Below are 288,358 nucleotides of genomic sequence, written 5' to 3'. Positions count from 1 at the left end.
AAAAGTATGCTTTGAGTGCTTTACTAATTTTGTAAAATAATGGCTAAAAGCAAACGAAAGAGAAGTTTAGCTTCCTGTACCTTGAATTGTTAAGGTGTCTTTGTAAGAGTATTGCTGTATACCCTGTTGCTGTGTGTATTATGATATCACTGTGTATTGTGCTCTTATGCTACTAAAAGCTGTGTATTTTAATCACACTGCACAAGTAAAAGCCATACCAGGGACAAGAGTTGAAAATGTGCAATAGCTACAAACTCTATTCAGCACACCATTTTCATGCTCTGCATTGGATCTTTGTTAAATAGCATCGACCCTTTTCAAATAAAACACATTTAAATTCCAACTATTGTGCTGTACACTTGTCCTGGTTCATTATTTAAGCTGAGGATCATCTAAATAAGCAGAGCAGAAAAGCGGATAAAAGAAAAGAGGATAGCCTAAATGCAGTGAAGCAGTGAATAGCTGTTTTAGTTGTAATTGATGAGGCGGCTCATGAGACTGAGTTTTTGAATGTTTGTGCCTCTCTACGCTTCATGTTGAAGAGGAATGAGTTTCAGTAATCTGTTGTGTTGTTACCATCTCCCCTCAGCCTTTGACATCAGTTTAGCCTCAACCACAAGTAATGACAAAACATTAAAGACGAGGCACTGACAAGGCAGGGCCATCCGGGGCCACTTAAAACCAATACCACAGGCCAGGATCAGCCTTCCATCAATTATAACCTTATTACCCTAATCGTTATGAAATAATCCAATCTACGAGACAGCTGAGTCGCAACACTGCAGAAAGCCAAGTAAACCAGGAGGGGAGTGGGATTTATGGTGTAACATATTGGTACTTAATATAACAAAGATACAAAATTGTATGCGTTGTTGAGCTGCAGACTGGATTGCTGCCAAATCATTTTAACTGTCCTTTTTTTTAATATTCAAATTCAAACTTTCTTTGACCCCTTTTGGTCTATTAACCATGATCAGTGAGCAATTTAGTAACATACTTTTGCTGTTACAATAAACACAACCTCAGTGTGTGATTGTATAAAATACACAGACACGATTCATCAAGACCCTCTCTTATGGACTGCATTTATACTGTGCTTTTCTAGTTTTTGCGACTTCTCAAGTGGTTTTACAACCCAGTTGTAGGCAGAGGCTTTCACCTTTTTTCAAGGAGTGATAAATCTTCACACACACAAACACAGACACACAGACACACACACACACACACCACACACACACACACAACACACACACACCACACACACACGCACACACACCACACACACACACACACACCACACACACACAACACACACACACACACACACACACACACACACACACACACACGCACACACACACACAGCTATGCCATAGGGAACAATTTGGAGTTCCAGTATCTTGCCCACTACTTCGACAAGTTGGCCGCAGGGGCCCGGGGATCGAAACTCCATCCTCCCTATTGGTGAACAACCACTCCGCCCCCCTTTATCAGCTGATATCTATCTTTATGCAGGTCTGTGGTCTTTGTATATTCATGTCGTCACACAATTCAGACAGCAACAAATATTCGTTGAAGTTTTGGTTGTAATTTTCGCCCTTTAGCAAATGTGTTTTCACCTAAAATGCCTAAAGCAAACATGCATCTGTTCCTATCCACTGTATTGTTTCCGTTGATTTTGATTGCGTTCATGCCACCTATAGATATATCTGTGTTTTTCAAAGAGATTGTAAGGCAAGGCAAGGCAAGGCAAGTTTATTTATATAGCACTTTTCTGTACGCAACAATTCAAAGTGCTTTACAAAACAAATTAAAAGACTATAACTGAACTAAAGCATTGGAAATTGGGTTTTGTGACCCAACTAAGGCACTTGAAACATTTAACCCTAAAGTCCAACTGTGCTTATACATTTGTTTATCTTCATTTCCCCCTATGCAAGTATTTACATTAAATCTATTCATTTCTATGCATTACATGTACAACCCACTTTGCTGTTATCTGACGCAATGTGCATACAAATGCAGAGAAAGGATGGACATATCAAGAAATAAAAGATAGACCAGAGATTATCATGTGACTATGCTGTCATGTAAGTCGCTTTGGATAAAAGCGTCTAACAAGTAACATGTAATGTAATGCAATGTCATACTGATGTGATGTCATACTTATGTTAATTATTGTGCACTATTTATTGATAAATACTCAATTAATAAATCAGTGTTGCGATCCACTGTATCACATTGATGTTTGCCAACAGTGATGAAAATATATTTATTTTTTTCACGTGTGCTTCCATTTGAGAATTTACGGTAAAAGCATCACTAGCAAATCAAACAATGAGGTGGGTTTTGGGACACTGTGCCGCAGTCACACCCTCCATGGGAACGATGACACAAAACAGGAGGGGGAGGAGTTCAGACAGCAACAGCAAGTGGGAGATGTTAAAGGTAGTGAAAGGTAACAGAAAAAAGGAGAATAAAGTTTTGAGAGCCAGCTGGCCGACCTCTAACTCGCTGAGGAGAAAGCAGTATTTTGCCGTCTCCCCAAGGCGGTCGAGAGTACACATCAGATTGTTATATTGTTATATAAAGGAGAGAAAGAGTCCATCCTACCACTATCTCTATAATGCCACTCCTCGTATCTCTCTCGCTCCATATCTCTTTCTCCTCCTCTGGGATTTGACAGCAGGATGATAGATAACTAGTCATGGGTCAACAGTACAGTCTTCAGTGTGCATGCAGCCGCAGCCAGTGGGCACTACTAACATGAAAATGAGTGCAAAGGGGCCAAAAAAAGACATGGTTTCTTCCCCACATCTGTTGCAGTTCAGACATGTTCTGCTGACTTGCCGGTTATGGAATGCTAGTTTGTTCAAGTTGCATGGTGAAAGTGTCACCTAGATCAAACCGACTGTAGTTCTTTGTCCTTGAAAATAAGCTTTACTAAACACTGACATGAATTCGGATGAAAGGGAATGGAAAAGCGGATGGAAAATGTTTGCCTCTCACACAAGACCTTTTCTGTTATGCTAAAGTCAGGCTAACCTCCTTGAGGAGAAGTTTAAAGTTAATCTCTTTTGTTTTATTATATTGTTCAGTTTTTGAATTTGTTATTCATGCCTGAGCTTAAGAGCAACCAAATAGACCTTGACTTCAACATTGTTTTCTGAGATTCTGCTGAGTAGGGAAAATGTCTGATAAATACTAAAACAGACTCTACTTGTCACTCATTGCCAGTGACATTGTTGGTGTAACGTTGCAGAATCTACCCCAGTTCGTCCTTATGTCCCCATGCTGACAGCTAAAGGATCCACAGCACTGGAAACACGAGGACTTGATGTGGAAAATATATTGCAAAAGACTGCTGTGTACTTTCACACGTACACGGACACTGATACTCAAACATACACAGACGCACAGTGTGTAAATCATTTAGAATATCCATCTACTGTTGAATGGACAAGATGTCAAATGATGTCATGTTACACATTTTCATTTGTGACATTTATACAGTGGTAGATTAGCGAGAGGGCAGTGTGTATTTATGTGTGGTGTGTGTGTGTGTGTGGTGTGTGTGTGTGTGTGTGTGTGTGTGTGGGGTGTGTGTGTGTGTGTGTGTGTGTGTGTGTGTGTGTGTGTGTGTGTGTGTGTGAGTGGTGTCCACAGAAACCCACCTTATCTTCGACTGCAAATCAAATTATTAGCGCAGAGCAATTTACTGTACAGACTCTGTGCATGTGTGCAGGAAGTCCGTATGTGCACATGTTCGGTCATGCATATAATACATGGCTCTCAGTCGGCAATAAGCATGACAGATGATTCATCCCGAACAGTCATGTTATTGTTGGAGCAATATTTAGATGATACAATGCATTATATCATTACAGATGCTACAAAAGGACATCTCAGTATGGCCATTATAAGCCCAAGGGATATTTGAGTGGCAGACAATAGGAACCTTTTTACAATAAAGACAATAGTCAAGCAATCTCTTTATTATGACAACATGTAAACTTACAGTACACCATTTCTAAGAATAGTTTCATAATGCATCCTCTTTTTTAAACTTGTTTTTTATCACATATTGTATAATTTGAAACCTTTTTGCCAGGATTAAACGAAGGCGGTTTATATCCCTCATCATCCACCATTGTTAACTCCTCCATTGTTCAGGAAAAATATTTTAATATGAAACCTACTAATTATGTTTGATGAAGTCCAAACATCATTATCATTATAACCTCTGTCATAAAACATAGCCTGCAATGTCTGTTATTCACTATAAAGGATGTACAATTCACTCTGTACCATCAATGTGTTCTTCCCCTGTCCTCTGCTTTACATCTTGGCTAGATTGCGTCAACATTTACAGATGTGTTTTTAGCTCAGTTCAAAGCAACCTTTTGTTGTGTACATTCATAAAGTATTTTTTTGTTCCCTGTATAGGGAATATATTTCGGACTTGTAATGAAAATCATTCGATTTGGTGTGCTTGTGTAATGCTCTTATTTCATGTAAGAGATTCTGATTCATCCATACGAAGCTCACATTAATTTGTACGAGCATTTATTGCATACAATACATGAACATGAATATGGATTATGTTAATTAAATATTACATATGAATTATTACGAACATCTGTTTATACATTTATGAACAGTTTGTATTCCTCACTTACAGTGCGTATGCAGGGAGTTATGTGACCTATGGTTTGATGCACTGTTTTAGGCGTGATGATTAGCTAATAGCAGGTGCTAGCTTGACTAGGAGTCCCTGGAGAGTTTCACAGGAAATGCCAGTTTATTGCTGCAGGTGATAATACTGCATGATGCAAATAGCTTATCACATTGAGAAAAAAAATAGGTGCGAAGTAAATAATTTGTCCCCACTTGTGCACTTATAGAGTTGAGAACATGGGTGAGAAAAAATTATGAAATGAACACAGACAAAATCAACATGACATAATACAGGCCCTGATACCATTCATTATTTAGATTGTTGAAATTGTATAAAATAGTTTTCAATTTGGTAGTGAAAGGTGAATTCAATTCAGACCCATTCAATTATAAGTTATAGTTGAATTTGATTTTACTATTGATTTGTGGGCATAGTGAAACACCTGAAGATAATAAATCCTATTCAGAATCCTGTGCAAGACAAAGTAAACATGAAATGTGCGAGTCGTTGTGAGAGGGTCTAACTGTATATATTGACTGTCAAAGTGATGATAGCCCAGCAACATCCACATTCATTAAACAGTGAAATTCAGGATCACCAGGATATCTGATCAGTCCTGTGAGAATCAATGGCTGTTGAGGTCATGGTTGATTTACATGTGAGTGTGTGCATGCGTATCATCATCCAATGCAACCCTCCCTAATTCTTCAATTTCCTATCTCTGCACCCCTTCCACCTGTCTTCCTCTCCCCCCTGCTCTCACCTCTATGTCTCCCAACTAGATGGTTTATAAGCCCTGGCTGTGTTCTCAGTACTTCCAGACCACCCAGATGCATTGCAGTAAGCCAATCCCCTGTGGTCAGTACTGCCTGGAGGTGCAGCAGCGGTGCCCCTTCGTCCTGCCTGACAATGATGATCTCATTCATGGAGGCAGCCCAAGTTTTATATGCACAGGTAAAAGAAAGTCTTACAGTTTATGGATTATTTCGACTGATTTAAGCTCATTGGTTTGTTTAACCATAGTTTTAAGATAAGTAGGCCTACTGTACATGCAGCTGCCTAGTAAAGTACTGAACAACTCTCTGGATAAAAACGGCATTACCTCCCTAAATAGTGGACTTTTAACTACTAGTAACATGCTTATTTAACCTCAATCTCTTGATATAACACACACACACACACCACACACACAAACACACGCACACACACACGCACACACACACCACACACACACACACACACACGCACCCACACACACACCACACACACACACACACACACACACACACACACACACACACACACACACAGTGAGCATACCCAACCTCTGATGGCCACACAGCAAACACTCGTGACTTTACAGTTACAGGATGTTCTGTTTAATAACCAGAAAGCACGGTGTTACACCACACCACAACATGGTGGCCAATTACTGACAGCACCAAGAGGCAGCTGCACAACTGAGCAGTTTGAGAGAATGCAATTCAATGCAATGAAATAATGTTTGCAGCAGTGGAAACACACACATGCATACACAAAGCTGAATGCTAAATATATGGTTAACCTAAACCAGATGTTGTTCTCCTCATACATGGAAGGTGAGTGGGGGCAGTGTTACTGACTGTGAGATTTCTTTTTCATCCAGAACATACTGAGACACTCAGTCACATCACAAAGGTAATGCTGCCCCATGGTGGTCATGTTGAGCATCAGGTTACCTAAATGTACAGTTTGGCATAAGCTAATACAAATAGTGTGATTTTTGTTTTTGTCCGTTTTTCTTGTTATCATTTGGGCTGATATATTAACAATGCTGCTTTGGTCCATTTTAGAATTTTGAAGGATGAGGCTTGTTTTTATTAAGAAATTATCTAAACCTTACCAGTGTGTAAGTTTGTTTTTTTCCCGACCCCAACTCCCAAAGACATAACTTTTTATCGGAAAAAACAAAAAAACAAAACAGCAAATGTTGATATTTTAGGAGCTTTAGTATTTTGCATTTTTGAGAGAAAGTATTATTTACTATCAATAGTATTCTCTGTAGTTTCTGTCATTTGACTAGTTTGAATTATTGCTTCAGCTCCAGCTTCAAAAAATTAAATACAAGCAAATTAAGAAAAGCATAAAACAGATTTTTAAGGAACACTTTTTTTGTGTTGGAAAGTTGGGTAACAATGTTTATTCTTGTGTTTTTTCTCCATTTGCTTACATTTTCTACATTCTGGTGCACTGAGCTCTCTTCTTGGCTAGTTTAAAAATGGTTGAATTTCAAAGGACTTAATCTCACTGTGATCTGTTTTCCCCTCAAACAACCCCCAGGGCTGCTGGAGGACTACCCATCAGGTGTTGACCCGAATGCAAAGTGCTGCGACGTGCGGTGGGACTTGAAAGTGGACAACCGTTCCCGGGGGACGCTGAAAAGAACTCACCCGCCATGCCAGCACCGAACCTCCCTCAGCTCATCGGCAGCCTGCAGACTGTGTAACAGCCGGCTCAAACTCTGCCTGCTGGTCCTTGTCCTCCTACACACTGTTGCCAGCCTCACTGCATCCCACAATGCAACAGGACTGGGCCTCCCCACCATCACGCCTCTGGAGGAGAGCCCTGCCAATGAGGAGTGATAGAGCTGCCAGGAGGAGGTGAGGTTGTCCGGGTGGGGGAATCCCTCACCATGGCAACCAATGTGGAAAAATACAGCCACAGTTGTGCGATGGGCTGGAGCTGTGTGCCTGTGGACACTCTGCAACGCTTTCTGGCAAATGGAAAATGTGGGACGCTTGGAGACGAAAGACACACAATTCAATCAACAAATAAATAAGAAAACAAACAGACACACTAAGGGACTCCAACAGTCCCTTAGGTAGAAAGGGGACAATGCCACAGCCTTTGTTGAGTGGGAAGGCCGGCTTCCCCATGGCTGAGTTTCTCTCACTACGCTTTTTTACACTGTGTTCCAATTATTGGTTTCTGTTGCACTGGCTGACTAAGGGATAACACAATCATATTCTCTTTCTAATGTTCATCCTTTTTGAGTTTTATTTCTGGTTCTCTCATACAGGAAGAACATGTGTTCTCTAAATAAGACAGATAATACGTTAAAATAATAATTAGCTGCGAGTTTCTTTGCGATTGATATGCGTTTCTGAACTGTGTGCGAGTGTGCATGGGTGTACTTGTATGTCTTTACACGTGTGAATGTGTGTGCAGGTGAGGATGAGTGTGTGTTGGTGACAAGTATCATAAAAGGCGAGTTAAAAGGCTGATGTGGCAAAGATGCCCCCCCCCCCCAACTCCCTTTCAGATGTCACTTAGCTCTGCTGTGCTGGTGTGTTGGCCACAATCACTGGGAAAATGGGATTAAAATGTGCTTCTGAATGAGTTCTGGGGTTTGTAAGGTTTACAGTTTTCCTACACTAGGATGAATCGTGAGATAATATGTACCTATTAACAACATTTTAAAAGATCCAAAGCAATGAAAAAGTTAACCCTGAAATATGCAAGACGTCACAACCGACCAGGATGCATTCCTTCAGCATCACAAACGATATCTCACTTTCTGTTTTTATGTCAAATACATTAATCTTGCTAAACTGATATCTTAATATATAATAAGCATAATATATGCTAAGTATGTGTCATCTGACCTCTTGTGGACTCATTATAAGGACGTGTTGACAGATCTCAGCAATAACTTGATGTGTAAAATGTGATCATTATCAATAAAACTGACAGCCAAAATTATAAAAGTAACATCCAAGACGTATTAAACCAGAGTGATCATTAAACCTTAAGGCCAACACTACAATAGGGCTGAGCCAAATAAACAAAGTTACATCATTACAATTTGTAAATAAAAAACGATATTAATATATATGTGTAATATAAGAAATATGAATATAAACATCTCAGGTTGCATTCTGCTGTGTTTTGAATGAAGATAGAAAAGCATGCAATGAGATGCCAAAAATGCTTTGAGTCAATATAATGTCAAAGTTAGGAGGGAATCTTTACATTGGTTATGGTAATTGTAGTTTAATTTCCTTTTAATAATAGTTGAGATGAAACAGTACTTAGCCACTTGTTAGCAACCCTGTTTAATCACTGGACAGGAAGTTAATCAAATACAAATAAAATAAAACACAGATGGGATTATTTTTATTTCATATAGAAAACATGAATCTCTTTTAAGCTTGTCTTATCCAAAGCTTTTATTTTAGGCCTTTTACTAAAACCCCATTCAGATTGTGGTCACATAACATTTCTCAGCAGAGTTTATTGACATCAAAAAGATATCACTGGATCAATATATACGATATCCTGTTGTTCTTGACAAAGAAGCTTGTGTTATTTTAGATTTGAAAAGGTATTATCCAGTCAAAATAATTATCCACAGCATAAATAATTACTAAATTGTCTTTCTGTCTCTAAAGACTTATTTGTTGCCCTTCGGCCTGCTGTAACCAGCAGTTAAAGCAGAAATACGTTTTTCCTGTTAACACTGCTTTAAAAAGACTAAATGTACTGTTTGCCCTCGAACCAATTCTGGTGGTTTCATTTTATCCTCAAGCTTTCTCATTCACAGGAATCATAATGACTGGATGTTGCCTTTAAGTACTATAATGGTTATATTCCAGTTATAATTATATATATATATATATATATATATATATATCTGGAACTCCCATGCAAATAGGATGAAAATAAAATGTGTCCCTGGGAAAGGTAGCATGCAGTTATGTGAAGGAAAATCCCCTGTCCATAATACAATAGGTAGGCCTACATATCACCAACACAGGGACAACTGCTTCAACTGTTGAATCTAAATGTGTAATGGATGTTAACAAACTGCATGTGGAGCAAGAGTACGACAGCCTCTTTTGTTTATTGTCCCCCCTCCGCACTCCACATCTTATCCCAAATCAGCTCCTGTAGCATGCCCACTGTCACATACTTTCTCCTAAAAACATCAAACTAATGTCTCATTAAGTAAAGGGCTTATTAAGATAAACAGTACAACACATTATAATCAACATTCACATTAAAATTTTAGCAGACAGAGGGTGAGAAATGGCTAATTTCCTGTTTCTTTTAAACGTGTGTACCTGAAGTACCGAGGCACTCCACAGGCCGCTGCTGCAGAACAGAAACAAACCAGAGAGGAGTGTGTTTGTTTAAGCACTATTGGAATAACTGGATAATAGTAAACTGATACTTGTGTTTATTTTCTAAATGTTGACCAGCGTGTGAACAGAAAGGAATGGTGTGACTTTAAGGGCTGACTTCTTTTTAGTTTCAAGATTGTTTTTCCTTTGATGAACAAGGCTATGAGATCAGGTAATCAAAGATAAACAGATGTTGTTTGATGCATTTTTCCACTCTTAAGTAAGTTGATTACTCAAATGAGATGTCCAATCTGATATCTGATGTCAAGAACTTTATTATACAGCTTATATGAGGATTTTCAAAAATGCATCTTTATTCACAACATGTCTAAATAACCAGTGTATTGGATTATGTTGACGCTGTACCTTTTTTTGTGTTTGGACCCTGCCCCACTCTGAACATTACCACTCCAGCTTGCATGAAAAACCTAACAAATCATTGTCATTCAGCACAGCACACCCATGCCCATCTCAGACGGCCGCAGTCGGTGATAGAAAAATGCTGCTACTCTATTGGTCACCAGTAGATAGACATATATTTTATTATATTATATTGCCGCTGCCGAAGACCTGTCACACAAGGACGTTCATACACACAGGAGTCAGGAAGCCTGAGCTCTGGTGGAAAAGGTGATGGGTCCATGTTTGTGGATGTGTGTCCGCGTGCATGTGTGTGGAGTGTGTGTATGAAAAAATGTGTGTTTGTGTCTGTTGCTAATTGCTGTGTGATCTTTGGAGAGCTTATTAGCTCTGCTATGACCTTGGGGCCTTAGGGACAGGTGTGGCAAACCACCACTGTCTTTACAGGCACCTGCTGCATTAGTCAACTCATTATTCACTGCAGCCTTTAAACCGTCTGGACTTTAGTATAAATTCATTGTAATATACAATGTCAAATAAATGTGTTAGCGCCTAAGACCCCAAACTGACCAAGGTACGGGTGTATCTATTTGTTTCCTTTCACATGCCCTTCAGAATATATCCCAACACCCTTTTCTGAAATGAGATACTGCAATGAACTGAAACTGGTGCCAAAGCCTATCAAGTCAAATAAACCAAATTTAGATCTGATATGACACTAGAATGTTCATGATCAAACACACTGGACAACAGGAGGACAAATAGGGTCAGTCAGTGTTAGACAAATGTGCCATGTTAGCAATAAACGGATTGCATTTCATAAGCCTCAACCACACTCACCATTAACATGTGTAAGGGATCTATTTATGACATAAATGTGATTTCATTCTGCCTCCCATGTCAGCAGTTCATGCTGTGATGCAACAGCCATCACAAACCAAATGCTGGACATATTCATAGTAATAACTCATTTCTGCTTTACATGCAGAAACCATCCTGGCTGTGGTTGCATGGGTGTGATTGCTGTGGTGTCCTTCATGCCACTTCAAAGTTTCTTCCAGACAATAAAATTAGATTTGACTGATGTAAATCTTTGATGACTTTGGTTGGTAATGCAGGCATGCACGCAACAGTTACTCTGCTGTGTTAATATCATTTCTAGTGTGTTTTACTTTTTACTGCACTATACTGAGAAGAAACTGTGTAGGGTCCTATCGATTCAATCTACATCCCTAACAGTGGTCTGTAGCAGTCGTGGGGTATGGTCTGTCATATTTCACAACACTACAAAAACTACATTTGTGTTTTTCCCCTGCACATATAGACTATGTATGCCTCTTGCCCCTTACCTCCTGTGCACCCACCACACAAATGGTATGTACACAAATATTGCCCTCTTCACTTCCTCTCAGCCTCTCTCTGTTTTCACAATAGTTCAGTTCTCTATCCTGTGGATCTATGCAGAAGCCCATTCCTTTTTGGTTGTAAATATGTTCCCTAGTATGCTGAACACTATGTCTTTGCGTCCAGGTTTCCTTGTGTATTTTTATTTTAGTTCATGTCATGCTGTTTCTTTCTTCTTTCTCTTCTTCTTCTATTTTAATTTTTTACTTTGGCGCGTCTGAAATCATTGATGTTAAAAGAGAATGTGGTGAGGTTTACCCAATAGACTCGTCCTCAGCTTCGCGACCTTATTGTGAAAGGTTGTGGTTCTGTGTGTGTGAAAGATTTATGATTATAGAAATGAAAAAGGTTTAAAGTCATATAGAAGTATCATTGCGATTATGATTATTATGATTACTACTATACTACCAGTATATTGTAATATTATAGATGCTTTAGTTCAAGTAACTTCTTTAATTTTTTTACAAACAACTTTGATGAAATGATTTATAAAAGTCTCACAAGTCATGATCTTTTCAAAAAGTATTGAAAACTACTGCTACAATGATTAAAATTGTGTTCTGATGAAAATAAATACAGACATATAATCTGTTCCTCTGTTGTGTTTTTGTAGGATGTGACATGTTTCAATTAAGATGCACAAACAGTGGTTGTGTTACACAGGCTTTCATAAACTAATAATGCATGGATGAATGTTTGTACCTCAAAGAAACGAGTGTGCAAAAGATGAGGTCTGGGAACAACAGCTGTTATTAGGGTCTGAGACCAGAGGTCGGCGAAGACCCTATTGTAATCGCCGTAATTGACAACCCTGCCAAAAACCCTCCTAAGGTGGAATGGGCAAACAGCCCCCAACAGTGACTGTATGTTAACGGAAACCTACAGGAAGCTTCCCTATCAAAATTATCCTGATAATCATAAAAATACGATTTTTTTTCCCCAATAAAACTTACATTGACATGTTTTTCCTCCTCTTCATCAGGATGTTACAGGATGAAACGTTTCCATTCCTCCAGCAGACAGTTCTGACAATGAGAGTAAGTATATTCTGTCTAATGTGTTAAACACATAACATAAACAAGTTATTTTTATTTCTGCTGCGCTTTTATTCACACACTCTTTCTTTAGGTACCTTTTTCTGCAAACCTGAAACCCCCTCCCCCAAGAAACCGGCTGAAGTACGTTTATTTTTAAAAGTATAGCTGTATGCTAAATGCTAACGGCAGTAACACTTAACTTTGTGATTGATCAAAAACACTTAAAACCAACAGAAGTTGTTAGAAAAATATCACTCATCACCGGCTTGAGCTTAAATAATCAGGAAACATGTATTTATTATCCTAACTATAATAGTTCAGAATCAGAAACAGGTTTATTGCCAGGTTCACACGTAGCCAACGAGGAATTTGACTAGGTGTCGTGGTGCCTACATAAAAAAATTAATGTAAAAAACAACACAGATTTATAAATCTCTATATTAAGAACACTGTAATAGAAAAATATAGTAAGATAATATAAATATAGTAAGATAAGAATGGAAGTAGTCATCACATAAGCGAATTTGGTACAACTATAGGTTCCCGAATAGTGTCCTTCGCATGCTTATAGAGAGCGTGTATTCAGTCACAAGATGCAGGAATACCGGTTCAAAGCAGTACAATGTTTAGTTTATATCATGGGCGTAGGAAGCATCCTCAATGTGGGTGGGACAATTTGACAGGGGGTGTGGGCAGGTGGTGGACCTCACCTCCTCTAGGGGGTCTGGGGGCATGCTCCCCCGGGAAGATGATTTTTTAAATGTTGAAGTTAAATGCATTAATCTGCTGCACTTTGAGAGCAAAATTAGGGACTAAATCTATGGATACAACTCTCAACACCCATCACTCCCCTTTTAAACTGTATTTTTGTGTTACTATGAGTTAATTATTTCATACCTGTTCTTCTCTTATTTTTTATAACTATAATGATCATATAAAGGTGTGCCTTGGAAATACTTACATAAATGATTACCAAACCGTTTGAGACCCACTACTTAGACTAAAGGGAACTATCTAAACCAGGGGTGCCCAATACGTAGATCGATCGCGAAGGTAGTGTGGGTAGATCGCATGGCATTGAAAAAAATAAATAAAAATTAGCCTATCATCCATCCTTATTATGGCATGTGCCACTTGATTGCCGTACAGGGAAGCCAGTCTGAAATCTCATATTTTCTAACACGCAGTTCACCATGTATGCGCGGTCAACCACGCCAGCTGCAAATCACCAGCGACCTGATTACCTAGTTAGCCTTCCAATTTCCAACCCCCCCCCCCCCCCGCACGCGACACACAGGGCACTTGGACACTTTAAAAGTAGCTCCCAAGCTTAAAAAGTGTGGGCACCCCTGATCTAAACCCTCAGAGAGTCCTTTACCTCACTGAGCTGTAGTTATCAGCCTCTCAGTCTGACAGGAGATGACTCTCCCTCCACCTCTTTAATAACAGTGCCTTATATCCGGGTGCTAGTGGAGCACGCACATGAACAGCGTCGGAACCTCGCGGCGGGGAAACTGTGGCGCGCATAATTTTACAACTCAAGACACAGCTACATAAAAAACGCAGCATGTGTACGGCTCATGTGTACGGCTCTGAGAATCTGCCTTGGTACAAAGTAGCAGTGAAAACATGGTACGGAATTTCATTTATTTAGGCATTCTCACAATAAGCAAAGGGGATGGATTTGATAATGCAGCACTGACACAGCGCTCTACAAATAGTGGCGAGTGGATAGACCGATGCACGGACTTTCCACATGGTAAAAGTGTGTGTGTGTGTGTGGGGGGGGGTCTAAACTAATCATTTTAAAAGGTGGGGGGGACTTGTCCCACCCTCATATAATGGCTGCGACGCCCATGGTTTATATTAGCTAAGACCCATGTCAGAAATGATCATGCTTGTCTATGTCTATCTCCAGAGGCTGAATCATCATGTTCATCATTGTCACATAGCTATCATATTCCTAAAACAGTGTGTCCTGACGCTCTTCTAGGTGATCATACATCCTGTCATGTACACAGCTACGTAGGGCCTTTGTTATCATGTGCTACTCTGATATTGGATATATTCAGTATTTTCCCAACAGAAGTCAATAAACACAGGACTGAATAAACATGTATTTCTAATGTCTGATTGTGGTCCTCTCCCCCCCTCAGGTGTTCAGAAAATACCTGATCAGCGCCATGAAGCTGCCCGACTCGCACCACGTCTGACGTCTCAGTGGTGCGAGTCGGGCAGTGGGAGAAGGGGGTGCGTGCTGGCCAGCCCCGACACCACCCCTCAGCCCTCCGTTAGGTAGCTCTGTCTGAACGCAACATTTACTGACATCAGTGGAAATGCTTAAGAGAGGCCGTTGTTTTGCTTTCTGGAGTTTTCCCTTTCTTGTTCTATAGTTTTTTGTGCATGTAAACGGTCTGCAAAGGCTAAAATCCCTGTGTTTTTTTTCCTGTGTTCAGAGTGGTTGTGGAGAATCCCAAAGAGCTGCTGTTCACGCTCCAGAGGAAGTTCACCCAGAGCTCGAGTCAGGAGCCCACGGAGCCTTATATTAAGGAACATCAAGGAACATGTGCCGCTATGACCTGGACGACATGGACCTGCACTGGCTGCACGCCTCAAGGACAGCTGCAGCGCACGGGTGAGGAGAGAGTCTGCAGCTGCCTCCCTAAAGCTGTAGCAATCATTACATTTAGCCATAGGCGTAATTTATACTGGGGACGCTGGGGACATGTCCCCACCACTTTTGGAAAGAGAAAGGTTTATTTGCACAAGATAACATGTACAATTTTGGGGACTGTTCACACCATCTCATTGTTTCTTTTGTTTTTGTTTTTTAATAGCTTTGCAGCAGCATAGTTACTTCACTAATTGTAAAATATAAGCGATTTATCGTGTTTTTTGTGCAAGGCAAGTTTATTTATATAGCACCTTTCAACACAAGGTAATGCAAGTGCTTTACAAAAACATAAACAAGCTAATATAAAACAACACAGATATAAAATACATAAACAAAATTTGCAGTGTAATATATGAATAGTTCAATTAAAAGCAGCAGCAAAAAGAAAAATCTTCAGCCTGAATTTAAAAGTAGTAAGATTGCAGCGGACCGGCATGTTCAGGCAGTTTGTTCCAGATGTGGAATATAAAACTGAACGCTGCTTCTCCATGTTTAGTTCTGACTCTGGTGACAGAATAGTGCACCATACTTTAACAACAATACACTTAAGTATAAAATAAAAGTACTTTTTTATTTCCATCCTATGCATCTTTATACTTTTCTAAATCATCTCACAGGTAAATATTTTAATTTTTACTCAGTTACATTTTTCTGACAGCTTTAGTGACTTATTTTTAGATATACTGTACAATTTGTAGTAACCCTAACCTCTATCCATACCATAATTAGGTGATTTTAAATCTGAGTTTTGATTAATTGTTTAGTGTCCGTTAATGGGTTGAGAAATGTTCCTACTTCTCAAGATAAATAAACAATTTGTTAGTGAAGACCTGACAGGGACGATCTTTTTGCAGGATTTTACCAACGTTTTGCAGATAATAATTATGCATTTTTACTGAAGTGAGGTTTTAAATGTTTGTGTCGTTGAATCAGCACATCAGCTAAGGCATGTATCAGTGTTCTCTTGTTATTATACTCTGAGGTGAGTGACACCATGTTTCTGTCAAGAAAATTACATTGTCTGCTCTTCATCTCAACATTTGGAGTAGTAAAGTCCCCTTTGAATAATCTAGATGCTTCAGTAATGAACAATTACAGGCCCATATCAAACCTGCCATTTCTAGGTAAAATCATTGAAAAAGTTGTTTTTCAACAGTTGAGTAATTTCTTGCATTTAAATAACTGTTTCGATGTGTTCCAGTCAGGCTTTCGTCCACACCACAGCACTGAGACTGCTCTTGTAAAGGTCTTTAATGACATCCACTTAAACACAGACAGTGGCAGAACTTCAGTGTTAGTATTATTAGATCTCAGTGCTGCGTTTGACACTGTTGACCACAGCATATTACTAGACCGACTGGAAAACTGGGTGGGACTTTCGGAAACAGTTCTGAATTGGTTTGAATCCTACTTAAAGGACAGAAACAACTTTGTTTCTATAGGTAAATACACATCTGAGTTGACAAATATGACATGTGGGGTTCCTCAAGGCTCCATCTTGGGGCCTCTTCTCTTTAACATCTACATGCTACCACTGGCTCAGATAATGAAAAACAACAAAATAAGTTACCATAGCTATGCAGATGACACACAAATGTACGTAACAATTTCACCAGGAGACTATGCTCCAATTCAAACACTGAGTAAGTGCATTGAACAAATCAATGACTGGATGTGTCAGAACTTTCTCCAATTAAACAAAGATAAAACTGAGGTAATGGTTTTTGGAGCCAAGTCAGAACGTATAAAAGTTAGCACTGAGCTTCAGTGTGCAATGTTCAAAACAACAGATAAAGCCAGAAATCTAGGTGTAGTCATGGACTCTGACCTGAGTTTCAACAGTCACATTAAAACTGTTACTAAATCAGCCTACTATCACCTAAAGAATATATCTAGGATTAAAAGACTAATGTCACAGCAGGATTTGGAACAACTTGTCCATGCTTTTATCTTCAGTAGACTCGACTACTGCAATGGTGTCTTCACAGGTCTCACTAAAAAAATCTATTAGAAAGCTGCAGCTAATTCAGAACGCTGCTGCTCGAGTCCTCACTAACACTAAGAAAGTGGATCACATCACTCCTGTTCTGAAGTCTTTACACTGGCTTCCTGTGTGTCAAAGAATACATTTCTAAATACTGCTGCTGGTTTATAAAGCACTGAATGGTTTAGGCCCAAAATACATTTCTGACCTCCTGCTAAATTATGAACCATCCAGATCTCTCAGGTCTTCAGGCACTGGTCAGCTTTCTGTCCCCAGAGTCAGAACTAAACATGGTAAAGCAGCGTTCAGTTATTATGCTCCAAATATCTGGAACAAACTCCCAGAAACCTGCAGGTCCGCTGCAACTCTGACTACTTTTAAATCCAGGCTGAAGACTTTTCTTTTTGTCGCTGCTTTTAATTGAACTATTCATATCTTAGACTGCACTGTAACTTTTATCCATGTACTTTTTTCTTTTAATGTTTAATTGACTGCACTGTAACTTTTATCCATGTATTTTTTCTTTTAATGTTTATTTTATTAGCTTTTCTTTTTAATGACTGATTTTAAATGCCATTTTCTTAATCTCTTTCAGTTTTTGTAAAGCACTTTGAATTGCCTTGTGTTGAAAAGTGCTATATAAATAAACTTGCCTTGCCTTGCCTTGCCTTTGACCAGCTTGTATGAAATGAACAGATTAGAAATATATATATAATGGAATTGAACGTGTACAGTGAGACAAATATAAAAACACAATTTTCCATTTCATACCATGCACAGCAAAATCAGCAGTGCTAATTTAACTCTTATAGAGTCAAATCCAACACTTTTAAAGTGTCTATATAGGTCCACACTGTTTTGAGTTAAAACTACACTTTTGAAAGTGTTAAAAGGTTTACACTAGGACAGAGTTCCAGCAACTCTCTCTATAGTTAAAATGTAACTCTGGTCAACACCGGTCAGTGTTAAATGTACGCAACACTAGCTTGCAGTGTCAAAAGTTAACACCACAAGTGTACATTTTTAACACTAAATAGAGTTAAAGTCATATTAACACTATTAAGGATATCAAATGTAACTCAATATTTAACTCTTTAGAGTTGATTCATAAGCACTGTAGGGTGTCAATTTATAATTTCACCTACACACAATGCAACATTATTAATAAAAACGATATAAAAGAAAGACACAAGCCAAGTTTCAAAGTTTGCAGTTAACATGTAACTGTATTTGTGTGAAAACAACACATACAACATAGTCTTACATTAACATTCCACAGTACGTCCATGCAGTCCTTAACAGCACAGGTTACACAATATGACAATGTGGCACTATGTATGTTTTTCCATCCATCTCATTAGAAAACTGTTTGTCATAGGGTCTATAATAACGTAAATCATCAATAGAAATAACAGAAAATGAATCAATCGTCTCCTCAATACAGTATGAACTATAGTGTTCATCAAAATACAGTGTGTCCACTTTGCAAATCAAAATGAAAGCTCGATCTTCATTTAGAATGATATTATTGATTTTTCCAAAAACAGGAGTTTCTTTATCAGTTCTTATGGAAACAAACATTCCAATTTGATAATCAGTTCCATAGTTCTTTACCCAGTTAGTAGTTGACACGTCGCAGTATGCATTCACCTTAAATGCAGCACTTAAAGCCTCACCACCCTCCAAACTGTCGATCATTTCCTTCCTGACTGGACCAAACTCGAACCTCTGAAAATTAAAATTCTCCCAGTGATAAGCCAAATGTCTTTGGTGTTGTTTTACTAAGCTTTTTGTAATGTTTTTGAAATTCTTCACTGATCTTTTAAAAAAAATATGTTTGGCCTCAAATCTCATGCACCATACATGGAGGAGTGGACCTATTTTTCGAATACACCTTGGATAATGTATCATAAAATGATGCTTTGGAATCAGTCTTCTGTCAGGAAACAAAGATTTGAACAGCTTGTGGTGATCAATGATTAAATGCTTCAAATAATATGTCATACCATTTGTAATAATTGGTGAAAAAACAATATTCACAATCTGAATCAAGAGGAGGAGCAGATTCCAACAATTGTTGTTTCTTTCAACAACATCACCAAGAATAAGGGGAGCATTTCGCAAGAGACACCATGACTGAATTGCATTCAATCCAAGATTTTTGCTCTCATCCATTTTTAAACCACTTGGCCTGTTCCGTCTCTCAGTATATCCGTAGTTGAAACTTTGGATCCTCATTGACAGTGTTTCCAGAGATAGACACTTCTTATTGACAAGGTACTGAAATACAAGTTTCAGTTCGTACTGCACTACACCTTCAAGCAAATCGTGCATGATGTCCACCGCGTAGTTATCAGAGGTGTGGAAAAATGTTAGTGTATTGAGCAAGCATGTCTTCTTGACACCAAATGTTGACCCTAAAACAGGATTTTCCTGTAGAGCTGCACAATGTTCTGCATGGATTTCTTTAGTACGAAAAACCATACCAGGGTCATCTTCAGTGAAGACGGACTGTAAATCTCCTTTGGTAGTTAAACAAAATCTACAACAATATGTTGCGCTGAAACACTCAACAAAACCAAACAGCCCGTGTAAACCCAGATTATCACCTGTTACTTGAATAACAGATCCTAGCAATGGTGAGTCAGAGAAAGGCACCTCTATCCCTTGCATTTCAAGTATTTTAAGATCATCAGTGAGAGGCTTTAGTATTGCATCAAATCCATATTTTTTCAGGTCTTGTGCATGAAAAAGTGCCACGACATGAATATTCATCAGCACAGAATTACATTTTGGGGGTAGGTTCCTCAATATGAAGTAAATACAACCAAGTTTGTGTATACCCTTCTTTGAACCTAAGGGATTTGCTGTCTCAAAATCGTCATAACAGAGTTGAACCTGTAGAGCGTGTTTTTGCTTGGAAAACAAATCATTGCTTTTGAAATATGAACCATCACTTATGTCTTTATAAGTACCTTCTTCTTGTTGTTTTGCCTGCAGGAATAATTCACATAGTTCACTGTTCTTAAATATGGATTTAAGGGTTCCCAACAAGGGTACATACACAAATGTATCTGTTACAGGTATCTGATTGTAAACTCCTGTTGTTCGATCTCTGCGTAAATCAAATCTGACCCCAAGAACATACTCAACAGGTTCAACAATCTCCCACTTTCCTTCAAAGAACCTTTGTCGTTTGGATCCTGTATTAAAGGATGTGAAAGGATTCTCTAGCTGATCAAAACTATTTTCCAACTTTTTACCCAAATCAGTGCCTTGGACCTCTGAACTGCAGTTGAGAACTGCATCTCTTGCTTGTCTATGAATATCATTTACAAGCTCTTCCATGGACCCCACCATTGCTTGGACAGTGCTCCCAGCAACACCAGATGCTTGTAACTGGGCTACAACAGAAACACACATGTTTAACACGTGCTGTTTATCAAAAGTAACCTGGGAGGTTACGGAAGTGTCAGTACAAACTGCCTGAGAACTTGAAGATTCATCAGTTTCTCGTTGAGTGTCCACATTGTCCATAGTACTAGTTGAACCAGTGTCCCTGTGCAGACTGAAGAGGTGCTTTTTGAACCCTGAATAAGTACAATAGGATAAAGAACATCCCGGCTGGCCACATTTCAAACGTAATGACTTTCCAGGATATAAACCATGGTGAAATTTCAAATGCTGACAAAGCAATGCAGAACTTTTGTGGTGTCCCTTACAGATAAAACAAATCAGCATATTTGCATCCAGTGATGTAAATAACTTCAGATATCAGTGTGCAGAAGCCATGCTCTGAGTTCTTTGACTCTGGGACTTTCCTTGGCACTTCCAATATCAATGTTAAATACCGTGGTTTGTATGAAAGTGTAGAAGCTGGTGAGGGATTCATGGTAGTTGACACTGAAGATGAAGTGAGCTTTGAAGAGTTCATCGAAGGCTGCCATGGATGTCTGCCCCTTGCAAGGGATGGCCTTGTGGTCAACGATGACGTAGAACCGTTGAATGTTGTTCTTCTGTTCACCAACACACAGCAGGAAGGGCTGCCCTGGTTCTAAACTCGAAAGGAAGGTCTCAACACTGGCTCCAATCTGCAAAAACGTAGAGAGACAGAGAAGTTTTAATGGCATACTAAGCTACTTAAAACAAAATTGTCCCAACTCAAGGAGTGCCAGTGATATAACAACTGCATACAAAAACTAAAATAATGCCTACCTTGAGATATCTCACAACATGGCTGACAGCTTGATACGAGCTAATTTTAGCACTCTTCTTATGGCCTTTTGAGGTTGGTGGGAGTAGATGAACCAAGAGTAGAATGCTTGACAGGTCACTGTCCCATCCTAGGGGCAAAAAATATGCAAATATAACAGTCAGTCGTTTAAAGCTGAAAATAGTCTTAAATCAAGGTTATGCAACCGATAACATTGACAGGTCTCAAGATTTTCAGTAAACAAAATCTGCAAGAGAAAATACTTGCCTGACTCATTTGAGTTTTGTTGTGCAGACAAGAGGTCATCAGCATTAACATTAAGGCCCGTCCACACAGCAGCTTTTGGCGATTTGTCCATCGCTTCCAGCGCGTCTCCGCCCATTGACTTTGAATGGGGATGACGTCACTTTCCCTCGCTTGTCGCCGAACTGCATTGTGGGGGGGCGAGGCGAAGATTTCCAGGATTTCCAGGATGTTCAGGATTCCAAAGTTGAACAATGTTCAACTTTTGAGGCTGAGCTGGAAGCGACAGCCAATCAGATCCGTTTATGAAAATCTGACAGTTCAAGCGCTAGCCAATCAAACCGCGTGCAAGCTGGGAGAACCAGACCCGCAGTTCATTTCTATATTCCACAAAAATGGAGGAGAACTTAGTTATTGCGGTAGCAAATCACCCGGTTCTTTATGACCAGTCCCTATTTACTTACCGGGATACAAACCGGAGGAACCAGGCATGGAGGGAGGTGGCAGAGGCAGTGGGTGAAACTGGTAGGTTTTCGCTTGTTTGGGGATTTTATATCCAGTTTACTTCGTTGCTAGTTTACTTCGTTGCTAGCAAGCATAGATAGTATCATTAGCCAGCATGGAATGTAGCATAAAATAGCACCATAAACATTAATCCCTTAAATGTTCAAAATGTTAAAAAAATAAATGTTCATCATAGCCCTTCCTATTTGACAATAGTGTAGAAGAACCGTTTTTTTTTGCTTTGTATGTCGGGGGCGGGATATTCATGTGATTGGTTGTTGGTCGCGAAATCCCCAAGCTGTCAGACACGCCCAGCTCCAGGATTTTCAAGATTTGGTCAAAGCTGCTGTGTGGACACACCGTTAGAGTGTAGGTTCTTGCAGTCTGCCAAGATCCTAGGTTTGAAGAAAGTGGGCCATCTCGCCAACATTTTTCCAGAAATCTCTTCTCCAAACATCATTGTGAAATCTTGGTCAACCTACAGGAGAAACACCATGAGTCATGGCAACCCCTCAGACCATCCAAATAATAAACTAAATATGACATGTTGTTCTTACCAAGCCAGGGATGTCGAGGAAACGAGGAAACACATCCAGGACTGTTGAAGAGGCTTGCTGGTCCCGAGTCATTGCTTGCCGACACTGAAATGTTGCCTTCATCTTCTCTTTGACAACTGATTCGTCAGCTGAATGCTTTATGAAGGATATTGCCTCTCTGCATTCCTCGCCAGTCAGTTGCTCACAAGTCAAGAGAAAATCCCTCTTGCTCTTTGGACCATCTTGATAGGTAGTGCTGGGGTAGCACCTCCGGGACTGAACCGCAGTGTTGCGCTGAACCGTCTTTATCCTCCATGCCAAGTAGCCAGATCCACCATCTGCATCATAGTAGTGTTCCTGTAACATCCAAAAATAAATCAAAACTGAGAACACAGAAGTGATAGCATTACAGGAAGGTTGTTCAAAAAGTTAAGAATGAACACACTTCCTTTTCACAAATTCGAATACAGGTCATTCATTCATAGACTTACGTATCCATTCTTTGAGTATGGATCTCTTAGACATGGAAATAGAGTGATGATGCCAAGAGCACACTTTTCTCGCACATGTGTTGGCGGGATCCTCCTTTAAAAAAATATATATATATTTTATCTTAAAAGTATAAATGCCTTACAGCTTTAGATTGTTTTAACATGTGAGCAGCTGTTTCCAAAATGTACATTACTTAGCACTATCTGTGAAAACATGATTAACACCAAAAGGGAATATTCAGTCCTTACCCATGAACTTCGATCATGTCAGCCACCAGTAGGTTTACCATCTGTCGTCGTGTACCATCCATCAATGTTTTAGTTGTCGCATACTCTTGCAAGATTTTTTCTCCCCCTAGCTTAGACTGGAGAACATCGCTGACCATCTAGAAGATAAAGAAGAATCATATGGGAAGTCATTATCTTGGGCATTCCATACAAATCATAGGTTATCTGCCCAATAAATCCATGTTTAATGATTAATAAAGAACTGAGTAAATTGCAAAAGTGTAGTCCCCTGTACCTCTTTGGCTGATTCCCGATCAGCGTGGACTCTTTTCACTCCACTGTCTCTCTCAAGAACTATTCTTGCATCTGATGAATCAGACACCGCAGAGGATGAAGCATTGGTCACGGAGAATGAGGTGTCTGAAAGGTCCGACTCCAGCAAAGTGTGCGATACATTTTGAAGCACAACTGCAAGATAGATAAAAGAATGACATACTCAATGAAAGAAGAACAAAAACATACTTTCAGCCCTCCAAACAATGTTACAGGGTAATCTCAGCAAAAACTCAGTAGGGATGGGTCCCTGATTTTCCATTGCCAGTCTGAATCTTACCTGAAGACTGTCCTGTGGACACTTTGACTGTAAGGTTCCCTGCTTGTAAAACCTCTTCAAAGACATCTGCATCCACCTCTGTCCCTGATTCATCAGTCAAGTGCAGCTCACTCTGTAGTGGTAAACCTAACTTTTCTATGACTGAGAGAGAATATTGAAATGTACCACCTGACAATATTGGTACGTTTAACTAAAACAAGATTCATTTGTTAGACTCAAACAATCAGTGATATGTATTCAAGTTATCCATACCTTTCTGAAGAAATGTACTGTAGCTTTCATAGCCTTCTTCAGTCTCAGACACTTTCACATATTTCTGGCTTTCGCCATATCTTACTTTCACCAACATGGTGTCCTATAAGAATACAAATGTATTAGCAAACATATTACAGAAATATCTAACAGACCTGTTGCTACAAAAATATAATTATGCATTTAAGTGTCGTTGAAATAATTTAGCAAAATGCTAACAGTGGAGCTCAACACCAGTGGCTAACGATAGCAGTATTACTGACATGTGGAGCTGAACATGCTAACACGTGGAGCTAAAAACCCGTGGCTAACGATAGCAGCTAATATGACTGACAAGTTGAGCTATTAGCTGCTATCGTTAGCCTTGGGTGTTTAGCTTCACATGTTAGTAATATATATTAAAGTAGCATATATTAGCCTCACATCTAATTCATATTGCAGGAGCTACTATTGTTGGTCACAGGTGTTTACCTCCACGTGTTAGTTAGTAATATTAGCTACTATGGCGTTTAATATGAGTTGCTATCGTTAGCCGCAGGTGTTTAGCTTTACTTATAGCAGCTAAACTTACTAACACTTTAAGCTTACAACCCGCGGCTAACAATAGCAGCTAATATACTAACACATGGAGCTAAACGCCCCAATAACAGACTTTGTAATGATATTAAAAAGATGTTAGGCTAAACACCCCTGGCTAATGATAGCAACACATATTACTAGCATGTGGAGCGAAGACAGCAGTCAATGTAAAATAATTAGTATTTATGTAGCTGAAGGTAAGCGCTGTTCAGCTAAATAAATGAATACCTGTACTAGGCTACTGGTTCGAAACATTTACTTACACTTTGGTCAGTTTATCCTCCAAATAGAATGTGGTGGTATGCTCCTCCGATTTGGTCTCCCGCCTCGACTGCGCGCACACACATTCACAGTCACGGCCACACCCAACAGAGCAACAGCCAGTGATCCACAGAAAGAGAGATTGTAACACTGGCTATGTAATTAAATCAACACTCTAGAGTTGTTTGGAGAATTCAACAATTGACTCCCTGTTTCAACACCAACTCGTTTTGAATAATAACTATCATGGAGTTGAATGACACTTAAAATGAGTTGAAACAACTCTATATTTAAATTTCCAACTCCAACACTGAAAATATAACACTTTTGATTTTGCTGTGTGGGTTGTTTTATTTATGAAAGTGTTGATTAAACATACAATACATAGAAGTACTTTAGAAACCAACATGTGATACAGTTAAGAATGTGTACTATATGTTTACACATGTGAGGCACACACGTAAACAAATTAGATTTGATTTTGTATTTGATTTTTAAATCAAGTCTTTCTAATCCTAATTTTAATCCTAATTGTATTATTGAGTTTGGGGTGGAGTGAGGGTTTGAGGAAGGAGGTGAGGTAAATAACAATCATAATACATTATAGGAGGAGTGAGGTGAGGGAGGGAGAGGGGGGAGGAAGGAGGTGAGGTAAATAACAATAATAATACATTATAGGGGGAGTGAGGTGAGGGAGGGAGAGGGGGAGGAAGGAGGTGAGGTCAATAACAATAATAATACATTATAGGAGGAGTGAGGTAAATAGAGGAGGGACTTAGTGTTGATGTTTTTTTTTAACCCTTATTCAACAATGAATATGGATTGCAGGAAAACCTGATACCAGGAGAAAACCCTATCTGAGGTGAGGGGAAATGGAGGAGGGAAGTAGGGGCTGGAGGGAGGGAGTTACTGTTGTCCAGCAGGAGCTGAATCACCAGCAGCCTTCTCCGTCTCGTCTGAGGAGGAGTTTCTCGCCTCAGGTTCCCCCCTCTTTGATTTGTTCCTCATCTCCTTCTCTTGCATCTTGCTTAGCATTTTCTGCAAGACGACGTCTCTATCCTCAGTCTCCCTCCCGCGAGAGAAGAAACCTCTCATCTTGTGCTTCATGTGAAGACAGAGGTCTTCCAGAGGTTTATTTTCCTCATCCATCTTTTTCTCAGTCGTTGCCCAAGTCAGACTTTTCTGAGCCAGCTTGTCCCTCTGCTCCTCTACCTGTTTCAGTTGTGTCTCCGTCAAATTAACCTTGGTCTCCCAGCTGTGGTGTTTCTGGGCCAGGTCTTTGGAGAACATGTCCTTATGCTCATTCATTTCCTCCTCCAACTGTCTGACTTTTGTCTCCAACAGTTTGACTTCCGTCTCCCTGCTCTGGTGTTTCTTGGCCAGGTCGTCCTTCTCCTGAGTCACCTCCTTTAATTTGGTCTCCACCAAATTAACCTTGGTTTCCCAGCTCTCTTGGTTCTGGGCCAGGTCTTTGGAGAACATCTCCTCATGCTCTCTCATCTCGTCTTTCAGCTGTTTGACATCAGTCTCCCGGCTCAGGTTTTTCTCGGCCAGGTGATCTTTCTCCTTCTCCATGTGCTTTAATTTAGCCTCCACCCGTTTGAACTCAGTCTCCCGGCTCTGGTTTTCCTTGGCCAGGTCGTTCTTTTCCTGAGTCACCTCTTTTATTGTTGTCTCCATCTGTTGCTTCTCACTCTCCCAGGTGTGATTTTTTTCGTTCAGGTTCTTGGTGAACTTTTCCTCACACTGAAGGAGTTCTTCCTCTCTTCTCTGCAGCAGGTTTAAGGTCACCAGGTTGGCCTTGTCGTTCTGGTCTGAGAGCTTCTGTTGCTGTGCCTCATACCATGCCACCTTCTCGTCCAGCTGCTGCTTGTGTAGACGCTCCGCAGCTTCCATCTTCTCCTCCAGAGCGATGTTTTTATCCTCCAAGACTGTCACACAGCCGAAGAGTTCATCCCCTTTTCTCATCAGCAGTTGTATGGTCTCTGCGTCCGACTGCAGAGGACCATCATTGTTCTGGCTGTCAGTTGTCACCTGGTCGCTCTGGTCGGAGAGCTCTCTTTTCTCTGCCTCATACCTTGCAACAATTTGGTCCAGCTGCTGCTTGTGTTGGCTTTCTGCAGCTTTCATATTCTCATTCAGACGAGAGATTTCTGCCTCACGCGCTTTGATGGTGTCAAATTGCCTTTTATGCTCTTGGTGAAACCCTGAGTCCCTGTAACTCAGGTGCTCCTCAAGACGTTTGACCCTGTCTTTTTCTATGCGCATGCTGTGGAAGAATCTCACCGTCTCCTCCTCAAAGGCACTGCGAGCCTCATTAAGGCTGTGTATCTGGCCATTTCTGCAGTGGACCTGCCTGTAAGCTCGATCAGCTTCAGCTGCATGGTTAAATGGTCTGGGGTTTCCCCTGTTGTTCTGGGCGCTTCTTCTATCCATGGCACAGTCTGTAGACTTGTGTTGTTGCGTAGGTAAAATAATCTCTAGTATGTGAGGATGTCATTCCAGATATGTCATACGTGATGTCACTGAAATAGTTTGGTTGTATGGTGTTGCCATGGAAACACAAACTCGCCATAAAATACAATGTTGTCACAAGTCAAAAGTACATGGGCACAAAAATGTCACATGATAGTTAACGCTCCGGCCCTGAACAGCTCTACGTCAAATCTGATCATCTCATATAGAAGACCCATTCATTGCTGCTTACAGCCTTAATTATTATTCTTATTTTAAATATAATACATACAAATACTTTAGGAAGATAGATCTTATAGAGACATATAAAACTCAATTGGTAGTTATTGTAAGCAAGCAATATGTAACCCATATTTTAAGTTATTATGTAAACGCAACGCAGGTTCTGGTCCAGGCTCTCGTCATCTCACGCCTAGACTACTGCAACTCCCTCCTGGCTGGTCTACCTGCATGTGCCATCCGACCTCTGCAGCTCATCCAGAATGCAGCGTCTTCAACCTTCCAACATTTTCCCACACCACTCCGCTCCTCCGCTCCCTTCACTGGCTTCCAGTAATGGCTAGAATCCACTTCAAAACAATGGTACTTGCATACCATGCTGCGAATGGATCTGGCCCTTCCTACATCCAGGACATGGTTAAACTGTACACCCCAGCGCGTGCACTTTGCTCTGCATCAGCCAAACGGCTCGCTGCACCCGCACTGCGAGGGGGACCCAAGTTCCCATCAGCAAAAACACGTGGGTTTGCTATCCTGGCTCCAAAATGGTGGAATGAGCTCCCCATTGAAATCAGGACAGCAGATAGCATACACATCTTCTGGCGCAGACTGAATACTCATCTCTTTCGCCTCCACTTCGAGCGATAGAGGGTGTCGTTTTTCTCATACTGATATTCTGAACAATCTGTGCTGTTGTATTTGTTGTAAAGTGTCTCTACTGTAGGCTATTTTTATTATATGTACAGCACTTTGGCTCTACCAAAAATCGTTTATAAATGTGCTATATAAATAAAACTTGATTTGATATAATTACTAACAAAGAATTGCTAACAAAGCACTTATATACTAATAAAGGACTGGCTTATCTAAAGCCAGTTGAGTAGCACTTGAAATGTTTGGCTCTATGAAACCTGATGTACTTATATGATTCTGTTTTCTTCAAGGTTGTATCTTCCTGGTCGAATGTACTTATTGTGAGTCGCTTTGGATAAAAGCGTCAGCTAAATGCAATGTAATGTAATGTATCATGATATGCATTAAAAATCTTGAACAGATTCTCCATAGTCCACATTTCTTGCATCTATCCATGTGTACAGTTTTTCTCGATTGCTAACACACGTTTTTTTTTAAATTGCTTAGTTTCTCAGTACACTAAACACAATTCACAAAACCACACACCCAAAGTGCAAAACACCTCATTTCTCCTGCTAAGTGAAGAACTGCACTCAAAACTACATAAACACTTTCCAAATGCAAACTTGTGCACCAAATGTAACACACTTCATTCATAATATTAGATTGTTTGACCACCCAACTACACACTGCTGAGCATACTCTAAAGCACTTTCATCTGTTATGGGCTATGCTCTGTACATAGAGGTTTCTGCAGAGAAAGATTGCTTGAGTATGCAGAAATACAGTACATGAAGAAGTACAAATAAGTTGTTGAAAAAAATCACATTTTATTCAAAGATAACATTGTGCAACATGCATCCCAGCACATAGTTACTATGCTTCGGATCTCTCTAAGTGTGATGCATTGTTTGCCAAAACCCAATTTGTAACTGCTGCTTTCTGGGTCTCATTGAAAATCCTTAGCCTTCCACCTGCACCTCTTTGTTTCTCAGTCCTTCGGATAAACAACAAAGACAGAGTGGTTGGTCAGTGTCTCTGTGTTGCATAAAAGTGAGTTTACCACAGTACATTGTGTAGGATTTTTGTACAGTTATAGTATGCAACATGCCAACAATTCAATTACAGTAATGAAGTAAATACGTTTCACACAACAGATATAAGCTCTGATATATCATGAATTATGCAGAGCTACAAACTGGTAACTAACCTGTTATCAAGTCTAAGTGTCCGGATTACAGAGGCGACAGTACATCGGCTTAGATTAGGCTGAACCCTCTGTCCAGCCTCTCATCGTCAAACCATGGTTGAGGCGTCCTCTCCCTCCAGCTCTACCTCTACCTCTCATTCTTCCCCCTCTCACCCTCCTCACCCTCCTCCTCCTAATTTTAGTGTGTTAGCAATCGAGAAAAACTGTAAGAGATAGGCTGACGCACATACACAGCATGCAGTTACATTTGAAACCATGAGATGGCAATATAAGCATGTAAGAAAGTGTTTGTGCTGGCATAAATGGAAGAGTGCAAAAATAGACCTTGAAAAAATGATTATAACCCCTGGGAAAATGAATGAATGAATATCGGGCATTTATATACTCAATTTTGTGCTCAAGTTGGTGGATCTTCATATCAGCAGAGGGATTACTTACACCGTATCCACTGGCTGTTATTCTATCAAGTGTTTACTTCATTGCATTTTTGCCACACACTTAAGGCATACACCTTCACTCTGGGCTGGATATACCTTACAATCATACATTATGAAACTGCTGACCAAGAGCTGCTGAGGCCAGGCGGGTCAATGCATACACTGAGCGTTTAAAATGTAATGGCACTGCACACAAATGTATTAAGCTGTTAACTGAGTATCACTGACTTTATGGAGTGCATTATCGTTGACTCAGCATGATGAGTTCACATGATAATGTTTGATGCCATGTCTGTGTCCATTCATACTTTTTGTGGCACATTAACTGAGTGTCCCTGCAAGGATTAAGTTAAGAGTGGGTCAAAGATGGGCTGCCAAAGCCTTAGTTTCCACTTGCTGTATTTCATACACAGGCTCAGGGTTCTGTGCTACTGTTATGATAGCTGAGGAACAATATCACATTGCATATATTTCTCTCTGTGCCAGTAACCCCTCTGCTCTTCGGATTAAGTCCCACATTTCTATTTCAGCTTGCTGCAGGGATGAGCTCATGTGACTAATCCTCAACTAGCCCACCAATAGACAACATCCAATATACTGCCTGTCATCCAGACCACAGACTTTGAGCATAACACTGTGTGTATGTGTGCTTTGAAATTCAATCTATTTGTTTTTATTGATTGTTGCACAAAGGCCATGGAACATTATTGCTACTGTAGTAGGATACTAGGACACGTGGAAAGTAATTGAATGCTAATTTGGAGATTGACATTGGTTTATCAGTATCGGTTGCATCTTAACTGTAGAGTCAACTCTGTGGTGCCATACAACCACCAACAGAGGTCAGTAGTATGCAGGAATATAACATCATTTAGGGATTACTTTTGGTTTAAATAATAAAGGGAAACATGTCTTTTTTTTAAACAGCATGGCCCCAGAATTGCTTCCTGTAGCCGATAGAAAACCCACTTTCACTTTAGATCCTAAACAAACCTTAAATCAAAATGCAGGACTAGGCTGGAGCACTGAATCAAGCTGAACTGAGACATGTTTTTAATCCCACTTTCCGCCAGCCTGCAGGCTGCCGATTGGTTGTTAGTTTATCCTGCAGAACAACCATTTGTCATTTCTGCTGGGAGCTTTGTAGGTGTGAGGAATAACAGGAATTCATTTAAAAAAATGTAATCACTCTTCCACCACCAGTTTTACTATGGCATACATTACTTTCTCTATCTCTCATGGAGTTATTGATATGTTTCTTGTGTAGGCTTGTGAAAAGAGCTGAGAGGGGCCTGGTTTTAATATTTCACCACGCCAAAGCTTCTGAAGTCCTTATGTAATGGTCCCTTCGTAACAGTTTTTAAGCCAAGTCTCTGGAGCATCCTCCTGTTTTTGAGTGTGTATACCCTGCGTCTGTTCAGATTGTATAACAAGAGGGAGGGGAGGAAAGCAACACTAGGGCTACAGGGAATTAAAAGGATGACCGACAACTGTGGACATTCAACACAAACACGGGAGTGTCATTCACATCATTGCTCACATGAGGGGGAAAAGTGAAGCATCTGATTGCCCTACATTATTTCTGATCTACGAGCATCAGCTTTGGTCAGTGCTAAGGGCTTAATGGAATTATAATTAAATAGATGCTTAGTTGATTAGATGAGCACTAGGTTAGAAATGGTACTTGCGGCAGCGTGAGTGGCATTGTTGCAAGTGTCAGTCAGAGCCAAAGAAGCCCAATTGATCGCTAATTGTTTCTTATTGTCCCTCTGTTACTGATGATGTGCATACAATATGTAGGTCTCCATGGATTTTACTTAAGCAGGAGTGAGAAACCACCAATGGAAACTCAATGTAATGACAGGCTACTCAAAGGAGCTAATATGAGACACCTTGCCTTCAATTTCACCAGTCCATTGTTCCTGTGATATCTGTTACATAATAGAGTGAAATGACATGTGGATTTAGATGCACAATGCAGTGTACAGTTTTCTCAGGTCTTCTCTTGTTTAGGGTTAGTGTTGTGTAATGCCAGCCTGACACCTTAAATCCTCAGTGGGTCTTGTGAATGAGAGAAAGGACACATATTAATGCAGTTGGGATAAAAATACTGCTAACATATAGTTCAATGCAATTACATTCAGAGCTGATTATACATGGTTGACAGGTAGAAGCAATGTCTCCGGCATGCCTCGTTTTGTATCAGTCAAACATAATCTACATAACCTCACCTGCTGCTGTATTCAGCACCGAGGAGATATTATCAGAAGAAATCATTTAGAGCTTTCTCAATATGTTTCTTTATGTCTTCCCCCCCGTCTCTTATTCCCACAGATCATTTATCGTCTCTATAATCTGTCCCCATCTAATCCCCATACATGCACATGTTTAAGTGCCAGCAGAGCCAGTCATTTACTATTCAAACACACAGGTTAGGGTGTCTTCCTACGAAAAAAAAAAGACAGTATTAATGGCAACGGACATTTTGGAGACAACAGTGGGGCATTGCATCCTACGAATGGAGTGTATACTATCCATGAATTACATACTGTAGTGATAACTTCTTGGTTGGAAGGAATAGATTTAATGATGATGATATGCAAATGATTAACATCAGCTTAATTAAAACGCACTGCTCATTACAACCATCTACCTTGAAGTAGGCATCCCACTTAATCATTCCCCGGGTACCATAGCTTTTAATCAGGATTTGTTACAATATTGGACATACAAAATATGCTTGCATGGATGGTGCTGATATCTGTGCACTTGTGTGTGTTGTGTTACTCACTGGATTGATGGCAGGACTGAACGACAGAATGTACCGACCAGAGGACCAGCACAAAGCCTCTAGGCCTTTCTTCCTGCCATTGAGATAGGTAACACTTTACGGTAACGGTACATGCATCGTCATGAATTCATGCATGCCTTACTGCATGCCTTAATGCATGAAAAAGCATGAATTCATTCATGTAGTACAGGGGTGGCCAACCCACGGCTCATGCGGCTCGAGAGCCAGTTTCATGCGGCTCTTCAATTCATATCGAATTTTATATGTGTGAGTGTGGGGGAGAGACACGGACTCCTGACAGTTAAACCTGATATTTAGTAGGTCTCTTAAGTATTGAATGCTGATAATTTGTTATGAACTTGGTTACACAAGGATAAGGACTCAAATGCACGACCCGGGAGCCAAAGGTAAAGTACAATTAAGATACTTTATTTGCACAAAAAAGGTAACAAAAGAAGATCACTCTTAAGAGATGACAAAAAGGTTTGAGCAAGGCAAAACAGAAAATCACTCACAACGTGAGGAACTAAACTTATAATAAGTTTCAGGAGCCAACATAGGCTTTGAATCAAAACGAGCTGAAGAGCATAGCTCTGTCATGAGGACAGGACAAGACGAACTGACACTGAACGCTGGGAGACTGGGGAATTTAAACACTCAACAACAAGACACAGGTGAACACAATCAGGGGCGGGGCTGATACTGATGAGGGCGGGAGAACACATGAGGAAAGGGAGTCAAGGGACCTGAAATGAGACGTGACAAAAACAAAACAGGAAGTGAAAAACAATACAAAATAAACATGAAACATGATTGACTAGCACTTTTGACGGTGCACAACAGTACCCCCCCCCTCTAGGGCCGACTCCTGACGGCCCAGGCCGATCATAAAAATCCTGAATCAGGGTTTTATCCACAATAAACCTCGCAGGGACCCAGCATCTTGCCTCGAGACCATAACCCACCCAATCCACCAGGAATTGTTTTCCTCGACCCCTATTGCGGACCTCCAGCAACTTGCGGACCTTGTACGTTAGGCCACCTTCGAAGAACTGGGGTGGTGGAGGGGGCTTGGAGGCGGGAATAAGCGTGCTCTCATGAACTGGCTTTATCTTGCTGACGTGGAATGTAGGATGTACCCCCATGGGTCTGGGAAGTCTTGCACAGACACCGGATTGATGACTCTTGACACCGGAAAAGGCCCCACAAACCTTGGAGTCAACTTCTTGGAAGCCACCTGAAGTGGTAGGTCCTTGGTGGAAAGCCACACCTTTTGACCCGGTTTGTAGATGGGAGCGGCCCTGCGGTGGACGTCTGCTACAGCCTTCATCCGAGTCGAACTTCGAAGCAGAGATTGGCGAGCTCCAGCCCAAACTCGGCGACAGCGTCTAATCAAGGCGTGAGCTGATGGTACCGTAACTTCCCCTTCGTCGGTTGAGAACAGCGGAGGTTGATAACCATTGGCACAATGGAAAGGCGAGAGACCTGTGGCCGCCGTGGGAAGAGTATTGTGGGCAAACTCCACCCAAGTGAGGTGGTCGCTCCAGTTGGTCTGGTTCTGGAAAACGAGACAGCGTAGTGTAGTCTCCAGTTCCTGATTCAGGTGCTCCGACTGTCCATTTGATTGAGGGTGGTAACCTGAAGACAAGCTGACAGTAGCGCCTATGAGTCTGCAAAACTCCTTCCAGAAGGCTGAAATGAATTGTGGACCCCTGTCGGAAACAATGTAATTTGGAAATCCGTGGATCCTGAATATCTGGTTCATCATGACCTCTGCGGTACTCTTGGCAGAGGGGATCTTGGTTAGCGGAATGAAATGAACCATCTTGGAGAACCGGTCCACCACTGTCAGAACCGTAGTTTTGCCTCTGGACAAGGGGAGACCTGTCACAAAGTCCATAGATATATGTGACCAGGGACGTTGAGGAATCGGCAGTGGTTGGAGCAAACCCATCTTGACCTGGGACGAGGTTTTATTGCAGGCACACACCGGACAAGCTGCTACGTACTCCTGCACATCCTTCTTCATGGCTGGCCACCAGAAACGCTGCTTAATCCTGTACATAGTCCTTTTAACTCCAGGTTGGCACGAGATCACCGACGTGTGGGCCCAGTGGATGACCTTGGAGTGGAGAGACACAGGAACAAAGAGCAGGTGGTTTGGACACTTGCTAGGTACTGGGTTTAATGTGTTAGCCTGTTTAACGTCCAACTCTAGTTGCCAGGAAAAACCTCCGACCATACGGTTTAATGGAAGGATGGTCTTGGGCTCTACAGAAAAGGGTTCTGGTTCGAAAAGGCGAGACAAGGCATCAGGCTTCTGATTCTGAGATCCGGGGCGGAAAGAGAGAGTGAAGTTGAACCTACTGAAAAATAGAGTCCACCTGGCCTGCCGAGAGTTGAGGCGTTTAGCCTTTCTGATATACTCCAGGTTCTTATGGTCTGTCCAGACTAAGAACGGCTGTTCTGCCCCCTCCAACCAGTGTCTCCATTCCTCAAGAGCAGCTTTTACAGCTAACAGTTCCTTATTCCCCACATCATAGTTCTTCTCTGCCAACGTCAGCTTCCGCGACAGGAAGGCACATGGGTGTATCCTGTTGTCCTCCAAGGATTTTTGGGCCAAAATGCCTCCAATTCCCTCATTGGAAGCATCGACCTCGACCACAAACTGGCGCTGGGGATCCGGAATGGTGAGAATCGGAGCTGTGGTGAACCTCTCCCTGAGGAGCTGGAAAGCGCAGTCAGCCTGGGGAGTCCACTTGAAGGGAACTTTAGGAGAAGTTAGAACATGCAGAGGAGCAGCTACAGAACTGAAGTTTCTTATAAACTTTCTGTAGAAGTTTGCAAACCCTAAGAACTGCTGAACCTTCTTCCTGGAGTCTGGTGTTGGCCACTTGGAAACTGCACTGACTTTAGCAGGTTCCATCTGCATCTGGTTTGGTGAGATTATATATCCTAGAAAGGCCACCTTATGGAGTCAGATTTGGGTCAATATTCTAGCGCGTAAAACAAGCTACTCACGAGCGGAAAATGGGCTTTTACACGCGCATAAAATGACCCTCGCGCGCAGACAGCCCTCTTGCTCGCTCGCGGGAGTATCAGCCTCGCGGAGTCTGTCTACGCGCGCGTGAAAAGTTTCTGGCACTTTGGGGCGGAGCCACTGGACTTTGATTGACAGCTGCCAGGAAACCCGGAGTTGCCAGGTTTGATAAATGCCTGAACTACCAAGAGCCGAGGAGTGACGGCAGCAAAATCAGTTGGACGAGATTGAATGGTAAAGTTGTCCGGCTTATGTTTTCTACCCTGAAACACATGAAATCCAAGCATCGATCTGTTCTGACTGACACACATGTGAGAGAATTGCTTCGAGTGGCCACAACGGAATACAAGCCAGATTTGAGGAGGATTGTTCAAAGCAAGGAATGTCAGAAGTCCCACTAATTTAAAATAAGATAAAAAACCTTTTCAATTTTGTTCACCGAGAGTTTGTGTGTGAGTGCACACAATGTTCATTGTAATGTTATGTTAACTGGCCTCTGAATACTGGTAGGAGAGGTTTAATTCAATTTCTGTCAATATTATGGTGTGTGCCATTTACAATAAATCTGTCTGAGCAGAGCTATGTGTGTCTCTCTGTGTGTGTGTGTGTGTGTGTGTGTGTGTGTGTGTGTGTGTGTGTGTGTGAAGTTTTAGATGTTCATGTTATCTGTGAGAGAGAGGGGAGGAAGAAAGTGAAGGAGCACAGAGAAAGGCTGAGAACAAAAGAGAGAATGAGGGAGGGGGGGGTGCACGTGCATCTGTGACTGTGTGTTTGATGTGGCTCTTTGCAGTAACATAGTCAAAATGTTGGCTCTTAACTGGTTGGCCACCCCTGATGTAGTACTTCATGAACGATCAGTAATGTATAAGGATTAATAGCATCTCATGCATGACTTAATGCAGGAACAATATCTTAATTAATGCATCAACTAAGGTATCTCAATCATCATGACTTCTGAATTAATAATGATGTTCATGTCTTCTTCATATAGTTCTGCAGTTAAAGTGACAGGCCAAAACATTGACCAGTCAGAGCAATTCCAAGTGTTGTAATCATGATTAACTAAGCATACTTCATCATGTTTGTGCCCCTTCAAATAAAGTGGTGACCTGTTCCGTCGTTTACACTGATAAATAACATGTGATTAATGGCCTATGTGAAATCACCTTATTAACCATTTGGTGCTCATGCATCAATCATCTTTGTGATCCCTCAAATAAAGTCAGCCCTTATGTCTATTTAGGCATCATGTATTTGGCAATATTACAAATGCAAATTAGATCATAATTTGGGACTTAATTTCAATTATCAATTATATAGTTAGGACTTTTTGTTATGTATCACACAGCATTATCTTAAAGCTCACAAACCATTTAAGATAACTCATTCATAATATAAACAAACTTTAATTTATAATTCAAAGCCAACAAGATCACATTTTCACATATGTCACATAAGAAAGCAGTAAAAAATGTCGGCAAAGACACAACATTAGGAGGCCTACTTTGGTAGTGTTTTAGAAATTCAACTTATGGCCTTTTGCTGCCTTTCATCCATTCCTTCTCTCTCCGTCTGTCCTTTACTCATACTGTACAGTATGTTGTATCATTTTAAATGATTAAAATGCCCCAAAATAAATCTTTAAAAAAAACCATCTGTACATCTTTAACTCTACAAGTCCAATCTGATGTTCTCAAAGGCTTAGCTGTTGGGTTTAGGGAGAAATAAAGATGTTGTAAACAGTTAATGATGGTGTATGTCCATGGTCAAATGTAAAGGCAAAACAAAGTTATATATATATACTTAGCAATTTGTGCGAAGCTACCAGAAATAAATCCCGTAGGTAACAGCAAAGATAGGAAAGTAGTGCTTAACCTGACTGAAATCAATCAACACAGATGTACCTAGTGCTCAATAGATATAAATGAACTAAGAAAGTCATCACACACATTCTCGCCTAGGCGTTAATTAGTTTATTAGAGCATGGCTTGTTTGGTATTCTAGGTATGCTGATACATTATATCCATTTCATGTTTGCCATAACTACTGTTGCTGTGACAAATGGCAAATATAATGAAAAACTGCATCATTCCTAATTTCTCAATTACCACGTTTGTGATGTGAGGTAACGCTACGACTGTCCATCAAAGTACATTGCTTCTGCTACTCTAGTTTTGTCAAAGGTACTTGTCTGTTGTATATATGCATATGTGCAAATTCTACAACATGTCGTAGGGTCATGAAGAGCTTACTGTGTTTTCCCCATGTATTATCCAGGATCAACTGGTCTGTGGGTTAAAAATGTGTTTCATAACAGGATAATTCAGTTTATTTGATGGTGTTGTCATAGATTGAGATATCAGTGGCATAATTTGTAAGATAACATGTCATTTGAAAAAAAACTACTAAAGCCAGAAAATACAAAGTTGGATCTTAAGGGCAAGGATGCACATTTTAACATTTTGGAATGTGTACATCATTTTATTGGGTGGTACTCACACAATTTTCTTAAAATATCAAAATGAGGATTTATATTGCTGTAGCCCAATTACATGCATACTTGTTCTGTAATGAGCTGCTTTCTCACACAGAGAAAAAAAGAAAAAGCATACTTACATACTCTTACACCTCTCTCACACAGCTCTGTCACCAACCACTCAGAAACACAAACATAATAAATATTGACACATGGTGGACATTTTGCTTCTTTTTCATTCAGATCAGAAATCTTTCATATTTTCGACCACAGATGGGATTGTGCACAATTAAACTGGCAATTTTTCCAGATCATATGCTTCATTCTCTGAAGTGTGAATAGGACTCAAAATGGGATGTGTGTATGTATGGATGGAGGATGAATGAAGAAATCAGCAGCTGAACACAGGTGCAATCAATAGTACAGAAACTGCACTCCGCTACATGTATGTATTACCAACAGCAACTATTTTTGTTATTTTAAAAATATTAGCAATGCAGACCTGATTATTTTATGCTACCCCTACAAAAGTTTGGATCAAACCAAATCAAGTTTTATTTATATAGCACATTTATAAACGATTTTTGGTAGAGCCAAAGTGCTGTACATATAATAAAAATAGCCTACAGTAGAGACACTTTACAGCAAATACAATAGCACAGATTGTTCAGAATATCAGTATGAGAAAAACGACACCCTCTATCCTTAGACCCTCACATCGTACAAGGAAAAACTTCCAGAGAAAACCCACAGTTTAAAGGGAAAAAATGGGAGAAACCTCAGGGAGAGCAACAGAGGAGGGATCCCTCTCCCAGGACGGACAGACGTGCAATAGATGCTGTGTGTAAATCGAAGAGATAATACATTTTACAGCATAGGTAGTCCAAATGTTAGGAAATGCATGTGTCTGTAATATGAAGATGAATCTACGAAGATGTCAACTACAATCCTGTGGGAGCCATCAGGGAAGCAGCATGACGAGACCAGGCCCGCTGCTGCGAATGCTCGGTACCCTCAGGTTTTGAGCCTGATCTTAGGCACTATCAGCGGCAGCTGATCAGCCGACCTTAAGGCTCTGCCTTGGGTGTAGCGATGGAGGAGTTCGGCTAGGCAGGAGCCAGCCCATTTAGGGCTTTAAAAACAAATAAAAGGATTTTAAAATCTATTCTGAACCGAACTGGAAGCCAGTGCAATGAGGCCAGAATTGGGGTGATGTGGTCACGCTTTGTATGGCCAGTTAGAAGATGTGCAGCTACGTTCTGCACTAGCTGCAGGCGTCTAATTGAGGCCTGGTCCATACCCACATACAGCGCATTGCAATAATCCAGTCTTGAGGTAACAAAGGCGTTAATAACCCTTTCTAGGTCTTCAAAAGATAAAAACGACTTGGTCTTAGCCAATAGTCGTATTTAAAAAAAGCAGGTCTTGACTACGGTGCTGACCTGCTTATCAAATTTAAAAGCGCTATTGAAGGTCACTCCAAGGTTCATGACAGAGGGGAGGATGTTTTTATTGAGGGAGTCCAGAATATCAACCGGAGAGGCTGGAGGTCGGGGTCCAAAAAAGATGACCTTGGTCTTGCTCTTGTTGAGGGTGAGGAAGATTTGGCTCAGCCAGGATTTATTCTCTGTTAAGCAGTCCATCAACTGCTGTAGTGAGTTGGCATTTTGATTGAGAGGCAGATAGATCTGTACATCGTCAGAGTAACAATGGAAGGGGATGTTGTGTTTTGTGATAATTGAGCCTAGGTGCAGTTTGTCGGCCGCAGGTGCTTGACTACATCCGAGAGAGAAGAGAGGGATACAGGCTCAAAGTGGTCGAGGACAGCAGGGCACAGAAAAGGAGCAGAATCTGGGGTAGCACTAGTGTGGGCTAGCCTTTAAGAAATGTATCGCAGAGGGTAGTCGATGGCACAATTGAGTTGAGGATATTAAAAAGAACCTGAGGTTTGTCGCTGTTTATAGAGATTAACAGAGAAATGTGCTCTGTTTTGGCTGCCGTCTGGTAGTCGGAAAGGCAAGCACGATGGATTTCTAAGGAGACATGGAGTTTATCCTTTTTCCATTTTCTCTCTGCACGCCTGCAAGCGCATCTAAGAGCGCGAGTACAGTCATTAAGCCACGGCTCTAAGAGAACTTTGGTGCATCTAAGCGTAAAAGGAGCAACGGAATCCAGTATTAGTGTGCATGTCGAGTCAAACATGGAGATACTGTAAGCTCATCAGCACTAAGAGCACAGTTCACCTCTAATTTACAGATCGGAGAAGCATTAAAAGCATCTGAAAACTGTGAGGCAGTCAAGGGGTTAATTGAACGCAGACAACGCGCAGGGGCACGTGATTCGACTCCCGCAGAAGGGATCGAGGTTGTAAACAGAACCGGTAAATGGTCTGAGATACGCGTTGCTGCACATATTTCATCCACAGAGATAGACAGTCCAAACGATAATACTAAATCTAAGGTGTGTCCTTTATCGTGTGTTGGGCCAGCCACGGACTGAATGAGACTGAAAGAGTCGAGGAGATTTAAAAAGTCCCTAACCAGAGGTTTGGACTCGCAGCATCATATTTCACCATGATCCCGGACAGAAATTCAGAAAAGTCAGTTATGAAATCCTTATTGGACTTTGGTGGACGATACACGACTGCGCAGAGTATAGGCGAGGCCGGGTTCAGTTCAAAAAGCTGCAACTCGAAGCTAGCATAGCTAGTTACATGGTGAAGCAATCGGCATTGGAGATTAGCTCTAAACACTGATGCTATGCACCCACCACGGCCGGTGGTACAGGGGGAGCTGAAGAAAGTACAGTCAGGAGGAAGAAGTTCAGAAAACGGTACATTCTTTCACACACACATACGGGTTTTGGGCCGAGGGCGACACCGTACTTCCGGTATCCGCCATTTCACACGAGGTGCAACCAGAATATCATAGTCTATTGCCTTAATCAATATAGTCAACTCTAAAATACCACATATATGCATTGGCATGATAATATTATTGTGACAAGTGGGGTATTCACCTGGTGTTTCCAGAAGATAGACGTAGATGCTGCCAAAATCGACCGAAGGCCACTTTCGAGAGTCGTTTTTACATACATCTGCAGGCAGTCTGTAATCGGACAACCCACACAGCTCTAGTTTACGCTGGTAACGACCTAGAGCACACCCCTCAAGTCCAGAGATGTAAACCGAAGACATGCAGCGATTTCTTCGGTCGTTAATTCAGAAAAAAAACCTAGTGCGCTCTGCCTGGCAACGTTAGCTAGCTGTTTATATTAGCACCTCCAGGAAAATGGCGTATTTATATATATATGGCGCTCGTTGCATTGTGGGTAGCACGTGACGTCACTGTGTGTGAAAGAATACTCGCCAGTGTGGACCCAGGTCTCCGTCAGGAACATCAAATCCAGATCACGAGAGGTGAAGAAGTCATTTAACAGGAACGTCTTGTTTGCTATTGACCTAGCGTTTAGCAAAGCCATGCTGAGTTTTCTCTCCGGAGGTGCCGAAAGTGTAGTGCGTCTGAGCGGACGAAGATGTGCGTGTTGAACGCCGCGCGGACCGGGAGCAGTCACGGAGCGTCCACACTACAGCTTCAAAAAAAGCTTGGAGCTGGGCGTGTCTGAAGTTTGGGGATTTTATTCAAACACCGCGACCAACAACCAATCACATGTATCTCCCGCCCCCGACATAGAAAGCAAAAACCCCCGGGGATTTTATGGGAGCAATATATATATAAACTCCCCAAACAGGCGAAAACCTACCAGTTTCACCCACTGTCTCTGCCACCTCCCTCCATGCCTGGTTCCTCCGGTTTGTATCCCGGTAGGTGAAGAGGGTCTGGTCATACAAAACCGGGTGATTTGCTACGGCGATAATTAGTTTCTCCTCCATCTTTTTTGGAAATATAGAAATGAACGGCGGGATATCTCTCCCAGCTTAGACGCGGTTTGATTGGCTACGGCTTGATCTGTCAGATTTTCCGAAACGGGATTTGATTGGCTGGCGCTGGCTACTCCGGCGTCTCCGGCGTCAGAAGTTGAACATTCAACTTCTGACGCCTGAGACGCCGGAGACGGACCGCTCTGCCACCCACAATTCAGTTCGGCGAAAAAAAGCGGCAACGTGACGTCACCCCATTCAAAGTGAATGGGCAGATTGAAGCTGTCGACGCTGCAGATGCTGCAGACGCTGTAGTGTGGACGGGCCGTCAGTCGGGCAGGAGGAGCTGCAAGCGGGCCCAGCAGAGGCCGCAGCTCCGGAAAGACAGGGCGAATCCATCGATCCCTCACATGGCGTGCAGCGGGAGGGCCATGACATCTGATGCGTGGATAAGTCCCAGAAGAAGCCGTCAGGTGTGCTTTTTGATGGACAAGCGCGCCACCACGCTTTCCCCGTCGTCTAAAGCGCTTTCGGTGAGGCAGGATGCAGGGCAACCGGCGCAGGTAGGTGGGAATATCTGACAGTAGAGGGGGGGGAGAGTCGATTTACGGTTGCCAGATGTAGGTTTGGGCAGCAGTATAAACTCCAGTGAGGGTCTTAGGTGGAGGAGAGCTTGGCGATCATAGACGAGCAGAGCAGAGACATTCTGACAAACATAAAACAAAAGCAGGATAGCTAAAGGCAGATAGCTGAGGGAGCGGCATGCCGACACAGGCGCCATCTTGGATGTCATTGGGGTAAAATAGAAGCATATACACAGGGCCGGCCCTCGGCATAGGCAGTATAGGCGAATGCTAAGGGAATAGGGGGCGCCGAAAATGTTAAAAAAAATAATAAGTTAGAATTTTTTTTTTTTCATAACAACACAATTTCCTGATTTTGGATCAACAAAGTACATCTTATTATCTTATACTAACAGAACTACGCCTATATTGCGTACAGCGCTCATAAACTATGGCACACCCCCCCCCCAAAAAAATCAAGTTGAACTACCCCAGTCCCAGTAAAAACCAGAGGTTTATGTGAAATTGTTCTTTTTTTAAATAATGGTTTTAGTGTGCAATTATAGGTTTTAATTTTGTATTTGTATTCATTTAAAATAAATCAAACTCCCAAGAAACGTGCACAGCTTCTGTGTGCTTTTATTAACATTGGAATTTACATTGTAAGCGGCCGCGGGGGTGAGAGCTTCAGAGAGCTCTCTCCTGAAAGACTGAGAGGCTCTGATAACCTCAGCTCAGTGAGGTAAAGGCACACCTTTATATGATCATTATAGTTATAAAAAAATAAGAGAATAGGTGAAAAACAGGTACAGTACAAAAAAGTTGTTATTAATAAACAAGAATACAGTTTGAAAGGGAGAGTGATTTGTAAAATATCCATAAAGAAAAAGAAAATCTGCTTACAGTTCTGTTTCATATGGGTGTTGAGAGATGTATCCATAGATCTCCTAATGTTGCTCTCAAAGTGCACCAGATTGATGCTTTCAACTTCAATATTAAAAAAAAAAGTCTTCCCGGGGGTGCATGCCCCCGGACCCCCTAGAATCATGTTCAAATGGATAGGAAATGGATAGGAAACTAAATACAGTTGCACACATCTTGTGTCAATATCTTTCTGTTTTGGTGGTCATGCCACAACCGCGCACGCGCGAATCATAGTGAGTGTCTGCATTTTGGGGGGGGGGGGCGCCAACTAAAATCTTGCCTAGGGCGGCAAATTGGTCAGGGCCGGCCCTGCATATACAACATTACATTTGTTCCCAATAAGACTGTGTGGCTCCTGGGATTTAAAATCTTCAAAGCTTGGGGAAAACGTCCAGTCCAATTATCTGCAGATCTCCTTGCAATCCCTCATTTTAAGAATGTCCATGGGTCACAAATGAAAAAATAATCAGAGCAAGACCACTGAATAAAATTGTGTTCTTTGAAGCGTCTCTTTACTTCTCCTTACTACAGTGCTCATCAATGAACACGATTTTTAACATCGATGTCTAGCTGCAGTTCATTTTGTGAAAGCTGCTACAGTGTGCAAGCTGAAGAGCTCAAAGGCCAAACAGATGGGATGAACAGCGGATTTAAAAGTTAGCGGGTAATGCATGTTTATAAGCAGACCAACAGACAAACATTGTTATGCCAATGTTATAAGCAGTTTGTTGTGGTCTTATCAGGAGTAGAGAGATTCAATTCACTGACACACGTACGTAAATCTCTCTACCCCTCTCTTCTCTATCATACACAGGTCACAAAGAGCATCAGTTATTAAACCCAAATGGAGCTAAACCCTGACCGATAGCATCTGTTTCTAAGAGCATCTGCCGCAGACATCAGCTGACTGGCTGATGGTGGGCTGTCTGTCTACAATAAATAGACCGGGAGCATTCACTCTGAGAGGGCAAAATCTTGTTTCCGCAGTGAAAAAGTAAACAATAAGCGCCTGCCACAGGGGGGCTCCTCAAAAAATGGCCTCTTGGCGAGATTGAGAGTAAGAATGAAAATATGAATGCATTCAATCTCAATCAGCTTTCACTCAATTTAAGAAAACTTACAGAAAACAAGCAACAACAACAACAACAACAACAACAACAACAACAACAACAACAACTGTAAGAACACTTTTAGGCACTCCCTTGAGTATTTGTTTTTTAATGCAGTGCTATTCATGGTTTAAAAAAAAGCCTTGACCATTTCCTTATCTAACTGTCACTGGGCTTGTTGGTCTAGTTGACTTCAGTCTTGATATAAATAAACTTGCCTTGCCTTGATATGGACATATTGGTAGTTTATTCTTTTTAACAAATTGCTCAGTAAATGTGCTCCAACACCACAGAGCTTGTTCATATGACTGTTGTTTATTAGACGAGTGCCTGTTCTCCACTGCCCAGAAACACCTCTTAGGGACGTCGGCCTCAGAAGTAATCACCCACTGTAGCCTCAAGGGAACTGGTTATAACAATAAATCACATACTGTAAATAACGTGCCAAGAGAATAGTGAAAAGTAACCATTGTACCTGGTAAAGTAACAATCAATCATAAATCTGTTGGTTGCTCTGTCATGAGCGTTTATAATGAATAAGGTCATCTTTGAAATAACTTCCTTTCAGCAGAACCATCACACGCACGCACAGTTTATAACAGGATATAAACTTAATCATAGTGGTGGCACGACAAATACTGATTAGCTCATTACCAAAGGTTGAACCTTCCCCCTTAAATATGCAGGAAATAGGGTGCGTGACATAGAATAAACCACATTGTGTAGAACAAAGCAGAAATTATTTCTTTACATCTCATTATGTCTTTAGTGTGTTATCCATAAAGACAAAGCATATCGGAGATTGGAATATATTGCATATGTTAAATATGATAACTAAGTACAGTTCAAGAGAGCATAGAGCTGTGCTGCTTTTAATAATGTCTACATTAACTAGCTTGTATTAGCTCATTACCACGCTAAAGAAGACAAAGCTAGAGCTAGGAAAGGAAGCCCATGAAGTCATCATTGTATTGAGCATGGCGCAACTTATATTGTTGAAACGTATCTTCAAAAACAGATTAAAGAAATTAAAACATGTACATGACCCTGCTTGGTTTAATTTTAAGCAACACAAACATACCTTCATTTAAATATATATTTAAAGTTGACCTGACTTGTTATGGAAATCTGAGACCAAACACACTGGAGAGTACAAGTCAGAGTGATCATAAAACAAATAAATGGTGAATCAGACAGAGTTGTCTTTCTGGTTATTTATTTGAAGCTTCAAATACATAGATACAATAAATAAAGACACAGGTTCCACAGAGTATATGATAGTCTGCAGGAGTGTGCGCAGATATAATAGGAAAGCAAAGCTTATATACAAGAAAGGGCGGGAAGCTCAGACTGTCTTTACACGGTCTCATTGTTATTAGACACCTGTCCTTGAGCTCAGAATAGGGAAGTTCTTGTGAGACTTTGTGTGGAGAGGAGTAGCCTCAACATAGTCTGCCAAATCAGCTGTGTGGCCTTGAAGCGCTTGGGAATAAACCCACAGTAGAGTAAAAGAAAAAAACAGCACATCTCAGGAAATGAGAAACATTTGGTTTAAACATATAAGGATATAATAAAAATTTCCACTACATTCTCCCCTTTTGATCATACTTGATCAATCAAAAACAAATGACAGGATAGACTGATATAACACATCAATGAATACACTCCATCGCTGGTTTAAATAAACACATCCCAAATATATCATAGAAAGCTGGCTGTTTTTGTGGAGGACAGGCTCCAATATAATGTAAGCATAAGAGGAGGGTACTCGATTCACATGATTATATTGATTATATTGTAGTGTCGGAATCAGACTCTTCTGATTCTAGCTGGTCTATCTCACTGTGGCGCAAATGATTGTCGTGTAATGGAATAGCAGTATACTGAACGAAAGCTGAGGATACTATGCTGGAAACGCACTTCTTCAGTATTGGGATAATCAAACAGGTACAACTGATTAATAGGCCGAAAATGATCGCCAGGGTTGTAACTATCCTAACACAACTATCATGGCAAGTATGCAGAGGAACCATTTTATGATTGTCCAGGCTCTCCAGTAGTATCCACATTGCTCACGGTTGCGTTGTCGCCTTTCCAGGCGAGCCCTCATCACGAGGTGGGAATGCTCCATGGGGTGTGTGTGTGTGTATTCCCTCGGTCAATTTTGTGACACGGACAGTCAGACTCTGCACACCGGTAACACAAACGAGGAACCAGAGAGCATATGGAACCGCTCAGCTGGCACTCGCTCGTGACACCTTGTGTGTAGTGTGTTTTGGTGTATGTAGTGCAAGTGTGGTGCTGGTGGTGACTAGGACACGTCACTTGTTGTCGTCTTCCGTTGGTGACTAGGACACGTCACTTGTTGTCGTCTTCCGTTGGTGACTAGGACACGTCACTTGTTGTCGTCTGCTTCTTCCGTTGGTGACTAGGACACGTCACTTGTTGTCGTCTACTTCTACCGTTTCTCCTTTCCTGTGACTACGACCTAGCAGTGGCTGGCGTGGACCCACGTAGCTCTCTCGGCGACCTTGACCGCTGTCTGGGTGACGAGAAGCACCTGGTAGGGACCTTGCCAACGATTGGATTTCCAGCTCTTTCTCCGGAAATCCTTAACCAGCACGAAGTTGCCGGGTTGGAGATGGTGAAGTGGACCAGTGGCAGTCGCTAAAGTGGATGGCAGGTTAACACAATATGACAACATAGCATCCTCACACAAAGTTGTGGAGGGAAGAGGACATCCTGGAGCCTTGAGTCCAATCTGTGGAGGAGCCCCAAAAAGGATTTCAAATGGGCTGAGTTGACTCCGTGTTCGTTTCCGCATCCGCATGTACATCAGCACAATGGGCAGAGCTTGTGTCCATGACAGACCTGTGTCTGCACAGCATTTTGCTAGTTTGTTTTTTATTGTGCCGTTCTCTCTTTCCACCCCACCCCCACTCTGTGGATGATAAGCACAATGCTTTCTGATGTCCATGCCCATGTATTCTCCTATCTGCGTAATGGCCTCATTAGCCAAATGTGAACTGTTGTCGCTAGAAATTTTGTCTGGTAGTCCCCATCTAGTAATGATTTCCCTCAGTAGTGCCTTTGCCACAGCATTTGCTGTCTGTGCTTTTACTGGGAAAGCTTCAACCCATTTGGACCACATGTCAACCACCACCAGACAGTGCTTCTTACCCTCTGATGGGCTAAGCTCAATGAAATCCAGCATTAGGTGCTCAAATGGCCTGGTGGGAGGTGGATGTGCTCCGGGTCCTGTAACCTTTACTGGTCTACCAGAATTTTGCATAATGCAAATTAGGCATGCTTCACAGTGTTTTTGAGCTGTTACCGTGAACCCCCTTGTGAACCACTCCTGATTGATAGACTCTAACATCCCCCCTTTTGACACATGATCCAACCCATGTGTCAACTTAGCAAAATGAGGGAAGAAATGTCTTGGGAGACATGGATTGGAATTTGGACCAACCCAGATGCTGGAGATTGGGTCAAAAGCAGCCCCAACAGCCTTCCACTGAGCCTTCTCAACTGGTGTAGCTAGCTGCTGCATGGAAGTCAGTGATGACATTTTGTCAGTGAAGGAGGAGACAGGGATTTTAACAAATGAGTGTAAGTGAGGTGCGAGAGGAATCAGAGCAGCTGCCTGAGTCAGCAGATAAATTAGCGGACCCAATTTCTTAGGGAAACTGGGTCTGTACTGCTTGCGTGTGCGGCACATTTACAGACTGCAACTTCAGATGGGAGCAGAGTGGCGTCTAGTAAGCCTGCAACCAGTACATGGTTAAGTACTGGTTTGCCATCAGATTTCAGAAATTGCCTACACTTCCAAATAGCCCCAAAATCGTGTACTACCCCAAAAGCATAGCGTTAGTCAGTGTAAATAGTCACGGTTTTGCCTTCTGCAAACGTGCAGTGCACGTTCAGGCTTCAGTTAGTGCGATGAGCTCTGCTGCTTGTGCTGAGACATGGGATTGGTCCGGAACGGAGTACAGCAGAATCTGAAACAACAGGAAAACCCACCCGATTAGTGCCCCCTTGGTCGCGAGAGGCAGACCCATCAACATACAAAATGAGGTCAGCGTTGGTCAGAGGAACGTCTTTTAAGTCCGGTCTAGGTGTGCACACAATGGAAAGTTCGGCAACACAGTCGTGTTCGTCACCTCACATTAAGTCACTCAGATGTTCTTTATGCTATAAACAACCAAATGTGTGTTTTCGTGATAGCATTCTACACGAGGATGAAAAATTAAAGAAAAGAAAACTAAGTTTAATATTTTAAAATTAGTGATCTGTACGTCTAAAAACGAATTCAGGCGACCTTTCACCTCCACTTAATTAAATGCACTGGTTGCAAGATAAAAATGTGAGTTAATTGATTTAGATAAACATTTTAAGTTGCAACATTAATTTATAAGTTGTTAATTGACTTCAAACTAAATTCAAGTTGAAGTAAGTAATGCAATTGGCTTGATAACTTAATTGTTCTACACCGTGAGTTAAGGATTTCAAGTCCACTCCCACTTAAGATGCCTGGACAAGTTCCCACAGTTAAGACAAATAGAAATATACAAAGGACATTTTAAGGTGAGTGTCATCTTTTGTCATTCAAATACAACTTGAAATTCAAACTCTCCTGATTGAAACATCATGTGTTGAAATAAACAACTGCAGTTCAAAAATAAAAAGTGAATTGCCTAATATTTTTGTTGTGGAATCAATTAATTTCTTTCTTTAAAGGCAACACATGGAAAAGCTAAGAAAAAAACCCCCTATTGAATACAATATTATTTGGAGCAACTTCATTTACAAATGGCTGTCAACTTAAAAACATCTGTCCATGTTCAACATGTGGTAATTAAGTATACACAACTTAAGATTACATTTAAATCATACGGTAAAACAAGTTGGAACTTTTGGAGTAATCAACTTAAAAACTTGTGTTTATGCTACCAATTATTAAGTAAGTGGTAATTGAAAACACCTCTGATTGTAGAGGAAAAGCCTTCTCCCCTAACTCAAATAACTTTGTTGCTTTAACAAAATGTCATTAGAAGTTGTCTTGACTCAATAACCATCGATGCAACCTATTGCCTTGATTTTCTTTGTTAAGTCAAGCATTTGTTTTTAGAGTGTACGTAGACTGGGCCTCCCATATAACCTGGCTGAGCCGATATAAAAACAATCAGCCAAATAACTTTTCAATACATTATTGATTACTATTTTTTGTAGGTACTTTTAGGTTGGCAGTGAACATAAGTCAGAGGTACATGGTGTACTTTTCCTTCACTACATGTATTTAATACCTTTAGTTACTTCATAGATGTGGATGAATGATGTGAAATCTAATCAAGTGTTAAATCAGATTTTAGTTCCACCTGGAGTAAATCCACAAGCTACCCTGCAGTATACAAAGTCATTCAAACTAGCTGCACCTTCACCAGCTCTGAGAACACTTTCATGATCAATCATTATAAAACATATCATATATATTATTCTGAGATGGACCAATCTGCACAACGACTACTTTTACTGTCTTTACTTTCACTATATTTTGATAATACTTTTCTACTTTTACTTGAGGAACATTTTGAATGCAGGACTTTTACTGTAACACTCTGGTACTTCTACTTTTACTCAAGTACAAGATCTGAGTACTTATTCCACCTCTGGTAGTGTATTAGTCTGAATTGTAGCTACAATGGTTTAGGCCCAAAATACATTTCTGACCTCCTGCTAAATTATGAACCATCCAGATCTCTCAGGTCTTCAGGGACTGGTCAGCTTTCTGTCCCCAGAGTCAGAACTAAACATGGAGAAGCAGCGTTCAGTTATTATGCTCCAAATATCTGGAACAAACTCCCAGAAACCTGCAGGTCCTCTGCAACTCTTACTACTTTTAAATCCAGGCTGAAGACTTTTCTTTTTGTCGCTGCTTTTAATTGAACTATTCATATCTTAAACTGCACTGTAACTTTTATCCATGTATTTTTCTTTTAATGTTTCTTTTATTAGCTTTTCTTTTTAATGACTGATTTGAAATGCCATTTTCTTAATGTCTTTAATTTTTTTTAAAGCACTTTGAATTGCCTTGTGTTGAAAAAGTGCTATATAAATAAACTTGCCTTGCCTTACAAAATCACGCAGCGCTGCATAAAAATAGACTCACAATGGTAACAAGTGGAAAATAATATTTACCAATGTGTACAATGATTTGTAGGTAATTTTGACTACTCAAGACACCTGACTTATACAAAGGAAGACTGTGTTCATTCTACAATTACATGGGATTAAAGCAACATGTAGTTTTACTTGTATAATACTTCCATTTTGTATAAAAGACAGTTTGTTTTCATCTGTTTTCGAATAAACAAAGTATTGGCTTTCAGAATATTAAACTTGTAACGGCATAATTACAAGCAGAGAACGGACTAATGTAACATCACAGCAAGCATAACAACAGCCGTGTGTTATGAACACATACGCCAAAATGACATCATCTGTCGCTTAGTGACATGTTTTGGCAGAGCAGCCAATGATGCAATACGCTTATCTGAAAGCGTTTTCCCCTCTCCTGAAATGACATGACTCAAAAATGTAACTGTTCTTTGTACATATTGGAGTTTTGACAAACTGGCCTTCTGGTGCGAGGTATTTTAACAAGGAAATTGTATCAGCTCCACGCTGTTCTGGAGAGAGGCCAACCTTTCACAATGCCTGGTTGTACACAGTAGGAGATTCACACGGAATAATGACCCCTTGTTTAAGCAGAGAGGTAAACACTGGCCGAATGCCATCAACAGCTTCACGTTTCAATGGGTACGGGGGTTGATTTGAACGGAACGTGGACATTAACCCTACGTCATATCTGTGAGCTACAAAGAGTGAGTATGGCACATCTGAAAGCGCGGCAGGAAGCTCAGAGATATGAGAATTACCTCATCATCCTCCACCAACAGCAATGTGCGCAGAACGGCTACGTTCGTGCACATTTTCATTTGATACACGTCACGTGACACATGTACATGTGTACATGACATATTCTGTGTGTGTAGGTGCCCAATCAGTGACTGACTCCCAATCTTTAACGATCGGACCCAAATCCCTCTATCTATCAGTGGGGCCCCTGGCTAGTGAAATGTGTGGACCGCCCCAGGGATTTGACACAGTTTGTGTTGTGTGGGTGTGAGTGCAACAGGAACCAGCGCTGCGCAGCAAACTCCAATAAATAGTTTTTAAGTATGAGCTCATCAATCACACATTCTAACAGAAAAACTCTCATCATAGCATTTACACGGATCATCAACAACGTTAGCAGTACAATGCAAATGAGAAGCCTCCATGAACACAGCAGGTGGAAAAACACGTTGATCAGTCAAACGCAAAAACGCCTGAGAATCAGGATATGTCAGCAGCCATTTGATACACATTCACCAGTTCTTTATCATCAAATGCCAGTTTTTTAACCATCGTAGGAGATGGCTGCCGGACTTTAAGACCCTCATTTGTGGAAAAATAAGGTCTAAGCCGAACCTGAGAATCAGATCTCTGCCCAGTATTTATAGGGCAGACAGATGATAAAAGAAAACTGTTTTTTACTGATGTGGGAAATGGATGACTCATCACCGTTATCTCTACTGTGAAGTGATACAAAAACTTCTCCTTTACAGTCACCCCAGCCGCTCCTATTGAGTGCATAAATCTACCACTAAATTTGCAATCAGGCAAATCTGCCCTTTTTACCACAGAATGTGTAACCCCAGAATCAACCAAAAAAATGGAACATCAACACCCATGACAGCCAAAGTCAGTGTGGGACATTTCTCAAATGCTGTTTCACTGTCATATTTCAAATATATATACCCTCTTTAACCACAGACATGTCTTCTACATTTTCCAATTACTCAATAGCATGATGTGTGTGTGTGTTAGTGCTGTAGCGACGCATCGACAACGTTGACGCGTCGACTTCAAAATATCGTCGACGACATATTTCCGCGTCGACGCGTCGCTACACACACGTGGGTCACCCAAAGCAACAAGCAGTTCGCAATCGCACTTCAAACACAATGGAGACTGAAACGGCTACCACCTCCTCCTCACAGGATTGCGCACGAAGCCCCCAAACGAAAACATCTCGCCCTAGGTCTTCAAAAGCATGGGAATATTTTAAAGTTAGTCCAAAACGCAAAGATATTTATATATGTATATCTCACTGAGACTGCTGCATAGCCTAGCAGAAGCAGCAGCTAGCTGTGGTGGCTACCATTAGCAGCTAGCATTTGCTCTCCGATTTTTTACATAAAATGGAATTATGGATTATAAATTCAATCATTTCTTTATACATAGACGTTAAAAACCTATGGATTAACCGATTCAGCCGCGTTTTTTCTCATTTTAATGCCATTGAACACGTCTTTTGATCAGATTGACAGCTACGGTGGTGAGACGATCTCCCTAGAAGCTCTGTGAAGGTACGTGTTGTGATGACTGTATTTGCTTCCCCTGTCGCGAGTCTGGATCACTCAGTGATGATACTATATACCTACATAATCTGTGGAGTCTCAGCTTTAATCGGATATATTGTATGTGCAGCTACGATAAGTAATAAGGGTACTTTTATCTTGAGTTCTGTGCCAATGTCCGTTAGCATTTTCGCTCAGGGGTCATTTAGATGCTTCTTATGAGACTTGTGTTTTGTTTTGGTAAACATGGTTTGTATCGTCAATTAGCTGAGATTATTTCCGTTAATCTGGTATAACACATTAATAGGTTCTTAAATATTAAGATCCCCTGAGACACAGTGTCGTGAAAAAAAAATGTTTACATTACGTTTTTTTTACATTACGTTTTTTATGAATTGAACAACAGAAAAATAATCGTTAGATTAGTCGACTAATCGATCAAATAATCGCCCGATTAATCGTTTTCAAAATAATCGTTTCCCCCCAGCACTAGTGTGTGTGTCACTTCCCTGGTTCGATGCTGCTGGCTGAATTTCGGTCTCGCTCGATCGGGCCCCTTCCTCCCCATCTGGTGTAGGTCAGTCTGATTGTGAATGGCCCCGTCCTTGCTGTCCCCCTCTGCCTCCACTGCCAGTGTTCTGTGAGCAGTCCCATAATCCAATGTTCAACACTGCCACACGTGAAACATCTTTCGTCAAATGAAGGTTTTGCTTCTCGTCTTCTGCCTCGGAAAACCTCTTCTGCCTCTCCCTCGGTATTGTGACCGGCCATCATTCTGCGTAGCTTGCGCTGTGTCTGTGAGTCCGTTGAGAAAGGCATTATCTGAGGTGTGTCCCCCATCGGGTTTGTTTATCCCACTGTTGTCCCCATCTACTTGGGGCTGATGGGGGTGGACGAGCTTACGGGGAGTCTGTTGACTGCATGGCTGGGGCTTGTAGTGGCGGTGGAGGTGGTTGAGGTGGGCCAGCCGGATTGCCAGGGTTGTACCCCGGGGGAGGGAAAGGATACCCAGTCGAGGAGAGGTCATTCAGGCCTGCAATAGAAGGACACAGAGATGTCTGGGGTTTACATGGTTTTGGAAATAATTTATTTTCCTTCTTTTCTTCACATTCATCTTCAACCTTAATATTTTCTTTAATGCCCCAAGGCCAACTGCCTTTTTTTTACTCCCCAGTATTATAAACACTTTCTGTGAGTGTCCAGTTTTCTATAAGTCTTTTATTTTAACTTTATTTTTACCCTTCATTCCATCTTCATGTTCTTGTAATTTATTCTTTAGGTTCTTGATTTTTAATTTACTCAAAAAACCTTCCTTTGGAAATCCGAACATTTCCGTCCAGATATTTAATTTAGACAGACTGTTTTCACCATTTCTGCTCGCATGACATCCACAATCGGACCCTCAGGAGGGTGTACAAGCCCCCTACTCTGCTTTGCGTTCCATAACAAAGTCTTTAAGTGTTTACTCTAAACACCCCGTGTTACCAAAACACTATTTTTCACCCGTCGGTGATGTGATATTTTGTTCCTCAGTACAAATCACACAAAGACTGATCGTAAACCCAGGCTACGATGGATATCCCAAATATCCTATTTCGAGCAGTCCCTCTCATAAATGTCATGGAGTTTAATTACGTTAAACTTTAAACAATTTAGACACTGTACATCTCACCGAGTATTGAAAGCCTTTTGAGTTCGTTGGATTTCGTGAAGTCAATTGGTTGCACCCCCGGCGCTGGTCCTCTCGTCCCGTACGGTTTCTGTCGAGGTAGAGGAGGATCCGAGGATCCTGAAGCTAGCGACCACCAGCGTCCGTAGGTGTCCCCAATCGAACTTGCAGAGATCCTGCCGACAACGCCAATTGTTATGGAAATCTGAGACCCAACACACTGGAGAGTACAAGTCAGAGTGATCAAAAACAAATAAATGGTGAATCAGACAGAGTTGTCTTTCTGGTTATTTATTTGAAGCTTCAAATACATAGATACAATAAATAAAGACACAGGTTCCACAGAGTATATGATAGTCTGCAGGAGTGTGCGCAGATATAATAGGAAAGCAAAGCTTATATACAAGAAAGGGCGGGAAGCTCAGACTGTCTTCACACGGTCTCATTGTTATTAGACACCTGTCCTTGAGCTCAGAATAGGGAAGTTCTTGTGAGACTTTGTGTGGAGAGGAGTAGCCTCAACATAGTCTGCCAAATCAGCTGTGTGGCCTTGAAGCGCTTGGGAATAAACCCACAGTAGAGTAAAAGAAAAAAACAGCACATCTCAGGAAATGAGAAACATTTGGTTTAAACATATAAGGATATAATAAAAATGTCCACTACAGACTTTTTTGAGGATTGAGGCGTGCCTCATTATGTCAGCGGTTGCCATTATAAGAAGAATTATACCTGACAAGTGTTATTTTGACCCTTCTATTACCCATTTGTTTTTCCATTTACCCACAGCAGTCGATCAATAGGACAAGGCCTCAGTGGACATTCGGCAGCATAATTGGTGATGCATCTCTACAATCTTTCCTGCTTGCAAGTGGAGTTAAGACGAAGAGTGAAGGATTTCTGATATTATGCCTGTCAACCACTATTGTATATCACCATTGTTTCTGTGCTAGATATATTATTTAAAATCTATTTCCAGTATGATTCATTACAGCATTGTTACAACATTTGGATTTATTTTACCTTTTCTCGGCATCCCACTAAGTGCATTTTTGCCCCTGCAGTTAGATTTGTTTTATCCATGTAGTCTTAGAGAATGGAAATGGTGTATGTGCTTATTTTTCAACAGTGCTTGTTAGTGTGCTTCTATCACAATCAGTCGATCGAGATTCATAATAAAGCCAGTTCAAACCGGAGAGACGTGATGTAAGGATTACATATGTATTGTTTACATGTCATATGAATTAAATGATTGCCATGATAATACAACAGGAGAATGTAATGGTGTTTGGCGATTAGGCCCCGGTTTGCAGGATAATCATTCAGGAGGGAAAGAACCGCTCCGATGAAATCCCCGGGGTCTAGACACTGGTGGTGGTGATGAGTAGGTGAGACTGGTCTGAAGAAGGAAGGTTTAGCTTTGTCCTGGAGGAGACGGGAGGCGAGAGGGGTGGAGGCGGGTTGCGTGTGATCATCTGCAATGACAACTGACAGGGAGGAAGAGCAGGCATTTAAGGAATTTAGCATGTGCCGCAATTGGCTGCTGAGGGGTGACGCCCTCGTATTTAATGAGGGGGGAAGGGAGCCATAGAGTGACGTGTAAGTGATCGAGTGTTAGGTCTTCCTTATTGAACTTGCGCTAAAGCTTTCATTTGTTAACTGACGTACTTCGAGCTGACTCCTCATTATGTGATGTGATCCCTCGAGACATATCTTAATTCAGGGTATAAACAGGGTGAAAAACTACTTATCTCAACAAATCAGACTTTTTGATGCTCACAAATGTACATTGTTCCACCAGTTTTATCACATGAAAAACTAACTTCGTAAACTTTGACAAGATAACGCCAAAATAAATAATTTGCACAGAAAGGCCCTTATTTGCTTAATATTTAAAAGCTTATAAAAGTTACAGAATATCTACAATATTTTAGGTACCTACAGATGAAAGTCAAACAAGGATTTTAAATGGGGGAATACAATAAGGTTCCTAATATTTGACAGATTTGACAAATGGAGGATGAAACAATGACTCTTCAACTGCTATGGCATTGGCAACAGTCGTGCCAGTATTGCTATGGCAACAGAATGTTTTAACTGAAACTAACTGCTGCTGGCAGAATAATACAAACACAAACAATTACATTACACCGAGAGATGGATACTGAAAACAAAGTTATTCGGATTAACTTTTTTCTCTGAAGTCAAGAGGAATGCTAGTGAAGAATTAGTGTTTCCTAATTCAAAGAAAATCTAATACAGAGAAAGCAGAGAATGCCTGAATTAAGAAGCCAAAACAAAGCTCTTACTGCTTTAATCAGCTTGATAGGGTTTTCTATTTGTCCTTCTATACATCACTTTGGCAAGCAGCGATGGAAAGTCTTTTTTCCCCCGTTATGTTGGCAATACCATATTACTGAATGCATTCAGAATCAGATATTATCAGATATGTTGTTTTTAAGGTTAGTCTGCCAACAGCCTATAGTTAATCATTTCTATCAGAGTCCACATTCAGGCTCTTTTTGAATGTGCTCAGGATAAGAGGTTTTAAATTATGTTTCACTTTGAGTCCATAGCTATGACAAACAAGTTATATAAATTACAAGTTAGCTACACTAGCTAGCTAACAGCAGATCTGCAATGGTATTGGAAGGAAATATGTAATCACATTGTTAAGCCCATACAAATGAATTGTATGTTTTCAGTGACAGTTGTCAAACTTTATAACCCCTGAAAGTCGACAATAACTCTGATCTCAGCTTTCATTTCAGACAGAGGGTGTAAATAGGTGCTGCAGCACAGGCATATATAAACATGTCACAAATATGAAGCTGTAAATCAGCATACAAGTCCTTTTTAAGTCAGTCTTAGTAAGAGTGTGTTCTGAAAGTAATGGTTATTAAACACAACAGAGGTTTAAACTCAGATTGGATTACTTCCCGGTACATTCGTTAGTGACGCCAATCTTCATGCAGCACTAATAAGACATTAACTGTTTTACTACAATTTTTTTGTATACATTTTTTATTTTGAGGAACATGTTAAACATGTTGTTTCACAAACATTAAGTCCTCTAAATCTATCAACTAAATACATTGTTTGACCATGCTGCTTTATGAGACAGGAAATACAGTTTTGGAGCCAAACAGACAAAGCAGGCAGAGAAGATAAGTTCAGTGATTGTACCGAGGTAAACGTAAAGGCTTACTGGCAGGGACAGGAATCACCAGGCAAAGGCCCAAACCAGGAGTCCAAACCACAAAACCAATCCGACGAGGATCAGACACAGACATCCAAAGTCCAAAGGTCAGGCAGAGGCGGCTTAAAAGACTTCAGAGGGCCAGGTTTAGTGATGGCAGTTTGCAGGGTTGCCAACTTTGGGTACCTGGCTGGAGTGAGATTTTGATATCATGGGTTTAATTACACATATGCGCACTAAATGACTGCTATCGTGTCAGCAGCGGGACCTTAGCATAGGATATATATACAATATATACAAATACACAATATTGGACACAGACTATAAAGGGCACAAAGTTTCATTCACTAATGAAAGTCAAACACATGTTTGTTTCCACTGTTTTATTGTGTGCCTGTCGCGATAAGCAATTAATTGACTTATCGTACGATAAATAAAAATGAACTCGATAAATTGCCATTTACATGAGGATGTGACTAGCAGTTTGAAAGGATGTACTTGAATTATTATTATATATTATCATTATGTCAGTGGTCTAAAATGGTCATACAACGGTGCCGACAATATTATCGTTTATCGCAATAATTTCCGGGAAAATGTATCCAACAAAATTAATTATCGTGAGAGGCCTATACATAAAACACACAGACACAAACAAATCTACAGACTTACTCCAAACTGCCAAATATATTAATTAACGCACTCTCACTCTCATATACTCTTTGACTCTATTTTGGCCTAGTACAGGGGTCGGCAACCCGCGGCCCACGGGCCGCATGCGGCCCTTTAAGCCCTCTGCTCTGGCTCCCTCGAGCTTAGACAAAAATAAGAAGGAAATAAAATAAAAGTATTTGTAGGACTATTTATATTTTGTTGCATGGTTGAAAATGTTTCGTATCTTGTATTTTGAGGTGATACTGTGACACATAAATAAAAAACAAAACGGTTTTAATTAGGTCAACTAAAATATGCGTCACATCCCGCTACGGTCCCGCGCGAGCGCCTTTTCTTGGAGGCGAATAACCTGACCCCCGGCTCGATGAGCGAACTATGGATAAATCAAAGAAAAGTACCGGAGGAACACAGGATTTAATTCTGTGTGGACAGAGTTATATGCTTTCACAGCAAACGATGCTGGTTTACCGGTATGTTTGATATGTAGAGAGAAGTTGTCAACGGTGGTGCAGCCTTTACGTATCGAGGACAACACGGGAGAAGAAGACAGCTGATGATCTTCAGTCATAATTCAATGGGGTATGTCATTTATTTCAGAAAACACTTTTTGTTATATTCCATGGAATGCTCTTAACGTCCCGATAGCAATGAATATATGAAATGCTTTGACAATAAATACATACAAAAATTAATCTCTGGAAGCCGTAGCGCTGTAAAAAGCATGACCAATCATCTGAGCCGGCCCGGCTAAAATAACTGGATGGCCTAACTGCCTGTCAGTCTTCCATCTGTGCATAAACTTATCTCGTGCCCTCATTGGTCATGTGCGCGTTCGTGTGTGTTGGAGGAGGGGCTCTGTAAGGAAGTCTGAAGGAAGAGGCATATTTTTTCCGGTTGTGTACTTTCAAATTCTAGTGCACTCGAGCTGGTTTCTCCATTCTTACCTACCCTAATTTTAACTCTTTTTAGGGTGCAGCTATGTTTTATTTATTTCAAAGTGGGCCCATTTTAATAATATTTTTTTTCCTTCAAATGTGCAGAGGACTCCCCAAGTGCTGTGTTTAATTTATTTTAAAGTAGGCCTGTGTGTTATTTTAAATTCTCCTTATAAGAGTTCTTTGTTTCTTATTAGAGGTTAACAGTTTTATATCATGTAATAAATAGTCTAATAAATGCAAAAAAACTGTAGTTTTTGTCTGATATAACAAACTATGAAATATGTTTTGCGGCTCCAGACAAAAAATGTTTTGGAAAAAGGAGCAAAATGGCTCTTTTGGTCAAAAAGGTTGCAGACCCCTGGCCTAGTAGAACAATAAGCAGCAGACTTTTACTTTTTATCATTTCTGCTGGATCTTAGATCTGCGCATGCGCAATACGGGTCGGGGATTGACCAACCGGCTCCCACCGCTCTGCTGTCTGTTAACGTTGTTAAGAGTGGTGGGGGCGGGGAGGGAGCGGATCGACAGCTTGAGCAGCTGTCAACTCAACATTGTAAATAACCAACCAAAAACGATCGCCGGTTCATCTTGTTTTTGGCGTGAGAATAGTTTGGGCAGCGTGAGAGCGTGAGATTGAGAGTGAAAGCGTGCGTCACACGCCAGATGCGTGAGAGTGATAGAAACTAAGTCAATCAAGATTAATAAGATAGAAAGCACAGGCAAGAAGCACAAGGCACCTTTGACAAACAGGAAATAAGGAAAAGAGGCAGGGTATAAGTACTGCAAGGCTGATGAGGAAATTAAGTGCAGGTGTGGCGATGGGCGGGGCAGCTGAGGTCATTTCAGGGCAGGATAGAAGGAGAAAGGTCTGAGGACACCTGGTGGCCAGGTTAAGAATTATGCGTAAAGGGCCTGGGAAGTGAAAATGTGGGAGAGAGAGAAAGGGGCAAAAATGACTTTACCACAAACAAATATAATCACCATGGTCTGTAGGAGGATATGTTACTTGAACATTGTGAAGTAAAAACGTCTTTGCAGCAATGTTGAGCCAATCATGAAATGAGGGAAACTGGATTCGCCTTAGTCAATACACTGATATTTATTGAGGATTCGTACGGCCGGAGAGATCACAGTATATCACAGTTCTCATGTAAGATACCAGCAAACTCTAAAGACAAAGGAGCCAGGAACACATCTATACATGAGAAGAGGAGGGCCCTAAAACACGCGGGTTTTCCTTTAATGCATGCCAGATGTCGAGACAAAGACTCGTTGCATTGCAAACCCACATGAGCCAAGCTTCTCCCCCACAGGATATCAGATGACCTCTTGACCTGTGTCTTCCTGAGAAGCTACACAGGATCACATTACAGGCAGGAATATATGCGGTTTACCAAAAAGCATAACTTTGTGATTAACATTTTACAGAAAGACTGAGGACCTCTAGATAGAGAGATCGTATTAAAATATTCTCTCACAAACATGACATTTTTTTTGTTTTGGGAATGTATGGACAGAGCTGATGCTGTCTCCTCAAAAAGCAAAATAAGCAACCGGTTGCAGCTCTTTCATAACTGTACTGTACATACATTTCATGTCCAGATAAAAAAGGGTACAAGGGATTAAACATGAAGTTATTCTGGAAATCCCACTTCATAACTAACCCGTGTACTGTTTAATGTGAAAAGCAACTAACAACACAGTGCACATTGCACACATTGCACACATTGCATCTTAATAATTTGTCAAGAGGATTTTCATCTTGCTTCCTCATGTAATTCGTCCCAAACAAAAACAGATCACATGATTTCCAAAGAGAGAAATTGAGACAGATTTGGCAGACTAAAGCATGACCCCTGAACCTAGAATGCAGTTCATCCTCGTTCAACAAATTGAATTTGAAAGGAGGATGACAGAATAAACACAGATGTTTGCTCAGTGGTTTCAAAATATGAGCTGATGTTATGAAATACTTCTAGGCTTGGGCTTGGTGGGTACAAAAATAGCGGCATGTGTGTTTGCTTTGACCCCCGCCGTGCCTAAAGTGCAAGGCTGCCCATCCCATACCTTCTAAATATCAGTCCTGGCCACACAGTGTGGCTCCCTCCTTCATGTTTGCTGCAATATTGCTCTTACGTATTGTACCCTAGATTTTTGGTTTCAGTTTAGCACATAAATTACCTGCTTTGGTGCAATACAAATGGTTTAAAATGCATTTTTAAAACAGTTAAATCTCTAATGTGTCTTAGCCGGAAGAATCTGATTGATTTATATTTATCTGTATTGTAATACCAAATGATTTAATTTGCATCTCAGTTGAATCTTATGAATGCAAATCATATGTCCAAATCCACATTGATGACTTATTTTCAGCTTTTCTTTTTTTAGCAGGATAAGATAATTAGCTGTCTCACAATCTCTATTTGTTTCTTATTGTTATGAAAATATACACTAGTTCCTTTTCTGTAAATTGTTGTCTTTATGCGAAAACTTCAACTTTATGTGATCATGGGCACAGACACAACAACTGTATACAGTCTGTTATATGTGTGATTGTAATGCAAAGGACACAGTGGGTTAAGCCTCCTGGACATGTTCCTTTTATTTCTGCTTGCTGTATTGAACCCAAAGTTAAGCTCTCTCAGATCAATGCGTCAACAGGTGATTCCAGTGAGTTAATCCGCTGTGGGTGGACGCGTACTGCCAAGGCTGAGACTTGCGTCTGTCAAGCACTTTTCCACCCAGAAGTGGAACGTTCTCTCTTATCCAGTCCTTATCATACAGAGTTAGCTGTGTTACTATCAGTGTTTTCCATCAGTGAGAGGTCTCAAGGCCAGGCTATTGTTATGTGTTGGGCGCTCAACAGAAGGCAGTGGCTGTGTTGAAGTAAGTCTCCAACAGGTCTGTATCACTGGGATACCCCCAATGTTTATGTCCTTGAAAAACTCCATCTACCATTGTTTCCATGTTATCACCTTGTGTGCAAAATATGCTCCTGGAGACTCTGTCCTGAACATCCACTTAATCTGTTATGAGTACATTGCCAGATGTTTATACTTCAGACAGATTTTATCACTGAGATAGAATCACAAGATGAAGGTAAACAACTGAACAAATGTTTATGGGTAAAATCCAATTCAAGGCTGAGTTTAAAGATGGGTGTGGTCGGGCAATTGGCATTGTGGCCCGAATTTCAAACAAATCAAAACATTTAAAATATCTGAAATAATCTAAAACTTGCTGGAGTGAAATCAAACAAAAGCAGAAGGTGAAATAAAATGGGTCAGCACTGGAAAAGGCTGACTTCAAAGTTACAAAGGAAGGCAGGAAGAAAAAAAACAACAACACCTTCTTCACCATGTTGGTATCATCCTTTCTGCTTTTTCCTGAGTGATCTATTTTATTCCAGCACTGAGTCTACCTCACTGAAAGGCACTGAGGGGAAACAGCAATTAGCGACTTCCTCTCAGTGTTGTCAACCTGGTGCGACTGTAAAAACATCCTCTGGTCGTCCGCCTCGCAGAATATGAGGGAAGAGGAGATGAGGAGCCGAAGGGTTAATTGAAGGTTGATGAGATCTGTCATGCCTCAGGCAAAAAGAACAGATTAATGTTTAATAAAACAAGGTCCTTTGATTCAGTCACATCGCCTCTGACAGTGACAGACTACGATAATTTATCGGGCCATTGCTAGTTCATAAAGCTTTATGAGCCACCTGTTTATGCATTGACACACACCATTTTTGGACTAATGTGAGTGTGGATTGTTATTCTGTCCCCAGGAACTTTATTAGACAAAAAAGTGTATTGGCAAATGTTCTCTGTATGTATGCGCTCCAGAGTGCCTGCTCATATTTTATCAGAGTTGTTGGTGTCTGTGCATGTTTTGCTCAAAGCTAGATTAAGCACTGATTTCCCTTTGGTAAAAACTGTCTGACTCTTTGATTACCATGTTAGAATTCAGCTCTGTTGTTGCCATTTACCAGCCTCCCACGGGCTAACAGAGAAGATCCTGAGCAGATGCGGCAGCCATATTGCTCATTGTTCCCTCTTCCTTTCCTTCCATCCTTCAGACCACATCAGTCATCCTCAGGGAATGAGGTGCAGGTGACAGCAGTAATTACCGTTGACTATTTTTGATTAGATGAATTCCCAACTAAAATTAGGATTCCATCCGGGTGTGTGTGTGTGTGTGTATCTGCACAGAAATCAATTTAGTTTTGCGTGCATGTCGGTGCCTTCTGGACACTTATTAACTCAATGCCAATTTAACTGGCTGGTATGCGCTATAAATGAATAAACTAGATGAAGAGTTAGAGTTACATTACTCCTCTTTACCCCTAAAGTTTGATTCATTCAATAAACACATAGCCTCGTCTTAAGTGGTCTAACACAGAAAAGGTACACTGAATTAACACATTTGAGTGTTTTCAGACAAATGCTGTTTGAGATGTCGAAGATGTAGAGCAAATCGGATGCAACAGATGTGTGTATTTTGTGCCTCAATCCACATTGGTGTCTGGAATACCCTCCCAACATCCCGTGGGAGTAAAAGCCTCAAGCCACCACCGCAGAACATGAACTGTGCAAAAATAAATTACAATTGGTCTATATCGTACTATGTTATTGCCACTTCTGTAAGCAAGGTTCCCATTGAATATCTTTGGCGTTAACATTTTGTTTAAAAGTGTATGTATGATGAATTAAGAGTATGTTGTGAAATACTTACTATTTTAGTTTTCTTGTATCTTGTCTGTATACATTGTCTGTATTCATATTTAATTAGTTTGGGCTAAGGGTGTAATGGCTGTCCTGAAAGCCAATACCAATAGGGGTTCATATAGTAAATCCCTGCCAGAATGTAGTGCTTTAGGCAGGATTGCTGATATTGAGCCTGTGGTATTATAGTGGAGATTAGCCCGGTTATATTGTATGTTGCATTATTGGAGAAGCCTAGGACCTAAGTTAGTAAATGTATACTGTATGTTGTCCAACCGTAGATATAGTGCCCTGTCCTGCCATCACCTGCCACTTTTTCTGACTTCTGTTTTCTGTATGATTTGTGACTTAAAGGTCACATATTATGCAAAATCCACATTTTCATTTATTTTATACATAAACATGTGTCCCCTCTGTGTAAAGAGATTCTGAAACTTTCAGGAAAAAAGATTCTCTTCTTTTTGTCCTGATCCATTTATATAAAAACCTGTCTGAAAATGAGCGGATTCGATTTTGGCCACTTTATGATGTCATAACGATTATTTGGCTTGTGTAACCTTTAGCCAATAATCAACCAAGGTAACACCCCCCCACCTGAGCACCATTGTTCTTTTTAACCAGAGGGTTGTTGGGAGTGGCACCTTATTATATCTAGTAAAAGACAGAGAATCAGCACTGTTGAAACAGGGCTGAAACAGAGGGGACTATGGGATGCTACAATGATCTGTTTGGTGTTTGGAGCCAACCACTTAAGAGACATGTTTTGTATATATTTGAGACCTATAATATATTGATGAAAAACTGTATAATACGGGACCTTTAAAAAACGATAAGCCGATAATATTTTACACTGCAATTAAAGTAGACTACAGCATTATTTGATTAGTTGGTCATTTATGATTTAACAATAATAACACTGTGTTGAGTTCTGTCGCTATTCATGTACCTGGTGACCACGGTGGGGCCTGAAAACATTGATTAGCCCAAAAAGCAGCCTTTCCATCACATCTCTGATGAAGGGCAACCATTACTCTAATGCACTCTACCCTTCTCCCTGTGGAGATATCCTATTAGCATGGTGACACAACCCAAAGGTCACCTGTCTACCTCGTTGGCAGGTCCTCCCATCCCTGAACCTCTATACAACCCACTTATCCAAAAAAACTGTTTTTCAGGCCTCAGGCTCGAAAATGACATTCCCAGAACAAATGACTATAACTTCACTTCTAAAAAGGGGTAAATTAATAATCTTTTTTCTCAAAGCAATGATAAACCTGTGAGTTGGATGTAGAAAAGTCAGAATCAATATAGAATGTTTTTATTCTAAAGTAAATTCAGATTGAACATAGTAAACACATTTAAATTATAGTGTCCGTCCAAACAAAAAACATTACTTACAGTGAAAATCACCCTTTAATTATGGGATAGTAGACTAAAAGCTTTAGGAATCCAAACTATAACATATAATAAGTACCCTGTATCAAGATTGATGCAAAACAAGTGACATTTTACCTTTTTAGAGAGGTTTAGCAAAAAATAAACACTTCTGGGGTCATTTGGGTGGATTTTCCATATCTCTGGCCCCCCTCAGTTGATTTTGATGATTGACACATATTTTTAACCGTTAGAGCCAATGGAATCGAGGGGGAGTTCCTAAAATCCATCTAAATATTACCCATTGGAGAATGAGTGATGCGTAGCCAGAATGCCCAAAACCGGAAGCTCTCATACACTCTGAAAATTGAAAACTGAAAACTAGGTTATAGCCATAAATATGAAGATGGATTATCAGTAATCATTTCAAAGGGACACAGAGACATTGGATTAACCTTCAGCAGCGTTTTTATCGTTTTAATGCCATTGAACACAACCTTTGATCAGAAACAGCAAAAGGCAAGACATATTTCCCGTTTTGGTCTCATAAAGCTACGTTGTGTGTTGTCTGGGTTTGCTTCCCTTGCCGCGAGTTTTGGTCGCTCAGTGATGAGTTATATTTCTAGAATCTGTGGAATCTCAGCTTGCTAGCTGATATCTTGTTTGTGCAGATCCGATAAGTAATAAGGTATTTACACTATACCGTGAGTTCTGTGCTAAGTGTGTGCATGTTTTCGCTCAGGGCTAATTCAGAGGCTGGGCGTTAGAGTTGTGTTTTGTTTCGGTAAAAATGGTTAATATTGTCTGATAGCTGAGTTTCTTCCCGTTAAGTGGGTATGACACAGTCATAGTTTGTTAAATGTTAAGAAGCCCTCAGACCAGGGACGCGGGAAGTCAGTCAGAGTTGGGGGTGCGGTGGGAGGGGGGGGTGAAGATTTTTTAAATATTGAAGTTAAAAGCATCAATCTGGTACACTTTGAGAGCAAAATTAAGAGATCTATGGATACATCTCTCAACACCAGGGGCGTCGCCTGGACCTGGAAACATTCGGGGCTTAGCCCACAGTGGCGGCGCTACAGTCAAAACACGCACATACACAATGGCGCCATCTGATGTCACAAACGTGTGCCTGCATTAGCTTTGTTACGGCAATGGATTGTGGGAGATTCTCATAGCACGTGAGGATCTCTTGAGGGTAAGGTGCCTGTATTATCTCGGTGGACAAAATGTATGTTTTTATTTTATAAGGACAATAACGTACTGTTGTGTTTGTTTAGTTTAATGTTAATTGTTTAATGCTCACAGTCACAGCAACATGTTTTTAGTGTGATTGGCTATTTGTTTTATATGATTTATCAACGTGATCATCAATAGCTAATCTGAGCACCAGAACCCAGCTCACGAGTCCTTTTATGCTGTCCATTGAAATGCAGGTATGTGAGTTTTGTACACCAGTTTATTTATGTTTAATGTTTCACATTGCTCCACATGATGCCTTGACTACAAAGTCTTCCATGTTTCTACGCTTCTTCCTCTGTGTCACAGTTTCGGGAATATCAAGATCATTGCACAGGGCCTTGGTCTTGTCATAGACCTCATGTGCTTTCTCGTTACTTCGGTAACTTTTCAGTGTGTTCTCAACTGCTGTCTTGTAATCTACAGCCTGCACCAAGTCAATTGTTTCTTTCTGCAGGTATTTGTGCAGGCCCTGAGTGGTGGAGAGCCGTGTCTGGAACATGACAAGCATGTAGATGGTACTGAATTTTCAAAGCTTGCTTTCCAGTCCCTTTACTAGAGGGGCTGAAAGGCTCCCTAAAGTCTTGATCAAAGCAGGGAGGTTTTTGACATGCCCAGCGAACAAGTTGTTTGTCTCCTACCTGTTTCTGAAATGTTTGCAATCTCTGATGGTGGACAAGAGATGTGGAGAAGAAAGAGTAGAGACACTCCAGGAGATCAACGCAGCTATGTGAGTTTTGTACACCAGTTTGTATAAGTTTATTGTTTCACATTGCTTGTGAAAAATATACTACCACTATACGATCACTGATGTTTTGTTGTTGACTGGACACTTATTTTGTAAAAGAGATAGCATGAGAGGATCTCTTAAGCAATGCAGCTCACGTGTCCTTTTTATATGCTGTCCATTGAAATGCAGGAAAGTAATCAGCTCTGAGTGATCTGTTGACGAGGGGACACTACACCGGAGTTACATAAGCAGAGATAAAGTGCTATTTTGGGGGGAACTCACCTCCTCTGGGGTGCCCCAGGAAGATTTTTTTTAAATACTGAAGTTAAAAGCATCAATCTTGTGCACTTTGAGAGCAACATTAAGAGATATGGATACATCTCTCAACACCCATATGTCAAAAAGAAATCAAAGAATCAGAATCAGAAACGGGTTTATTATTTAAAAACACTTCATTTTCCAATTAAATCATAAACTATGTCAAATTATTAGAAGTTGTTAGTAATCAGATTAAACAGAAAAAAGGGATGGAAGGAGGAAATAATAATCCCTCATCACTTGCTGTTTGCGGTTGAAATGATCTCTTTTGCTGGCCAAACATGCTGGATGGAAAGCAGTGATGTCTCACTTGCCTTGGCCCTGTATCTGCAGTCCCTAAATCAGTCATGTTACTCATTGACTCTTGTCTGTTCTGGTGTTCCTGTTCATTGTTGTCTCCATTGTCGTTCTTGTCTGTTGTATCTCCTTCTTGTGTGTCCTTTCTCCTGTTCTCCTTTCTTCATCCTCTACTCTGTTTGGCTCATCTGTGATGACTGTGTAGGTAAACACAAACAAGTATGTATCAGTTTCCAGCTCTGTCAAATAAATGAATTTCAAGATACACACATTTGTCTTCATTAAAATGAGTGTCACCACACTGTCACAAAATGTAATACTAACCAATTGAAAATAGTTAAATGTACATCTCTTGTAGATATCACTGTTAGAGTAGTTATCTGCCAATAGGACATAATCATTTCCTATACAAATGCAGTTTGAGTAATTCACTTAATATATTTACTTAAAACTTTAATATAGTCATTTTCACTTAATACTCTAATATAGTCATCTTTCTGCATTCAACACTAAGGAAAGCTGTACAATTTGACATGATAATGAGGAAAAAAGGCCTCCGACAATGCAGATCATTTGTTGATCATATCAATTTTAAGATGCGGGTCAAGGCTTAATATTTGGGAGCAGTGTCCCTTGCTCCCTTTCAGGAGCCCCACTGGATTAGCTTTGATCTGAAATATTTGTATAAAAAGCTTGTTAGCTGGCTGTCCATCTCATAATGTTCACATAGAAACTAGCTGTCAATAGGAAATATAAATTAGAAGAATTATATTTTCATGCAAAATCTGTCACAAAAAGAGGTTGCACATTTAAATGCAGGTGTTGTTATGGCAACGTCAGTGGCCAAACAGCCACATTTACTGCTGCAAATACGTTCAAACATGCTGTCGACACGTAAAGCAGTGGCAACTATGCCACCATTTCAGCTGACTTTTTCTCAGAAATACTGTCACATAACATCCATATATATATATTTCAGTGCTAGGTTGATGCTTAGCTAAGCTAACTATGAAACACTTTAACTGACAGGACTCAGGAATCAGGATCAACTGTGTACTAGTAAGGTAGCTTCTAGCTTCATGTAGAACAGACAGTAAGTCAACATTTCCCAGAGAGCTTTCTTTGAAATCACCAAGTAACGCTAAAAATCACAACATTTAGATTGTATGACAAAGTGTTTATTTAATATATCTGGCTAGCTATAGCTACTTGCTAACGGTTTAGCTTACCCGCGCGATTCAAAGTAACGTCAACGTAGCTATAATGTATGCTTTGCTTACATGTTCGCATAACTTGTAAGTTTACTGACAGGTACATACCTTGTTCATCTGGCTCAGGTGGTGGCTCTGGGGTTGTTGTGAGCCACCACTTGAAAATTGCCGTCTTTTTTATTTAAGAAATGTCTAATGTCCATCTTCAGAATCTCCGCGTCCGGGGCTGACAGTTTAAAGTTTAAACATTGTCACAGAGGAGAGGTACGTACCTGTCAGCCAATAAAACACGTTTATTTCCATGCAACTCTCTGATTGGTCTGGTGGCGTCGTCTTGCCTCTGTGTTGCATTCATTGAACATGGGAAATTATATTCCTGCCGTCCGTCCTATAGGTAAAGTAGGTTAATGTATAATTTATATTATTGAGGGAGAATTTGTCCGGGGCTAAAGAAAAAACATCCGGGGCTAAAGCCCCGGATGCCTACCCCAGGCGACGCCCCTGCTCAACACCCAAATGAAACAGAACTGTAAACAGATTTTATTTTCTTATATTTTACAAATCACTCCCCTCTTTTCATAACTGTTTTTCATTTATTCTCTCTGGCTGTCCATCTCACAATGTTCACATAGAAACTAGCTGTCAATAGGAATATCATTCAGAAGAATTATAATGTCATGCAAAAATCTGTCACAAAAAGAGGTTGCACATTTAAATTCAGGTGTTGTTATGGCAACGTCAGTGGTCAAACAGCCACATTTACTGCTGCAAATACGTTCAAACATGCTGTCGACACGTAAAGCAGTGGCAACTATGCCACCATTTCAGCTGACTTTTTCTCAGAAATATTGTCACATAACATCCATATATTTCAGTGCTAGGTTGATGCTTAGCTAAGCTAACTATGAAACACATAAATAACGTATCTATGCCACAATTTTAGATGTGGATTTTGTTAAACTAATACGTTTGCGCTGTGGACCAACACTATACATTGACGGGGAAGGGGGTAGCAATAAAGATAACACCATTAAACAGTTACACAACATAACAGAAATAATATTGATAGTAGCGTCCTTAGCAACCACCTTGGTAACAATGAAAACATTGTATGGACACAATTTCCTGAAGTAATCTTCATAATAACTAGCAAACTTGTTACGGTGAGTGAAGCAGGCAGGACCCAAATGCAGAAAAAACTGAAAATACCTTTATTTCAAGGATATGGCACACGGACAATCAGAACACTCCCCGGTGAACACAGTCACAGACAAACGACGAACCAACACTGAACACAGGAAGAGACCAGACTAAATACAGGGAGGGGTAATCACAAGACGAGAAACAGCCGGGCAGGGGAGGAGAAACACAAGGGCCACAGTTGAACACAATCAGACAACTAGACACACCAGGGAAACTAACGACAGGAGGAAAAACACAGGGAAAAGGACCAGACAATATACCAAGAGGAAAACATGACAGGGAGAACAGCAAAACACCCAAAACAAGACATACAAAACGTGACATAACACAATAATCGTAACAAAACTAAATATCATGTACATCCACTGCACACATAATCTGAAATAACAACTCATATTTCTCGCATCAAATGACATCAAAACGCATTTTAATGGCCAAACTAACTTTAAAATAGGCATTTTCCACCGAGAATAAAATGAAGTTCGGCCATGTTTTTTTTTTTCTGCAGGGAGAAATTTGAAGATCACGTGACATAGCCAGCCAGCCATTGGAATGAATGGTGAAAAAAAACGTAGGGATCCTACCATTTCAGAGGCGTTTTTGTAGAAATACTACGTCCTACATTGTGGACCAACACGTTTTTTTGTGAGACTGGGTTGACAGGACTCAGGATCAACTGTGTACTGTAACGTAGCTTCTAGTTTCATGTCGAACAGTAAGTCAACATTTCCCAGAGAGCTTTCTTTTAAATCACTAGGTAACGCTAAAAAATACAACATTTAGATTGTATGACAAAGTGTTTAGCCTATTTAATATCTCTGGCTAGCTATAGCTACTTGCTAACGGTTTAGCTTACCCCCGCGATTCAGTAACATCAACGTAACTGTAATTTATGCTTTGCTTACATGTTCGCATAACTTCAAAGTTTACTGACGTTTACATACCTTGTTTACCTGGCTCAAGTGGTGGCTTTTTTAAGAAATGTTTTTCTTATGACCATCTTCAAAGTCCGACTGACAGTTAACTCACAGCTCACAGGATAGGTACCTGTCAGCCAATAAGACAGATGTTTATTGCCATTCAACTCTCTGGTTGGTCTGGTGTCTTGCTGTTGCATTCACTGAACACGGGAAATTACAATTCTGCCATCCTCTCATGATGAGGTTCAGGAAAAGCACGGTTAATGTATTATATTAACCGTGCCACTGGGCGGCCCTGTATAATAACGTCATATTAAATGCAGTCATTTGGTCTTTAGCAACAGCTTGTGAGAGCAGTGCATTCATCGGTGTTCGTTTTAATACTGCCAGTTTCTTAACGGCCTGTGTGTTGATGGGACTTCTTATGCTCATGCTCCCTAAATGTTTCCCCTGCCTTTCGCCAGTTGTTAAACCCTGTTTTCACAAAACTCCCATCCCTGATCTTGTCTGCACTGACGAGCTTCTTTTCTATAACAGAGCAACACAAGAAGCACACCGCATTATCACTTTCTCTTATTTCGTGAAGCTTTTATAGACTGCTTACACTAAAATGCTAACTCAAAAATAGTAACTTAAAATAAAACTTTTGTATTGTAACTTTTTGGCGTTGCAGTAACAACTCTCCGCCAACAGATGGGGGTGCTGCAGCCCCCTCAGCACCCCCACTTCCCGCGTCCCTGCCTCAGACGCTGTGTCTTGCAAGATGTTGCGTTTTGCCCCCGGTATCGGGGGCATGGGGCTTATTAAGCAGCAGCTGCCATCACTAATACACCACAAAGATAACTATGTGACATGTTTCAGTGTGAGACGAGGGTTGTGTCCCTTATCTTATTGAGTATTGTTGATCCACTGTTTACCTCTGTGGCTCAGTATATCTTTTTAAAAACGTTATATAATTAAAAGCTTAATTTCAGATACTTAAACATAAAGCTTGAACTACAATGGCAGTGCATAACCGAGATGTTTTGCATTTGTTCCAAGCTGCCACATTTCTCAAACAGCCTAATTTTGTTAATTAAATATAATCTTTGGAGCATATCTCAGGAAATGCAAGGGCTTGGTTATGGATTTTAAAGTGGTAGGTACTGTATGGAAAATAAGAGAGACCGTACCTCTCTTAGACTTTTAGCCATGTGGAAATATATATACGCAGAGCTCCATCAGGTCTATGGAATTGCTGTACACTGCATTAAAACTCACTCTTGTCTGTATTTCCAGGGCTCACCGGAGCACTCTGTCCATGTTTCCATCCTGTCTCTTAATGTAGCAATTAGAGAAGTGGAGATGGAAGAGACACTTACCAATCCCCCCTATATGCCCCTTTCTTCCTTTTACTTTGCTGTCCCTTTATTGAAGGTTGTACGTGTTCAGCTTCCCCTCAGCTTCCGTCTTCTTTTCTGTTCTGAATTATATATAATGGTCAAGTTAGTCCCTTCATCACACATCTACTGGTAGGACTTAATATCTTGAAAATGCCATCCCCTATGTGATCTGGAGTATAGAAGAAACACATATTTCCTAAAAAATACCCTTATGATTAATACTCAAGGTCTAAATTCATATTGTTGTGCAATTTAAATGTATATAGAGTTTGTATTTTTTTACTTTAACTAAAGCATCTTATCATTACTTAACTTAATAAAAAATATGCCCCATGTCTGCTTGTCTGCCTTTTGTATTGCCCCTGTCAAATTAATGAAAGTGTGTATTCCTCCTGACTGCTTTTCTGTTTTGTTTTGTTTCTTTTTGGCATTGTCTTTGTTTTGTTTGTCTACCCTCCCTCCCAAATGTAAAGCGTCTTTGGGTTCAAGAAAAGCGCTATAGAAATAAAATATATTATTATTATTATTCAATACGAGCCAAGTTCATTAAATGATCTAGTGATAATTAGGCAGCAGCTTGACAGAGTAAACATTATAGCAGCGGAGCTAAAATATCAGTTAATCAAACCATGGAAGCCATGATGACCCTTTTGTAGTGGATAAGTGGAAAGAAGGTGCAGAAAACAAACATGTTAGACCACTAAGGTGAATAGTGGAAATCATGACTCATGCTGTGCAGGTACAAATGTGGAGTGCAAATGTAGCTAGTAACACTAAGTACTACACTCAGCCAATAACAATGTAATTATTTTTTACATATTATTATGTGGAAGAAGAAAACTAGGTGAAGAAAATAGGGGACGTACACTTTGTTGTTTAGGTGGGATACAAACAGTAGCGCTGTATGAACAATTGAAGTAAAATACAACAAACATAATAATAATCATTGATTTAAAGAAAGCTTTTGTAAATATGAAAGGACTCCCATAATTGGCTAATTGTACTAATACTGTCATTTTAAAGCAGAGACACAAAAGAGCACAAGTGGTATATCAAATTAAATTAAATCTATCTTTGAAGTGAATGGCAGACAATACACTTGCGCTATTATTTGTTAAAAGCATTTTTTGTACATTATGGTAAGGAGCTTGCATCCCACCACAGAGACACAAACACAAGTTAGTTGCTAAGTTACTGAAATTGACTGATGAATTGTTACATTCAAAAATAAATCGAAAGAAAGAAAGACTCCAATGCTTTGTTTCTCTCGTTTGTTGCTTTGTCGCAGTGATGTGAGTCATTATGTGGGTCTGTCTGTCTGTCTGTCTGTCTGTCTGTCTGTCTGTCTGTCTGTCTGTTAGCATAGACTGTTAGCACAAGCTACTTGGATGTGTTTATCTATGTCAGTTTGTCAGACACTGGCTGTTTGCCTGCTTGTTCCTTAAACCAAAATAAAAGCATTAACATAGATCCTTGTGAGAAGTGAAATAGAGGATGTTAACACTAACATAAAAACGATTAAAATGTTTATTGATGACTCCCTCAATATAACAAAAGCATATAGTAGTCAGTACACTGCAGTAAAAAAGCTGAGGCTAAAACTAGGATTTTAATTTCAACATAATTTTTGGTGTCAATGTATTTAAAACTGACTCTGCTGCTGCATATATTTGCCAAGTCTCTCTTGCAAAAGAGATAAGGTAATCTCAATGGGTTCCTCCTGGTTATAGAAAAGGTTGAATAAATAAAAAGTTACTGATACCCAGTGGCGTTTTTATATGTACAAAAGTGGTGGGGCACAAAAAACTTAGATGTCTATAAGCTTCTGCAGTGAGGTTCATGGCTGGTGAGGCACTGGCACTGACTCTTCAGGTTTACAAATATTATATTTTGACCTAAATCAAAATATAATATTATTTTCAAAAGCTTTTTTTGTCTGATGCTTCAATTAATTTTAAACAGACAGTTCAACAAAAGGATACCCAAAAAATGTAATTTTATCATTTAAATATTGAGTTTTTCTCTCTTAGTAAGATCCCATTTTCAATAAAATTGCAGTCTTGCCTTGACTTGAAGATTAAGTCCATTTGCCTATCGCTCTGGACAAAAATCTCTATTACTTTTTTGTAAAAGTCCTCCTTATGTTCTTGTAGTTTCAAAAGTCTATCATAAATCTAATCTAATCAATAGATTTATGATTCGAAAATTATAAAAGTAGGGTAGACATGTGGATATTAAAAGGTTTCTGCTCATGGTGAAGCAACGTGTCTGCGTGTTAAGGTGGAACCTGAGCATTCACGTTGATCACCTCTCATTATAACTCATTATAAATCTATAAAACTATAAATATTAAACTTTACTTCACTTGTTCATTTGAGAACAGCTGTTACATACCTGGGTGAAGGTTACAGTTCATTTAAATGAAAGATACACACACACTCACGGTTCAGTCCACCTTAAGAAATAAGACCGACCTCGGAAGCAGTTGTGTTTTTAAAAAAAACTTTATTGACACGAGTACACTTTTTTTATAAGAATATAGTCTAAACCACAGAAATGACTCCGGAAAAGCTGCAGATAGAGCCATAAGAAATTAATGCAACTGATTTAATCCGCATGTTTTGGCTTTATGAAGCAGGCACGCAAACGGTTACGTCATGACGCAAACGATGACGCAATGACGCAGCACCAGTCGGACTCTGGGCGGTGTGAAAAGAGCCAGAGCTAAACCGAAGAACAGGTTCTGAACCTGAAAATCTCTAGCATGGAGCTTGAACCGGAGTTGCGTTGGTGTGAATGAGGTATATGGCAGAAACACTGAAACTCTTGTTAAGTTTCTCCATCGTTGTGTACAAACTGGACAAAACGCAGGCTTTTTGTTGTTGTTCAGGAGTTGATCCTGTCTGCCCCCGCCTCGACGTAAGCGTGACGTAGGCGGTGCTTTTGCTCTGGCCGGACAATATTTTGGTGCTTGAAACGAACCGGATTCTAGAGCACTACTCCGCTGCGGTGTGAAGAGGAAAACCCGGTGCTTTTCAAGTTCCAGCTCCAAACCGGCCCTGAAACACCGTTGGTGTGAATGAGGTATGAGAGGTTCGGAACAAAGTCCTAACATTTGTCAAGGCATTCTCAAGCAGTTCCTGAGCTAGAATGTCACTTCACAGCAAGAACAAGTGGGGTTGTATACTTGTGTTATTGCATCTGGTTCTGTACACAAGAGTCCTGACATTTTATTACATTACATTACATTGCATTTAGCTGACGCTTTTATCCAAAGCGACTTACAATAAGTACATTCGACCAGGAAGACACAACCTTGAAGAAAACAGAATCATATAAGTACATCAGGTTTCATAGAGCCAAACATTTCAAGTGCTACTCAACTGGCTTTAGGTAAGCCAGTCCTTTATTAGTATAAAAGTGCTTCGTTAATAGTTCTAACGCTCGAAGTGGAGTCGAAAGAGATGAATTTTCAGTTTGCGCCGGAAGATGTGCAAGCTATCTGCCGTCCTGATGTCAATGGGGAGCTCATTTCACCATCTTGGAGCCAGGACAGCAAACCCACGTGTTTTCGCCAATGGGAACTTGGGTCCCCCTCGCAGCGAGGGCGCAACGAGTCGTTTGGCTGATGCAGAGTGTAGTGCACGCGCTGGGGTGTACGGTTTAACCATGTCCTGGATGTAGGAAGGGCCAGATCCATTCGCAGCATGGTAAGCAAGTACCAGTGTCTTGAAGTGGATTCTAGCCGTTACCGGAAGCCAGTGAAGGGAGCGGAGGAGCGGAGTGGTGTGGGAGAATTTAGGAAGGTTGAAAACCAGACGAGCCGCTGCATTCTGGATGAGCTGCAGAGGTCGGATGGCACATGCAGGTAGACCAGCCAGGAGGGAGTTGCAGTAGTCTAGGCGTGAGATGACGAGAGCCTGGACCAGAACCTGAGTCGCTTTCTGAGTCAGCTGGGGACGTATCTTCCTGATGTTGTAAAGCGTGTATTTGCAGCAACGGGTTGTAGCAGCGATGTTTGCAGTGAAGGACAGGTTGTTATCTAGGGTCACACCCAGATTCCTTGCAGTCTGAGTCGGGGAAACAACTGAGGTGCCGATGTTGATTGTCAGGTCAAGAGTTGGACAATCTTTTCCCGGGAGGAAGAGCAGCTCAGTCTTGTCAAGGTTGAGCTTGAGGTGGTGAGCAGACATCCACTGAGAGATGTCAGCTAGACAAGCAGAGATGCGTGCGACGACCTGGGTCTCTGAGCGGGGAAAGGACAGAATTAATTGGGTGTCGTCAGCGTAGCAGTGGTAAGAAAAACCATGCGGGCTAATGACTGATCCGAGCGAGTTTGTGTACAGGGAGAAGAGGAGGGGACCAAGAACAGAGCCCTGAGGATCCCCCGTAGTTCATTGACAAGGGTCGGACTCAGACCCTCTCCAAGTCACCCTGTAGGTACGGTCTTTCAGGTATGAGGTGAGGAGGGAAAGTGCAGAGCCTGAAACTCCAAGTTTTTGGAGAGTGCGAAGGAGGATCTGATGATTCACCGTGTCGAATGCAGCAGACAGGTCCAACAGGATGATGACAGAGGAGAGGGATACAGTTTTGGCAGTGTGCAGTTCCTCCGTGACAGCAATGAGAGCAGTTTCTGTGGAGTGACCTGCCTTGAAACCAGACTGGTGCGGATCCAGAAGGTTGTTCTGATTGAGATAACAGGAGAGTTGTTTAAAGACAGCGCGTTCAAGTGATTTAGACAGGAACGGGAGGAGAGAGACAGGCCTGTAGTTTATAACATCAGACGGGTTGAGAGTGGGTTTCTTTAGGAGAGGGTTTACTCTTGCCTCCTTGAGACTGTTTGGAAAGTGACCAGAAGTTAGAGAAGTGTTGATGAAATGGGTGAGAAACGGTAGAATATCAGGAGCGATAGTCTGAAGGAGGTTTGAAGGGATAGGGTCCAGAGGACAGGTGGTAGGGCGGGCAGAGGTAATGAGGGTAAGAACCTCACTTGGAGAGAGCGGGGGAAAGGAGGTAAGTGTGTTGGTGGAAGGAGGGTCTGGTGACCCAGCGGTGAGTAAAGGTGAGTCAGAAAAAGAAGATCGAATATCATTAACCTTTTTTTCAAAGTGGGTAACAAAGTCGCTTGACAGAAGTGAGGAGGGGGGAGGAGCTTTTGGAGGGTCCAAGAGGGTGGAGAAGATGGAAAATAGTTTTTTAGGATTGGAATAGGAAGATTGGATCTTATCTTGAAAGAAAGTGCTTTTTGCCTGAGAGATTGAAGCAGAGAAAGAGGAGAGGAGAGCTTGATAGGTTAGGAGGTCGTCACGGTGTTTGGATTTCCACCATTTCCGCTCTGCTGCCCTAAGGACGGTTCTATTAGCACGCAGTGCATCATTTAGCCAGGGAGCCGGAGGGGACTGACGAGCCTGCTGAGATGTCAGAGGACAGAGCGAGTCCAGAGTGGATGAGAGAGTAGAGAGGAGAGTTTCTGCAGCAGAGTTTGGAGGCAGTAGTTGGAACGAATCAGAGGAAGGGAGGGCTGAGAGCACCGACGAGGCAAAGGTAGAGGGAGAGAGGGAGCGAAGGTTACGGCGGACAAGTGTAGGATGGGAAGAGATTAGTTTGTTATGTTTGGAAAGGGATAGAGAGAATGAAATGAAGAAGTGATCGGATGTGTGGAGCGGGTTTACAGAGAGGTTAGAAGTAGCGCAGTTCCTTGAGAATATGAGATCAAGGACATTGCCAGCTTTATGAGTCGGTGGGGACGGAGACAGTGAGAAAGCAAAGGCGGTTAACAGAGATGTTAATTCGTCTATCTTCCCCATCTGGAGGTTGAAGTCTCCGAGAAGTACAGCGGGAGGGCCAGTTTCAGGGATGTGTGAGAGGAGATGATCGAAGTCCCCCAAGGCGCCTGGTGGACGGTAGAGAACAACAATGGTTAACTGTATAGGATGGGTTACTGTGACGGCATGGAACTCAAAGGTGGAAGGAGTGAAGTTAGGTAGCTTGAAGAGGGAAAAGCTCCATTTGGGAGAGAGCAGGAGACCAGTGCCACCTCCTCTGCCAGTGGGTCTGGGTGTATGGGAGAAGGAATATGCAGTGGAGAGAGCTGCTGGGGTGGATGTGTTGGATGGAGTAATCCAGGTCTCAGTGAGAGCAAGGAAATCCAGAGACTGCAGGGAGGCGTAGCCAGAGATGAAGTCAGCCTTAGGAACAGCTGACTGGCAGTTCCACAGGCCACCTGAAACTAGATGTTGGATCTCAGTGGAGCACGTGGGATAGACGAGAGCAGGCCGGTTATATCGATTACGAGATACACGGGGCCAGTGATAATTGCGAGAAGACACATGAACAGGAATGGAGAAAATACACATGATTATAGCATGAGGGGCTAAACGACAAAATAAAAAAATTAAAAACACCAACGATACTTAGCTCAATCAAAGTAGGATTTGCCTCCTCTTTGCCTCCCTCGTGACTCCTGTAGGACTCTAATGTCTTTGTCAGTCTTAGAGACTCCCGCAGGACTCCAATGTCTTTGTCAGTCTTAGCCTGTCTGACGCTGAAGCTGACGCTCCAGGAAAGTGATACCTAAAATGGACGCCTGATTGCTCAGTTCTCACAGCTGTAGTTAATTAGTTAACTATCTACAGCTGATGGGCGACAATAGACTGGCCCTGCCTATGTTAATAATGCAGGCTTGAGTGCTGAGACCTGTAAAGCAGGTTTCGCCTGAGCAGATCTGAGATTTAAAATCTCTCAAAAGCGATTTAGCCGTTTAAGCTACAGTAACAATTATACAGAGTCGAATAAATGAAACCGAGAAGTCTAATTAAACAAGAATATAACTTACAGTGGTTGCTGCGTCAATAGGTAATGTCGTCACCAGGTCCAGATGCACACTGAGTTCATCAGTTTCTAAATGCGGTATTTAAATGCTTTTTGAGCTAAAGGATGACTGAGTCACGCGGTTCTACTTCACACAATCAATAGACTGGCCCTGCCTATGTTAATAATGCAGGCTTGAGTGCTGAGACCTGTAAAGCAGGTTTCGCCTGAGCAGATCTGAGATTTAAAATCTCTCAAAAGCGATTTAGCCGTTTAAGCTACAGTAACAATTATACAGAGTCGAATAAATGAAACCGAGAAGTCTAATTAAACAAGAATATAACTTACAGTGGTTGCTGCGTCAATAGGTAATGTCGTCACCAGGTCCAGATGCACATTATAAGCGTATTTACTCTTAACCTTGTTTTGTAGTGTTCTTTCACAGCTTTCCAAATCAGGGAACAATACATTCAGTCAATTTAGTACGTTTTTACTGCCAAGGCATTTAGTTCATCCTGTCACCTTGCAGATGCTCTTCTTTCCAGGGAAGAACATTCTGAATCCCTATTCAATTTACAATTAGTAAATAAGGGATTTTAGGGGGAGTTATTATATCTCTGACATGTCCTATGGGATACAGATTCACAGAGGTCCACGATTGCTCATCAGCTCATTTCACACAGATAGAAGACAGAAGGGCTTTTTCTATATTTAAATTATTAAACCAAGACCTTGTTTAGCCCCAGAGTAGCCCATTGACAAATTCATGACTGCAAACATCTGTGGGTTCAGTGCCACAAGATGCAGAATAACAAAGACCAGGAAGTAAAAAGCTATCAATATACACTGTTCCTTCTCAATTGAGCCAGAACTGTACTTCAATCAGGAGAGACATTGATGTATGAAATACATATTTATTACTGGGACACGTCATATGAATGAAATGATGATTGCCAGAATTAATCAATCAATCAATGTTTATTTATATAGCCCAATATCACGAATGTTACATTTGTCTCAGTGGACTTCACAATGTGTACAAATATATCAGTATGACAATACGACACCCTCTGTCCTTAGACCCTCACATCGTACAAGGAAAAACTCCCGAAGAAAACCCACAGTTTAAAGGGGAAAATGGGAGAAACCTCAGGGAGAGCAACAGAGGAGGGATCCCTCTCCCGGGACGGACAGACGTGCAATAGATGCTGTGTGTAATTAAGACAGGAGAATGGAATGGTGTTTGGCGATTAGGCCCCGGTTTGCAGGATTATCATTCAGGAGGGGAAGAACCGCTCCGAAGAAACCCCCCGGGGTCTAGACACTGGTGGTGGTGATAAGTAGGTGGGACCGGTCTGAAGGGAGAAGGATTAGCTTGGTCCTGTAGGAGACGGGAGGCGAGAGGGGTGGAGGAGGGTTGCGTATTGACACCTGGAATGACAGCTGACAAGAGGGAAGAGCAGATATAAAGGGATTAGCGGGTGCAACGATAGGCTTGTGAGAATGGAGAGAGGAGTGATTGGTTAGCTGGGGAGTGACGCCCCGATCACTTAATGAGGGAGGATAGGGTAGAGAAGTGACGTGTAATATGAATGAAGAGCTTGGTCTTCCTGCTTGAACTTGCGCTAAGCTTCATTTCAATCAGGAGAGACATTGATGTATGAAATACATATTTATTACTGGGACACGTCATATGAATGAAATGATGATTGCCAGAATTAATCAATCAATGTTTATTTATATAGCCCAATATCACGAATGTTACATTTGTCTCAGTGGACTTCACAATGTGTACAAATATATCAGTATGACAATACGACACCCTCTGTCCTTAGACCCTCACATCGTACAAGGAAAAACTCCTGAAGAAAACCCACAGTTTAAAGGGGAAAATGGGAGAAACCTCAGGGAGAGCAACAGAGGAGGGATCCCTCTCCCGGGACGGACAGACGTGCAATTGATGCTGTGTGTAATTAAGACAGGAGAATGGAATGGTGTTTGGCGATTAGGCCCCGGTTTGCAGGATTATCATTCAGGAGGGGAAGAACCGCTCCGAAGAAACCCCCAAAGACGTGAAGTATGACATACTGAGCTGTAGTGAGTTTCTTACCTTGTGGGCTGACTGCGGTGATCTTGATTGCGGCAGGGTTGCTGCACCTGTCCTGGACGAAGCCCTGAAATGCTATTAAGACACCACCACCAGTTATATGCATGTTTACCATAGGTAAACTGAAGAGATCTTGGATTGCCGGCACGAGCCGATGTCCGGGCGAAGAGGGAGATGTAGACAATGTAAGCAGCTGTTAGCTTAAGTACGGTAATGCATGATATCATAACCTGGCTTATCGCGAGCCATGTGAGCATGAAGCCAAAATATAAATGAGGTGCACTATGCGCGGCATAAGATAATGAACGTTTAGGTAAATACTGAAACATGACCCGTGATATAGGACTAGCTTAATTAGCAGATTAATTACGCCACGGTGAGACATAGATGCTGATATGCTTATTGGGTGATTAAGACGGTCTTCTATTATCTTACGTGAACTTCTCTTTCTCCCTGAAAGAAACCCCCCAAAACCAACGGATGGGGCAGCGTCCATGACTGTGTTGAAGCTTGAAACTGCGGTACTTACTGAGCATTGTGACGGGTAGTAGTTACCCGAACTGCATAACTCCATGCTGTAACACGTTACACCCGACGCTGCCTGACTCACTTTAACCCTGAACTAAAGGCAGCGATGCATATACGAATATCTCGTGAATATGTTGCAACTGCCTCTTGCCAGCGCTACCCTGACGCCTATTTTAGAGGTGAGCGCGGGGAAAAGAGGCGAGAGCCTGGGCTGTGCAATGAACCTGCTCTGTGCAATGAACCTGCTATGACTATCGCCTATGACTGGCTATTGAGCCGGGAGGAGAAGTAGCTTCAATGGGATGTAGCTTAAGCCCTACCTGCCTGCAAGAGGGGTTATGGTTGAAGCCAGAAGTGGGTGAAGCTTTGCATGCATGAGGGCCCGTTCCGCGTGAAGGCCGGAAGCGCCGCATTTGAGCGGCCCTGATGCCGGTGATGCCCTCTCGAGAAACTGAAGCGTGCGTCAATTGTTTGCGTGAAGTAGCCCATTTCCATTAAGCCGGAGGAACTTCCGTGGAGCCCGATATCCTTGTCCTTTCCTCCCGCGTCCGGGTTTGCGGGGTGGCCGGCTGGAACCGCTAGCCAACTGGGGAACGCCGCCTGTAGCCTAATCCGCAATACTGCAGCTAATGAATATATACCTGGAGCTGGGACGAAGCCCTGCTGCTGTTGCGTATTGACACCTGGAATGACAGCTGACAAGAGGGAAGAGCAGATATAAAGGGATTAGCGGGTGCAACGATAGGCTTGTGAGAATGGAGAGAGGAGTGATTGGTTAGCTGGGGAGTGACGCCCCCGATCACTTAATGAGGGAGGATAGGGTAGAGAAGTGACGTGTAATATGAATGAAGAGCTTGGTCTTCCTGCTTGAACTTGCGCTAAGCTTCATTTGTCTGGAAAATGATGCATGTGAGGTCCACAGTAAAATAAAGCTACAAGCTGCATGTGACAAGGTATTCAACACCAATGTGCACTGTGCACAATATTTCAAGAATGGAATATTATTCCAATGTAAAACTGAACAATCAGTGTCCTCTTTGAAATTGCTTTTTGAATGTATTGACAGAGAGAAATGTCTCCAACCCCCAAGAGAAGACCTCGCTGACCTCCCCTTACGTTGGCTGCACTAAGGCGGTGATTGGAGGATGTGTAGCAGGAAGTAATAGCCATTGTTTGTAATTGCTCCCTGAAATTTGCTGGCTTTAGTAATTGATGATATCTAATGATCCCAGCAGAGATCAATAGATGATGAAAAGAGGAAAGTAGCCGCAGCCTAGGAACAAGCAAAACCTGCCATACAAAATAAACACTTTAACCTTTTTAAGTCTAATTGTGTGTCAATGACAGCAGCTGACAAGATAAATGTAATTATATTCACTTGGGGCAGAAAGGATTTGTGTCATTATTGATAGTTTGGAACGATGAAATCCCTTTCACTCCACATTGATTTCCGGGCAAAATGCTCGTCCATTCATCAATTAGCCAGGCAGTGTCCTTTTGCTGTATTGATAGTAAGTACGGCCTACATCAATAGTCATTAATTAATTAAACCTTGTCATCTTAATTATATTCAGTTTACATTTTCACACACAGTGTTGTGAAAATGAAAATGCTGTCAATAGATGTCGACTGGAAGGGAATTGTGTCTTGAAGGTCAAGCCAGACGACACAATCTAAATTTGCACATGTTTTTTAATGTGCTTTTTAGTAGTACACAATATCAAGTTTTCGAGCTGTTAATGATAGTTATACAAAATAACAAAAAACATTAAAATATGAAAATGTATTATAATTAATAAACAATAATTGTATTATTGTTCATAGGTTTAAGACATATATTAATGGATTGTTTTTTTAAGCATGCTCTATGGAAACGTGTAAGGATATACCAATGCCTGTGTGACTGTTCTGCCATGTTCCAGTCGCAGAGGGGATAGATTAATGGCAGGCTCTCGGGCAAATTTGTTGTTTACAATGTAGCTTTATCAGGGGAAAAATAATTGGTTGCTTCTTAACACAGTATGCGTTTATGTTTCAACCAAAAAAAAAAGTCAATTTTTTTTTACTTTGAATGAACACCCTAATGAATGAAGTGCTTTGAACAGCTTTATGGGGCTTTGTAAAGAGTAGCTTTATGCAAACATTACATTTATTTTTGATTATATTAAGAGCACTTTTAGCAGAACCACCAACTAAGCAAGGTAATGAGCCTGTGAACTTCACCTTCTAGTTTCTGCATGGCTCTGCTGCTCACAGGAGCTGAAACAAACAGATAAAGACTAATGAATGTGTTGTTCCCACTTAAATGGTAAGCAAAAAGTTGTTTCAAATGCATGAGAAGCATCCAATGCACAGGGAAAGACATTTCCACGAGAATGTCATAGAAAACATGAAGATATTTTACATAGAGACTTTATTAGAATTACACAACAGGACAGAGAAAAAAGCAAAGTCCTACCAGATGGATAGTCACCCAGTTGTAAATATGTATGTATAACTGTGTGTCTGTGCCTGAGAGAGACAAAGACACAGAGACAGACCAGAAAAAGATTAAATGTGCATCAGCCCGGCATGAGGATCACCGGTTTGATTTTTTTTGGGATATACAGCAGCCAGCATTAAATATCTAAGATCACTTGTAACAAATGGCAAAACATTTGCCTCCACTTTATAATGCTGGCTCCTACGTTGACGAACGCACACACACACACTTTTTCCGTACTTAGAATATACAAATGCTATCCAGATGATCCTCACACCGAGAGATAGCAAATCCCTTCTGTTTGTTATGTCAGAAAAAACTAATAATGTCATAATAGCAATGAATCTGCACTGTCATAAGGGAGGCAGACCTGTTGAACCTCCTCCATCCAGAGCATAAACCAGAATGGAAAACTACACATTCCAAAGAACAAGTCAACATTAAAGGCCTTTTTAGCGTCATAGCAGCACAAAAACACATGTCAAGATAACAGACAGTAGCCAAGAGAACCAAATCTACTTTTTTTCCACAGATTGTTTTCTCAAAGTTGTCACTGTTTCAGGAAGGACAATTGTCCCTCTGAGCTCATGTCTTTTCCATGGAAGGGGAAACAAGGCTGCCAAATGCATTCATCTCCAGCTCTCGTTTCCCCTCAAACAACAGTGACTCATGTATGCGCACAGTAAATGCATGAAGGACATACACACATACACACACAGACATACACATACAGTAGACTCAAAACACACTTAAGGCAATGGTGACCTGGCAACTGTGGCCGTTGAAGCAGATCTAAAATTCACCCTTGTATGCTTCTCTAACCCTTCATCCATGTTCATCCCAAGTTAGCCTGTGGCCTAATCAATCTGCTTTGGGAACATGACAGATCACTGAAACACAAGATTAGGTCTTCTCTTCGCAAAACACACAAATATACAAGAGAGTAATTAGTTTCATATTGTAACACCTTATTTATGTACTATTAAGATACTATACTGTACTGTGTATATCAATAAGGATACAGCTGAGCAGGTACAATATATATTTGCATGTTGCTGAACAAGACTTGTGTCTCCACATATTGTCGCTGACATTCACAGGATGAAGGCTGCACTAATCCTAAATCCGCCCCAGAGACGGTAAACATCCTCACTAATGAAACAATACCCAGACGACACTATCTAAAATCTTCAGCATTATGTTCCACGATATTATTCCTGCTCTCACTCTTATTGACATGATGGCTGAAATGAATGAGACATATTTCTTAAGATACAACCCTGAAGACTTTATTAAAAAACATAACTCACGGAGCAACTTGCTGCACATGTGAATGAGAGCTGTCAATTCTCCCCATCTCATGGACTCGATATCAACAAAGACCTTTTTGACAGGCTTATAAAAAGGCAGCATTGTGTTATGGTGCACACATTGGAAAATTAAACATTTGTTTTTCCAGAACTGAGCTTCTTATTTCACAAATAAATGTGTAAAATTAATTTCCATAGAGCACGGCTGGCTTACCTTCCGTGCAAAGCTGGAAACTATCCTGGGTCTCCAGACACTTTTTGGGCCCCAAATGTACTGTGTGGCTATGGTAATTCGAATAATTGGAAATGTGTTTGTAAATGATGCACCACAAAAGTACAATATTAACAAAGCTACGTCCTGCTCTATAAGCTAATATTGTGGCCATCTTGAAAAATGGCCTTCTACTTTTAGTGCTTTCTTTTTTAGTTGATAATAATTATTAATAGTATTACTGTATGATGTTATAAAACAAAATACCATAAGCACACTTTTTTTTAGGATCAATCCTACAGTACCTCTGGTCTACTGGTTGCACTGGACACAACTTTAAAGGTCCAATTTATAACATTCAGAAAATAAATAAAGCAGCAAAAAACTCTGCTATGTAAACATATAGAGGGGTAATGGAGCCCTGAGCAGAAAATTAAGTCACATTGCCTCTGTGTGTTGTAATCCCAGTTTCTCTGAGAAGAGATCTGCTTCTTCAAAAGTAACTTCATTAACAAAAACCTTCAGTTAAATGGAAACACGCTGTATCTAATACCAACGATCGCAATACCAACAAACAATTCAGTTCAGAGGGATATTTGCAATTCTGACCAAACTTCATCATTCCTCATTTTACCACTGCTGAGTGGATGTGTCCTGAATACACCTGCCTGTGCAGCCAATTTAAGCAATTGTGCTCCTCAAATATCAGCTTTGCTCACATTAATCAATTATGACCCTTCCAACACTTCTGTCCCATGAGGCTCTCTCTGCAACACCTGTGGACGCCCTTATCATCCATGAGCAGCTCTCCTCCAGAGTGCAGCCACTCCATTCGTCAGTGACACTTGTGTCAAAGAACAAAGGAATATTTATTGTAACAAATGGTTACACTTTTATTTGGAGGCGCAGCTTTGCTCATAAAGGTACTCTGAAATCCAAACAGTGGTGAGAGCTTCAGAGAATCCAATAAAGCGCCTGACAGCCTAACAGACACTGGGAAATGGGAACACATAAAGCTACATTTAAGAAATGCCAACCTCAAGCCCGTTGATAGGAAGCTAACAGAGAAGAGAGCAGGGTGGTAAAGGGACAAATATCAATCAACATAACCAATAACAGCTTTATGTAGTCTTTGTGAAGAGGAAAGGGTAGTTTAAACTGCAGCAGGTGCATAATAATCACAAACAAGAGCGAGTGCTTGTCAGTTTATAAAGGCTACCTTGTCTGAACATGATTGATTACTCGTGCGAACGTGAGAAGGATTCCTGATAATAGTCGGCCAACAAAACCACATTTTAATTTGTCCAGCTTTTGCGATAGCTCACATGTCTGTAGTATTTCAAACGTAACTTTAAATCTTCAGTAATCATTGTTTTGAGCAAAACATTGATATAGTATCATCTTAAAAAGTTGATATGGGTAACATGTCAGCAAGCAGCTGGCTTATAGACATCGAGCAGAAACAGAGCAACATTAGCATTCATTGGGAGTTCTTTTTGTAGTCACCTTTTGGTCCAATATTTGCTTTCCTCATAGCTTGGTTTTGGTCTCCATCAACTCCTGAGGGAAATATCTGCAAATATCTTAAGCGCCTATATTCTCCTCTATGTTCACCAAATAAACACTAACTTTGTCTGTTTGCTGTTTGGGGCTGAGCAGCTAAGGAATAGCCGTTTTAAAAAAAAAGTATTGTTATTTTAGGAAAACAGCTACCAGCTGTTCTTTGTTGATAAGTGCAGGATTATGGGCTGTAAAGGCAAACAAATATGATCCAAAATATGCAAAACCTCTTTGTGAGGGAAGCTCCAGTGATCGGCAGGTATTCTCTGTGTTTTGTCAAGAGAAAATGTTTTAGCTTTTGCAGTTTTTAAACCATGGCGCCCGTAGGAATAATAATTATTGGCACATGCTGTAATTGGTCGGGAGCTAGTGCATAATAACCAGTTCAAGCTGGAGTACTCTTTGTAGGTGTGTGTGTTTGTGGCAACTGGATGATGTGGTGAGGATTGCGGAGCAAGTCATAACGTCTAACAGCCTCTATGACACTGCAGGGAAATCAGCTTCTTCTGGCACTCTGCAAAAATAAAAAATACTTTCCAACTGTCACTGATAAACAACAACAAATGCCGGTGTTTCCTAGAAAAGCAACTACTGTAGCAGACACACAATAACTTCCTGTCTGCCTTTTTACTGCAAGGGAACTTCAATCACTGTGACAAATTAAAATGTTCTGATTTCACAGGAGGACTTTGTGAACAGAACATAGAAATTACAGAGCACAAAAGATCTCACTTGTTTTCACTGTCGGTTCATATTTACAGTTTGATTCATAAGCCCTTCATACAAAGGCTTTTCAACACAGGCCCATCAAGCCCAGAGACAATGAGATCAGCTAATGAATGAGTGCCTCTTGTGTTTAAAGATGATCGGGCCTGGGTCTGCACAGTGAGACAAAGGGAAGGTATATATTATGTTCTGGCTGTCACTCATCACTTGACATAAGCTTGACACTCTGGAGACATGTGATGGTAAAGTTGTCTCAGTATAAAGCAAGAGGAGAAGGAACTGCAGATATTAAATGATTAGCACAGAAGGCTAATATGTTATTGTCTCTATCTAAGTTTGTCAATTAGCTTTATTCTGCTGTGTTTTACATTATACAGATTGAGGTTTTGGCTGATTAGAGTATGTCTCTATGTAGTTGAGTCTACTAAAAATACTTCACTATGATGTATATGTTAAACACAAAGGGAAATGTGCACACAATAAACCACAAAAGCTGAAGGTCAATCTAGAATATACAAAAAAAAATGCTCAGTAAGGCAAGCCATTCATCTATTAGTAGTTGAGAGGCTGACAGCATTGTGCTTTGGTGCACTCAGCCTGGCAGGGTTCGGGTTGTAACACAATTACTGTGAGGTGAGCAGGGGAGACAGAGTCAGACACGCCACACAGGGCACGACGAACAGAGACCTCTGAAACCTGGCTGCCATTTTGTCGACTGCGCCTGCTGTTCACAGGGACTGCACGTTTCTGGATTCTCAATGAACTTATCTGGCTTTACCCTCAATTACTGTAAGGCTGCAGTGAACATTGTTAATATAAAAAACCCCTTTCATACTGTCATACAGCATGAATATAGTAACTTATACAATCCTATTAATACCATTTACTGTTTCTAAAACGCAGAGCCTGCTCCTGGTGACTTCATCAAAGTTTTCATTTGTTTTAAATATTTTTTTCAATACCATTATCCAGTATATTCTCTTGTACTCTGACCAATATTTCAACGTTCTCCACAAAGTGATACAGTAGGTATTATGTACTACCCTCAAACTAAATTCCCTCACATGAAAAATAAACACAGTTCAAGTCAACAAGAGTCAAGTCAACTTTCTCATATTTGCTACCATGTAAAACTGCAATGACATACATTACTAACTAACATTGGAGCACACAAAACCGGCACTACAAATAAGTTGGCTAGCATACAGATTACAACCACTACGCAAGGCATCACCACCGCCTATATTAGATCTTTATACCACCTATACAAGTATTTTCTTCACCTGTGGAACCATTAGCTGACAACACACTGATATATCAGGTCCCATTAGGAGAGAAGACTTCCTATGAGGATTTTCACTTTGAGTCTTTAAACTCAACTTCCACAACCATCGAAGTTTTAATCCGCCTGTTATGGTGCCAGTGATGAGTGAGACTCATCAACTGTAGACAGATTTAACATAGTATTTAGAACCAGGCACTTAGTCAACAAGGCAATTGCATTACTATCATAAACTCGCATAAACAACTAACAGCAAAGTATACATAAACACTATATCAAATTGACATAGCACCATGCCTTCCTATTTTTATAGCTTCACACATTACAAGTTGTCAAGCTGCCACCAGAGCATATCATACAGCCCACCACACACACATACACACCTACACTCTCACACGTCCCACCGTAAACATCTAAGCAAATCATTTGCCTTGGTCCAGTCCAACAAGACATAACTGTACTCCATTTTTTTGTGCTTTTTTAAACATAGCTATGTAGGTTGGACTGGGTTTAATTAAATCATCTTTGTGTAACTTATATACATATATAACTTTACTCTCATTCATGAGTGATGCTTCTATAATGATATCTATATGGCCTGTTTTTTCCATGTTATGTCTTCAGCGCAGAATTCTCCTAAACCCACAGGAAGCAGGGTGCTGTGTTGCCGTAGTAACTGTCTCCTCTGGATTGTGGCTTCATCGATCTGCCTCAGCAGGTTCCCATGTTGCTGACTGTAGTGTAACTAAACTTTGACATGGATGCCCCGGTTGCCATAACGTCCTCCTCATTGTCCCGTAGCTCATGGCGGCGGCGGCGATGGCAAGGTGCAGCGCAGCACGAGAACGTGGCTAGCAGAGCTTTTCGGAAACGTGTGTTCATGAAGCAGTAAATAATGGGGTTGACGCAGGCAGAAGTGTAACCCAACAAATGGATGAAAGCGATGGGAGCGCCTGTGAGGGCATGTGTGGCCGAGACTTCATCGAACGCTTTCCAGGTGTTGACACAGTACAGCGGCATCCAGCAGATAAAGAAAAGGACAACAATGACCACCAGCATGCGGATGACTCGCTTCTTGGCCTCCAGCTTGGCTTCAGAGGTGTTGCTGCGTGGTCTTTCGGCCTTGTTTGCCCTGACAGTTGTAGCCATGGTGGACATCTCCATAGAGGGTGGCCTCTGGACGACATTAACGTAGCAACCATCTCCATCATCACTACCGGTGGACACAGCAGAGGTCAGTCCATTCTTCACATCTGTATGGGAGAGCAGAGCAAAAAAGGTTGTTTAAACTGAATGTAGCAAGTACATACACTTCTGTATTGTATGTACAAACTATTTATTTTACTTTACTAGGTAGACTCCCAGATCCAGCCACTCCCTCACCTTCAATTACCCCTTTTTCGCCTTTCCCATCACCTGACCTTTCCCACCCACATACTCACCTGTTAGAAATTGACCAGAGGAACCGTGTGTCCTACAGTCTGGCTCTGTGATAACACATGCACCCATATGTATGGCTAGTCTAACGTCAATCACAGCTCTTCAAATAGCAGCTGCTCAGCTTAATAGATACACAAGGGAAGCAAGTACTCACAAGAACTATTAAGGTATAAACCACTCTCACATTTTCCAAAAGGTTATTTTTAGAAATTCTTAATCCTTCATCCCCCTTTTTTCCTCTGTGAGACCAAACAGATGGTGATGTCCAGGCCCGCAGCAGCCAGCCAATCCATCCTCTAATGAAGCACCGGCAAATTCACTCCCTGCTGCTTTCACCCGAGACACACTCTCATATGCTCACAAAAGGTTATGTTCCACTTAACCTGCACACATTACAATGATTGTAGCAGTAATGAAATTGTTGTGATTAAAATAAAATGCTCATCGTTCACAAGAATAGAAAAAAAACATTATCTTCTGGTTGCTATTATGTATAAATTACATTGCAATCAAAACGTCAGCTTTTTAAGAAAAACTGTATTTCCTCTATAAATCTTTAGAGGTCAGAAGAAAGCTGTGAGTGTTGTTGTCAGTGCCTTGTTTTCGTCAAGTGTGTTGAGATATTGCCAATGATAGGATAAGGATTAACAAGTTGGCTGGTTCTGTGATTTGTTTTGTTTTTTCATTACAAAATGTAGTAGAGAAAATAACCGGAGTGCTGTACCTGCATGGGTCACCTTCGCATTTTTATGAAGTCCAAGTCTTATTTTCCAACAGCTTGAAAAATCTTTCTGCTCCCGTCCTTCTACATCCTTTCTTTCCTCTGAGAAAGGGTGAACACATGGCATCATATCAGTTCACATGGATTGACTTCTTTGTTGAAAATGTTTCTCATCATTCTTTTTTTAAGTCATCTCTCTACATGTAGGACAATAACTGGTTGTAATTTCGGTTTGAGAAACAAAAACATTTTAGGTTGTGAATCCATGCATGCAAATTAACAGGTTTACATTTGTCTATAATTTCTGTCTGTCTATCTTTCTGTCCCAACTACCCGTTTGTCTTCGAGTCACCTAGCTGAAAGATAAGGTCATACTTCTGGAGTCTTAACATTCGCTGTTTTTACTCAATGCTGTATTTTTGGGGTCAATGTTATTCATTGCCTGTTGCCTGTCAGAATCAGAATCAGAATATCTTTATTAGTCCCAGGGGAAATGTGCATCTTTACAGCAGGAAAGAGCCACAGACAGCTTAATGTTACTTATGTTAAGAAAAAAGTACTAAGTTATGATATAATGTAAAAAATATAATATAAAAAAAGAAAAGTAAAAGAAAAAATACTTTCCAAAATACAAATCCTGTAACAGTTCTTAGAATTTAGCAGCCAGGTATATATTACACAGTTATTAATGGCTTATGTATATAATGTAATGTATATATTGCACATATGGCACATATTGCACATAGTATGATGGTATTTAACTGCAGCAAGTTACACAATTTACAAGATACAAAATGCAAAAAAAAACACACCTTGTAACGGTTCTAAGGATTAGCAGCCAGTTATAAATTACACAGTTATTAACGGTATATATATATTGCACATATAGCACACTGTGAAGCGCTGTGAACTTGATAGCCCTCATTTAAGCTGTACCCTACAATTGTGTGTGTTGTCTTTACGTTTAGTGTGCATGGACTCACCAGTAGATTCTTTTTTGTGGCCCATCTCAAACTGGATGCCTCTGTAAAGTTCCCTGGAGATCAGTCCATAGGCTACAATCATCACCAGCCCTGGGATTGCAAACAGCACAAGCAGCAGCAGAATGTACCTAAAAGACACAAGAGAGGGGTTAAGATGTGCATTATTCAGGCATTCATGTAGCCACAGTTTTCTACCCTTTAATCTCTAACTGTATAATCTCTATCTGTAAATTAAAATATTGGATATTCAGATAATATTTCCAAAATCCTCAGAGACTTTTCAAACTATTTTGATGAAAAACTATTGGCTGTTTTCCTGATGTCAGAAACGACATTACATGTAACTTTTCATTAATCTAATACTTAGCACAAGTATATGCTTTCAATAAGCTTACCTTGCTAAGCTTGTAAGACTTTAAATTACAATATATTTACAGTGTTATTATCTTTAGAATTTTCTCACAAAAAACACATTTATATTTTGTATTGCATTGCACAATATTTAATTTCCAGTGTGTCTAGATCGAAAATAGCCAGGTTGCATCTTGGGTAACAGCCAGGTACAAATATTTTTTTCATGGACCACACCCTAAACAGGGACTTTGGTTTTTCTCTCTCTCTCTCTCTCCTTCCTCTTTTGCTTTCAAACTCTCTCTCTCTCTCTCTCCTTCCTCTTTTGCTTTCAAATAAAGGCATATATTGCGCCCCAAAAATAATTATATAAATTACAATCAAACAAAGCATTCTCTATCCAGATGGTAAGTCTTCTGGAATTTGTGCGAGACCGTTAGAAAAGCTGTAAATGTATCAAAATGACTAATTGTGTCATCCTCTGTGGATCAAAATCGTATGGTGATACACTTACTGGGTCTGGCATTAATACACAAATGTATAAACCCAAGCTAAAATAAAGACATAATTGAAAATGTTTCAGCTGTGCACAAAAACACACAGTTCTCTGAAATAACCCTAAAGCCTGTTCCATCCTAATTTTTCATTAAAACATCCTTCTGCTCTCCTCATCTGCTCTAATGTTTCCACAAAGAACACCCAGTGGACGGATACTAAAAGCTGCTAAAAAAAGATGTCCAAACATGAAAGTAAATGAGGTGTTTCAGGGTAACCTGCTTCGTTGAAAGTACACACACACACAGACGCACAACAGCAAAACAAAATACATTTCAGACACAGATTATCAACAGTTTATATGAAACAAAACGGAACATTGTCCAGATGGCAAGCATTATGGATGATCTGAGCTTTGAAGTTTCATGTGAAGTTGCATATTATGTCCTGTTGTGTTTCCGATTACTATGGAAATGTAAGTGATGATGCTTAAAGAAAAATCAATATAGCTTGTGCATATCTCTAGTTAAACTAATAAACCCAACAAAGTGTTTCATTACCTGTTCTCCATGAAGAAAATAACCAACTTTTAAGCAGAGATAAAATAATAACAAGATCCAGTTGAGTGTGTGTGTGTGTGTGTGTGTGTGTGTGTGTGTGTGTGTGTGTGTGTGTGTGTGTGTGTGTGTGTGTGTGTGTGTGTGTGTGTGTGTGTGTGTGTGTGTGTGTGTGTGGCCTAGCATTACTATACTTGTGGGGACCTAAATCTGTTTACACAGTCACGTGTGGGGACTCGCCTCCCTTATGGGGACAAATTGGAGGTCCCCATGAGGGCAAGGGTGAAGACTTGGTTAGGATTAGGGTAATGGTAAGGGTTAGGGTTAGGCATGTGTTGGTTATGGTTAAGGTTAGGATAAGTCTCCAGGAAATGCATGTAAGTCAATGTAATGCCCCCTGAAGTGATGTATACATGGTATGTGTGTGTGTGTGTGTGTGTGTTTTGGGGGAGCTCACTAATCTGTATTTGTTCTTGTATTGACTTTTTAATATCTCAATGAGATGTGCTGAGCAGTGCATGGTTTTATAAGACAATGGTGGGTGGATGCACATTATAGTGGTCATTTTGCTGCTATGGATCATTTTAAGCTAGGATTCAAAAACAAATAACATGAGGAAAATTCCTTTTTCAGCCTTCTCTGTTCACGTAATGACGTTCTGCATTAAAATGACCTTGAATTTGGTTGATGAAAAAACATTTTCTGATGACAAAACACTGTCAGTAAAAAGAACCTTTAATATAAACCTTTAAAACAAATCTGTCACGCAGCCTTATTTGACCTTCCAGTGGATCAATGATGCTGCCTCTCTGATTCCTTATTGTGTAGAACCAAAACATTTAATATTTTACATATGCAGATGATATGTCATCCCTTATGCAACACCTCCCTGTATCTCCCTGGACAACTAGTAAAGTAAAACCAAATAAGTTGTTTAAATCTCTTTTATATAACAGTATATTTAATTTGTAAGTAGTAACTTTGGAGGCTAATGCTAGCTAATGTTAGCAAACCTTAGATAACTGCTGTGACTGACATTAATGATACCGTTCTCTCTGACTTTACAGCTCTTCTGTACTTCTGCTCACATATAAACACGACAATGTTACAGAAGTGGGATGTTTAAAGGACACATCATCTGCAGGCCGAACACTCACCAGGCCTGCTCCGCGGTAGCGAGGGGCCACTTGGGGCGGCACTGGTGAGCAGTGGTGTTGTCAGCACGCTGAAAAGAGTCCAAGTTGCTGATGACTGGATAGGGGATCATGATGACCAAGGCTAGCACCCAGGTCGCAGCGATCACCCGATAGGCATGGGAGCGGGTTTGCCACACCCTCGACTTCAGAGGGTTACAGATGGCACTGTAGCGCTCGATAGCTATGGCAACCAGGCTAAATGTGGAGATGCTCACAGATATTCCTGTAAGCAAAACAAAACAGATTGTTTAAAGGTCACCTATTGTGCAAAATCCACTTTTTCATGTCTTTTATACATAAATATGTTTCCCCTCTGTAAAGAGATTCTGAACGTTTCAGGAAAAAGGATACTCTCTCTTTTTGTCCTGATCCAGTTATATAAAAACCTGTCTGAAAATGAGCTGATCAGATTTTGGCTACTTTATGATGGCTACTTTATGATGTCAAGTTTTTTTTGGTTTGTGTAACAATTAGCCAATAACCAACCAAGGTAACCCCGCCACCTTATCACCTGAATCTCCTCCTAGAGCACCATTGTGTTATTTTTAACCAAATATCTCTCAGAGGGGCGTGGGGAGTGGCTCCTTATTTTCATCTAACGTAACAGACATAGAATCAGCACTTTTTAAACAGGGCTGAAACAGAGGGGTTTATTGCATGCTACAATGCATGATCTGTTTGGTATTTCGAGCCAAACACTTCAGAGATATGTTTTGTATATAACTGAGAACTATAACATATTGATGAAAAAGAGTATAATAGGGGACCTTTAAAAGTAAGTAAACAAATACAAGCTATCTTTACTTTTGATGAATGAAAAGTGATTACCGCTCTGTGCTCAGAACAGAGCTTGGGCCCGCAATATGAAAGTCAGAAAAACATGTTTGTTGATGTTTGAATGTAATATCTGCAATCACAACGGAGAACAAAATGTGGTGCTCTGTGGAGATGAGCCTGCAAATGAATATAACGTATGGCGGGGATGGTTATCTGAGTCTTGATAAGAGAAATCATGTTGGCCTGTGCCACAGATATTATTGGACATCCCTCCTGACAGGACAAGACGGGAAATGACTCTTTATCCATGTTCTCAACAAGAATACAGACTGTGTGTGTGTGTGTGTGTGTGTGTGTGTGTGTGTGGTGTGTGTGTGTGTGTGTGTGTGTGTGTGTGTGTGTGTGTGTGTGTGTGTGTGTGTGAGTGTGTGTGAGTGTGTGTGTGTGTGTGTGTGTGTGTGTGTGTGTGAGTGTGTGTGTGTGTGTGTTTATCTGTGTGTGTATGCGCGAGCCAGATCCCAATGAAGCAAAGATCAATCAGCCAACAGTCAGTCCTTTGGGTTTGTTCACTTTTTCTCAATGCACGATAGTTATCTTTCCAACATTAACATGCCATCTTCTTACTTTAGTTTAATCCAATATGTTCTATGTAATCTCAGATTTCTTGTCTTTCAGGGTTGGCAAAACGTTTATTTTAATTTTTTTATTATGTTATATAAATGTTATTTTTCTCTGACATTTCCAGAATGGATATTTTCCTTGATGCAGACTAGGAGAAATACCCTTTCCTTACTCAAACTCACCCATGAACCTCCCACAAACAGGGGAGATAATGAAAATGTTACTCTTCAATAGTAATCTATACATACCACTTTTGTAAAGTGGTGGACAGGTGGTCAGTGAACTTGTTAACTCCCTAAGTCAGTGGTTCTCAAACTTTTTCTGTCAGGCCCCCCCTTTGGAGAAAAAAATAAGTCGGGCCCCCCCAACACAAATAGTCAGGCTCAGTGTGTATTTTTAAATATTGAAGTTAAAATCATCAATCTGGTGCACTTTGAGAGCAAAATTAAGAGATCTATGGATACATCTCTCAACACCTATATGAAACAGAACTGTAAACAGATTTACTTTTTCTTTATGGATATTTTACAAATCACCCTTTTAAACTTTCATATAGTCATATAGTATTTCATACCTGTTTTTCATTTATTCCCTTTTTTTATAATGATCATATAAACTTGTGCCTCGGAAATAATTGTTTACATTAATGGTGACCAAAACGTTTGAGACCCACTGAGATAACTTAGACTAAAGTTAACTATCTAAACACTCAGAGTCCTTTAGTTCACTGAGCCTCTCAGTCTGACAGGAGAGGACTCTCCTCCACTTTGTTCCGTTAGCGTAGCTCGCTAGCACCAGAAGCTAACAACTACGATCTCCGGTACCGGTGCGCTCTCTCTCTCTCGCTCGCATGCACACAAAATGGCTCGTTCCACACACACACAGAGCCAAGCTTTAATGAAACACAGAGACTCTGGGTCTCTGTGTAATAGTACTGTATCATATTATTTTCGAATCAATAATTTTTCAAATTATGATTTTTCTTTTTTTTAAATGACCATTGTTCCTCCTGATCTCTCGCCCCCCCTGTCATGTATCTGCGCCCCCCACTTTGGGAACCACTGCAGCTTGTTTCCTGGTGGTTGCAAATAAGTTTACAAGTAAAATAAAGCAATACAGTAGCTTCATCTTAATGGAGTTTTATTTCAGGAGTACAATAGTTGGTGTCAATTTTGTAGTGTGTAGCCCCCCCTTACGCTTTTTTATAGGATGCCAGTTGACATATTTTCAATGCAATTTGAGGTCAAATGAAAGTAACATTAAAGCATATTATATATCAATTAGCCGTCTGGCATCTGTAAGGCTGTGTATACTAATAATTTGACATATGGTTGTTGTTATTCATGAAAATATTTCAAGAAGAAATGTTGGATTCCCATACTTAAAAGTGCATGGAGAGTCATAATTTTGAAAAAAAACATGGACGTCCTGATTATAAGAAAATGTCTGTTGGTTTTCTTTATTAAATGTAATGGGTCTCTGCCATCTGTCTGTTCTTTATTGCCTGTACACTGAATACAAATGTGTTCAAAACATTTGGTCATGGTAATTATTCTGAATAGTGAATGAATACATGTTGACTTCTCTAAACCTTCAAAGCACATTTTTTTAAATAAGGGGGATCATGATCCTTCACTTTTTGTTTGTACATAAAAAGCCTAATTATATCTGAAACAACCCTCTGTGGCAACAGTGCAATACAATTGATCTAGAGACCATTTCTACATAAATGTTAAAAAGTTACATTTTTTACAAGGGGGGATCCTTATCAAAAAAGTGTAATTTTATAAAAGGGGGGACCCTTATCAAAAAAGTGTAATTTTGATAAGGGGGGACCCTTATTATTTTTGCAGAGTGAAAAAATATTATTGGGCAACATACTGTATCAGGATAATTTAGGCTTCCTCTATAAATTACATCTTATGAAACATCTAATGGAAAAGCCACACTCAACTGCAATATGACAGTGCATAAATATTCCTTTATTGGCTAAACCCTAACTCCACAGGAGGAATCTTGACACAGAGATTCAGTCAAGATTTTATTTCCTTTACACACAAAACTATATCCCTCACCTGTTGCCAATTACTGCCCCTTAGCCTATTACGTATAATGTGTTGGAGTGCTAGCCAATAGAAGTGCAAGTTTCACATAGCGATTTCACTGTGTTGCTGAAGTAAACAAAGGAGTCCAATGGAGGCAGCAGGGGGAGGGAGCGAGAGGCACTCCTTCTGGAGGGAACTTTGGGATTTGAGCCTTTGAAGACCATTTACAGTACTTGCACAAAAACCTATAGAATAAGCTACAGTAAAGGGGACACTCCAATAAGCATAATAGGGCCTTTTTACAGTATATACAGTACAATCCTCCCTTCTCTCACCCATTAGGTAGGACACTATCTTGCACATGGCAGCTCCAAAGATGAAGTTCTTGAGGATGCTGGGGATGAGGGTGAAGGGCATGCAGAAGACGGCCATCATCAGGTCACTGACAGCGAGCGACAGCAGGAAGGTGTTGGTCACGGTGCGCATGCGCTTATTGACCGTCAGCACCAGAATAATCAGCAGGTTGCCAACCACGCTCAGGAAAAAGATGAGTGAGTAGAGCAGGATCCGCAGTGTGTGGTCATCACCTGGCACAGAGAGAGACAGGAGGAGAGAAGGTGTTAGTGTGTTTTCCCTACTGAACCACCAAATCTGATTTACATGAGGATCAATACAATCACGCTGTTGTTATTGATTACAACGGCCTGGAACCAATAGAAATACTTCTGTGTTATACTAAAAATACTAGAACCAACTATCTGCTTTAGTCTCTTTTTATAATCCTCTTTTATTAGTGTGAATGCTGTGCAACTTTCTGCTACAGACTTCATTCCAACTTTAAAATGATCACAAGACATTCAGCTATTAAACTTGTATTCAGATTTCTGATATTGTTTACACTTTTTGAGATATTTAACTTAGTTTGGAGCTTGGTAAAGAGGCCTTCTTCAGAATTTAACATGTGTGTATTGCACAGCTCGTTAAGGCTTAGAGTGCGTGATGTCACAGCTAGAGTGGAGGAGAGCTTGAAATTCGCCTTCAACCTTTTTCTTCAACATGCCATAACTCCCAAATTCAGATCAATGGAAAGGCTCTCCTTTCACTGATTACTTGATAATGTCGTCACCTCAAACACACAGACTGGAGTTTAACAGACTGTCTCAGCCTATTATTTTCTGTCTGATGGAGACTTCATATTGACTTCAACATGTTCCACATATTTTATACATTATTGGTGAAGTATGGTTTTAGTTCAAAAGTTTGCAGTTAAAATATTCTGCTACTTTTCAAAGAATTTTTACTTTATTTTCTCTTCTTAATACACATTCATTCACTACTTACATTTAATATCTAACTCCTTCAGCCTACTTTCAGCTACAGAAACCATTCAACTATTAAATGATTCAGCTATTTCAGGACATTGAGGCTCTACATGTTGTTGTTTATACCTTTTCTTTTAAATATTAAGCTTCTTCACTATTTTTCCTACTCTTCCAGTTTAACATTTTACTTTCAAGTTTTCAACAAAGTCCTTGCAATGCATTTGAGCTGTAACCATTTTGATTCAAATATTTTTAATTTTTCTGCATTTCTCCGCTAAGTTCAGCAACACACTTGAGTAGCATGAAGCTGCAGCGTCGGAGACGACACTTGGTTCTACAAGTGTCGTCTCCGACGCTGCAGCTTCATACTATTGACACACTTACTTGGTTTCTGTAGCTAAAAGCAGCGACCATTCAGCTAATAACATATTCAGCTTTTTCTGCATTTTCAGCTAAATTCAGCAAAAAATTTACAGTTTACAGCATTCGTATGCATTTTCAGCATGAAATGCATTTTCTAGTTATAATACTTATTACACAGCTTGGTTAAATACTCGATTCTTATTGGTCAATTTGGACATTCCAGAGTTCTGTAGTTTTTGCCAGCAGACCGCAGCTAAGGAGAACAGACCATTGCTAACGAAGATCAAAGGACCAAGTGCAGGCATCTCAATCCGCAGAAAGAAGTCCCGGCAAATTAACATTAGACAACAAACATTAGTTTTGTCCATCAGAAAACACCATGGAAAGCTTTTGGAATATTCATTTTTATGTTTGTGGAGAGCAATACACTTTGGATTCATGATGGCTAAACTATAAATAAATTGAGGAAGTGAGCTTGATGAGTCCAGCTGGGCTTTTTTTAAATCAAGAGTGACAGTATTGAAGTCAAGTTACATCTGTTGGAGTGGGGTGGAGAATAAAAGAGAATATAAGTTAGTTATAAACATATTTACACATATAATTGACCCACTAGACTAGTGTAACCAGGTATGACTGACAGATAGCAAAGCCTAGATCCTGTCAAATCATCATTAAAGTCCAATTCTGGATTTGTTTTGTGTGCACATGTTGTTCTTCACCACAGAATTTGTGTACCAACATGAATATAGTTCCCCTTCAAACATACTAAAATACAAAATGCTGCAGCCTGCAGTCTGTGCACTGAGCAATTGTCACCTTCACTGGAATGTTTTCTGCTTTCCCTGTTATCTTTACCTGAACACCTGCTGGGTCTCTATCGTGGGTATTGAACGCACCCATGTGCACATCTGCAGGACACAAATCACTTCACATGCAAATATCACTGACATAGTTGTAGAGACAACCTAACACACTCAAGCTTTAATCCTCTGAAAATATATCAGCACAGTCCCACGAAGGCACTGGCGCATTAAAATAACATTACATTACATTACATTGCATTTAGCTGACGCTTTTATCCAAAGCGACTTACAATAAGTACATTCGACCAGGAAGACACAACCTTGAAGAAAACAGAATCATATAAGTACATCAGGCTTCATAGAGCCAAACATTTTAAGTGCTACTCAACTGGCTGTAGATAAGCCAGTCCTTAATTAGTATATAAGTGCTTTGTTAATAATTATATCGCTCGAGGTGGAGTCGAAAGAGATGAGTTTTCAGTCTGCGCCGGAAGGTGTGTAAGCTTTCTGCTGTCCTGATGTCAATGGGGAGCTCATTCCACCATTTTGGAGCTAGGATAGCAAACCCACGTGTTTTTGCTGATGGGAACTTGGGTCCCCCTCGCAGCGAGCATATAAAAACATACAAAACGTATAGAGAGGGTATATTCCCTGCAACACTAACCAAATGTTTGGCTAGCTCCATTTTTCTGTTGACTCACTGCAAACCCGTTTCATGGGGATATTTTTAAAGTGAATTGTTATCTTTCATGCATCTCTCCTTGAGCTTGACCCTTTTTCCATCTCAAGAGTTTTTTTGTGGTTTGCATTATTACTTGAATTATTTCCTCTATTCTTGCTCTCAAGTAGAATTGTTTCGAAAACGCAGACGCATATGTTCTGTAGCAGCGAAGCCAGCCACATAGCTTTCGTATATGACACATCAGATGGCATTTTTGTCAAAATGTTTTGAACACAGGCCCTTTGAACGTTTTGCTTGTTTAAAACCATACGTTGACAACAACATCATTGATTCATGTTTTCTTGCTGATCAGTACCCTCAGGATTATTCTTTTAGTGTCATATCGATCACAGCTCACTGACTCTGAACATCACAAGTATATGATTAAAGGACAGCATTTAGCCATGACATAACATGGCAGCATATTCCTCATTAATAAAATAAAATAAAAACAACCCAAGGTGTCTTTCCAGCACTGCGAGAGCCACAGCTCCATTGAGCCTTTTTTCCCATATCAGTCAGTTATGATAATTTCTTGAGCTTCTTTAATGATAAAATGATCATTTAAAGAGACACACTTAATCCCCCTTTGAACCGTAATGATTTATATATCTCCGAATCATATCTCAATTTAGACTGCTTTTCTCACATTGACCTCCAGCAGCTAGAATTGAAATCCTTCCCCTCACCCTCAAAGCATTTAATAGTCATTATTATTCCACAGGAACGCTGCTCTCCCAGAATGCAGCATTCACTGTGGTTTGTAGAGTCTCCAAAAGTAGATGTTCATGAATCGCAGGTTGATGGCAAGTCACTTAATTGATTTAACTCTCTTGCCTCCACGCAGCCACTCTCAGCTCGATCATCAAAAGTCATCCGTCTTCCTATCTCTCTCTCTCTCTCTCTCACACACCACACACACACACACACACACACACACACACACACACACACACACACACACACACACACACACCACACACACACACACACACCACACACACACACACACACACACACACACACACACACACACACACACACACACACACACACACACACACACACTTCCCATCTAATGACATTAGGCCCCGCCATCTGTCACACACACTTCTATGCAGATAAAAGGCAGTAGCCTGTAATATTGCGGGTGCTGTTGTGCTGACTGAACATCAGGCTTTCTCAACCACAATGGGCTCGCTAATGGCAGGAGCTGAAGGTGATTAGTTTTGTGCACATTCATCTGCATGAGCATAATGAAAACGTGCAGAAGGACGATTGGCAGGGGCGAGTAACCAACACTTCTTAATTTCTCTCTCTCTCTCTAGTGTTTGCTGGCTGTGCAGGAAACACTGTTAACTCCCTCAGCACATTTACACATTCCTTCAGGCCAGCATTTAACAATACCTGCTCCTACGTATGTGTAGATCAGAAGCATTTCACTTGATCACCTTGCTCATTAGTGCACATATTATTATTTCTGCTATATAAAGTCCTAAAAAAGCACGTAGTGTCCAGTCTACAGCCTCATTGGACAGCACTAAATGGACATGTTCAAAAAGACTGTTCGCATCATGATATTATTAGCTTATTTCCTAAAGGCTGTAGAATTGTTATGATATACAAAGACAGGTCTGCAGTTTCTCAAAAAGATATATACTATTGTACTGAAATAAATAAAATGGTCACAGTTTTCATCTATGAGTGTAAATCAAAGCCAGGATCTGTCAGTGTTGGACACTTTTCTGCTACTTTATACTTCTACTGTACTAAGATTCAGAAGGATGTGTTTACTTGTTTACATTTACTTTCTAGTTTTGTTTGCAGATGCAGATTAGCAATACTAAATTTGATCAACAAAAACATAATTACATATTACATCAGGTTAAGATTATAATTGGTGTGGGAGTGTTTTAGAATTGTTTGGATTATTGTTTTGGTGTTACAGCCAACAACTTGGCCCCACCTCTCTCCTTTGCATCTTTTTAAAATGAGACAGTAGTTGACAGCTTAACAGTGACAATGAACACACTGCACACAACCAAAACAGCAGCCAATCAGATTTAGTGACTAGCTGTTGAACAGTGGATAGTTATTATATATTTCCCTCAGGTTCACTGGCTTCCCTCTGGCTCTGATGGTGTCTCCTATTTGTGCTGGTCTGCAGCTGTGCTGCGTGTGGCGCTCCTCAGGGGGGGGGGGGTATAATGAATACTCCACCTACAGTGATTAGCTTTAAATATTACACCACCTGTGAGAACTGGCAGAGTGTTAACGTTATACCATTATGAGGAAAATATTACACACTCACTGTTGGGTTGCTACATGTTACTTTATGATGTTAATTCATTTGTTTGAATTCACAACGTTTTAATACAAAACTGAAACCAAAAAAACATCAAAAGCTAATATATAAAAAAAATACGTTATTAAGTTAACTGTGAAGTCAGATATCCATAGTTTCTCTCTTCTTAACGTACAAGCAAAATGAAGCCAGCGAATACACTGCAGTTCTCTTCAATAATAATACAATTCCTCTCATGGCCCATGACAGAAATATATTGAACATAATCGATATCAAATGTCTTATTGAGGGCTCGTTGTTGCTTTCTATTCATATTCTATAATTTGAGAGCACACAAGGCACCTTATTCTTGAAACAATGGTGCAAATGATTGCCTATTTATTTCTGTTAAGGAGCTGGAAATCAGATGTATTGGTCTGAAGGCAGATTGTTGTGTTGAACAAGTTGATAAACTGTAATTACTTTAATATTAGTCGATGACCTGCCAGTTCAGAGCCAACCAACACAGCTCTTTCCCATTCCTGCCCCGTCATTTCAGTCTCATTACTTCATGACTTTGCCCACTGCTGTTTCTGCCAGCTCACCCCTCACCATCGGCTCTGGACCACAGTCTGAACTCTGTTTACAGACGAGAGGGGATGTGCAGGTAGCTTGAACAATTATTTTGTTGTAATTTCCAGAGGTTTCTCCCTTGCAGTTATCAAAGAAAAATCTGAGAAAACAGCTTTTTATGTGCCATTATTATTTTTGAAGAATACATTCCTTGCTCCTTATACCTCTGCAATGTTTCTCTATTTGGTTTACCCCCATACACATCGCATGTCTGGGATATTCAACACTCCTGTACATACAGTACACTGTATGACACATATTTTTGTTCAGTTGTGCAGATGCAAACTTTTCCACCTCCCGTGTAACCTCGATTTGAACACATAATAACTGTTATTTTACCAGCAATATAAGTGTCGAAAATGAACGGCTGGTGAACAGATTATGTGCCAACAATAACATTAAAATACTTTAAGTGGAACCATAACGGCACACTATTATTAGATGTGCGGCGAGCTGGTGGTTGAATTAATAATGGGGTTTGCATTCATTCCATGACTATTTAAGCTTTCATCTGCTTCTCTTATTCAGTATGTCAGACATTATATTGACTATGATTTACTCCCCTCCTAATACATATGCAGTGCGTGTCTCTTTCTATCCCAGTTGGCCCTCGTGTCGCTGTACCTATCAGGGAAAAGCCGACTTTGCTCTCGTAAGACTGAGGTATTGGTAAATGTCACAGCCAGTTGCTAATCCAGCATAGTAAATGTCATCTCTGCCTTGCCACTAAGCCAACCGTACCCTGGGAAAGTTGATCGAATGAAACCACTTTCTGTTGACTGACAGACATGAGCCGCAGAGCCCCTGGTCATGGCTGCCTGACTATTAAACAACATGTTGGTTGGTTGCTTTGCACACAGTGTAACCATGAATTAAACACATCCGCTCTGAGGAATGGAAATGATCAATGGAGATAATGAAATAAACACAAACAGGAGAGATGGAGGGCTAAGAGAAGTGGGCGGAGTGAAGAGGGAAACAAAAAGCGGTGGAGTGTTGAAAAATTCTATTTGTGTGAGAGATGAACTGTTTTGTGTGAAGGATTGAACAAAAATGTTATTGAATGTTGAACCCTCCTGTTGTCTTCATCATCATCATCCTCAGCAGCACCAAAATAATGACCTCCTATTGTTAAATAAATAGCATTACAATCAGCATCAGTATCCTTGACAGCATCTGTATTGACTCTATTAATATGTCATCACCGTGTGTCTAGTGCAGTAAACATGGCATGGCAGGCTTCACTTAAATCCACCATAACATCTATCAAGTCTACTGCAGGAGGTGTCAAACCTTTGCCATGAAGCACTTAGAGAGTCTGTAGGTTTCTGTTTCAAATCAAACATGACACCTGAGCTGCATGCAACGTGAAAACACTCTGAAAGGTGTTTATGGTTGAGTGGCATGTTCCTTCCAACAGTGAGAGTGTATTTCACTGCCTTGAGATGTATAGTGAAATTATCGGAAAGCAGTGATGTATTAAAACAATTTTTCATAGAACTATCATTTAACCATTCTGGGGTACACCCATGTTGCGCAATTAAAAGTGTACTGCGCATCCATGAAAGTGAGGAATATAATTCAGACAGATACTGTATGAACCCAAGTGTTTGACCGTCCTTGTAAGAGTCTCTCAAACTCTACATAAAATAAATGTTAGTCTTAAAGCCTGAGGAAATATTTAGGGTTATTTATTTCAACTTCACAAAGCACCTCCTACGAAACAGTGACTCAATTCATAATTGTGTATACAAATAGAAGTTTGCAAGGTCTGTTTTAAATATAATGAAGACAGAAAAACACATTACATGCATATGTTTTATTAGCACTCCCCTCAAGATAAAACGTGAGCACTGTCAGCAAGTGCCCTAAAACTGCTGTTTTCATTTATGTAGCAAAGCCCTCTGTGGTTTTTGTAATTATTACTCTTTTGGGAGCAAAGGAGTAAGTCAGTTGACGTTATTGAGGAGTGATCAAATCTGCCTGCATGGGGAGGAGGTCGGGATGAATGGAGGGAGAAGTCAATCAAATGTCAGATTTTAAGACCAGACGTTTCCTTTACTGACAGAATGACCAAACTCGTTCCGAACCCTTGAACAGGTGATTACTAATGTAACCATGAAGATGAAGTCATTTCAAACCAACAAGATGTTTTGCTAAACCTTACCAATGGTTTTTGTACCCAATGACTTGGTTACATCGAACACAAGCTACTGCTATTTGTCTCCCACCAATGGTTAATGTTGATTATTTTTAATCAGCCCCAGCTAATTTCCCTGATAAAAAAAAAAGTGTCTTTGAGAAATAATTTATTTGTGAGATCCCTTTGGTGAGAATGAAAACCTGCAGAATATACTGCTGGAGGATTATAAATGGTCCATGACACATCCCTGGTCCTTGGTGACCAAGTGGCAACACAACTAAATCTGCTCCATAAACACAGAGCCTCAGATTGATGGACAGAGCGAGATGGAAAGGAGTGAACGGGGTGGGAGGTAATCAAACTCTGGAGTGACAGCGTGAATAATGATGGTGAAAGCAGTTCAAGGGGGTAAGATAATAGTGCAACATAAAAAATAGATTAAGCTCCTAATTGAACTATATGCTCCTGCACTTCCCCTCAGTGAGTCAGTAATAATTAATGTACTGATTTAGCATAGTGTAATGTTATATTCATGGCTGGGTGCGCAAAATTACTCATCGCTAACAGGTGTAGAAGATGTGAAGCAACTCACACACACACCTCATCAACTATTGGAAACGCTGTCAAACAGCCATTAAGAAATTAACACAGCCAATGATGAGTTACAATATAGCAGGTGATGATGAGACTGAGAGGAAATAGCATGAGTGATGACACACTTTAATGTGCTTTCTTGTTCACAAGTCAAGTCTTCATATAGATAACAATAGCACAAACACATAATTATTCTGTCAATTTCAATTAAGTGCTTGGAAAAACTGACATCATATAGAAAGGAATCATGTATTAAATATACAGTAGAGTAGCTGCACTACCACGCAACCATCCAGATATGAAGCCATGAGACTATTTTTATGAATCAATCCCCTGTGATTCACAGAATGTAATTCCTGACCTCTCTCACACACACACATCACACACACACACACACACACACACACACACTCTCTCTCTCTCTCTCTCTCTGCTCTCCTATTTCATTATGAACCTAAATGTCCACTCTGGGAATAAATAAAGGATTATCTTATTTTAACTTATATCTTATTATAATTGATCTTATTTCCATATCATTATTTATTTTCTATTTGTGTTCCTTAACTTTAAGCAAAAACCCTAACACAGTTGTACTTTGAAAAAGAATAGATCCTATTAGCACATCAGTATTATATCCCAGTAAATAAAAATTGATCGATGATTAAAATGTTCTATAAACTAAGTTCAGAGATCTTGCCCGTTTAGCCATAAACCTTTATTATAAACCTAACTCTGAACTGATAGTATTTTTAATGAAAGCTACAATTGTTTTTTTGTCTCCCTTTGATCACCACATGAATGCAAGTAAGGCAATAGATCGTGTAGTAACACTTTATGATCAACCACCAGATGACAAAATGTTGAGTGTTTGTCCACTCACCTTTGTGCCTCGCACGCTGAGGTGTGGGGAGTGTGGACACGTTGCTGCAGATGATGTTTGATGTCTCCAAGCTCCCGTTACCGGCTCCGTTCTGCAGCGCATCAGCCTGCCGTCCGACGCACTCTGGGGTAGAGAAGGTCTCATTTTGCGCATAGAGATCCATGTTTTTTTAAAAAGTAGTATTGTCTCAGAAGTTAAGCTAAGTTCGACTCAAAGCGTTTGTCAATTATCGTCTAACCCTTTCAAGTGGTAAAATAAAACTACTCAGCATCCATAGTCCTTCTGAAGACAGGCAATGTTTTCGCCTTCCAACTCTAAAACAAACAACAACCTGCAAAATACTTATTTGTCGTTATTTTTTCAGTTTTGCTGTAGATGTTCCTCACTTGGCATCACGCGTGTAAATCAAGGATCGGTGCGCACCAGGAGAGAGGAGGAGCGCGGCGCACTGCTGCGCCTTTCCAAATGAGCCGCATGGAGAGAGTGATAGTCATATAGTGTGTGTGTGTGTGTGTCAGTGTCACGGCCATTGGTCAGTTTTTGGATCCCCTCCTCAGCTCTGTCATCACATTGTTAACTTGAAAAAACTGCAACACAGAGATTTAAAACAGCCTTGGCAATTACAGGTGTTTAAGGTGGGGTATGTAATTTTGGAGAAACCAGCTCGAGTGCACTGGAATTTGAAAATACACAGCCGGAAAAAAATCTGCCACTTCCTTACAGAGCCCCTCCTCCAACACACATGAACGCGCACATGACCAATGAGGGCACGAGATAAGTTTGTGCACAGATGGAAGGCTGACAGGCAGGTAGGCCATCCAGTTATTTTAGCCGGGCCGGCTCACATGATTGGTCGTGCTTTTTACAGTACTGCGGCTTCCACAGATGACATTTTTAAATGTATTTATTGTCAAAGCATTTAATGTATTCATTGCTATCGGGATGTTTAGAGCATTCCATGGAATATAACAAAAACTGTTTCTGAAATAAATTACATACCCCACCTTTAATAAGAACGTTTTGTTTTTCTCATTTTTAAAGGACATCTTGATTAAAAGTACGAAATAAAATAAATATCAATTGGGAAGTATTGGATAACACAATATCATGAAGTCTTTCTTAAGGGGATTAAATTAATTTATTGAGGTATAAAAGCACCAACAGCACTGGGGGTTGGGGTAAAACGTCATTAAGTAAGTCTCTAATCATAATCAATGTATATAACACTAAATTAACCTTCTTAATTGTTCATTCTAATTAACGAATAACCATTTCCTGCCTGGCGTTTTGAGTGACAACCCATCAGCCATATTATCCTGTCTTAGTCCCGATAAGATACCATATTGTTATAACTAGGACTTACATGCTCAGTATCTGTGCAATTTTCAATTATAAAACTATACATAATTTTAATAAACGAGGTTAGGGAGATTGAAAACATATTAGAGTAAATAAAGCTCGGACATGTTGCAGCAGGTAGGCTAATTGGCGAGTCTAATTGGCGATTGCCCGTAGATTTTACTGATGCGCCACTCACAAACCTACGGGTCTCCAGTCATCTATTCTGAATAGATGACTGGAGATCTGACCAAAGAGAAGCAAGCCTCTCTCCCAATGCCAGCTGCGGTTGGCTCCAGCCTCCACGCGACCATAAGCTGGTTTAGCTAATGGACGGATGGGTGACCTCATGCTCCTGATGTGTGGCTGAAAGTGCCTGTATAAGCTTTTATATGCACACCGTCGCCCCCCTGTGGTGTTTGAGTGCACCTCACTTCCTTTCTGTTGATCAACCTGTGTTAGAATCAGAATCAAGTTTATTGCCAGGTATGTTTACACATACAAGGAATTTGCTTTGGTATCTGGTGGTGAGAACATAAATATTCTAAAAAAATAAGTTGCAAAGTAGGTAAAAAAAGAAAAAACAAGAAATAAATTACAGAGCAGTGATGATGGAAATACTATAATCCTAGTATAATAGTCCTTTGCATGTGCAGAAACTTGGGACAGTCTGATCTTTGTTATATCAAAGTCTTAATCTTAAACCCAATGAAAGAGTATTGAATCCTATCATATTACAATGGTTTTCCTTGCTTTAACATGTCCATCATCATAATAATATCATTAAATGCAAGAAATGTACATGTAAATATTTGTCTGGCCTTTGTAAAACATATTTTAATGATTTATGAAAGGCTGTTGAGTGTAAACTGTTGCTTTAATTATAAATGCTTTTGTAAAAGGTTAAGATAATGGGTTTTAGACCAGCTGCTCCTTTGTGTTGTGTTGAGCTGGATATGAGTCATAGGTAACATGTGCCTTGGGCCCACCCTGGTGGGTTACATGCTTTTGTTCCTCAAGGGAATGCAGAGCCTGTCTCTTCCTCAGCACCTGATATTATGGAGGTTGAAATGTCCCGTGTCATTGGTGAGGAGAGCGGGGATCGGCTATTTGGCCTCTGAATGCCCAAATGACTATCAGACAGAAAAAGGGGGTCATTATTTGAGGCCCTCCTCTAATCTTTCTCTGGTCTAATTAGCTAATTCTGGCAGGTCATGTGCAAGGGCCACTTACCCCAGATAAACAAGCCATGTGAGGATGCCAATCAAGATGAAGAGAGAGAATAGGGCTCCCAGTTGAGTGCGGTAATCACAAACTGGCAAAGCGTGTTGATTACTGATGCGCCACTGCTGAAAAAGACAGGTTGGAGATAACAGCTTCTGGGGTGATATTTTCTAGCTAATGTCTGTATCTTCTGGTGCTACAGTATATGCCTACTTTTCTGCAGTTACTGTTCACACACCTAAGATTAGGTTTCAGATCAAATAAACACCTGGAGCACAGAGGATTCATCAACCCAGGTCACAGAAAAACATGTTCTCAGGCAAACACAAGGTGATGGGTAATGGATAGTGAATGCACCAGTGCTAAGCCGAGCTGAAGACATTTCTGTTTCCACTCACTCCTCTGCTTCTGGCTCCAAGACCCCCGGGATCGATTGTTCAAACATGGCTCCGGGCTGGAGAGTGCGTAGCTAAGGTGTGTGTGTGTGTGTTATCATCGGTAAGCTTAGAGCACCGAACCAGCAACAGACGTAAGTGCCTGTTCTGGCGGCACACACACCTGTGGGCGACTGTCTTTGTGTACCAGCAGTAAGACTGACGCCTGGATTCTGCACAGATTCTGTAATTTCCTGCAGTTGTTTTCAATTTGTGGTAAATAGTCCTGCACCCTCGTGTTTTCTACATGAGTGCTGTTTGTGAAAACATACACTGAACTAGACGTATGGGAGTAATGGTTTAACTCAATTTGCTCTTTTCCTAAAGCGGCTTTAATAGATATGTTAAGGATAATACTTCAAATCATAATGTGACAATGTGAAAAGGGGGTCACTGAACCTAAAGAGAATCATCACCTGAATCAAAGCTATCCGTTGCTTTACGTAGCGTACATTTATAGATAGTTGTACAGGCCACAGTAAAGACAAAAAACACAACACCAAATAAATGCAAACAAGTTTGCCATATAAACTCAAAAAGTGATAACATGTTAATGTTATGTCCACAGCTGGTTTCTGCTTCTCCCAAGAGGTCAAAGCAAATCACTTAAGTGCTCAAGAGTGATGGCTTCCTGTATTGTTTATTATACAACATCTCTATACACTTTACAGCATGAGCGTAATGCACATTTCTGCAGAGTGGGAGGATGGTAATGGATATCTGGCAATCTCTCCCAACAGTTACTATATGCATATCTGTCGATAAACATTACCTCTGGTGGCAGTAACTCACTGTGAAGGGTAACAGTGTGCCAAAAAGAGTATATAATAAAAGTGCTACGAATGCAGGTTTCTAGGCATCGATTAAAGGGCTTTGCAAGGGATTTATGGGAAATGAAATATTTGACAGACCTCACAGAGATTAATATGTTTGATAAGAAATGCAAAAAGTAAATGAAAACAGAAGAAACATGTTTTGATCCAAAACGTATTTGTCTCATGCCATGCTGTCAGAAAATAGGGACAATTTCAGAAAACATGAAAAAGTTATTTCTATAAAAATGTACCATCTTTGGCTTTAGTTTTATCTGTGTAGAATATATAATAATAACTATTATTAGTGTAACATAAGGAGTACTAAAATAACTAGTGTAACATTCATAATATTGTATTATTTGCATTTAGAGCCAAATAACTTAAAAAAGTTAAATTATTTTTCCAACATGTCCTCCCTGTCTCTCTTTGTTTCATTGCAAATATTTATAAAACAGTCATACTTCTCCAACAACAGAAATACTGCTAACCCCACATTTCAATTCTTCAATCGTTAGCACACTCTATTTAAATGTGACACTAAGGTAACATTACACTTCCTGTACTGTACCTGTGTACTTTAAATGTCCCTTCCTATCTAGAAGTTCCTCTATTGTGATGTACTGTAATTGCTTTCACTTCAGCGAAATAGTTAAGTCTCCAATATAATAATATATAAATCCATTTTTAGAACATTTCAAGAATGAATCTCATGACAACAGCAGATGGCAGCGACATGTTTTAGCAAAGCAGTGAAAGTGTCAACAGATTCTCGTCTTGGAGGACTGTAATCGGTGTTGTGTCTGTCTACTTAAAGTTACAACATGTTTGGTTTGAGAAAGAGAAGGGGACGCACTGCTGATGAGTGGACCATAAACTGTTGTTATCACTCAAATGTAATCGCTTCACCTTAATGAGAACTAATAGTCCCCCTGGAGGCGTTGGCAGATTAAGATCAGACTCCTGTTAATTGAAATTAGGGTACAATTATTAAACAGTCAGCAAATCTAGCACAGTAATAAATTAACCTTTATAGTTTGTAGATGTGTCACTTAAGTCACGTTTTTGTCACCTTTGTCCCATCTCAAGGACAGCAGTATCGTAATAAGCCTTTTATAGCCACAGAACTCTCCCATAGTTACCGACCACACCAACCATAAATCTGGAAAACAGAACTACACCCGTAACACTCGAAACTATGTGGAAGTTTTACTGAAAATAAAGGTCCATTATGTTTGTTATTACTGGTCAATTAAAAATCATTGAATTTCCTTGATGTTTGCCAAAGCTTTTATGCGTGTCGCTGATGGCTTGTCCGTACATACTGTAATGTCCCTGGAATTGTTTCTTATTTGATATAAAATATAATAATTGATTTATTCCATGTAAGAAAAGCATCATAATTTGAAAAACAACAGTTTTCTTTTTGTGGTTGTTGAGTTGCATTTAAGTTGTTTTAGTTTTTATCTTGCTGCAAAATACTGTACACTGCCCCCTGGATAGCATAGAGATCTAGTGAAGTAAATAAAAACAAACCTTGCATCAATTTGAGCAAGAGTACCAAAATAATGTGCAACTCAAAGGAAACAGGAACCAACCAAAATATTTCTTGGAGCTGTATAATTGTCATGGTGAAACAGGCTGTACTGTATAGTAAGTTTGATTTCATGTTAAGAAAGTATGCTTCTCAATACACCCTGAAAACCCCAAATTAGATTTAGTTTTCAAGTAGCTTCAAGTGGATATTGTTAAGATAAGCAATATTTTTGAATGAGCTTACAGCATTTTGTTACACAATCAACACACTCCCATATCAATACGATTTATGCAAATGAGTGCACATGATTCCTTTCCCCTGATGTATTGCTGACTGTAATATAAGTCCCATAATGATTTCTGGAAATTGCTTATTGCCACCTGCGTCATGTACCTTTGACCTCCAGATGACTGCTTCATCTTGTGGACAGATTGCAAAGGGCCATCGCCTCCGGAGACATTCCTAACACGAGACGCGGTTAAATAACTCAGCCTTTAGGCCCACCTTTGTCCCGTCAAAGTCTCTGCGTAGAGAGGAAGAGGGGGAAGGAGGAGGAGGAGTTGGAGGAAGACAGGTTAAAGAAACATTAGTTTACAGCCAAGCAGTGACAGGTGAGCTCCTCCTTTGCACTGGGACACTGATCAGAGACGAGCTGGTGAGTTTGATTTCAAAACACTACTAATCACTACTACTATTGTATATAGTTTTACCTTTACAATCACATATAATATAATTCCAATTATTTTCAGATTGCTAGAAATATTAAGGGTTATTACACTATAAGCAGTCTAGGAAGACAAATAACAACCATTTATTGTTTGTATATTTTTAAGTTGATCATTTTATCACTTAAGGTTTCTTGAAAACAGGAAAAGTTAACATTTTGGTAGAGCTAGCACAGACGTGATAAGGGGTTGCATGTACAGTACAGTAGACATTACTTGCCAACAAGTTTGGAAACTAGCAGTACAATATACTTTCTTCTGCTGTTAGCATAGTGGATCAGTGAGAAGACGTTCATGAGGACAATATAGTTGGGTGTATTTCTATGATGTATTTCTGATAGTGGATCTGTTAACTTTATAATCTCCAAAGTGCCCGCTTGTTGGTGCTCCTTTAAAAGCATCATTATGTCATTATGCACTCGTCACATGCAGGTTAAAGGTAGCTGGAGACGACAACCGACACAAAAGTTGGAAACCTTAACATTTGAAAACAATTCCAACTACAAATTATTTGGGTCTATATTTGTTGGGAGAATTTGACGTGTCAGTAATCAGGAAGAGCTGTATAACACTAATAGGACAAACAGTATCTCACATTAACTATGTCTAGAAGGCACATAAACACATTTTATGAGCTTCCTTTATATATTTCAATAAAATCACTGCACTCACAATCCTTACCATGTATTTAAAGTCCAGGCTGTCTTTTTAAAGAGAGTTGTCACAAAGCAGTCAGCTGTGCCTGCTTTTAACCATTAACTGCCAGTGGAGCGCAAGGACATGGAAGATTAACTTTTCATCTGAAGCCTTCAGCACTTCTCTGGCCTCTTAAGGTTAGGGTTGTTTGTCTATTCATGAGGAATTCTAAAGTGTGACAATAGTGACAGCAAAGGATTAGTGTGCTCAAGGTAGTTTAAGAAACCATTAACTGCAGCTACTCCTTTAATAAAAGGCTAAATTAATAACAGTTGAACTTTCTTGTTTACTTCTATCTAATTTTCTTTGTGTATCACTCCATACCAGCACATTGTGTGATAGAGGGCATGACACGATTTAATTTGTGAATGTGTGTGTATGTTTAAACCTTCTCCTCCATTAGGACATGGCCGGGTACAAGCCGAGTGTGATATCTCTGACCAAGAGGCAGGGTCATACATTTGGCTTCTACTTGAGGGTGGAGCATGGTGAGGAGGGGCACCTGATCCGCTGCCTGGAAATGGGAGGTCCAGCTGAACTGGCCGGCATGAAAGATGGAGGTCGCATCCTGCGGGTCAATGGAACATTTGTTGATGAACTGTCCCATTCAGAGGTAAGTCGGTTGAGGAACTACCACAGTGTATTACATTTTTAATAATAACTCCTGATATGGAGCCCAGAAAATGACAAAAAGCAGGAAAAGGTTATTAAATAGGGTATATAGTACCAAGGAAATATAGTAAAATAAGGATTTAAACATTTTCTTAACCATCAATCAGAGTAATACAATAAGAGTTAAATTAGAATAGGCCTAAAACATGTTTCTGTCTTGGCATTAAGCTATTGTATGTTTCCCTATATAACATGTCCTTACCCTGTTTCAAATGTCCTGCTTATGAGAACTAGATGGGTATATCCATTGTAGCAGGCAAGAAAGCCAGCTAACTAAAACTACATAAACCTTTTTGAATAAGAAGTCAGGTGCATTTGACATTATGAGAAGAGACACTAGATTACACACAGAATGTCAAGGATCCGTTGAATAATCAAAAACGTGTTTTTCCTCAATGAAGACAAGAGACATGCACATGCACTTCAAGATTATGATATGAAAATAGAGATAATAAATAATGGATACATTGGAAAATGTGTATCAAAACTAGATATAGGCCTACCTAGATTCAGAATATATTCATCTACTAATGTTGGTAAATAACAAACAACCTATTGGGACGTTAAAGAAGAGTTCTAAAGTTTACATTTTGTCTTGAAATTTTTTTTATTTGAATAATTAAACCCAGTGCTGGAATTGGGCCGGTACTCACCGGTACGCAGTACCGGCACTTCTGGTTCTGACCCATGGAGTACCGGCACTTCTTGCTCAGTACCGGCATGCTGGCGGTACTCCGGTACTCATGCACCGTGCCAGTACTCAACACTCTCCCGCCGTTCTTATTATACATCCATATATATATATACAGCCGCCCGGTACTCAGTAGATGCGTCATGAGGTGCCGAACGGACATTCTCATCGCTCTAACCGCTGGAGTTTCACAGCGGCTGTCAGCTGTTTACTCCTGTCATTCAAACAGAACGTGCTGGAGAGGGGGCGGGGCTTATCTTCTCCATGTAAATACTGTGGTGGAAACGACTATGTCAAAATTAACCTATTTGACCGTGATTTAATAGTAATACACGTTTCAAAATAATAATAATAATAATGCCGAAGTAACAACATACTGAAAACTGTTAGTAAAACCATGTTTTAATGCTTTACAATTTACATACCTAGATGCACGTGTGTTGTGTTTATGCAGTGCAACTCCCACCCAGTGGGTGGCTATGTAGAGTGATAGAACAGAGCAGGCACGCCCCCGAGAGAAGGAAAGCAAGTCACGTCACAAATTAGCATTTCTAAAATGTTAGCGTGGATTAATAAAAGTGCAAAAAGACAGCGGTTGTCGCCGGAAGAAACTTCAAATACAGAGAATGCTGTGCCTGTGTTGGAAATTGTGTCTGATGGGGAGCTTTCTTTGGTTGATCCTCCTGCTCCAAGTTCTAGTGCATTAGCATTAGCACTAGCTCCGCCGCCTCCTCCAGAGCCTCTAACTTTAGCTGCTGCTGGCGCAACTGCCACCACCAACACCGGGCAAAGCGATGCACCTGACTGCTGGACAACGGACCAGGTGCAATATTTTTGCAAGACCAATGCATGGCTCCTTCTTAAAGATAAGAAGCTAGGATGTCGGATATGCAGAGATGTCAAATCTTTGGGAATACACACTGGACAAGGACTGAAACTGTCAACTGAATGGGGTGAGTGTGCAGTGTCTCCTTTCGGTGTTGACAAGGGCAAACAACAAGCTAGCCTGAGAAAAAAAATCAAAGAACATAAAGAATCACAAGCCCATGTAAAAGCTGCTGACATCCTTACATCTGCTTCACGTGAAACTATTCAACATCAAGTGCAGTCTATGCATACATCTGAATTAGACACCACTATCAGAGTTTTTCGAACGGCATATAAAATTGGCAAACATAGCCGGCCATTCACAGACATGCCAATTGATTTGAATGTACAGAAACTGAATGGACTGAACGTGGGCAGGGTTTTGCACTCCAATAAAACCTGTGGCGAAATCATCGACCACATAGCTCATGAGCTGAAGAAAAAAATGGCAAAAGACATTACAGAAAACCAAAGAAAACTCTGTGTTTTGGTCGATGAATCTACCACTATTAGTGGTAAAACGATGCTTGTTGTGTGTCTACGCTCAGCATTAGCTGATGCTGAGCCCGAAACGTTTTTTTGGGAGCTGATCGAGTTGGATGGAACAACGGCTGATGACATCACAAAGGCGTTAATGGGGTGTCTTGGAAGAGATTTTAACGAGGACTTTTTAGGTCAGTGTTTCGTTTATTTTGCATGTGATGGGGCTTCAGTCATGCTAGGGAAGAGAACAGGCGTTGCTACCCAGTTGTGTAGTAAATTCCCAAGCCTGTTTGTGTGGCACTGCTCCAATCATCGTCTAGAGCTGGCAGTTGGGGATGTGGTCAAGGAGGTCTCAGGGCTCAATCATTTCCAGATCTTTTTTGACAAACTCTATTCCTTGTTCCATGCCTCCCCCAAAAATCAGAGGCAGTTAGCGCAGTGTGCGCAAGCAGTCGGACAGCGTCTCCTGGTGATAGGGCGTGTTTTGTCCATCCGCTGGGTGGCTTCAAGTGAAAGGAGCGTCAGAGCAGTCTGGGAAAACTACCGAGTGCTTCATGATCACTTCACAAATGCTGCAAACGACACGAGCAGGGATTCCAGAGACAGAGCAAAGTACAAGGGCCTGGATGATGTGCTCACATCTGCAACGTTTGTCAGCAATCTGGGACTGATGTACGATGCGCTCACAGAGCTCAGCGACCTCTCTCGGCAACTCCAAAAAAGAGAGATGACACTGCCTACAGCAGATAGGCTCTTAACTCGAGAAATACGAGTTTTTGAATCCATGGTCACCATGCCTGGCGCACACATGACTACAGTTCATACAGCTCTAGCTGAGAAGTCCTTCAAGGGTGTTGCCCTGCGTGAGAATGGCAGGCTTGTACAGATTTATGCAGGTCAGTTTTTCCGCAGTATGGTAGAGAATCTGAGACACAGAATGACTTCCACAACCTCCTCTCATGTCAGCACAAGAGAAATCCCATTACATGGCCGGGAGGCCCGGGACAATCAGCTAATCCAGGACATGAAAGTTATCCATCCTGGAAGTTGGCCTGAAGAGGAGTTAGACGTACAGTATGGGGACGTAGAGGTGCTACGTTTGTGCGAAGTGCTGAAAGTGGACAGAAGAGAGACTGTTCAGGGCTTTCGCGAATACAAGGAAACCAGGGCATCCCGTACACCTGCTGCCATGGAGCCTCTACTGAAAGCAGTCCGAACCATCGCTGTCTCCACTAGTGAGTGTGAGCGGGCATTCAGCTGCATGAACGATATCCTTACTGCAAAAAGGAATGCTCTCTCTGTCAGCCGACTGTCCAGCCTGGTTTTCATTAAATGTAATGGGCCATCACTAGGACAGTTCAATCCGGAACAGTATGTGAGGTCCTGGCTGGCAAAGGGAAGGAGAAGTGCTGATGAAAGAGCCTGTCCAGCTCCAGCCCCTGATACTGATGTCCCCAAGGCCTTCTGGAGCCTTTTCTAACAATGTGAAGTATATTGCAAAGCAGCTCACCCAGTGAGAAGACTTTTGGCATAATGTGCCGATTTGTACAGATCCTGGAGATAGAAGGACTTCAGACCAACCAGGGAGTTATCTGATCAGCTTGGTGTTCAATGTAACTCTTTACCATGGCTCAGACTTTGTTACTTGCAGTTACAGTTTCTCATTTTAGATTGTGCAAATTTTGCATTTGTTTTTACATGTTCTTTGTTCATGCTCTTTATCATTTTTCTGAGTTGGAAAGTTAGATTGCATCATAGTTTACTTTATACATATTTGTATTCTTCAGTGGTGAAGTATATTGCAAAGCAGCTCAGCCATGTGAGAAGACTTTTGGCACTTTTTCGTTTTTCGTTTTCTGAGTTGGAAAGTTAGATTGCATTCAAAATGTACAGAAATACTTAATTTTGTTAAAGCTTTTTATAAAAAATGCTTCTGACCAGAGCTTTGTTTCCTTGTCATTAATGTTGAACACCACCAGAGGGGCTCTCACCTGAAAGGTCTCTGCTTCATGTGTCTTCAGCAGAAGATCTAGACTTTGATTGCTATATTTTCAGTTAATATTGACCTTACTGAGCTTTAGCCATATCCGCTGCCTATCATAAAAAATGTTAAGTACAGTGAACCTTTCTAAAATATACAGTAGTAAAGAGACAAACCCACCAGCATTATAGTAGCCAAATTCTTGTTTGTGGGCTGTATATATAAAATTGACTTGAAAAAGTTGCTGATTTTAGAGTACTGGCACCTTTTTCATTCCAATTCAAGCACTGATTAAACCAACAGTATTATGTAAAAGTTAATCACGGTTGTTTACCTGTCCTTTTACAACATATTTTGGTTGGTGTCCATATGATGGCATCATGTTTGGACAGGTATCCTTCTTAAGACGTTCTTCTGCTGTTTGTGTTTCCCTGGGACAGGTGGTGGACATGGTGAGAAACAGCGGACCAACAGTCACATTCCACATCCTGGATGAAGCCTCCTATGTGCAAGCTAAAGCACAGGAAGTGAACCTGTCCAACCCTCAGAGCACACCAGTGGCCAATGGGGTTTCCAAACAGGATCTAAAACCCAAACTGTGCTACCTGGTGAAGTCCAGCTCAGGCTATGGGTTTTCCATTCGGTCAGAAAAAAGTGAGCTTAGCAGGCAGAGTTAGGGGATCACAATTTAGGACCAAAAGAGGACGGTTAAATGTATACCAATGTGGGGTGGAGTTGGTTGAATAGAAAATGTATGAAGCATATATAGCAGGGGTGTCCAAACCAGGGCCACAAACAGAAAAATATACGAAGGGCTGTGCCACTTATAGAGATGAGGTATATTGCCTCGTAAGTTAAGTTATAAGCTAGCAACATGTAGGTAAATTAGGCTTGATACATGAATATGCTTTAAGAAAAAACAGCCTACATCACAGCTCTCTATAGGGTTTCATTTATCTTGTTGGCAACTCATCCCTTAAAACAGAAGCCTCAGAGTGATTATATTAAGAGGAAATATGAAGGGTCTATTTCATGCTTGTTATGTAAATAAGTTATTGGGCTTATTTTTATCTAAGATGTGTTAGAAAAAAATGTCAACATGAATTGACTGAATTTATTTGAAAAGTGGGCTTATTAACACATGAATACTGTGTAATATATTTTTAACATATATATTTAAGAAGTACAATATAAGAAAAGCACAAGTTTCATTGGTGGGCCATATTTCATTATACTTTTTGAATTTGCTGAGGGCTGCTTCAAAATGGCCCGCGGGCCGCATTTGGCCCCCCGGGCTGTAGTTTGGACACCCCTGATGTATAGGTTGTAATTATTGGGTTTATTGATGGTCAATTAACCTTTTTCCAATTTCTAATACTGTATCAATCAGAAACATGTGTTTGATAAGAACCTTTTAGTTTTCCAGATTGTGAGATCTGAAATGTGTTATATTATATACTCCTCCATTATGACATGGTACTACACAAAGGTCTTAAACTCATCAGACAGAGTTTTGCTGACGTCGAATGGGTTTAACCTTGCGACAAAAGTCCATACTTCCAGACTGGCAATATCACTGTTAGGTGTGGTTTCAGGTGCAAAAGAACACATTTCTGATTACAACCAACCGCACCCAAGGAGATGCGGACTTCAATTTCAGGCTTATAGGACATTGTATTCTTGCAAAAACCATAGTCAACATTTTTGTAATGGGTTTAGGATCTACTTGCTGGTTGTCTTTTTCAATACACCCTGATTTGTTTTTGAAATGACCATAGAGCAGTGTATGCTTCAGGGAATGGCTACCTTGTGATTGAAAGATCAGTATCACAGGTTTTGACCAGTGGGTGTGTTTGGTTTTCATCTTACAAATGTAACCCTTTCAAAGTGTGTTTTCAGTTCCATAAGGTTCATTGCAAGCTCCACCCTTTAGTGTCACTTCTGATTCCAAATTAACAAGTTTGCGGCCTCCCAAAACATCTGAAAAGGTTTCAGATTGAAGGTCCAAAGTGAGAGGGAGGGTTGGAGCAATTAAAAGCAAAGCAAGTGCCATATTAGAGTTGGATGAAACCCAACTGCCAAGAGATTAGCAAAGCCTGGGGACCTTAGTGTCCTTATTAAGAGCTCATGACTTAAAAATATGAGTTTCTGCGTTATTAAGGGGTGTCTTATTAGATACTATAGTATCTAGTATATAGTAGGTACTATAGTTGTAACCAGCCTGGAGATGACTGTGTCTGTAACATCAGCTGAAATATCTGTATTTTTTTCATACCTTCCATAACATCCTCCAGGTGAGCCGGGTCTGTTCATGACAGAGGTGATGCAAGGAAGTGTGGCTGACAGGGCGGGGGTCAACGTCAAAGACCGCCTGCTGGAGGTCAACGGGGAGAGTGTGGAAGGCGCCACACACGAGCAAGTAGTGGAGAAGATCAAGCTGTCCGGCGGCAGCATCATGTTCCTGCTGGTGGACGAGGAAACAGACAGGCAATACCAGAACAAGAAGATAGGAGCGTGGTTAGCCACAGCCAAGCACCTCCCTCACCAGCCACGCATCGCCGACATCACCAAAGGACCAGATGGCTATGGCTTCCTGCTCAAGGAGGACGTTAACCAAAAATGCAAGGCCATTTATATTACACATAACTGGTATTTTAACGCAGAGAGAAGTCCGGCTTCTAACAGTGTGCTCCTTAACTCAATGCAGGCCACTTCCTGAGGGACATAGACAGAGGCAGCCCAGCAGAGAGGGCAGGTGTGAAGGAAATGGACCGACTAGTAGCTGTGGACGGAAGGGAGGTGGAAGAATGCAACCATGGGCAGGTGGTGGACATGATCAGGCAGAGTGGAAACAAATGCTGCTTTCTAGTGGTGGATAAAGCCACAGACCAAATGTATAAGCAGGTGAGTCGGTGGAAAACAATATGCTAGACATGATAAAAGTGTGATGTATCACAACATGTAGGCTACGTCAACAATTTGCACCTATAAAACAAGCATACAGTATTGTATCCAGTACTTCCACCCATGTTCACTTTGTATAACTCTAATTAGATTCTGACAGTTTGCAAAAAGTTATTGTTTCAAAGTAAAAGCACAACAAAAGTCAGCTTTACATTGCTAAGTTTATATTTCTGGCAGTATAAGGATTTGGGCAAGTCTTCTACCGCTCATTTGTGTACATTTTTAAGCTCCATAACTAGAAAAGTGTAATTTGAATAAATATACCCTATTTTTAAAGGTATTTAAGTGGTATTAACGTGATTTAAAATGGGAATTTAGGTTGAAAAGTTCAGCCTCTAAGGGTATAAAATGGTAGTTAGGATATGCTTTGTCAAAGTTAAGAATATAAGGGAACCCTTGGTAAATATAACATCATTGTTGTGTCCCTCACAGGGGAAAGTGTCTCCTATGCTCTTCTTGGAGGAAACGGGAGATTCAAGCTCACCTCCGAGTTACACAGAAGCCCTGAATTTACCTGATCCTGTGCGGCCCTCCACATATGTTCAGGCGAAGGAGGAGGAGCTCAAGCCTAAACTGTGTAGGATGGAGAAAACCCCGGCTGGCTACGGCTTCCACCTGAACGGCATCGTGGGGGTGTCTGGACAATTCATCAAGGATGTAAGAATTAAAGTAATGCCCGCGATTTAATCTTTTCAAATGCAGATCAAAGTGGTGACGCACTGTGTTTCAGGTGGTTAGCGGTGGAGCGGCTGACAGGGCGGGTCTGCAGGAGGACGACATGGTGGTGGAGGTGAACGGAGAGAATGTGGAGCAGAGCAGCCACGACGAGGTGGTGGCACTGATCCGCAGCAGTGGCAGCTCTCTGGAGATGCTGCTCGCTAACAAGAGCGTCTATGACCAACTCAAAGCTAAAGGAGTGTCCATCACACGCCTGCTCCTCGAGGAAACTTCTTATGCCCAGGTCCACACTGCAGACACTCCAGAGGAGGAAGAGAAACATGAAGAGAAGGCCAGACCTGAGAGCCCACCTGAACAAGTACGAGAGAGGGTGAGTGGGGATTCTCAGTACACCTCTTTGTTCCAGTCATATATCTTGACATGAATTTTCTAACAGATATTCCCCAAACAATAAATCCTAATAACTGAGTCGATCCTCTGACTGACTTAAAAAACACCATGGACTTAATACGTGTGTTTTTGAGTGAAATGTCTTCCCAAATATTGGATGTATATTTACATTTCGTAAAGATGCTTATGACCCCCTCAGGATGAATTGGAACAACTTCCCAGATGTTTCTTTTTCCCCATAATCGATTTCATCACAATTCTAATCTTATAAATACTTTGTTTTATGGCTTATTACCTCCTGCACAACTAATGAGCCTTAGCTATACTTTGTGTTTAGTGACAGTTAGCATGCAAACAAAATAGGCTATGAACATTGTAAATAGTTTATCTACAGATCTTCTTCCTTCCCATGTGTCCTGTGTTCAGTTTTGTAGGTGTACCAGGGACAGGTTAATTGCATGTATGTTGCTTCTATTTATTGGTAAATGTCTCAAATGTTGCTTCTCTTCTCTTCTAGGCTAAATCATCTTCATCTCAAGACAGTCTCGATGAGAGACTCTGAGAAGCCACCAAAAGGACACGCTCTCCGATTTGTCAATCTAATGTTGATCCAACGTTGTTTTAAACAATCAACTCTAGGGGCTTCACACATTGATATCACAGAAGGACAGTAAAGACTTTTGAAATTCATTGTCAATATCTCAACCATGTAAAAAGTGTTCTTGAATATCTTTTGTTCTTCCCATGATGCGAATAGTAGATCTAGCATTTTTGTTATTGAGCATGTGCAATGATCTTGCTAACGAGTAATGTCTGGCAAAACTTATGTTACCAAGATATCTAAGCTAACAATAATGTATTTTTTTCTCTGTGCAAAGATCTGCCTTTATTAATTTAATGTTGAAATAATTAAACATTATTGTTCTTAGTTCTACAATTAAATTAAATGAATCCGGGAGGTGTGTGGCGCAGTGGACAGATCCTTGGTCTGGGGATTAGATGGTCACAGGTTCAAACCCCAGTCCAGTCAGCATGTCGTTGTGTCCCTGGGCAAGACACTTCACCCCAAATTGCTCCTGTGGGGATTGTCCACAGTATTGAGTATGTAAGTCGCTTTGGATAAAAGCGTCTAACATGTCATGTAATGAATTACAATTTCCATGAACACAAATAAATGAACACAAACTATGTGAATTAAGTTTACTGGGTTTTTGTTTTTGTTTCCAATTATTGAATTACATATTTTCTGTCATGATGGAAGACCATGAGTTACATCATGATCTTTCCTTAGTCCATTTTCACCTCAGTAGGAGAGCAGCAGGGATGTGCCGTGAACAGAACAACTCCAGTGTGTTCAGACAAAAGCAAATATAATGAGAATTAAGGGGCACAGAGAGCAAAGTGTTTACATTCATATGTACGTTGAATTAACAATATTTGTTATGTTTTTTCCAAATTTGCTAGCAGCTAAATGCAATCACTAGTATCCAACAATTAGCCATTCCTGATTCAGGAACAGGCAGTCCAGATAATTATTTCCCATATATATATAAAAAACCCTGGTTTCTGGATATCCCCCAGGGTTCAGGGGTCACATCCAGAGATGCAGGCGATCAGAGGGACATTTGTTTCTCTGGGGCCTGCTTGTGAGCGAGATAAAGGAAGAGGATGCTGGACAAGGCGCTGACCAGGAAGATGACGTCAAACCAGCGGTGGTAGAAGTTGAACTGCAGCTCTCCCAGAACCTCCGTCACGATGGAGCGATACTCCAGCGGCATGCTCATACGCATCAGCAGGACAGATGATACAAAATACATCCCCTGGTGGAGTGAGACACACAGAGAGACCGTTTAGGTTGACCTGGTGTTTGTAGGATGTGCTCTGTTAAAAGATTACTATAAAGCAGCTCACTCACCATGATCTGAGCAAGGACAAGCACGATGACATTGGAGGACTTGCTGCTCGATATCGCATAGAAGAACTAAAATACCAAGAATAATTCAATGGTTGGTTAAAAAGTATCAATAAACACTCACACATGAGTTAGCCTCAAGATCTGTAGCCGTTCCAACATGTATGTATTTTACCTTAGTGAGGGTGATGAGTAAGCCACGGATAGACGTTACGATTATTATTCCCACCAAGATGAAGGAGATGTGTTGGGACCAAAACTTTACCTGAAAAGGGAGAAACAACCAAAGATTAGAAAAAAAACAAAGAAATGAAAAGAAAACAGTGTGTATAGACTATAGAGCATGTCATTCTGCATTCATCGTTAATTTGAATTTAAACGTACTCCCATACTATTTCAGTTGTAACTACAACACAATCAAATAACTGCCTACACAGAAAAAGATTCACAGCGATCAAGACCAGGATCACTGCAGCGGAAGGAGCAGAGATGATAATAAGCCAGCAATTATCTTTACAGGAGGTCATGCAGTGTGGCATGTGACTATTTCTGCAAATGTGTGTGTGTGCCTGTGTGTGTGTCTATGACTTACATCAAACTGGATGCCCAACCAGTTCACTGTAATTTCAATACCCCTCGTCACTGGATCCGTCTTTCCAACTCGATCAAACACAATGTTTATTGTGGCCTATGATGGACAGAAGATGAATTGTGAAAAGTGAATCAAGGTAAATTTGTAACTGCATTTTTAACGATAAAGATTATTTTGCGGATTGTGATTATGTATTAGTACTCACATTATTTACTTCCTGTGTGAGAGTGAGGGAAATACAACTTAGCTAGAATAGAATTGTTAATGTTCTCACCATGAAGATTTTCCAAACACAGTAGATGGAAAAGAAGTATCCGAGGAAATTGAAGTACTTCCCCTTGAAAGTCTTGGAGTACTCAATTCGCTCCTAAAGATAAGGAAAGGTGATGAATCATTCATTGCATGTAAGAGAGGTAATTAAAATGAGTCAGTATAGATAGAGGTGAGGTATGTGGCATAGCCCAGAGGTTAAAATCCTACATTTCAGTTTAGCAAAAGATATCAGGCTCTTATTTGTGTGGAAACCATTGAAATGACTGATATGGGCATTTTATCTGATCTGCATGAACCATGTGACAGACCAAGAGCAGAGCTGACAATACGCTGTCAAAGGTTTATCTTTAATGTATACATTTGATCTGGTCCTGTGATGTCATACTGAATGTGATGAAATATATATATATATATATATATATATATAGGAGCAATAAACCTGGCGGGGGAGGAGAAATTGTGCATTTATATTACAAAATGATTAAGTTATGCTTGCATAGTGTGTATAAAGTTTAGGTAGGTACTGTGTGGTTGAACTCGTAAGGCTTTGGAGTATTAAAGCCTCTTTTTGCTCATTATTGTGTAGGATTTTTACTGTATGGTTAGTAACTGCTGCAGGAAGCCCCTTTTAACAAACAGACCCAGATAATAAAAGAGACTAAACCAGACAGGAACAGCCATAAAAAAAGCTGGACTCGATGATTGATCATAGCCAATTGTGGGATATCAACTTAGCCCTAACAACTTTTTAGTAAATGGGATTTAAAGTAGCGGTTTTCAGTTGTTTTCTCTACCTTTAATGTATGCTTTTAACCCTGGCTCCCCTTACCAGTACCAACCACACTGCCTACTGTAATAATCTCCTGGGGGGGGGGAAGGCACAAACAACAAACATGTACAAGGTGCACAACAACTGGAGGGAAACTCCTGAAACTCCTGCTCCCTGGCTAAATGACGCACTGCGTGCTAATAGAACCGTCCTTCGGGCAGCAGAGCGGAAACGGTGGAAATCCAAACACCATGACGACCTCCTAACCTATCAGGCTCTCCTCTCCTCTTTCTCTGCTTCGATCTCTCAGGCAAAAAGCACTTTCTTTCAAGATAAGATCCAATCTTCCTATTCCAATCCCAAAAAACTATTTTCAATCTTTTCCACCCTCTTGGACCCTCCAAAAGCTCCTCCCCCCCTCCTCACTTCTGTCAAGTGACTTTGTTAACTCCTTTGAAAAAAAGGTTGATGATATTTGCTCTTCTTTTTCTGACTCACCTTTACTCACCGCTGGGTCACCAGACCCTCCTTCCACCAACACACTTACCTCCTTTTCCCCTCTCTCTCCAAGTGAGGTTCTTACCCTCATTACCTCTGCCCGTCCTACCACCTGTCCTCTGGACCCTATCCCTTCAAACCTCCTTCAGACTATCGCTCCTGAACTGCACACGGCTAAAGCAGCCTCCCTCTCCTCTGTCATCATCCTGTTGGACCTGTCTGCTGCATTCGACACGGTGAATCATCAGATCCTCCTTCGCACTCTCCAAAAACTTGGAGTTTCAGGCTCTGCACTTTCCCTCCTCACCTCATACCTCAAAGACCGTACCTACAGGGTAACTTGGAGAGGGTCCGAGTCCGACCCTTGCCAATTAACTACAGGGGTCCCTCAGGGCTCTGTTCTTGGTCCCCTCCTCTTTTCCCTGTACACAAACTCGCTTGGATCAGTCATTAGCCCGCATGGTTTTTCTTACCACTGCTACGCTGATGACACCCAATTAATTCTGTCCTTTCCCCGCTCAGAGACCCAGGTCGTCGCACGCATCTCTGCTTGTCTAGCTGACATCTCTCAGTGGATGTCTGCTCATCACCTCAAGCTCAACCTTGACAAGACTGAACTGCTTTTCCTTCCGGGAAAAGATTGTCCCACTCTTGACCTAACAATCAACATCGGCACCTCTGTTGTTTCCCCGACTCAGACTGCAAGGAATCTGGGTGTGACCCTAGATATCAACCTGTCCTTCACTGCAAACATCGCTGCTACAACCCGTTGCTGCAGATACACGCTTTACAACATCAGGAGGATATGTCCTCAGCTGACCCAGAAAGCAACGCAGGTTCTGGTCCAGGCTCTCGTCATCTCACGCCTAGACTACTGCAACTCCCTCCTGGCTGGTCTACCTGCATGTGCCATCGGACCTCTGCAGCTCATCCAGAATGCAGCGGCTCGTCTGGTCTTCAACCTTCCAACATTTTCCCACACCACTCCGCTCCTCCGCTCCCTTCACTGGCTTCCAGTAATTGCTAGAATCCACTTCAAGACACTGGTACTTGCTTACCATGCTGCGAATGGATCTGGCCCTTCCTACATCCAGGACATGGTTAAACCGTACACCCCAGCGCGTGCACTACGCTCTGCATCAGCCAAACGACTCGCTGCACCCTCGCTGCGAGGGGGACCCAAGTTCCCATCAGCAAAAACACGTGGGTTTGCTATCCTGGCTCCAAAATGGTGGAATGAGCTCCCCATTGAAATCAGGACAGCAGATAGCTTACACATCTTCTGGCGCAGACTGAATACTCATCTCTTTCGACTCCACTTAGAGCGATAGAATTACTAACAAAGAACTGCTAACAAAGCACTTATATACTAATAAAGGACTGGCTTATCTACAGCCAGTTGAGTAGCACTTGAAATGTTTGGCTCTATGAAACTTGATGTACTTATATGATTCTGTTTTCTTCAAGGTTGTGTCTTCCTGGTCGAATGTACTTATTGTGAGTCGCTTTGGATAAAAGCGTCAGCTAAATGCAATGTAATGTAATGTAATGGAAACACAAACACACAGCCACACCTGGACAAGGTCTACAGCTGGGAAACCTCTACACTGAAAACATGGAGAGAGATTGTTATGGAGATGAGTCTTGCTTGTCGATAAACGGCAACACGTATTATACTTTAATTGAGCCTTATGAAGGAGTTATAAAATAATAACAGCTACTTAATATGTATGTTATACAACAATTAAAGTAGGCTCAACTTGTAATACGTTTAGTTTATTGGCAATTATGGGTATCAAAAACAAGCTGCTTAACTCCTGAGCTTGCACTATTTTTATTGTTGTTTTTTATGTCCTGTAATTGCGTTGTTGAGGAACCTGCGACCAAAGTTTATAATTCATTACATAACTACACGATATTTGATATACTTTATTAATCCCCGTGGGGAAATTGTTTCTCTGCATTTGACCCATCCTAGTGTTAGGAGCAGTGTGCTGCCATTTTGAACGGCGACCGTAGTAGATATGACAATACACCATTTGAGTATTTGAATCTGTGGACAGAACACTGGCAAATCATCACCTGTTAGTTGATAATGGTAAACATGTAAGCAAACAGTAACTTCTCTTATCTTGCTTCTTTTTTTTTTAGCTTTTTCACTTTAAATAAATGCCTACTGCGGCCTTAGAACAAAACTTTCTTCAAGGTACATTTCTTACTTTGGTGGATTGAAGGTCCACAGTCTCCAGAAAGAGTTGCCGACTCAGCTCCTCTAGAGCATCAACCTCCTGCTGGATCAGAGAAAGATCTGGAGAGAGGAAGTCAAGGCTGACATCTACTAAACATTGCCGACAATAAGCACATACAAAAGCTTACAATGTATACTCTATGGTTATACTGAATATAAGTGTGAAGGATACTTTCGCTGCCTGGTGGTGTGGAGGTTACACTCTTGATCATGCCCCAGAATCCAGTCTGTTTGTTCTGGTCTTCCCCCCGCTGGTACATCTGCCTCCGTGTCATGGCAATTCTACACAGAACAAATACCAGTGGCAGAATCATTATTTTAATTTAAAAAATAATAATAATACATCCAAAAAAATGTACTTACCTTTTCTTCTTGCTTATAATCATGTCCATAGTCTGTAGCAGCCTTCTTTCCAGAGCAAGTATGTCACTGTCTGTTACATTTCTGTGAAAGTAACAAAGCAGGAAGCATCAAATAAAAGACAGCATGTGTCTTGATAACAGGAATATATTGTATACAAAATATTCTGATGCATTAGATGACTTCAATTAACAGGCTGTGAGTTACAGCTGCTAAAGATAAAGTCAGAGAAATCCCACAGTTGAGATTACCTGAGGAAATAGGACATGTATGTGTACGGACAGTTGACTGCACCAAAGCCAGACAACAGAGCCATGAGGGTGACTCCGATCACACCAACACGGCTGATCAGCTGCTCAATGGACAGGATGCCTGAACAGAATAAACACAACAGAGTGAAACCATGGGTCACTTGCTTTTCAACACATAGGCCTATCAAAATACGAAAAAGAGCATAAATGAGGCATAAAGGTACCCAGAGGAGAAGGATACACACTCACCATGTTTGGGACTAAGGATTGGGAATGGGTCTCCCAATTTCCAGAAGAAATACATGAAGGTGAACCAGACCATACAAGCGAACAGAAGCTTCTGTCTCTGCACTATAATAGAAATAAAGAAAATAGCTTTCTGTGACATAATGTGCGAGAAAACAAAATCTGGCAAATATAGTTGTTCATTTTATTGTTAGTTACAGTTTTTTTGTCTCAATACACAGCTAATCAGCTTTACTTACACAGACGTATGTTGCTAACAACAAAGTAACCAATGTAGAAAGGCACCACAAAGATAAGGACCAGCAGTATCACATACAGGTTGAGCTTCCAGTGAAAATATCTAGAGCTGTGGGAAACACATGAAGGTTATATTCTAAAAAAAAATATTTTTACATACAAAATAAACACATTTACAGTACACAGAAAATGTACTTACGTGCTACTCATGGCACCCAGGATCTCAAAGATGATAAGCTCAAACATGGTACATGAAAAGGCAAAAGTGATGGAGAAAACCACCTGGACAACATACTGTCGTATCTGCAAACAAACACAAAAACTGTCAGGACTTCTAGGCCTACAACTTTATCTGTGATGAGACAATGAAAATGCATTTGAGTGTTTCTCTCAATGGAATACTTATTATGCCAACACACATCCAGGATTACTACTTTACCTCATAATCTTTAAACAGCTGCCGCATAAAGAATAACCAGCCAAATCCAAAGAACAGCACCTGTGTGGGCATCAACGGGAATTAGTTGGAGGAAAGAGGGAGGTGGAAGATTATGTTATGTTATTAAGTTTATGAGTTACCATCAGACTTACAGAGTTTATGATACATTTTTTTTCCCACAAGGACAAGTTGAAATGTCACAGTAGGAAAAGCTCAGGGTTAAATAATAATATAGCTGAATTCAGTCATGTATTGCGCATACTGGCTCACTTTCATGACTTATTGGAACACTTGAATCAGAAGCAGATTTTTTTTATAAATGATTAATAGATTTTTGAAGAAAAATAATAATAAAAAAAATAAGAACTCAAATCCAATAAATATATTGTCTTATATGTCCAGTATAGTATAGTCCATGAAATGGAAGCTAACACAAATATATAACTATCCTTTTAAATGTATTTTTCTAATAAGAGCTAGATAGCACGGAGAAAGTGAAAGTAACAGTAATTTTGTGACGTGTATTGATGGTCATTATGTGAAACCCTTTAGGTAGATAAACCTAAAACTAACTTCACCGCGTTTTTTTATTTAGCTGAAAGATATTCAAACTTCGACAGGGCTCCACAAGAACAAGAAGCCTGCAGTTCAAGATAGTCACAAAGCTTAGAAAAACATCTAATATAACGTTAGCTAAAAATATGCGAAAGTATATTCTTGTTCAGCAAAATAAATACAATAAACAATGTGTTGACTTGACATACTCTTGATTACCTGTGAGGTGAACATGATGACTGAGTCCACCAGAAACGACATGATGATGTCGTCTGTAAAACAGCCTTTAATCCGCAATAAAAACGACCGTATACCTAAAGAAGGGTCGAGGACAGATTCAATTCATACTGAAGTGAGACACCAATCGGTCCTTAGATGTTTGAAATGTTGGTAATGTTGGCAATGAGCTCATTTTAGCAGCATTGTTGTTCAGCTGTCAAATTACAACGGTAGCCCATGTCAGTACGTCATCTAAATGAGTCCGACAAATCCACTTCCGTCGAAAAACTGTGACGCTTCATACTTTAAAAAAGAAAACTAAAATGCTCGGTTGTATTTTTGTTGTATACATTTTATGATGACATACTTAAACGATTTCTGAATTTATTTAGATTTGAGTTAATCATAAACTACGATTTTTTTGTTTGTAATTTCCATACATACCTGCAGAAGGCGACAAAACAGCAAACTGCTACATTTCACCACCACTTTGTCTACTACTACATAATAATAATATTAATAATTATCTGCAGGTTTGCATGTCTTCAAGTCTGTAGGACTGCATGTATTTTTGTCTACAGGTATATTTTCTATAGGTCTAAAGGTCTACAGATGTTCGGGTTAACAGGCTTTATATTCATTTGTGGCTTCACTCGGTCTCAGGTGGGGGATTTCAGGGCCAAATGTCTGAGCTGAGGCGTGATGAAACCTGCAGCACCTGGACGCAGCACAGGGAATCTAGCTCTGCAGACTTTCATGAGGTATGAGAAAGCAGCACCTGAACGCAGCACAGTTAATTTGGCTCTGGCAGACTCTCAGAAAGCAGCACCTGAACGCAGCACGGTGAATCTGGCTCTGCAGACTCTCAGCAGAACATGATCATCAGACTCAGTAGGCCTATGTGAGAAATCGCGTTCATGTTTTTATCTGAAGACATAATTGGGAAAGGCATTCATAACTTCTGTCTACTATAGGTAGGCCTACTGAAAAAAGCACTACTAAATCTGTATCTGCACAGAAACACAGAAATGTGCTCAAACTATTGTGTATATTAATACAATAATACATTGTATACTTGTGAATGAACAATACTTTTATTGTAAAAGGCACACTGTAAAGTAAACAATTGGTGGAATAGGCAAACATGTTCCAACAATGTTTGCAGCAAGCTCTATAATGCATGCTATAACCTTTTAACACTGTAATACAATTTGACAGTTTTTTCATTTAAAGACAACATTTTGAAATGTAAATTGGGTAAATGCATGACTCTGAAGTAGTGTGATGCTGCTTCTCTTCTGTAACTGACACACTGACTGACGTTTTATATCAGTCACTGTGTGTTTCTCCTCTGCTCTGAGACTCCCTCTCCCCCCTCGCTCCGTGCTAAACTAAAGTTTGGAGCTGCCGCCGGCTGGTCTTCATTGTGCTGCTGGTGCACAGAATAGGAAACACACGGAGGAGTAAAAATAGATTCTCTCTCGGTCTGGAGTGATGTTTGAAAAGACTGCTGGGTCATAAGGACGGGCGAGATGTTGCAGAGGGTTTCGACTGTTGGCTTTTACCTTCTGCATTAGGACAAGTAGCCTGAAGGTGAGTATATCTGTCTCCTGTAGAAATGATATGCAAAATATGCTGTTTACGTACTTTGCATGATTGTATGAAATACAAATGTAGAATTTCTAAATAAATGCTGTAGCCTATGGGCCACCTTTATGTGTAAATGTACTGGTTAATGAAATCGTTGCGTTTTTTACTTAGATGCCAGTTGGTAATGTGGCAGAAAAAAATACGTTCCCCTTTGAAAAGTTTGAAAACGTTCACACAGTATTGCTAACTTTTTTTTCTGTAAAGAAAAATCCTTCTATTACACTCGAGGATTTTTGTTTTATTGCAACAAATTGATTAGTTTTTTAGACGATTCAATGTATCTTGAACACATGAGCTGAATTGGCTCGTCAGAGTTGGAAAAAACGTAAAAGTCAGTCTGTATTACTGTTGGATCACCAGATGTGTAAATTAAAGGAGAAGTTGACTTCATATCGGGCTGGTTTTATTTCTCCATATCTCAGTTCCACTCTTCTTCCTCCCAATAAATGAACGATGAAGAAGATGATGATCCAGGCCTCCTGTAGGAAGGGTCTGCAGGTGTGTTTGTACTTACTGATGGTGGGAAGATTACAGGGTGAGTGCTAAATGTTAATGCTATAAAACATGGAAATCTCAAATCAACAAGTCACACAGAGTTATAATGTTTTAAATGTTACATAACATGATGTTCCAGGCCGGGTAACAGCACCTGAGCGTCTGGAAGCTCCAGTGGAGAAGCCCTTCACTCTCACTTGCAGCGTTGTGAGGGACCGAGGAGAGACTCTAAGGCAGGTGCGTTGGCTGGATGGCCAGAACCAGACCCTTCTGAGCTACCAGCCTGGTGACAAAGACAGTGTGAGTGGACAGCAGTATGTGGAGCTGGCCGTCTCTCCGAAAGACACCTCGGCTATCATCATCCGAAGGGTGGGCTTTCGTGACGAAGGCTGCTACACCTGCATCTTCGACATGCATCCTTCTGGTTCAAAACAGGGCCAGACGTGCCTCACTGTGACCGGTGAGTAATACGATTGCTTCATTTTATGAACTAGAATGTAGGTCCCTGCATATAAGAGCTGGAATATGTAATAGTTTAGCATATCTCTAACCCCAAAAGGTCACTCTGGTAGGTGTAGAGCTTCATGCATTGTGATAAAATGCTTGAAACATAGACATGCTGGCCTGTTAGAGAGCTAGATTTGCAGTGATAAAGCAACTCCAACAAGTTGTGGGTCTCTGACATATTCAACCCTGACAGGAGAGATTTAGTTGAAACATGAGGGAATTGTAGTCTACGATACAAGCCAGAAAGTGACTCTGCTCTTTCAAGGGTCATGAGCCAGATGAGAGTTCACGTTAAGGCCAGGTTGATTAATGCTCATGGCCATACCCAGAAATGAGACAGATTTAAGATAGATCTCACCCTTACAAGCAAACTGAGGAGCTCAGATATCCAGAATAACACCTGACTCAGATATTTGGTACTGCATCAGTATCTTTCATTCAGTATTGATCTATTTTTGTGTTTGAAATGAAGAGATTTGTTAGGGTGACTGTTTAAAATAAGTAGCAAATGTAAATGATAACTTATCTTTACCCCTTTACAGTTTAATCTATTGTTTTAATTTATGAAAAGGTGTTTTTATTTCTCGTGATTGCAAAATATTTTGACTTGGCATAACTGATTTTGGAAGCCTGCCCTTTGCACCCACCCTTTAAAATTAATCAAAAACAATCCTCGAGTAGACTCCAGAGACAGCTCCTCCCTACAAACTCAATATCAATCTTCTGTGGGGACTTCTGAGTGCCTTACCTCCCTGAACCCCTGAACACATGTTGATGAGCTCGTTGAGGCTCAGCCAGTCATGTTAATAAAGAGCTTTGGAGCTGTGGGAGGGGGGGGGTCATTTTTATAAGCAGAACCAGCTGCTCCAGATTCCAGTCGTTTTTGTTTGGGATCCTCATATTTTGGAATAATACTATTATCAAGTTTTTTCCCCCTCTGTTTTCCTGTTCCTTTCTTATCTTTTCTCCTCAATCTGTTTCTTCCCAGCGCATATTTCCACTGAAGGCAACAAAACAGCAGTGAGTGGCAAGAAGGCCTCTCTCTCGTGCTCCTATGGATTGCCTGAAAAGGTGGGGCAGATAATATGGAGACACACCTCTGCACAAGGAGAAGCCACAGAGGTCGCCTCCTTTGCAAAGCGCAGTGACCCCATGATAGAGCCTCCGTTCCAGGGGAGAGTGTGGCTGAGCGCCTCCCTGTCCGACAGTCAGCTCACCATCCAGCCGGTCACCATCCAGGATGAAGGCTGCTATACCTGCCTGTTCAACACACACCCCGATGGGCCGAAGACCTCCACAGTTTGTCTCGCCACCTATGGTAACCTTCTTTTTCACAGCCTGTCATAATGGCTGATTATTATTGTGTGGAAAACAGAAACAGAATGAGTGAGGAAAGCTTGAGTTTAACCTGGGAAGAACAGGTTACGTGCAACATACAGTAGTGTACTGTTTTAGCATGCAATATAGAAATAAGGATATTTAGTAATCACAACAATACTTACATTCCCAAGCAGGTAACAAAGGTGTATTTTCTTGACTTCATACTGGTGGTGGAGTAAACCCTTCCACAACTCCAATGTTAAACATTCACAGTCTTTGTTGTGTCCAAAAATGACTTATTAAAAAAATAGTTTGACATTTTTGGAAATATAATTTGTAGCTTTCTTAGAAAGTGTTAAATAACAGGATTGATAACACTACATATGTGCCTGATACCAGTAGATGGTTAGCTTAGTTTAGTATAATGGAGTTATAGCAAGTGTTACTGAATGGCTGTTCCAAATTACGAACCAAATGTCATGGTAATCCATCAAATTGACATATTTTGCTATTGTTGTTACCGGAGTCATCCACCTTTTACTCTCTCTTTGTCACAATAGTGTCATTTTTGGGTTAACGCCTCTGGCAGAATTTTTATTTGAAAAATAATTAATAGGTAAGCTTAGTTCAGATGCCAATTTGTTGCAGAGCTTTAGTTGTGATTGAATATGTCCTTCAGTAGGTATAGGAGGTGGGAAGACAATATCTTAGGGAAAGCGGAGGAGACGAACAAATGCGAGCAAGTGCAAGGTTGCGTGAAGACGGTTACCCCTGGGATTTTGACAGGAATGTTGTTTTTTCTCTATTGTAGCTGTTGAATGTTTTAGTGAAAAAGTAAAGCTAAGCTGTCGGCACATATTAAACACACAAACACAGAACAGTGTGTCGATGTGAAGAAAGGACTATTCGAAAGAATGATGGAGGCAGGGAGTGAGGTCCTGATGCATGACTGTGTCAGTGTTTGTGGCACACAGTGGTTCCCTGTGTGCTTTGTCTCTCGTTTCTCATTCTCTCCCCCTCGCGTTCTCTCAGTTATCTCAACAAACAGATGTGCTTTTGTTTGAAATTGAACTGTACCTTGAACTGTACAGTACAGTAGGTGTTTTTAGTAGAGAATTGAGAAGCGTGATTAGCATTTATGGTTTTTTTCTTGCTGTATACTGCTGCCAACAGTCTTCCACCCTTATACCAGCCCAGATGATGAGATGCCTCCTCCTGATTGAAACTCCCACCCTCCCACACACTGTCCACAAAGAGTGATAGCTAAAAGACACAAATGCACATTATCTTTCAGGGAATCATTCAAATCAAATATGTATCTTTAAAATGTTATTTTTGTTAGTAGCAAAACGTCACTTCATTAAAAAAAAAAAGTAGTACAAGTTTAACTTTTTCAAAAAACATAAATCACAGGAGCAATACACATTCTAGTAACTCTAAATTGCATAATGCTATTCCTCTGCAGACGTGAAAGTTGTCACGCCATAAATAAGTGGGTTACATTTTACATGGGATGAAATTATAACATTACATATCAGTGGTGGCTGAAGTGTAGAGAAACATTCAAGTGGCAACATCTATAATTATAAAAAATAATGATTCAAATGTCAATGTAAAAAACTATTATTATCTGAATCTGAAGCATTCCGATCGCAATATGGTGAGAAACACTGTAAGAAAAAACTGTTGAATTTAATTGTGGGGCTAAACTCAATCTCATGCCTGCGTTGTGCTACAATAGTTCACAGGTTATCATGGTTTGGATTGTTTTAAGGATTTTACTGGTGTGGTTTAACCCACCCTGAAATCTGATACAATCCAGACACATTGTGGTTGAAGTTCAGCACCTAGAACTCAGAGAAGGCGCTGAAACTATGAGGGCTAAATATCTGTGGCTGAACATGGTCATGCCAACAAAAATATTCTCTTCTCCAGTAAATCACATTCCTTGCTCAGCCCCGAGAGCAGGGAATTGAAAACAGCCAGCGATTGACTTATGGATAATAAGATTGCAGGAATTCAGACACTCACCTGATCCAAAGATTTTTATATGTAGATCTCAGCAAATTAAAGACATAATCTGAGTCCTGGCCTGTTTCTGGATGAAAATAACACGTTAAATATTCCAGTCCTCCAGTGTGCTGTATTTCACACACAGCACAAAAGATACAGTACATTTATGTTCAATTTAATATTTAATAATCCATTCCTTGCTAAATTAACGTATATATAATATCCTGCTTTATATTTTGTTACTGTAAATTTGTATTTCCCCATGTATATATTTTACTTTTTGAATGCTATTTTATTTCTATTTGAGAAATATTTTGGATTGTTTATTTCTAGTCTTTTAATTTCTCTTATGTACATTGTCTTTTTTATATGCTGCTGCAACACAAACATTTCCCAAATTGAGATCAATAAAGTACTTCTTATCTTATCTTAAGATGAAGGAAGGAGCAATACAACATTAACTCCCTGTGCATTTCAGTGAACTCATTATGTGTACATCTTGCACTGTATGAGCTTGTTTGTAAATGTGTGTTTTTCTATCTTTTTCTCTCAGTGCTGCCCAAACCTCAGGTGAGCTACAAGACCACGTCTCCAGGTGTGATCGCAGCCAACTGCACCTCAGTGTCGCGGCCCCCGGCAGAGATAGTGTGGAACGTGGAGAGGGATAACCGCACCATGGGCCCCCCGTTGACAACACAGATCCCACAGAGCGACGGGACCACTCTGGTCATAAGTACGCTGACCGTCCAATCAGGGCTGCTGAAAGACGTGTCCATCAAATGCTTGGTGCACCACAAAGGGCTTGAGTCCCCGATTGCTGTATCCATGAACACTAAAAGTGAGTTTGTGTGTTAGACTCCGCTTCAATGAGAACCTCTAATTGTTTGATAGCATTGTGTCTTTTTTTAAAAAAATATTCCAAAAGTACTAGATAGCATCACCTCAGATCTTTTTCCTAGCAAATTATAAAGCCGAGACTCTAAAGGGAAACTACAACAAACATCTTTATTAGTTTTAATGCAGCTAATGATTGGGCAAAAGTTAAATGTGCTCATAAGTGTCATGTGTAAGTCGCTTTGCTTTAGTTAGCTGATAACCCTAAATTGACCTTGGTCAGGAGTTCAACTGTTTGAATCTCAAATCTAATCAGTGATGGGCCATAAAAGGGAGGCATTGTCCAGTCTAGCCTTATAGTACACAAACACACACACATACTGTAAAACCTATCATGACTTTAAATCTGGTTTCTGCAAGAGCAGAAATTAGAGATTATAGATTATATAGATATGGAAGATAACAAAGCTGCTGATCAGTTCTTTCTTTTTCTCCCTCGTAGTTGGGACGGCTCTCACTATCCTGATCTCCGTCACTACGGTGGCTGCCCTGTTGGTCATGTCCCTCTGCTTCTGCCTTTGGAAGTGTTTCTTACGCAAAGAAGGTAAGATCATGTTTGGTAATATCAGGGTTTACATTATATCAAGAATGAATGGTAAACAAAATATATTGCCAAGAGTCATACTCCTATACATCTGATTCTTAAACACCAGTTCATTTATACAGTATATGTGCAGAAGACAGTGGGGAGAAACTCTCCTGGATTGTTTGGTATAATTCGTACAGATCTTTTCACACAACCACCATTCTTTCCTCAGGTCATTTAAAGTCCATAATATATATATGTTAAGCTTCCTCCCTATTGTGGGTTTTGGCAAACTGTCCAGGTGTCTACAGAAACAATGAAAAGGAACATCGGCCCTTTGGGATGTGCCGCTGCAACACCGACTGGCTCGCCTTTGTTTCACATCTATCTTTCTGAAAAAGTGAAGCATGTTTCCGAGATGTACTTTAGACAAAATCCCTATCTTGAAATTGAGACTTTCACCATTTCAACAAAGTCAAAGGACATTTACTTCCTCTCTCATGAACCAGTTCTGTTGAGCCGTGATCATCAAGGGCTTATGAGAGATAGCGTTTATTAAAACCTGCTAGAGAATATTCCTATTGTATAAACAATACCAGATTTTATTTTTTAAACTAGCATTCTCATCTAAATATACCAAGCAAGCTACGTTGAGAAAGTAGTTTTGGTAAAACTCAATTGGATATTGAATAATGTTTTCTTACTTCTGTAACAGATCCCTGGTTTCACTCCGGATCTCATATCTGCTCATTTCTTAAAGGAGACGTCTGGAAACAGGCATTTATATTAGCACAAAAATAAACGTTATTGCTGCACTAATCAGATACATTTGTAATGATATCTGGAACAGTTCTGCTCAGCTCTACCGCGCCTTTTAGATTCTTTGTTTTCTTTTCTCTGAGGTTGTTCATGCCAACAGGAGCTAACAGCTCTTTTCATTCACATGATTGCCTGCTTATGGCATCTTTTCTTTGCTACCTGCACTCCATCTGCACTTTATACGCCTGTCTAATCAATGTTTTCTATCTGTGCATGAAGGGAATAAACCACGTGTCTGCAATATGAATTATGTAGATAGAGGAAATACCTGCACACTGGCCAAAGCAGAGCTCGAAATTAATGCCTTGATAGACAAGATCTGAAAAAGTGAGAGTACTGTCACGAAAAAGTCAAATGATATGTTAAAAAAAGGTCATTTTATACTTTAGTGGCAAAAAACACAAATTATAATTATACTATGATCCAGACCTCATCACTCCAGATCAAGCTTTGTACAAGATCAGATGATGTAAAAATCAGTGTATACCATTTTTTGTAATGATCCTTTAAGTCACTATTTTGCCAAACCAGTATTAATATAGCTCAGTGCGGCTGTAATGTGTTTCTTTACAAGTAGTTGAATGATGTCAGGTTTGAAGGGGGATCTGCTTTTATGGTCTTCCTCACTAGCCTGCAATGTCATAGCTACACCAAGTCAGAGTTTAAAGGTCCCCTATTATGCAAAATCCACTTTTTCATGTATTTTGTACATAAACATGTGTTTCCTCTGTGTAAAGAGATTCTGAAAGTTTCAGGAAAAAAGATTCCCTCACTTTTTGTCCTGATCCATTTATATAAAAACCTGTCTTTGATCAGATTTTGGCCACTTTATGATGTCATAACGATTATTTGGCTTGTGTAACCATTAGCCAAAAACCAACCAAGCTAACACCCGCCCACCGTCCCACCTGAATCTCCTCCTAGAGCACTATTGTGTTCTTTTCAACCAAATATCTCTCAGAGGGGCGTGGGGAGTGGCTCCTTATTTTCATCTAAAGTAACAGACAGAGAATCAGCACTTTTGAAACAGGGCTGAAACAGAGGGGATTATGGGTAATGCTGCAATGATCTGTTTGGTATTTCGAGCCAAACACTTCAGAGACATGTTTTGTATATATCTGAGACCTATAATATATTTATGAAAAACAGTATAATAGGGGACCTTTAAATCGTATTCTCCTACCTAGAACATTTAATATTGGAAAAGATTGACATTCTTTACATCATTTTTATATTTTGTGTCTCTCTGTACTTCTGCTTTCAGCCGATTAATCTACAAGATGAGACCAGTGGCTGAAAAGAAAAGGCAGTGTTTTTCAGAGCCGACCTTGCAGAAACGTTTCCCTGCATCATCATCATCATCATCATCATCGTCGTCGCCGTCATCATCATTATCTAGGTACGAAGGAAAGATGTCCTGACACACCTTTATAGGATGTCATATACAATCCTACTCATGAACGCCAACTGTACAACGACATTCATCTCTGCTCTTCCGCATCTGACTCTTATATAATCTCCAGGCTGTCCTCACATGAAGTCAATGAGGAAATGCTAAGCAGATAACTTTTTCTCTCTGGCTCTGTAATTGATTGAGTCCATGACCACACTCTGCACATTGCACAGCATACAAAACATTGCATGTCCCTAAAATACTTTCCTCTATTTTTCTTTTTCTTTTACGTAGTCCTGAAAAGATATGGTTGGTATTGTTCTATTTTTTCTTATTCAACAATAAGACTAAAACCAACAATGAATTGATTCTACTACTAAAAGTCTGAAATATCATACCCCTGCATTGTTGCCTAAAAACTATTAAAACAAAAATACTGAGCAACAAGTTGTACCAGTGACCAGAACACTGTCATTTGTTGTGTTGTGTGTTTATTTCAGGCTGGATACTCACTATCTAAGTAAAATTTACTTAAAACTACAGTGACCAGCTATTCATTTTAAAATGCCTTATTCTTTAAGGATAACATCTTAGTTAGTTCCCAACCAAACCAGTATTGTAGAGGTTGGCTCCTGTTACATTGGATACTAGGAAAGATATAGAATATTACCAGCCTTATCCTTTACAGTTGATAACATAGCTAATTGAAATGATGAGCTAATCATTAAGGTTTTACTTCCTGTACCTCAGCCGAAGACCTCCTTCACTTCTGTGTATTGTTAAAGCTGGGTGGGATCTTCATTTGTGCAGCATTGGCTTCATACCTACTGTGTGTGTGTGTGTGTGTGTGTGTGTGTGTGTGTGTGTGTGTGTGTGTGTGTGTGTGTGTGTGTGTGTGTGTGTGTGTGTGTGTGGTGTGTGTGTGTGTGTGTGTGTGTGTGTGTGTGTGTGTGTGTGTGTGTGTGTGTGTGTGTGTGTGTGTGTGTGTGTGTGTGTGTGTGTGTGTGTGTGTGTGTGTGTGTGTGTGTGTGTGTGTGGGGCCTAGCATTACTATCCAATGCGTGTGCTTGTGTGTGTGTGCATATGTGTTTGAGGTTAAATTCCACGGTCAGATATCTTGAATCAATTCCCCTGGGGAGTAACACTGAAACCTTGTTGGTGCCCCTGACAGGAATGCATGTCTACTTCTTAGATTCAGGACAGTTTGTGTCTGTGAAGATGTGATGATGAGTTTACAGGTTGGGTAGCGGCTGAGCTTCGAGGTCTTAATGCCTCAAATATAATGTTATGACGCTTTTCGGATATATCATGTTTGCATGTGTACAGGATATGAAGAAATGTAAGCTTTGGACCCCTCTGTATAGTACTGTAGCTCATCTGGTTTTGCGTGTGACTCAAATACCAGGGTCTTACCTTTGCTACTATCCCCTTCCCCCCCATCCCTCTACCTTCCTCTCTATGGTTGCTCTGTCGATTAAAGGCAGACATCTCAAATACGTATAACCTATAGTTAAAAGATGAAAGTATCTTGTTTATCAGAGAAAATGAAGGTATGAACAGAATGACATGTTTGACATTTCTAACATATTGCTTTAATCGGGCATACCACATTCATTCCTTCTGAATTAAAGTTTAGACAGCCTTCTTTATATGCATAGTTCAGAGTTTACATTAACATAATTCTGAAATGTGGTTTAAGAAAATGTATTAAAAAGCAAATCAATGCAGCATGGTATCTATCTGCAGCTACAGTCACGAATAGAAGAAGAAATGAATATGAAGCGATGCGTTATGACCAGTTTATGTAATAAATGCAACAAATAGAATAATAAATATATATGAAAATGTTTATGTTTCTGAGTCTTTATCAATTTAAAATCTGGCCATGCTTTCAGCTTTTTCAGCTTAGTTTTGTACCTCTCAGAAAAACATGAAATTCCTTTCCATTGTGCCAAACCTCCTGCCAGATGCTCATTTTTGGAGGCTTTTTTCATCTCAAGCCAGACGGATTAGGGTGGACCTCACAGAGCCAAAGAAACACACACATGTTGTACACACAGTCACTCTCAGAGCTTGCGGCACATGCCTGTTATGTTTTGTTATATTCATAAGCTCTAGGATAACATACAGTATTTGTTAGTTCTGCTAGATATGTTGAGTGTATGTAACCTTAAACACTGCCTGCTCACTTCTGTTACTCTGTACCAAAGTTGAACCTGTATTCATAAACTATGACGTTAAAGCTGCCAGTGCTACATCAGAGCATTTAACCTTAAACAGCATCAATGAGTAAAGTGTGAAATACGTTTTACATAGTTATCCCATTAGTTATGATAGTTCAGATTTTAGATTTATGTCATGTCCCAGAAACACAAGCTATCATTTTAAGGGTTATTTTGGAGTAGGATCATAATCATTGAGCACCCCTCTTCACCTTGTCGGGTGTTTTTAGTCACAGTGCAGCACAGTCTACACACACACCACAGTGACCTCAGACTCCTTCTAATCAGGCCTATCTCAAACGCTGCGTTCGCACAAGCCTCCACACTCTCCATCTCTCTGTGGCCTGAACCAGGGCTTTGTCCACCAGAGAATAAACTACTGATGTGCATGCATGTGTGTGTGAGCAAGAGAGAGAGAGATAACTTGTGTATGGGCTGTAACCACACACAGTTGTTGAGATGATACATTTTTATTAAAACAGTAAAAAAGTGACAATAGTCTTTTTACATGATTGTCAGGATGACACTTCCCCTTCCTCTCCGATGTGTGCTGTGAATAACTGTAAGTGATTTGTACAATCCGGGTCACATCATTCAGAAGCATTTCATGACATTTTCCCCATGCTGTTCCTTGGTGAAAGGACCCTTGTGTGAGCATCTGTAAATGGATTACAGCACAAGGAACACTGTGCTCCACTTGACATCCTCTAAAGAAAACTGAGTTATCCGATTGTCAATATGACACGGTGTGTGTTATCAGCATGATGGGCAGTGATTTGTGGTCTTGAGCAGCGCCATGCCCGCTTTTCTGGCTCTGCTCTTAATTCTGTCATCTTTTAAAACTTTTATTTTTCCCCACCAGGGTTAGGGTTATCCTATAAGTCAACAAATATAAGGTTATTTTTAAATCTATTGATCAGTTTGTAATCAAATCAGGTATTCAAAATGTAAGTGTATGACTTTGCTTACTCACATCTCTAAATGTGAGCAAGATTTCACCACCAACAATGATACATCATGGAAGAAACAACTGAATATTTCACAATTAATTCATGACAAGCCAGGCTTGTGATAATCACATTTGAAACACTTAACAGAGAGTTAAGCCATTCTTTCAAACCTTCATGCGCTGTTTCTTTAGTTATGCTAGAAGCAGCCAAATACCTTCAGAATCCATTTTGAAATGGCATACAAGTTTATTTGGCCTATAGAATATACATATGTCTTTAATTTATCATTTAGAAATATGCTGATGGTTGTATTAAGAACAGGCTATTTGACCGAAAATATTGTTTTGAATTCAAATCCTTTCAATTAGGGAATCTGAGAGGAAAATCACTTTTCGTCAAACTTCTCACACTAAGGCCATGGCTCTCTGAAAGATATTGATTTGTTTCTCAGGTAAAAGCTAAAACACGTTGGGGACGAACAACTCATGGTCTATTTTGACATATCATTGTCAGATGGTAAATTGGTTTTACCATTTTACCTCCGTCATGCATGTTACTCAACTTCCTGGATGTGTGACCACCATTATGATAAGACCACTGCTAAAACTAAAACCTTCAGTATCTCAGTATCTAAACCATGTGTGGTTCGGCAGAGGCGAGACACCTGCCACAAAAAATGATGTGAAGATATCTTTCTTTCCCCTCTGTGACTTCGAGCTCATTTAACCCAAGCCACACTGCTGAGGTCAATGGGCGGGGTAGTGTTTCCGTCGGAGGCAGACAACAAGTCAGAAAGCTGTGGGAACGCAAAATGTGTGAGAATTTGCTCAAGATGTTACTTCTCAGTCTCCCAGGTAGACATTAAAACAATTATAATCATCTAGCCAAACATTTATACATAGTCACCTCAATAATTCAAAAGTAGATAAAAACGACTCCACATTCATGACTTTTCAAAAACAAAGGGTTTCACAGTCACAGATCACCTAATGATTGTTTTGTAATTTGTTTTTAAGATGTAGAAACATCCCAAACTTCGGTCTTCATTCCAAATCAGACAACAATAATGCACAGTAGTGCTCCTGCTCATAACACATATTTGCCACTATGGCTTTTTTTATACAAACTACCAAAGCGTTGGCCAACAAAGGGTCAATGAGTAGAAAAAGCCCTCTAAGTCACGGAAATACAATGACTTTAGGGGAAAACATCTGAAGAAAAATGACAAGAAAGCAGCCTTGCCTGGAACAAACCTGAGGGTGTAAAAAAAGAGCAATGCTGCCTGTGGTTTCACGCTGTTCATTTAACGTGAGTGTGCTCTGAGTGTGAGTGAGTGTGCTGTGCATCTGCGGGACCACACGCCTCCTCTGTTAACCTCTTCTGCAATGAGGTTGATTGCTGTTCCATGACACCAACGCATAACTGTAAAATGTTCCATCCATGTTTCCCTCTGCATGCCATGCTATGACAAATCCAAAATGTTCAGGAAACATTGATGGCAACATACTCTGCCTTCTTTTTCGTCACAGCATCCTGTTCTCCGGCAGGTATCTGAGACCTGTGTTTGACGACTGCATACATTGAGTGGTCTGACACTTGACCTTCAGCCGCTGTGTTTTCCGCAGCAGGCTGCTCCCAATTGGTCCTCAGGGGAGGGTGTGATGGTGGTCTTTCCGCAGGAGAGTAGTTGATGTCATGTAAATAAAAAATGGAAGGAGCACTCGCACTGGGGAGGTTGGGTATCATCTGACTGGACCTTTCCTATGACACCAAAACACCAGATTTAAGATTAGATAAACCCGGAATATGCTCATGCTTGACACCATTTTGACTCTTGACCATCTGGGTTGAAGGATTTGTTTGACATATTGGGAAATTTGGTTAAAGTAAGATGTCCAATAACAACGTCACAGACAAGAGTGCTATCAAACTTCTTATATAACTTTCAGCAAGAATGGATGTAAATGAATTTCCAGAAACGATTAAATACATTACAATTAGCTGACATTGTATGCAAAGCGACTAACAATAAGTGCCATGAGGATAAAAATGCAGAGCAACAGAAATCCTGCAAGAACAATAGTCTCAAATAAGCTGCACCTTTTAAAGTACAAGAGGTCATTTCGTTTACATCTCATGTATTACCTGCAATGCCTTTCCCTTTGTGTGGTGGAAGGTCATTATTCCTGTAGAGAAGACATAAAACAAATGCTCCATGGTTATTTAGAAAGATCTAGAAAATGTGTTTTACTGTCATTCAAACTGGGAATGTTATTACGTTTCCAGCCATAAGAATCCAGCATGGTTAACACTAACAGTGTGAAAACCAGAAGAGCTATGCCAACACAGATGTAGAAGTAGGGCAGCCATGACACATCCTCACCGGCATCGGCAACAGCAGCAGCAGCAGAGCTTGGAAGCTCATCTACAGAAGAATAAACAGATCAGTAGTTTTAGTCTTTTTCCATTCAAAAGTATTTGTAGAACTTGAGAAATAATACAAAGTTCTTACCTGCACTATAGTCAAAGTCATGTATGTCCGTGTTTGAATCTGTATATGAATATAAATTATATTACATTTATTATTGATTATTATACATCTATGTTGGCACTAATTGAGCAAAACTGCCTACCTGACACTGAGACGTTGATGCTGTGACTGATCTGCTCAGACTCGTATCCTTTTAAAGAACATCTGTACAGGCCGTCGTCCTGAGAGGTAATCCGTGTAAAGGTCAGATATGAGATGAGTCCATCCTTAGTGTCAGTCTGTGTTATTTCTATATTGTCTTTGTATTTAATCTGATCCCATTTGATTGCTGTGTCCAGTTTACACCAGGTGACACTGATTGGTTCTCCACAGTGTTTGACGGGACAGCTGACCGTCACATTGTGTTGTGGGACAGTTTTATATGTCGCGCCGCTTCGGACCATCACTGCACATGAAGAGATGTCTAAAAAAATATACAAAAAATATCAGATATCATCCAAAACTCATTTTTAGTCTTGTATTTGAGTTTTACATGAGATAAAACAATAACAATTATTTTACTTAAAATTCATCACTGCTTCCACATTTTCTTCTATTTTGGTCCTACCATATATTTGAAGTACTTTTAAAACAAAAAGTCTGTGCCCTCCTCCTTTCTAACCTTTGTTAATCCTCACTTACTAAAAACTAGCAGGTGCTTTAGGTTTAGGGGACAGCTTATGGGGATCCTATAATAAACTAAACACAATTTACACAATGCTGTAATCTAAAGAGTAACTTTTCTCTAGTTTAATTTAGATCTGTAAACCTAACTTGTAACTACATATGTAAAATAAGTAAAGTACATGAAATATAAAGTTGCATCAAATGTAAAGGACACGATTTTCAAAATTGTACTTAGTGAAGTACCTATGTAAGTTGATTTATATTATATATCTATACTCTTCCAACTATTGAATGTCAGATCACAAGATAAAGAGTGTTAAGGCTTACCTTCACCTTTTCCAGAGATGCAGACAAAGGTAAAACAGCAACATATCAGCAGATGGAAGTATGGTAGTCTATCCATTCTACCTGATGTGTTCATGACCATGACTTCTCACAGTTTATCTTACATTGCTGCTACCACAGCTTGGGCTTATTTCACTTGCAACAAGCTCACCACTTCCTTTCCACCCACACATGTAAAAGACCACCAAGCATGTGTGTGTCTCAATATGTCACGACACGAGACAACACAGGTCAGGATGTACACACATGAAAATAGCGTGCCTATCTTCACTATCTAATTCTGAAACACACAGATGTAAGGCCCTCCTTAATGCAAAAGCTGAAGTACAAGTTCTAAAGGTCATTGAGTTGGCTTGTTACTTTGTATCAAGGGACTGGGGATCACTATTGTAATGTGTACATATTCATCATCTCAACAACTCTGTTGCATAGTCCTAAAGTGTCTCAAGAGCCTAGCAGGAAGTTGTGAAATTCTGGCTTCAAAGTCACACTGTCTTATCAATTAAAATAAGAACAAAATGCGCATAGATATAATTTGTTATTCATCACAGGTGTAGATGATTGGTGGCTATGGATGGACTGCATCGTGTTTTTTACATACACAAAAGTGATGTTGTTTTTGTGTCTTTTGTTTTAATTGTGTATATTACACTTACTCTTCTGTAGACTGAGGCCATGTTATGCTCATGTGGTAGGACTGTGTTACCCAGACTGCTCCAACAGCACCATCTAGTGGATAATGTAGTACCATGAACTACATTTGACAGACCTGAATATACGTTTTCTGAATCCTGTATGTCTAAACAATCTCAAAAATCTGATATTTTGTCAGTCAGAAAACAGACTTTCCTGCATTTTGCATTTTAGAAACCCATTCATCCATACATACAAGTCTAGACTCTTAACAATGACACAGCCTATGAAGTCAACTGGAATTTTTACCTAATATGAAAGAAAGGTCAGTGACTTCCTCATATTACTCATCAACAACATTTGCAAAATCATGCACATGAGACTCTACCAAACGGTTTGCTCTTGTACAAAATAATATTACAGTTTCCATCCTAAATCTACTAACACCTGTAATGTGTAGCAATACAGATTGTTTATTCTTAGTATTAATTTAAATATAAATGGTGTTATGGAGAAGAAGAACATTCACATGTTTGTAGGATAAAGTTGTAAGTATTGCGACAAATTATATTGTAAGAATTTGCTCGACTATGTTCTGTGTGCTATGTGCTTGTGTTTATTATAATTTGTAGGCAAAATGCACGTGTTTGTTTCTAATGGTGAGGTGTTCAAAACAGTGCACAGGAAATACAAATGTCACACAAAAAAGGCTTTGTATTCTCTCTCTCTCTCCCCCCCCCCTCCTTCCCTCTCGCTCTCTGGCCTGTTTGCACTCAGATACATCGGGAGTGAGATCAGTGATATCAGTGTCTACTTCAGTGTCAAGCTCAGGGTTGCAACAGAGACCCGCCACCTGCTGACAAACACTGTGTGAACATCAGGACTCTGTGGGGTGAATCATGGGAAACTGCACTTCAGGGTAAGCAATGAAACTTTGGTTCACATATAATTAAGAGCACTACACTAAGCTATTTTCATCAGGGTTATAATGCTCAAACAGCTTTTTGAAAGTGCTGCATGTACAGAAAGCTTGATTGATTAAACTAGAGGAAAATAATGGCAAGACCTTCTTTTAATGAAATAATATGAAGTAGTTAGAGGCTTGTTTAATGAAAACGCTGTTGCATTTTGACCCTGTTTTAAGCAGCTTCTGCATTTGCGTCAGTGAGGAAATAGTGGTTTCAGAACAGACTTGGTGTCAGCCGGCTTCAAACATAAAGACTTGGCTTACAGTCCTTTACATTTTTATTTTAAACATGATGTCATATGTGGCCTTAGAAGTATGCAAAATGCCTTGTCCCATGTAGTTAATCAATGACGAATACAGGTTGTCATAGAAAGATGTGGGTTGCATATTCAAAGTGTTTCCTGTTGCAGCACACACTGTTATTTGCTGAGCTGTCAAGGAAACACTACTGTGGTCAAACCTACACCACTAAAAATATGTTTTTTGATGTTTGAGATTATGGTTTATGGTATCACATCATAACATATAAACATGTTCATACAATGAATTTATCTCACACTAATGAATGTATTGCTCTTGTTGCCAGGAAGAAGAAAAGGAAAGGTAAGGGAACATCTATAGTCATTAGAATATATGTATATTAGGCTGAACAGTTTTCCTTTCATATATGTACATGTTCTCTTCTCAGGGGATACTGCAGCTGATGGAAGAAACAGCACAGATAGTAAGGTAAATTTCCCCACATCAAGTCTATTTTTGTCATAGTTATCAGTATCAGCTTTATATGGAACATAGTTGTGTTCCTGTGCTTTTATCTGGCCTAATCAGAGGTGCTGCCCCGTTAGATTTGTATGGTGGAACATGAGTGTAAGGCCTGTGCTGTAAAAGACACTGTGAGGCTCTTTATTTCAGCAGGAAGTAATAACCACCACCAACATAAAAAAACAAACCTGCTGGTTGAAATAGCACTGCATCAATAAAGAACAATGATTGATGTGTGACGTATGTTCAGGAATTACATCTGACTCTGTGTATCATCTCACGACAGCCTAAGGAGGAGGTGTTGTACGCCTCTATTGACCACACCACCGCCAAAGGACCGAGTAGAACCATAGCTACCGCTGACGATGATTGTGACTATGCAACAGTTTTTGTCCCAGCACCACCTCAGCCCGATCGTGTGTCTCAGTGCTCCTCTAAAGACGAATGTGCAGACGATTATGTCCTCATGGGGTGAAAGGAGACGAGGACAGGTTCATTTGGGCAATTGCAACAAGACTTGTATTTAATATTGCAAACAGTTTTGATCTTCAATGAAGAAACGGTGGCAAAATGAAAAAGAAAATCATCCACATTCTACTTCAGCTGCTGCGGAAACAACAAGATGCAAAATGACTGAACAGGACTGGGATTTCACTTATCAAGAATACACACTTGCATCGCATTTGACCTTTAAAAACTCAACCTGGACAATTATCTGCAACTCTTCAGTTAGATACGAAAAGTCATGACCTCAATATATCTGGAATCAGTAAGTCAGATGAAACTAATGGTGTGTGGCTTGACTTTTGCCTGTCATATGAATGGCAAATTCTCAAAAAGGCAAATCCAATAGGTTTTCACGATGACCTTTATTAAAGTCTTCAGAACTATTCTAACTGCATACACGTTTGCAGAAAACTTTTAGTAGCTTCCCAAAGTCACAATTTAACTGATATCAGATTTCCCTGTTAGTATGAAATGCTTAAGTAATTTGATGATTAGTATGTTGTAGATACAGTATAGAATTAGTATGTTGTATACATTTTGCACATAATATTTGGGATTTGGACGTGAATGCCAGAGGCTATTTCTGTTTTACTCCAAAACAGTTGAACCAGTAGCTTCTGGCAAACCACTGTTGTTACGGCGTTACCTGAAGGATGAAGAACTAATTTAATCTTAATCTAAAAGCCAGGATTTCATATGTTTTTCATTTATAGACAATGGGGTCGTAATCATTTGTGTATTCATTGTGTTACCTTCAGCGCTGAGAGTAGAGGTGCTACACAAGTGGAGGGACTCTTTTTCCACAATGGAAGGGAAAGGAATGGCAGCTAAGAAAAACATTAAACATAAGGTGAACACTGAAGAAGCACAGTGACTTGTTATAAGAGTGCTGTGACTATGACTTTCCACTGAAGACAACATTTTGATCTTTATCTGTTGTTTTTATTGAAACAGAGCCAAAACATGGCTCCACCCATACCCAAAGCTTCTCCAGCAGAAAACCCACCTGGAGCTGACTCAACCAGCCATTTCTAACTATGATTGTAGCTTGACAGTGTGCACGATAAAATGGTATACTCGTGTGTGAAATGTGTGCCCTTGCCACATAATCAAATCCATAATGGAAGAATGTATTGTTTATGTGATAATGTCCATAAAACATTATCTTATACTGATTTCCAGATTACGTGCCCATTTTGTAAAATAGTGCATCCTAGAACTACTGCAAATAGATATTTAATGCTTGAGAACTTTTATTTTTTCCTTGTTTTGTATGTGTATGCAGAAAATGCATAAATGTTTCTCTATAGCCTATCGATAGAATTATTTATTTGATTGATTTGATGCATGGTGTGTTGGTGAAGGTTGCATTTGTTTCATTTTTATTTATCTTTTTTCATTGATTAAAAGTGTAGAACTTTTATTACAAACCTTTGTGTGTTATTCTGTTGCATCAACTGCATCGCTGAAAACAAGAGGTTGTAGCAATAATCTTTTTTATTTAAAATGAACACTTCAGTAAGGTTTGTAGTTACAATTGAGTGAGAAAAACATGTTAATTTGTTACGATATGTCATCAGATATGTCATGAAAAGAGTTTTATGTAGACAGAAATTAAGTCTTTAGTTTCCTCTTTTCTGTCCAACCAAATACAGTTTTTCTCGATTGCTAACACACATTTTCTTTTTTAAATTGCTCAGTTTCTCAGAACACTAAACACAATTCACAAAACCACACACCCAAAGTGCAAAACACCTAATTTCTCCTGCTAAATGAAGAACTGCACTCAAAACTAAACACTTACCAAATGCAAACTCTAGCACCAAATGTAACACACTTCATTCATAATACTAGATGGTTTGACCACCCAACTACACACTGCTGAGCATACTCTAAAGCACTTTCATCTGTTATGGGCTATGCTCTGTACATAGAGGTTTCTGCAGAGAAAGATTGCTTGAGTTTACAGAAATACAGTAAATGAAGAAGTACAAATGAGTTGCACGTATTCAAAAATAACATTGTGCAACATGCATCTCAGCACATAGTTACAGTAACGCAAACAAAAATGATGCTTCTGTCAAATACAGTAGATAGAAATAAAAACGTTATTAGGCTGAACCCTCTGTCCAGCCTCTCTCATCGTCAAACCATGGTTGATAACATGGTCAATCAAAGTGCACCAGATTTCATTAGAGAGTATTCTTCTTTGTCCACGTCCTCTCCCTCCAGCTCTACCTCTCATTCTTCTTCCTCTCACTCTCACCCCAGCTCTTCCTCCTCAGCCCAGCTCTTCCTCTTCCTCTTGCTCATGCTTCCACGTTGGCTTCCATTGTTGCTGTAAGCAAGTACTCACCTATGGTCTTTTTATAGTGCTAACATCCTGATTGATGAGCCAACAATCATGCTATCAGGTGTTTGGTCAGGTGGAACGTGTTTCTTGATCATTGGTCCATGTGTGAGGCATTTTGAATATCAGTGTTTTAAACCTGCTAACACGTGACTTTATGTCAGATTCCTGTCTTACGCTTTATATACAGTCTATGGTCTTACGTGGAGAAACGTGTGCAGTGGTTTGCACAAAGTGCCATGTTGATTTGCAAATTGTGTGAAAAGCTGAAAACGTGTTTAGAGTTTTGGAGATTTGAGCCGATGTTTTGCTCTTTGAGTGTCAGTAAAAATAATTGTGCTTTATGTATGTATCATTTTAGTGTGTTAGCAATCGAGAAAAACTGTAATAAATGAGACTTTTAGAAACATCAAAGCAGCTGCAGTTTTGGATTTAATCTCAGAATTTAAACAGCAAGACCATCGTTTTACATAAAAGGGAACTTTCGGCTCCAATCAATGAGATTGGAAGCACATTAGAAATAAACTAGAAATGACTTCAGGAGGCCCAACCTGTTGCCTAATACATGTGTTCATAAATGGTATCATTCTTCAATTCTTCAGAATTGGGGAACTTACACTCATCATGAACCTATTGCATCAAATTCCAATACTCAACATTTATCTGGACAGTTCAAGGCTGATAATCAAAAAAGTGATGACAAAAGGTAGATGATAAAACAGTTATCAGTTTGCTGCAGGTCTAAAAACGCATTAGGGATTTGATCTGTTCCAAAATTAAACACAGTGGGACATTTTTGCTTTTAACACTTTGTGTCACACTACTGAAACTAATGACACGTTAACATTATTGGAAATGACTTGGATTACGAAGAAAACAACATCCTGTTCTTGTTCCTGTGTAGTACTTATAGTGTTCTTTTACAATGTTGTAGAGCTCCCCAATGTGTTCAGATGTGTGTTTAATTAACCCATTACATGTTGTATTAACACATCACATGAATAATTCACATATCTTGAGGTAACATTACTGTGTTCTCTCTTTTACTGGATTGACTTCAACAAGCATAATTTAAAATATAAGCATAACTATATATCTATAAATATTTGGTATAATAATAAAGATAATACTGATCATATATTTGTAGTCCATGTATTTCATGAAAAAACTCTGTAGACTTGGCATAATGGTTCATTGAATTTGTAAGTAGTATGCTAATGATTTCAATGGCACGCACACACAGAGGGCATGAATGCTGTACATGAGAGCCAGTGTGTGACTAGTCCCCTGTTCCATCAGTCAAAACTTCAATCCGGGCAGAACAACACTTGGAGGCCTCTGATCGGAAATATTTTGTCTCACTTAGTCTCCGCTTTATCACTATTTCACAATTTCTCAGTTTCACATCCTTCAGGCTCTCACAGCGAGACAAGTGCGTGTGTGTGTGTGTGTGTGTGTGTGTGTGTGTGTGTGTGTGTGTGTGTGTGTGTGTGTGTGTGTGTGTGTGTGTGTGTGTGTGTGTGTGTGTGTGTGTGTGTGTGTGTGTGTGTGTGTGTGTGTGTGTGGTGTGTGTGTGTGTGTGTGATCCATGTGCAGGGTTTTATGTGACCAAATCTGCAGATTAGTTGTAGATAGAGTTGACACGTTGAACATAGCTGGCGTATGGCTCCACTTCCTCCACATCTTCTGTCTGTAAAAACTAGAGAGGTGTCATTATGAACAGAGTTAACAATGTGCAGTAAAACCCACAGAACAACAAACTGCTGACAAACAGGAGAGACACCCACCGGTGGAGATTTGGATGGTGATGATTCGGAAAGCTTGCAGCGCCTAAAAGTTTGACACACAACCGAGTTATTTAACAAAAAGGTTGCAATTAGACATTGTGATTAATTTGTTTCTCATTAAAAGACTTACCTCCAAAGTTTCTTTTGTGCAAAAAATAAAACTCCTGCCAAAAACACAATGATGACCACAACAGTAAGGATGTAGAGCCAGGGACCATATCCTGCAGGGAGAGATGAAAGATTATAGGTTTGTGAATATTTTCTGAACATCAATAATTAACAATACAGCATAACATTTCTAAGGTTGTAATTGCTACTGTAATATACCTCGTCAATGACATTCAATCATTTTAAAACATGTTATTGCTTTTGCCCCACACCCAATGTTTTCTCTCATGTGATCCACTCAGCAAAAAGACTGACCTTTTTTGGGCTTTAGTGCTAAAGTCTTTTGGCCTCCCAAGTAAGATGGGTGCCTGATAGAACAATTCAGGTTTTCTGTGTCCATTCCCTCAAGGAGCTCTAAACGACTTTCCACTGTAAATAAACCCTGAGGGTCTTTCACTTCCAGAATCGAAGCATTTCCGATTCCCAAATGACTCCAGCTGATGTTGGCAGCGGGATTTCCTCCTTCAGCTTTGCACACCGCCACCGTCTTGTTGTCCTTAGTCTCTAACCAAGATGATAACCTGGGAGGAACTGAGCACAAAACAGGAGAAATCAGACTCTCAGGATACTTTATGTAAATCAATCCATATATATATATATATATATATATGCACTAAACCGTGAAAGTAGTTTTTATTTGATAGCCTAGGTTTGAGTATAAAAGAGTTACAGTTACAAATCAACAGTAATGTTGTCCATAGTAACAGGGACTTTAACTGTGTGGAAAGGCATAATGTTTTGGGGGTTTACAAAATGCACTTGTTTAGATATTTGCAAAGTAACAGCAGAAAATCTATTTTATTTTATGATTATTATTAATATTAGGGTTAAGTAGATATTTCAAAATCCAGGCTAAACAGATATTATTACATAATGTCCTTGTGAGGGAAAAGGTCCTACCTGTGATGGTGACATTGATCTCACAATTTTCGCTTCCTCCATTGTAAACATGATTACATTTGTAGACCCCCACGTCATCCTTGGAGAACTTTGGGATGTGCAGGTATGACTGAGAGCTAGATGTGTTTTGAAGTGACTTGCCATCCTCGCACGAGTCTTCGTTTTGTCCATTATCATTAAAGGCTATTCTACAGCTTTTGCTATTCCGTTCTATATTCCAGGTGACAAACAGCATGTCTTTCCATGTCTTATTGCTGCATGTCAGGATAGCTTCACTCCCCAAGTTAAAGGCTGCATGAATTTTCTCTGAAAAGGGAAAGAGTAGTTGCTTTATTGATATATGGTATCTGGTATACAGATTATGCAGATTTTGATTTATTTTCGAAAATACTAATATATTAAAAACACATGAAATGAAACATTACATTCTGCATGGGGCATGGATGAACAACCACAAAAACATATCATTATGAACAATGAAACAAACTAGGAAGCATATAGCATGTACTGTAGCACAGCATAAGAACACAGCTATAAAATAAATCCCCTAGTTTTGTAGGTATTACAGAAAATAAAATAGCCACACATACAAATAATGACTTGTCCCACATAGAAATCCTCTTTAAGATCTCATGATCATGTCGCTAATGATTAATAGCAAAGATGCAGGACAAAATTCAAGCATGCGTTTAAAGAGATACTGGCAATAGTTGGGTATAGCCATAATTACATTAAAAAAAAAACTCTTTCGAATGTCTGTTTTATTCTGTCAATTAACTAAATAACTAAATAACTAACTTAATTGTTATAGTCCTATTTTACAATAAATTCATACTGCAAAATAGCTGGAGGGAATAGTTGGAAAATAGGTTTACCAAAATGCGCAGCAGAAGAAGAGTTGGAGTTCACAGAGGTGCTTTGGTTAGTTCCTGCGATGGAGGTGGATGTGAGGAAAGAGTTAGTACAAACGATATTTTTTAGTCAGAAAACAGCAGTTAGTTATGAATTTTAAGTCTTTAATCAGCAGAGTGACAATCAAGGTGATTTATTTGTTAATTGTTATTATTTTTGATTGTGAGATCAGCAGTGAAGCGATACAGCTATAACTGGTCCGGCATGACAAACTGCTGCAGGGGCAAATGTCAGACTGTTGTGACAGAAACTCCACCATTCACAGTCTTTAGCAATTGCAAAACCAACAATTTAATCAAATAAAAAAATCCAAACATAAAAAAGAGGAACATTTTATCTTCATAATCTCCATTTGCATAGCCGCACTGCAGAGGAATTAACACCTAATCTTAATTATCTTGAAATCTGAAGGAATTCAAATGAATGATTTTGAAATCACAGATTGAAAACCTTGTTCCCGAGCTAAAACTTGAATTAAGAAGCATTTGTATATACTTATATAGAAAAATACTCTTTTTCCCTGGTAAGAAAACATTTAAAATGTTTTATCTTGAATGGATTACAGTGACCTGGTATGTGTGACCATTGCCTAAATCATTTGGATGCTGTTTTTTTACTGGCTGTGGAAATTCTGTATTCCACATTTCTTTGTGTACAAACTCAATCCAGACTGAGCTCCCAAAATATTCCACTGATGCAAAATTATTTTTAAGTAAGCTTCCCCTTTCTTACTGATCAAACTTACACAACAGCCAATGGGGGACTTTATGTAAATTGTTAAGGAAGGACAAAAGTTCACTCTTGTATCTCTGATCAAAAGCGCTTTAAATTATGCCTGTTCTATTTTGAACATGTTCTATTCAACGTTCAATCTTCCCCTCTTAGCAAAGGTTTTGAAACTGAATTAGATTTTTACCTGGTTAAATAAATGATAAACAGTAAATATTAGCATTATTGGAACTAGCTATTTCAAACAAACTCAATCAATCATTGACTGACTTTTACTTTGGAGTGTTTTGGGGTTCTAAAAGTTGTTTACATCTGACAGATGTAACCAAACCCCATGCACAAGGTGGGATGTTAAAACCACAGATGTCTAACAGAAGCGTCACCTCCACCTTCAAGACACAACACATAGGAAAAAAGCTGCATCATAGTGTTACCCTGTTATAAAATCATGATTTCCACTGAAGACGAAAGAGGAAGCATGTTGATTGTTCATTTAGAGAATATGGGGCAACCTTTTCATTATGGAAGATTACCATGCCTTACCATAATCTGCAATACCCCACCTCCAAGCATTTCCACTGACTACTCTGTGAGTCAAACCACAGACAATCTAACAGAAATCTCAGAGGGGAAAACCGCATGAGTAACATTTATCTAAATGTTACCAACATGTCACAGATTTCTACAGTAAATAACTATATTATTAAGGCTGGATGTTATTTGAGTTATATTGCGTGTTAACGGCACAACACATTTCCATTGAAGTTCCCCAAATGGCACAATTGTACAGTAGAAAAGATACAAAGAGGAATTGTTAGTTAGAAGCACAATATACCTTGCTGCTTAGTATCTATAAGGACAACTCCTTAGCACCTTATAAAAAAAATGTCTTTATAAAGCTGTATAGCACTTAAACATCTGAAATGCAGAAAAAGAATGCCAGTAAAACGTGTTAATGTTCTAACCTGATTTGATGCTCTGTGCTTCAGACAGCAAGAAGACAAGCATGGCATAAATCCACTTAATGTCCTTCATCTCCAGTTGTCTTCAGTTTCTTCTGGCAACCACAGTGCCTCTGACACAAGTTAGAAACACATCAAGTCTTTAAATCCTCAGTCCTGAACTCTGTCTACAGTAACAACACGCTGTTGTGTCGTTTTGTCTGGGCTGTTATACTGTTTATTAAACCTTCCATTTCACTATGTATGCCCGATAAGCTCTGGGTTTGAGTTAAGCCAGTTCGTCACCCTATCGAGACTAACCGAACATCCTTGACACCCTACATAAAAAGACCTATAGAGGACATGTGACTAAAAGATCCCTCCCTCCCCTTCTTTCTCTTCCCCTCTCTCCAAAGCGCTTTCCACAAAAACATCTGTCTTATTCTCCCACACAGGATGACGTATGACAAGACACCAGTTTCCTTTTTTGCTTCTCGCAAGATCACGTTGTGAAAGCAGAATGTGTGTACGCTCCAAGCTAGACAACATTACTTTTTTTTTTGCCACAATTTGTATTTGCATTAAATGTTTCTTGACTTTGACTGCCTTAATCTTTGCCTTGCTAACTGGGGTAAGAAAACATTATAAAATGCTATACACCAGCCCTGCAATACATCAGACTTTCTTGAATGTTGAAATGAAACTAAGCAAGAGATGTTGACTTTAATAACATTTTGGGGGCTGTAGTTTGGGGTGCTGTTGAGTTGCATTGTACTGTGGGTGTTTATAACTTTTAGTCTATTTTATATTGTTATAATGGTGTTGACTAAGACTTACATCTCATTGACACACAACTCAATGGGCAACGACTATAACACCTCAATGTGAAGTTTAATTAAATCACAAACACTATAACCTTCATGAGGCATAATAGGAGGCAATGCCAGGTTAGACTGCATATTTTAGATTACAAACTGGTCACTCAAATGATTAAGGGAGAAGAAATATTCCGTGCTGAGTAAGTGTTATTTGTTTAAGGTCTTATGCTGGTGTAAGAACATCTTATGGTTATGCGAGTTGCTTACATGTGCTGTTTTTCGAGCAACAAACGCCTGTGGCTACAAGCCATCTCCAGTATGCAGATCAGAGATTAACTGACAACATAAACATGTGGTGGAGTGTGTGCGTGTAGTTATGATCTGCAAGCCTCAATGCAGAGTTTGTGGTTAATAGGTTTATCACACAATGAAACATCCTAATATTAGCTGCTTCATATAAGATCAGATAGGACATACAAATACATTTTCCTTCTCTTGAGTTCACTATGACTCTGCCCATGATTGCTACATAAAACTAACATTCAATAGAGATACACGTATTACACAAATAGAAAGGTACTTTACATGTTATGGCTAAACTCTCTGATGTAAAAAAATTAAAATAACACTTATGTGAGTAGGTAAACTTTTCAGTAATATGTTTTATACAGGCACAAGGCAGTTCTTCTTTTAAAAATCTATTATTAGACCCTGTTTATTCAACACAAATAACAGAAGTTCAGCTGATTGTGAGCTGGCAAACATAAACTGGCATTTTCCAGAGAATTGCAAAACTTCCTCACTGGCTAATGTAATGTTGCTTTGGTCAGCATTATTCCTAAAATATATATATGTGTGTGTGTGTGTGTGTGTGTGTGTGTGTGTGTGTGTGTGTGTGTGTGTGTGTGTGTGTGTGTGTGTTTTTTTGTGTGTGGACTGCTTCTCTCTGATAACACACAGTTTCCTGTTGATGTCTAAATCAACCTCTTTGGAAACCTAAAATGATGTGAAGGGTCAAGAAAAAACTTGATGTATAAAGTGGAACAAAGCAAATGTATTCTGGAAATTAATAATATCTAAATAGTAAGAAGGGACTTTAATTAATGTTTGAAATGTTAAACCCCTGATTATTAGACACACTTCAATAAAAGTATTGTTTGCTCTCATAAAAACAAAGTAACACTTTATTCTATACAACATTCTAACTGCAAAAACTATTTTTGAGGCACTAGCTAATAAAATGTTGTGACTCTCGGCTAGTAGGCTGTAGAAATATATAATGAAAGAAATAACATTTTATATTTATTGCACAAGGGTTAGAGTTCCACTTTAATCAAATATAATAATAAGTTTAATATGTAAACCCATCTTAATTTAAAATAAATAGTTAAGTGGCAAAGGGAGTGGAACATGGTCGAAGGGTTGGAACCTGTTGGAACCATCCATGGGGAGAACCACTGTTTCAGGAAGTACATTTTTTCACTCTGTAATTCTCATTTGAAAGGGTTTATTTCCTTATGATTCAAACACAACAACGTACATTGTACAACGATGTGCTGTGGTAATGTCATTAGTAAGCTACGAATATCCTTGCTGATAAATCATGTTTTTGTATTTCGCCTGTTTGGTACACGGTTTGGTACGGGAAATGTTAAAACTACATTAACCATTAACCTCAGTCGCCGTTGCAGTTGGAAATATAATATTTATCAGGAAGGTAGACAGATTACGTGTATGCTTGCCGTTTCGGTTGGGTTGTTACTGTAGAGATCCGTGAAAATCGTGTTTGGTACATAGGCCTATAGACTTGCACATTTCACGTTCAAATTACAACATACTAAAACACCTGCCAAAACACCAGCCTATTGTCAATGCTATGACTGGACCACGACGCTAAACAAAACATGACATCCCCCCTCGGCCCCTCCCACTCTCAAAAGCTATGTTTACGGTCTCCATGGCGACAATACGCAGAGTTCTTTGATGTCGCTTTCTGGGGGAAACTCAACCTCAAAACACGTTTATTTTGTTTAAATAAGAACATGAGCGTATCTGTCACACGCACAATTACGAAGACAAATGACGCTAATAAAGTTGCTCGGCGGCAGCGGGAGTATGACCACTTGTATGGTAAGTAAACTAAAGTGGACGCCATCTGACCTGAGCTAAACGCATTTGTAAACGTGCTAAGTAGGTTAGCATTAGCTCATTCGCTTGGAATTAACTAACGTTTACTCAACAGATCCAGTTTACACAGTGTCATCGGAGGTAGACCATGCCAGGTCTAACCTGAAGGCATATGCGTCTAACGATCGAGTCGTAAGTTAAGTCGATTCATTTGTCATGCATTGTTTGTGTTGCCAACAATTAATATAAGAAATGTCATCAAATAACGCTAACTGACTATTTGTCATAATTAGTACAAGTTCTGAGACAGTCAGTCAATCCTGCACACGTATATTGGGTTCAACTGTTATCATCATATTGTGTTTTGTGTGGTTAGATTTCAGTGGTGGAAAGTAACTAAGTACATTTACTCAAGTATTGTACTTTCTACATTCTTGAGTATTTCCATTTTCTGCTACTTTATACTTCTACACCAATACATTTTGAAAGCCAATATTTTACTTTCTACTAAACACATGATATGCTGATATGGTATAATGCAGTACTGTACAACTAATCTTCACAGTATTTAATGTATCTAAATTTGGTCCACACAGAGAAACTACAATAAATGTAATTAATTAATGTTATTCATTTAAATTAAATGCTCTTACATGTATAAAAACAGGATAATACAATAACCATAATAATATAATACTGTAAAAATATCTATTGTACTTTTTTGTACTTGCTTTATATTAAGCTGATAATACTTCTGTACTATGTTATACTGGAATGGGTCATTGTGCAGAATGAGTAGTTGTTGTACTTTAAGTAGCCTACATTTTGATGCTAATACTTTGGTACTTTTATTTAAGTAGAATTTAGAAATCACAACTTTTACTTGAAGTGGAGTATTTTAAGACCACAATATTTGTACTTTTACTTAAGTAGAGGATCTGAGTACTTTTTCCAACAGTGATAGTTTTGTGTTGCATATTAATCAAAAGAAGGAACCGTTTCAGACACACGTTTGATATAAAATGTGCTATCTTAGGTTGTAAACAAAGCCCATCTAGAAACTTTACCCAGGATTTGATTTCCAGATTAGTGTGTTGACCATTTTTTTGGGCTGAAAAAAATTAGATAAGACTATAGTTATAAGTGTGTTATATTGTAGTTTTAAATGAATTAGTTAATATTTGTTATCTCACACTATAAACACTGACGTTAACTCAGAAAAAAGGAATGATTGACCCACTTTGTGTTTAACTCTTTCTAAACCATAACTCATCACCAGTATTCTTTTGACTTGTTTCTGATGACACAAATGAAGAGAAAAACCTAATGAATGTGGAATTGACTCATTGACAGCATTTCTCTCCGTCTCCATTAGAGATTAGTGCCTGAGTATGCGTCCATGTTCAGTAACCTTTCCCACCACCCACGGTTCACTGTTCACCTGGACCCTACAGACCCGGTACCGACCTCTATTGATCGCCGCTGGAGGGGCCACACTGATCAGCGTAAAGGGGCTCTGCAGCAGCTGGCTGGGTACCACCAACAGACACCATTTTAATGAGCAGCAGCAGATACTAAATTGTATTTAAGGTTAATTTCTGTCACTTGTAACAAATAAAAACTGTGTCCTTTGGCATTATCTTCTTGACAGGATTATTCCCACTGCGGAGTGCCGTGTGACCGGAGCTGATAGCTGGAAATACTTTAAACGGTTTGATTAACCAGCATACACTCCGAAACTGTCAATAGGGTGCAATACAATCATATCAAAAGTGTACTAAAGATAACTGTCATGCAGCCACAGTTTCCGCATTAAATATTGACTCTGACGTGGTGTTCCATTCTGTTTCCTCTAGCCCTCTGATTCCCTTCGCACAGCACGTTCCCCCGGATGTTATTTTTGCGTTGCCGAAGTATGTTGGCCAGTTTACACGTCTTTATTTTCCAGACATTTCTGTATTGCTTTTTTGTTGGTAGAGGGTACATCCTCTGTTATGTCTCATCAGAGAACAGTTTGCATCCTCTGGTGGAAAGAATGCTGAGAAACAGCCCACCCATTTCACCGTGGGGGTCCAGACCGACTACAGAGAAAGTGAAACCCAGACGGACCCGTACAGCTCTGAGTATGTGGTACAACCCGGGACCTCTCCCTCAGAGCTCCTGCGGCTGGCAGCTTTGACTTGGGGTAAATGATCAACTGTTCAAATCTTTACCAGTTATAGAATATAATGTATATTACCTTTGTTTAAACCACATGTCAAGCCGCCCAACTGTTGCACTAGGCTAAATAGTCTAACTGTACATTTAGCGTCGAATAACTACCAATGCCAATCATAATCAGCATATTGCGTTTAAACAAGGGGTGTCCAAACTTTTTTCACCGAGGGCCACATACAGAAAAAGATACGAAGGGCTGGGCCACTCACTAGAGATAAATTGCCTCATAAGTTCAGTTATAAGTTAGCAAAATCAATCAAATGTAGGTAAATGATACTTGGGAGTGTTGGCAGCTCATTCCTTAAAACAGAAGCCTCAGATTGATTATAATAAGGAGAAATAGTAAGGGTGTATTTCAAGCTTGTTCTGTAAACAAGTCATTGGGCTTTTTTCTTATCAATATGTAGAAAATGTAGAAAATGTTTTCAACTTTAATTGTCTGAATTTATTTGAAAAGTGGTCGTATTAACACATGAATACTACTGTGTAATATATTTTTACATTTAAGAAGTACAAAATAAGACAAGCACAAGTTTCATTTGTGGGCCATATTCCATTATACTTTTTGAATTTGCTGAGGGCCGATTCAAAATGGTCCGAGGGCCGCATTTGGCCCCCGGGCCGTAGTTCAACTTTAAACACTCCTCCATGACATTTTCCCTCAGGTTGTGGTCTGCCTGTAGGCCTGGCAGAAGTGGAAATGATAGAGCGGGCACGGGCCAAAAGAGCTTGGGAGGCCACTCTTCCTCCATTGAATGACCTTAGTCAGCTGGACAAAAGGAGACGAATGATGGAGGAGATGGAGGTCAACGAGTGGGCTTTCAGAGAGGGAGAAATCCAGAAGTAAGTGACACTGCAACTCAACTGCTATTATTTAAAATGTTTTCATCCAACTGTGTGAATTGAGTGAACTGCTGTTTTCTTCTATACTACCATTGGAGACATTGGGCTTGAATAAGTTCTTATATTGTGAAGGCAGTTTTTTTTAACAGACATACACATCTGGGGTTAATATATGTCTAACAAAGAACTTGATTAAACAATCTTGATGCTTCTGCTGTGTATGCTTTGCAAAACCCGCCCTTCTGTAATGCTCTCTGTTTCTGTGGGGGGGACCAGGTTGCAGGAGACTCGTCTTTTTGTCCTGAAGGACCTCCTAAGACAAAGAGATGAGGCCCAGAAAGAAGTCACAAATGACAGACTGAACCAGATATATTCTAAGAACCAAAAAGACAAAGAGTCCAAGCTGGACAAGATTCAGAATGACTACATGAGGGGTAAGACAACAGCTGCCTCTCTGACACAATATCCAGTCCATAAGTGTAATATGTGAAGCTTCCTTCCATTCTTTCTCTTCTGTCTCTTTGTTTATTTGTCTGTAGAACTGAGAAAACTGGACGCTAAGGGGCGAAATATGGAGTGGAAGCTAGATCGCCTTGGTGTTATCAAAGAACTGAAAGATTCTCAGGCAGTTTCCCCACAGAGCCGAAGTGATAAGTTCTCCAACAGGATCACCCGAAACAAGGAATTTAAAAGCCACTACTTAGACACATATGAAGGTCTGAAACGAAATGTGTTTAAACTAATTGAGTAGATAATTTCCATACTAGCATTTCAGAGAGAATAGTATGTCTTTCAACTTGTTGTCAATCATAGGTTTGGTGGAGCTAGAGGCAGGAATATCGGCCTCTGTACTCAAGCCACTGGAAAAAAAAAAAAAATCCCAAAGCCAGCATCCTTAAGAGTATGATCAAGCCCCCAGTGTGCAGAGGGGTTGACGTGATGAGGAAATACAAGGTAAAGCAGACAGAACTTCATCCTATATCTTCTCAGTTCTACAAACACATTCATTATTCATTGTGGCTCCGTAGGCCCTCAAAGAGGGGCGTGAACAAGAGGAGTGTGAGCAGGAGAAGTCTTCAAGATTCCTTCTGAAGACGGAGAAGCCTGTTGTTCGTCCTGTCACTCCCAGAGTGGAGGAGCCACCAGAGGTCAGCTGACGTCCCAGATTCTAATTGACCTTGCTCACTAAACATGTTTTATGTTGTTATGTTAATGAATTGATATGGTTTTCATTAGGGTGATGAGGAGCGAGAGCTTGCGGTCGTCCACTTGCAAAAGCTTCTTAGAGGAAGAAGTATCCAATACGAGGTAATAACCTGACTTTTTTTTCTGAAGTGCATACTGTATAGGCATGTTTTGAAGACTCATATTCCTTCCTATCTGTGTGTTTTTACAGATGTTTGAGGGCAAGGAGAACCATCTGGACCTCATCCATGAACTGAGGACCGTCCATGCACTCCAGAGGGAGGAGCAAGAGCTACAGAAAGCTGACAAGGGGCTCGTAATGAGCCTTAAAAAACAGAGAGACAAACATAGACATGAGGTAAAACACAGAAAACATTGACATGTTTTACAAACTCCAAACAATCTCATATCCCCCCTCTCTCCCCCCCTCCTAGAGCTCTCAAGAGGAGGCGTCCCAGGCCAGAGTGGTAGGTGCAGAGCTTGAACATATATTCGACACCTTGTCCAAGGAGCTGATTCATCTCCAGGAAGAGCGCAGGATACATGCTTTTACACTCCTGGCTGAGAGAGACCGTCGCCTGCGAGAGGCTGAGGAGAGCGGGAGGAGACAGGTGGAGGAGCGCAGACGCAGAGAAGAAGATGAGATTTTCCGACAAGTGCGTACACGGGCCATTTTTACGTGTGCAAAATAAATTAGTTAGAATAGTACGGTATGTGTTTGTATGTGTGAGTGGCGCACATGTTTTAATGCTTAGCATGTCTTGCCCTTTACACTGTGACAGGTGGTTCAGGTACACCAGGAAACTGTGGATTTATATTTGGAGGACATCATCCTGGGGACCTTGGAGCAGACAGCTGATGAGCAGGCCAGGGAGGAGATCCGGAGGAGAGCAAAGGAGATCAACGACATCGCTTATGCCATGGATGAAAGGTAGGAAATACATCAGCATATCTGCTCCTGTTTTGTGTTGAAACATGTAAACGCAATGATAATTAACAAAATAAATGATGTGTGGGTAGCCGGAACAATCTTCAGTCGGAGGAGATTGTATCAGAGTTGGTGTACAGTTTCCTTATCCCAGAGGTGGAGAAGATCATCGTCAGACAGAGAGGTTTGGGATAATTTTCTGTTTTCACTGTATTAGCACATTGTTGTCAAAGAATATCTCTATGAAATAATTTACTTTTTAAAACATAAACAGTCAAAATGACAAATGAATGATACAGATGCTTTACTCGCTGATCTGACTTTGTGATTTCTCTCTCTCAGTGCACCAAAGGCAGCATAGACACTTGCAGGCCACTCGGAGCATCATTCAGGGGACTGCAGAGCATTCTGGGATCCTTCCCATTACTTTGGGGGCTTCTCAGTCCAGCTGTCCCTCTGAAAGAGCCTCCAACCGAGTCCTCGAGGAGGTGCTCGGCCCAGCAGAGCAGGAGAAGGGGAAGCAGACAGACTAGCACCACTTTCAAACTGAGTAAAGATGACTAAGCATATACAAAGTGTTCTGAGATGCAGTCTTGTGTCTAAATGTGTTGTTGATTCATATTATTAAAGATTACAAAAAATCATTGAGGATTTATGGGATGATTATAGTCCTTCAATTATTGATCCTTACATATTTTATCTAGAATGTACAGCTTTCCACCTTTTCTAACACTCACTCCAATTACATCTGGAGACAGCTGTGGCGGTATGGAGGATTAAGGGGTTGATATGGGCCAGAGACTAAGGCAGGTACTGTTAAAAGTTTTATAGCTGGTGACCAAAAATGTGTGACGTGACTTTTCTAGAATTGAAAAGTTTGACGGGGAAGTTATTGAATATTTTCCATAAACAATAAGCACCAAATTTGAGCAAGGGCATATTTTTACAAACCTATCCGTGTAATTAAACCAACAGGAGACCATTATTTTAGGAAGTGATTTTGTTAGCACTTACTGAAGTAACATTTGTTCTATTCACCAAATCAAATGTTTTGATTATAATTATTGATGCATTACTGTGTTATCAAAGCTGGTAAAGGTGCAGCTAGTTTTAATGACTTTGTATACTGCAGGGTAGCTTGTGAATTTACTCCAGGTGTAACTAAGTCTTATTTGAAGGTGGAGTAGGTCATTTTGGAGAAACCAGCTCGAGTACGCTAGAATTTGAAAATACACAGCCGGAAAAAATCTGCCACTTCCTTACAGAGCCCCTCCTCCAACACACACGAACACGCACATGACCAATGGCACGAGATAAGTTTGTGCACAGATGGAAGGCTGACAGGCAGGTAGGCCATCCAGTTATTTTAGCCGGGCCGGTGTCGGTACACGATGGCCCTTTCTCATTTCTCTAACTCCCCTCCTCGACTCCTATCCTTGAGACTTAGTGCCCTTCTCACTTCGGTTAAATGGATTCCTTGCGTCCCTCACTTGCGTCGTTTCCCTGCGACTAGTCCCTCCCACCAGGGAAGCATGGAGAGATGCAAGGAAACCACGAGAAGCAGGGAAATTAGTTTTAAGAGCAATGGGACGTCCTTTCCTCCGGAGTGTCACGTGAAGCGACGTCCGTTTGTGATGACGCTGCACAGCAGATCGTCTGACAGCAGCCAGCTCTGTCCCCGTTATTTCCACACACACCCCCGCCTCTGTTAGTACCAGTGGCGGTTCTAGACCAATTTGACTGGGGGGGCCACTGGGGGGCCAGTTATTTTCTGAGGGGGGCACAATAAATGCAGGAAGAAAAAGAGAACTAGACAGTATGAAGTAATTGTGCATAAGAAAACAATGCAATACAGTTATTGGTATTTGTTTCAGTACACTTATTTATTTCAGATAGATCTTGTAGTTATTACTGTTAGCTTCAGCTTAAGTTATAGTGCAATGTTTGCACTAACACCATATTTATATAAAAATAAAGGCAATGAACAGTTACATCTCTACTTTACATAAGGGTGTCTGCACAATCTCACATTACAGAAACAAAATCCTGCGGTTTTTGGCAAACCGAGTACCAGAAAATATACATTTAAAAAAATAAAAATAAATGTTCATTGTTAGGGGGGCACTGCCCCCCCTACCCCCCCCCCCCATAGAACAGCCCCTGGTTAGTACACATTTACTGACACAAACATTTGTATCATCTGTTGTAGACCCAAATAACTAAAATAAAATAAGAACTAATTCTCAAAAAGATAAACGCCATTCTTAAAATGTATAAACGAACATTAGTTGGATATTTGTAACTAAATGATTGATTAGAGTGCACAAAATAAATTAAATAATTCAAAGAAGAAAAAGAGATATGTTATCTATCAAAACCCAGTTAGATTAACATTCATTGGATTGCACACTTTGTTTGTTTGTGTGGATATGTAGCAAATTAACATTTTAAATAGCACTTAATGACTGACTGAATGGAAATGACAATAAATGAAAATGTAAAACGAAAAAAGCGATCATGAAAATGTTTCCAAAAAATGAATAAAAAGATTTTTGACCACTTTGTTGTTCAGATATATCACATATTTGTAACTAAATGATACATGAATTGAAACAAAACACGGTATAAACTGAGGAGTGACTCTCGTGAGGTTCATGTATTTTCTTCACTCCGCTGGGAAACTGCTCTCATGTCAAGAAGCATCAGATCAGTGCATGCACTGCATCGTCCAATCAGTGAGCGATACACAGTAAGGGGGCGGGGCGAGTGTCTGAGGATTTCATCGAAGGATGGTCTGGTGGTTCCTCGGTTATAGCTCCTCCATTATCGCTCCTCGCTCCTCGCTGCTCGGTCCTCCGGCAAAAATAAGGCCATTGGGACGCTACTCAATATGGCGCAGACAAATCAACTTCCGGTGAGACCGAGGAGCGAGGAAATAAAAAATAAGAGAAGTGAGAAGGGCCCTGTGTATTTTCAAATTCTAGCGCACTCGAGCTGGTTTCTCCAAAATTACCTACCCCACCTTTAAGTACATGTACCTCGTCCTCTCTGACCACGCCCAGCACCCGTACCGTAATTACACGAATAGACGCGGGTGTTTTTAATAGGTTTTTATGGTTTTTGCAAACGATAAACCGTTCTGCCTCATTACTGCAGGACAAAATACCAAAAACGGTGTAAACCTTCTGCTCACAACAGGTCAGTGAAACGTTACAGAATACTCTAAACGCAGTAATTACATCGACTGTAGTCACTGTATTTGCTTGAAAATGAATGTGGGAACTTCGAGGGACGTGAATGACCCCCCAGCTCACCTTTCCCCACATTGGCGCCGGGCCCGTCCTGTGTGCTGCAGCCAGTAGACTTGTCGAGACGAGCCCGACACCAAGCGTCAGACAACACGGCCAGCAGGAAGAGCTGTGTGATCCTCGCTCACCTGTTCAATTCACTGTAGGATAATGCTCTTGGATTAAACGCTGCAAGGCTGAACCCCCGGAGACCACATACAGCTGTTTGGCATCTGGAATCACAGAGCAAGTGAGTGGAACAGTCTGGATTACTATTTGATTAAAACTCGACCTTTAACCGGGCAGTAGAGGCTAGGTCTCTTTCAAAGTCTCTAAAGGCTGACGAAGAGTTTCTTTCATGACTCATTAAACATAGGAATTTTAAGTATCACTCCAGTTGTTGTTAAACATTAAGTCAAATAAATGGCGATAGAGTTGTTTCGCCCTAACAAAACACGTTTTTATATGCTATTCATTTGTAATCGATACATGTTTCCTCCAGGACATCGTTGTCACACAGCCATGTAAGCGAAAGTAATGGTTCAGGTTGTGCAGTTTATAGACACAACACACTGGATTTAGACATAGGCATACAGTACAAACATACACATTAGGCCACTGGTTTTAATATATTGTCATAAACGATGTTCAGTAAAGAGGATACTATATCCTGGAAAACAATGTATTTGAGATTAACACTTTCTTCAGGTCTGTTTCACTTCAGTTGCATTCATTGGCTTGAAGATTTGAAACAATATTACATGTATTAAAGGTTATTAATCAAAACCTTATTAAACCCATTGACCATGGTGCTCTTTAATACTATTGATTGTGCTCAAACAATAGGAATACATGGCTTTGATTAGACTTAAATACGTGTACTTTGTACTTCTACTCTACTACAATTCAGAGGTAAATCGTGTAAGTTTACACATTTATTTAACACCTTTACAGATTTGTATTAATAAGGTGAAATATAAACAACACTTAAAGAATGATTTAGTTACACCTGGATTACATTCACAATCTACCCTGCAGTATACCAAGTCATTCAAACTAGCTGCACCTCTACCAGCTTTGTAACACATTAATGCATCAATAATCAAAATAAAAACACATCATATATTATTCTGAAATGGATCAATCTGCATAATGAGTACTTTTACTTGTAAATGTTGCTTTGGTACTTCCACTTTTACACAAATAAAGTTCTGAGTACTTCTCCCTCCTCTGGCCTTATCCTTGGATATATATACAAACTAAGACCATTATTTTATGTGGACAGACTATGAGCTCGATCTCACAGTACTGTTTGTGCTTTTGTTTAAAATTGTTGCTATTGAAATGAATCAATATGAGTTAAAGATGCCAGAATGATGTATGTATCCTTCATAGGTGAGAATGAATGAGGCCACAGGAGTACAGAGCATCCGAGAAGCGCTCACAAGGTACAATGAAGAGGAAGGGAGCCAGGAAGGGAGCCAGGAAGGGGAGACAACAGAAGATGAGGAGCCCAGAGCCTGCGGGGTGTGTGGAGATCTGGCCAAGGGTTACCACTTTAATGCTTTGACATGTGAAGGCTGCAAGGGCTTCTTCAGGTGACGTTGTTTCAATCATGTCACTCACACATGCAGCTGTAGCACTTCCCTTATTTATGCAACTGAATTAAATTTCTAACAACTTATTCAAGAAGGAGCTTTTCACCCAGATAACAGTTACACACCCACAGTAGTTGAGAACTAATAACAATCAAAGGTTGTAAAGTTCCTGGTTGGTACCTTGTCGTCACATACAATGTCATACGTTAATACATTATGTGTGTTTTAATGCATGTGATTTTGAACTTCAGATTGGTTTTTGAGGTTATTACTGAGTGGATTTTAAAATCAATTCAGACGTGCCATAAAGAGGTCAACGCAGCTCCGCTGTAGGTTCCAGAACAAATGCAGCATAACCAAAAACAACCGACGGTCGTGTCAAGCCTGCCGCTTCCGTAAATGCCAGGCCATAGGCATGCGCCAAGAGAGTAAGTAACATCCAGACACAAAGAATGATTTTGTGTTTTTGTATTGGTAGCATGTGATTAGAGGAGCTTAAATGTAAATGCTGGAGGGATTATCATATTTGATTGAATGGGCATATTAATATGGTACTAGTATTTATATTGTATCTTTATTTGCTTTTAAACTTTTTTATTTCAACAAAATACAGTCCTACAGGAGTTATTTAAACGTATCAGATGTAAAACATGATTTTTTTAACTGTCAGAAGTGTTTTAATCAGATTTCTATACATATTTTTGTGTTCTTTTAGTGGTCATGTCTGAGAAGGAAGTACAGGAGAGGAGGACCCGCATCCAGACGAGGAAGAGGCTGGATGCACCAGTGGAGCTTTCCTCCCAACAAGAGGAAACCATTAAGGAGCTTCTCTGCAGCCACCGCCAATCATTCGACTCAGCATTTTATCGCTTCAGTGGCTTTAGGGTGCGTGAATGGCTGTCAACATGTTTGAGGTGTTGTCTCTGTTTTATCATTTCTCACTGACACTTTTTTTTTTTTCAGCCTATGGACAGAAACGCCCTTCCTGTAGGTGAGGACGAGTCTGAAAGCGAGCTGTGCTCCCTCTCCTCCACCAGTCTCTCTGGTTCCTTTGAAACACCAGAAAACCAAGAGCATGAAGAGGCCGGGAAAAAAGGCAGTGTTTTCACTGCTCTTCCACACGTGGCTGACCTGACCACTTACATGATTCAGGACATCATTACTTTCTCTAAAAGTCTTCGGGACTTCCAGTAAGCGTTTACCTCAATGCATTTTCATTTGGAAAAAAGTATTCCCTTTTAATTTTGTGTCTCTTACAGATCTCTGAACATGGAGGATCAAATTTCTCTGTTAAAGGGAGCCACATTTGAAATAATGCAGATACGCTTCAACATGGTGTTTAACACAAAAACAGGAATCTGGGAATGTGGCCATATAACTTACTGCATAAATGATGCTGTACGAGGTGAGAACACTTTATATTGGTTATTTGAAATAATATATATATATATTGTATATATATAAATAGGAATAAACTTAGCTGTTTCAACTATACAGCTTGAACATGGTAAGGGACTGTACTTACTGTATATAGCGCTTTATAAGGTATTTTCAACACCTTAAAGCGGTTTACACACTACTAGTCATTCACCCATTCACACCTCATTCAATCATGCAGTGTCACTTGCTCTAGGAACAAAAATGTATACACATTCATACACCATTGGCCATGCTATCGGGAGCAACACAGGGTTAAGTATCTTGCCCAAGAATATATTGACACGGGCATGGGATCAAATCCACAACCTTCTAGTTGAAAGACGACCGCACACCCTCACGGCCACAGTCACTGCCACATGTACAGATGAGTACCCAAAATATATATTTTTAAGTGGAGGCAACACAACAAGCTTTAAACACAACACAACATACTGTATCATCCCCTTATACAGTGCATGTCAAACGCACTGGTGCAGTTGCCTATAAACACATAAAAGTTCAGTATTAATGCTCTGGAAGTATGTTACTCTTTAGCTGGTAAATGTTTGGTTATATTTACCAGGTAGTTGCTGTATGTTTCTGCTGTGTAGTGTTGTACTGTGGGTTTATCAGAGCTTTTCTTGGGAAGAAAGCCAAGGGCCCAGTGGCACACCACTGGGCCCTTGGCGGGTTCAGAGCCCTATAGTTTGAAGTCACTATTAGCATTTCCGGTTCAGCAGACAATCAAAAATAAAAAACAAATCAAATACCAAAGAGACACAGAATAACCAAGAAGAGATGCCAACAAGAGATACTCAAAACTACCAAAAAGAGTTGAATAGTTCAAAAGAACAACAGGGTTAGCATTAAGCATTACATTTGGCTCTTTTCTGCTGTAAGAAATGTAAATGTCCCCTCTGTGGGACGAATAAAGGTATTCTGATTCTGATTAGCATTAATGTTCGCAGTTTAAGCAGCAGGGATTACAACATATTTTCAAGTATGATCTGATTATAGAGTCTGCATCACAGAGGTATGTACTGTATGTGAGGAATCTAGGTTTTAAGTAACATTGTTTAAAGGTTAACAGAACAGAAACAGCCTTATGTCAAGTATTACTGATTTACAGATGCAGTAAATTAGATAAAAAAGCAACACCTGCAGACTCAAATTTCAGTTCCGGCATGAGCTCTGCCAAAAAGTTATCTGACCTCAGTGTTTCCCACAGAATTTGATTCTATTTGTGGGGGCACCGCACCGCACCCCCGGCAAGAAAAGCCAAAGGCCCCTTAACCTATTCGGGTGGTCCACGCATCCACCCCCCCCTCAAATAAGATAAAACATGCGAGTTCATGGCTACTGTAGACCAGTGGTTCTCAAAGTGGGGTCCGCGACCCCCCGGGGGTCCGTGGCACTCTGCCAGGGGGTCCGTGAAAAGTTTTCAGATTCATTAATTTAAATTATCATGATATCATTTTTTTTTCATTTTTTTTTTTTTTCAACAAATAATCTTTTTTTTTTTTTAATCTAAAATATTTCATAGATTACGTTCAAATCTAACAAATAGATACATTTAAAAATCAAGCGCGTTACCGTGGAAACAACAATAACTGTTACGTCAGTCAAAGAGCGCCGCTGCAAGCATCATAGATATATAACACGGCTAGCATACTACGAAGATGGACAGATTTTTAAAACGACCGGTTACGGCTACAAATGAAGTAAATGAAAAACAGACAGGTCCACAGAAAACTACCGGTATGCTTAGTCCTAACTTACTTTAGTTACTGTACTGCAAAAAGCAGACGGCGCTGCGCTCAACACACAGACAGACTCAAAACCATGGACACACTGGCACATAAGTTACATAAACAATTTCTAGGCCTAAATTGCATAAGCTACAGTATTGCAACTAAGCAGACAGTTTTCTCTCTCTCTCTCTCTCTCTCTCTCTCTCTCTCTCTCTCTCTCTCTCTCTCTCTCTCTCTCTCTCCTCTCTCTCTCTCACTCTCTATCTCTCTATCTCTCTCTCTCTCTCTCTCTCTCTCTCTCTCTCTCTCTGTGTGTGTGTGTGAACAAATTGTAATTTAAAACACATTTCCTACATGTCTACACCACCTTGCCCTCTTTGGATTTAATCAAGAAACATTAACCCTGTATAATGTTAACCAAAACTGTAAAATTATGTTATATTACTAAAAACGTATTATTGGGAATCGCGAGAAGTTTCAGAGCGACAGAGACACAGAGCGTCCCCGTAACCATGGTAACTCACTCTCACTCCTGCCTGGTGCGCATGGCGCGAGAGGAGAGGGAGAGACGCAGAAGTGAGACTGATTACTTTGAGCAACATGCATGGGAATAAGTTACAATATAATACATTTGTGTATATTTCTCGCTATTCAGATGGTCATGGTGCTGCTGTTGCGCAATGTGCAGAAGTGTCTTCTTTTCGCACCATGACATTATCAGTTATGAATTTGTTTTTCACTGCTTGAGAAAACGGACTTGTGGCTGAGAGCGTGTGAAAAATGTCAATTGTGTGAGAGTCGGTAGCCCTGTGAACTCGCTTGACATTATTATGTATGAAACTGCCAATCAGATTTATTTACTTATTAATCGAAGGTGCCGGAACGCTGTTCTGGATCGTTCCGGCCCACTTTAACCCCTGTTTGTGTGTGTGTGTGTGTGTGTGTGTGTGTGTGTGTGTGTGTGTGTGTGTGTGTGTGTGTGTGTGTGTGTGTGTGTGTGTGTGTGTATGTGTGTGTGTGTGTGTGTGTGTGTGTGTGTGTGTGTGTATGTTCTGAAATGCAATTCAAATGATCACTTTTCTCTTGATTTCCCTTTGATATTTTCTTTAGGTACAGTGTTACTTGCAGCTAATTGATTGATTGTTTTATGGGTATTCTGTGTTGAGATGGTGCAAATATTTTGAATACATATCCAATATCTTTCTAATACATTTCTCTTGTGTTGTTCTTTCACATAACTAAGACTATAGAAGTGTAAAAAATAGGCTACGTCAGATTATTCCAAGGGACATACAAGTCAAATCAAGTACATTTTTATTTATATAGCCCAAAATCACAAATCAGAATGAGGGGGTCCTTGGTGTATTCTCTATCTTGTAAGGGGTCCTTGGCTGAAAAACAATTGAGAACCTCTGCTGTAGACAACGTTCTTGTTGCTCTGTGGTGCGTTGTTAATGAGTGAGACACACCGTAGTTGAGGATCTGTGGAGTTTATTCTCCCAAAAATATAATTTACAATTTAGGCATTTAGCAGACGCCTTATTCCAAAGCGATTTACAATGACCAATTACAGGGACATTCTCCCTGGAATAACCGAGGGCTACTGTAAACTGCCTTACTCAAGGGCACACTAGTAGTGGTGTTCCAGGCAGGATTTGAACTCGCAACCTTCCGATCATCAGCCCACCTCACTATCCATTAGACCAGTGCTTCTCAAAGTGTGGTCCGCGGACCACTGGTGGTCCGTGAGCGCCCCCTAGTGGTCCGTGAGTATATTGGTAAAATTTCACATTTGAAATAAATAAATAAATTAAAGTTTTCCGCACTCTCGCGGGAATATCTCCGCAATGGAGCAAGCTTAAGTTTAACTTTCGATTGCATGATATAGCCCAGATAAACACCTTCATCACACATGTTGCCACTTGTTTGTACCATTTTCTGGCGATTTGCAAAAAACGATGTGTTTTTGGATATTTGTGGAGTTAGGTGGTCCACGAGTGTTTTTGTATTGGTTAAGTGGTCCTTGGTATGAAAAAGTTTGAGAAACACTGCATTAGACCACCAAAAAAAAAAAAGAATAAAAAATAAAAAGATTATATATATATTTTTTTTTTTATGAGATCCATTTGTGGCGGACGATATTTAATTGTGACGGCCCGCCACAAATAAATCAATGTATGGGAAACACTGGACCTGATGAAGGGGTCAATGTGTACGCATTAGTTGTTACTTGTTTTGGTTTCCATTAGTAAGGCACCACGTTATACAGTATGCTGTTGAACTTCCCTCACCGCCCTTATCTGATGCTCACAGAGGTGTAACGTGACTAGCGGGGAGAGTTTTCCAGAATGTTGTCAAACCGGTGTTGTCTGCTAATTTTCTAGAGAGCAAATGAAATTCAATGACTGTTCAGTGTTTCCCACAGATATGAAATATACTTGGGCGGGTGGTGGCAAGGAGGGGGGGGGGTGCGCGAAAAAAATAAAAAGTTTTAACAACATTATTTATTGACTTTTCATTCCGGTATAATCATTTTGCGCAAAGATGGCACTGTTTGTCAGAGCACTTCATCCTTCTGGGATTTCATGAAGAACAGCTCCAACGCCTGTGTGTATGGGAATGCCTCTGGTGCTGGTCCATTAACTGGCAGTGTTTCCCACAGATCTGAAATATACTTTGGGGGGTGGTGGTAGCGGGGGGGGGTTGAGGTGACATGCAACAACATTAACCTTTCTGTTGGTCGCTTGTTAGCAGACCCTTCACGCGATGGCAGAGCGAACAGGTACAGGCAGGGCCCATAATGATAGCCCTATAGTTTAAATCTACTACCCACACATGAACATATGGAAATGGGTTACTATTTTAAAAAATAAATGTATTTATTAATGTATTTAGGAACCTATCCATGTGATTTTTAGTGGGGGTCGACCTCAAATCCTCTAGGGGGGTCCAGGGGCATGCCCCCCCGGTAAGATTTTATTTTTTATTTTGGAGTTAAATGCATCAATCTGGTGCATTTTGAGGGGAAAATAAAGAGACTAGATCTATGGAAACAGCTATATTAAACAGAACTGTATACATTTCAATAATCATAAAATCAAGGCCATAACCAACAACATCCCATTTCCAATATGAACAAAACACTGAAACTTGTTTATTAATTTTTGGTTCATTTATAGTTGTGAGTGTGTCTGTGCTCCTGAATCAGCCTCTCCTGTCTCCCTCCTCTCCCCCCTGCTCCTCTTTGAGGCAGCAGCAAAGACTAGTTTTCTCTCAACAAGTTTTATAAGTGTATCTTACCTTTTTTCACCTAGTTAACTTTGTATTTATTTATTCATGCATATTTTACTAATCACATTACATTTCATTTAGCTGACGCTTTTATCCAAAGCGACTTATAATGACCGATTACAGGGACATTCTCCCTGGAGTAACTAAGGGCTAAGTGCCTTACTCAAGGGCACACTAGTGGTGGTGTTCCTGGCGGGATTTGAACTCACAGCCTTCCGATCTTCAGCCCACCTCACTCTCCATTAGACCAATCACTACCCTCTCAAATGGAAATATGTGTTTACATAAATGGTGACCACACCGTTTGAGACCCACTGAGAACTTAGACTAAGTTAACTATCTAAACACTCAGAGAGTCCTTTACCTCACCTGAGCTGAGGTTATCCCGAGCTTGAATGACACACAGAGACCAATCAAGGGCTTTGATTTATGATCTGTATGACAGTGGCCATGTCGGCAGGCCACATCATGTGGACAGCCAGTCACCCTGTGTGAGGCAGGCCACTTAACAGGCCAGAAGGAGGCGAGATCAGAGCAAGGGAGCGAGGGATCATTGTCTACAAGTTAATCGATCGCAGATGGCGTCGTGGTCACGGACGAATAAAAAAAATAAAACATAAAAAAAAATAAAAACCTAAATGGGTCGCGAAATATACTTGGGCGGCCGTTAATATACCTGGGCGGCCCGCCCAGGTATAGTCTATGTGTGGGAAACCCTGCTGTTCATTCATGTCTCTTCTAGCTTGGCAATCCCTTGGCTGGCAGACAGTCTTTAGACAAGAGAATCAGCTGTAGACCAGGTGTTCACGGACAAGTACATATTCATATAAATATACACTTTTAACTCTAGGTCTCAGTCTTTTTCCAGGTAAGTACAAAAAACATAAAATATTTCCTTGTTTGTGTACACCCGGACAATAAAGCTTAAAATGAAGAATAATAAAATAATATAACAATTAACAACCAACTGATTTAATGTGGATTCAATACATTGTGCCTCACACTGTGGAAACTAACGCAGGCAAGGAACTTGAGCACACTTAGTTCATTTTCATGTTTTTCCCTTGTGTCACTATCTATTATTCTTTTACCATCTCTGTCCCATAGCGGGTTTCCAGCCACTTCTGCTGGAGCCTCTGCTTAAATTTCACCACATGCTGCGCGACCTGTGCCTGCAGGAGGAAGAGTACGCCCTCATGCAGGCCATGTCCCTGTTTTCTCCAGGTAGCATCTTCAGGATCTTCATCAGTTCCTCCCCGTTCTTGCTAATCAATCATTTATAAACCCTGTGAATATCTAAAACCTAGAAACAGTGTGTATTTGAACCCAGTCAAACGTATTTTCAACATTCTCATATTTGCTGTTGAATAGTAAGCGTGATTTTATTTGATCAGACCGTCCAGGTGTGCAGCAGCACCGTGTGATTGACGAGCTTCATGAGAAATTGGCGCTGACTCTAAAGTCCTGGATTGACTGCAAGAGGACAGGACCAGAGAAACAGTGAGTGTAATACATAGCGCCACCCTGGGACCACTCCCTTTTAAATCTTTCTCAGATTCCCCCTCCTTTGTTTCCTCTGTGCCTGCAGCCTGCTGTACCCCAAAGTGATGTCCTGCCTCACTGAGATGAGAACAATGAATGAGGAGTACAGCAAACAGGTTCTGCAGATCCAGGACATCCAGCCGGACATTATCTCGCCTCTCATAATGGAGATGGTCAGTAAAAACCCCTGTAGTGACTTCTGATAGCGACATCTACTGTTCATAGCCGGGACCAGCTCAATGTGCTCATTGGTTTGAAGAAGCCTTCTGTTTTTTATGTTGTTAAATGTGTCCAAATTACACTTACATCATGTGATGTCCAAAGCACGAAATCCAGATGAAGATAATCAAGTCCTGCTGAAATATAACACTATCAACTTTCAAGTAAGCTATGAATTAGGACACAATTAAGTTTCAGGGGTTACAGTACAGTGGCAGTGGATTATGGTAGATTTAACATTTGTGCCATTTGTTTTACAAATGAAGTTGTAAATTGTAAGTTCACTTTGTGTGTCTATGAATGAATGCTGACATAACGTTTTTTTAAGAGAATTGTGAGAGAAGATGAACTTTGTATTTTCTAAGAGAACGGTCATATATATATATGTTTGATGCATTCATGTGAAACAAGAAGGCTCTACACATATTGTAAATACAAATGCTCTAGGGCCATAAACATCATAAGACAAACACTGCCCCACTGTGGTCATTCTGTCTAAAAATAAAACGGATCAGTTGGTCGGGAAATCTGGGCTAGTCAAAGAAGTAGGACCTAAACCAGAGGGCACGACCTTGCAATTAAAATATTCTATGTTAAGATGTACTGTTAATGTATGAATTTATAATCATTAAATGGGCTGCTGCTGTTTCTCATTGTCAATTAGAACTCAACAGTGTTTTTATTTCAACTTATATAATCACTGTTGCACTTTTTAGCCATGCTAGCGGCATAGTTCGAAAAAGAGAAACGCAAATGTGAACATGCTGAAGCCATCATCTCGTAAACTAGTGTTGAGAGTAGAGGGAGAGAATTGTTATCTTTTATCAAGTTAAGTTCTTCGTTACAATAAAATGTTTAGCGATTCGATGCAAGTCTCAGGAACATTTACCACCAAAACACTGACCAGGCTATACACATTTACCACACTCTTACTCAAAGAAGATGGAGCAGACAAAGATGTTGATCATTTCCAGGCTATCCTACTCTTTATTTAATGCAAATTACAGTACCAGGGAACTATTCCTCAGAGCACGCAGAGGGAATATTTACAGAGGTGCACATTTAGCATACCTTCACAGAACAAAACAAAAAAATGAAATCAAAGTTTCAGTCACAAACGGAGGCATTCAAGTAGTAGTACTGTTATACAGGATGTTGTGGTACTCTTTTTCTTTAAACCCAGTTAACATGTTAAACGTGTGTATATGCCAGCATAATATTTTATACTAGTATATACACTTATTATTTGGTAACCTTTGTGGTGTTTTTATTGAACTGGAGTTACGGGGTAGGGTGAGGTGTTCAATCTTTCTTGTGGAGGGTAGCAACACGTTCATGAATGCAAAATTACAGCAAGCAGGAGACAGGAGAGAGGCTACATGACTCGATGCCTTAGGTGCTACTGAAGTGTGCAGACAGGAAGGAGAACAAGCAAAAAGGACAACAAAAGATCCAGGAGACAGAATACATACATAACTGCCTCATCACAACTACATCTTAGTTTGGCTTTTGGTAACAGAACCAACACTGTGAGTTACACAGAAAATATACTGTATTGACTACAGTATACGAGGCCTTTTTTAACCCCCGCTGCCATCCCCCAAACCCACTTCATGCCCCGGAGCCTGTGCCAGGACTGTGATATACAAGTTTGTGCTGTGTGTGCATGTGTGTCCAAGATAAAACATCTATTAAAATAAACACTACTCGTATCTTCAGTTAAGGAAAAAAAGAAACCTTACAATAATTAACAATGTCTGTATATTACATTAAGTGTGCAATGAAAAATGGGAAGAGGTGCGAGTGGAGGGGGACTGAAAATCAAGTGGGAGAGAGTGTGTGTGTGTTGCAGGACATTCAACAGCACCAAAGGGAGAGTCCAAGTCAGGGGGGGGGGGGAGTGGGTGATGGAAGGGGGAGGCGGGGTGAGCGGGGAAACAAGGCGAAGGTGTATGAAAGCAAAGGCACTCCAAACTATAGTTACACTATACATGACTAGTTCGTGTTACAATAATACAGCTGTCATCTACTGTACTGTACAGGTAAGATTGAACATATGGCTGGATAAAGCTGATCATCATCATCTACAATATCCATAAACATCAGTTTTGCTCCGATTGTTTTTTTTAATCTTTTTTTCTTTCCCTACCTTTTATCATCTTTGTTTTTGCTCATAAACAGTACATGGGTCTGCATACATACATACCTTGAACACAACATGAACAAAAAATAAACGTAAAAAAACAACATACAAGTCAGAATTTTGGTGAGGAGCATTTATACTGTATATACACATTCTGCTTTTCTTTCTTTTTTTTTTTTTTTTAAATGTAGTGAGTATTGTCTGTAAATAAGACGCTTGGACAGACTGTACCGAGGGGCTCTATGTGCGGCGGGGGGAGCGAGAAGGCTAGGCTAACACTTCAGTCAGTGGTCACAGAACAGGAGACAGTCAGAGGTGAGGGGACCGACGCCAGAAAGAAGAGTGATGAGAAACACTGTGGATTTTTCACAGAGACTGAGAGAAAAAGGACGGGGGGGAAGATGTTCGTCTAGAAACTGCACTGTCACAGAAACAGTTACAGACAGAGTCGGTACAAAGACAAGGGATAGAGCAATGCCCTAAATCCATCTACAGCCTTAATACAGACAACACAGGGCAGACAGCTGGAATCTAACAACACTCCAGCAAAGAAAACAAAAACACCACCTCATCTAGATCTATTGTCTTTAGGCAGCAGCAAATATTGCCACTGCTCTGCCAGATATGAGCTCACCATAAATGATTTCTGAACCATTGTAGTTAATATACATATATCTATATATACTTTTTATACATAAGGAAAAGTAATATATAAACTGTGTATGTATGCAAGTTTGTTTTGTATGTATATATTATACAAGCACACAGGACCAGATACATGTCACATCCATCGCACATGGCAATCCAAAAACATCTGCCCAGGAGTACAAAACAATTTAAAACAAGGTCGCGTAAAACAGCTTTTCAGACCATTTAAAAACAACCCTAGGCAACGGAAAAAAAAGAAACCTGTCCAAACGTTACCCCCGCAAGTGGACTGCGTCTTTCCACATACATCAGGATTATCATGCACCCATGTGTGTGAGGATGTACGTGTGTGTTTGTGAGTGTGTATGTGTGTATACCCGTGCGTGAGCCTCATGCCTTGTCTGCAGAAGTGGAGTTGAGAAGTGAGAGGGTGTGGAGACCCCCGGGAGATCCTAACCATACTCAGGCCATGCACTACAGGAGGAACCAAGGGGGGGTCGGCCAGGGGACACATCGGGGTCAAAGGCTGCAGAAAAATGGGACGAGGAGGACGAAGGGGGAAGGCCGGAGAGGGGGAACAGCTTAGGACTTTTTCTACAGATTGTCCTCTTACAAACATTAGCAGGCTAGCATTGTGTATACATGTACAGTGTACTTTAACAAGAGTACAGTCGACAACACCTCTGGCCCTGCGCTTTGCTTCCCCGTCGAGAGGGCACGGAGAGACGTCTTTGAGGGAGGATGGAGTAGAGTTCAAACAGCTGGATGAAGGGCCAGTCAGGGACAAAAGATCAGGGATAAGGGGGGCTTGGTTTGTGGTTTTGGCATGGGGCTGTGGGCTAGCTGTTGAACCCGGACTGCGTCAGCATCGCTCCGCTGCTGTCGGGGGGGAGAGCAGGGTGGAGCTGGGCGGAGATCACGCCCTGGCCGGGGCGATGGAAAGGCCGAGGGCTGAGGCCGGGCGTCTGAGGGCTCAGGAGGTGGAGGCCGAGGCGGAGGCGGTGGTGGTGCTGGGGCCTCGCTCTGTGCTGCTGCCATCTGAGGAGAGGAGCAGATCTACAGTCAAATGAATACTTGTATTGTAAAGAAGCAATTGAAATAAGAATGCTTTATAATATTTACATTATTTATTTTATTGCACGTAATTTATTGTATATTTTAAATGTTCTGAGCAAGATCCTTAGCACCAAACTGAAGCTGCTAATTGACATTATTTTGATACCCAAGTGTAAATGTGTGAGTATGTATTTTGTTGTGGAAGCAGTCCGCCTGCACAGCAGAGTTTAGTGCCCACAGTGCTTTTTAAAACACAATTTATAGCAAGTCGACAGAACATTAAGTAGGAGTAACATTAGCGCCAGTACTTCTAATAGATACAAAGTATAGTGCCAGTGGAAGCGTCTAACCTGTGGTGGCAGAGGTGTTGGTGGGGGTGGAGGCGGCTGCCTGGCTGCGGGCGTGGGCTGGGATGAGTATGGAGGCCAGAGAGGGATTACTGGATAACTCTGAAAAAAAAGTTGCCAGGTCATGTTTTAAAAATAGCATAAAGCATGGAAGCCATCGATGGAAACGTGTTTTAATAGGTACTAATAGTTGTGCTTATCTATGAATGAAAACTGATGGCACAGTACGAGAACACCTTTTCATGGAAAAAGAGACAAATAAAATACATTTAATCGTAGTGTTTACCAATACAAATTCAAACTTCTGAAAAAACTTTAATCCTTAAAAGAAGGTAAATCAATGAATCAATACATTGCAAGTCATTTATTGAAGCAAATATTCTGGTTTAGTTTTGATTCCAAATGTTATATCTGCTGGTTTATTTAGTCTTTTGTGCTGATCAACAGAACGTCCGTGCGTGTGCATGTACCCTGGGTGGTGAAATTGAAGAGGGAGGGCTTCTCTCTCCCGTTGGGTAGTTTGACGTTGGGGTCGCGCAGCTCGTCAAAGAAAGAGTGGGCGCAGGCCTCTAGAGGGGTGAGGCGGGCGGTGGGGGTGTACTCCAGCAGGCGAGAGCACAGGGCGATGGCCTCGGGAGGCGTGCGCGGCCGGAACACCTGAACAACAGTTAGACACCAACACGGCTGTCAGCAGGGACACGGGAAGTCTGCTCTCAAGGAGAATACTGAAGACATTCAAATGTTTTTAACACATACACACGAAGACACAAAATGGACTAATGCAAACAAATGAAAGCACTTTCTATGACTCAGATCTAAAATGCAGTTTGAACATACTTAAAATGCTTTGAAGTAACAGCACTGTATTATTATAGTTATAAGCACTTATAATGCTCTTTTACAATAATCATAACACATTTTATATAAAGCATTTTACAATTACTTTGAAATGTCATGTAATCTGCACTGTGATAGCCTCTGCGGAAATACGGTCCTATTGCTGGAAGACTGGATGGTTGCCGATGTATTAAAGTGCCCTTGTTCTATGTATGTACCAATTTAATTGAGTGTTGTTATTTTTCTTTAATGTAAAGTAATGTAGTTGTCCTGTGTATATGTATATATTGCTTTGGGCTCTATGTTTTTGTTCTATGTATCTGCTTTTTTTTGTATGCTGAAAATCAATAAACATATTGATAACAAATATGTCATGTAATTGTGATACCTCAAATTGTTTGTCACTAACTGACATTTTAGATAGACATCTATTATATATATTATATTTTTATTTACTTAAAACAAACCATGAGCACTTACACCTATAACAAGCCAGCTGATTATGTATCATATCTGCCTATAACTCAGGAATGTCTTTACTAACATTAATGGCATTATAATGAGATTCTAATGTTTTACATCCATTACAACTTGAAATTATAATACACTATGATCCTTGCAAAAAATGAGTTACAAGTTTAAAACACTATGAGAATTGACTCAAAGTCATTGTCATTGAGTATTTTTAGAAATCATGTGTCAATATAAATATAAATGTTATTTATATAGCGCTATAAGCAGATTACAACGCATTTTGAATACGTTCATAATGCATTATAGACATGGGCGTCATATTTAGTGTAAATGATGAAGCCTGCTCTACTTTAATGTAGAGGTTAGTGTGTAGGGGTACGACTGTCACTAAAGGACTGAGCGCTGCAGCAGTGAACAGTCTCAGTGACAGAGTGCAGTTGCAGAGAGCGACCACAGCGGGGCGCCTCAGAGTCTCACAGGAGGACCTGCTGACGCTGCCGCTGATTGGATGGCTTTTTTATTCAATGCAGGAGCTGAAGGTGGGACTGCTGAGGGGGAGCCAGGAAGAGAACATGTCCCTCTGGTTTATCACACCTGTTCTATCTTCACCAGATGAGGGCAGGAAGTGGAGAACTAAGGGGATATTCTGGTGGTGCCGGGTCAATCTGTCTTTAATAAACTAACAGATACAGCAGAGCAAAGTCAGGACTGTTGAGCCAATTTGAAAGCATGTTTAACTGACAGTCAAAAGCATCGGCTAAATACTTTACATAATGTTTATTTAGCAATTACTGTACCTGCATTTAACTTGAAATATTGACCAAAAACGTATCATTTAAACCAGGATTTTAACGCATTTTAAAGCATGTTGTGGCATTTTGTTAATCCACGACCGCTTAAAAATACCCTGTACCAATAATTAATACCTTACTCAAAAAGGAGCAAAAATAAGATTACAAACAAGCCATATTTTATGGGCAAGCACGCCTCAGATATTAAGCTATGCATGCAAAATAAAAATATTTCAATAGAGCTTTATGACAACTGTGTAAAGTTGAGTATTTAGCCTGTATTTTATCCGTCACTCTTCACAGAGTCTGTAAGCTCAGAGCAGCTTTTGAGGCTTCATGCGGCTCTGTTGGGAGGATGTGATAAAGATGGAGGAAGGATGGCATGCAGGTATGATGGGAGACACAAGCATGGAGACAAGCTGTGGATCTTAGAGAAGTAAAAGGGCTCCTGTACCTGTTGACTCACCTTAGTCCAAGGATGTGCCTTAATCTGGGGGAACTTGAACTCAGTGTAGTTGGGGTTCATCTCCCGGATCTGCTCTCGGGTCGGGGTGCCGAGAACCTGGAGAGGACAGGACAGACAAGAACAGGAACAATACGTCATCAACTGGAATTCAAAATATCACACATTTTCATCACTCATGAACAAGACATCTTAGTGTCATATATCATCTGAGTATCGTTTATGAGGACTTATACATCCTGTGTGTCAACCCGAGTCATCACCTTTATAATTTCAACCAACTGATCCACTCCACTGTCACCGGGGAAGATTGGTTGTCCTAGCAACAGCTCTGCTAGCACGCACCCAGCTGACCACACATCTAGAGAGGAGGCAGGTCACACAAAGGAGAAATGTCAGATACAAGCGAAGGAGGTAAAATAATAACATTTGAGCTCATATACAATCTGATAGTATTTCATTATCTTTGTCCACACCAATGTATCATTCACAATCATAGAAGAATCGTAGTAGTATTAATAAAATCATCAACATCACCTGAGGCTACAGGGAAAATTCACCCCACAACAACTAGGGGTGTAACGGTTCACAAACATTTCGGTTCGGTACGTACCTCAGTTTTTAGGTCACGGTTCGGTACAGCAGAACAAATTATCACAAGATAAAATATATATATATATTTGTTTTAATTATTATTAAACTGTGAATAATGTATTCACTCAAATAAATACAAAATATAGTAAAATAAACATTAAGGTGCAGCATTTCGATGAACTGAAATAATCTGTATTTGAACTGTACTGTACCTAAGCAGCCAGCTTGACATTAGGACTTGCTTGTCATTGTATTTTCATGTTGTTTAAAGAAAGATGAACTTGTCCACATTGCTTGCTGAAAGGGCAGATCTGCTGGCACTAACAATGTCTCCTGCTGTGGAGAACACCCTCTCTCTAGGGACAGAGGTAGCAGATACAGCCAGGTAGCGCTTTGCTACCATGGCAACATAAGGATATTTGGCGTTTGTAATAGCTTTGGCTCGGTCTGAACTCTTTGCGAGTGGTGGAGGCTTAAATGCTAGTGGGAGTTGGGTTTGACCTTCAGTCTTTTTTCTTTTGGTACCGGTGATATTCACATTCGGGTGATGCCTTTTCAAATGAGTGTGCAAGTTTGATGCGTAACCAATTTGAGTTGAACAATGCCGACAAACAGCTTTGGTTCGGTCCACCTGTCTTTGTCCGTCATCCTTATACGTAACCAAAATGTTCCCAAACCGGAGACTTCAATGATGCTGGAGGATTTTTGAGCTCAACTTTATCTGCGTTCGCCATTTCCTCAAATGACTGACTACATCTGAACACATCCCTGTGACCAGCTCTCATAGTATGCCTCTCGTCCAATGAAATGACTTGGTCGCTCTATGACGCGTTGAAGATTACTTCCAAAAAGTTGTTCACGTTCTCAATTTTTTACGTTTAACATTATATATTTGTATATTATATACACGTGTACCGAACCGAAGGGCCCGTACCGAATCATTTCGGTATGGGTACGTATACCGTTACACCCCTAACAACAACATAAAAAAATAATATTTGTATTTTAAGATTGTTTTGGTGTGAGTTGCTAGGGTTTGGATATTTAGGATATTTAGAGGGTCTGCCTTTACTTAAATATGATTGAATTATATGGCATTACGCTAGTGATCTAAATACATTTCAAAAACTCAACAGCAATTTCTTTCTCAAGAAATCAGGACCAGGAAGGCTTTGCTAAGTTGGCCAAAAATGTCTGGTGGTTGTAGTTTGGTGGAAAAATAGTCCCTACATGAATATTCAAGGAAAAGCAGACATCTCTTCGGCCGATATCATCAACTCACACCAAAACAAACTTTGTGAAAAGCAGGTAAAAGTCAAATATGTCTTTTTCTAAAGGTGAAGTGTCTCTAAGTGTGAAGCTTATTAAGTGGCTTAATGGTTAACGTGTTTCCTTTGGCAGCTGGAGTCAGCTTACCTATGCTGGAGGTGTAGTCAGTGGCACCGAAGATGAGCTCAGGTGCTCGATAGTAGCGAGAGCAGATGTAGGACACATTAGGCTCCCCGCGGACCAGCTGCTTAGCACTGCACACAAAGTCAAAGCACATTATCACCTTCAGCATTTTGTGCTGCATTTCGGAAGAAAAAAGGGGTATATGACCCAAGAGAAAAGCCTTGGGTAACATTTTCAGTGAATTGCTCAAATTGAGAACAAAGATTTTTCCCCATTTATAAGCTTCAGGGTAGACACCAAACTCAAGATGAGAAGAACGATACTACTTCCATTTCTGTGTGATAAATCTCTACAGCTTAGCAAAGACTGTAAACTCAGGTAAAAGCAGTTTTCTTTTCTATCCAAAAATGTAAATAAATGAACCTTTCAGCACCTCAGAAGCTGGATAACACTAAATATGTCTTGGTCGTTTCATCTGTACAAAAAAATGAAGCAAAAAATCAACATGTATCAGTGTTACGGGGAATTATGTACCAGGTTGTTGCTGAAATGTGCCAGGCCTAAAGCAATGACTCCAGGTAGAAACTATATACTGTATCATGTGATAAGTATTGCTCATTAGAGGTGCTACGGTTAGTGTGTAATCCTTTAGACACAGCCACGTTAGCTTTCTACTGTTTCAAGTCTTTATGCTAAGCTAACCCGCTGGGGCTATAGAATCATACTCTCTGCAATAAGCTCATTTCTAAAAACCTCTGACTATTCCTTTTAAACTCTAACACCGGTTTCTGAGTCTCACCTGCCAAAGTCGCAGAGCTTGAGCACAGCGGTCTCTGGATCCAGCAGCAGATTTTGGGGCTTGATGTCCCGATGACAGATCCCAAACGAATGGATGTAGGCCAGGCTCCTGAACAGCTGGTACATGTACAACTGCACACAGAAACACACACACACACACACACAGGTTACAGCAACACACACAGCAAGCTTAGTTTTTATAACAGGGTTAAAGTCTGGAAACAAGCACTCATTTCAGCCTGGTCAAGTACAACATTTATCAGCAAATGTCTCGACTACAGCGCCTCTTCAACTGCTGAACTTTGATAACGTGGCTCTTTAGAGATTACAAGGAACATTTCTGCCACTGCAAGGGAGTCTTTCTTTCCTTCGAGTCAATCAGAAACTGCTGATATGGGTGATGTATGTATACTAAACTGATTCTAAGGTCGTTAATGCCAAATATGTTTAGCCATTAACTCTTTTAAACTACCACAACGTTTCAAATCAAAGCAGGCGACATGTTTATTATTTCTTGCTACTTTTTGTGAATACTCATCCCACATTTCCTGTACTGATGAATATGTATGCATCTGCGTGGAGCATACCACTCCCTGTCGTGATAGAAACACACACACATATTTATATACCTTGACATAAACCATGGGCAGGGTCTGTTTGGCTCGGCTGTAGTGTCGGGCCACTCTGTAGACGGTCTCAGGAACGTAATCCAGAACCAAATTCAGATACACCTCATCTTTCTGTTGGAGAAGCAACAACATGCAGACAGAGGAGATTAGTATAAAACATATTTCATAGTTTGAAATGTTCAGCAATAAAAGGCTTTCATTTATATTGTGAGGCTTTATTTATGATGAGAAATTCTAATCATCATTCAGTATACCCCTTCTTACAAGACATTTTGAATAGAAACAATACAAAATAAAATCCCATTCATGACCTAGAAATGCGCAAATGTGTTTCTCTTTGTGTCTGCAGTGTTTCTGAAACTAGCCGTTTGTGGGATGATGTTTTTTTCACAGACTAACATTGTATAGGACTCGTCCCCGAGGGCAGGACACACACACAGCCATGCGTCATAACGGCCCGCACTCCAACTGTGGCCGCAGACAATGAGATCATTTCCTCATTTCCTGGTTGGGGGAGGTCAGTGTTGGAGGGCGGGGTTCTGCATGATCTTGGAGCACCGACTCAAGGATGCAGTACCTGAGGCTTCTCCACCCAATCATTCTTTCCTTTTTCCTTTGAATCTGCACTGAGTCATCAGGTGTTTCTTGTGAATCCATTGTTTGAGATAAGTCCAATCACACTTCATTCCTTCAAAGCTCATTCATGCAATGGTTTATTTGTAGGGACAGCCGAGCCTTCAGATAAAACACTGTGTTCAGATGAAGGGATGTGTGATGGGATTAAAACAGAACTGGGCAGCAACAGGCAGCAACCTGGTGCGTTTAAGTCCCGTCGCTTAAACTAGACGCGCCTGAGAGGAGGCGGGGCTTATTTCCATGAGGATACAAACAACGGGTCATCTGTTCGGGTCAATCGCTTCTTTGGTGCCGCGGCATTTGTGCCATTGGGGTCTTGTGCTTTAACTTGATATGTTATCGCGATATGTGATGTCACTTCTCATCCTGATTGAACGCACTATAAGAACAGTAGAGTTTTTGGACGATTTAATCACCAGAATAAGTGCCTTTAGACACTCCCTCAATACAGTGTCTTACATCATAATAGACATTATCTTCTGTCGACAAAACCAATTTCAATACCAAATCCTGACCTCCCATTGGTCCTTCCCGCACATTTTCTCATACAAGAGACAGTAGGAACATTTTCTACATTTCTTTAAAGGCTTACAACTGGATGTTCATTTTTTTAATTAATGTTATAAAACAGCTGGGCACTGCGGTTATTAATTCAACAGTAGTAAATAGTACATTTGTCGACTACTTTCGGTAGAGAATATTTCACAATTGCCCACAACCTTTTGTATCACTGCTCTATAGCCAGGAGTGGTCATTAGCTTTGAGTCATACTGGCACATAGAAACATATCTGTAACTAATGTGTTACTGTGTTTGAGGGAATAGCACTAGAGAGCTCCTGCCTCATGTGACCGCTGTTTAACCCAACACACTCCTGTGAGACAAACTGCCTTGGGGTAATATGACAGCGCTTCCAACTCTAATTAATTAAATTATTCTTCAATTTGTTCGGGCACTAAAAGTCTGTATCACTTGACTATGCTCTCGGCAAGTCTGCAAAGCACGAAGAGCGAGCTAGGCCAGTGAAGAGCTCCCAGACAGACTGTGTGGTTCACTTCTGTCAGCTCAATGCCCCGCTTTGTGCTGACTGCTCTCTCCCGCTCACACTCAGACAATTAGACTGAATGAAATGCAGGATGGGAGGACTCGGAGACAGGGTCACACAAACAGATGCAGATATCAGTGACGATGTGCAGCATCCAGAACAGTTCTCAGACACAGATAGCTTCATGCACACTCTCATCCGTCACTGGTATTACACTCCCCTCTATTACTCATCTCTATGCGTCTCTCTCCTGTAGACGAGTGTGAGAGTGCACCCACCCACCACTAGCTCCCATTGATAATATTTGTGACGACTAGAGGGCCTGCTCCGCCTCCCGCTAGCGGCTAGTGCCATCAAAGCCATATTTAGCCTAGCAACAGCGATGACTCACTTCCTGCCTCACTACAAAGCCACTTCCTTGGCTTGTTCCCAGATGGTTAGCCAGGTGATGCTCTCATTGGCTCCTTGTTCATTCCCTGGCTAAATAATTCAGCCTTTAATTTGCTGGGGAAAACTGCTTGCACCTGAACAACTGTGTCAGCTATCTATCACAACAATCACCATGCTACATTGTGTAAGACCAGATTGAAATGTGTGCAGTGATACATCAATCTTGAATATGCTAGTTTCAACTCTTGTAGCTTATATTAGCATGTGAGTCTGTGCTTGTTACAAATGCATATTACTCTGTAAGTCACTAATGCATTCATATATGATAAATGGTAAAGAACTGAATAAATGATCCATACTTTGTGAAAACAGTTCACGGATCTGATAAATGAATGTGTGCTGTGGCCAAAGCCTGATTTTTGTCGAGAAATGGCTACGAAATAAACTCTCACTTAGTGAATCCTGTGGATCTGCCGACTACACACCAGTCCCGGCTCATTACCCAAAACCAATGTGTTTCAACCAAAGTCTGCCTATTAACATATGTTTATGTTAATGTAGCAGCTTGAGTAATTTTGCCTGAAGCCTCAGAACCAGTATAACTATTCCGTCCACACCAGCATCCACTATACTTTCGAGTGCATATTTTGAAGAGTAAAAGTCCAACTGCTGGTTGCCTATAGCTGCCTACGCTGTTAGGACATGTGGCCTTGTGTTTGAACAGTATTTAACAAAGGGTTAAAGGGTCAAAGCAAAAGCCCACTGTGTGAGCAAGCCACATGCCAACAGTTACATAAGACTACCTGTTCACATGCTGGCAGCTCCAGTAGCAGCCCCTGCCTCACAGCTGCACTCAGCATGACCCCCCCCCCCCTTCATCAACTACACCTCCACACACCTGACCTCATCTTATCTCTGCCTCACCCTCTGCTATTTTACAAATCTGTCATCTATCTATTAAGCTGTCTGCAACCTTCCACCTTCCTAGGGGATAACCTTTTGCCTACTTCTCCAGCCCTACCCCCCCCCCCTCTTTTCTAAGTCGATCTCAATGGGTGGTAAATCCCCATACCAACAACACGGTGCCAGTCTCCATAATTAGCCTGGAGTGATATGGTAAGAGGAGGAGGGTGAAGAAATTGATACATGAAAGCGGGACACACAGAAGGGGGTACGGGCGGTTTAAAAGGTGAATGTATAAAAAGATCGAAAAACATAAGTTGGGCAATTCAAAAAAACTAAATCATGTGATTGCAGAAGTCAGATCGGGAAGGTGTACGGTCATTCTCCGCTGTCAGTGTGTCAGTATACCAAGAAGTAGCTGCAATTCCCAGAGGTCAGTGAGCACATGGCACGAGGAGACGGGTGGGGAACTGGGCGGAGCTTACAGAAGGGAGGGGAGGGTTTGGGTGAGGCTATAATTAGCCAACACCCTCTGGCAAATAGGTGCTCAGGAACCAACCCTCAAACGTCCCTCCTCCCAACCACCCTCATCATCACCTTCCCTCTATAATCCCCTGCAGCTTTCCTTGGCCCCGGTAGGTGAGCAGCATGGGAGCATTCCTAACTGCCGAGTCATGGGTATAGTCCCAACAGTGTGTCTGCCAGGTTGGTGTCTATATTTAAAACATGATTCTCTGCTAGTTGAATGACATAGTCCAGCCTTGTAGTCTCCAGGGTTCCTGCAATGGTCGACAGAATCAGATAGAGAGGGAGACTTGTACCAATTAATTTATTAAGGCCAGGAATAACGCATTTGATGGTGAAGCTGAAAGGAAGACAGGGTTTAATAGTAAGCATTGCCCACTTTCGTGGTGTGGTGGAAAAAAGTGGGTAAAGAATGTAAACCCATTGTTTTTTTCAGGGGAGGATGATGCGAGTAGCTAAGGAGTAAGCCATGTCACTTCCATATCATCTCTGCTGAGAGTTGCACATGCACAGTACTGATTGGGCACTTGAGTGTGGCGTCGGATAAAATGGCATCAGGTAACGACAAAGTACATGTGTCCAAGTTAGCATTTCAACTTTCCTGGAATCAGGAGTTTAAATTGGTGGTTTTAGAGGATGTGGGTCGACTCCAGATTCATTGAAGTGAATAAAGCTTTAAAAAGACAATTAACATTAGTCTTTGTTGAACATGAACAAGGCAACAAAGGCATGTTATAAACAAAAAGAGGCAGAAAAGTCACAGGTAAGTGAAAGACTATGGCTGAATACTAATGGCTCAATTTGACTTGTCTAATTGAAGTGCTCAATAATTTAAACATTTAAAAGCAAAGCAAACGTAAGTGCTGTGATAAAAAGTGAGTACTTAAAAAGAGATATTCCATTTGTTGAAACTCAAACTCCTGTGTGTTATTAAAAACAATTAATTATGCAGCTTGGAGACAAACCTCAGACACACCGTCCACTGACCTTGTCTCCACTGGAGTAGAAGAAGTAGCGCAGGCGGACTATGTTGCAGTGGTCCAACTTCCTCATGATCTGCAGCTCCCGATTCTGCACACAACAAACACATGAAAGACACATTTACATTTTAGTTTCAAATGATATCCAAGTTTTATTCTCATGGTCCATGAAGTAAGTCTGTGGACCTTTTAGAGACGTCAAATCTACCTATTGGACCCACAGAAAAATGAGGGACAATTAGCTTGAAGTGGTATTTAGATTAATACTGCAGATGGTTTTTTTGTCAATTTATTGAAAATGTCAGAAACAAAACAACAATAATAATATTTTATTTTTTTCTTATAATAATAATAATTATAACAAAGAGAAGAAGAAAACATGTTCAAGGTACACATTTAAAAAAATTCTCAAATAGTCTTTGTCATGTTCAAAAGGGGCAAGAAGAAGCTTAAAAAAACCTTTCTGGCCCTACCCCCTCGAGCGTACATTTTGCGTCGTGTTGGTCATGTTGTAACAAAAAATACAATTACAAGAAATGTTGTTACATCAATCAATCAATCAATCAATGTTTATTTATATAGCCCAATATCACAACTGTTACATTTGTCTCAGTGGACTTTACAGTTTGTACAGAATATCAGTATGACAATACGACACCCTCTGTCCTTAGACCCTCACATCGTACAAGGAAAAACTTCCGAAGAAAACCCATGTGACAAATTGAATGGTTCAACAGTAATAGCTGCATTATGGCTATAGAGAATAGTGCTGTAATGGTGTAATATCATCATATATTGACAGAAAACACATGCCACTAAACATCTTGTGAAACAATCAACTCATTGTAGACCATGTCACTGTCACAAGCTCCATGTGCCACTTTGTCAGGAAAATTGGATATGGTATCGGCAACAAAAAAAGCTGGGAAAAAAATGGTCATTAATTCCTTCATGATAGGATAAATCCCACGGGCTTGAACATGATGAACAAGAAATAAGCCCCTGGAAAGCCAAAAGAATCCACAACACAGACAAGGAGCAGGAACACTTCAGAGAAAATGGGAGAAAAAAGTGTTGAGTAAAAATTGCCTTGGGGCCTGTGGTGTGACTCTCTCACAGGGACAAGATATAAGCATCACACCCTGGTACAGTGATCCATGTCTTCACATACAGAACAGTGTGTCCATGCAGAAAATAGTTGTGCATATGGACCCAAACATATCAAGGGAGAGCAGGAATTAAAGCATTATATAAAGCTTTAACAGCTTCATCATAGAGTATATGTCCCCCTCTTCTCCATTTCTTCTCCCCCCCTCACTCTTTATCACAGTGCTTTTGATCAAAGTGCTTGTGAAACATTTGGAGTGTGGGCTGAGCGGAAAGGAAACGGGAAATTGTCAGACTCGAGAAAACAAAAAGGGGAATTTTTTGAAAGGGGAAGGGCCCAAGTTTACATCACACCGTGACGGAGGAGTGCGGACACTACACTCTAGTCTGGCTTTTGTTTTGGAAGTCATGAGCAACTATAATAGTAGAATGGTGGCTTCTGTACTATTGATTATTGTACAATAAAAGCAGGAAGCACCCATACTGACTACAATGGCTTGCATACTAATTCTCTGAACGACTTTATTACAGAAAGGATATCAGGAAGTAGTCTTAACGTAAAACCATCGCGTTTGTAGTTCAAGAAATCGGTATTTTGGATTATCCATTTCTAAACATCAAGGTGTTTATGTGAAGAAACTCAATGAACTGCTGAATATAAATAATGTAAATACCCAGAATATAACCAGTTTACAATCATTTAAAAACTTCAGTTGCTTACCAACAAGAGTGACTAACCAGTAGTCCAGCTCACTGACTCATTTCCTATTGAAATAGTGAATACCAAGCTAATTGGCTGACAAAATGAAGCCGGAAACAGCATGATTGTCTGGCTGATTTATAATCTCACTGCCCTACTATAGTGGCTCTTCTGCTCCAACAACTAAACTGTGGACATTGTGAGAGGGCAGAGGCTCGATGGGGCTCTTACAGGATATGCTATCAACTGGCCGACCGCAGAGCAGGCAATGACTCAATACTTCATCTGATGTGTTCAAGTGTTCTGTAAAAGATGACATTACAGGTCATCCTGTTCTGGTTAACATTGGCCCAACACCTCCTCCTCCTCCTCCTCCTCCTCATCATCATCATCAGTGGTGACTAAGTGAAAATACAATAAGACGTGACGGACCAACACACCAACTACTAAGAGTGACAAGATCAATATAAATGTTAAATAACAATAAGACTGAAACACAATTTTCTTATGCTTATTTATTATTTTTTAACAACTAAATTCCAGTTTGGTGTAACCCTAACCCAAACACTGAAGGAGGTGGAAATGCTAATGATAATTAGATACGAGCTGCTTGTTGGGAACACAGTTTTTAGATTTGGGTTAAAAATATAATGGTAAAGTTCATTTATCTGTAGTTATGTGGTGCAGCAATTAAAGGTGGGGTAAGTTTGAGAAACCGGCTCGAGATACACTTTTTGTTATATTCCATGGAATGCTCTTACGGCCCCTACACACGACGGCGTGCGTTGAAGCTTGCCGACGGGCATGTCTGACGCTCGACCAACAACCAATCACATGAATCTCCCGCCCCGGACACACAAGCAGCGGTTTGATTGGCTAGAGCTTGTACTGGCATATGATTCGATTGGCTGACGCTTCCGTTGAAGCTTCAAAAGTAGAACATTGCTCTACTTTTGAAGTGAGCAACGCTTTGCTCCCACAATGCAGTTTGGCGAAGCGTGACGTCACCCCATTCAAAGTGAATGGGCAGAAGCGTTGAAGCTTCAACGCATGCCGCCGTGTGTAGGGGCCGTTAACATCCCGATAGCAATGAATATCTGAAGTGCTTTGACAAAAAATCCATACAAAAATATCATCTGTGGAAGACTAGTACTGTACAAAGCACGACCAATCATTTTAGCCGGCCCGGCTAAAACAACTGGATGGCCTACCTGCCTGTCAGCCTTCCATCTGTGCACAAACTTATCTCGTGCCCTCATTGGTCATGTGCGCGTTCGTGTGTGTTGGAGGAGGGGCTCTGTGAGGAAGTGGCAGATTTCTTCCAGTTGTGTATTTTCTAATTCTAGCGCACTCGAGCTGATTTCTCCAAAATTACCTACCCCACCTTTAACTGTCATTTATGACTTCATTTAAAAAAGGTGAATTTAATATCAACCATTTCGAAAAAAAAAAAAAATGTTAAGCAATCTTTCAAGCAAAGAAGTCATTTCCTAGTTTCAGCACCTAAATTGAGGCACCTTTGCTTTTTCTTTTTAAACAGAATATATTAGGGAAAATCAAAACAAAACGCCTTGGGATTTGGTACTTTCTTTACTGCAACCTGCAATTTTGTAGATACAACAACTACTGTATATCGACAAGATTACCGCCAGGATAATAAATAATAAAGTTATCGATAGTTGGAGCCCTGAAATAATGAAATGTCATCAAATAAAGGAAATGTCCTTCACAAGTTAGCAGAGTCCAAGGTGAAATCTTACCATTGTTTGTCTAAAACCCAAAAGATACTCAGGTTAATATCACAGCAGATTAAGAAAGTAAGTACGTTTTGTGTATTTTGCAATTAAATACTTATAGATATACCACCATAACTCTAATCAATGAATTTGGTAAATGTCTCCGCACTACAGCATTGAGACATAGCGTACTTTGAAAATTGTAAATATGTAAAAATACTACCGTGTTCACCGAGTGATTTGGTGACTCAGTGAATCGCCTGTTATGTGGGTCAGGGCCACGCTGGCTGGCCAAGGGATAAATGCTGCTGTCCTTCAACACTTTGCTGCCACTTTGTGAGGATTGAATCCCTGCTCATTAATTTTTTAACAGAGCAGAGTGAGCTGTCTTTACACTAAGCAATACCCACCACCATCATCATCATCATCATCATCTCAGCAGCATCTTGCAGCCCTATGGCCTTGTACAGACAATCATCCCAACCTAATTCACTTAGAGGCAGACACAAATGGTCCAATAGTCCACACACACACACCCACACACAATTATAAAGTGACATCATGGCGTGTGGGGCACAGACCAGCCATCAAACACAACGTGTACAGCAGGCAACGCCCTCGTCTTCTTGCAGTGGCTTAGTGGAAGTGTTTAAGGGTGTGTGTGTGTGTGTGTGTGTGTGTGTGTGTGTGTGTGTGTGTGTGTGTGTGTGTGTGTGTGTGTGTGTGTGTGTGAGAAAGATGGTACGATATGGAGGAGGAGGAGCAGACAGGCTGTTCAGTAAAGCCCTGCCTAGCTCCAGTTATACTGCAGTCATTCCTGCTGACCTGTCATACTCCAGTGTGTCAGCAGCTCAGGCAGAGAGAGAGAGAGAGAGAGAGAGAGAGAGAGAGAGAGAGAGAGAGAGAGAGAGAGAGAGAGAGAGAGAGAGAGAGAGAGAGAGAGAGAGAGAGAGAGAGACCGTTTCTCAATGTCGAGGAGGCTTGCTTGGTAGCACATGTATGCTGGGCATTTAAACAGTGATTCGGGGCCACTCGATGACGTAGTATGCTTGAACTAGTGGCTCTGGAGCAGCTTTACTCGACATTGAGAAACGACCAGAGAGAGAGAACACTTGATGGTTGCTAGAAGTGCTACACTTTCATGATGCTAGTGTGTAAGCTACTGTCAGGCAAAACCACATCCAGTTTGCAAAAAAAGATTAAGAGCATAGAGGAATTGCATACCACCCACAGAAGGAAACACACACACACTTGACTGTGCTGCTTTGGAAACAGCTTACTAGACAGTGGAAAGCTAAGGGATAACACTGTTCTTCTGTATTTGTGTTATTGTCACTAAATCCCAGAAAATCAACAAACTCCCGTTTAAAGCCCTGATCGCACAAGAAAAACACAACATACATGAGGCTTGGTAATAGAGTGACTGCAGAGGTATATGTGGTGAACTAATGAATCTGGTGAGCTAATGACTAACATGCTAACCTGTAGGGAACATGCATACTTCAGTCAGGATTAGCTCCTCTGTATTTTACCTCTACGGCGGATGATAAATCACTTCTGCCTTTTTGTTCTCAGGTGCGAACATTACATTCAGTAAAGAGTTATTGCAGACAGGACCATCTCTTTTTCTCTTTATTGTCTTCTGAACATGTGAGCTCAGTCGCTGTCAGGACAATAAGTTCACACAACTGATTTCAAAGATGTATTTGTTCCGTCAGCTCCTCTCTCATAACAGTCTGTAAACCATGTCGGTGTGGCTGAACAGCTAATACTCCGTCTCTGACAGAGAAGGTTCAAAGAAGCTGAATGCCGACAGGCAGCTTACTGTATAAACTAAGTATAAGTCAGTCCTGTCAAACAGCTGCATTGGAATTCAATGATTTTACTGTTTGGAATTTCTGGTGTCACTTATAGACTGTATATATTAAACACTTTGACTTACCTACACTTTGTGTGTACATTATAAGACTATAATGGATGACAAACATTTAAAAATCACCAAGGCATAGTCAACAGTTTATGCCTAAAGGAAGATGTATTTTGCCAAAGTTACTCAAACAAATTTAAATAGAGCATTTATAAGGAACTATATTCTGCTGCAAATTATTACACACATAGAAAAATGTTTACTTTGTAGATAAGTAAGTTATTGGTATTTCCATTGTATCTGTTAATAAAATATAGAAACTCACCAGACTGACCAGTTAACAGTATTGCCATCAGGCACACTAACTCTGATGAGTGTGAGTGTGAGTGTGAGTGTGAGTGTGAGTGTTGGTTCTAGTGGAGCATCCATTTTCCATCAGGATGATATATGATCCCTCTGATGGGAGTGGAGTCGTCCTATCCCATAATGCACCAGGAGAGGATTGTAAGACCACTAAGGTTGTCTCACACATTCATCATCTATATCCTAACGCAGAGCCTGTTCACATGATTACCCTGTGTGTGTGTGTGTGTGTGTGTGTGTGTGTGTGTGTGTGTGTGTGTGTGTGTGTGTGTGTGTGTGTGTGTGTGTGTGTGTGTGTGTGTGGTTGGAGACACTTATTGGCACATGCTTGGCAGTCATGTGAGGACTCTTAGCACTCATTTGCTTAATTTTTCATAACAAGCTGTTTGAGTACAAGCAGGGAGGAAAGGAAAAAGGAAAAGGAGACTATGATCACAGCTGACCACGGTTTAAAGATGCTACCTGCTAGCCTAGCATGATAACTACAGGCTAATGGAGAACAGGAGATGACTTCATCATGGCCAGCATAGAGTCACAAAAGGATTGTGTGCCTGTGTTGCTAATGAACATTTTGTATTTTGTGACAGATGGCTGACACCTTCACCATTAAGTTAGTTATCTTAAGTCAGGTTTTGGAAAGTGAAGGACTACCAGCACCCAATAACAAAACTGTGCTGGTGCTCTAGAAAGGCCATACCTGGGACACTGAGCTGCTGAAGTATAAGCTAAACCAGTTGGCTCAGCAAAACAGTCCTAGGGCTAAAAAGCTTCAAGCAAACACAGCTTTGACTAAACTTCAGAGACTCCCACTGGGGCTAAAGCTGAAGGGTTGGCAGTCCAGGAAGCGACACCAAAACATGTCCTGCCTTTACTCTTCTCATTCTCTCCTGCTAACACAACCTGACTCTCGTGAGAGGAAGAGAATAGACCAACGAGCGCGACTCTTTTCAAAGACTAGTGATTTAGGAGACTCGTTTTAACTCCATTAAAATAATCCATTGATAGACTTAAAACAAATGACTTGGGTACAAGTGCCACATATCACAGAAATTGTAACCCTAAAGAAGTGGTTTAATGAGGGAATATATTTCACTGTAGCAATTCATCATTTATCATTTTTACACTTTGATCAAAAGATATACCATGTTAATTAGTTAGCCTCAGAGGTGCTGGTGGGTGGATTTGTTAGGGTCGGACAGAGCTACATATTTCCAGTTTTTCTTTGAAGCAATTGGCTGTAGCTTCATATTTAAGTAGAGACATTGTATCGACCCCCTTATCTTACTCTTAGCAAGAAAGCCTACTTCCCAAGCTTTTCCTTTAGGCGTCTTACCAACTTCTAATCTCCTCTATTCTATTACAAGATGTTTAAATGAGCCGAAATCTTGTGTAGAGCAGAGACACGGAATGTAGCTTTCCAGCCCACATATGGAAAACATTATAGTCCCACATTGTATTGCATCATCCTGACTGTGTACTCCGGTTGCATATGCCCTGTTCTCTGAAAGCTAGGGAATGTGTGATGGTCACAACAAACTAAAATGTTGCGTGTATGGAAGTGATCAATGTGGCCCTGGGCATAACGTTCACAAAATACCTTGCTTTCTTTCTATGGCAGGTTATTCCTTAAAACCTCTGCGGAAAAATGAAGATTGACACACTGTTGCCTCAGGTAAAAGCTTGACAAGGGAATATCTGCTTCCTTAAATCCAACCAAGGTTTTGTGAAATGCATTGAAAATGATATATAATCCATTAAAAATAGGCAGTGTATTATTTGCAGCTGTATACACTATTAGAGTGATACCTAAACCTGCAATAATCCTACTGTTATCATGGTTATTAGGGGTGTAATGGTATCCGTATTCGTCCCGTACCGTCACGGTTCGGACGTCACGGTTCGGCACACACAATCACACGACGAATACGCATTTTTTTTACGAGTGGGAAAAAAGTCTGTCATTCAGGGCAGTATCCACTACACTATATATAATCCAGGGGGCGGTATTGCGCCTAAAAGCTGTTTGCCAGCCGCCCTTAAACAACAAATGAAGAACAAGAAGAAACACAACAACAAAACCAACAAAATACAAGAAGAAGAAAAGTTAGTATGGCGATTTCAGATAACACACAGGAGCTAGAACCCACCTGCTTCTTTTAAATCAGCTGTGTGGGAACATTTCGGGTTCCCTGTGGACTACAACAACGATGGAGTGTACGAGTGGTGGATCGGACGAGGACGGTGTGTCGGCGTTGTTCTACAGCGGTGCGGTATGCTAATAGTAACACACGCCAAACATGCTAAATCATATCAGAAGGCATCACCCAGATTTGCCAATCACCGGAGCCCGGCAAAAGACAGCAGCAGTTCAGCAGCTGATCCCCGCCTTGAGACCAAAATAAATAACGGAAGCTTTTGGCATATGTTTTTCAACGACTTTGCGCTCTTGAAACACTTTCTTATTATTTATGATGTCATATTTTCAAGACATTCTTTTTAGCTTCACAGCTTAATGAAACCTTTTTGTTTGACATCAGCCATTATAGATAATATGGCCATCTGAGTGTACTGTGTAAGGTTTGTTTTTAACTGTTTAATACAGTTAATTATTCAAAAAAGAGTTCTTTTAAAAAAAAAACTGAAACTTGCACTACTGTTCAAACATAAATAACAACAAACCTGGAATTATGCATTTGGGACTTTTTTTTTGCTTTTTCTTGTTGTACCGAACCGTACCGAACCGAGGTACGAACCGAACCGTGACTTCTGTGAACCGTTACACCCCTAATGGTTATATATAGGTTTATGCTGTAGAGCAGTGGATTCAAATGTAAGGTTTTCTGGAGACTTCAGGTTATAGCCTTATTGAATTATAATGTACTACAATAGGAGGTATTACAAATCATTTGGATCCTCTACATATTACAACCTCCATGATGGTAGGATTAATAGCAGGTTTGTTGCATTACACTGCATTATTTTAAGCTAGGTGTACCTAATAAATGTAGTGTGTACAGTATATGTCTGTAATAATAGGCATACTTCTGACACTGGCCTCTTTGATAATGTGTTAATCCAGTGAAAGACATCAAAGAATAAGACTGTTACAATGTGCAGCCATTACCCACAGCTCTGAAGACTATCAACTTAATGAGAAACTAAACAGCTGTCCTGCAGGCTTTGCGGTCTCGGCTCTTTAACTGTGAGCGGTGGGCTAACAGCGGGAACACTGAGGCCCCCCCAAACCAAAGAGGGCATCAAAGGGAGCAGACAAAGTCGCCCCAGCCAAGGAACAACAAGCCATCAGTCAAATCTATTCAAAGCACAGAAGGAGGATTCCAGCAGAGCTTTGCATGGATGGAAATATGACATTTCCATGATGGACCTGAACTAAACTTGACAGATGACTTAGTGTTAACGGGTTCAAGTATGTATGTGAGAGATTCACTACCGCACACACAGTTCTTGCGAGAAAATATACAGATAAAGCAAGGATGTGGCAACGACAAAAGCCAAGAAGTTTTTCCTCCGCCTCTTTGTTCGCAGCTTCACTGATCTCACCGTTCTTGTGAAAGATCATTCCATTCATATCTTTTTCACAGTTACTCTGTCATTCATGAATACAACAAATCTGTACTTTGGTTCCATTGAAAAAGAAGGTTGACAAGGAAACAGAATGATCCGAGTAAGCAGAGTGATACATTGTTTGTGTGCATGTCTTTACCTTAAACCTCTTGTCTTGCAGGACCTTCTTGATGGCCACCATCTCTCCGGAGTCGCAGAGTTTGGCCTGGTAGACCACGCCGAACGAGCCGTTGCCGATGACCTTCGTGTCCGTGTAGCTCACCTCCTGTGGCCGGTCAGGGCCTTGACCTGGAGTGGCCATGACTGTTGTTACCTTGCTGCCATCTTTATCCCCTAAAGAGACACAGACAGACACAGAACATTTGAAACCTGAGTGATAGTGATACAGAAAATTCAGCACTATACATCAAGGATTAGTGTTTAGGGGTATGGGAGAGCAAACTGAGAGCAAACATGACAGAACAGGTTTCAAGAAGCATCACTAATCAGGGCTCGACAGTAATGGTTGCCAGGTTGCCATTGGCAACCATTCAGAAAAAATGTCAACCACTTCTTGGCCTTTGGTTGCCATCAGTGGCAACCAGTTTTTAACATAAAGAAATAAGGACATTAAAACAGCTAAATGTGCACCCCAAAATAAATAAATGTAAATTATTTGTTGTATTAAGAGTGATATTTAATTATTGTTGTGACCAGTCGGAACCTGATACTTAAGTCGCACTTGCATTGGTGTGATTACGGAGCCAGAAAACGATGCACGTTTACTCGCGTGCGCGGTGTGCCTTCTTATTATACATCCATGGTTGCGCCGTGTGTTTGTTTTACAAAAAATGGCGAAGCAAATTAAGTTGTTTGACTGTGGGTGAAAAGTTCGGTCAACATCTCAAACGAATGTTCAAAGTGATTCAACTGATAAAGCGCAAGATGAGCCCGAACGAAAAGCAAAGAGGAAATGTGTAAAGTCTTGGGAGGCGAAATATGTATGTACATTCTGCTCCGTTGTCCATTCACTTCCGGTAAAAGTTCCTTCAAAATAAGAGTCCCTATCTTATTACTACCAAAATAAAAGTAAAAAACAAAACTTTACCATAGGAAAATATTGGCATAACAATATAATCACTTCTATAAATAGGTAACACATTTTAAACATAGTTAGACATATTAAAGGTAATTTACAGCATTAATAATGAATATCTAATTCTTAACTTTGAATGGTTTTCATTTATTTAACATTAGAAATGTATTAGTCTGGCCAATCCAAGACTTCGATGCTGAAGGGCCAATGCATCTATGGTGGGGGTCAGCACAAAGGTCAAGGAAACCCACAATTGAAAGGAAGACAACGGATGACCAAGAAACTAGATCTGTGAAGAACATGACAACAGCTGCGCTACTGGTATTTAGTATACCAGCAATTGAGGGTGGACAAGTTTACTACCACTTAAGTTTCAAATAAGTGTGTTAATTATTTATTGTAAAGCATTTGAACATTCTTTTGTGTCACATGTTCATTATTAAGTTGATGTATAACTGTATGGTATCTTAGTTATTTAAAATACAAGGTGACTAAAAATGGCAACCGTATTTTCAGTTTTGGCAACCAAAAGCTAATGCCTGGTTGCCACCCTGGCAACCACTTTTAAAAGTCCAAGTCCAAACTCAGTTTTAGTCCAAATAAAAAGGTAACTTCCAAATGTCTTGTTTTGTTAGTCCAAAACGCATCTTTCTCAATTCTCAATTTGAGAAAAGCAGGAAATCTCAATATTTTAGAGGCTGAAAATATTAATTTTCGTATGAAAAGTGACAAACGATTATTAAATTAATTGGTGATTATTTGTTTGACTTATCGTTGCAGCTAGGGCACAAATGACCACTATTAATTAGCCATATTTTGGTAAAATATACAAGTAGCTACTACACTGAACAAAAATATAAATGCAACACTTTTGTTTTTGCTCCCATTTTTCATGAGATGAACTCAAAGATCTAAAACATTTTCTATATACACAAAATAGCCATTTCTCTCAAATATTGTTCACAAATCTGAAAAAAATCTGTGATATTGAGCACTTCTCCTTTGCCCAGATAATCCATCCCACATCACAGGTGTGGCATATCAAGATGCTGATTAGACAGCATGATTATTGCACAGGTGTGCCTTAGGCTGGCCACAATAAAAGGCCACTCTAATGGCGCGTTTCCACTGCAGGCCTCGCTCGGTTTGGTTAGGCCTTATTAGGCCCGGCTCACTTTAATGCTGCGCTTCCATTACAGTTTAGGAACTGGGGTAGTTACTATAGTAACGCAGTATAGGCGGAGCCGTGACATCATCTTCAATGAGCGCCCCAAAAAACAACACAGCCGTTAGCTCTTAGCACTCAGAGCTCACAGCTCTTCATATCTGTTCAGAAACTAGACAAAAGTTAAACAAGTACAAACCACAGACTGCCTGTGTCATGGCGAATACAGTCGCTGGTTTATTTATGTCTGTATAGGCCGTTGTTGTGAGTGTGGACGGTCGGAGCATATATAACGTTAGCTTAGCCAAGCTCCATTTAGAAAGCACTTTTTTTTTTTTTTCCGCCAGGTTTTTCGCCGGCCAGACTTGTCAAAGCATTAATTCATGGTTTTTACTAACCGGTATCAGTATGTTGTTACTTCGACATCATTTTGAAACGTGTATTACAATTAAATCACGGTAAAATATGTTCATCTTGTTGTAGTTGTAGCCCCCTTGCCAGCGATTCTCTCTCTAGTTTAGCATACTCAGCCCGACTCAGCCTGGTTGTTCCTGGCCCTAGAACCACGATTTAGTCGGGCCAGAAAAAAGATGAAAAAGTAGCCCCGGGCCAAAACTAGGCCAAGTGGAAGCGCAACCAAAAACGGGCCCCGCACGGCTCGGCACGCTTAAAGCGAGCTACCCGCTGCAGTGGAAACACGCCATAACAGAAGACCGTTGCTAGAAGCTGCAGCTAGACCGCAGAAGCATTAGTTTTTTGTTTTTGAGGATGGAACAATTTCACACACAGATACTGTATAGGGATGCGAGAGCTATGCAATTGTTTTATTTTGGTTTATAAATTAATGTCAAGACATTTATGTTATTGATTTCTGAAGCACTTTCTAAATAATAAAAAGGGAGCTCATATGTATTTATTGCATGTATTCATTGATGAAAAAGAAGCAATAATATAAGAAATATTAATAGTAATATAGAAAATTAAGGATGCAACGCATTGGTATGAATCGTGATGCATCGGGATATCGAATCGAAGACAGGATAATCGTAATTGAATCGAATCGTGAGACCAGTGAAGATGCACAGCCCTAACTTGTTATAGAAGCAAATGTGTTATTGCCTGGTTGCAAGTTTGACTCCTGTTGACAATGTTCCTGGCTGAGAGAAACAGAACAACAGAGCCCCCTTCTTTAGCCACACCCAGTTTAACCCCCATGTATTCCTGGAAGAACTGTCTAGTGGTAAACAGCTGAGGATGTACTGGTCAGCTCCGTGCTGACTGACTGAGGGGGATTCATGGCTGAGCTCAAATATTTCGAGGTAAACAATCACACACATTTGAACCCTATCTAACCGGCTACAGACAGAAAAACACTTTTTTGTAATGTCATTATCTTTATATCAGTAATAATGATATTCATTACCCTGCATAGACACACCGAAGGACCAATGCAATTCCCAGGATTATCATCAGTGAAAAGTCATAAGCTAATAACACTATCAGATGCTAATGCACTATAGATCGGAATCTGCTATTAGTTGGCTCTGAACCCCTGAGAAGACGATGGAGGCTTTGTCCCTCTGTCGTCCCTTCTCCCAACGGAAGTGTCAAGGAGCAACATTCATATTAGATGACAGTTTAAGAACAACCAGGCAAGAGTGTCTGTCGCATGCCACAGATGTGTGCCTGCAACTTCTGACAGTCTATTAAATGAACCGCAAAACTTCTGCACAACCAAACGATTAAATCCGACTGCAACACCTGCCCCCCCCCCCCCCCCCCAAATCTACGTATTAGTCTTATTAGCATATTCCCCTTTCAAACAAGCTGCAACAGGAGAAGGCTGTGGATGAGCGAAAACACCCACGCATATAAAATCATTTGTGAAATGTGACTACATTTAGATTCTGGAGTTGCTGAGGCAGTCAAACACATTTGTCAACAGCTCGCAGTGAGTACCAAATCATGTTGACGTGAGGATTAATGCTGCTTAATAACCGTGACTGTTCCAGATCATGGTGTTGGAAATGGAAACTTTGTGCAGCATGCTGTGGTAGCAGACCACCTCCACGTGGAGGACACTGGCAGGCCACAGAGTCCTGTCCATATCAGGAGGAGGTGACCGTCTGATGCTGAGTCTGTGGGTGAGTTTTTAAATGAACAAAGTGATTTGGATAATTAACCCTGAAGTGCTTATTATAACACTCGAAAGTCGACATTTTGACTGAGACAGTAGCACAGGTTTTACTGGCCTTATCCATTTTTTATTGGCTCGCTAGGCTTATTTTCCATCAGGGTTATTGATTTTGACTGCGTAGACACACATCCTCTCACACAAGCAAACAAAAGAAGACTACCACTCCAATGCAGACATAAAATATGTGTGTCCGAGCACAGTTTATTTGTCATCGTTGTGTGACCAGTCAGTGGTCCAATTCCTTAAGATGTGATAATGATCAAAGAATTTGGATAGAGAGAAGGAGGGGAGCCAAGTTGTCTGAGAAACCAACAGGCCTCCACTCTCCAGGACAGAGTCTAGAAAGAAAAACTAAAGACAGATTTTGTAATGAGAGGAATATACTGTCCAAGATAGTGTGTGAGCGTGTGAGAGAGATAGAGAGGGAGTGAAAGAGAGACGAGTATGACTGCCTACATATTCCTTCAGGGCTATTTCTATGACGCCTCTGCACTTCCTCAAACCGTGAGAAATGTCTGTGCACCCCAGCTCACAGTCAGATCTCACACTGGTGCAAAAAAAAGAATGACCGAGCAATTAGTTTGCAGTTCAAGGTTTTGCATTTGAAATGAATAATTGACATTCTTTGTGAAGCAAGACCCTTTACACATTAATATGGCAGAGCTATAACAATCTGTCTTCACACAGATATCCCCCCCATTTTACACACAACCAATGAAGACATGTTTTTATTTGTTTTAAGCTGGGAGCGCCTTTTCATTAACATTCATAATCCCCAATTGAGCTATTTGCTAAATTAAGTGTTATAAATTAAAAGTACAAGTCCCTTGCAACATGTGCTTGCAGCGTTGACTTATTTGCTTTTCAATTAGCTTGCCATGAGAAAATTATCGAATCAAAGCACAGGATTTCACTCACATTATGCTCTACTATTCAGCTACAAAAGTGACAGCTGCTGAAACTTTTAGCCAGGCGTCGATAGTGTATTCAGGTCACAACATGTATACTCAATAGGGCCAGAAAACACTGTTTAGCAGTTGCAGGACACATGCTGGGTTGGTTTGATTTAAAGTTACCAGTTTTGTGACTGAAAAATTAAAAAGGGACATGTTTCTACTAGGGCTGTCAAACGATTACAATTTTTAAATCAGATTAATCACAGCTTAAAAATTAATTAATCATGATTAATCACCATTTGAACTATGTCCAAAATATGCCATTTATTTATGTATATTGTTGTGGGAATGGAACGATAAATGAAAGAAGGCGGATATATCCATTTAACATACAGTATCTATGTTTATTATAACATTTTTCTGCGTGTCAAAATGAAAGACAGCCCACACACCTATCAATCATCAAACCGTGGGGTCTTAATTCATTACGTGTTGATTTCTATCAACGGGGGAGTACTTCAGGAAAGTCGACAGGGGGGGGTGGCTAGTGGAGTACTTTGTGACCACAGAGTGTGAACGTTGTGATCAGCTGTTTTAGCGCAGTTCTCCAGTGAAGGGGGGGGGGGGGGGGGGAGTCTCCCTCCGCAGCCGGTTGGCGTAGTTTCGGCACATTTCCGTTGTACAAACCGACGTTAACAGCAGCCCTGTCTGTGCACACGGAGACCGACTCTGTCGTCCGGTGATCTAACCGCCTTCTGGAAAAGCTTCACAAGTACGTCGGTACGCAAATGCGCTTTGTGACACAAATGGCGTACGCATTTCAGATTACGCACATAACCTGCGTACCAGTTATGTGCACCCCTGTACTACAGCAAAAGTATTCTCCGTCGGGACTTCCTGCAACAACACCACGCCGTTATCTTGATTCTGATTGGCCAGAAGACATTATCAAAGATGCTCTATTGAGAAGACGATCACTACGTGACAAAAGTTTTCAAAACCGTTTTTGGTCTTCGGTATTTCCAGACAAGTGGCTACTGAAATCAATCTTACTAACTGCTGTCTGTGCAATTTACTCCGCGCGAGTTGGCAGACTTTATTTTGCTTACTTTAACATCATTTTTCATGGTGGGGCCAAGCCATTTCTTGGTATGGGTGTAGCCTACCCCAGCCATACCCTGGCGCTGTCACTGGTGGGATGTATGGGGCGGGCCATTCTGCATATGCGTTAAAAGCGTTAAATATTTTAACGCAATTAATTCAAAAAATTAATTACCGCCGTTAACGCGATAATTTTGACAGCATTAGTTTCTACAGAAGCTATCGAAACGCCCCAACTAGCTATATATTATATATATATCAAATGCATCTGTCAAATGAATTCCAAAATGATGCATTCAATCTAAGTAAAGAGGACCAACCATTTATGTTTAACTTATCAACACAATTACTAATTAATAAGCTATAAATTGGTGCATTTTCCTGATAGAACTGATATACTACCCAATGCACATCTTTTTTAGACATGTAAAGATTTTACACTCAGTATTTTTCCCACAAATTCAAAAGTTGAAATTACGCACATCATTTCACAAGCTCAAGGTTTTTTGTAACCCTTATTTGAGCATATAAATATTTTGTGACTAAAAGTAGAGATGTACATGTTGTGCCCATTTTTTCAAGAACTATGCCCAAACAATCCAACATTATTTAATAGACAGTTTTTTTTATACTGAGACAGTTTGCAACAAAATATGTGCCTGCCAAATGAGTCATTTCACTATGGAATTTGTACAACTCGTCCAGTTATATTTAAAGCATGTAGTAACTGTTTGGCTTTTGAGTCATAATATCAAACACACTGTTACTTCACACACTAAAGCCCCGGCCACACGAGGACGATAACGCAAACGGACCGCAATCATTATCAAAAAAGTCTTCCGTCCACACGCAACAGGCACCATAAACGTGTCCGTTCACACGAGACCACTCAAAAGCGCTGGAGACACTGTAGTACATATGTCAGGCCTGTAAGTGGCGCTGTAGTCCTGCCACAAAAGCAGCGAAGAAGACTTCCCGCGCATGGTTGCCCTTCTGTTTATTCTCCGCTGTGGACGCTCTGGCTCTTTTTCTCCCTCCCCGAGGCAAGCGCTGTAAATCTCTCCGGTAGTCCACCAGCAGATGAAAAAACACCCACCTCTCCGCCTCTTCCAAGGGACGAGGGGAGCGTGCAGCAGAGTTTCAGTTAGATTTTTTTCCGCTGGTCAACATGTCCGTTAAAGTTTAAATCTTCCGGACAAAATTAGAAAAGTGCTGGTCAAAGGTCTTCTTTGTTATTTATTGAGCTTTAAAACAAATGAATAACGACTATATAATAATAAAAAACAGAGCCTCTCTTTTCCTCCCCCTCTTCTGAGAGCCCAGCAGCTGATCTCTGAGCAGGAGAGGCGGGGCTATTGCTTCAACGTTATCAGGAAATGATCGTATAAGCGTAAACACGGAGCCGTTTGCCCCCCCAGAGCGTTTAGTTTGCAGATCTATACCCACCTTGGGACACGTTATCGTTATCATTTTCTGCGTTTCCATGTCGGCCTTGTGTGGCCGAACCGTCTATCTGATAGTGAACTGTAGCAGATACTACCGTTATCGTCCTTGTGTGGCCTGGGCTTAAGGCTGATTGCAGCACATACTTACTTGAGTTAAGACTGTGTTAGTATGCTAGTCAGCCTAATAGCTCTTGGATCACAAAATGCGCAGAATGTGACATTTGTGAGGAATGTCTGGGGGAAAAAATGCTAAATTAAAACAAAAAACAAAAAAAGGAGCACATTGTGTTATTCTATGCAGATACCCCTGCAAAGGGTCCCTCCACAATTACCTCATTCACACCAACGCAACTCCGGTTCAAGCTCCGTGCTAGAGCTTTTCAGGTTCAGAACCGGCTCTTTTCACACCGCCCAGAGTCCGACTGGGCGTCATCGTTTGCGTCATGACGTAACTGTTTACGTGCCTGCTTCATAAAGCCAAACCGCGCGGAAACCCCTCACAGCTCACACCGACAACAACAACAATGGCCGATTGTGCTCCAGCTTCCTATGTACCTCTTCAGAAGACCAGATTCCCAGTAGGTAGCTGGTCTCTTCAGTGGACCACTGCTGCTTGTTACGTTTCTCCATCGTTGTGTACAAACTGGATAGAACGCTGGGTTTTTGTTGTTGTTCAGGAGTTGATCCCGCCCCTGCCCCCGCCTCGATGTAAGCGTGACGTATGTGGTGCTTTTGCTCTAGCCGGACAATTGGTGCTTGAAACGAACCGGATTCCGGAGCTAAGAGGCTGCTCCGCTGCGGTGTGAACAGGAACACCCGGTGCTTTTCAAGCTCCAGCTCCGAACCGGCCCTGAAACACCGTTGGTGTGAATTAGGTATTTGACAAGGCTGATGGGATAGTGTCACCACTCACACAGCGACATTTGGCCAAGCAATGTGTGGATTAACACATCATGGATTCAGTGGGATCTGACCAGAAAAGATGGGGCTGCGCATATATTATTGGTGGTATGCAGCCTGCAGTGCCAGTGTAGCAACCGCACTGACAAGAGCGACCGGACTCCGATTCTACTGGTTCTTCTTATCTGCAATTATTTTCTTTACCGTTTGGAATCAAAACGTATAATTAGTTCATTTTGTTCCCATCATCACTTGCAATATGTGCGGGAGGGACAGAGAGGAAAGGGGGGGACAAGAGAGAGAAAGAGAGTGCAGCAGCTTTGAAATGCTAAACAGGCCGCTCATTGTTCTTGGCCAGCTGCCTCACCCCAAAAACAAAACCACTCGTGTGTGTGTCTCTGTGTGTGTGTGTGTGTGTGTGTGTGTGTGTGTGTGTGTGTGTGTGTGTTCTTGTCTGCTTAAGTAGGAGGGGTAAGAGCGTTCTCTCCAGGATTATACACTATGACTACAGCTGCTTTAGATAAGAGGCCGTGTGTGTGTGTGTGTGTGTGTGTGTGTGTGTGTGTGTGTGTGTGTGTGTGTGTGTGTGTGTGTGTGTGTGTGTGTGTGTGTGTGTGTGTCAGGGTAATGGGCAATGAAGACATATTGGAAGAGAGGCAGGGGAAAAAAAAAATAGGTCTAACAAAGTTACCTGATGTTTTATTAATACAGACTAAAATACAATCATGACACAGCAAAATTGCAAATATGTTTCTTTCAATGTCATATCTGATTTTATATTTTTTAAATCACAATCAAACTGCAAATGTCACTAAATGTCTTTAGGAGTATGTGAGAGGCGTTGCTTATATGTTCACTTTCATCTCAGGAAAAGTGTGCCAGTCAGCATATCATCAAGCCAATGCGTGAAACCTTTTTCTCAGCTGGAAACAAGATTGAAGGAGAAGTCTAACTGCTTCAACAAGTTCCTTTAACCAAACTGTTCCCTTGATAACATGTTACCCTTCCACTTCATTTCAAGGATGTGTTAAATCAATTGAATAGTGACTTTCAATCCGATGAAAGTTGCTCACCAATTCGCTGGTATACTTGTTTTAGGTGCCCCCATTTAAAAAGCGTTTTTGGCTCAAGTGGGTAAAGTCTTATATGGCACAAACAAGTTAACCAGAGCATTTCTCCAATTGCTCAAATGTGAAGAGCAAATGAAGACTCATCGAAAAAAAAAAAAAGCAAATTGTAGTCAGTCCCTGGTATTAATGTTTCAATCGCAATCAATCATTGTGATTCCAAAAAATGTAAAAGCCACTGTTGAACGCAACTAAACTTGTCCTTTAAGGTAACCAATTAAAATACTGTTTGAGAACAAACTGCTGCTTTATGTATTTATTGATTATCGCAGGGGCCTTTGCAATCAAACACTTTCCTCTATGGGGCTGAACAACACCAGCTAGTACAAATTAAATTACTTAACACACAATTAATGAGGCCACACCATTAGCCCCTGATGACTGATGATTATGTGTCGACTTGTATCTCTTGGAAAGAAGGGGTTAAGAAAACCACAGCAAAACCCTGGTGTAAAGCTCATGTCATGTTAAGTCCAAAAAGTCAGCCTCGCATTTGGTGCTACTTCAGTGGCTTATGTCTGACCGGCAATTAGGCCAAAGATTCAGAGTTCAGAGAGTACTTGGACTACATTTAGCTGACTTATAGACTAGCACTTCTTAAAACAGCGTTCTCCTTTTCGCATGACCATTACACACTGACAGGAACACACCAATGCTTCATCACACATATCTGGGGCAAGACAAGTATACAGATTTTGGGATGGTTAAGCATCTCCCTGTGTGTGTGTGTGTGTGTGTGTGTGTGTGTGTGTGTGTGTGTGTGTGTGTGTGTGTGTGTGTGTGTGTGTGTGTGTGTGTGTGTGTCCACTGAGTGGTTTCTAGTGCCAATGCCCAGGTGAGAGCCTCAGCATCAAGCCTCGCCCCACTAACACACATCATGGTCACATCATAGCCCTGAAGCACCACCTTCATTCCTCAACTGCCTTGTGTTTTCTCCTCACACACACCCAAATGTGTGCCTGCATGTTAGATAAGAAAGGGCAGGTACAGTAGATGTCTCCAGGCAGGACAGTCATTATTAATTGTCATCTTTAATTGGTTTTAAACTGCCTGAACACTAGATTATACTCATATGGTCGTCACACAAGTTTAACCACCATTTAATTGATATCATTTAAAAAATAATCTCCAATATAATTAGTCTAGATGCGGTCCAGCTTTAATAGGGAGGGACCATTGAATACTCAACTTTTCTGCACTAAGATTTATCTATACATGGAAAAAGAGTCTACCTTGTAAAGAGGAAATAAGACATATAACCTGCAGTGGAAAATAGAGTGAGTTTGACATGTCTTGAAATCGTAGCAGTGATCATATAAAGCAGACATTAAAAAGATATGGACCAACTTCATCTCTAGAGCCAGCCTATAACCAGCCTCCGGCACGGTGCCACTGTGCTCTCATGAACAGGATACTGGATGTCACACTCCCACGAGACGTCGCGAAGTCCAATTTCGACACGGCCCACCGACTATGGGACCAGTGATCTAGCCCTCTCCGTCAGTGTGGGCGCACCTTCCGCTTTGACAGTTGCGTAATAGGCCGGCCCTATCGCTTTAACTCAATTACGCATTCGGTTGGTGCTATGTAGTAATGCCGCTGTGATATCTAATCTCAAACGGACAGTAATCAGATCGGATCTGTGGTACAATGAGGAAAGCTTTGATTTTTGAACTGGGTCGGTGCCAGCCCTGCTTCCCTGAGCCCGGCCCGGCGCGGCCTGCTAACCCGGGTCAGGATGACCGGCCCCGGGGCGGCGCGTCACAGCGGTGTGCGTGTGCCACTGAGCCCCGGCCAATCTCAGCCAATGACACAGATATATGACAGGCCTAAGCTACCCAGAGCTAACGTCATGCTCGCTTGACACATTTTTAAGCCTGGTTAGTGGGGAGACATGTAGCGAGGATGTGTAACCCACACTGGGCCTGGTGCATGCAGGAGAAGAAAGCTGCTCTTCACAGGGCTGTACTTACTGCTGACTTTCATGCTGCCGAAAGCCGAGGGCTGCGGCACTGGTTTGCAGCTCTCCGCGAAGGATGTGGTCCTAGGCCGACCCGACATGATCCAATCCCTCTGGTTCTCTCTCTGCTCGGAGACGGTGACTGGCTATACGGCAGGGCTGATTGATTTGCCGGACCTTCTCATCCAAAAAGGATGACAGTAAATGAAATTCACAGGGAAGATAGGCAGAAAGCGACCCCTTTATCCTTCACTGTAGTCTGTTTCTCCCAATAAAATACCCTTTCTTGCCCACCTACGGTCAATCAGAGCAGCATTTCTTCCTTATATTCCAGGTTTTTCTCTCAGCGGGCCTCTGAAGAAACGTCTCCGACTAAAATAGTCATGAATCTGGCCTCTCCCTGTGGCCCCCCGATTAAAACCAATAGTGATTACTTTCTGGGTGTAAAATCACTTTCACAAAGATGAGGAAGGGTGAGATCAGTTGTTAGGATAGCTGATCCTGTGAGGATCAAAGGATATGCGGCGTTTTCTTGACTATTCGGGACACATGCAGTTCCTATTCATATCCCGATGTGGAGGCTCAATGATCCGACTGCCATGGCGGCTCCCTCGCTAGACCGTCCAACGGAAAATCTGCCAGTTACCACAGTCTCTCTCTACGAAATCAAAGGCTCAGTGCCTATTTAAAATCCGCCCTCGTTGTCGTCAAATTTCGGTGTCTTCCCCGAGGCTCCGGGGCAGCTACCTCTTCAGAAAATGATGGTCCTTAGGTACAGAGTGCGACGATACTGCATTTCTTTTTTTATTCCTTCCCCATAGTCTTTGTCGTTGCGCACGTTTGCTACGCTATTTCCGTAAAAGGTTACAGGGCTTGCTCCGCTGTCACAGAAGGAGGTTCACGCTGTTGACGTAAACTGCAACGGAGAATAGAGCAACTGTGAACGCGCAAACGGCGAATCTGGGGTGGCCGAGTTAGCCAATCAGAGAGAGTATCCTTCAGGAATGGGCGTTTCCCGTGTTACTGTGGTCCAATACGAACCCTGCTCTTGAGCACCACATGGCATAATTTGCTTGGCAACGCCCCCATGACTTCAAAGGATTTTTCCCGTGCCGCGACAGGGACAATGGGCGGATCTGCTCCCAGGATTGATTACTTTTTCGGCCAATGGAGCTCTAAAACAAGCCTGTCAAATGGACCCAGCTGTCATAGTGCACCTGTGGTCATGCAGCACTGTTGCTATGTTAGTCACAGAGGCACGTTCACTATCTCTCTTTCACTTTTTCATTCACACAGCCCTCTGGCACTACCATTTAATTAGTGCCATAATGCTTAGTAATTTTAATAATGCGTGTGTTAATATGTGCATGGCTGCCTTGTCACAACAGCCCTTTATCCAGGTTAATAATGTCACCTTACATTCAATCGTGCATGCAGTAGGGTAGACTACTGCTTTCTAGTACAGTGCACTTTAATAAGGGTTTATAAGCTGAAACTAATTTATAAATGGTATATAAATCATTAACCGCAACACTCCCTTCACTCATCAATGTGACAACCTCAAGTCTTTTCAACAAAACTCTGATATAGGGCCTATATATTGCAGTGATGTTACATATACAAAACGTTATATTTTCTTTTGTACATTTTTATGGTTTCTTAGTTGTGTTTGTTTCATTTGATCTGCGTAGGTTGGATTGGGCTAAAGCAGAATCTCTAATTCCTATATTGTGTAATAACAAAGCAGCTGAACCTTGAACTGTTACTTGTGCACATAGATTAGCTGTTAATTAGGAAATTAGTTTAAGTTGCCAGGATATATTTTGGTAACATTGGATAGAGCCAGGTCCAAACTCTTGTTTTGTTTTGTTGACATATATGTGAAAGGATAAGAAGGACTCTTTGTATCATAAATCAGAAAACTTTCAACAGCCATATAAACATAACTTTTTGCTGTGTTTTTAGGATTAAAGTATATTGGATGAATGAACAAACTCCTCTGTAAAAGAAATATGGGAAGGAAACTTGAAAGTTGTGTGTATGTAAGTGCTACTGTAGTATAGATGTATGCCTCCGAGTTCAAGATTATTTTTTTTTAGTGAAGTCAGCCTTTAAAAATAAGTGTTGTATAATCCCATACATTTTGCAAGACACATCAAGTGAATAAGGAATATATAACTAATAGATATCACTACAACACCCATGTGATTACTTACTGAACTTTTTTTTTGCAATAGAGTCGAATAACTCAAATTGCTTTTTCACAATCTTGTAACCCAAAATAATTATCATGATTGGCTTTTAATTGAACAACAAAGCATTACTCAATAATTGATCAAACATAATAAAGCCATTAGTTTCAAAACGGTGTAAATAGTGCCTTAAAGGTTCCACCATGTCATGGCCATTTCTACTGATCATAATTCCATTGTTGAGGTCTACTAGAATAGATTTATATTGTGCAATTTTGCAAACTCACATTGGTTTCTCATACAGCATCTCTGTATAGTAGTATGTGTATGCACTCTCTGCCCAAAACGGCTTGTTGGAGCTCGTGCCCCCCCCCCCCCCCAAATTAAGGATTTTTTTTATAAATAATGAGGGATGTATTGGAAAACCATGGACTATCATGTTGTTTTGAGAAAGAGAAGTGATTTTTATTAATAAAATATCTCAATATGTCAGTACTGCTAAACTTGAATTGAATGCAGGTCACTTGGCAAGGAAGTCCTTCCTCCTGCACAGTGATGCTGGTAGTCTGTCTTTTGTGTGGTTTATTTATAGTTTGTTATGCTCTATATCAAAGGGAATGTCTCCTACGCTGCCCTTCAATGGTGTATATGCAGAAAACATAGCGATGGCGTCTCAAAAACAGGCTGCAGAGCAGAAGTAACATGAGACGTTGTTTTCCCTTCATACAGCAACACATCCTCTGGCAAACAGTCATTTGCCCATTAGCAGAAGATAAAAATAAAGAGAGACAAAAAGGAGATAGTGGAAGGAAGTAAGAGAGAGAGGCCAAGATTGTGAAGAGATGTTGTGTCTATGCTGCAAGAATATCCTTAAAACTCCCTAACTAACTGACTACAGCAAACCTGGGGCATTGTGGTTTGCTGGTTTGAAAAGCTCTGGGAAAAGTTGTGAGCGTGGATAATTAATACGGAGTAATTGTTGCCCTGTGACCCCCTAGCAGGCTTATCCAAGCCTACATAAATCCAGAGCTTTGTGGGATTTTCATGCTGTACTTTTTCTACTCCACTGTATAAAACAGAAAAAGCTGCAAAATGAAGAAGAGGTGGTAGGAAGTTTCTTTTGAAAATAAACAGGGCTCAGAAATCTAAAGGCAGCAAGGCACTCTTTGTTTCTCACGTACACACAAGTCCAAGACGCATACTCCAGATAACTGAACTTTGCTCATGAAATACTCTTATTCGGAAAAAATACACTAAGAAAAGTGTGTCAAAGCATAGCAGTGACCTGTCTTTTCCATTTGCTCAGATAGTGTGTGCATGGTGTCTCGTAAACCAGCTACAGATAACACACGTAGAGCGTTTAGAAAATGTACTGTATAAGAACATTAAGCAAGACTCACAAACAACAAAATGTCCACCATACAATTAAACAACACTTTAAGGAATGTGTAAGACAAGGTAATACAATAGAAAGTGGACAGGGAATGTTTCTGTACATCCAGATATCTTATCATAAATATTAAAATAAATACAATATTTGCACAATACTTAACATAGTGCACATTTCAACTGTGTAAACCATACCTTTGGGTTTTTATGTATTACTCTAAAAGTCCGACTTAGACATTTATGGAGTCTATGACATTTCATCTGAAAGCATAAATCTAGAAATAACTAATATTAAAAGGTCAACAGCCTTTATTAGGATAACAGCCTCATTATCCTAATAAAATAACTACTCTGTCCCACTAATAAAGAATACAAACACTCTTTTCATAAAGAGATTAAAACATGTAACAGTCAAATGATCTCCCATTATAGATAGCACATTAGCTTTATCCACAATGAACTTGTGCTTTATCCTTAAAGCTAATTTGGACGTTTCTTCAGAAATAAATTCAAGTGGTCGAAATGGATGGTCGTGTAAAGTGCGGTTGACCTGTGCTTATACAAATGTGGGTTTGAGGTCTTCTTTGAATACTACAGGGTGTGGGGAGCGGTACAGGCTGGCATAGCCTTCGTACTCGCTGTCAGAGTCTGAGGAGCTCTCTGAGGACATCAGAGAGCCCCGCTGCAGGCAGGAGTCACAGTACGGACGGTGGTAGTAACAGAAGTCTGTTGAGCTGCTAGAGTCTGAGTCCCAGTACCCACAGGAGTCTCTCATACGTCTGTGGTGCTCATTACCACCACCCGCTTCCACATCAAGTGAGCCATCTGCACCGGGCAAGACTGAACATCTGTGGGACCTTAAAGCACGCCTCCGACGTTTCCTTCTCACCTCATTCTCTTCCGCATCCTCCTCCTCCTCCTCTTCCTCATCTAGATTTAGTTCATTGTTGTGCACCTGGAGGACGATGCCATCCCCAGTGAGTCCATCAGGGTGCTTTCCTGAATTTTGGTTGTCCCTTTTCTTTCCACAGCCAGTAGCCTCAGGGGCTGGGTAGAAGCAGGGAGGGCTCAACACTCTTCTGGGGGAGTGGAAGGGTGGCCGACGCTTCCTCATAGTGTAGGGGGAGATGCTGGGGTAGCGGAAGAGAACTGGTGGATTAGGGGAGCGTGGTGTCCGCAGGGAGAGAGGGGAAAGTGCGGAGGCTTCCAGACATTTTAGCTGAGAAGGCCTTCTGAACGTCTGACCCGGTGATCGAAGTGCGATTTCCATGACTGCATCCACACTCAGCTCCTGGAGAATCTCCTGCAACTGATCGCTGCTAACAAAACCATTCGGTCGAGCATTTGGACCCAGTGGGGATGTTAGGGAACTCTGTCTGTTGAACGTTTTAACCTGTGTTGGGTTTAACCCTCTATGGGATTGTAGCGAAGTGACAAAATCAACCGTCTCTTCTGCTGTCCCGAGTGAGCCCGGGCACAGGAGAGCTGCAGGCGATTTAAGATCCTCCACCCTCTCAGATGTGTCTCTGCCAGTGGTAGAAACGCCTCTCTGGTTCTCGCTTTTATAAATATCACCAGGGAGAGGAGAAGAAGCATCAATGGGGGCTGAGGAGCTTGGAGCAGAGGGAGGATCAGAGGACATTGGAACAGCAGCAGCAGTGTGGTGAGAGGAGAGATTTGGTGGCGGGAGTTGGGATGAAGAGTCTTTTCGAGGTAGAGAAGAAGAAGAAGGGCCTTCAGACTGAACCTCCGTGGTCTGAGTGGAGGAGGAGTTGAGGTTGGTGTTGGAAGAGTCCATGTCCTCGGGGGGGCGGCTGGCTGACATGAGTCGCAGGAGTTTGTCCTTGGCATTGTTCACCTGCTCCTGCAGACTGTCAATCACAGCGGTCTTCTGGAAAAGGTAAGAAAAACACATTTCACATACACATTAGGGGTTTTATGTCAGTTTGACACCACTGTTGGCTTCAATTCAACCAACACAATCATAAATAAAGGAATTATGTAGCTTAATCCTGGAAACATTTATCAGTTGAATGTATTCAGTTGAATAACAAAATGATACGGTACCTCATTAAGTATTTTTTTCATGGAGTTGTTTTCCCCCAACACGTAGTACATCTCATCCTGGCTGTACACCGAGGGCAGGCTCTTACTGGGGCTGCTGAAATACTTGGCCATCTGACTTGGGTTGTTCTGGTCCTCTTCAAACTGCCGCCACTGGGTCAGCTGCACAATCATAAAATAGTTACATTACACACATGCACCAGTAGTTCATGTTACCAGAACCATTTGACAGGGGATCTATTGACCAGGTGTGTTTGAGCCTATTGCTCACTATTCAAATATTTCCTTCCCTTCAACTGAAGAAGCATTCCTTTATCCTGACATAAAGTTACTGCCAGACACGTAGAGAGTCATAAACTTGTTTGCAACATCCTACGTAGATTTGAATCATTCCCACCTCCTGTGTGAGTCACAGTCCACTGACAGACATGGCAATGGGTACGCATATAGAGATCAGAGGTGTGTTCACCACATTCACTCGTATATTGTAGAGGGGAGGAAGACATCCATCTGTCATCCATTTGTCTATCTTGAGTTTCTGCCTGTCTGATTGATGGTTTTTAATGAAGGTTTCCAGACATAGTGCCCTATGATTAGATGACAGTTATTTTGCCTAAAAATAAAATCTCCCTCCCTCATGGTTTCTGTTTTAAAGATACTCCGAAACTGCCGGTGTTATAACCAGAGATAGTAAAGAGAGAACAAATCCTGCAGCTTGTATCTAAAAACGTTTTGTTGTTTTTTTCATGCATCTTGCATTTGTACCACTAGCTGTTTTTTCTTACCTGCGGCACAAACAGCATGCAGTTGGTAGCCATTGTGCAGATAAAAATGGCTCCAGCCACAGTGCTGTAGACCAGGTTGGGCCAGGCCTGTAGGAAGATGGACACAGGAATGGCTACAGCAGAAAAGAGGGTGACCAAAGTGACGGTAGTTATGATGGTGGGAGACTGGTTGACTGGAGGATGGCTGACGTTACTGGTCAGCCCAGCTAGATAAGTCCCATAGAGGAGAAGACAACCCTAAGGAAAAAAGTAAAGATAAATTAAAGACACAGAATATATAAATCAATCCATCATACCACCATAACAGTAAAGGAATTAAAAGCTGTGTTGTGTTTTAGAATTGCATTTCAATAGAATAGAGATTACAAACCTTCTGAACAGCAATAATGATAACCCACAGATATGAGTATGCAGAGGAGCAGGAGTCCAGCTGAGACAAAGAGTAGGAAATGTCTCTGTCCACAACCTAGATCAAGAAGAAACAGTGTAACCATCAGTGAGTTGAAACCCTAATTAATGTGGCTATGTCACGAACATGTCTATAAATAAATACTTTAAGATAGTGGATCAAAGAAAAGGACATTTTCATTTTTTTTGTCACAAAATTCAACCTTTTTTTTTTAATTTTATGAAAATCAAACTATTGTAATTTGTTGTTGTTTTATTGTAACCAACAAGCATCAGATAACGATTTCTATAAAATAAAGTAGGCTGTGTCCTGCCCCTCAAACTGTTTTGTAGCTTAAAAAAAACATTCTTAACTTGTTTTAAAAACGTTCTATTCAGCCCCACAAAATCACTATTACATTCTACCTTGACCGTAGCTCCTACAGATCGTGAACACTTGATGGGGTCGGTGAGGTTCCAGGCCGTGAGGACCAGCATGTCCACCAGGACCAACAGAGCCACCATGCCCATCAGCTGGATGTCTCTGATAATCTGAGAAGAAAAGTCAAGTCCCGTCAATAACATACAGATGTAATCATTTGTATTGCATTCTCATCCATATAAGACTGTAACACTACAGTTAGGGAACATTTTGAGTCTCTTTTGGAAGAGTAATGAAACAGTAGGAACATTGAAAGAACAAGAGAGCTTGTAGCTAGGCCTAGCAATCCTCTAAATACGGTAATCCTCATTAAATCATTCTGTATATGAATCCAGTTTTGCATCAACATACAAAAATAATTGTTCTTCCAAGGAAAGAAAAAGGATTGAAGCAACCATATTGATTTGCAACATTTAGTTGTGCAACAAAAGGTGTTTCATCATACTCAAGAGGTATACAAAATATTTGAAAAAATCCCTCCAAATGTCTTTATTTAAAGAGCAGCATTAGTGAGAATATAATGAAAATGTAGTAAAACATTTAAATAATCTTGCAAACGTTTTTAAAACTTCCTGAATTTACAGCAAATGCTAATGACTTTGGCCATGGCCCACATTTTGGAAAAAACATAATGTTCATTCCATGGTTTATCTTTGAATGCCTTTGTTAAAACATTATCCTTCTCAAAAGAAGACTTATAAAATAACATTTAGAGTAAGATGAGGTTGGAGAATGCCTACCACTCTCTTGTCAGGCACTCGCTGGGTGAACACTCTGTACAGTCTCCATGTCTTCCCCAAAATTGGGCCAAACACCAGGGTACTGCCGATACAAAGAGTCCACATCCGGGCCTGGATGAGAGAGCGCTGCATGGTTATCCAACAAGGACTTATCCGATAATATAATGAGGGATTGAGGGGAACCGCAGGGCTTACTTGTAGCACGGCTGTGGATGCTCCACCCTGTGAGTGCGATCGATCCTCAACGGCAAACAGGAAGCCGCTGCTGTAGGTGAGGACACTCCCAAAGAGAGTCAGGACATTCAGGTTGGGACTGGACATCTTCACTATCCTGATAACAAAACATGAGACGACACACAATTGATTAAATATCTTTTCATGGTATTATTCAATGTGTTTCGCCTTGTGGTCTACCTGTTGTTTTTGAAGCGCAGGGTGAAGAGGAGGAAGCAGAAAGCCAGCAGGATGCCACAGGAGAGCAGCGTCCACGCCACGGCACTCACCACCGGGGAGACAGAGCGCCTCGGTAGCTCCACGGCCATCTGCACACACACATGCAAAACGCTTAACATCAAGTCTAAAATATGACAGGTGTAAATCATATGAATGTGCCTTATAATCATTGTTTTTATAATAGAGAACATAAAAGCACCAAAAAGAAGTAAAAAGCTTCAGATGGATATACAAACTTTATTGTGACAGAGTAGCAAACATCATTTGAAAATGATAAAAATGTATTTTTTAAATATTTGAAAGCAATAGGAAGAGAGGAAATGTCAGATGTCAGATTTCAGACGTTGAAAGGCGAGATGATCATAGGAGCCGAGTTGACCCCGCCATGATTACGCCGAGGGTTAAAGTAGGGGAACAGTCTTTCACCGAATGAGTATCCGGTGAATGAGTAGATATGAGAAGCAGATTCCACATCGTAAAAAGAAACCTGCCCCCCCTCGACATCCACGAACACCCCGATCCTCTGGGGCTTCCCTACCAGCGGCACACGGATAGGAGTGCTGCTGAGGGCCCAGTAGCTCTTGTCTTTCCTCATCCCCAGGGCCCAGTAGCCTGTTTCAGGGTTTAGTATATTCCCTCCTTTTCTGTTGACGGACTGAAGCCCAACTCCAATATCCCACTCCGTTTTGCCCTTCACTTGGACTTCATAGTACAGCCTTCCAGAGGAGAAACCCTTCTTTCCCAACACGCTGACCCCTGGGTAAAATCTCTCTGGATCATCTGGGGGTCTCAGTGCTACATCCCCGTGATGGACCTGTTTCCTGTTTCCAGACAGCACCAGTTTGGGATGAGCTGTATCAGGGTCCAGAGTCACATCAACAGCACAGTGCTGAACCCTCTTAAATTCAGTCTCACATAGCCTCTTCACCTCAGCCTTCACGGTCTCCTCCAGCTGACACGCTACTCTCCTGACTGCTCTCCTCACCGTGCCCACATATACAGCACTCTCCACGCAGGTGTTGGTCCAGTCTTTCGTAGCTGGCAGTGTGGAGAAAGCTGGAAAGCTCTGGATAAGGTAGAGGTCATCTTCGGTGTATGAAAGCTGCTCCAGCTCAGCATTTCTCCGTCTCAGCTCCTCGATCTCCTGCTCCAGCTCCAGAATGAGGCCTCTTGCCTTGCCTTCAACTTGCCTCTGCTTGGCACCGATCACCTCGACCACCTCAGCCTGACCTCTCTTGACCATGTGGAGCAGATTGTTGAAGACTTGCAAACTCTCTTCAGTCTCTCTTTCTGTGTTTCCTTTACTGAGCTGAACACTTTGATTGATTTCGCTGATTTTCTCAAGTCGGCCGTGAATCATTTCTTCCACCTCTGCATTTAGCCTTCCAATTTGAGCTCTCCTGTCTCTGCTCTCCTCCTCTATAGGTACAGTGTGATGAGCATTGTGGTCTCTCTTGATGCATATCTGGCACACATAAGTCTGGTCCGTGTTACAGAACCGGTCCAGGAGTTTCTCGTGCTTCCTACACACTCTGTCTTGCATGTTCATCATAGGGTTGATTAGGTGGTGTTTCTTGAAGGTGCCTAAAATGTGATGGGGCTCCAGGTGGGTCTCACAGAAGGAGGCCAAGCAGTCAATACATGATTTAAGAGCCTTGACCCCTTTTCCAACACACACATCACATGAAACGTTGCCTTTGTGGCTTGAATATTGGTCCAAAATACTGGCTTCTTCTTCTTCTTCTTTCTTTTCTAATGACTTCTTGAACTGAGAAGCCATGTCGGATATGAAGATGTTAACTTTGAGCTCAGGCCTCCTGTAAAACTTCTGCTTGCACATGGGGCACTGCGACAGATTAGCGCTCTGCCAGTATCCCTGAATGCAGTCCCTGCAGAAGTTGTGCCCACAAGGAGTGGAGACAGGTTGGTTGAGCAAATCCAGACAGATGGGGCAAAGAAGTTGCTCCTCGGTCAGCAAACTGACAGCAGTCGCCATATCTGGGAACACATCCAGAAAGAAAAGCAGGTGGGATTTATAGAAGAGGTTGGCTCCAGTCCTACCATGTTTTTCTTTACACTATGCTATTAGGAGACAGTTGTGCCTGGCGAGCAGTCTACGTCCATTAATAGTAACAAATGCATGGTGTTACATTTCATCAAAGCATACTCCATTCTAGCTGCTGAACATGTTTCATGTTTACCAAGTTTACAGACAATAATCAACTTGAATTATTAGGACATTATAATAAAACATTACATGAAAATACAATCGTTTTAAAATGTTTTACCATAACAAAACAAATACAGCGCAGTTCAGGGTTCCTTTCATATTAAGTGAAGGTGATTTCTCCACTTTGAGACTGATAAGAAATAAACATCACAAAGAGGGAAAGAAATATAAAAGATAACTTACCTTGCTTGTATGTGGTGTAGCACCCAGAGGAAGGGAGTCTAAAGGAGAGTGTTTGTGTTCCCTGTAACAGTCGCTCTACTACTTTAGTTTCTATTTGGAAAGTCACATTAGACTTTCGTGTGCCCGCCTCTTAAAGGCACCAGTGACTGAGGCAATACTAAAAATAACTATAGTAGTCCAGTGGCATTTCATTTCCAGATCTCCTCTTTTGCTTTGACCTCTTAAGTGGTAAATAGCACTAGATGCTTTGAAATTGTAAAGGTGTTTTTGATATTCCCAATATCTTAAGCTAGGCCCAAGTTTATCAACCGCAGAGGACTGTTCATCTAATCAATTAATCAAACAACAACAAAATAATTACCCCAAAAAAAATGTATATGATGGATACGTTTTAACTATTTTCAGATTTTCTTCAGACGAAACGATTAATTCTACTGTTCCAAAAAATAATAATCACCAGATAAATAGATAATTAAAATAATCTTGCAGCCCAAAAAAACAGCGGTGGATGTGTAAACAAAAGCTATGACCAAAAATTAAATGTTGTTTAAATTGTATTTTAGGAATTCAGCCCTGTGTCAATAATGTGTTTGGTCTGTCAACATAAGAGACTACATATGCAATTTAAAACTTGGGATAATGTGTTTTTACTCTTTAACCTTTTGAAGGGACAAAAATATTCAGTTGGTCGTCAGCCATGCAGGATTTCATATAGCTTTGTCTGCCAATATGTGTTTGAGTGTATATGTATATGTAAGCATAAGCGTGTCACCATGTATATCTGTTTACATCGAGTCTGCATTCTTAAGATATGTACACTAAATTTCTGTGTGTGTGTGTGTGTGTGTGTGTGTGTGTGTGTGTGTGTGTGTGTGTGTGTGTGTGTGTGTGTGTGTGTGTGTGTGTGTGTGTGTGTGTGTGTGTGTGTGTGTGTGTGTGTGTGTGTGTGTGTGTGTGTGATTACCATGCTGAGACTGCATATTCTCTGCAGAATGTCGATGCCCTCCTGTCGGTTCACTCCCGGGTGTATCGAGCAGAGTGGGGAATCACACTGTGAGCTGCAGTTCAGCTCAGGCTCCATGACTGACCCCAGTCTGTCCACTTTCACACACACATCCTGAGGAACAAACGGATGATACGTTTTTACATATGACAATGATATAACTCTATATAAAACCGGTCTTAGCATTCATGCATACATTCTCTATGCCCAGCAGTCATAACATTTAACTGCACATTTATATCCAGTAACAGGAAGCACCCCGGGGATACACACTTCATGTGCAGTCCGGCTTCTTTTTCCAGGTCACACAAAATAGTTGCAAGACTTTTAGCCACCACAGTGTGGTGCTCTGACAGAGTGGAATAACAATGGGAGCATCCATGTCATTTTGCACCACAGTGATATCACAGCAAGGAAAACGCTTTAGATCATAACCACAAATAAATGTAACAGACACTTATTAAAAAAATTAAGATTAGAATAAAAAAATCCCCAAATAAAGAGTCAAATATTTACCACAACTGAACAAACTGAGAAGCCACGACTCTCTGTGTGACAGGAAGCTTTTTTGTTTTTGCTTATCCTCAATTTCCACTAGCATTACGTCATTACTGAGGCAACCCAGCCAACGCAGGAACACACTGCTGTGACACTGATGTGTGTGATCGGCAAAAGGCAGAGCAAGAAGAATTATAAAATGTAACAATTGCATATTACCAAAGCTACAATTTACTTTAAATCGAGTGCCACTCAATCTGCAATCAGCCAGGTTATATAAGGCTTCTGAGAATCAAGATGTTAAATTTGGAGAGCATCAGCAAACAACTGTTTGTCACTCTTGCCACAGGCATTTTTATGAAGCTACCATGTGTACTGACATGTTGCACATTTTATTATGCGCCACGGTATCACCTGATACTCTGAGCTGTAGAACAGACTGGGAGTCTGATCACTGAAAGGTGCAGTGACTCAGCTACATGTTGTCGAGACCATGTGAGACCAACTGTATCGATACAAATTGGCAGACAGGTGACTGTTTACAGGAGCAGCGTGTTATTAGACAGCACACGACTCGTCATTGTCTGTAGAATGACTAAGATACCAAAAGCACTCTGGGAAAGTTGGAGATTCAATCAAAACAAAGCGGTTTGGGACATCTTTGCATTTGAACATTGAAAGGAAACTGTACAACATGAGTTAAAGACTTGAAAGATGTCCTTGGTGTAAACCAACATTATTGAGTGAATCCCAGTGACTGCTTTCCATAAATTAATGGTGTCAACAGAACAATGAAGCTCTCCAGGAAGCATATCTGGGAAATGTCTGGAGTTCCTGTTCATTTCCTGTAGTCACTTTCCAAGTTTAGATCACAGTTCTGCTGCTTCCCGCAGGAAAAGACGCCAGAGAGAGGCATTTCCTTCTGAAAAACAAATCCTGCCTCTGTAGCTTTCAGTTTGGTAGAAAACCTGCCACCCTGCAGGTGTCAACAAAGGTCAGTCAACATCCAGCCATGGTGGGGGTCACGGTGTAAGCAGCAGGAACAGGGCCCTTCCCCAGGCTGACTTAGGTTTATGGACATGTTTTGACAGCTCAGAATAGTCATGAGGAGTGTCTTTTGAAGTCCTGAAGGCTAAACCGCAAGTAATACCTGAGCTACTTGTGGCCTTGAATGTCTTGCTTCAATTTAGGGTGGGCCTTACCTGTGAAGCTTAGCTTTGACTCCTTCACTTCCACTGTGGCCTCACTTAAACTCTTATTTACTTGAATTGGTTGAAATATCTCCAATATTTAATATTTAAAATATTGCAATAATATGTCACCCATTTTTACAAACCTTGAGGCTCCGAGGGACAGAATTGAGTTTGACTAACCTTTTACCATAGTAGCCTATACTTTAAATAAAAGAAGTGAGCTAAAGCCCATTCATCGCCCTGTCAGTCCATATATGTTTCTCCTAAGATTAGAGGAAAGTCACCACATGCAGGCGCTGCCAGATGTAGCATAATGCCCGGTTCAGGGCCCAACATTGAAACATTCCATGCAGAAAATAATCCGTTTATAAATATATTCGTTAAACTGAGTTAGAATGCAATTGCTTGCACTGAAATCCCGCCTCAGGCCCGGCACACGTCAATTGAGCCACATGGTGCGTTCACAGCCTGCGTGGTTTAATATTAGTCACCCCAATTTGTCAAACGTCATAAGAATTCCTTTTTGATCTGAGTCTGCACATCTGCTGTATGAGACCGTTTAAAGCAAAACACCTGACGAAATGCGATTGGTACATTAACAATTCGTTTACAAAGAGAAAGTTATTAAGAAACTATACAGAATTATTGTATGCCCAAGAGAAATTCATGATTTTCGGCTTTTGTAGACCAACTAACCACGTGTATCGTGCAATATCTTAATCAGTTGGGATCTCCATCAGCAGCTAATTAATTAACTGTTTATTTACACAATCCTGTTTGGTGGAGACGCGTAAAAACATGTGCTCAGCTTCGGTTGCATTGATACAGTTGCACCGTACAGTTTAAACCTATTATTTCGCGGAATAAGACATAATGACATTAACGAGTATGCTGAAGAAAACAAGGGGAAAGTAATAAAATACAAGTTTAAAGTAGCAAACCTCGGTCTCCAAAGCGCAAGGAGGATCCCATCAGCTCGTCCCGCTCCAGACTCCATCGATCCAGACTCACAAACTTTGCAGTAAAACTTGGAATTAAACGACTGGATAATGTGTTACCTAACATAGCTGAAAAGGTCCCATAGCCGCACTCTCGTAATAAATTCCACGGCTTAATCTGTCCGACAAACTGTCAGTCCACAGCACAAGAAGATCCTGCCACTCTGGAAAAGTTCAACTGACTACTGAGTTGGGAGGCGCGCGCGTACTCTCTCTCTCTCTCTCTCTCTCTCTCTCTCTCTCTCTCTCTCTCTCTCTCTCTCTCTCTCTCTCTCTCTCTCTCTCTCGCTCTCTCTCTCTCTCTCTCTCTCTCTCTCTCTCTCTCTCTCTCTCACACACTCTCTCTCACCCTCTCTCTCTTTTTCACTCTTGAAATTGCTTTATTGTTGACCTTTACATTTACTCTATTACTCTATTGTATAGCTATGGAAGTTATAGCATTTCCGTAGCAAATGTGAAATAAAAACAAAAAACGTAGGAAAAATAGGTAAAGATCTGCTACAATAAATTAATTAAGATAGCCAATTTCGACATCACTTGTTCCCCCCCTTCTTATACCTTTTCAGCTCTTGCTGCCCAAATGGCTTTCAGAGTGTGAAGTGATCCATGTGGGGCAGGGGGGCTGTGACAGTGTGGGTAGCATGCTGCAGGGCCCAGGGGACTGGGTGGCATATGGGACAGGGCGGCACACTCTGTGTCCACAGTGCAAATAAATACAGTGAAAAACAGCAGTTTTTTTTGTGGAAAGAGAAACACAAATCATTGCTATTTTTTTTCCAAAAGCAGGCTTCCATCAGAGAGATTAACAAAGTAGCTGATCGGCTGGTAAATCACACACAAAGACAGAAAAGAGCTCCTTTCTGTGAGCAGTGAGCCAGCAGAAATATTATTGCATTTGTTCCGTCAGTCGTAAGAAGCATAAAGGTGTTATTAAGACGTCAAAAAGATTTATAGTGTGAGCCTACAAACAGGGTCATTCCTGATGAGGGAGTGTCACCTCCACTGACAGCTGTAGGAGAGGAACAGAGGCACAAAGACAGATTACTAAAGAAGAGGAGAATTTGCAGATATTCATTCAATCATCAATGCCATCACTTAGTCGCACGCACTTCAATTCATACTGCTTATTCTCTTTATGTTTGGTTTTGAGAAAATGTAGTTCTCTGCATGCTTAACCCAAAATCCTTCAGGCATTTAAATGCTATGGTAAGTCTCATTTAAAAAAACAAGGGGGGCGTTAACATCTATCCAACCAAAAGTTTTACTTATGATGAGTAGCCAATCATGTCCTCTTTCAGGATGGACTTTTGCACCATGCAGTTGCAGTTTTTGACAATTCAAGCAGGCAAGTAAATACTCTGTTCAATACAAAACTATGCCTGAAATTCCTGTGAGCTTCACATTCTCTAAAAGAAGCTCAATGTTTAAACCCTGTGGAGAATGCAACAAAATACAATGTAGTTATTTTTAATATAAAAGTGATATTCTGTACTTGAGATTATTCTTCTGTTTACTAATGCTGGTACTGGGTGCACTATTATTATGGATTCTGATGTCTACAATCATATCAAAAACCACCTAAAAGCAAAAACACATGACAAACTAATCAGCATATGAAATTTGAAAAGCTGTGACACAGAAATAGTGAACTCTGGAAGAAAAGAAGACCGCTGCCTCTCTACTCAACATCACCTGTGCTTTCTGATCAAATGACACCACCCCATTGAATGACTAAAACACAGTTGCCAGCTCTGTTACACCCAAAGCGTGGCAAATCCTCTCAGGTTTCCTCCAAGATCAGGTTCAAGATGGACTGTACCAGCAGCAGTTGGACTGCACCAATGCTCAGATTACCAGGATCCTGAATATTTCATCTGGCGACACAGGGCTCACTCAAAAAAGCAGGAGTCAAGAAGCAGAAGCTGAATGAAACAGGACGCGTGTCGCTCTACTGAGGTTACGGGGGATCAACTCTAACATAAAGATGTTCTAATTAACAAACACAGGTGTCACATACAGTTGCCAACTTTTTCTACTGCCATATTGTGCATCAGCTGGAAGTCTGCCAACCACAATAAAAAACAAGTGAGGCTTTCAATCCAGTGACACATAGTTTCCTGTTGAGCCCCTCCTGACAGGGAGCAGCAGCTCCGTTTCCTCACATGGAAGCAGCTGTGATTCAATACCTGGCCACAGCTCCAGTATTCTGCAGCGTGTAAGACTGTGTGGGTGTAAAGGCATTGTTCAGTGTGTGTGAAGCATCTCCTACCCCCTCCGGTCTTACACTGTGCTTGGCAGAGCCTGGACACTCCCCTGGGACATGCCCAGGTTTGCCCACTAACACACAAAGACAAATCCCTCTCTGGGACACTGAGGCTCCTCCTGCTGGGTTGCTATGGACCTGGAGGCTCATAGTGGGAAGCATCAGTCCACTTACTTTCACAGCTGATTTTAGTTTTTAAATTAAGCGGGGGAAAAAACAAGTATAGAAACGAATAAAGCAGTAAGTGCCAGAAAATGTGCCATGTGAAATGTTTTAAAGCTCATATATGATTTCTAGTATGTAGTCATAACTAACTTGAAACCTCCATTACTTGATTATTTTTGGAAATAAGTGGAAATATACCACTATCTAGCTGACAAACTGCCCACTATGTTCATTAGCTAGTGGCTCACTTTCTCTGTCTGGTCTCTGATGTTTGGCAGGTGTAGCAGTTTCCTGGATACTTTAATCCAGTTTACATTAAAACATATTTATTAAAACATCTTTAAATGAAGGTAATACAAAACATCTACTAATAATGTGTCAATAGGTCTTTGTATTTTTTAGTTGGTCAAAAGTTTGACAATGAAAACAGTAAAACATGTTAACCGTCAGCAGTGCTAATTTCTGGATTTCAAAATGTGGTAAAAGAAATACCTCAAGGCCAAGCTTTATTCAAAACAGTAGCTCCACCAATCAAATCTGGGTGCACTTACTAGCATTTTCAAGACTTTCAAGCGTAGTTTGTAACAAATCTTATATTGAGGGTCCACTTGCTAGCTTTTTCAATTAAATGTGTTATCTCTGACAGTTGAGCAAAATAGTTTCAACTTGAGAGGAAAATGGAAGAAAACTGTCTGATTGCTCAAGGAAAAGTTACTGTAAGTATAATCTTATCAGCTAAAAATGTCAAAACCTGGATGTTAAAGAGGTATTTTCCTGTAAACGGCAACATCTTCTAGCTGATACGCACTTCCTATTCCCTCCAAAAATGTTGTATCAATATGTAAACTTTTCTCACTTTTTTGTGTAAAGGGGATGATGTTGGGTCAAATGACTGTGATAGCATAATTGTTTTGTTTTTTAAAGCTTCAAGTTATTCGCCATAGCAATCAAACATTGTTAACCCAGTGGTGTATTATCATTCACCCATTGCTCATCTCTCCCTATAACCGCGTCCAGGCAGCACCTCCTTGTGGCTCTGGGCTCAGACCAGACGTTCTGCTCTGGGATTAGCAGAGTAACTCTGAGGACAACGTCTGACTGTGTGAGGGCGTCTGCAGTGTGTGGCTGTCGTGTGTAAAGGCTCAGCTGAGTGTACAATTATAACTTGTCATGTGCGAGGTCTGGCATGCAAGTTAATACACACTGGCTATACTGTGAGCTGACCAGAGAAGATAAGAGGCTTAGAGTATCAAGCAGTCTGTATTTCAAATAACTTTGCCGTTTGATCTGCTGATCACCTGCAGTGCTGCATTTAATGTGATAGTCGAGAATGAGGTGAAATTAAGCAACCAAAAACATATTTTAGACACAAACAATCCTCAATTACAAGGGAGGCGTGTGGTGCAGTGGGTTGTGCATTGGTGTTCGGATCAGGGGGTCACAGGTTCAAACCCCACTGCAGTCAGCATGTCGTTGTGTCCCTGGGCAAGACACTTCACCCCAAATTGCTCCTGTGGGGATTGCCCACAGTATTAAGTTATATACGTAAAATACGACTACAGAGGGAAACATGTACCTTGCAGAGTCTCAGATCACTGGAACAGAGACCGCATCTTCCTCCTGTGAGACTTCAACTGCCAATCACAACGTACTGCTTCCAGTTCATCATGGCTGCATCAGTTACATCTCAGATTGCATTTGTGACGACACACTCCTAAACACAAAGCATGTAAGGTAACTCCACACAATGTGCTAGAGTCTCGCTGGAGAGTTCCTATGTGTCTGCTGTTGGTGACTGGGTCCTACATGTGTGTGAAAGATTGAAAAACAAAGGGAACACTGCAGTCACACTGGAAACCAGACGGGACTAGGTCAGACCAAACAAACAATATATGCACTCAAAAGATCATTCTTACCAGGCTAGACTTAAAGAAACTAAGGTGAAAATGCAAGGATAGGACACAAAGTGTGAAAAGAAACAAGAGGAACAAAGTGTTTAGTGGCCGTTGGCAGATGATGGTAAAGGATTATTCACATTGTGCTGAATGCACTTGGCATCTCTAGGTTCTGGCTTAAAGAAAAGGTTTCTCAGCATTCAGACTAAAGAATGAACTCACCTTCAAATGCAAATTAAATCTCAACACATTGAAAAAGCACACACTGTTTGGCTGGGTTAATGTAAAAAATAACATTTCAAACTCTCCAATTGTTGTGCACAAAAAACACATTCCCTGTATACTTGCTTTTTATTAACTGGCATTAAAAATAACTTTAAAATGAAAATGTCCTACTGTCCTAAAATACTCTCTGCTTTAAAAAATAAAAACTTGAATGTCACAATACAAACACATTTTAAAGATATAACAATCAGTCTTTATTATTGTGATTATATTCTGTACAATCTACTTACATTATCTGAATGGGGTACAAGTAAATACAATTAATATATCTATATATTTTCTGTTCAAGTGTCATCTATTCTGCAGACTTTAAAATAAAAACACAGTTTGTTTAATATTTGAAAAATAATTTCTATAAAAACATTTAATTTAGCTATGAAAGGGTATTTGTTCTCTTTGCTGCTGTTAAGATAATGAGTACAAAATCACTAAAAAAAACTTTAATTCATAATGTTAATTTTGTCACATTTCAAAGTGCATATATCACATTTCTTCTCACTCCGTTTTACTGTGTTAGAACTCACCATTAGTAAGGCACTTGTATACTCTAGTGTAGGTGTTACTGTAACATAGAGGAGCTTTCTTGTTTTCTAAACATTAAAAAAGGTCTAATGTGAAGCCAAGGGCTCCTTACTCCTCACTTAAAACACAACCTGTCTGATATCTCCCAGCACACACAAATGAAGAGATGTAAACAGGAACAGCCATTTCCTGTCTCAAAACGACTCAGAAAAGATCTGTAGTGTTGGCTCCGTTTACACACATTTATATTCTTATGTCAAGAGAAAACTGACCTGAACACAAACATGAAGGCTACCGTGTCACACTCAATAGCTTTTGTTACACAGTGATGGTTTTCACAGGCCTGGACAAGTTTTCTTCAGCAATCTCACATAACCCATCATCTTGATTCATTTACTATGCCATGATAGCAAACCAATGATCAAGGCTGTTGTGAGTTGACCATGGTGCAGACCAACAGATAAACCTTGATCTTTTCATTTTGTTCGGGACATCACAACCACACAGTGTAAATAAGACCATCTCACACATTGCACTCAGAGTTTTAACTAAGCCTTTTTTTTTTATCCTAGACTTTTCATCCTAATTGGCAAAGCAGCTTTGATGCTCACCCAGAAGGAGGAGGCTGTGTGTCACTAGTAGCAAGACAAAATACATACAATTGTTCATATCCAAACTTTCAGAAAATGTATGTACTTTGGCACCATGTGTCAAAAGATAATGTTTGCTGCATTGAAAAGAGCCCTGTCACTCATTCACTCACTTTCACAGTTTCACTGCCATTGTATGCTCCACCATGAGACCAGACCCCCGTTGACAGTTCACAAGCATGCTATCGCCCCCCCCCCACCCTCGTCAGAGTTGTGTAAAGGCCGACGGGTTATTCTGGATTTTGACGGAAGTTTTACGATCCTGTCCGTCAAAATGACGGGCAGCGAAAAAGTCTAGCGCAACCTCTGCTTGGAACAATAAGGTCTTCTTCACTTGTTTTACGTAGTGTAATATGTGGTGAGAGAACGGATTCTTTATATCCAATCAAATGAAGTCAATATGTTTCCAGGTCCGTAGGAGGAAGTTGTTCCAGACAGTAAAGTAGCATTACTGTGTGTCAGTGTGTCTGAGTTTATGTGGAGTAAAGTCTGACAGCCAGGTTCATCTCTGTATAAGTGGTTAACAGTGACAGGACTGACAGGCTCAGAGGCTGCTCCATAACGTCGTGCTATCCCAGAAGCACCCTCTGCAGGCGGTAGGCGGGCACGCTGCTCTCGTCCTCTGACTCGGCGTCGCTCTGGGGGTTGGAGCTGCAGGGAGACGTGCACTCTGGGGAGCACAGGTAGTGCATGAGGGGCAGCCGGTACTTTCCACAGAAGTCCACAAACTTGATCTGGCGCACACATGAATCAAAGTAGACGCCTGGAAAAAGTAAGAGAAGAAACAAAGCAAGGTTACTTGTGTTATTCTGAGGGAATGTATCTATACATTAACATAGGACTAATCACCCTAAATTCAGATGTAAGCAAAACAGCACTCATATGCAGGCTTGGGAAAATATGTAATGAATTTTGTAATATTAAGTGTCTTTCTCTTTGGTGCGGCTTCGTATACGACAGCATATGTTATTAAAGTGGTTCTGGATCAAGGACATATCATCAAAAAACATCTTCATGCTACACAAAGTCTGGCAAAAGTTGACCTCAAATCTTTGCCTTTCTCTCAGATACATTGTGGATATAGTTGACCTTTTCAGGTCTCTGAAATGTCTTTTAAAGTATTTGTGCTTTATGTTTGAATTGGTCAAAAACTGTAGAAATATGACAAATCTTCATTTCATGGGGTCATACTCAAACTAAAAAAGAAGAGTCGGTTGTAAAAAAAGAAAACTGAGTTCCATACTTTAGAAAATAATGATAATTACAAAATTGAACAGGATAAAAAAACCTCAATATCAATCTGTGCATTTTCTTCATGTAATGTAATAAAAGTGTCTCACCGGCACACTTGGGGTTGGGGCACTTGCTGGCCAGGTCCAGGTAGCCGAGCAGGTTGGAGGGCAGGTCGCAGGGCGAGTAGGGAACATTCCGGCTCTTGGCGGTGCGGGCTGCCAACTCTAGCAGCGACGGAGGGTCGTAGGTCATCTCCTTGACAAAGCGCACGACCAGTGGGTTGCCACGGAGACTGAGCTCTTGCAGATGCACAAGGGAGAGGATCTCCCTCGGTAGGTAGGTGAGCAAGTTGTTGTGGAGACTTAAAGATCGCAATGAGTAGAGCCTGGAGTGGGACAGAGAAACATTTTCACATACAAATTGACTACAAAATGTATTAGATAAATGCATATACAAATCTGGCTTTTATGTAATCTGGAAATCAGGTTACAAGACACTGGTTTTGTTACCTGGTGAGCTGCGGGGGGACACTTTGGATGCGGTTGTCACACAGGACCAGGTAGCTGAGGTAGGGCAGGTTAGCCACTTCTGGAGGAATGGCTGTGATGAAATTTCCACCCAGATATAACAGCTCCAGACTAACAGGAAAAAGGGACAAAAATAGTTGATTTTTAGTGTAATAGGTTTAATTAAAGTATTGTATCTATTTTATGGAAACACAAAATTAGGAGGGATACATTCTTTTGTGGTGTAGCTTCAACGTTTTCAGTTTGTAGTAACCTTTGCTTCAGTTTTAAAGTGAACATGTTTTGTAGGTAAACATGTCATAAAGGGAAACTTTTCTGGCAAACAAAACTGAAAAGTGAGCCCAAGTTAAAACTAATACATACCACAAGGGGGAGCTAAAGATGCATGGGTTCATGCTGAAGCGTTTGTGTGCATGTTTTTGTGTCTCTACATTTATTTAGTAATTTACTTGGAAGCCTACTCATCATCAAAAAGACAAAAGTGAACAGATAAAACAATAGGTCCAAAATTGTCTCTCATCATTACGACATCACAAACAATTTTATTTATTTTATTTGTTGCATTGTCTTGTTTATGTTTCTTATGCTGGTGTTAGGTATTGTGTATCTTGTTTTTTTACGTGTTTGTACGGCGACCTTGAGAGCCTTGAAAGGCGCCTATATAAAATAAATGAATTATTATTATTATTATTATTATCACTGTAAAGTACACACTTTGTTGCTTCATCAACTCAGGAAAAGGAGTGTGCAAATATAACATTTGCAATACATGTACATTTTTGTTAAAGCTCCTAACCAAGACGAACTTAGTTTGATATTTGATGACTAGAAGAAAAAACTGCTTCCATGTTTAGTACATGTGTGTTGTATTAGGACAACATACATGTGTGTTGTATTAGGACAGGGGTGCCCAACCTTTTTTGAACCGAGAGCTACTTTTAAAGTTGCCAGTCTGCCGAGATCGACCAGGCCAAATAGAGAGGCGTAGTTACTGACAGCCTACTACCAGGTAAATACACACTTCTACTTGTATAAAACTGACCTTTGTACGATTAATACTTCATGAAATACTGCAGATCCTTTATCTTACCTCTTTCTAATCTACACACATACAAGTATTTAACTGAAGTTACACAACAGTGCTGTTGATACAGAGTTGGAGTTTATTCACACGTCACTACAGTGGGTAATGTTTTCAAGAAACATTGAACAGTGCTGCCACATATGACACAGGAAAAAAAGAAAAGACTCTGAACCCTTTATTTGCCATTATATAAAAATAGTGTTGCTACAAAAGTATAAATTAGGCTTACTAATAAGACAACTCAGATCTGAAGCTACACAGGAATCTGCTGCCGAAGTGCAATAAAAAAGACAAAATTAATAGAATCAAACCCTTTTTTTGTTGAATTTTAGTAGAGTATAAAAATAAATGCCTTTAAAATAGGATGCAAGCAACACTAGTTTCTTAACCTGAATTGATAATAGACTATAATCAATTTAAACAGAACAGATCTTAATGTTTGCATTCTTATACCATTTCGTACAATAATTATAATGAATAAGTTCAAACAAACTAAAACTTACAGCTGATTAATAACGGTATCTAACTTGAGTTTTTATTATATCAAAAACCTGTTGAAATGCTCCTGTTATTTTTACTGTCCCCCAAAAAGCGCATCGGCAGCCTCCAGGAAAGCTTCTTTCACAACTTCGCCGTCTTTGAAAGACTTCATGTGTTTCGCAAGAACGTGACTGACACGATAAGATGCTCTGGTAGCAGCCTTGCTCTTGTTGTTGGGCCTGGTGAAAATGGACTGCTGTGCATTTAGCTGTCCTCTCAGGCCCCTCCCCTTTTGGAGCGTAGGGCAGAATTAGGAGGGAATTCCGTCTCGTAGCGTTTGTGCACTGTTTTGAAATGCCGCTCCTAAATTACCCTTCTTTGATAAAGCCACGCTCGCATTGCAGATGAGACAGATGGACTTTGAATTGGAATAGATACAAAAATAATCATCCTCCCACTCGGAGTGAAAATTATATATTTTGGGCTTTTTTGCTTCTGCCATAATTGCGGTCTTGTGTGTGTGCGGACTGTCACTCCTGTTGACACGGACAACGTCAGCGAAATACTGCCCAATGCCCACCAGTCACGCCCCGACACATGGGGTCTCGCCGGCCAATCACAAAGCTTTGATGCGTTCAAGTGCATTATTCTGGACAGGAAGATTATGTTACAGGACATTAACGATACAACAGAATGTTGTTGTTCTATTTTTAGACACATCTCGCGATCGACTGGGAATCTCCCCGCGATCGACCGCTCGATCGCGATCGACTGGTTGGGCACCCCTGTATTAGGACAACAAAAGGACGCCGGTAGGTTAATGGAAGTATGGAGTACACAGGGGGATAATTGGGAGTGAAACAGAGAGATGGGGTGAGAGAAATGGATGGCTGGTCAGCAAAAGTAAGCTGTCCGGCCATCTGCCTGCTGGAACTGATGACACAGCGACTACGAGACAGGAAGCCATTACGCTGTCCTTGGTGGCGGAGCACTGTGTTAGGAACTGAGACATTTGGGTCTCCTTAATGGACTCACAAACACAGTGACAAATGGAGGTTAAGAATGGTTAGCAAAACAGTGAATCAGAGACAATATAAAAAGCTTTCTCACGTAAACTCAATCAAAGATTTTTTTCTCTGGGCCATGTCCCCCCCACCCAAGAATAACTGGGTCAAGGTTTCTTCTTTAAACTCATCAAGACGTGTGGATGTTACACATTACAAGCTGGACAATGGAGAGATACCGCAGGTCCTTCCTTCCTGCAGCGGTCAGACTATACAACCAGCACAGCCCCTAGTAGACCCCCCCCCCCCCCCCTCCCCTCCCCTACACACACCACAACACAGACTATATCACTCCTTGCTGCTAAATACCAATCAACTATGTGCAATATGTGCAAAATATATATGCCGTTAATAACTGTGTAATTTATACCTGGCTGCTAAATCCTAAGAACTGTTACAGGATTTGTATTTTGAAAAGTCTTTTTTTTACTTTTCTTTTTTTTATTATATCATAACTTAGTACTTTTTTATGTAACATTAAGCTGTCTGTGGCTCTTTCCTGCTGTAACGATGCAAATTTCCCCTCTGTGGGACTAATAAAGGTATTCCGATTCTGATTAATATAGTATTCATCCATGCTTTGATTATATGCGCGAGTGTTTTGTAATAAAAAATATATGTGAAAATAAATTCTAAAAATGTATTAAAATAATAAGCACGTGGGTGTCCTCAATACACCAGAAAATACCTTTATTTGGCTTTAAGCTGCTTGAGTATTTACAGTAAATTAAGTATTTTGAAACATCACTGAAGCCTAATTGTGACAAAAACATTATTAAGGCATTGTCTCCCTTTAGTAAAAGGAAACCATGGGAAGTTTGACAGGAAAGGGTTACTACAAGTTATAGTACATGAAGTGGCTCTTATTGTTGGCCTCTTACTGAATGTGCAACACCAAAGTGTAAGCATATGATAAAGTAAAACAAGACTTGGATGTTTGATCACAGTGACTCATGGGTCACAGTCACTCATGGGTCACAGTGACTTGCTACTGTTAAAGTCTGGAAATGATAAGACAGTAAAGTCAGGACTGACCTCCTTTTCTTCCACATACTGTACATCTTCCAAAAGCATTACAATGAGAAATTAAGTGCTAGTTTGTTTATTTCTATACGTGTTATATATTATTCCACATACTTTGCATTAGGGCTGCTCGATTATGGCAAAAATCATAATCTCGATTATTTGGGTCAATAATTGATATCACGATTATTAAAAACGATTATCCATTTACTTTGAAAGCGTCCATTTATTAAAAAAAAATGTGAACAGTATGTTTTTAACAGTTGATTACCCTGAACTTTAAGCATAATTTAACAGAATGTATTTATTTATTTTTTTAAATAAATTAAAATAAATAAATAATCGTTTTATTTCGATTATGTTGTTTTCATAATCGTTGCAAGCCAAAATCGTAATTGCGATTAAAATGCCCTAATTTGCATATTCTTTAAATAATTGTCAGTTAAAATGAAAACTTGGCCTACTATGTAGGATGAGGGGCCCCTTCTTTAATCCGTTTGTGTTTTCCTTTTGATATAATCGCTTTGAATACAAATATAGTAATGATTGTCACAAATATTCCATAACACTTTTTCCAAACGTTCCCAAAATAAAAAAACAGCCGGGGGTTGTTACTGGCACAGCAAGTAGTAAACAACTATCCTGCACATACTATGAATCATGATGTTTACAAGACATAGTGACAGGAAATGATCCCAGAAGCACCTGTTACAGCTTTCGGTACATTCTGCAATACACTATTGATAACAAGTGGTTTAAAGCTTTCCAGTTAGAGCACATGACATACAATGTTGCAATATACCACACGTGAGGACACATGTTTGGTTAGGCTGATATGGTTAGAGGAATGGCATTGAGTGTATGCACTAATATAGGCACTTTGTTTCTATGCTATTTATTTGTTTTTACTTGAACTACACTTTTACAATGTACAAATATGTTCACTGTCAATGAATCTGCTAAATATGTAATCAGTTGTTCGATTTCACTTGGTCCACTACATGTCAAAAATGTGTGAAAGATGCAAATGTCCAGCACACAGTTAGCAATACAAAGTCCAGAAGGGAGGCTTCGAATCACTTAATTTATAAAGTTAAATAAAACAAATTATCAACATGTTAAATATTAAGTATTTGTTGATTACATTTATTAATATATAATTTAAGATGTACAGCTAGTTGTCACGTTTTGCTTAAAATACTAATATTAAGCAAAACATTTTTGTTTAGATAACTCGACAGTTTGAACACTATTATACTGGTTACTCATTTATAAGTGAGGTAACCATAGCAACATCGCTGGGTTCCATATTATACTGAAGCTATCAACCTAAACCGTACTTAATGTGAACACGATCATAGCACTGAAGTCGATAATATTCGCCGAAAAACAATAATACACTTGGAAGTAGGCTAAGTTGCCTTGTACGTCCAACATCCCGCCCACTTCTGTAAAGCTACCTCGTATGACCTAGATATAGAATATTGTGGGATATATAAATAGAATATTGATATAGCTACCCTCTTGACCTACCTGGTTAGGTTTTCTATCTCTGAAGGTATGCTTTTCAATCGGTTTCCGCCGAGGGAAAGCGACTGCAGACGGACCAGCTTCATACACTGAAGTGGTATCTCCTCGAATCTATTCCCACTAAAGTTCAACACTTCCAGCTGCAGAGAGCCGAACTCTTTGGGCAGCGAGAACTCGTCCAGTCGGTTGTTCTTGGCTATCAGCTGCCTCAGCCTGGGCAGCCGTGTTATCCCCTCACAGATGGCCGACAGCCCGTTGTTGCTGATGTCCAAAAACTCGAGGTTGCAGAAAAGGCTGACCGACGAGGGCAGCGAGGCTAACCGGTTGTAGTTCAGGTAGAGCTGTTTTGTGTCCTTCTTCCTCTCGTCGCTAACACTGTCGACGGAGAAAGTGTCCAGGCTCAAACGGGAGTAGTCAAGCACGTTGTCGCCTACTGCTGCTGCTGCCCCTTCGCGAATCTCCATTTTGGTAGTTTTAGCGTGAATTTAAACTCAGAACAAATTCCTTGCATAAAGTGTTGCTTTAGGCTGAACGCTCCCGTAAACCGCGAGTTAGCTCCAGGACTTGTTGTCTGTTTTGGACCTCAAGAATGGGAAGATTTCTACACAGCCGCTCGTAGAAACCTAACCACATCACAAGAGGGAAATCTAGGTCACTACTTTTGTACTGAGGACACGCTACTGTAGCTACATGATCCAACATTGAATGTTGTGTGGCTCTTCTACAATGCAGCCGTTCTTTGACTGAATCATTTGCGTCCATGTTTAGACATTGGCTAATGCTTGACATTGACCCCGCCCACGCACCCGTTGATTGGTTCATCTCCTAGTCTGTCATATATCAGAAGTACTAATCAAGAGATTTGTAGCAGGTTTATATGGACACCGTTTATTGATATTTTTATAGCCGTACAACACCAGGTTGCTGTGTGTAATTGCTTAATTTTCTCAGTCTAGTTGCAACAGAAGATTGATGGCCGATGATCCATCATGCCAACTGTCCAGGCTTGTCTGCCATTATGCAACACCCCTCTTTTATTGCATTATGCAATAGGCTACTCACGCTGACTTGGGTGTGCATGCTATGGTGTGCATAGAATGTGAATATGGTAGCCTACAGAATAATCGGGTTGCTCGCACTGTATTCAGATTTATCCACATACCTGTCACTGCCGTTCATTTTATAGCTTATTATATGATGAGAATTAGGGCACATTCAAGTTGTGTACAGTTTTGAGAAACTGCTAATGGCTGCTGTAGTTAGTTAACACAAATTTAGAATCAAAATATAAATGATAAGATCAAATGCACAAGATGTTCAAACGTCCAAATGTGGAAATGGTTTCACATGGACCAGCTAAAATACAGGGCTGTTTAAGCCTAAAAGTGCAATTGGCCCTCATATTACCTTTACAATGTACTATAATAAGAGTATGAATGTAAAGTTATATGCAAGTGCTTCCCAGAACATGACCAAAGACAAGAGCAATAAATGACAGAGAAAATGGCTATTAAGAAAAGCAAGGGAAAAATAACTAAGTCTTGATCAGTTTTGGAAAATATATTTGTGAGAGAAACTGTCTGGTTGATAGGTAATAACAAACATTTTGGATTTTAAAATACTCAGGCAGTCAAATGAGAGTCTACAAGGGAAGTAATGGGTTCCTTGTGTATTTGTTAGTAAGGAATAACAGGATGAAGGGGAACTTCCTCTTTCACTTCAGTATTTTGAAATTGTAATTTGGTAAAAGCACACACACATACAAAGTGACAAAGCCATGCTATGGTGTATTGGGCTTTATTGGCATATACTCCTTACAGTCTCTGCACCCTTAGTGGAATATAAAGATTTAGCTTGAACCTAGTAATGCAACTTTCACACAGACATTTATCAAGGATGAAGTCACAAAGCACTATTTAACTGCTAAACTTCAGCAAAGCACACTCAGGAACACCTATGTGCAGGCAAAGGGAGAAACCATACTTTTTGCTGGTCTAAGGCACTGGTTTTATTGTCAATCCTTCCAATTTAGATACAGGATTTTAACAAATACACATTTTACAAACCAAACTACTCTCAGCATCACACTTCATTAGCACACACACACAACCACCCACACACACACACACACACACAATTCATATTCACCCGGTTATTGATGCGTCTACGCTACTATAGCTGAGGCTAGTCCTTCTGTTAGTGATTTTGAAAGCACAGGTATAGTGTTGTTGCTGGGTCCAGAGTAATGTTTTACCTGGAGATTTTTTTACATTATTCAAATATTTCATCAAAACTTTGGTTTTACTTTTCATCATGCTATATTCAAAGATCAGGTCTCACCTTGGTGCAGTTGCTCCACAGTGACAGCTGGACCACTACGTCTTTGTCTCTCAAGACACAGACAGAAATGTTTAACCAAAAAGCACCAGAGAGACTTGCATGGGAACAACAGTTCCAAGTCAAGCTGATAAAACATCGTACATAGACTTATGTCTATCTAAACTAAAGCATAAGAAAGCTAGAAAGGAAAGAAAGAGAAGTGCATTGGTCAAGTAGTGGCTGTTCTATATGGCAACAAAATCCAAATCACTAGTAGCTTTACCCTCTTGTCCCATCTTCCTGAACCAAGATGCTGATCGTAAAACCTGCGAGGGAGGGGAGAACAATTCTGCAAGTAGTCAGATCTCCAACAGCTCCCGCATTTCAACAGATTAACTCCTAGATCCTTTCAACACTGCTTTCTCAAACAACGACTCCCAAACAGTGAAAACTTGACATGTTTTTTTTCTTCATAATAACTGTAAAAATATAAGGATTGTAGTAAAAAATAGCCCCAGCGCTAGTGTAGAGGCAATAATACAATCAAATATGACAGTACTGAACACAGGGGAATCCTATAATACTCTATGATTGCCCTTGAAAACATCAACTCAAACACTTAACATCGTAAAAAATGTATAATAATTAACAGAGCAAGAAACATGGAAAAGTCAGTATAATAACACATGTTCGCTGAATAAATCAAGTATGGAGAAAGGGTGATGACGTGAATCCTCTCCTTCGTTGTTTCCTTATTTAGGCCTCCTTTGTGCTGCTGGACTTCATCTTCTCAACAGTTTCCTGTTTCCAAAACAATGAAAAGGATTGGACAAAAAAAGTGAGATATAGTGTACAATTTATTTAACACACTGGATTTATAATGATGTAAGGAAATGTTTGTAAAGTCTTTGAAAAAAAAAATCAAATGTAATGCTTTATTCATGAAAAGCAACATTGATATGTAGCAATGTCCTTATGACCGAGTTCAGCTGGTCACCTCAAACTCGCACCTACTCAGCCAGTTTTGTTTACAAAAGCCTCATAAGCTGCCCTTCTGGAGTAGAGTGTACATGACCTTGCTGACTCAGCCATGGACTCAAGCCAGAGCCCTAGTTCTACATAAATAAGCAAGCACATACACAAGAGCAGAAATGCCATCAAAACATTTTGACTGTAGAGGTTCCAGAAAGATTTTCAGAACTTGGTTCTAGAACTTCATTCCTAGGCTACAGAGGTTCTAGATTAGAATTCCTGGTCTAGAGCGGTTGTAGAGGCAGCACGTCTTTATGTGTTGTCCAGGAGGTTCCAGCACTTATTTTTAGACCACTGTTTGTTTCCTTAACATTGGCAGCATTATTCCTTTATGTTCTAAGTGATACCCAGTCCTTTTTTAATCGTCAAGTGTTCTACCATTATAATAGGCTATGTGGTTTAGAGAGCACTTCAACAAGACTCCAATTAAAGCAGGAGGGTGGATTTGGCGTTAGGGCTGTGAAAAATATACATTATATTTACACGATAACAGTGACACTAATAAAACATTTATCTATTAAGGACTATGAGTGGACAATTAACAGTTGACATGTTGACTGACTTCTGACAAAAGTAGTTAACATATCACATCATGTTAATGCTGCTATTTTGATCAAACTTAGTTTTATACATCTTTCAGTATTACTTAATCCACAATTATTTTATTTTACGATTCTTACTTCTGTGTGGCATTGTGTCGTTGGATTTTCTATGGCACGGCTTTGTATTTTTACATTTCTAAGTCTGGTTTCACTAATTCCTTCAAAGTATAATTCACTTTTAAAAATACCCAGCTATGTTTATGATTGTGAATCATTCACACAAAACCTTAGTTTAGGACATGCCTTACACTTTACAATCTATATAATAAAAGAAAAGGTTGATGATCCTTTTCTTTCTGCCGTATTCCCTGTATTTCATATCCATGGCAAATTCAGTTTCATCGACCTTATTTAGAAAAAATCTCTTTATTTCCCAGCTTTTTCATTTATTGCTGCTCTTTAAAAGCCAATATTAATAAAATTGCTGATACCCTGGTTCACTGAACTGTGTAAGGTTGGTACAGTCACAATTCTTATGTGAATTGTTTTTTGCTGGCTGAGCAGTTTGATTCAAATGCTCTTTGCCCTGGAACACATTGCAAGTAATGAAGGTTATGTCCTGAAGGAATATAAAATAAGTCACTTGGGTTATGGCTCAATGTCAGGGATATTACATTGACCTTACAATACGTGTATTCCTATGAGCAGAGGACAGTGATGGCGCTTTGAAAATACACATTGCAAGTTTTGACTTTGGCCAGGTGCTTTTTTCGGACTTATAATTTACGTGCCATATACACGATGAGCACATTACATACTTTTTCTTGTTGACAGGGGTTTTCAGATAACAAAGACAGACCTGGTGCTTGTTGAGCTCGGCCACACGGAGGTTCCACTCCTCCTCAGTCATCTCCGCCCCAGCATCCAAAGACTCATCCACAGCTGCCGTTTTGTCTGCACAGATAACAAAATAGTCAACAATGGCCACAAGGCTTTTTATTTCAATGTGTTTGTGTGTGATTAAAATGACCAAAAGAATAAATAGCATAAAGATCATGCCCAGTGTTTGAACTCACCAGTGCAGGTCATAGCAGTGCAAACCCAGTTGCCGCATGCACAAACACATCGGTTACACTCGACCTGGGTCTCTGCTCCGTCCTCATATGTCTCATCCTCCAAGGCACATTCTGCAGAAAGACGCATGGCAAACTTATCAGCTAAAACTGCAGATAGTAGACTGCAGCAAAGTGATAATAGAAACAGCATTTCACTTTAATCAATTTGCATGACCAAGACTTGTCAGCATTTTAAAATGCCACATCATCCATTCATCCAGTAGTTTCATTTGAAAGTTGTAGGCCTTCGGCATGTTTTTGCTTACTAATCAGTAGTCAGCAATGTGTGTTTGAGTGTGTCTGTGTGTGTCTGTGTGTGTCTGTGTGTGTATCTGTGTGCGTGTCCTTGAGTTTGGTGAAGCTCCAGGGTTCAGTGCTCCATCCAGAATGTTATTTCTCTGACAGAGCCTCTGCTTCCTGTGAACTTTATCCCACATAAGGCTGCATCACATGACTGAGCAGACTGAAATCAAGACTTCAAGACTCCAGACTGCAAAAGAACATGTTGTGATGTGTGAACAGCACAGCGATCTGACAACCTTGAAAGTTGTGAAATGAGAACCGTAGCTAAAAAAAACAAGCCATTTGAGGCAGTTTGCCAATTGTCAGGACTGCCTAAGTGAGCTTATGTCAATCCATAAACTATATCTACTGGTGTGTAACTCTTTGTTAAACTATGTCAAAGTACACAGGCTATCACTTTAAGCTTACTCTTCTCTGGTGGATTGAAGCCAGGCTTCAGGCAGTTGAGGAACTCATCGAAGCTCAGCTTCCAGTCGGCGTTCTCATCAGAGAGTTCAATGAGGGCATCAACACACAGGCTCCTTGGAAGCACAGATAAACACGTTGTAAACATTGGATAAACATTAGCTCCTCCTACAGTGGCAGCACATTGCAAAAAAAAGAAGCATACAGAAGAAAGAATAATGAGTGTTGTATCCCACAGAGTACAGATGTTTATTCCAGTGCAGGCTCCCACAGGAGGCCTTCAGTAAAGTTTACACTGGCTAGATAGAGTTCAATGAATTTCCCTGTCTAGCTTTAAATAGCACAGCCCCACACAGATATGGATCTGCATGTGCAAGCATTGCCACAGCGGAAAACTTTGACACAGTGTTTGGGTGGAACATTGCAAACAGTGGCAGTTTTTCATTTTCCCTCCTTGCCTTAATACAATCTAATTCAAGCATACAAACAGACCAACAACCACACGGACCTGAGCAGCGTGTTGCTCTCCTGGTCTGCGTAGGACTGCAGCTCCACAACAGAGTCATTTTGTCCGATGAATTTGAGCAGCTCTGAGGAGTCCAGCTGGGAATCACCATTGTCGTAAGACTGCAGAAACATACAGAGAAACATGAGAGAGCAGTTAATGCTTTTGTACAGTAAATATGAACAATCAAACTAAATATTCACAATTAATATATTACTTATTGGTGTTTCTGATATACACATCAGTCTAGGACACAGGTACATTTGCCATCACTGCCACAAAATGCACCTACAGTAGAGCACACCAGTTGCCATGACAATCTTCCTGTAAAGATGTGGTAAAATCACTTTGTCATGAACACTTAAAGACTGCCTCTACTTACAGCCTGGATCTCTTTCGTAGGATATTTTAGAAATGAGGCTGGGACAGCAATGGGTGTTGGAGCATGAAAAACTATATCAATTAATTCTTTGGCATGTATCTTTATATAAATGCACATTAAATGAACACCAGGGCTGCATATTAACCCCGAAGGCTCTGTTTCTATTGTCTGTGTAGGGCAACTTAACAAAGGGTTAGACCATGAGATGCTAAAATTAGCTATAAATATACTCTCAAATTATGTAACGTATTGTTATGCTGGGACTAAAAATAAATTAAGCGTTTTGCACAATTTGTTCAAAGAACCATCTTCCCATTCTGCTTTAATGTCATTCATGTACTAACAAATAGAGGAAGGGTTCCATCTGACATGCTTGAAAGGTCTGCTGCATAAACAATTAGACAGAGTCGGAGGCGGCTCTAAGGAGAAGAGGGTTTGGAGAATGCCCACATAAACTTGGGAACAATTGTGTGCACTAATTGAAACTGGGTTCATTCTGTCCTGTACAGAGAGAAAAAGCCGACCTTGAAGTACTTGAACAGGATGTCAGAGAAGTTGGATCCCTTGGCAAACCATCCGTCTGGGACCACCTCAGTCTGCAGCCACTGCATCACACGACCCCTCAGCTCATTGCGGTCAGCAGCATAGCAAACCACTGCGGGGGAGGGAATATTTCCATAGGTCAGCAGCATTAATGAATAATCCAAAGGGCAACATTTATCTGGTAAGCTATCATGTTTGACCCATATCCATTAGTGCATACGTCAGAAGTTATTAATCAAGTGCTTTCCATTAGACTGTAAAATACAGTTATTGCACAGACATAGTGAACATACCCATAACCCACCTGGGAATCTTGGACTTAATCAAGACACCAAAGGGGTACACCAATAAAAAAAATCATTTAATTCGATTTTAGTTTTTTACGTGGCTAATATACAATATACTAATACAAAAAACTCACCTGGGCTGGCAGCGGCCTTTTCTGTTTTCTTCTCTAAAACAACAGAGAAAGACAAGAACATTTCAAACAAAAAAAACATGCATTGACTTGATTCAGAATAATGAAGATAAACTTGGCTGAGAATTAGGCCAAAGGTCTGCATAGAGTACAGCGTGATGTAACTATTTACCCTAAATACTTTTTCTGCCACAGCACTGATCAATGTCAAGTTCAGCGGGGACAAAGTGTCATATGGTTAAAGTTCACTCAAGATAAGATGCTAATATTAGATTATTTCATAGATAAGTCAAGGCCAGGGGTGTGGATGGCCCTATATTGTTCACTAGCCACCCGATCAGGTATCAAGTCCATGAAAGAATGGCTGCTTCTGAGATCACACACTAATCCGTTCAATTAACTTCTAACAGTATGATCAGCACCTCTACCAATTAACAGATGAGCCATCCACTGAGACAAATGTAACATTTGTGATATTGGGCTATATAAATAAACATTGATTGATTGATTGATTGATTGATTGATTGATTGAGAGCCAAATGCTGTCCAATTTTAAAGATACAAAGCGGGCTTTTAGTTAATATTTGAGATTCTCAAGTGTGTGTGGTTGATTAAAATGGCTGCTCCGTTGTTTAGGGTGAGTATGAAGTCATGTTGGGATAATAAACTTAGAAGCTTAGGGGTCCACATTGGGCGAATGCTCAAATAACCAAACAATAACAAGGTTAGATTTATATTTGAGCTTCTACCCTCAGTTGACTTCCCACATATCCCTGTAATAACATTACATGTTATTAGTTTCAGGAGTCCCTGGACTCATATTTTATGACAGATTATTTTCTGATTGGGTTATATGCAGTGAGGAATATTACATGTATAAAACCAGAGCATTGGTATTGGATCATTGAGGGCATCAGCAGGTTATCAGGTGTGAAGACTTTGATCGCTACATCTTTACTCAGTAACACTGTGACATGCTAACCATTGAAGTGTTATTGTTGGGCTATGTATCTATCATACTGATTCAAACAATGTCAGTAATGAATTAGAAAGCATGAAAAGGGTAAAGGGTACAGCTACCACATTCAGTTTTTCAATAACACGGTAACTAAAGGAACGTTTCTCAAGGGTTCAACGTAGCTAAAGCAAAACGTAGCACAGGAAAAAAATGTGGAATATGGTTTAAAAAAAGACCCCCTCTGCTTCCATCATACTCAGAGTTGGCACCAGGTAGAAAAAGCACCCTTGACTATCAGAACACTTAATGGCCCTTGATAAGAACATACTTGTAATATTCAATGATAACATTATTACAGTCTTAACCTCACTCAGAGGTGTAATTTATTGGGATAGTAAAAGAGAAATTTGATAAAGCAGTTGATGATACTAAGGTTGACTTAAAACTTATGTAACAATTATCACAGGCCAAAACAGAGATCATAAGTCATTTTATAATGCATTTTATGAAGCATGGGCATCATAGATTATGTGACTCAAACTTTCAATGTTAACTCGTTGTTGAAGTTGTTAAAGATCAACAGGGACGTTTTAGTTCACCAACCATGGCAGTGTCCATCGTGGGCCACCTGGACCTTCAAACCAGTCAGACAGGCATCCCTGTGGAGCTCACAGTGATTCCTGTAGGTCTTAGAATTACTGCCACACACTGACCTCTTGTGGGGCTTACAGCTCTGCAAAGACATGGGGAGAGAATACAGCTGAAAACTAGGGGAATAGGTATTTTTGAAAGGTTACCACTTTTTCATTGTGTTGAAGTAATGTCCCCTGGTCTCTACAGAGTCACATTGTATGTAATACTCACCTCTATACACAGACAGCTGGGCTCCCCTTTCTCTGTGACAGCACACTCTCTGCCGGCCCCACAGAACACATTAGCACACACTTTGCTCTTGCTCTGCAGCTCCTGAAAGAAAGGAAACAAATTCAAAGTTGTTATTATAATTACTAGGCACTTTAGAAACATTATTGATTTTTACAGATTTCACACACAGGGCGGCGCTGTTGCCTAATCACATTAACATACCCATTTATAGGCACTGGGAAGTTGCCAACCACATTTTAAACATGTACTAACTACAAAGTTTCACATTGAACCATCAAACTTCCTCACAGACGTATACATTGACCGTTTCCTCTTCACTCTGTTAACCAGTATTGTATCTCTTCCTTGAATACATCCAGAAATGAAGAGGCTCTCTGGTTTAGTATTTCCCCTTTTTCTGTTTGTTAATGAGCAAGATATTCCTATAGAATACAATTCCTCTTAAAATTGCTCACATTGGACAATGACATTTGAAGAGCAGCTCCTGAAACAGGAAAGGTAACATTCAACTATGCACGTACTGTATCCTCACACAAACCAACACGCAGCTGCTATACAGATAAATAATGGTCATTAAAGGAAGATGTACTAGAAAAAAAAAAACTAGTAAAACTAAGTAACATTAAATATTCATATCAAAAACAAATAAGTTAATTCATAGTATAAATCTTTGATTGTAAAATGTCTATTTTCCCATGAAATTCTTGGTCCAACACTTAAAATGTGTTTTTTTCCCGACAATTTTTATACAGCCAAAAAAAAGCCAAACAGCCAAAAAAAACTGTAAGTGTTGTCTTTTCTCCTCAACACTTAATTTTAGCAAAAACATCCAAAGACACAAATCAACTCTGCTATCCTGAAACAAATGACACCATTTCCCCTTTAGGAGGCGCTACCTCACCAATATGGTCAATTCAAATGGCCATTACTTTAGGGTTATTCTTCTGACTCACTTGGAAACACAATTCACCTACTTTCAAAGACCTTATACAGTATGCTGTTGATGATTAAGAAATTCCTAACAAAATACAGCTGCAGCGATGACAACATATTTGAGGGGTATTGGAGACAAACTAAAGACAGAATGAGAGGCAAGCAGGATGAGACTTCACATGCATCAGTTAAACTTTTATTTTCGAAAACATATAGTCAGTCTAATTTTCTCTTGTTGACGCTTGCCTTTGTTTCTTTGTCTTTTGTTTGTTTATTGAATATCACCAGAGGACTTGCCAAAAAATGAGTTAACTGGAGCTAAAATCCAACCAATCACAAGACGCCAAGCAAGCGGAGGTCCTAGAGCTGCTTTATGACCCTCATTACTTCTCCCTTACCCTATCTGTGTGTATTTGTATTTGTATAAGTGTGTGTGGGGGTTTGTGTTTGCGTGTGTACAGGGTGTTTCCACATCTGGAGTCTGAGCTGTGTTTTCCTTTGGGCCCATTCCCATGCTCAGTGAAATATTTTCTCCTCCCTGTTTCTCTAGACTCCCCTCCTCCTCTTTAAGCCGCTGTTTCCTGCAAGAGCGAGACAGAAAGTTGGCCCTCCGTGTGTAAGTGCACGTGAGCTGGCTTCCAAGCTGCTGTATGTGTTTGTCCAAAGTCTGGTATGTAGGTGAACCTGGAGCTGGATTTCTGTGGCCAAACTCTCATAAGCTCACTAATGAAAGAATATAACAAGATGGATGCTGGGAGAGGGGCGGCAGTCACATGCATGTATTGCAGTGCAGCAGCGTTAACCCTGAAGTGGTCAGAGGAGAGGGATTGTAGGGTTTTGCTTCATTTCTATGCATAGTTTTAGAGACACGCACATATTTGCACTCAGGAGTTGAGGTCATGGAAAATCTTCAAAGCGATCCCTATGGCTTTGAGCATGTTGGACAATTCAGTTTGTTAGACACAGCTGGGCGAGAAACCTGTTGAAACCTGTTGAAACCTGTAGAAACCTTCGATGAGATCATGAATAATGGATGGGCGGCTTAGATAAAGCTGGTGTAAACGTAGAGCTCTGACCATCTCTATAACCAGCAGAGGATGCCTGACAAGCGTTTTTGAAGTGGTTTGTTGCTATGGTGAAAGCATGTTCAGGTTCCTGTTTTGGAAAGATCACAGAGGTGTCAATCAAAAGAGGCAAATGGAACCAAGCCCCTAGATCACAGCAGAATGTGGTCAGGATTTATTATTGACACAGACTGTACAAAAACAATGGACAATCGACTGTAATGTCACCAAACCACTCTTCAACACACCAGGGAAGGGAGGCTGCCTTATGTGGACATAAATCATGCCTGCATGAAGCCTTCATTGTTGCTATGAACTGGAGCGGGCAGACATGCATCATCATCAAGTAGGCTACGGTTGTTGTCCTTGTTTTGGCTCCTAACCTTACCTTGGTCACAATTCAAGGCTTACATAGAACCTGGACAATATTTATCTCCCTGTGTGACTCTAAATCTGTCATATTCAGTCATTTAGTTTGAGTTATATTTGATAAAAATGCACATATTTTCTGGTTTCAATACTCTTCTTTGATAGAAACAGGTTATATCATTGAGTTGTTGACATTGAGGACATCCTCTCGGGCTTTGGAAACAATAATCATTGATTTCCTAATTCTTACATTTTATAGAACAAACAACTTATCCATTAATCGAGAGCGAAAATAGCCGTTTGTTGTACCCGTATTTAGGATTAAGAGTTTTAGAATTGATGTCATATTTTCCTTCACATTAAAAACCAAACACTGGAGCTATAGCTCTGGTACGTGACTGGTGAGTCATAACAGATTAAACAGAGGCGTTAATACAGAGAGCTGCCTCAAGCATTAAACTGATTGCATACAGTGTACACATTTCACAGCTCATTTTCCTGTGTCGCTTTTCTTCCATTTCTTTGTGTTTTAATCTTTTAGTCAAAAGGTTGCAATTATTTAAAGGTTTGAAGAAGATGAAAAGATAAGTGATATTTCTCAAAACCCTCAAGTGCATAATATTTTAATCTTCCTAACTCTGCGTGGTGTCTTACAATTCAAGTCAAGTATACTTTTATTTCTGCTCTGCGGTAGCTCTCTCTGTCATGTCATCTCACTCTTTTTTAGGCTCCAAGAGACATGTCAGTGATCCGAGACCAGTTTTGCAGGGCTGGATATGAAAGAGAGGAAGAAGAGGATGAAGAGGCTTTAAATAAAGTCTGGAGAAACAGGTAGCTGGTGAAGATAAAAGACGAAAGGCAGGAGATTGTGTGCGCTCTAAAGTCAATTTCGGCTTCATGCTAAGGCCGACTGCAGTTGAAGGCAATATATTTCCGCTTCATTAAAAAAAAAAAAAAAAAAAAATGCCTATTTCATTATTCACTGTTGATAAGGCCGCACAGCAAGGCTAAATCTGCCCCCACTAACACATTAAAACCTTGTTCTGCATGTCTTTCAGCTGTCCGTGCACAACCTTATGAGAAATGAAGCCTATCTGCCATTTACTGCATGTTTAGTGCATATGTGTTTGTGTGTTACTGTGTGTGTGAGTGTGCATATTGGTGTGTATCTCGGTGACGCTCCATTGATCTAGCCAGCGAATCGATGCTTCTCTCCCATGGGTGTCACTTTAGAGGCACGGGGAATCCATTCCCACAGTGCACCCTGCCCCTCATTAACATAGCGAACATTGATTTACGGACTGTAAACAACCTTCCCTGGATGAGCCTGCAGTGATAAACAGCCTACTGGACACAACTTTTAAAAAACAATACTTAACTTTAATTATTAAATACTGCAATTAATCCTTGTGTTTGTAATTATAAAACAATATGACTCTCTGTAGCAATCAAGATCAGTTTAATCAGCTTGATTGGTGTATTGAGCACACAGAGCTTCACTTAATGCAATCCAATACAACAGCCCAGCAGTAAACACTGTTCATATTGAGCTTTCCCAACACTGTTAGAGACGTTGATTCAGCGCTTTGCTCATTGTGGAGGTTTTACTTTCCTGGGCTGTATAATTGTAACACATCACAGAAAAGGTGAAAGGTTGTTCGGCTTTAGCTGCATGCATCAGCTTCTCTATGTGATGTTTCCATTATAGCTGAATATAATAAGCTGCAGAAAGATATGATTTGTTCTATTTTTTTACGAGATGTATTGCATGTAGCTAGATGTAAGCGTAAACCTCAAAGATACAAACGTTCGACAAAACATGTTCCTCTTTCCCCTACGGTACAGTAAGCCGGGTGAGTGTTTTTATGAATAAAATATTAAGCTTTTGACAACTTGAAATATTAAAATAAAATCATCTCAAAAGGGTGAAAGAATATGGGAGATTAATGTGGTTTTTATTCACTCTAGTCACTAATATGAATTACTAATCTGTATGCCACGCTAGAAAAAATGCTGCCAAAAAAACAAGAAAAGAATAAATTATTACAAGATTTAAAAATGGTTGAGATGCTTTTTCGGCATCTTACTCCCAAAAACTTAAAGTTATTCTTCAACTGAAAGTATATTTCAGAACTAATTTATCGTTTATACAATGAAGATGACAGGAGCGGCTGAGACAGTTAATTCATAGCAGACATTAAAGCTTCCATCTGTGTGCTGTCTCAATTAAAATGTTTAGCTGCTATTAATGAAAAGTTAGGCTTAAAACGTACTTCTAGAAATAATTATGATGTAGAACAATGTATATGATAAGGTTGTTTTTAGAACAAAATGGATATTTGGTACATATGAAGGAATAAAAGGAGAAGTTCGACATTTTGGAAGATACACTTTATCAATTTTTCGAAAGTAAAGAGGATAAATTCCACTCTCATGTAAATATGAATCTCCAGCTAGCAGCAGATTAGCATAGCATAAAGACTTGAACAAGGGAAATCAGCTAGCCTGTCTCTCAACGAAGAAACCTCCAAAGTCAATGAACAAGATTGAAAGAAAATAAAAAACGCCAAGTCATAGGAACTATTTCTTTAAATTGTGTGTGGTTTGTCCAGAGTATTTACAAGTATAAAGAGTTAAAGTGTGAATCTTGATGTAACTTTATTCAGTTTATTTCCAAACTAAAATGACTTTATTTCATACATCATGTACTTCACTGCCAAAAAAATGTGTCTCGGACAAATGCACGCACAGCCAGGCAATGCAACCCACTGTTTGATAAGCCTGTTTTCAGTAGGAGAAACAATAAAGGTGGAAAAAAAGATGAAGCAAGGTGAAGGACAGGATTAGGAGGTAGGGGGTGTACATTCCTGAGCTTTGTTTAACCTCAGCTGGGGTCCGACAGAGTTCGTCTTTAACCAAAATCTCCTCAGTATCTAGGTCAGAGAGGTGCCGGCTCTCCCCCTTCCTCTTCCCTCTGTCTCCGATTGTCCAGCTCTGTCAGTACATGAGACCATGCTGGGAGCGACGAGAAGACAGGGGGGGGGCTCCACTGCGTCTCCCTCTCACTTCCCTTCCCCTCTAACCAGAAGAGAAGTGGAGCACAGCCAAAGCAGAATAAGAACCACTTGTACACTAACTAAAAACCACGAGGAATTTAAACAAGCTTGTGACTTAATCCATCCCACAGGGGAGAAACATAACAGACGATCATTGGTTCCAGTTTTTAAAAGCTATAGAATTTCCCATCAATAATTCAAGTGACTTCATTCTCAAATGACAAGCATTTTCTTCCATGTTAAACCATTCAACTGTATCTTTGTATATAGCAAATCAGGTTTAAGCCTCATTGCTTACTTCACAGCCTCCTGAGATCAGAAATACTCATTCAACCCCCAACAACGACACAATAATGAGGCCAAAGTGAGAGTAATTTGAGTGTGTACTAAAGATATGAGAAGTATGAGTGGTCTCGAATGCTTTACGGTGGACCAGGTCTGATATTAAACCTGCAGAAACAAAGGTACTCTGTGTAACGACCAGTATACACGCAGATCTGCCTGTTATCCTTCTCCCTGTTTCTTATTCAGGGTGAAAGGAATGCACCAACGGACAGGATGATGTCACCCAGTCTGCGGCCTCTTATTTTACACCCACAGGCCCCGTTGTTCAAGAGCTGAAATGTAACTACACCCTGAAAGAAAGAAGAAGAAGAAGAAGAAGAAGAAGAAGAAGAAGAAGAAGAAGAAGAAGAAGAAGAAGAAGAAGAAGAAGAAGAAGAAGAAGAAGAAGAAGAAGAAGAAGAAGAAGAAGAAGAAGAAGAAGAAGAAGAAGAAGAAGAAGAAGAAGAAGAAGAAGAAGAAGAAGAAGAAGAAGAAGAAGAAGAAGAAGAAGAAGAAGAAGAAGAAGAAGAGACAAAGAAAGGAAGGATTGAAGGAAGAGAGATAAAGTAAAACACAGTGAAATTGAGAGAGGGAGAATAAAGAAAAGCAGGAAATTAGTCACATTCTGGGCAGAGCCACATCTGCTAGCAGTTAAAATGTCAGCGGAGAACATACAATGCTATGAACAGCAGCAGCCCCAGCCTCCCCTCCCCTGTGCACACGGTTGTCACCCTGCTGGGACAAAAGTGTCCCCTCTCCACCTCACCTTTGGAAATCCCTGATGGAACTGTAACACTTTAATCCGTCTCAATTCATCGACAGTTCTTGTCATCTTTTTCTGCATAAAGTACAGATTGTGTTTGTTTATTCTCTAATCATTGATCCAATCATTTCCCCCATGTCCTTTCACTCTCTTATTCTCTCCATCTACTTTGCCACCTTTACCCCCCCCCCCCCCCCCCCCCCCTCCTTTACCAACCCACCCCTGCTGGTTCTGGGCATTTTTCCACAGACAGGAAAGGAGAGAGGAAGGGGAGGGAGGGAGGGAGGGAGGGAGGGAGGGAGGGCTCTTGCTAGACGCAGGCCAAAAGAATGAGTATATTCCCTGCCCTCTTCTCTGCTCCCTTTCTGAGGCCAGTATTGGGGCTAAAGGCTGCAACATGTTTTTAGAAGGAAGAGGCAGAGACTGCGTGACGTGTGCAGCCATTTCAAATCTGTTCAGAGACCTCCACCTTCATCATGTCCATGTCGAACGGTCAGAGGGGATGTGATGATAAATCCATACAACTTAATCTGGGACACAGAACATTTCTCATAAACTCTCTGACAAGGCATGTCTATCTTAATGTTTCCTGTACGCTATAGAAAACCTTTGGGAAATCTTTCATGTTGGGTTCAACTTGGATAAATAACCAGCCAATTCATCAATAAACTGTGCCTAAACTCTTCGTAATTGGTTCAGAGTTATTCCATACTACTGAATCATTCATTTTTGTTACTCTGCTTTGAATTTCTTGTATATTTTCTTAAACTTTAAAAGCAACAATATAGTTTATATAAGTACAAGACATTTAAGACAGCTCCATTTGCTAAATAAAGGTATTTATATGTGTTTAAAGCTCAGAAAAGCTAGTAAGATGAACTCAGAGTTCAGGAATGAAGCTCCATGCTTAACCAATTTAATCGTTTGAGGGAATGCTTGTTTACTTAATTTGGTGACTGGATTTATGATCCCCACAGGACTTGCATTCAAAGTTTTCCTGACGATTCTGACCTTCAGTGTGTTGAACTCACAGACGCCATGCCTTGCTTATAAAAGTTACTAATAACACTGTACTTTTACTAAACAAACATGTCCTTGTAATCAAGTGTTTTTTAAAGTATGATATTGCAACTTTACCTTACAAAGAGATAGTTTAGCTTAGGCTTTTTGAAGTGAAGTAAAAAGGGTTTTACCTACAGTGTTTACTTTGGTGAACTCTCACTAACCCTTTAAAAACACCATGGCAACACAATAACAGAAACAAACTCAAGGCAGCGGTAGAAGAGCAATTCCCATGTGTTCTCAACGAAGTCTGGTGGTAGCTTGTTCGAAAGGGCTTTTTTTAAGGCAAGGTAAAGCATAATATATATTCTAAATATAGCATACACTTAAACTAATATTGATTTTTTTAAATGTTGTCCTTTTTTAAGTGGCTAAAATACCCAATATATGTTAAATTGCTCACAAACTCAGTATATTAAGTGTGGTCTATTCTTTTGAAGTTGTAAAAGTCTGTTATGTAGCTGACACTGATGTTTTTTTTGCATGGCTGCTGTGTTATAGCCCACATCTCTGATCACAACACATCACAAGAAAAAATCCATCTATTGCATAAACCACTTCAGAATAAAAACTGTGTGAGCGAGCCACTTTCAAGCTGCAGAAGTTGTCGAGGCTCTCTGGTTAATGATAGAAACATTTAACAGTGACATTTGCAGAGAGTAACGCTGGTTAATCAGATATCCTCCAATGACCCCGTTTTCACCACCAAACTGCATTTGAGATGCAGCGCCTGATCTCAAGGTGCTTCCTCTACACGGGCCGCTAGAAACAATGAAGATGTGTGGTGGAAGTAAATGTAGAGTACAAGTTTTTTTTGTGTCAAATCATTTTTTTTAGGCAATTTTGAACTGAAGTAAATCAGAGCGTCAAACTATTACTTAGCATTTCACAATAATAACTCATTGCTGTTGACCATGAGCTAGAAAGACAAACTGACACCCTTTATGGCCTGAATTCAGGAGGCCTCTTGTCCTGATTATACTATACGTTTAACTTTGATTGCGTATGAGTAAGTAAGTATGTCACATTTTCATTATCTGTTCAGTAGACTTTCTGTAGCTCCTTGTCATTTGAGTGTGTGTGTTAATGTATGTGTGCCTTTGAGTGCAGACTGCCGGTAATGATAAGACACCAGTACAGCTGGTAAGCTAAATGAGGACTCCTTTTAAGCCAAGCCAAGAGTGAAGAGAACACACTGCAGGGACATGAAACAAGTACACCCCCCTTTTCTTTCTGTCTCGCTACACAAGTCTTACCTCACCCACAATCTCCCCTGCTATAATTGCATGACTGTGGCTCCATCTCCTTTCTGCTTTACATCACGCCCTCTACAATCCCTGCACAGGATCCATGACTGGATGTTGGGCTACAGTAATTAGAGCAGGCTGATACAGACAGAGGACACAGCGTCCCCTCATGTTCCCTCCACCTGGGCAGATATTTTTAGCCCACCTTGAATGAGCGAGAACAGGCATCAACATGGTGGCAACATGGCGGGGTGTAAGAGACGCTCAATCACAGTCGGCTACAGTTCCAGGGCCTCAACAAGGGAACCAGCTTCTAAATACTTCCACCCGTCTACTTAATTGTCTCAACTCTTGGACTGCCTAAGAGGAAAGGAGGGCTTGTTGCGCTGACTTCCTCCTACCATCTGTGTTTTCTAAGACCCAGAGCCACTGCAGATAACTAAATTAACCACTGTGTCATTCCACCCTGTCACAGCGGATGATGCAGGATAAAACACTAACACTGCATGCCACAAAACAAGTAAAGTAAACACTGCTTTCTCTCTCTCTTTATATATGCAAGTGTGTGCACACACACATGTCCCCCGAGGATGAAAACTCTTATGACTTTCACTACGCCTGCATCTCGACCTCCTTTGCATATCAAGCTGTTTGAGTAAAACATCAACATCTTATTCACAAGATGCGTATCTGGTTTCCTGCCTGCACACACGCAGCTTTCCAACACCGGCTTGTCATCAAACGCTGCAATTTCTCACCTCAGGAAGCACACAGGCATTCTCCTTCTTAATATTTTAGGAGTGAGTGTCCAGATTTGAATACCCTGCATTAAAATCCTGAAAATAAGCACATCAGTTCACACAAACAAGGCCTATTTCCATCAGTGTGTCCAGCTCCTTCATGCCATGTATGTAACACACATCCCCTTACCTAACCTAAATACACCCTGCAGGCTCATTAGGTCCAGTTTTGCTCCGACTTGTTGACCTCCTTTAGACGACACACAGGAATGCCAGGACAGGCCCTTCCCACGGCCAGTGCACAGGACATATATTATAAGGGTAATTACCTTTGGAGAATAGATGCCTTTCTAATGCCTCCCCATTAACTTGGTGGGTACACTCCACAGACTCTGCTGTGTGCTCTGTCCCATGCCATACCTCACAGATCACGGTCATGAATCCAATAAACGCGAACACAATGGCACATTTTCCAGCCACTGGGCAAAGGTAGGGAAAGCAGTTGAAGGTCAGCGGGGAGGGCCTGCATGTCAGACTATGAGTGATGTCATAGCTGACGACACTAATGGCCATCTGTGTGAAGCTGTAAAGATAGACTAGGCAGCGAACAATCGGTTTATCTTGAGTTTCACATTTGGTGTAGCTGTTTGAAAGATGTATCCTCTAATTAGGCTACAGCTATTCCCCCTGTTTATTTCCTCAGCATGCATCTGTTGTGCAGGTCAACAGAGGAGTTAACACAAAACCAGGTGTTCAACAGCTGTGCACAGTGAGGTTAAGACCATCCACCACCACCTGGTGTGTGTGTGTGTTTCTATTTCTTGTAAGAAGTAGTTTGACATTTCGGGAAACAGGATTTTCACTTTCTCACAGGCAGTTTAATGAGAATATGGAGGTGTACATCCCTCTGAGCCATCAGGCCAGATAATCTAACAGCACATTATCTCTGTGTTTACTTAGAGGTAGGACTACTTAGCACTGCAGTGTGAGAGCAATAAGGTGAGTATTCTCACAGCTCTGCACTCACAACCCCAGTGTCCACAGACAAACACACATACTCTCAGACTGACCACCCAAACACAGTATTTGTTTGCCATCAGAGCAGCTGCCAGTCGGCGGAGCGTTTTGTGCTGAAGCATCCATATTGATGATGAGAGCCATGCAACCCCGCGCTGAGCTTGTGGTGAGATGTACACAGACTCCAGCCCTTCTTTCTTGTCTTTGCACAGCTGCCTGTCACTCTTGTGTCCTCTTACTGCAGCTTTTGCTGTGTTAACCTCACAACTCCACAAAATAAAAACTGAGACTAGGAGTACGTCTGTGTCTGTGTGTGTGTGTGGTCCAGCAGCATGCAAAATGTGAGTTTTTGTTTCAGGTTACAGACACTAATACATGCCTATGAAACAGCATTAGGCCTATTTGGGCAAAACTTTCCTGGATTTTAAATGATGTCCCTATTGAAATAAAACGTACCAGTGGCAATTCATTTCAAACCTGAGTCTGATTGTCTTCACAATTGTGCTCATAATTGCCATTGTTGAGTGGCAACAACAATGGCATAAATGGATCTTCTTGAGAACAAAATAAAATCTATAACAAGGCACAGCACAGTGAGCTGTAAATGTGTAATGTTCCCCACAGCACCGGGTTGTGTCATATAATAGACTGACTCAGACCTTTTTCCAGATGTTTTCTAGCTCGTCTAGCTTTGTGAACAAAGCTGCTGTGTTAATGTGCCTCCAGACGTTCCAGAGTTATGTGTGGACAAACGTTTAGTACATGTAAGGCAACGTTTTGCACTGGTTGAAACCCTACAGAGAAAACTACTATAGTTTCAGAGTAAGAAAAAACGTTTTAGCCAAACTTACCTGAGCGTTGGAGGCAGCTACAGCCAGCAGAAGCAGCACGGAGACACTTCCCAACAACTGGGCACGAGAAAAGAAAAAGTAAGAGTTAAGCAAATCCATCACACCAGTTCCTCTGCATGTTGAGGAAACTTGAAAGAAAATGTTACATTCATTGTAATACGTTACCATTTTTTGTAGAAGCTGCTCGGCTCGGGTGTGTGTTCGGAGGAGAAAGGGAGCTGGATGTGTGTCGGAGGCGAGCAGGAGGTTCCGAGATTTCAGGAAATTTGAGGAGCACTGAGGAATTCGTGCCAGTCCGTCAGTCTCTCCTCCTCTCTGCGCGCCGCGGCCAATCAAAATGTCTGGAGTCCTCCGAGGACGTTTACACCAGAGGAGAGGAAGAGGGGGAGGAAAAGAGGAAAGTGTGTGTGTGTGTGTGTGTGTGTGTGTGTGTGTGTGTGTGTGTGTGTGTGTGTGTGTGTGTGTGTGTGTGTGTGTGTGTGTGTGTGAACCTCTCCTGAAAAAACACCATAGGTCGTAATTACTGTTGCGCGCGTGTGCGTGGGGAGGTCCATCATTTTTAGATATTATCACACGCCTCTAGTAGCCTAGTCCATTATTTATTCTAAGCAAACTAACATATATAACATGTATCAAACAATCAGTTATTTAGATTGATTAAGTTGTGTTAATTGTTCAATGGTAAAAGTTGGTTTCAGTTCTTAGTTGAATCTGTGGAATAGAGTCTATAAATGGATGAAACTGCATGTTTAGCCACTAGGGGGCAGAATAACCAGTCGAAAATGTATATTTAATTTGCATAGCCAGTAGACATTTTGCAACACTAGATTTCCATTACATTTGTGGATATTATTTTGGCTTTAGATGAAAATGTCTACCTGCTGCAGCTTGAAATAGCGCTAAAAACAATAAAAGACACAGGAGAGGATGAATACTACACACATAACAAAGAGCAAGTTCACATTACATCTAGCCATACTATTTAAAATAATGTCTTGTCCTTTTGCAATACTAACAACACTTGGAAATAATGCGACCGTCCTTATTACGTTTTAGATAGAATTGTCCTCTGGAAATTCCCATGTTTAAAGCTAATCAAAACTGAAAAGGTCCCAATATTTTATTCATCCAGCTAAAATCTAGGAGCCACTTTTACGACATAAGTAATGACGACTGAAATAAAAAAAATGTAAGTTTGAAAATGTGCATCATAACTGTAATCCTCCTGACATCATTATCAAAATGTTACCCTTAAGCCAATAAAGGAGAAACATCACTTTTGTGATGCTGTTATGGCCTCTGTCTAAAATAGATGCAATTGAATTGGATAATAAAACATAATAACATTGCTTTTTGTTTGTTTGTCTCTTTTCTTTTGATTTGACTTATCTAGGGCCCATTTATATCACAATAGTTTATACTATTATAACGGTAGAAGAAGGATAGGTTTATGTTTTAGATTTTACTTTGCAGGTCCGTCATGTCTTATTATTTCTGTCTAAAATCATATTTCAGCTGTTACATCAATAATCTAAAACCCAGTTCAAGCTCAAGTATCTTTCTAGCAATTTCCTCCAATCAGATCCTACATCCAATAAAAACCCTGTGCAGAAAGCTCTCTTACTGAAAGATTAATGTTTAAATATTCTTATGATTTAAGCATTTCATGATTACTAACCATCATTCATGTGCACGCTCAAGCGAGGAGAAGGCTAATTTACTGTAAAAGTGATTAAGAAGAGCAGAGTGAGGCATTGAACACCACGTCACACTGAATATTAAATAGAAAGTAGAGGATTAATGATTTTATTTCTACAGCAAGCCATCAATTATATATAACTGCATCCCCTATGAGGTCATTCACCTGTTTAAATAGATGCTGTGATTATGTGACAACCTGGGGCTTTTTGTATTTGTGAGTGAGTGTGTGTTTTAGTGTATTCTACCTGCCTTGAAGTTGACTTACAATGCTACATTTAGTTTTCTGTTCCTAATGCATGCATATCATATCTGTTAGAAATAATTTTCTATGTTTAAAATACTTCTGCTCTGACTGAATTTTATGACCTTTGATTGCCTCTCCATTCCTATTAGGAGTTGCACAAGAAAACTTGAACTGTGAAACAAGCATCTAAATGTATACATCTTGGCAAAGTGACTAAATGTTTGCTATTTACTTTCCAGGTTCAACCCTGATGCAAAATGTTAATACTTAAAAGGAACTCTTTAGATTTTAAAGATCAGTCAGATTGGGGAGTACTAGTGCAACAACAATGCTGTTTCAAACGTGTGGCTCCAGAGAGGGATGAGTGAAATCTGGCTAATTGCATCAGAAAGACTTTGAAAAAATCAAGCAGATGGAAGTGAGAAGAGCTTGTTTCTCATTTCTGCTAGAGGCCAAATTAGCCACTGCCAAAGACGATATAGCAGATAAATGTTTAACTGTCTAATCTATGTCCTACAATGTTGTAAAGGTGAGTCTGTCAATTTCTATGTTAACCTATTTCAATGCATTCATTGGAAAGGTATTATCTTAGTTTTTCCTCCACTCTTGTAATACATCATCGGCTTGTAGCAACAACAGCATGGTTACTGTATAACATCGTTTTTTCACACATCCAAAGTAGATTAGCGTCAAGTCAAACGCGCTACGAAGTCTGAGAAACTTGTTCCATTTACATTTAACACCAAAACCACAGTCTTGCCTTTACCCAACCACACGTAAAACTCAATATGCAAACCCCGGTCTGGTCTGGTGTCCTGCGCTTCGTACGTGACCATCAGAACCTGTTTGTGAGAAGAATAAAGAGGCTGCAAAAATAGCATCACAAGAACCTTTTTTTATTATTAAACAATTGATTGAAATCAACACTAGATATGTTTGTTCCTAAACAAATGTCCCTGTTCATGTCCTTATTTTACCAACAATAAAAAGCATGTTTCTAAGAGCAACTTCATTTATATGTAATGTAAAAGCTCAGTTTTTGCCATCTTTCCTCTTAAACTTTGCCTGCACACATGTTTATATAGCACATACGGATATGTGTGAAATATTAAACACAGATTTAGAACAGGACACACATTTCCAGCAGATTAGCTTTCATTGTGTTCAATCTGCAAGCAGCCGGGAGAACATGAATACTTAATCAGACAAACTGTTAAATCTGTCTTCTTGCTGTAACGTCTAACAACAAATATTCCCTTTCCAAACCTTTAGAGTAAGCACTGCTCTCTGCTACTACTGATTTGAATTCATGCACGCACATACAAGCTAATCATACAGTATTCAGGAAGGAGAACAGAGGTATTAGCTGCTCTGATGTCTCTCTGTGTTCTGCCAGGGGCTTTCCAAGAGGCATCTCAAATATTCACAAACATCCATCAATACCTGAAGGGGTCAGAGACCATCCCGTCACACACACACACACACACACACACACACACACACACACACACACACACACACACACACACACACACACACACACACACACACACACACACACACACACACACACACACGCGCACACACAAAGGCATGCAGCATACACATTGAATTAGTTTCTCTGTTGCTTCTGGAGTTTTTTTCTTTCCATCTCTTTCTCTGATGTCTTCTGAAGAAGTGTGATTCAGAGGCTGTGTGTGTGTGTGTGTGTGTGTGTGTGTGTGTGTGTGTGTGTGTGTGTGTGTGTGTGTGTGTGTGTGTGTGTGTGTGTGTGTGTGTGTGTGTGTGTGTGTGTGTGTGTGTGTGTGTGTGTGTGTGTGTGTGTGTGTGTGTGTGTGTGTGTGTGTGTGTGTGTAAAACATGTGTATGTGTGACGGTTAAGGTTTGAGGCTTCCTGTGGTAGGTGCATTTGTGTGTAGGAGGACCCTGCTGAACCGGATAATGTGATCATGCTTAATTAAGGACTCCTGTTTCCCATGTAGTGCTCATTATATTGCCGTGCCTTTATGATTTCCCAGTTGCAAGTATTGAAGAGCAGGGATGAGGGATAACGAACGCATTCCAAACAGCTAATCAGTTTCTGAATATGGTTGTGTTAAGACGCGCGGTTTGGAAAAGGTGTTTTTTGTTTAATGTAAGGAAATAAGATAATGCTGAAGGGATTAATTTGCAGTTGTTAAAAAGCAATATTCTCTTTTCCTGCCTGTGTGTGCCTTCTAACTCAGTCTCTGGCGAATATGATCAAGGGTGTCTGCTGACTGCCATTACCGAAGACCTCTTTCATTAACCACACACACTCGCACAAACAACGCATAACCCAAACGCAACAACTATGCTTAGCTTACAGAGAGGAAGGGGGCATGTGTGCAGCATCGATAAGCACTGATGCCCCTTCACATATTGCTAAAAAATATGACACACCTATTAAAAAGGCGTCTTGCCTGATCGTAAATGTTTTCTTCATCTCCTAGACCTTTGGTCACACTGTGGCCTTTTTACAGTAAGAGATCTTCAACCTATAACACCATTTCAGAGAGAGAGAGGCACACCTATGACAGTCAGAAAGCTTGTACTTTAACACTTTAAAATACCTTTACAGTTTAATTCCTAAGAATTCACACTTACAAATGAGTACGAGAGAAAATGATATAAATACAAATACACTATACAACACAAACCCACACTCACAGACATACACGTTCACTCCATGTTGTGACCTAATGCTGTAGTGAGGAACAGGAAGTTGGGAAAAGATTGTTACAGCAGCCCCTTCTGGTGCTCAGTACAACTAAAGCAAGTCCTACATAATCACTGCTTTAAATCTCACCTTTTTAATTTCATGCACCTCCACCCTAACTTCTTTCTTTCAAGGTCAACTCTGCTTTGAACATATTAATCACGTGCCACCTGTATATCTCTGACACCTTTGAAAAGTGTCAGTTTCCGCTTCCTGTTCTTTTCTGACAGTTGATCTCTGTGTGCGTGTGGGCAGAAATGGAGGAAGTGACTTATATAGTGGCCGAGCCTTTGTGTGGGGGTTGTAGACGTAGACATGGAAATATTGGTTGTCGGCTAAGCTACATCATCGAGATGTTTTCCTATTCTAGAAATACATCCTGATGAGACCATGACATTTAAAAGGATTGAAGTAATTTGACAAGAGTACAGTTTGGTTTGAATGAGTATGTCTGCTGACTTCTTCTCACAGCAACGCTATTCATTTTCATGTACTCTTTCTTTGTATTGCCATCAAGTGGAGCAGCAGAGTACCGCTAACACTAATGTTCAAAGCAAGGCAGGGCAGACACTCCTTTCAAAACAGACTGAAACGAATGCTGGTTATCATTGTCTCCTTATTCCTTATTATTATTCTTCATCGCCTAGCAGCTGGTGCAAACATATGGATGTGTCGTACATCACATTTTTAAACATAGCCCACTGATGACAGGAGGCCTTTTTGTTTTATATTTCAACCAATCCTCTCAACATCAGAACTTCTTCACCTTGTAGCATGAATATATTTTGATGTGGCTTTAAAGATTGGTTTAATGTTTGGATTTACTGCGATGATCTGTAGATGCTTTCGGAAACAATCACTTGTTATGAAGGAGTTAAGAATGATAACAATAATAATGGCAAATCTATTTTGCATCTGCAACCAAAGTAAGTACGATATATACAATATGTTTAAATGAACCCAGTGACCCACAAACACACACACACACACACACACACACACACACACACACACATACAACACTCACACAGACAGACACACACACACACACACACACACACACACACACACACACACACACACACACACACACACACAGACAGACAGACAGACAGACAGACAGACAGACAGACAGACAGACAGACAGACAGACAGACAGACAGACAGACAGACAGACAGACAGACAGACAGACAGACAGACAGACAGACAGACAGACAGACACACAGACAGACAGACAGACAGACAGACAGACAGACACACAGACAGACACAAACACTCACTCACACAGACACACGCGCACACACACACACACACACACACACACACACACACACACACACACACACACACACATACAAACACTCACGGACAGACACACACACACAAACACTCACACACACACAGACATACACACACACACACACACACAAACACTCACACAGACAGACACAAACACTCACTCTCACACACACATACATACACACACACACACACACACACATACAAACACTCACACAGACAGACACACACACACACACACAAACACACAAACACTCACACAGACAGACACACACACACATTCACACACACACACACACACACACACACACACACACACACACACACACACACACACACACACACACACGGAAGGGAAGTTTACATTTATATAATTAATCATTATTAGACCTTTGCTCAGGTCCATCATCGAGAGTCATGGGCTTACCAATGAAGAACAGTCTGTTCATACTCAGTCCAATAGAGGTCAAACCTGCCAAATGTTTATAAAAACGTGTACGCTAAGACACTGAGCTAGCAGAAATAACGCACTACTGTAAATTAAATTCAGCTATGATTTTTCTCCTGCTGCGACATCAGTCTGTGAATGAAGGTTTAAGAAGTGTGGTTTTCACACCTCTGATACAGCAGCACACTATTTGTTGTTTTTTAAATCCCACTGAGCAACATCAGAGAGTAGTCATCTACATATGGTTATGATGGTTACAATAAGGAGCAGGACCATGTAACTCAACCACTCAACCAAAAACAAAATGGTTTTCCTGCAGTTATACTTGAGTTAATAACACAAATGAGTAATGTGAAAATTAGAATTTATAGTTTATATTCAACCTGATGCAAGTTTCAATTCTCAATATTGTACACATAAATTGTATGATTCCTATATTACTTTATTTAATGTACAGCAAAAGTATGGACACATTTTGAGCAGTCAAATAAACAAACTAACTAGCAACTAACCACTTCCTTTTCTCTGCGCCTCCTCCACAAAGACATCTCTGAAATGATGTTGAAGTTTCAGTCTGTCTGTATCCGATGGACATCATGTTCAACCGAGCAGCTCTGCTCTCCATTCAACTGTATTTTATGGGCCAAGTCTTCGCAGGTAGAGTGGACATTTGTGTTTGTGATGCATGCTTTTCTGTAGATATACTAATGATTTAATATTTCCTTCAATATTAGAGATTGCTCGAGAGGATCACAGGAGTATAGAGGTGTCCAGGGGAGACTCCGTCATCCTCACTTGCAACATTTCCACAACAAATGCAACGCAAATCAACTGGAGCAAAGACAGTTTTCTTTTTGCATATTCATTCGCAGATAATCAGACTTTTTCAAATTTCACCTCTCACACACTGATAGACATAACCTTACCCTCAAAGCTGAATATATATAATGTTCAGCGTGACGATGCAGGACTCTATAAATGTAATGTAACTTACCCAAGAGGTCCAGAAACTATTGTGTGGAATTTAACGGTGTCCTGGGAACCTGAAGGTATGTTGAGCACAAAGTAGGGCTAATCATTTATACACTAGACATGCCGTATGTTACTGAAATTAATTCACATCTGATTTGTGCAGGAGTCGATCCATCATGGTCTTATCTATACACACTCTCAGCTGTAATTGGATTGCTTCTATGTGTTTTCACCTCAGCTGTCTGCCTCTACAGGTGAGTCTTACCTTTGGGCTTTCGGGTTTACGAAGTATGTTGTATGATTTAAGTATATATTTGTTATAATGAATTACATTTTAAATTAGGTTGGATTTAGTATGGAGTTCATTTACTGCATTTGTAGTCAAATGTAAATTATCCTAAAATAGAGATAAATCATCATTTTTCACACCCCTGTGTTTTCAGTCAGTCTTTGATTGTATCTTGTATTATCAGCAATCTAAGCTCCATCCAAAAATAAAGCAAAGGTAAATGGATTTTCATTTGGGCCGCTCATGGCATCAGTTATTTCTTGACATTTGATACCGCAGTTAACATAACATCTCACCCCATGGTCCAACCAGCAACTCTAGGTAGATTTGCTCTAAGGGTTTGAGTGGAAGCTTAACAACATATTTTAATTAGAAACAGTATGGCTGTGGCTCAGGGGGAATATAATGTTATTCCACTTGAAGGGCCAGTGGTTTGATCCCCAGTCCCTGCAGTCAACATGTCAATGTCCATGGGCAAGATACTGAACCCCAAAATGCTCCTGTATGCATTGACCAATTATGTGTAACCTCTGTAGAGGTGCTTTGTAAGTCAACTAGAATAAATAAACAGCATCAGGTAATCATTGTTTACCAGAGACAGACTAAACTCACACGACATGGATCAAGTTAAGTCCACTTTACCACTGTTCAGATAACTATAGAACTATTTGACAGTTGATGCAATCGGCTACTACAAACTACAGTATCAATTAACTTTAAGTTTTCCCTTAGTAAGCAAGAGTAAGCATATTTTTGTACATGGGACCCTATAATTGTAATCGCTACATAAAAAACATTTGTACGTTTTGAGTCAGCACATCAACACTTCTGGAGATCCTTGTGTTGAAAACATGAAGAGTAACGAGAACGCTCCATTTTGATTTGCCTTTCCTTAATTCTTCATTGAAGATCATCTGGTATTTTTGTGCACTTCTCTTTAGATGCACAGTATGTTGTAATACACAGTGTCATGTGTAACAGTAGCTTCTTTGGGTTTTGTGCAATCTAATAATGTCAAAGTCAAGATTAACTCTATTGTCTATTGTGTCATTTTGCTTTTTCACTGAAACTGTAGCCATCAAAATAAAACCTTCCACATATATACATACAAAATATATTAAGGTGTTGAAATTGGCCAACATCACCGATAACAATAAAAGAAAGAGAAAGCACCCCCCTCCCAACTCAAAATACCTTAAAAAAAATAAAAAAGTGTCCATCGCTTATCTGTCACTACTTGTACTTTAAAAAAAGGTATTGACACAGGGAAACATCATTTTAAAATCTATTTCATTTACAACGAGGGGCCCTGAACCTCCTGCCAGAACGCAGTACTCTGAGTTTAGAAGATATCAAGGGGGATACTGTGTATAATATATTTATAACTCACAGGGGCTAATTGTCAAGAATAAGTATTGTTACTTTAAGTACATTTTGCTGATAATACTTTTGTACTTTTTCCTCAAACTTTTTTCTCTGCAGAAAACACAGAGCCAGGACGCCAAACCAGATTTCAGTCGAGGGGCAGATGGATATTCAGTTGGAAGAAGAGGTCAGAAAGACTTTGACTCTAAAATGTACTTTGTTTTCATTTCTTCCTGTGAGAAAACGTTAACCTTTCATTTCTACCTCTTTTGGTTGGCCTACCTCGAACAGGGTGTCACAGGCAGTAGGACAAATATAAATCGCAGGAGTCAGTACATGGAGAGGGTCAATTACATCTATGATCTCTAATGAGCTGAAGCCATTTTAAATGAAGAGACACGGACAAACCAGGAGCTGTAATGGAAGCCAATCAGAAGGAGGGGCGACTGGTCACTGATGCCTTTGGCTTATCTAACATTTCATTACAACCAGTGCTGTCACTTTAAGGACATGTTTTAAATGTTTATTTTATATTTATGGTATTCTTTGTATTTTTTACATCTTCTTATAAATATGGTTTATTATTGATGTTTTTGTTGATTGTTTGTCCTCATCTGTCCTGAACTCTGAGCCAATCAAAGCTGCTGATGATGTTGGCCAATAAAGTTACTCAACAGTTTTGTGTGCCTCCTTGTGTTTTGTAGAGGGATTACAGGGGAGGTGTTCAATTTCATTTCAGTCACTACCATTAGGTAGAGTTTTATTTGTATTAATTATTTATTTCAGTTTAAGACATCTGTGAGTGTGTTTCTCGGCTATTTTACTAATCGGACGCTTTATGTTTAGTAACATGATAAATCAAGGGTATTACGGTAGGGATTATGTGATGGTTGAAGATCTCTGCAGTACGGCCATTTTGTCAATTTAAAGCAACATGTGGTTCTTATAATAATATCTAAATGTCTTTTGATCAAAGCAGTGAACTCTTTCAAAGCAAGAGTTGTTTACTCGTATGGGGAAAAGCATATCTAATTTTAGTCATGTGAATTAATTTAAGTTTTGAGCTACCAAATAGCAAGCAACCACTTCCTTTGTGGGCTTTTATTGCGCCTCCTTCATAAATACATGTAAAGCTCCTGTTGCAGTTTCAGTCTGTCTGTATCTGATGGACATCATGTTCAGACTAAACCTAACAGCTCTGCTCTGCATTCAACTTCTATCCCAAGTCATCTATGCAGGCAGAGTGGACATTTGTGTTTGTGATGCATGCTTTTCTGTAGATATACTAATGATTGAATATTTCCTTCAATATTAGAGATTGCTCGAGAGGATCACAGGAGTAAAGAGGTGTCCAGGGGAGACTCCGTCATCCTCACTTGCAACATTTCCACAACAAATGCAATGCAAATCAACTGGAGCAAAGACAGTTTTCTTTTTGCATATTCATTCGCAGATAATCAGACTTTTTCAAATTTCACCTCTCACACACTGATAGACATAACCTTACCCTCAAAGCTGAATATATATAATGTTCAGCATGACGATGCAGGACTCTATAAATGTAATATAAGTAACCCAAGAGGTCAAGGAATTATTGTGTGGAATTTAACGGTGTCCTGGGAACCTGAAGGTATGTTGAGCACAAAGTAGGGCTAATCATTTATACACTAGACATGCCGTATGTTACTGAAATTAATTCACATCTGATTTGTGCAGGAGTCGATCCATCATGGTTTTATCTATACACACTCTCAGCTGTAATTGGATTGCTTCTATGTGTTTTCACTTCAGCTGTCTGCCTCTACAGGTGAGTAATAGTTTTTTGTTTAGTCCTGTGTGTAGCCTATTGTCATTACAAGAGCTACATGTATGTATGTTCTAAGTAATGTGCCTTCTCTTCATCTCTGCTGACGATGACTTCCTCCACCTTTTGTAGACCAGTGCTCTAGTTACAATGTACCGTAAATGTTCTCGATTTAATAAAATATTATTAATACTCATTCCAGTCAAATGCCATTGCATAATTTGATCTGTTGATGATGTCGATCGATTACTGCACCAACTATTTTCTTGGCAAACATTTTGACTTCTCAAAGCAGGAAAAAACTGTGCTTCTCGTGCTCTGACGACTCAAAATGTCTGCAATGCAAACCGTCAAGTGTTGCCCACATTTCAAAAAACATTTGCTTCGATTTTTTTACAACGTGTGTTCTTTACAAACGAACATTTACAAAATATTGGACAGTCCATTATCTAGCCAATTAACTGTAATAACCTTAATTCTTCTAATCTGATCACATACATACCCACAAAAGTCCTGCATCCTGGACTGTAAAATATAAATAGTTTAGCCATATAAAACAGATTTTAACCAAGAGATCCCTAAATCATGGCTATAGGTCCGAGCAGCTGGATTGGCCTTTGAAGCAAATACCAGTCAGAATGGCTACTCTTCGTATAACAAAGTGTCTGAACTCAAACTGGAAAGTGTTTTTTTTATCTCTGCAGGAAAAGCTGGACTAACTCCTCAAACCAGGAGAGCAACATCCTGAGTCTTGTCCAGTTCTGTGTCCAGTTGGGAGGAGAGGTCAGCATAACTTTGTCATTACTCAAACAATAACGTTATTGAAACAATGTTTATGCTTATTGGCTCTTTTGATATCTGAGTTTATTTAGTGTATTCACTTTCAGTCCCTGCAGGTGTCTCCTCCTCCACTCCACAGCTGTGCAGTCTACAGGGCGAATCACAAGCAGAGGGAGTCTGTGCAGGAGCTTCAGATTCAGTTTAAAGCTGAATAAGAAACGGGACAACGTGAAAACGAAACACAAAGCACCTTAGGGTGGTGGCTATACAAAGTTGCTCTGTGTGCCAGGCAGGGCAGCATGCCTTGCTGTGGATGTGATGCCATGTCAAATAAATATTGAATATTTTAAATACAATGCCCACTTTTGATGTTAGCTGTATTGTCTGCCTCTTATGGCCTAACAGTAGGTCCAACACTAGTGTGCAAAATAACAATTATAGCATATAGCTTTCTAAAATAGGGAGAAAAGATAAATACATGTGTTTGTTAAGAGAAAAAAAGCTCATGTTTTGATTTTATTTTTATTTGAATCAGAAACCTCATGTTAGCTTACTGACCATGCATTGGTTAGAACATTTTTGTTTTATTTCTCTCATTAAAAAGAAATGCATCAAAATATATTAAATGTGTCTTAAACTATCTCGTTATTATAACTTCTGTATCTCAGATAAACTTATATTAAATTAGTTATAGATATAAACGGGAGATCAAATCACACACATTTCTCGTTTCGGTAGAAATACAAACAGACGTCAATGTCATTTGAACAACATTGTCAAAATCCATCCGTTTTATCAAAAAAGCAGCAGCTAAACAGCATCAGGTAATCACTGTTTACCAGAGACACACTAAACTCACACTACATGGATCAAGTAAAGTCCACTTCATCACTCTTCAGATAACTATAGAACTATTTGACAGTTGATGCAATCAGCTACAATCTATCACTGAACTTAAAGTGTTATCGGCAAAAGCATTGTTGTCATGACTAAGCATTCTTTTTGTATGTGTGACCCTATGATGGTAATCGCTACAGTAAAAAACATCATTTAAAAAAGTTGTTTACAAGGAATACACGATTCAGCACATCAACACTTCTGGAGATCCTTGTGTTGAAAACATGAAGAGTACGAACGAGAACGCTCCATTTTGATTTGCCTTTCCTTAATTCTTCATTGATGATCATCTGGTATTTTTGTGCAATTCTATGTAGATGCACCGTATGTTGTAATACAGAGTGTCACATGTTACAGTAGCCTCTTTGGGTTTTGTGCAATCTAAGAAATATCAAAGTCAAGATGAACTCTTGGGACATTTGTCTTGGGCTTTTTCACCCACACTGTATCCATCAAAAGAAAACCTTCAACATAGAAAATGTATTAAGGTGTTGAAATTGGAAAACATCAACAAAAATAATAATAAAAGTGAGAAAGTACCCCCCTCCCCACTTAACATTTCTTGAAAAAAAAACAAGGATCATTGTCCATCGCTTATCTGTCACTATTTAACATTTGTATTGACACAGGGATACATTGTTTTTAAATCTATTTAATTCACAATGAGGAGAACTGAACCTCCTGCCAGAGGGAAGTACTTGTATAGTTAGTTAGTAGCATAATAAGACTGGGAATTAGGGCTGAGATTATGTGATGGTTGAAGATCTTTGCAGAACAGCCATGTTGTCAATTTAAAGCAACAGATGTGGTTCTTCTAATAATAATAAAATGTATTTGATCAAAGCAGTGAACTCTTTCAAAGCAAAAGTAACGTAGCAACCAACCACTTGCTTTGGGGGCTTTTGGTGCGCCTCCTTCACAAATACACATAAAGCTCATGTAAGTTTCAGTCCGTCTTTATCTTATGAACATCATGTTCAAACTAAACCTAATAGCTCTGCTCTGCATTCAACTTCTATCTCAAGTCTTCACAGGTAGAGTTGACATTTGTGTTTGTGATGCATGCTTTTCTGTAGATTTTTCTTACACGTTTATCTTTTATATTCATTTATTAAATGCCTTCTACAGAGATTGCTCAATATAATCACAGGAGTATAGAGGTGTCCAGGGGAGACTCCGTCATCCTCACTTGCAACATTTCCACAACAAATGCAGCGCAAATCAACTGGAGCAAAGGCAGTTTTCTTTTTGCATATTTATTCACAGATAATCAGACTTTTTCAAATGTCACCTCTCACACACTGATAGACATAACCTTACCTTCAAAGCTGAATATTTATAATGTTCACCATGACGATGCAGGACTCTATAGATGTAATGTAACTTATCCAAGAGGTCCAGGAACTATTGTGTGGAATTTAACGGTGTCCTGGGAACCTGAAGGTATGTTGAGCACAAAGTAGGGCTAATCATTTATACACTAGACATGCCGTATGTTACTGAAATTAATTCACATCTGATTTTGTGCAGAAGTCGATCCATCGTGGTTTTTTCTATACACACTCTCAGCTGTAATTGGATTGCTGCTATGTGTTTTCACTTCAGCTGTCTGCCTCTTCAGGTGAGTAATAGTGTTTTGTTTAGTCCTGTGTGTAGCCTATTGTCATTACAAGAGCTACATGTATGTATGTTCTAAGTAATGTGCCTTTTCTTCATCTCTGCTGACGATGACTTCCTCCACCTTTTGTAGACCAGTGCTCTAGTTACAATGTACCGTAAATGTTCTCGATTTAATAAAATGTTATTAATACTCATTCCAGTCAAATGCCATTGCATAATTTAAACTGTTGATGATGTCGGACGATTACTGCACAAACTCTTTTCTTGGCAAACATTTTGACTTCTCAAAGCAGGAAAAGTAAAGGTGTAACTAATGTTAATGATGGCTATATTCCTCAAGTCACACACATGCAGAGCTCAGGAGCTGGCTCACCTAAATAAAAAGCAACCATCGTGTTTTTCAAACTGTGCTTCTCGTGCTCTGACAACTCAAAATGTCTGCAATGCAAACCGTAAAGTGTTGCCCCCGTTTCAAAAAAGATTTGCTTCGTTTTTTTTATAACGTGTAAAGTGTGTTGTTTGAACAAGATCCTTACATATTTGGTGGTTTTATTTTTTAATAAAGACATTCTATCTGCTTGAGTTTGCAGTTTTATAAAACCCACACATTGAGAACCTGTGCAGTTGCAGGTACATCAAGTGTTAAATAAACCCTAAACTTGAATAAAGAACATTTACAAAATATTGGACAGTTAATTATCTAGGCAATTAACTGTAAGAACCTTCATTCTTCTAATCTGATCACATACATACCCACAAAATTCCTGCATCCTGGACAGTAAAATATAAATAGTTTAGCCATATAAAACAGATTTTAACCAAGAGATCCCTTTAAATCATGGCTATGTTCTATAGGTCCGAGCAGCTGGATTGGCCTTTGAAGCAAATACCAGTCAGAATGGCTACTCTTCGTATAACAAAGTGTCTGAACTCAAACTGGAAAGTGTTTTTATCTCTGCAGGAAAAGCTGGACTAACACCTCAAACCAGGAGAGCAACATCCTGAGTCTTGTCCAGTTCTGTGTCCAGTTGGGAGGAGAGGTCAGCATAACTTTGTCATTACTCAAAGAAACAGGACAACGTGACAAAGAATGTGGGATGTTGAATATCTGTAACATGAGTTAGATTTCTGTTTGGTTGCTTTGTTTTAATGTAATAATTAGAAATAGGTTAATAGCACCACTGTTTTGGTTGCACCTTATGGTGGTGGTTATACAAAGCTGCTCTTTGTGCCAGGCAGGGCAGCATGCCTTGCTGTGGATGTGATGCCATGTCAAATAATATTGAAGATTTTAAATAAAATGCCAGCATTTGAAGTTTGCTGTATTTTCTTCCTCTTATGGTCTGGACCACTCCAACGGTAGGTCCATCACTAGTGTGCAATACAAAAAATGATTACATATGGTTTTCTAAAATAGGGAGATATATGATTACTTGTGTGTGTTAATATAATAAATCTTTTGATTTCATTTGATTTGAATCAGAAACCTCATGTTAGCTTACCATTGGGTATTAGACCATGCATTGGTTACAATATTTTTATTTTATTACTATCATTAAAAACATCTACATGTAAATATGTTACTTTTGTCTCAAACCATCTTGTTTTTATGATTTCTGTATCTCTGATGTATGACTTGTACATGAACATGTTTGGAAAGCTGTTAACAAACTTGGTGCCACCATGGTTATCACACAGGATCACAGATTTTGACAGTGGTGATTTTGTGTGAAACTAGAGGGGAAGCTCAAAATGCATTTTCAAAATATCATATTTAATTCAAGGATGCATTGGCAAAAACAATAGTCAAACATTTCGAACAAAATGTACAGCAGTTGTGCCAATCATCACCTCAAAGACATTAGCAATAAAGGTCAAATATGTGTTTCTGTTTCAAATGGTAATGTTATGCTAACGTGCACTATTGTTATATTTAATTTGTTCATTTCTGCTGATTTATTTTGTGCTATGAACATGTGAGCGTTTCATGACCAGCAGATGGTGACAAAGGTTAAATGTTTCACACAGTCACTGTAATGCAACATTATAGAGAAAATGAATAACTTGGTAAGCCATTTTTGGCTCACAGAGCTAGAACGGGAAAAGCCTTGGTGTGAAAGGGGTCTGTCTGTTTGTCTCTCTCTCTCTGTCTCTATCTCTCTCTCTTTCTTATGGCTCTATCTGCAGCTTTTCAAGAGTCATTTCTTATGATTACCTTTTTCCACAGGCCAACAACAGCTTCAAAAAAACAATTTCCCTCAAAGAAAAAACCAAACATGCCCTGTTGTCGCAAGAAAAAAAGTGCAGAAGGAAACATCCATGTAAACTCAGTGTGCTGCACTGTGATGCTTGTTCAAGCCAGATACTTGGCTCATCTTGGGTGCAAGTTCATCAATGTTTGGGGTCAGGCTCTGAGCTGAGGAAACCCTCAGGATTGAGTGAAGGTGTGCGTGCAATATACCGGCGGGCCAGATCTAACAGTAATTAGAAATTATCCTGCGGGCTGAAATTAAATCCACCAAGGGCCTGATTTGGCCCCCGGGCCTTGAGTTTGACACATGTGCCCTACCCCTACACACGGAGGGTCCGCCACATTAAGTGCTGTTCCAAACCAACGAGTGTGGAGCGGTGTGGAGGGGGAGTGGGCTATCAAGCCCTCAAACAGCGAGTCTGCAGCGGTGCTGACTGGAGACCGGTCTCTACCTGACCGGTCTCAACGCTGTGTGTCCGTTAACGCTGTGTGTCCGTCATTCTTCATTTGGCAAGTAGTTCCAGCAAACATCCACTGATAAATTGCGATGTTAACAACCTCATGATAACTATAGTGTTGTCCTTTTGTATGTGTATCTTGCTTTATTGTAGACAACTCAGGAGACAGCTGTTAAGATCACTGAAAAGAATCGTGGAAAAGATAGGACCCAAAATGCAGACTACAAAAAGGTAAAGATCTATAAACAAAAGCGAGCTTTATTTAAAAAGCCGATCAGCAAAAAACATCGCAAGGATATACATAGGTAACACGAAGAAGATAACATACCAAAAAACGATCTTGGCCAACATGAGGGGAGACAGGAAAAACAAACAATGAACCGACAGGGGAACACAGGGAAAGACAAGACTAAATACAGAGAGGGGTAATCACGGGACGAGAAACAGCTGGGCAGGGGAGGTAGAAACACAAGGGCAACAGGTGAACACAATGAAAAACACAGGAAGGAAAACAAGAGACAGGGAGAAAAGAACAGCAAAACAAAACCCATTACCAGACACACAAAACTAAAACCGTGACATAACACCAAGATCGTGACAGAACCCCCCCCCCAATAATACACAAACAAAGTCCAATACTTCGAAAAGGGTGGGTGGAGGGGGTCCGGAGGACGGGTCTGAGTCGACAGCCCAGAGGCAAGGCAGAGGAACAGGAGGTGGTCTCGGGCGGACGGCACGGGGGCAAGGCAGAGTTCATTCATGGTGGGGTTCTTGGGCGAACGGCCCGGGGGAAAGGCAGAGTTCATGGTGGGGGTCTCGGGCAGTCAGGAGGCCGGGCTCGAGGGCGAAGGCCACGGCTGGGGAACTCAGGAGGCCGGGCACAAGGTCGGGCAAGAAGGCGGCGACGGGATAGCTCCGGAGGACGACGTAGTAATAATAATAATAATAATAATAATAATAATAAATGATATTTATATAGCGCCTTTCAAGGGACCCAAGGTCGCTGTACATGGTGGACAAACAAAACAAACAGACAATCAACGGGCAAACCAAATAAATAAATAAAGGAAGCCGGGGGACCAGAAAAGGGCTAGCGCCCGAAGGCCAGGGTGAACAGGTGTGTTTTAAGTGATGATTTGAAGATGTCCAGGGAGGCAGCATTACGGATCTCGGCAGGAAGTGCATTCCAGAGGGTGGGGGCCGCAACACTGAATGCCCTGTCACCAACAGTTCGGAGGCGAGAGCGGGGGATGGAGAGCAGGCCCATGTCTGTGGACCGCAGACTCCGAGAAGGGGTGTAGGGATGGAGGAGGTCCGATAAGTACTGGGGGGCGAGGGAATGGAGGGACTTGTATGTGAGGATGAGTATTTTGTATTGAATCCGGCACTTTACCGGCAGCCAATGTAGGTGGATGAGGGTGGGGGTGATATGGTGCCGTGGCTTGGTGTGGGTGAGAAGCCTGGCGGCAGAGTTCTGGACGTATTGGAGCCTATCCAGGGTTTTGCTGGGAACCCCAGGAGACTCGAGAGAGGACTCGAGAGAGGACTTGAGAGGGGACTCGAGAGATGACTTGAAAGGGGACTCGAGAGGGAACTTGAGAGGTGACTTGAGAGGAGACTCGAGAGGGAACTCGAGAGGGAACTTGAGAGGTGACTTGAGAGTGAACTCAAGAGGAGACTCGAGAGGGGACTCGAGAGGGGACTCGAGAAGAGACTCGAGAGAGGACCTGAGAAGGAAATTGAGAGGGGACTCGAGAGGAGACTCGAGAGGGGACTTGAGAAGGAACTTGAGAAGGAACTTGAGAGGGGACTCGAGAGGAGACTCGAGAGGGGACTCGAGAGGAGACTCGAGAGGGGACTTGAGAAGGAACTTGAGAGGGGAGTCGAGAGGAGACTCGAGAGGCCTTACGAAGGCCTTCTGTGTGGGATGACAGCTCATATAATAGAGATTTCAATGGTCTTTTATTTTGAAACTATTTATTTTGAAAAAAAAATCTGATTTTCTCTGAGTGACTAGTTGGGGTGTCCTGCTTTCACTCTGAAGTGAAATAGGTCTTCGATGATTAACAGTTTTGTATTTATTCTTATCTAAAAACTGAAGGCCCATATGAGATTTCAAAAGTATTTTATTTTTAAACTCCTTGAGTTTTACATTCACTCAGTTATAATGTTGTAGTTATACGTAGTTTGTTTTAAACTATTATTGATCACATCATAGTATTGCAAGATTGTTGTTGACCCAGCCTCTTTAGAATATGTTGTTACCATTTCTTTACACAATTATTTAATGTTTCTTTTGGACACCTTTTTTATTACTCTTAGTGTGGTTTTCTTATTCTTAAAGTAGGCTATACATACATGCATACATACCAAAAATATGATAATTTCGGTGTGTATTTTTGACCTTACCCTTAATGTTAAAGGAAAGAAGGGAGGAAAATGTTGACAATAATTTATATATCTGGCTACCTTTCTCATGTTTTTAAGGTTTCCCAAAACCGAAGAGAGGAGGAGGCAGTGGGAACTCGCCCTAAGAAGGGACGGTTTTTTACATTACATTACATTGCATTTAGCTGACGCTTTTGTCCAAAGCGACTTACAATAAGTACATTCGACCAGGAAGACACAACCTTGAAGAAAACAGAATCATATAAGTACATCAGGTTTCATAGAGCCAAACATTTCAAGTGCTACTCAACTGGCTTTAGGTAAGCCAGTCCTTTATTAGTATAAAAGTGCTTCGTTAATAGTTCTAACGCTCGAAGTGGAGTCGAAAGAGATGAGTTTTCAGTTTGCGCCGGAAGATGTGCACGCTATCTGCCGTCCTGATGTCAATGGGGAGCTCATTCCACCATCTTGGAGCCAGGACAGCAAACCCACGTGTTTTTGCCGATGGGAACTTGGGTCCCCCTCGCAGCGAGGGCGCAGCGAGTCGTTTGGCTGATGCAGGAGCGTAGTGCACGCGCTGGGGTGTACGGTTTAACCATGTCCTGGATGTAGGAAGGGCCAGATCCATTCGCAGCATGGTAAGCAAGTACCAGTGTCTTGAAGTGGATTCTAGCAGTTACCGGAAGCCAGTGAAGGGAGCGGAGGAGCGGAGTGGTGTGGGAAAATTTAGGAAGGTTGAAGACCAGACGAGCCGCTGCATTCTGGATGAGCTGCAGAGGTCGGATGGCACATGCAGGTAGACCAGCCAGGAGGGAGTTGCAGTAGTCTAGGCGTGAGATGACGAGAGCCTGGACCAGAACCTGAGTCGCTTTCTGTGTCAGCTGGGGACGTATCTTCCTGATGTTGTAAAGCGTGTATCTGCAGCAACGGGTTGTAGCAGTGATGTTTGCAGTGAAGGACAGGTTGTTATCTAGGGTCACACCCAGATTCCTTGCAGTCTGAGTCGGGGAAACAACTGAGGTGCCGATATTGATTGTTAGGTCAAGAGTGGGACAATCTTTTCCCGAGAGGTAGAGCAGCTCAGTCTTGTCAAGGTTGAGCTTGAGGTGGTGAGCAGACATCCACTGAGAGATGTCAGCTAGACAAGCAGAGATGCGTGCAACGACCTGGGTCTCTGAGCGGGGAAAGGACAGAATTAATTGGGTGTCGTCAGCGTAGCAGTGGTAAGAAAAACCATGCGGGCTAATGACTGATCCGAGCGAGTTTGTGTACAGGGAGAAGAGGAGGGGACCAAGAACAGAGCCCTGAGGGACCCCTATAGTTAATTGACAAGGGTCGGACTCAGACCCTCTCCAAGTCACCCTGTAGGTACGGTCTTTCAGGTATGAGGTGAGGAGGGAAAGAGCAGAGCCTGAAACTCCATGTTTTTGGAGAGTGCGAAGGAGGATCTGATGATTCACCGTGTCGAATGCAGCAGACAGGTCCAACAGGATGATGACAGAGGAGAGGGATGCAGTTTTGGCAGTGTGCAGTTTTGTTTCCTGTGACAGGACAGTAACAGTTTGACCCGTTGTTGGGCCAAGCTGTTTTGTGCATATCATTTTACTTACTTGCAGTTACAAATAAACCGCTGGTAACACATACCAATTCTACTCTGGTCGTGTCGTTTCCCTTTGTACCCCTCGCCAAGAGGGAACGTAACGACATGTGTTACGTGCCGTCAGGGTCGGCTCTAGAACAAATCAAATGGGGGGGCAATCATTTACCAAGGGGGGACACACACTGCCGTCAACAACCAACACACAAACACCAACGCAACTTCAATTTAAAAAGACATGCTGTAAAGTCTATTGTCTTTCACACACATTGCAGGGGTGTAGTGCTATTTTATAGCGCACCTATGACCTATTTTTTTTTAAATATTGAAGTTAAATGCATCAATCTGGTGCACTTTGAGAGCAACATGAAGAGATCTATGGATACATCTCTCAACATCCATATGAAACAGAACTGTACACAGATTTACTTTTTCTTTATGGATATTTTACAAATCACTTCCCTTTTAAACTGTATTCTTGTGTTACTGTCCTATAGTATTTCATACCAGTTTTTCATTTATTCTCTTATTCTTTAATAACTATAATGATCATATAAAGGTAGCCTATTCCTCGCAAATACTTGTTTACATAAATGGTCACCAAACCGTTTGAGACCCACTGAGATAAGTTAACCTACACTAAAGTTAACGATCTAAACACTGAGAGAGTCCTTACCTCACTGAGCTGACGTTATAAGATCCTCTCAGTCTGACAGGAGAGGACTCTCCTCCACCTTGGTGTAGAAACAGCTCTTTATTCCGTTAGCATAGCTAGCTAACCAGATGCTAACAACAACATTCCACGTTACCGCTCGCGCACTGACAAAATGCGCTCGTGCCACACACAGAGAGCCGAGCTTGAATGAAACACAGAGACCCATGTACTTGTACTGTACTGTATATCATATTATGTTCGATGCCTTTACTGTATAATCAGTATAACAGATGGACAGATCGCCACTGGGCTCTCATCTAAAAACACAGCCACGTAATGATAACAAAACAAAGGTCGGGGGTCAAGGTCAAGCAACACACCAATCAGAGAGCAGCAGTGAGCACAGCTCAGGCTGTGTTTCTGTTTAATATTTGTATTCTTCATTTCTGATGTATTTCACACAAAAAACTTTTAGTGGAAATGTTTTAACTTATATGATTTTAAAAAAAACGGCAAAGTGGCAATAAGGCTTGCCCACCCTGCGTTGGGGGGGCACAGTGACTAATTTGGGGGGGCATGGCCCGCGAATGACCCCCCATGACGCCGACCCTGCGTGCCGTAGTGGGTGCTTGTGTGTCTCCCTCTCTTTCCCCCTGATGTTTCTTCTTCTTCTTTGTTTAATGGCGAATCGCTACCACTAGGAGCATATATCGCCACCTACTATGTATTTATTAAATCTTCATGTTCCATGAGACGCAGCACTATGTTCCCCACATATGTTTATGTTTGCTCAGTCTAATAAACCCATAACATGGTTGTGAAATAATACCAAAGCTGAGGCTGGACGATGATTGATTGTTGGTGTGCCATGTGTCACCGTGGCGTGTGTCTTATTGGTTTTGTGTTATACTGTATTTTATTGTGTGCAGCTGGTCCTTATCTCCAAGACACATTTAAAACAAATAACCTTGAACCTTGAAGCCCCATCTCTCCCCACCTGCTCCTGCTTCCTACATCCCCTCCAAACCACACCAAGTTGTTCTTCTTAATAATAATAATACATTTATTTTGGGAGGCCGTCTTTCCCAAGGACCCAAGGACACCTTACAGGGGCATAGGGGCAATATAGGGAACAATTTAAACAGTGGATTTTGTGATATATCAGCCGGGGTGAGACAAGACAAACCACAAATGGACTACAGAAGGACACAAAAGGACACATGGTACAGTTTATATTATTCTTGGTCTTTTTTCAATAACATATTTCAAAGGTTCTGGATTTGTTTACAAATCTAGAAACTAAATACAAAACTAGTATAGTAATATGAAGATCTCATGTCAAAAATAATTG

General features: G+C 40.5%; 18 protein-coding genes across 28 annotated transcripts in view; 8 read left to right on the top strand and 10 right to left on the bottom strand.

The window, feature by feature from the left end:
- LOC117535786 (transmembrane protein FAM155A) overlaps nucleotides 1-12,173 on the top strand; it is a 110,379-nt gene extending 98,206 nt beyond the window's left edge. The window contains exons 2-3 of the mRNA XM_034200343.1: nucleotides 5,461-5,632; nucleotides 6,998-12,173. Of these exons, the coding sequence (XP_034056234.1) occupies nucleotides 5,461-5,632; nucleotides 6,998-7,299 (474 nt within the window). The 3' untranslated portion in view covers nucleotides 7,300-12,173. The remainder of the gene's footprint in view (nucleotides 1-5,460; nucleotides 5,633-6,997) is intronic.
- Nucleotides 12,174-22,498: 10,325 nt separating this feature from the next.
- On the bottom strand, nucleotides 22,499-25,458 carry LOC117535788. 2 transcript variants are annotated; one of them, XM_034200345.1, is made up of 8 exons: nucleotides 25,222-25,458; nucleotides 24,380-24,482; nucleotides 24,128-24,268; nucleotides 23,810-23,982; nucleotides 23,536-23,672; nucleotides 23,287-23,380; nucleotides 22,817-23,152; nucleotides 22,499-22,737 (listed from the first exon to the last, which is right to left on the bottom strand). In XM_034200345.1, the coding sequence occupies exons 2-8, from the start codon at nucleotides 24,474-24,476 to the stop codon at nucleotides 22,597-22,599; spliced, it is 1,119 nt and encodes a 372-aa protein (XP_034056236.1). In that variant the 5' UTR covers nucleotides 24,477-24,482; nucleotides 25,222-25,458; the 3' UTR covers nucleotides 22,499-22,596. The 2 variants fall into 2 exon arrangements, with proteins under 2 accessions (XP_034056236.1, XP_034056237.1); XM_034200346.1 differs by lacking the exon at nucleotides 24,128-24,268 and having other exon boundaries at nucleotides 25,222-25,457.
- A 59,712-nt stretch (nucleotides 25,459-85,170) lies between these two features.
- LOC117535791 (cholecystokinin receptor) lies at nucleotides 85,171-109,701 on the bottom strand. The gene is made up of 6 exons (XM_034200349.1): nucleotides 109,254-109,701; nucleotides 99,846-100,097; nucleotides 96,029-96,290; nucleotides 93,469-93,596; nucleotides 92,489-92,587; nucleotides 85,171-91,577 (listed from the first exon to the last, which is right to left on the bottom strand). Exons 1-6 carry the CDS (start codon nucleotides 109,414-109,416, stop codon nucleotides 91,036-91,038), a joined length of 1,446 nt encoding a protein of 481 aa, XP_034056240.1. The 5' UTR covers nucleotides 109,417-109,701; the 3' UTR covers nucleotides 85,171-91,035.
- A 5,301-nt stretch (nucleotides 109,702-115,002) lies between these two features.
- Nucleotides 115,003-125,948, top strand: pdzk1 (PDZ domain containing 1). The gene is made up of 8 exons (XM_034200371.1): nucleotides 115,003-115,253; nucleotides 116,423-116,632; nucleotides 121,154-121,367; nucleotides 123,008-123,334; nucleotides 123,421-123,617; nucleotides 124,110-124,334; nucleotides 124,408-124,725; nucleotides 125,263-125,948. Exons 2-8 carry the CDS (start codon nucleotides 116,426-116,428, stop codon nucleotides 125,305-125,307), a joined length of 1,533 nt encoding a protein of 510 aa, XP_034056262.1. The 5' UTR covers nucleotides 115,003-115,253; nucleotides 116,423-116,425; the 3' UTR covers nucleotides 125,308-125,948.
- On the bottom strand, nucleotides 125,932-133,598 carry si:ch73-390b10.2 (Golgi pH regulator). Its single transcript, XM_034200373.1, has 14 exons — nucleotides 133,345-133,598; nucleotides 132,571-132,630; nucleotides 132,331-132,434; nucleotides 132,134-132,240; nucleotides 131,898-131,999; nucleotides 131,649-131,769; nucleotides 131,401-131,481; nucleotides 131,210-131,319; nucleotides 131,009-131,097; nucleotides 127,524-127,616; nucleotides 127,250-127,345; nucleotides 126,833-126,922; nucleotides 126,661-126,726; nucleotides 125,932-126,565 (listed from the first exon to the last, which is right to left on the bottom strand). The coding sequence occupies exons 1-14, from the start codon at nucleotides 133,384-133,386 to the stop codon at nucleotides 126,359-126,361; spliced, it is 1,368 nt and encodes a 455-aa protein (XP_034056264.1). The 5' UTR covers nucleotides 133,387-133,598; the 3' UTR covers nucleotides 125,932-126,358.
- A 414-nt stretch (nucleotides 133,599-134,012) lies between these two features.
- On the top strand, nucleotides 134,013-143,405 carry zgc:113337 (uncharacterized protein LOC503741 homolog). 2 transcript variants are annotated; one of them, XR_004567457.1, is made up of 8 exons: nucleotides 134,013-134,937; nucleotides 135,417-135,529; nucleotides 135,629-135,949; nucleotides 136,985-137,314; nucleotides 139,883-140,167; nucleotides 140,666-140,767; nucleotides 142,833-142,891; nucleotides 142,922-143,405. XR_004567457.1 is itself a non-coding variant. In XM_034200365.1 (7 exons), exons 2-7 carry the CDS (start codon nucleotides 135,448-135,450, stop codon nucleotides 142,838-142,840), a joined length of 1,128 nt encoding a protein of 375 aa, XP_034056256.1. In that variant the 5' UTR covers nucleotides 134,014-134,937; nucleotides 135,417-135,447; the 3' UTR covers nucleotides 142,841-143,405. The 2 variants fall into 2 exon arrangements, 1 of the variants encoding a protein (XP_034056256.1); XM_034200365.1 differs by having other exon boundaries at nucleotides 134,014-134,937; nucleotides 142,833-143,405.
- Nucleotides 143,406-145,637: 2,232 nt separating this feature from the next.
- On the bottom strand, nucleotides 145,638-149,723 carry si:ch211-214p13.8. 2 transcript variants are annotated; one of them, XM_034200347.1, is made up of 6 exons: nucleotides 149,618-149,723; nucleotides 148,767-149,087; nucleotides 148,646-148,684; nucleotides 148,412-148,558; nucleotides 148,279-148,319; nucleotides 145,638-147,894 (listed from the first exon to the last, which is right to left on the bottom strand). In XM_034200347.1, exons 1-6 carry the CDS (start codon nucleotides 149,715-149,717, stop codon nucleotides 147,616-147,618), a joined length of 927 nt encoding a protein of 308 aa, XP_034056238.1. In that variant the 5' UTR covers nucleotides 149,718-149,723; the 3' UTR covers nucleotides 145,638-147,615. The 2 variants fall into 2 exon arrangements, with proteins under 2 accessions (XP_034056238.1, XP_034056239.1); XM_034200348.1 differs by having other exon boundaries at nucleotides 149,624-149,720.
- Nucleotides 149,724-150,986: 1,263 nt separating this feature from the next.
- On the top strand, nucleotides 150,987-154,755 carry si:ch211-214p13.7. The gene is made up of 4 exons (XM_034200353.1): nucleotides 150,987-151,187; nucleotides 151,822-151,838; nucleotides 151,924-151,964; nucleotides 152,284-154,755. Exons 1-4 carry the CDS (start codon nucleotides 151,168-151,170, stop codon nucleotides 152,470-152,472), a joined length of 267 nt encoding a protein of 88 aa, XP_034056244.1. The 5' UTR covers nucleotides 150,987-151,167; the 3' UTR covers nucleotides 152,473-154,755.
- Nucleotides 154,756-155,268: 513 nt separating this feature from the next.
- Nucleotides 155,269-160,633, bottom strand: si:ch211-214p13.9 (cell surface glycoprotein CD200 receptor 1). Of its 3 annotated transcripts, none has more exons than XM_034200361.1 (7): nucleotides 160,316-160,633; nucleotides 158,585-158,638; nucleotides 157,710-158,015; nucleotides 157,065-157,340; nucleotides 156,772-156,862; nucleotides 156,642-156,684; nucleotides 155,269-156,553 (listed from the first exon to the last, which is right to left on the bottom strand). In XM_034200361.1, the coding sequence occupies exons 1-7, from the start codon at nucleotides 160,383-160,385 to the stop codon at nucleotides 156,476-156,478; spliced, it is 918 nt and encodes a 305-aa protein (XP_034056252.1). In that variant the 5' UTR covers nucleotides 160,386-160,633; the 3' UTR covers nucleotides 155,269-156,475. The 3 variants fall into 3 exon arrangements, with proteins under 3 accessions (XP_034056252.1, XP_034056253.1, XP_034056254.1); XM_034200362.1 differs by having other exon boundaries at nucleotides 155,269-156,544; XM_034200363.1 differs by lacking the exon at nucleotides 158,585-158,638.
- Nucleotides 160,634-162,133: 1,500 nt separating this feature from the next.
- On the top strand, nucleotides 162,134-169,053 carry cfap91 (cilia and flagella associated protein 91). The gene is given in 18 exon segments (XM_034200387.1): nucleotides 162,134-163,239; nucleotides 163,352-163,428; nucleotides 164,612-164,769; nucleotides 164,888-164,947; nucleotides 165,093-165,149; nucleotides 165,243-165,421; nucleotides 166,119-166,296; nucleotides 166,573-166,730; nucleotides 166,836-167,012; nucleotides 167,110-167,159; nucleotides 167,161-167,250; nucleotides 167,325-167,444; nucleotides 167,533-167,604; nucleotides 167,693-167,839; nucleotides 167,916-168,137; nucleotides 168,264-168,412; nucleotides 168,502-168,593; nucleotides 168,752-169,053. Coding segments are annotated over 18 exon segments (2,403 nt in total). The 5' UTR covers nucleotides 162,134-163,013; the 3' UTR covers nucleotides 168,943-169,053.
- A 2,467-nt stretch (nucleotides 169,054-171,520) lies between these two features.
- Nucleotides 171,521-182,176, top strand: nr1i2 (nuclear receptor subfamily 1, group I, member 2). 2 transcript variants are annotated; one of them, XM_034200392.1, is made up of 9 exons: nucleotides 171,521-171,946; nucleotides 173,092-173,294; nucleotides 173,592-173,722; nucleotides 174,010-174,179; nucleotides 174,258-174,484; nucleotides 174,554-174,699; nucleotides 180,863-180,979; nucleotides 181,150-181,255; nucleotides 181,344-182,176. In XM_034200392.1, exons 2-9 carry the CDS (start codon nucleotides 173,098-173,100, stop codon nucleotides 181,498-181,500), a joined length of 1,251 nt encoding a protein of 416 aa, XP_034056283.1. In that variant the 5' UTR covers nucleotides 171,521-171,946; nucleotides 173,092-173,097; the 3' UTR covers nucleotides 181,501-182,176. The 2 variants fall into 2 exon arrangements, with proteins under 2 accessions (XP_034056283.1, XP_034056284.1); XM_034200393.1 differs by having other exon boundaries at nucleotides 171,523-171,946; nucleotides 173,092-173,223.
- Nucleotides 182,177-182,474: 298 nt separating this feature from the next.
- Nucleotides 182,475-218,291, bottom strand: gsk3ba (glycogen synthase kinase 3 beta, genome duplicate a). 4 transcript variants are annotated; one of them, XM_034200388.1, is made up of 11 exons: nucleotides 217,404-218,291; nucleotides 205,664-205,857; nucleotides 196,174-196,257; nucleotides 191,689-191,799; nucleotides 191,061-191,191; nucleotides 190,286-190,392; nucleotides 188,539-188,636; nucleotides 188,267-188,374; nucleotides 186,181-186,367; nucleotides 185,714-185,812; nucleotides 182,475-185,363 (listed from the first exon to the last, which is right to left on the bottom strand). In XM_034200388.1, the coding sequence occupies exons 1-11, from the start codon at nucleotides 217,489-217,491 to the stop codon at nucleotides 185,281-185,283; spliced, it is 1,290 nt and encodes a 429-aa protein (XP_034056279.1). In that variant the 5' UTR covers nucleotides 217,492-218,291; the 3' UTR covers nucleotides 182,475-185,280. The 4 variants fall into 4 exon arrangements, with proteins under 4 accessions (XP_034056279.1, XP_034056280.1, XP_034056282.1 ...); XM_034200389.1 differs by having other exon boundaries at nucleotides 188,279-188,374; XM_034200391.1 differs by having other exon boundaries at nucleotides 182,475-185,345; nucleotides 188,279-188,374; nucleotides 217,404-218,290.
- Nucleotides 218,292-220,726: 2,435 nt separating this feature from the next.
- Nucleotides 220,727-232,120, bottom strand: gpr156 (G protein-coupled receptor 156). The gene is made up of 10 exons (XM_034200351.1): nucleotides 231,891-232,120; nucleotides 229,220-229,372; nucleotides 225,804-225,931; nucleotides 225,585-225,720; nucleotides 225,390-225,500; nucleotides 224,634-224,759; nucleotides 224,191-224,286; nucleotides 223,821-224,057; nucleotides 223,039-223,197; nucleotides 220,727-222,862 (listed from the first exon to the last, which is right to left on the bottom strand). Exons 2-10 carry the CDS (start codon nucleotides 229,334-229,336, stop codon nucleotides 221,528-221,530), a joined length of 2,445 nt encoding a protein of 814 aa, XP_034056242.1. The 5' UTR covers nucleotides 229,337-229,372; nucleotides 231,891-232,120; the 3' UTR covers nucleotides 220,727-221,527.
- LOC117535792 (zinc-binding protein A33-like) lies at nucleotides 226,080-228,322 on the bottom strand. Its single transcript, XM_034200350.1, has 2 exons — nucleotides 228,256-228,322; nucleotides 226,080-227,840 (listed from the first exon to the last, which is right to left on the bottom strand). The coding sequence occupies exon 2, from the start codon at nucleotides 227,836-227,838 to the stop codon at nucleotides 226,180-226,182; it is 1,659 nt and encodes a 552-aa protein (XP_034056241.1). The 5' UTR covers nucleotides 227,839-227,840; nucleotides 228,256-228,322; the 3' UTR covers nucleotides 226,080-226,179.
- A 4,601-nt stretch (nucleotides 232,121-236,721) lies between the features above and the next one.
- Nucleotides 236,722-245,432, bottom strand: LOC117535795 (leucine-rich repeat-containing protein 58-like). The gene is made up of 4 exons (XM_034200354.1): nucleotides 244,672-245,432; nucleotides 239,470-239,598; nucleotides 239,068-239,345; nucleotides 236,722-238,490 (listed from the first exon to the last, which is right to left on the bottom strand). The coding sequence occupies exons 1-4, from the start codon at nucleotides 245,130-245,132 to the stop codon at nucleotides 238,297-238,299; spliced, it is 1,062 nt and encodes a 353-aa protein (XP_034056245.1). The 5' UTR covers nucleotides 245,133-245,432; the 3' UTR covers nucleotides 236,722-238,296.
- Nucleotides 245,433-246,449: 1,017 nt separating this feature from the next.
- On the bottom strand, nucleotides 246,450-265,879 carry LOC117535796 (follistatin-related protein 1-like). Its single transcript, XM_034200355.1, has 11 exons — nucleotides 265,667-265,879; nucleotides 265,502-265,558; nucleotides 254,055-254,156; nucleotides 253,794-253,923; nucleotides 252,236-252,268; nucleotides 251,796-251,926; nucleotides 250,893-251,011; nucleotides 250,388-250,500; nucleotides 249,638-249,748; nucleotides 249,421-249,515; nucleotides 246,450-247,788 (listed from the first exon to the last, which is right to left on the bottom strand). Exons 1-11 carry the CDS (start codon nucleotides 265,667-265,669, stop codon nucleotides 247,744-247,746), a joined length of 939 nt encoding a protein of 312 aa, XP_034056246.1. The 5' UTR covers nucleotides 265,670-265,879; the 3' UTR covers nucleotides 246,450-247,743.
- Nucleotides 265,880-272,519: 6,640 nt separating this feature from the next.
- Nucleotides 272,520-275,236, top strand: LOC117535800. Its single transcript, XM_034200360.1, has 5 exons — nucleotides 272,520-272,588; nucleotides 272,666-272,980; nucleotides 273,067-273,157; nucleotides 274,675-274,744; nucleotides 274,849-275,236. The coding sequence occupies exons 1-5, from the start codon at nucleotides 272,528-272,530 to the stop codon at nucleotides 274,924-274,926; spliced, it is 615 nt and encodes a 204-aa protein (XP_034056251.1). The 5' UTR covers nucleotides 272,520-272,527; the 3' UTR covers nucleotides 274,927-275,236.
- A 436-nt stretch (nucleotides 275,237-275,672) lies between these two features.
- Nucleotides 275,673-277,501, top strand: LOC117535798. 2 transcript variants are annotated; one of them, XM_034200359.1, is made up of 5 exons: nucleotides 275,673-275,795; nucleotides 275,873-276,187; nucleotides 276,274-276,364; nucleotides 277,072-277,144; nucleotides 277,249-277,501. In XM_034200359.1, exons 1-5 carry the CDS (start codon nucleotides 275,723-275,725, stop codon nucleotides 277,354-277,356), a joined length of 660 nt encoding a protein of 219 aa, XP_034056250.1. In that variant the 5' UTR covers nucleotides 275,673-275,722; the 3' UTR covers nucleotides 277,357-277,501. The 2 variants fall into 2 exon arrangements, with proteins under 2 accessions (XP_034056250.1, XP_034056249.1); XM_034200358.1 differs by having other exon boundaries at nucleotides 277,066-277,144.
- Nucleotides 277,502-288,358: the final 10,857 nt, after the last annotated feature.

Source organism: Gymnodraco acuticeps, unplaced genomic scaffold (genome assembly GCF_902827175.1).
Source record: "Gymnodraco acuticeps unplaced genomic scaffold, fGymAcu1.1, whole genome shotgun sequence".
NCBI lineage: Eukaryota > Metazoa > Chordata > Actinopteri > Perciformes > Bathydraconidae > Gymnodraco > Gymnodraco acuticeps.
The sequence above is the reverse complement of the archived record's forward strand: the minus strand, read 5'-3'. Positions and strand labels throughout refer to the sequence as shown.

Coding starts and splice junctions, on each gene's coding strand:
- LOC117535788 (XM_034200345.1), bottom strand. CDS start 24,476: ATGTTGGTGAAAGTAAGATATGGCGAAAGCCAGAAATATGTGAAAGTG. Junction 23,983..24,127: donor GTCCACAGGACAGTCTTCAG/GTAAGATTCAGA, acceptor TCTATCTTGCAG/TTGTGCTTCAAAATGTATCG. Junction 23,153..23,286: donor CATACTCAAAGAATGGATAC/GTAAGTCTATGA, acceptor TGGATGTTACAG/GAACACTACTATGATGCAGA.
- LOC117535791 (XM_034200349.1), bottom strand. CDS start 109,416: ATGGATCTCTATGCGCAAAATGAGACCTTCTCTACCCCAGAGTGCGTC. Junction 100,098..109,253: donor TCAGCGTGCGAGGCACAAAG/GTGAGTGGACAA, acceptor TCTCTGTGCCAG/GTGATGACCACACACTGCGG. Junction 91,578..92,488: donor TGCGAAGGTGACCCATGCAG/GTACAGCACTCC, acceptor TCTCCCATACAG/ATGTGAAGAATGGACTGACC.
- pdzk1 (XM_034200371.1), top strand. CDS start 116,426: ATGGCCGGGTACAAGCCGAGTGTGATATCTCTGACCAAGAGGCAGGGT. Junction 121,368..123,007: donor TTCCATTCGGTCAGAAAAAA/GTGAGCTTAGCA, acceptor AACATCCTCCAG/GTGAGCCGGGTCTGTTCATG. Junction 124,726..125,262: donor CTGAACAAGTACGAGAGAGG/GTGAGTGGGGAT, acceptor CTTCTCTTCTAG/GCTAAATCATCTTCATCTCA.
- si:ch73-390b10.2 (XM_034200373.1), bottom strand. CDS start 133,386: ATGTCGTTTCTGGTGGACTCAGTCATCATGTTCACCTCACAG. Junction 132,631..133,344: donor TCATCATGTTCACCTCACAG/GTAATCAAGAGT, acceptor ATGCCCACACAG/GTGCTGTTCTTTGGATTTGG. Junction 131,098..131,209: donor CACACCACCAGGCAGCGAAA/GTATCCTTCACA, acceptor TCCTCTCTCCAG/ATCTTTCTCTGATCCAGCAG.
- zgc:113337 (XM_034200365.1), top strand. CDS start 135,448: ATGAAGAAGATGATGATCCAGGCCTCCTGTAGGAAGGGTCTGCAGGTG. Junction 135,950..136,984: donor GACGTGCCTCACTGTGACCG/GTGAGTAATACG, acceptor GTTTCTTCCCAG/CGCATATTTCCACTGAAGGC. Junction 137,315..139,882: donor AGTTTGTCTCGCCACCTATG/GTAACCTTCTTT, acceptor TTTTTCTCTCAG/TGCTGCCCAAACCTCAGGTG.
- si:ch211-214p13.8 (XM_034200347.1), bottom strand. CDS start 149,717: ATGGTCATGAACACATCAGGTAGAATGGATAGACTACCATACTTCCAT. Junction 148,685..148,766: donor CATCAACGTCTCAGTGTCAG/GTAGGCAGTTTT, acceptor ATTCATATACAG/ATTCAAACACGGACATACAT. Junction 148,559..148,645: donor TGACTTTGACTATAGTGCAG/GTAAGAACTTTG, acceptor ATTCTTCTGTAG/ATGAGCTTCCAAGCTCTGCT.
- si:ch211-214p13.7 (XM_034200353.1), top strand. CDS start 151,168: ATGGGAAACTGCACTTCAGG. Junction 151,965..152,283: donor GAAACAGCACAGATAGTAAG/GTAAATTTCCCC, acceptor ATCTCACGACAG/CCTAAGGAGGAGGTGTTGTA.
- si:ch211-214p13.9 (XM_034200361.1), bottom strand. CDS start 160,385: ATGAAGGACATTAAGTGGATTTATGCCATGCTTGTCTTCTTGCTGTCT. Junction 158,639..160,315: donor AGCACAGAGCATCAAATCAG/GTTAGAACATTA, acceptor CCTCCATCGCAG/GAACTAACCAAAGCACCTCT. Junction 157,341..157,709: donor GATCAATGTCACCATCACAG/GTAGGACCTTTT, acceptor TTTTGTGCTCAG/TTCCTCCCAGGTTATCATCT.
- nr1i2 (XM_034200392.1), top strand. CDS start 173,098: ATGAATGAGGCCACAGGAGTACAGAGCATCCGAGAAGCGCTCACAAGG. Junction 173,295..173,591: donor GGCTGCAAGGGCTTCTTCAG/GTGACGTTGTTT, acceptor AAATCAATTCAG/ACGTGCCATAAAGAGGTCAA. Junction 180,980..181,149: donor CATGTCCCTGTTTTCTCCAG/GTAGCATCTTCA, acceptor TTATTTGATCAG/ACCGTCCAGGTGTGCAGCAG.
- gsk3ba (XM_034200388.1), bottom strand. CDS start 217,491: ATGTCGGGTCGGCCTAGGACCACATCCTTCGCGGAGAGCTGCAAACCA. Junction 191,800..196,173: donor TCTACTCCAGTGGAGACAAG/GTCAGTGGACGG, acceptor CTTCTCCAACAG/AAAGATGAGGTGTATCTGAA. Junction 185,364..185,713: donor CAACACCTCTGCCACCACAG/GTTAGACGCTTC, acceptor ATTTGACTGTAG/ATCTGCTCCTCTCCTCAGAT.
- LOC117535792 (XM_034200350.1), bottom strand. CDS start 227,838: ATGGCGACTGCTGTCAGTTTGCTGACCGAGGAGCAACTTCTTTGCCCC.
- gpr156 (XM_034200351.1), bottom strand. CDS start 229,336: ATGGAGCCTGAGCTGAACTGCAGCTCACAGTGTGATTCCCCACTCTGC. Junction 224,287..224,633: donor CTGTAGGAGCTACGGTCAAG/GTAGAATGTAAT, acceptor TTCTTGATCTAG/GTTGTGGACAGAGACATTTC. Junction 224,058..224,190: donor TCATTATTGCTGTTCAGAAG/GTTTGTAATCTC, acceptor TTTTTTCCTTAG/GGTTGTCTTCTCCTCTATGG.
- LOC117535795 (XM_034200354.1), bottom strand. CDS start 245,132: ATGGAGATTCGCGAAGGGGCAGCAGCAGCAGTAGGCGACAACGTGCTT. Junction 239,599..244,671: donor GAGATAGAAAACCTAACCAG/GTAGGTCAAGAG, acceptor TTTTCCTGTTAG/TCTGGAGCTGTTATATCTGG. Junction 238,491..239,067: donor CCCCAACCCCAAGTGTGCCG/GTGAGACACTTT, acceptor TACTTTTTCCAG/GCGTCTACTTTGATTCATGT.
- LOC117535796 (XM_034200355.1), bottom strand. Junction 249,516..249,637: donor CACTGCTATGACCTGCACTG/GTGAGTTCAAAC, acceptor TTATCTGTGCAG/ACAAAACGGCAGCTGTGGAT. Junction 247,789..249,420: donor CCGAGCTCAACAAGCACCAG/GTCTGTCTTTGT, acceptor TTTTGGAAACAG/GAAACTGTTGAGAAGATGAA.
- LOC117535800 (XM_034200360.1), top strand. CDS start 272,528: ATGTTCAACCGAGCAGCTCTGCTCTCCATTCAACTGTATTTTATGGGC. Junction 272,589..272,665: donor TATGGGCCAAGTCTTCGCAG/GTAGAGTGGACA, acceptor CTTCAATATTAG/AGATTGCTCGAGAGGATCAC. Junction 272,981..273,066: donor GGTGTCCTGGGAACCTGAAG/GTATGTTGAGCA, acceptor TGATTTGTGCAG/GAGTCGATCCATCATGGTCT.
- LOC117535798 (XM_034200358.1), top strand. CDS start 275,723: ATGGACATCATGTTCAGACTAAACCTAACAGCTCTGCTCTGCATTCAA. Junction 276,188..276,273: donor GGTGTCCTGGGAACCTGAAG/GTATGTTGAGCA, acceptor TGATTTGTGCAG/GAGTCGATCCATCATGGTTT. Junction 277,145..277,248: donor GTGTCCAGTTGGGAGGAGAG/GTCAGCATAACT, acceptor ATTCACTTTCAG/TCCCTGCAGGTGTCTCCTCC.